Source organism: Rousettus aegyptiacus, unplaced genomic scaffold (assembly GCF_014176215.1).
Source record: "Rousettus aegyptiacus isolate mRouAeg1 unplaced genomic scaffold, mRouAeg1.p scaffold_m13_p_7, whole genome shotgun sequence".
Classification (NCBI taxonomy): Eukaryota; Metazoa; Chordata; class Mammalia; order Chiroptera; family Pteropodidae; genus Rousettus; species Rousettus aegyptiacus.
The window spans coordinates 40,520,062-40,808,419 of record NW_023416310.1 but is presented as its reverse complement, the minus strand read 5'-3'; the positions used below and the strand labels follow the sequence as shown (position 1 = coordinate 40,808,419).

General features: G+C 35.3%; 3 protein-coding genes and 4 pseudogenes across 16 annotated transcripts; 5 read left to right on the top strand and 2 right to left on the bottom strand.

Annotated features, from left to right (window-relative positions):
- The first annotated feature begins 51,402 nt into the window (after positions 1 to 51,402).
- PELI1 (pellino E3 ubiquitin protein ligase 1) lies at positions 51,403 to 98,095 on the top strand. The gene is made up of 7 exons (XM_016159839.2): positions 51,403 to 51,741; positions 85,979 to 86,117; positions 87,631 to 87,760; positions 90,888 to 90,989; positions 94,539 to 94,736; positions 94,830 to 95,018; positions 95,553 to 98,095. Exons 2-7 carry the CDS (start codon positions 86,047 to 86,049, stop codon positions 96,117 to 96,119), a joined length of 1,257 nt encoding a protein of 418 aa, XP_016015325.1. The 5' UTR covers positions 51,403 to 51,741; positions 85,979 to 86,046; the 3' UTR covers positions 96,120 to 98,095.
- A 19,532-nt stretch (positions 98,096 to 117,627) lies between these two features.
- LOC118606133 lies at positions 117,628 to 117,743 on the top strand (annotated as a pseudogene).
- A 26,136-nt stretch (positions 117,744 to 143,879) lies between these two features.
- Positions 143,880 to 231,949, top strand: VPS54 (VPS54 subunit of GARP complex). Of its 13 annotated transcripts, XR_001598814.2 has the most exons (24): positions 160,420 to 164,814; positions 166,308 to 166,463; positions 167,829 to 168,070; positions 170,855 to 170,933; positions 173,347 to 173,381; positions 175,556 to 175,687; positions 178,876 to 179,261; positions 189,928 to 190,054; positions 190,990 to 191,097; positions 194,027 to 194,082; positions 195,870 to 195,966; positions 202,394 to 202,734; positions 207,280 to 207,409; positions 208,001 to 208,182; positions 208,775 to 208,887; positions 212,663 to 212,726; positions 215,322 to 215,427; positions 215,897 to 215,997; positions 216,529 to 216,616; positions 217,153 to 217,274; positions 217,381 to 217,461; positions 227,657 to 227,764; positions 228,791 to 228,885; positions 231,318 to 231,949. XR_001598814.2 is itself a non-coding variant. In XM_016159819.2 (23 exons), the coding sequence occupies exons 2-23, from the start codon at positions 166,328 to 166,330 to the stop codon at positions 231,421 to 231,423; spliced, it is 2,898 nt and encodes a 965-aa protein (XP_016015305.2). In that variant the 5' UTR covers positions 143,880 to 144,384; positions 166,308 to 166,327; the 3' UTR covers positions 231,424 to 231,949. The 13 variants fall into 13 exon arrangements, 12 of the variants coding, with proteins under 12 accessions (XP_016015305.2, XP_016015303.2, XP_016015299.2 ...); XM_016159819.2 differs by lacking the exons at positions 160,420 to 164,814; positions 215,897 to 215,997 and adding an exon at positions 143,880 to 144,384 and having other exon boundaries at positions 167,865 to 168,070; XM_016159817.2 differs by lacking the exons at positions 160,420 to 164,814; positions 215,897 to 215,997 and adding an exon at positions 143,880 to 144,384.
- Positions 158,409 to 158,527, top strand: LOC118606006 (annotated as a pseudogene).
- LOC118605653 lies at positions 210,415 to 210,533 on the bottom strand (annotated as a pseudogene).
- Positions 218,998 to 219,116, top strand: LOC118605626 (annotated as a pseudogene).
- Positions 231,950 to 232,684: 735 nt separating the features above from the next.
- UGP2 (UDP-glucose pyrophosphorylase 2) lies at positions 232,685 to 284,622 on the bottom strand. Of its 2 annotated transcripts, none has more exons than XM_016159825.2 (10): positions 284,360 to 284,622; positions 269,244 to 269,371; positions 268,277 to 268,384; positions 242,710 to 242,895; positions 241,330 to 241,463; positions 239,888 to 240,185; positions 238,550 to 238,747; positions 237,760 to 238,002; positions 234,790 to 234,894; positions 232,685 to 233,711 (listed from the first exon to the last, which is right to left on the bottom strand). In XM_016159825.2, the coding sequence occupies exons 2-10, from the start codon at positions 269,355 to 269,357 to the stop codon at positions 233,604 to 233,606; spliced, it is 1,494 nt and encodes a 497-aa protein (XP_016015311.1). In that variant the 5' UTR covers positions 269,358 to 269,371; positions 284,360 to 284,622; the 3' UTR covers positions 232,685 to 233,603. The 2 variants fall into 2 exon arrangements, with proteins under 2 accessions (XP_016015311.1, XP_016015310.1); XM_016159824.2 differs by lacking the exon at positions 284,360 to 284,622 and adding an exon at positions 283,367 to 283,654.
- Positions 284,623 to 288,358: the final 3,736 nt, after the last annotated feature.

Genomic DNA, 288,358 nt, shown 5'->3' with positions numbered 1-288,358 from the left:
AGGATGCAGGGCCTTGTGCTCCCATGCAGCACGGGCTGCTGTGGGGCAACCAGACCTCCATGCAGCAGAAGCACCAGTGGCATGGAATGCCACCATGCTCAGGCTCTGGTGACCTGTAATTTGGGAGAAGTTCTAGGACTTGCCAGCCTGATGCACCTACATTGCAATAATGAAGCCAAGGACTTGATGGATGCAGGGAGCAAGTGTATAGATGAGCACATAAACCACATTTCTTCCATGATTAAAAAGATAAAGGGCTCCTCTCTCTCTCTCTCTCATTCATTGGGAAATGAGAATCTTTGCTTGTGGCCACCAGGCGTGGGAATAGGAATCTACTTAAAAGAATGAAATGTTTTGTCTTTTAAGCAAAATTAAGGAATGAAAAAATCAAGAATTGCAGAAAGTTTAAATAATATGTTACTTGCCACTGGACACTTGGCTTTGTTATACATTTTAACTTATAGAAATGGAAATAGAAGAAAGTGGTGCTATATTTTGGGTTAGGGATAGCACAAGGTTTTTCTGAAGCCCAGATTTCATGCAGCAAGAACTTGTTTTGGCAGTATGGACTCTCCTTATCACACCAAGCCAGAGCCATCTGAGGTACACAGGTAGCAATATGTTGGCAGGTTCCCTTAACTTGTCTATGGTCTCTGGAGTTTGTGTCTGTTGCCAGCCTCCCACATACCAGGAGTACCACCACACCATTTTCCACAGGCCATGAAGCAACAGCCATGAGATCATATCTAATTGAAAAGAAAAAAATAAGGGGGTATTTTTGTTTTGCTTGGTTTTATATTCAAGGACCCAAAATTGATGAAAATGTAGAGCTGGAAGAAGGATATTTGGGACTAGGAGTTTGAGAGGTTTCTTTCCACAAAGACACAGCTATGCTTTTTTGGAGGTTTTTGTACATAACATCTTTCAGCCTGGAACCCACGTAGACACATTACACTGGATTTGGAAAGCAGAGAGGTTCCCTCTCCCTGGCTGCCATGATGGCCCCCGAGACTACCTTCTTCTGCTCTTTTGTGGAAGAACGGTGGGAAGGGCAGTGACACTCTGCTCTTGAAAAGGAAGGAAATTTGGGTTATACTGTATACCAGCGTCCAGGAATGAACACTGAAAGATGGATTCTTGGTTGCTTAATTAGTAAGAATTGTGAAGTACTGGGTTTAGGAAGACCTGTTCTTTTTCCTCCGGCAAATGAAATAAAAGCCTACACCTAGCACTGCTTACTTAGTGCCCTGAAATTGCAGAGCCCCTGAGAAGATGCCCTGGCAACAGGGAAGATGTGGAAGCTACGGTTTCCTCAACACAGTGGAGGGGCAGCGCCCCTTTACCAAACACTACTTTTTGTCAGGCCAGGGGCCTCTGGGCTGTGCCATCTTCCTTCCTCAGCACTAGCATCATGCTGATTGGGATCTTGCACTCTTTCTACTACCTTGATAATAACATAGCCGGTATGTTTGTTGCTTCAAGGTGATGATATATTTTCGTACTGATAAATAATAAATGAGGTTTACTCCCTTTCTCCCAGTAAAACCACAAGTAGGAATCAGACAGGCCAATATTTGAATCCCTGCTCTCAGCTTATTAGCTAGGTGGCTTTGAGCCAATTATTAATCCCTCCGAGGCCTTGGTTTCTTCATTGGGAAAATAAATAAGAATCAAGTGAGTTAAGGCAGGTAAATCACTTGGCAACTAGTAAATTCTCAGTAGTTGGTGGCTATCAGAGTTCACCATTTGGATGAAGAGGTTATGATGAGGAGCCCTCCCAGACAGACTCTGGAGAGGAGCGGCAGCAAAGTGTGCAGTGGGCAAGGGGCATCACTGCAGCTGGTACATCTCCTGCTCCTTAGGAACTCCCAAGAACTGTCACATCAGTCCTGGTGCTGCCCTGGAAACCCTCACCTGCACTAGTAACTTCTCTGGTGGAACCAAAAATACTTGCAGAACTTTGCAAAGGTCAGCTGTGGTGATAATCTCTCCTCCTTGACCAGATTCAAGGAGGTAGGTCAATTCTACAACATTTTTTTCCCTGGGCCAGAGCAGGCTCAGAGACATTCTGGGACTTGTCCTCGGGGGAATTATTTTAAGAACCCTGATAAAATGAACAAACATCGGGTAGAAAGCAGCACAATGAAAGCAGTGATCAGACAGAAGTGTTCTCTAAGAGAAAGGACTAAAGAATCGGTTTGATTGGAGCTTCTTTTATATGTTTATTCCTATCACTTCCCAGGTCAGCAGCTCTTTTCGGGTCATGCTCAAGTGGAGAGCATACAGCAAAAGGGCCCGGCAGGAGCACAGAACTAAGCTAGCAACCATCAGTACTGCCCTTAAAATATTTTCACTCCTAGTTTGGGGGAGGAGGAGCTGCAGCTTCTTGTTTTTTTGTTTTTGTTTTTGTTTTCGTTTTTCACTATGTTGCTTGTAATAGCACCTAAAATACCTTTGAAACAAATGCCAAATTTGGTACAGATTGATAGCTGAATGAATAAAGTACGGGCTTAGGATCCCACAAACTTAAAGCTCTGCTCAATACCACCCAGGAAAACTCAGCTAAATTACCTAACCTCTCAGAGACTTGGTTCAATCATCTGTTAAATGCGACTTAATAAGGCCTGCTTCTCTGGGTTGCCGTCAGGTTCAAATGAGAAATGCATGGGAAGCCCTTAGCATCGTCCATGACACACAGAAAGCACTTAAGATGTGGTATAGCATGATCATTAAGTAAAAGGAGTAATGATTCTTTAATGGTTTCTTTTCACATAGGAGTTTCTATCCATCCCACACACAGAAGAGCTATTTTAATAAGCCAATCACTTTTGTGATTTGTGATTACGCCATCCAACCCAAGTTCCTGTGGAATATTTAGTGTAATCAATCTGAAACCCTCAGCAAGGTTCCTGGGCCCGATCATCAAATCCAATATCACTATAGGAAAGAACTAGAAAAAGGAAGAAAAGCACCACTGGGTCAAATCCTTCCCCTTTTGCTTGTTTGTCCCCTTCTCTTGATAGCTCTTCAGTTCCCAGAGAGCAGACTCTCTTAGGAAACAGGAGCAAAATGGTCGTGAGAAAATCCCCAAATGAAGATCGGTAATAAGTCTCTCCCGGCAACGGTTTGGTCAGAAGAGGGAAATTCCCCACCAGCCCTCAAAAACAGTCCCTCAAAAAACTTAGAGGAGGTTAATTTGGGAAATCCCCTCAGAGGTAACAGAACAGAAACGGAAATCTGCTTCTTAAGAGAAATCTTAACTGCGTAAGCCAATTAGCGGCTGCCTGGGGCGAGCTCTGAGTAAAGCCGTTCTGCTGTTCCCGCCCAGCTTCCCTCTTTTTCTCCTGATCTTGAGGGTAACCCCAAAGGGACCCAGTTGCCAGAGCCACTTGACACCCACTCTTCCCAGGCTCCCAAGCCAGAGAAAGTAATACTGAAACTTCCAGTCTCTTGACATGAGCCGTTGCTAAGCTGGATTCACTTCCTGTTAGGATCTCCTGTAAACCGTCCCCCCTTCCCTACCTCCCCATGATAGAAAATCAAGCCACAGTTGTCATACTGTCAGTTTCCTTCACAGTTGTGCTGTAACAGACCCATCAGATTTTACTGAGTTGTTATCCGAATGTGACCTTGGGGTCGCATTTCTTAGCTGCTGCTAAGCTCCAGGAGGCTTCCCACATGGAAGGAAAAAAGTCACATAAACCTTGTCCTATGAAGGGCTTAGAATGGAGTATGCGCTGATGATTGGTAGCAGAGAAAGTACATAACTACTGTTGCAAAGTAGCCTGGGGGGAACTCCTGGCTCTGTGGTTCCCTGATCTCTACATGCAACTGAGGCTCAGCCTGCTCTCCACGAGTTATTCCCATACCTCAGAGGACTTCTTTTTGATGTATTTTTGAACATCGACTTAAAATGATCATTTCAGGAAGATGATGAAAACGAGATTTTAGTAGAAGAGAGAGGAAAGTAAACCCCTCTGTGACAGCTAAAATTTTCTTTACTATATACTTACCCAAAATAGGTATCAAATTTTGGTAAAAGAGGAGTTTTTAAAGGAGAAAGTGCTCTGGGTTTAAAATCCTATAAAATATTATTGGCTCTACTAGAGTGTGTGCCCTTTTTTGTTGTCAGGACCCATTGTGGCATAATTCGCAATTACAAATTCTACTTTCAAATATTTTTTGACTCCTAGAATAAGACCCTGCCAAAAATCACTTTCCTGATACCTTCAAACAAATATGATTCTTATTCACTTCAATTCATGTGGCTTTAAGATTCTTTTTCTAAGAATTGCAAAGATTCTCAGCCACCTACTTTCCCTATGTTTGGAATAAGCCAGAAAACTCCTGGCTTTGGGTTTGCATGTTTACAAGCAATTGGAATAGTCTTCAAATTCATTTTGTGTACACGAATAATAATTACAAGAGTTACATTTAAATGACTATCAAAGAGTCCTAGCTTGCACATTCTAGATAGATCATCAATGTGCCCTCAAGAGGTACTCTGTTTTTCCTTTGGGAGCCTAGTATGTAGTCAATTCTCAGTTTCTGACTAGACCAAGGAATATGTCTGATTTCAGGGGGAAAATTTCATCTGCTCTCAGCTCTACTGTAGTTCTCAGTATGAAATCAATTAAATGATGATGCACATCAGAAAAAAAACAGCTCTTTAATGCAGGCACAGATTAAATAGATTCCAACATGAGTCTGATAGTAATAAATAAAATAATAAAAAAGGAAAGCATGGAGCAGCTCTGATGGAAGTAAGCTGTTTGCCTTTGCCCTGGAAAGTTTATAGTGTTTTAAACAATTGTAAACATGTCGGTATACGTGGATACAGTTTCCATAGCAGCATAGCAACAGTAAGAGTTTCTCCAAACATATCCAAAAGGAAACTAAAAATAGCTTGTCTTCAATATCAAAATACGTACATATACATATTCAGATAACAGTGCACAAAATGATGTGTAATTAGAGGTTCTGCAGACACCAGTCTTTCATAAAAGCACATCCTAGGTAGCTTTAAAGATCAAGGAGTTCATTGCCTTTGGAAATGGGGTAGAGAGCAAAGGGTCTAAGAGAAGGAAAGCAGATACCACTTTGAATTCTAAGATCAGAGACTAGTGACCCCAAACGCCTCCAGCCTTTGCTTTGTCTGGTCCACCTGACACGGCATCCCTTACCTCCAAGGACCCCAGAGTCATATTCATATTTGGCTCCTATCAAAATTTGAGTTGAGTGTATGATATATACTATTATCTTTATTTAGTGTAGTATTCACTCATCTTCTTAAGTTTTGTAGCCAGTATATTTCATCTCCCCAATCAAGATTGAACAGTAGTTGCATTTTTTTTTTAAATAATGTAAATCAAAATGTCACACTTGCCCAATGAACTTAATTTGACTGACACACAGTAGCAGAAATAGTGATTCCAAAATGAAGACAGAATGTCAGTACATTTTTTGGACTTTTACTGTTTGTACTTTTTATTTATATCCAAGAATTACAAATATTTCAAAAACATCTAGTTGGGAAATATTATTACGAGGGTGTGTATAATTTATCATCTGAACTGGGACACTTGTGAAAGTGAAAGGGGGTGCTATTTATAATAACATTGGGAAAACAGGTGTGGACCAAGACTGCTCCAGGCAGGCCCAGAGGAATGATCACACAGTGTCATACACAAGAGTATAAGCATCTTGAGGGCTGAGGTGATGTTTTATTTATTTTTGTATCTTCGGTACCTATTGCAGTGCTTTACACCTTGAAAGAACTCAAAATGCTTGTTAAATGAATTAATCTTATAATTAGATCATGTTTTTGTAAAACTTTTAAAGGTGTTTTTATATGTAATACTAAACTGAGCATATTTCTTTTTTTCAGTCCACAGTCCATATATTGGGGTTAAATAAAATTGGACATAGCTCTAAAGGGTGAATCTCACTTCTTTATCATCTATCTGATCTTCTCTCTTTGAAAGTAAAGACAATAAAAATGGAAAAGTAAAATATATCTGTGAGTCATTAAAAATAATTCTATCAGTCTGGGGTGGCTTATGAAAGAAAGCACTAAAGGAAAGTTAGAGTATGAATTCAGATAAGAAGCAATTTTATAATCTCTACAATGGTTATCATCCTGGTTTCATTTTCTCTGCCAGGAATGTTGGCCCCTGGGGAGAAATGCAGAACAAGTATGGAATGAGTACACTCTGGGAAGAATGCTATTTGTCTTTCAAGATGAGGAGTTGAGAAGAGTACTGGCCTTTGGTGAACTCCCAGGAGTGAAGGTAAGAGCCTCTTCACTTTCCGCCTGAATCTCCCAGGAGCACAGGGAATGCCTTATGCAAGTCACTTATCTGTCTGATGGACTGCCAGTTCTTGGTTTATAAGCTGCATCAAAGAATTGCCATGGGAAGTAATCATTACATTCAAGAGAAGCACTTAGCCATCCTCCCATGAAAAGCACTATAAATCTCCCTCCTCCTCAGTGGAGAGGCAGAAGAGTTTGGGAGGCAGTGTGGCCTGTCTTGAGGGTCTCAGGATCTGACTCTGCAGTCAGGTTGTTTCTTTGGGTTTGCAAGCCAGATAACATTTATGGGATGTTGCCTCAACTTTCTGGGTCCTCTTTTCTTCCTCTTTCATGAAGGAAAACAATAATTGTATCTCTTTAAAGGGTTGTTTATGAGGGTTGGATGATATTCACATAAAACACATAGAACATAAATGTAAGCTATTATTCTTATCCAGCTCTATAGTTCTTTGTGCATTTGGCAAGAGTACTTGTTTAATTAAAGGCAAAAATTGTGCTTTCATGTTTCTAATCCAAATCAACTCAAATGTATGTACCTAATGCTAGATGGAATTTGCTAGGTCTAGGCCACTAATAAACTAGATCTGTATCTTACTCTAATCTCCCTCCCCAGAATTTATTTGTTATTTTCACACCAAGGAAGGCTTTGCATTTTATTATTATTATTGTTAATTATTAATTAAATTTCCTCAAACCCAAACCAGTTTGTGTGCTAAGCTATAAGCAGACATTTCATTTCAGGGAAAACTGAAAGTATGCCCCCAAAGAATGCTATCTCTTCTTTAATATCTAATTTAGAGGCTAGGAAGTGTTTCTTTACAAAATTCTGCAAGGCTTTATATTGAATGAATTTCTGGTTTCTGAGTGGCGGGTAGGGGGGAGTGGGAAATGGGCCTTTTATAAATATTGTTATCTATGAAGAGTATGCCAGTGATTAAATAGAGCCAAATTCTGTTCAGTTTGATAATTACTGAATTTGACATTCATAGAAGTTCTTTTATAATTCTGGTAACAAGAATTCTACAAATTTATTAAATTTTGAAATGTTTCAACCCTATTTTTCTAATATAATAACCCCATGGACTACATTGCCATAGGAAGTCTTTGGGATAGCTCCTGGTGTTTAGAAAGGGTCAACAATAGGCATTCAATTCATAGAAAAACCACTAAGGTGTAGTTTAAAAAAAAAAAAAATGAAGCATCTGATTTAGAGTTACAGCTAATGATTCGAAGGAAAGATATAGTTACTCACATTCAACACTGTCTTCTATGTAACAAATCTCTCCTTGAAAGTGAAGAAAGGCAAAGAATATTTAGGGGGCAGGAGAATTGGTCACAATGTCTGTTTCTTTTGAGTAATAACAATAGTTCATTTACCTAGCGGCACGATTGTTTTTTTCTTAGGAAAAATTTAAAGGAAATTAAATTATTTCCCACAAAATAAGATTTCTAATGAAACTTTTATTATTCAATGCATTTTATAAACAATAAAAATCTAAATAGCCACTAGACTTTTAGAGTCTTTGGAAACTCTAAATTATTCGCATCCCTCCTGACATGTTCATGTGTTAATGAATGGAACAAACATAGTGGAGTGAAAGCAGCTGGGACTGGGAGTCGGAGAAATTGCTTTCTATTACAGTTCTGTGACTTACTAGCTATGAGCTTGGGCAAGTCATTTGGCAGTGAAATGTTATTGGATGATAGGAAATTCACATGGCCTCAAAATATCAGCTGACAAATACAAAAGGAGAAAAATATCTGTATAATGGAGAAATCTGTCAGACACCACCTTAACCTAATGATCAAACTGAACATTGTCAATAATGGGCAAACTGATATTATGTGACCCCATTCATTGTCCATAACAGGAATCATTAATGATTCTCAGCACAGTTTCCCAGAAAGCCAGGGCACAGCCTCAAGTTTGAGGCACCATCCTAGAGAAAGAGTTTGAGAACCTAACATGGTGCTGATGCCATCTCACTTCGGCCTGCAAGTAATGGGCATCACATAAATTGGTGCCACTTCTACCATCATGGGGACCTTTAGGACATCTCTCCAGGTGTCCTTCCTTGGTAGAGGAAGGATTGAAGATCCTAGGACCTTGCAGATGGGATGGTCTAGATGGCTTTACTAACTGAGGAGAAAATAAATCATGTGTGTGTTTGTTTAAATCAAAAGAAAAGGAAAAAAAAAGGTTGTTACAAATTGATCAGGACTGCCAAGTGAGAGGCAATCTATTTACTATCACAGATTATTTGTGGTAACTGATATCACTTTCGAGGCCACTTTGTTGATTAGGGTCACACTCCCGTATCCTACACAAAGAAAGTTTACCATGGGAAAAGTGGGCTCTGCCCAGTTCACTTAGGCTTCAAAATTGTCCTCCAAAATTAAAGCTTATTCTTTGAATACTCCTAATGGTGGCAAGTGGACATCCTTTAATGCTGAATTTGTGCTTAAATGTCACCTTTCCCTTCTAACGAGTTGGTTTCTTTCTGTTTCTTCTTATTTCTCTAGCTAAGCTCCTAATCTTTACACCACTTATCCCAACTGGCAAGCATTCTTAAAATTTGTTTGTTAGCATGATGTTGTGGGGGTGAGTTTGGTCTGTCTTTCCAATTACAATGTCAGCTCCAACAGAGCAGGGACTATTCCTGTCTCATGCATCACTGAATCCTCAGCTTCTAATGCACACCCTGGCATGCAGGGGCACTCCATGGATTTTATTAAATAAATGAATGGATGGATGAATGAATAAGTGAATAGATTTAATTTTTTTAAATATCCTAAGTTTTTTGGAGTTAAGTCTACAGGAGAGAAAAATAAATAGTCAACCTTCTGTGTCATGGGTAAAAATTGAAGTGAAAGGCTAAGTGGTTCACAATTGCCAATCCTGGCTCTAAAGGCAACTCTAAAATAAAAAGTTCCAAAATGCTTTGAGAAATAATTGCTTCACCAGAATAAGTTTTTCTTCCAATATGACTCCTTGAAAGATAATACTAATTTGAATATATGAGTTGTGTCATTTTAAAAATTGTATCATTCTTTAAAGGAAGTTTTATTAGTTGCCTCAGCTTCCTACATACCCCAAATATCTTACATAACACATGGAAAGGAATGTTCTCACTATAACCCTTACTTCAGAAAACTCTCTGGTTGTCAGCTGAAGCCCATAAACAAAGTGTTCTTTCACTGCTAAGCAGGGCCACAGCTGAATAGCAGATCAGATTAAGCAATGCCACCAGAGCTGTAATGACATCCTTAGAAACATGAGACTCCTCACTGAAAGAACAAAGATCAATATTTAGTTTCCTATAGCCCTTCTGGGCGTTCCATCACTTTTATAAACTTCTGTCCTGCTACTTTTCTCACCTCCAGTTTGCTCTTCCAGGGAAATAGAATGGTCAATCTAGAAATAGTAATACAAATGTAAAAGCACTTTCGACAAAATATAAAGTTTGAGTCACAATATTCATGATTGTTAACACCAAGGTTTGACTTTTTAAGAAAAATAAATAAATCTCTTTTGTTGTATTTTCAAATATTGCAATGTGTTTTTGGTAGAAACCATGTGGACCTTACTCTTTATTAACTGCCTTTCAGGTCAAATAAAGAAACAAAAGTTATTACCTAATTATTTCATATTCGTTTTATTCACTGACACCTGCAATACTAAGCACGACACAGTTTAACTCTGGGCCTCCACCAAAATATTCTCAGATACAGACTTTACCCACTGCTGCCAAAGTTTCAATTCACACAATAAACCAACCTCCTAACTTTCACACATCTAATTTAACTTTTAATAAAACAAAGGAGAAATTAAGTTTAGTTTTGGAATAATAGTTTAAACCACCCACCAAAATATGTTGGGTTTGGAGCTGATGGTGTAGTTCAGAATTGCTGGTGGCCAAAGTAATGTGATGTAATACCACATGCAGTGAAGAGCTAAGTCAGGTGCTGGTCACCATCTACCTTACCTGTTTAGAACACATTAAATGGTCCTGAGACTTGATTTCCGAAATGCGGGAGGGGAGTTTCTCCCAACACCAACAAACAATTCTCAGACATCCGGCTGATATTTGAGAATTCAATCAATTCTGATACTATCTACCCAGAGATAGGATCAGATTCCACACATTAAGAATGTAGCCCTACAAGACTGCTCCCACTTTAGATGCCAGTCACAAGCCCAGGTTGTTACCTGTGCTTCTGATCAACCAGCTACAGATCAGGCGTTCCAATGAACACCTCCTTGGACTTCGGATGCCAGTCACAAGTCTAGGTTGTTACCCATCCTTCTGACCTACTGGCTATAAATCAAAAAAATCCCACAACTGACCCCTTGAACTACAGGCAAAGAACACATATATTTGAGAAATATACATTTGGTCATTCAATATTGAATATATCCATTAACATCACCAAGTGGTTACCAAATTAAAAAATTGCAAAAGACTATAGCTGGGGTAAACATGGAAGTTATTTGCCAAATAGAATATGTTGAACGAATAACCAATGTCACCTGAGTGAGAACAAAGCCAGAAAATGATGTGGCAGAGCCAACCAGAGTTTTAAAAGAACTGGGTGCACATAGCACCGGGTGCGGCAAGACTTCCCATTCCACATTCCTGTGGTGGATGCAGTGGAGAGCGTGGACAATGGCAGAGCTAATGGTTGCAACCTACTGCCTCTACGACTCAGTCAGACATCACCAAGGACCGTTTTCTTCTACAGTGTGTGAATAATCATTTGTATGTCTTCACTATTTTCCATAGACTTCTTTGTGGAAATAAATTCCTGATCATGTTAAAGAGATTTTTTAAAATGATAGACTTTTAACCTACTGGAGCTTTTTTTTTTTTCATTTTTTTCTTCTGACCAAATTTGTTTTTATATTTTTTAATTACACACTTCTTCTCGGAAGCCTACCATCTGTTGAGTAAAGAGAGAGATATGTGTACTTTGCCCAAGGTGCCCAGGTATTGGTTGGTTGAGACCTCTGGGAAATTGTATTACTTTGGCTCCATCACAAGCTTTTCTTTCCTCCCTTTCCTCCATCCCATCCAGCATGCCTGTCTCCAAAGGTCCTGGAGCTCCAAAATGACCCCATCTCTTTCTTCTGTAGTCTCATGCAGAGAGACCAGCTATGTTAAGGGTCCAGCCTCATGTAAAAATAAGAAATTGAAATGTTTCTTCATATCTACTCTGTCTCATCCTCTGGTATCCCTTCTCTGATATTCCAGCAAGAAGGTGGGGGAAGGCGGAGGTAGGAGGTTTTGGGGTCACAGGAACATAGGAATCTTTGGGGAATTATCTCTTTCTTTGGGCCTCAACCGACCTCTTCAGAGTCTGCCAAGAACTTTTGATTGGCAGGAATAGTCAGATAGCTCACTTGGGCCAGAGGATGGGTCCCTAGCTTAATGATTTATTATTTGACTTGTGTTTAAAAATGAATTTAGTGGCTTACAGTTTCACCCGGTTGTGAATTGTCAATTAATATTTAATAAGGCTTTTAATGTTATTAGAGTATTTTGTTTAATCGTACTTTTAAAAAATGTTTTATGCCTTGTTCACTGTTCCCCACTCTCCAGTTTTGTACATACTTAATTCTTCCAAAATCGGAGTATATATTAGTATATAACGTGTATCAGATAACTATCAAAATATCAGTCAGTTAGCACAATATATTGGTCGGCCCTTGCCAGGTTATTCTTTTATAACAAAAAAATCCCCATAATTTCAGCAAAGGCTTATTTTTCACTCATGGTATATGTTGGTTATGTGTTAGCTGCAGCTCTGCTCCATATTTCTTCTTCATCTGGGATCCAGGTTGAATGGCTCTAAGCTGAAGCTTGCTGTTCTCAGGACAAGAAAAAGAATGGTGCAGTCATGCCGCAGCTCTTGATGCTTCTGCTCAAATGTGGTCTATGTCACCTTTGCTCACATTCTGCTAGGCAATGCAAGCATACAGACAAGCTCAATATCAATGAACACAAAGTACACTCCTCCTCCAGGGAGATACACCACAAAGACCCCTGTAGCTGTACAGGCAGCAGATAGTTGGGAACAATAATACAATCTATCAAATGATAGAATTTTGTTTTTCACTCACATAGCAGTTTAATACAAGCGTTCCTCTTTATAGGCAGGCAGCTTTCCTCCTTGTGATCATTCTGACTCAGTCTATTTTCATCTTGTGGTTCCACCATCTGCATTCAGTCAGCAGATGGGGAAGAGAGAATGGAGATGCCCCACTCACTTTTTAAGATCCTAGGCTTAGAAGAGACAGATATCCCTTCTGTCACATTTTATTGATGAGCACCTGGATGCGAGGAGTCCGAGAGGCATGGTGAAAAATATAATCTCTGCCTGGGCAGCCAACTCCCACCAACAACTCTACTATGAAAGGAAGAGGATAAACTTTGGTGACCAATCATTTCTGCCACAAAATTTCAAGCTTCCTATCCTGGATATACCTAGGCTTTATTTCTAGATTCACTTCTACTGAAATTGGAATGGCCAAAAAATATTCAAGATCTCATGGTTTGCTTTTATTTTTGTTGTTGTTATTAACATAGAGCCTACTGACTCAAATAAGAAGGATTCAGCTACTTAAAAAATTGCTATGTTCCTGTCTAAGACAGATGTTTACCCTATCTATCATGTTCCAAAGACTAAGTATATAATTTTATTTTTTGGTAGTGCAGAAGGAAAACATTACTAATGAATTTCACAGGTTGCCTATTAATTTTCCATTTCCAATTTGGGTTACACAACCACTAACACAGTTGTATGTGTCTCCAAACCCCTGACTTTGCATATGTAATTATTTAGCTGCTTAAGTACTCAAGAACAATTAGTCATTAATAAGCCTGGATTTGTGAGTAGGAAGAGGGACCTCACCAAAATTAGGGATGCAAATCAATAGACTAAAACTAAAAATTATCCTCAGTGATCACAAATAGTTAGAAGTAGTTGCTTCTGCAGTCGACCAATAATCTCTTTAACACCATATCTCTCACCTAACTGCCACCCACTCCCTATCATGAACCCTCTACTTTTGCCTTCTCTAAACCTTCTGATGGTGGCCCAGATGCACAAGATATTAGCCGAGACAAGATATTAGCTGAGAGCTCATATCAGCCATAGCCCAGGGCTGCCAGAAAACTTTGTTTTTACCTTTTTGATAGCATAGTCATATTCTGTCTAACACCTTAGTGGTCTGTATACAGCTCTTCTTTCTGCTTCTAGATAATAAGCTCCTTAAAAGCAGGATCTGTGCCATTTTTAGCTTCGTATTTCAGATGATTCTAAGCCCAAATCTACAACTAAAGCCATATTCAGATGGCACTTTCACTAATTAAAACTGCTGGATGCCTACACTGCATTTGCTAGGTCATGAGTCTTTGGGTTACTAATTCTCTTCTTAGATACCCTCAACTTCTGTCTTCTTTTTCAAAAGAGATGCTGATGTCATTGAATTTTACAACGTTGCCTGCCAGAAGAGGAACGAGAAGGAAACGGAAACCTTTTGTTCAGACCTCACACTTAACTTCCTTTTTTCCATTCTTGGTTTCCACGGTGGTCATGTGGTAACCATAGGAGGATGTTTTCTACCAGACTCCTGAAAATGTAAGGAAGTCTGAACCTCAGGACCATCTCTGTGGTCTCATGTCATCCTCACATTCAAAAGCCAAAAAGGTCATTCTGTTTCCCTTAATTCTTCAGAAAATTGGGATCTACACCCAGACAGAGCTTTCTGGTTGATCTGCTGTGAGACTTCACACATCTCAGCAGTATTTGTGAAGAAACCAGAATCCTCACCTTACAACAAAGGAAGAGGAAGGAAACATAGGGAGCGGCAATGATGTAGTATAAAGAACCGTGTAGGCAGGAATCAGAAGACCTTGGGTTTGATCTCTGGCTTTTTTTCCCTTTCATCTGGCTGACCTTGGACAAGCCAGGTCACCCCCCTGGATCTCACTACTCAGTGTAGAATAAACGGACTCAATTAGGGTACCTCTAATGCTCTGCCCAGGTCAAGAAGCAGGAGTCACTAATACAGCAGGTGATGGCCAGTATAATGGACCCACCTTCTCCAGTCTGCCAGAGAGATGATTTTCAACCCAAGTATCTGCCATCTGCCTTTTTGAGTGTTGGCTGCCAACTCATTACCTGGGCTAAATGTAAACTCTTATCTAGTGAATTAACTGATATTTCCTTCATTTTCCATTTAAAAGAGACACAGAAATATACATCCCATTCAATAAAACAGATTTCGATTTTTTAATATGACTAGTAGCACAATACTTTCACAGTACTACCACCTGAAAATATAGCTCCACGTGTTTACTCTGGGTGGAAGGATAACAAGACCTAAGCTTCCTCTCTTCTATGTAGAGCTCAGTAAAGGAAACAATGACCCCAAGTAAAAAACTAAAAATAATAATAATAATAATAATAATAATAATAATAATAAAGCTTTAATTTTTAAGCTCTAGTTGGAGTAGAGGGTTCTGTTGTTTGGAAGATGCTCTAATGGGCTTCTCACAGTAGGAGTTAGGGCAATAGAAGAAAGGAACTAAAAAGGTTCTACATAAAAAGTATAAAATTCTACCTCTCTTTGGGCATATGTGTTTTATTCAGAAGAAAATAAAAGGTTTCGCTCTAATTTGAATTGAGACTACTCAGTCTCTGAGAAGTATTGCTTTTTTTGCATGTGCCTGACATGTGTATGCATTTGTAGTGCATGTGTATTGTGGGGAGGAGAGGAGTGAAAGAGAAACATTCTCATATTCACCCACCCAGAGCCTTCAGGGAGAATAAGAAACTCCTGTACATCCCAGAAGGAAAAGGAAGCTTTGGAGGGGACTTTTCCTTGAGAGCTGGGGCCTGCTGTTGACAGTCCTCCTAAAGTCCCCATGTGGCTATTCCTACCTGAATAACTCAGACCTTGGGAAATGCTGTTGTAGTGTCATTGGACTACGTGGTCAGGCAAAAGGAAGTGTTTGGTACTAAGTTTTAATAGAATTTCCCTCTTTGGCAGAGAGTTGCACTCCTGAGGCCAGTTAGTAGGGAACTAAGAAGGAAAACAGAGAGTTATAGATTTATTGAGTGGCTTTATTGTTCCTCTTTCCTTTTCCCACCTTCTAGACCTGAAAGAGGAAAATAGAGAGGAATTTTCCTAAAAAGAGGAATGGCAGAGAAGAGCAGGACAGAAGCACTAGGAAAACTGAAGAATGGGCCACTCTCAGAAGAGACAAAAGGAGTCTTTAAAACACTAGAGCAAGGTTAAGAACTGAAAGGTGCCTACAAAGAAAACTTATGGACAGTTTAAATTGTTTTAATGATTTTACCTTGCACTACTAGAACAACATACACAGTTATTGAGGTGATATCTCCATGGAAGTAAAATTGGTTCTTGGTGGATGAAAAAATTTTAGTTATTACAATGGTTTGTGGCTCTCCAAAACGCCATATGGATAAACAGGTGTACAGTATGTCTGTGGTATTTTATCCCAGGATGAGGGGTGGGATGGGGGTGATAATGAAAAAGAATTTAAGGACCAGTGTACTAGAACAATCATATTTAGCTTTAGTTTCACATTATCCACTGCTGTTTGTAATTCTCTCCAGTTATTTCTATCCTTTCATTAAAAAATATACAAGTCTTGTATTAGAAGGGATGTGGGGAAGTTAGGCCTCCTTCAAGTCAGCTCCCAACAGCGGCCACCCAGAGAGAAAAGCTAGAGGCCAGGGATCCCATTGATAGACATGCAGTGATGGAAGCAATGGCCCTAGGCAGAGACAAAGGCTTGGGTAGGGGTGGAATGGTTTATGGGGACAATTCAGGAGCTGACAGGAAGACAATTTCCTCTGTGGTTCTCGAATTACCTCACAGGACCAGAAGCAACAGCATCACTGGGAACTTGTTAGGAATGCAAATTCTCAGGCACCACTCCAGACCCACTGAATCTGGTACTCTGGGGAGAGGGTCCAGCTATCTGTTTTAACAAGCCCTCCAGGTGAGTCTAAAGCTGATTAAGTTCGAGAGCCTCCTAGCTAGAGCCAGTTGACCCAAGGGAGTAGTAGGGAGCTTCCCTTTGCATGATAGAAGGAAGTAGAAAGTGGGGGCTCAGTAATTGATAATTTTCTACTCTCTAGTTTTAGTCATCTTTTAAAATTTTCTTTTGGACCTTAATAATATAAACATCGCTCATTTCCACAGGGGAGGAAAACAACTTTGCAGACAAATTTGCTGAGTACAAAGTGAAAGTCTGCACTGAGCTAGTTAATTAAACTTATTTAAGTAATCAAGGCAGGCAAGCCAAGGACAGTCGATCTGACTTGTCTTAACTGGTTCTGCTATCTTCGCTGATCACCTAAACCAAATAATCAGCGTCACCTCTTTGTTTTTTGCTGTGTAGACATTGATGCAAGATTCATAAAGTATTCCTAATCTATATCAGAAAGATTAAGTCTGTATAGAGAACACACCACTACTGATGGGCGAGATTCAAACTCCAAGGTTCTGACTCTAAATTTGCAAAGTGCCGAGTTCAACTTTTTTCTCTTCTAATTCTTTCCTTTCTCATAAACTGTGGCAATTTAATTTATAACTTTATTTTTTCTTTTTATTAAGCATTCACAAGATTAGTCCTAAAAGCATATGATCTTTTTAATAAGATAAGAGAAAAACTAAGGTTGAATGCAAACAATTTGGCAACAACACACTTTGGTTTAGCTCATTCTGCTCCTCAGTTCACTGCCAGCTATATGAGCTAGCAAAATCCTAGATTAAAACCCAGGTTCCCTACCATGCTTTTTTCAAAGTTAATTTTCATCAGAGACCTATTAATCATAGACTAATTATAGAAGAAACATGACAGAATAATGACTTTCCAGTAATTCCAATATTAGTCTCTCCACTATGATACCCTATGAAAGTAGACTCCAGTGAAAATATACCAAGGAGATTTATGCATTGGATATAATAATTATGCCTCCATAATTATTCTTAGTTTACATTAAAATGACCTGTATCAAGTGTTTTAACTCCCTGGTAAGGAGGTAGTGGAGATAAACATAAAAGGTTAGTCCTCCCTCATCCCAGACTTAATTTTTTTTTTTTTTAAATACAACTTTATTTTACATTGGTGTCCCCCTTCTCCTACTGGGCCAACTACATATCACATTTACAATAACTTCTCCTCTGTGTGTTCTCAAAAGCATGTTCTGGCTTAGACCACACATTGAATTTCAGGTCCTACGAGTTCTTGACTGTGTAGTTATCTGGAGCTCACAGCATCTTCTTCTTGTGAACTTTTTAATCAGAACCCTTTGTAGATTGGTACAGAGGTCTGCCTCAAGCCACATCAGGCTGACCCAAAACCTAATAAGAATGTTTCTTTGCAGAAGAAAGAAATTGCCCTCAAGATATACACTGTCTCTTCAGGTTTTACAGCTGAATGTTTTGTGAAGTTTTTAATTGCCTTTTTTTTTTTTGAATAGGTGAGAGTGAGCCACTAAGTCTTATATTGTCAAATACAGTTATAAGGAAAGCATTATTATTATTATTATTATTATTACCATCATTTGTTATTTCTAACACCGAAGTAGCTACAGATAAGAAGAGCTAATGTTTGTTGAGCTTTTTTTCCTGCCTAGGTGCAGACCTAAATGTTTTCCATGTACAGTAGTCACCCCTGCTCCCTGCCGCCTTATCCACGGGGGATGCATTCTGAGACCCCCAGTGGATGCCTGAAACCACAGACATTACTGAACCCTGTATATACTATATTTTTTCCTATATATACCTTTTCACTCAAAGGAAGCACTGTATAGCTTCTCGTTGGCATATTCAAATTGCTGGCATCACTGCTCTTGTGCTTTGTGGCCGTTATTAAGTAAAACAAGGGTTACTTGAACGTGAGCCCTGCAATACCTTGTTAGTTGATCTGATAAACCAGACAGCCACTAAGTGACTAACGGGCGGGCAACATATACAGGGTAGACACGCTGGACCAAAGGATGATTCACATCTGGAGGAGGACTGAGCAAGACAGCTTGAGATTTCACTGTGTTACTCAGAATGGTGCACAGTTTAAAATACGAATTGTTTATTTCTGGAATTTTCTATTTAATATTTTCTGACCATGGTCGACCACAGGTAACTAAAACTGTAGAATGGGAAACCACAGATATGGGGGAACTACTGTATTCATTTTGACTTCTCAACAACCTGATGACATAGGTGCTCTCATTATCCCCATTTTATAAATGAGGAAAGAGAGACGCAGGAAGATTACGTAACTTGCCCAAAGTTACACTGCTCGTGAGTGGCCAGGCTTGTTAACAATAGCTCAAACATATGACTAGCAACGGTCTACCTTCTTCCCCTCACCTTTTTATCCCACAGCCTCCCGCTTACCCTCTTTCCCACCTAAATCCCATGCATTTTACGCTATGGGGTTAGCCGGGAGTCCTGGTTGCCTTCAAGCTTCTTTGTTTTCCCAAAGCCAGTCTTCCTGATACCCACATCCCTCCCCTGGCTGGAGAAAGCCTAAACATCTGGCATGCATTGGTCATGCCTCCTCCCTTTGGGGACTAATTTCACACTGTGCTTAGTGATGCATGCAACAGCATTATCTCCTGCTGCAAGCGGCAGCCCCTAGGGTATAAGTGTACTCTCTGCCCATAGCTAAACTTGGGGAGATAGAAACTTGGAGAAACTGAGACCCTCAGTGCAGGAGCAACTTAATTCCTCGAATGCTTACATTAAAGATGAGACAAGGACAAGATGAATATATTTGAACTTGTGTTTCAATCTGGTGACTCATTTATCACACTGCTCCTCACCTTGAACCTTTCTCCAATTGCGAACCATTTGGCTAGGAGTTGCCCAGCCCACACCCAAACCAAAGCAGACTAGCAGAGCATTGCCAGAGCACCAAGAGCCATTTCTAATACAGGCAGGAGGCTTCTGCTCCTTGCTCTTCCCCTTATCTGAGTGGATCCGAAGTCCAGGTATCTGACCTGTGTGTCCTACCTAAGGACTCTGCAGTATCATCTAACTATCATTAGCTTCCAAAGATTGCAGAACAAAAAAGAAAAAAATCCTGTCCATAAATAGCAAATATACTGTCCTTTGCTCCCCACCCAACCAAATGCTTGTGTCCAAAGCAACTGGAGGCAGCAATTGTTCTATTCAACATTTGTTTGGTTGAGACCATCTTTATCTTTGGCAGCATCCATGTCCATAAATATTTTAGGATGCAACAATAGCAGAGCAAGTTTATCTTTGCCATATACAACTTGAACCATATCGAAGTTAATATCCAAAACTTTTTTGAGGAATGTTTACTATAACATCCAAGAGTTTTGGAGCTTGCTGAGGGAAGCTTCAAGTTTTAAGAATAAACACAAGGCCAGGTTCCTGCTTTGGCTGAACTGTGACATAAATAATTTCCCTCTCATTCCAGTCAATACAGATTTATGGCACCTGCCAGATGCCAGGCCCCAAGTATGCAGAGGTGAATGCCACAGAAGAAGTTTCTTGTCCTGGTGAGACTTCACAATAGCTTATTCTAGGAAATTCGTGGATACCAACTATTTACTTTCCAAAGATGCAGTGGAAATTATTTTAATTTAAGAAATACACATGACAGCTGGTCTGGGGGCAACTTTTCCAAACATGGTATAATGAAATTGGCAATTTTAACTAAATCACACCCTGTTCTTCAGATACTTGACTCAGATTTTTCTTTACTCCAGTAAATCTGTGTGTGGAACATGGAAGTTTGTAGGAACCAGCTCAGCCTCAAAGACAGGTTTTCAGCCTGGACTGCATTTCCTAGAAGAACAAATCCTTTAAATGACAAACTCCTATATCCAACCTGAATACTTTAATGGAAGCCTTTCTGGGTTTTTGTATTGGAATAACTGATGGAATGAAGAGATTTAAGAAATGCCAGAACTTCTAATAAGGAGGTGAAGGAGAAAAAAACATATTCCCTCTTAGAGGCATGCTTGAGTGTTCACTGCCTCGGATTCTGAGTGATTTAATGTATTAGGAATTTTACACTCATCCTTCATGTTATCCAATGCATACTTATTCCATACGCATTATATATCATGCACTGTTCTAAACACTTTACTAATATTAACTTTTTAACTTGAGATTATCCAAAGTTTGTATATTTTATACTTTTTTTTCAAATTTTATATACTTTTGATGCTATATCTATTGGTGCCTTATGGAAGTTGTGCCTTTAGGTATAGTTTCCTACTATAGCACTTAAAGTAGTCATACAAAAATGTCTTTGTATATTCTGCATCTCTTAAGTAAATATATTAATTTTGCATCAGATCACCATTCTTATAATTGTTTACAATAAAAATGAATATTGGCTTCACATGTTCATCCTTCCATTATTAACTCTCCCACATTCAGAAACCCCTAACTATTCAAAGCTACATATTTCCCAGGTCTTGTTATATGATTACAGCAGCAATAAGCGATCGAAAGAAAAGACATTTTACTTAAAATCTTAAGAAAAGCCCCTTCCTCTGCAAAGCTTCAAAGAAATTTTAATGAAAGAAAGTTAGGTAGCACAAGAGTTAAAAGAAATTCCTCTTTAGAGTCAAAAAGACTCAGGTTCAAATCTCCTAACTCCAGCTCCACTTCTTACTAGTTATGTGACCTTAAGCAAGTAACTTAATTTTCTAGACCTTGGTTTTCTCATCAACAAAATGAAAATATCAACACTGTCTTCAAAGTTACTGTAAGGATTAATTAGAATAATACTCGTGTCCTGCTTAATCCAGTGCAAGCATGTAATAAACTCTCAATAAGTGGTTGCTAATATCATTACCAACACATAAGAATGCCAGCTATATGACAAGCAGTGCTGGAGGTTTCACATTAACTATTTCATTCAATCCTTCACGATCCCATAAAGCAAGGAAGGTAGGGGTCAGAGAGGTTGAGTAACTTGCTCAAGGAAGGGCTGGGATTTGCAGCCAGATCTGCCTGACTCCAAAGTCCATTTTGTTCCTCCATGAAAGAAAACCGTCCTTTTCAAATTTCTTTTGCTACTTCATGCAAAATGTGGATCGCCATTTTCAAGTTGGTACTAATACATAGCTACATGAAACTACCTCTCTTATCTACATTATCATAAATTACCAATAACGCCTTCTCCCATATTTAACTCCTTTATCATTCATTTCAAGATAAATATATTTTGCCTAAAGATTGTACAGTCATTTAAAAGAAATTCAAGATGTATACAAAAGCCAGATGAAATCACGGAGTAAATAAATGTGTGGTTCTTTGATTCCCAGGGCTGGATGTGGGTCTATCTTGATCTGAATTTAGAGTTTACTCATTGTAAATCATCTTTGTACATTTCTTCTTTTATTCAACAAATATTAATGAATGCTGGATGAATTAGTCCTAAGTCCTGTTTTCAAGGAACTGAGGGTTCAGTAGGAAAGATAGGATGTACAAAAAGACTCCTAATTGCAGACAGAAAGTGCTAAGTGCTAGAAGAAAGGTAGAGATAAAATGCTAGGGAGCTTCAAGGATCTGCAGTCTCTTGCTACTGGGAAGAGGAGGATCAAAGCCCGCTTAAGGGGAAAAGTGACCTCCTCTATTAAGTGCTCCATCCAGGTGCAAACTTGTCATGAATTAGCTTCAAAATAATATAGAAATGGGCAGCGGAGAGGGGTGTAGATGAAATAAGACTGGCCATGAGTTGATCTCATGGAATCTGACTGATGGGACTGCAGAGTGTCATTACACTAGTGTCTGCTTTTAGATGTGCTTGAAATTTTGCTTTATAAAAAGTCAAAGTATTCCACAGGATCATTTGCTTATGTAGTAAGCTACATGCAAAAGGCTACAAAATGTATAACATAATTCTTTGGGCCTAGAGACCTGACTAGGCAGAGAGGACATTAGTGACCACCAGTAAAATGAACCGAATTTTCTTCCCTCAACCACTACTCCTACCTGTCTCCCCATCCACACACAGAAGCCTACTCAACAAGAATTCTTCAGTGTGAAACTGGAGGTTAGAAAGACTGAGAATAGTATAACAATAACCCTGGGATCCCCTAGTAGAAATGCCTACCTCTGGGGGGAGAGTGAGCACATGTCCTGATGGAAACACAGTCAGTGTGGGGGTTGTAGAAAATTGAACTCAGCACGATCAACAAAGTACAGAGGCTTCTAGCTATCTGTGGACTTAAGTTATGAAGCAGGTTCCCGTTATTCTCTTCACGCATAGAGATTTTACAAGCAGGCTCAGGGAAGGATATGTGTCAATATTTGCAGGGGAGACAAAAGCATTCAGCACTATATTGACCCAAGAGTTCTCAGTGGCTCTATATAGCACAGATCCCTAGAATGTTTCATTTGTATGTTATACGGTGATTTCCATTAATTAAACGCAATATAATTTTGACGTAGGTGTGCCTCTATCCTAATTCAGACGATCTCAGGCATACCAGAAAAAGAGTGGGGTGGAAGAGGTTAGAGCTCAGCCATCTGGCAACATTTCATAAAACTGAACAGATTCATGAAATATGGCACTGGAGGGGAGTGCCAGATACACTTTCTACATTCTTTTGAGGATGATAGAATGTAATCTCTTAGCTATTCTCTCTGGATGTTTTACCAAGATGAGGATGTTTTGAAGAGGCATTACCACCCTGACTCCAAAACCCAAATTAAAATTACAGCGGGTAAAATTAGAGAGTGTCACATGCTACTTTCATTCTGTGCTACTGTGTTTTCATGGCTTCTCATTTGAGTACATAATTATTTTCAAATCATCATATATCATTTCACAGTTAAATTAGATTATCAGCCAGAATTTCCAGGGAGATTAGAATTCTACATGCAAACTAGATTCTGCACACTATTTATGCTTTTTTTGGACAGTTTTTTTTCTTGAACCCTCAGATCATCTATTTCACAGAAAATCATTTTAGGGCACTGGGAAATATTTAAATGGAAGAGATTAGTGCTATTTCACAGGCATGTTTACAAGAGATATAGTTTGTCTGTATAAGAAACTTAGCTAATATTCAGTAAGAGTATAGATTTCCAAAAATATCAAAATAATTCTTTAAGGAAATGTAGTTCACCTGGCCTCTTACTTCTTAATTATATCTAGGGGTGTGTGTGTGTGTGTGTGTGTGTGTGTGTGTGTGTGTGTGTGTTCTACACCTTATTCTAATAAAAGAGAAAGAAGCTTTTAAGAGGATCTCTGCCTTTAAACACTGTGAGACAAAATGACTTGGAAACCCCTTGTGTATATACCATGATCAACTATTCTACTTTCAGTTTTGACAGCTTTAATGCTTCTAAGCCATTAGGCTCCTGATATTCTTCTTCTTTCTAAAGAGGAACAGTGATTTTGTTTACATGTGTAGTCAGTATGATAATTATCTAAATTTGTTTTTAACCGACCCTGCTTGATCTATGTACTGTCAACTGATAAAATCTATCCCTTCCATAGGGCCAAACATCTTTCTGATCCCAAGTCAGAGGTTACTTTCTTGAGGGAAATCAGAAGACTTTAAAGAGATTGAAAGGCCTGGATTTCCTGACGGAAATCAGCTACAGAGAATAATTGTACAACCCTCCTGGTCTCCTAATTTCCACCAGCTTTGTGATTATTTGATTGCTGTTTATCTATTCCATGAGATGACACAAGTTCCATGAGAGTAGGGCCTCAGTCAGTTTTTGCTCACTGTTAGATTCTCAATGCCTGAAACAGAAAAGGTGCTCAAAAAAATGTTTATTGAGTTAATAAATGTAAAATATATATATAAATGTGCATAAATAAATGAATGAATTAAAGAAATTGCTCAAAGAGGCTTTATCGATAACACTTCGAAACTGCACTGTCCAGTAATAAAGTAATTAGTTATCTAAATTTACTCTTAAATTAATTACGTTTAATAAAATAAAAATCTCATTCCTCAATCGCACTAGTTGCATTTCTAATGTTCAGTAGTCACACATGGCTACCAAATTATAGAGCATTTCCATCATCGGAGAAAGTTCTATTGGACAGCACAGCTCCAGTAATTCTAAAATTCAAGCCCAGGGAGAATATTATTTTCCCAGGCTTAATCAGCTGATTATTATTGCTGCTCCTGTTCATATTAGCTATGTAACTGAAACCCCATTCCTGTAAAACTCTCTGATTGAGTATAATATGAATATTTTACACTTTTTTTCTTCCAAAATACAGACAAATCATTTGGCTGCTTTAATTTGTGAAGGTCCAGGGCCCTGTAGTTCTGTTTACTCTCCTGAGCACTCAAAACTGTCTTAGAAATTGAGAAAATCCACTCTTCTAAAAGTACATTTATTACACAGGCCAAGCCTCTATGCTCTATGTCAAGAATAGAAATGGTAAAGATATAATGTGTTCTAGAAGTCGCCATTGGTATATGAGGAATTTGTATTGTATTGATCTACTTAATTATGTTAAGTGTAAGATTGCAGACATTCTGAAATGGTAATTATGTGTTAAACTTGCATAGTCTTCCAAATGAACAATATTCAACATATTTATTGAGATCCTCTTATTTCAATACTTAAGCATTTTTAAAAATATAAGACTCCAGTTATAGCCATCTTATTCTATACACTATAAGCAAAATTTTGCTTTTGAGTGCAGAGAATAGAAAGTTACCAGGGATTAGAAGAACAAAACTATAATACTTATACTTCATTAAAAGTAATAATTTAATTTAAATACCAACACAAACAAAAGCATCTTTAGTAATATAAGTGTTAGGGAAAAAAGGATAAGAGGATGGTGGAGATAATGTGATGCTCAGACTCAGGTACAGTAAGTCCTCACTTAACATGGTCAATAGGTTCTGCGACTTTAAGCAAAATAAAATATAACAAAACCAGTTTTACCAGAGGCTTATTGACATATACAAGAATTAAGTTCCTATGGCATCTTCTCAATGTTAGAAGGAAACAATGTTATTCGAGGACCTGTTGTACATAAATCTGGCGACTTTAAGCAAAATAAAATATAACAAAACCAGTTTTACCAGAGGCTTATTGACATATACAAGAATTAAGTTCCTATGGCATCTTCTCAATGTTAGAAGGAAACAATGTTATTCGAGGACCTGTTGTACATAAATCTGGAAACAGCTCAACAGGAAACATTTGCAAACGGGAATCCCTAGGAAGCTCTGTCTCTTGCAATAAAAAACAAGATTCCAAGTCCTCTTTTAGCAAGCTCTTCTCTATACATAATCCTATTTTTATTCATATTTCTATAAAAAAGGAAGATTGTATCCCATAAATACTGTAGTTATCTTAACTGCACCCACATTTTAAATTACATATTATAAACTTTTGTCAATCTGTATCATAAAATATCAAAACCAGATTTTGAGCCAAATACATTTTACCACACCATCGTTTTCATGTCCCACGTTTCAATGACATTTAGTAGAAGCAATGAAGCCCAGCACTGTTTTTAATAGGTAATCACTTCAATGCCAAACATGCTTCTTAACATGGCTAAAACATTATTTTTCATCAGATTCTAGTACCGTCAAGTTTGCATACCACAGGTGTTCCAAACCATAGGAAATCAAATATTTTCCTAATAGAGCATTTTAAAACTTCAAGTCTTAAGAATTAAAAAATACACAATTAACCCTTTTCCTAGTGCATTTGCAGAGATTATTACACGTGTGCCTTCTTTTGAAGAATCTTAGGTTTTCTGCTTCACTCTTTCGGTACTTAGTCTTTATGTCTCAGTTTTCATTTATAAAACACATGTTACATTTGACAAAGTTGAAATTGTATGATTCTACCACTTGGCTTTTGAGCAATTCAGATCTTGCTTCTTAGAAGGGGTTGTCAGAATGTCACACAGCAAATTTATTCATAAAGAACTTTAAGGAACGGATTGGGAGGTAAGGCGCCGGATGAGTAGAAAATAGAATTGGGAAGGTTTATGCTCCTCATCTCTGCTGATTTCCATGTAGAAATCCAAGACCAGCCAACTCCTTTGAAATCTGTTCTCCTAAAGACTATAACTATGCAGGAGTTAGAAGTCAAAAACTCCTTGTAGGTTGAGGCTTATAACATCTGTGAATGAGATAAGGCTAGGTGACAGATAAGGAGAGATGAGTGGGAATTGTGATAAGCCCCACCTGAAAAAATTTACATTTCTTAAAAAGTAGTTCAAAAGAAGCAAAAGGCCCTTGATTACAATCAGTGGAGTTGCAAATTTGGAGTTTCTGCTTTAGGAGATAGCTACACCTTGGAGCAGTAGGGAGAAAGTTACCGACTAGAATAATTTGAGGAATTTTGTGTTCCAGTAAGAATTGCAAGGTCATGCTTTAAAAAGGGCTCAGAGAGTCTATTTGGAGCAAATTTTAGATTGTAAAATTATATCTAATTGTGAACTAACTGTAACCTTTCTTCAACTGTTCTCCATCTTCCTCCCCAAGTAGCTCAACTTTCCATTGGCTTGATCAAAGCTACTTTGCCCAATAGGGTCACATACCACTTTCTCACCACATATGTTAGTGTTCGCACCAAGAGGGCAGATTCATAATTTGTCCCAGTTTTGTGTCTAACAATAACAATAGAAAAGGAATTCTGAGCTCTTCTGTAAATTTCAAAGGTGCTGCATTTCTGAAAATGCTCTTCCTACCAGAGGTAGGTAGTCCCACTCTTAATGGAAACAGAGTATTTAAAACAGATGGGCTTACATGACTCCGCTATAAACTGGTACTATGTTAAGTCCTATGCAACTTGGGGCAAGTAAATAATCCATTTCAATTAATTCAACTTTTAATGTGAATAATAATGGTATCTAGCTCATAAAGATCATTGTTATAAGGATCATATGTGTTGATGCATATAAAGGTACAGTGTATGTCACCTACTAAATACTTAATAAATAATATTTATTTCATTGTGACACTTCCCACATCATTTACTAATTATCTGAACACTGATGATACATTGATAATGACATTGAGAAATTTGTTAATAGAACTTAGGTAGGAGTGCAACATAAGAGGAAATTGATTAAAAACAAAGGGGAAATTTACGAGGTGTCAGATACTGTGATAAGTTCTTTAAATGTATTAAGTCTCATTTACTTTTCACAACATCTCGTGAGTTATGAACTCTCAAAAATTGCACTCTGAAAATGATTCACATGGTGGTTTGTACTGTAAAAACCTAGTTAATCTAGACCTAAGTTCCTCAAAATCCTCTTCCCTGTATGGTTCTGGGTTTGGTTTGGCCAACAGTGAAATTTGCATCAAATTTGGAAGGCAGAAGTAAAGTAACAGCCATTACTCTCTGAAGGTCATCATAGTTAGATGCAGTAATGGGCAGACATAGAGGTGCCAGTAGGTTCCAGCTGTCTGCTCTCCTCCCCTGCTCCTTTTTGGTACCTCTGGCCCTGCTAATCGAATGCAGCATCATTAGATATTTGAATGTGAACCTTCTGAGGCAAGTGCTCCTCACAGATTTCTCCACAGCAACCTACTCTTGGTCCCAGGCAGTTGGACATGCCTGCCTTCTCAGAAGGGCTAATGAGTGACCCCACTGATCTTCCAATTCTCCCTTTAGACCTTCACTTCTCCAGTGCCTCCCACAATAGCAGTTCTGCTTCTTTAATTGAACCCCGACGAATATAAGGTAGAAGGAAGATTACGTAGCTTACCCAAGGTCACTCAGTGCATGGTGTAACCAGAATTGGAAGCCTTAATCAGCTTCCAGAGCCCATGCTCTTAATAACTACCGTGGAGCGTTGCCTTGAATAGAGAGATGAGGAAGAAGGAGATTGGGAAAAAAGAAAAGAGAAAAGGCTTAAAGATTATACATAAGAAAGGAGGAAACAAGATTTCAAAAAAAGCTAGGAGGAATGGAAAGGAAACAAGGAGAAGATGAGAACTAGACGGTAAGCAATTGAGAGGGGAAGAAAGTGAGAAGACACAAAAGGTAAAGGGGGATGGGATAGTGGCATTCACAGCTCTACTTGCTCTGCAAATGCTTCCTTTTTCAAACAAAGGGGAAATTTTAAGTATGGCTAATGTATGCCAGAGAACTACAGAGTTCTAGTGTTCAGTTATTGAGGAAGAAAATGGCTCTTTGGTTTTATTCTATTAGAAACAATCTAAAATTTCATTAAAGTTTTGCTTTTTAACAGAGGAGTTAATAATTTCTCAAAGAATTCCCTCTCTTTTATCCTTTATTAATCAATTTTTTACAACCTTCCATAAGTCAGTGATAAATATCAACTCCTAAGCCACAATCTTTATTCAGACTTTGTCCATGATTTGAGAAATCAAATATTTTAATGCAACAGGACAATGACTAATAATTATAGATCACCATGTTCAGCTGGGGTGATTACCAATTTATGTGATATTTAACATGAGGGATGTGGCAAACTTTACACATAATTCTAAAATAGAGGTGTGAAATATCACCTTCCCATGTGACTACTTGGTTTACCCTAGATATTCACTATATATAATATATACAGCTGCCAAGGAGCCATAGACATTAGTTTAAAATCTTGTTCAGTTTTATTTTCCACTACGGGGCAGCTAATGCTCTAACAATATCCTGTCTGGGGTGTAAGAAGTACTCGTTACATGCTCTAACATACAAGGAGGTGAGAGAAGATTATGCCTAGTTTAAGGACACCTCATCTCATCCTCACCATCATTCCACATGATTGCCAGCCCATGCGCTGCTCCTGATTTGCATTTTAAGTATTGGTTAGTTGCTTTCTGCAAGACTGTACCAGAAGAACAGGTTTGATGAGAGGATGGTGATGGAAGCTGTGATAATCTTGCCCCAAACCATCTCTTCTCTCTTTGAAGGCATGCCCTTCCTCTAAGCTCTAGGATGTCACAGTCCCTAGTTAAGGAGTTAGGCTATAAAGGGACAAGAAGACACTAAACTTCTTTTTACAACCAATTGTCCTCTTTCTGTCCCAAGATCGAACTGATACGGGCAGGTTCCACTCAATAAAGTGTTTAAAGCAGTTATTTTAGAAGACTAAATCTCTTCTGGATTCATTTTGCCAGATTTCAGTGAATTTTGCTAGATTTCAGGAGTTTAGTTACCACAGCCTCAGAATGTTATCAGAGGGCACATTTTATTCATTTGTTTGCTTATTATAAATATTTAATATAATTATTAATTATAGTTATATTATAATAAATGTTTATTATATAAGATCACTGTGAATAAGAAGAAACAATGATAATGCACTGGAGCTTCTGGGGCTGTGCTTGAAAAACTACTTTTAACCTACCAAGCCCAAACCCTAAGCAGCCATCAGCACATGTGAGTGGGTAAATGAAGCCCTAATATCTGTAGACTTTATCCTGTATCTCTTTTGGATAACTCCTTTCAAGCTTCTTTTCCTTACCAGTTCTCAGCCCTCCCAGATTCTGGTCTCCTGGGTTACTTCCCTGTCTGTAGCCTCAGGCATGACTTTGGTTACCACCTCCCTGGTGCTAACCACTGCCTTTTCTTCTTGACATTTAACTTCCCATACTTGCTTGACAAAGATGTTAACATATGCAGAGCGTGTGAGCAGAAGGAAAGCAGAATGTGTCCTGATGCCAAGTCAAAATTAACAAGAGGGAAATGTTGAAGAAGGCAATTTATTTTGTGAGTAAATTTAGTTTAGATCACCCATGCTTCTACAACATTGTATAAATCATAGAAGATATTGGGAATCTATCTTGTTTGTTCGTTTTTTAATTGTTTCTTCAATGGAAAGTGTTGCAAATTTTTAAAGAATAAATAGTTCGATCCTCATTTATTTGCTTACATAACTTTCTTTCCCTACTAGGTTCTGTGATCCATGGAACCATGATGTCTCTCATTCACCTTTTTATCACCAAAACCTGACAAAAGTAGCAACTCGAAAATAATGATTGAGTGAAGGAATGAAGGAATGAAGGAAGGCAGAAACAACTAATTATTATCAAGTCAATAATAGTGCAAAGGGTCTCCAAGGCCGAGGCCTTTTCTCTCCCAACTGAAGAGTTCTTTCCAGTTTTTTATCAATTCACTTGATAGGACATGAGCTTCTTTCCTCAAGTCTACAGGGTGCAAACAGCTAACACCCACTGAGAACCTACTATGTGTCAGGATCTTTCACATACAATGTCTATGTGAAACATCGAACAACTCCGTAGCTATTAGCTCCATTTTTCAGATGGGAATGCTTAGGCTCAAAGAAGTTAAATGTTTTGCCCAAGGTCATACCGCTAACAGGGGCAGGGTTGGAAGCCGAACTCAGTCTTACTCCACTCCCTCACTGTCATGTCCTCACAATGCAACAACGCAATGTCTCTATAATGTAACATATATTGGTAGAAATGATGACATACCTTTTTCACAACTTAACAATAGGGATGTGCTTTATAAATAATAGCCTCTTAGATTACTTGAAATGTGGTAATGGTTTTTCAAAAAATATTAAATCTTTCACCTCTATCATGTAGCATTACCTTTGACCAAGAGCTAGTGTTGAAGAACTCTGTTTTGTTTGTAGTATCAAAAGGAAGATGAGAAATCTAACTGTGATAATATAAAGAACAATAGAAAAATATCTCTGATCAAAATTTTTTTCTGCATTTTTATTTTATCACTTAAGTACCAGAAAGTGTTAGCTTAGTTTACAGCAATTTAATTGGCTTATTTCCTCTTAATACCAACCCCAGTCACCTCAGAGGCAATGAAGGTATTGATTGAGAATAGAGTAGAAGGCAGTTGGGGCGGTAAAGCCATTTGAGAGGGCAATGGGTTGGTTTACTTGGGGAGGGTGCCTCAGGGGAGGATTAAATAATAGGAACTAGGTTAAGGAATGGAGTGTAAATGGAATAAACATTTCAAGAATGAGGAAAATTAATACATTCTAAGCATAGACTGCCATACATTAAAAAGAATTTTTGTAAAAGAACATGGCAGATAGGATGGTGGAATTAAGAGAAAAAGGAAAGCTCTTATTTTTGAATAAGTTAACCAAATTCCCAAAGGGGAAGTGAAATAATCCCTAATTTGTATTTCAGCATCAAAATTGTATTTAAATCATTGCCCTAAAACAACTATTTCCCATTGTGCCTATTATTGACCAAAAAATATTTTTAAAATCAAATATCTATTTCTTGATCAACAAGTATCTAGAAGGCCAGAAATCATCTGCATTTCACCCGGGGTCATTAGATCCACTTTTCCTGTCTCATCTAGGAAGACTAGCTAAGCAAAAATTTTGTTCAACCCAGAAGTCACAGGTCTGTTTGCAGGTGAAGGCCAAGGCACTTGTGCAGCTGGTTTTATGCCCAGTGGGTAAAACAATGGAGCAATAGCTTGACCTTAAGGGTCTGTATCTCAGTTTACTGGATAGGCAGACATGGTGCCCACCATATCTACAACATCTATCTAACAGGACACCAATCCACAGTTCCTGACAGTGGGGAGAGGCTAAAGCTTTTCCTTAAGCATGGATGGCCATGTTTTGTATCTCATGACCTAACCCCATGTTTGCTATTAATTGGACCAGGGTTGGGCATTTGACTCAAGGAAAGCCAATTTGTAGACTACCCAGCAGCCTATAAAGTAGTCTAGTTCAAAAGCACTTTCAGGTGGTTATCCAAAATGGACCAACTGAATTCTATATTTTTGAAAGATGAATGATGCAGAGATGCAGTGATGCAGAGAAAGACATCTGGTAATCGAAAGTGGAGCAGATGTTGACAGACACAGAAAAGAACAGATGCAAAAGGAGAAGCTAAGTTATTTTAATGGTGGAATAGTGGAGTGGAGATCAACAAGGGTCCTGAACAAACTTCAGTTCTATTTTCTGAGACAGCTAGCTATGGTTCCTGTTTTTCTTGGGATGGTTTGTTGATTCACATTTATCTTAAATTCTCCTGCACCTCAATGTGTTAGTTAGAAATGGCTAAGTTTTGTGGTGGTAATAAGTAACATGAATATCTGAGCAGTTTAACACAATAAAAGATTATTTCGCTGTTTGCAGAATCTGCTCTAGCTCCTGAGACTGTCCAGAGCATGTCTTTCAATATTCCAGATGTCTTCTATCTGAGTACTAATTACCTTCTCTTAAATACTTGTCCTTCTTGTGATTTATTACTACTACTACACTTAGCCATTGGCCAGAGCTTATCACATGGTCCACTCAATTGCAAAGAAGCTGAGAAATGTGATTTTCCAAGTATTGGGGCAAAGAAAACTGGAGATATGGGTGGGTCAGTTACTTAAATAAGGGATACTTTGCTACCATACTTTTAACCTTTTATGTGTGCCTTACGTTAATCATTTTAGAACCTCCTAAGCTTCCCTGAAACCCATCAGGTAGTGTTACATTCATGTCATTTACTCACCTTTGATTCACTCTCAGACACACCTAGCCACACCTCTTGCCACTAGCAAATTTAATGCCTCATGATAAAAAACAAAAGTTGTAGCAAGCAGGGACTTGCATTATTAAATAGATGATTTTGGCAGAAATTTTTTCCCCTTCTAAAATAACAGAAGCAGAGAATGATAGATTTTTGCCATTTGGTTTGGAGCAAGGGAATAAATGAGAGCTAATGAGATCATCTCCGTAGAACAAAACTACCATAATTTGTTTCTTTGCAAATTATTACAAGAGCAAATTTAATCTAAAAAGAAAAGATGGGAGGAGCTAAAATTTATAGAGTATCTACCAAGTGCTATTACTTCCCACAGATATTATCTTATTTATTTACCACCAAGCAGTATCTATGGGCTAGATATTACTATTTTCCAGCTGCTAAAACCAAAATATGAGGAAGTTATATGACTTGTTCAAACTCACACTACTATAATGACTATGAAAATCCAACCAGGGCTTCCAGACCTCCAAATCCATACTTCTCACAATTTCATGAGACATGAGCAGCAGCAAACCTGAAATACATCCTGTATTTTTTGTGTTCAGGATGCTAGCTTTCAGGATAAACACCTGGAGGAGGGGGAGAGACAGCCCAGATTTTCTGGGGTTATTCCTGAAAGAAATAAGGTTCGGGAAGGATTGAATTAATTTTAGAAAAGCCCCCAAGGCTTGTGAAGATGGTTATCTCTTATGCAATTATTTACGCATTCATTTATTTTAAAATATTTAATGAGTGAGGAATGGCGAGTTACTGTTTAATGGGTATGGAGTTTCAGTTTGGAAAGATAAAAGGAAGTTCTGGAGATGGATGAAGATGATGGTTTCACAACGATGTAAATGTATTTATTGCCACAGAGCTGTATACTTAAAAATGGTTAAAATGCCAAATTTTATGTTATGTATATTTTACTAAAAGGAAAAGAAAAAGAGAGAATCAAGGAGTGGATGAGAGATGAGAAAATGGAGGGGCTGAATGTAGCTCTCTCTCAAGAAACTTGAATGGGAAGTCGAGAGAGATAGGGTAACAGCTAAAGCAGGGTAGAAAGTCAGAGGGGCATTTAGGAGAGAGCCAACAGAGAAATTCTCCGCAAAGATAAGCAGTCCTGTGAGCTGAGCGAGACAGAATGATGGTGAAACAGGGGCCTCGAGAGCTGCTGCCGAATCTCACTCTGGTAAACATTGAAGGAGGTAGAATGACATAACAGAAGAATGGATTTTGACCATGAAGGATGGCCAAAGGTCTTGGTTGCTCTGCCCAGATGATGAACTTAAGTTGAGAAAATTGAGTAAACCACTACCATTCTTTTTAAGTTTAAAATTCATCATCTCATTCATTGTCACTGTTTTAAGCAGCTAACAGTAGCCACACAATTGGTGAATTACATAAGTAGCATGTCATATGCAATGAAGAGACACAATGATTACATTGTGATATATGTTTTTATTTTTCAATTACATATTGGATGATTTTTGATTTAAGAAACAGCAAATACATTTATGAATTTTGAAGCTCACTAAAGTTTCAATGAAGCATATTGTCTGAAGCTACATTCTCAAATGTTTTTCTATTTAATAAAATTTGAATCTAGTATATGTTATTTTGATAGTATGTTATTTAAAGTGCCTACAAGAAAAATATATTTAAGTCATGGCTTCCCTTGAGTCATAGGAAAAAAATGGTTAAGTAAAAGAGCAAATTATTTTCCCTAGAGAGAAAAGAAGAGAGGAGCACCACATTTAATTCATTTAGTCTAAGTGGTCTCTGAAAATTATTATCACACACATCAGAAAAAATGAATTACGAAGATAGGAATCTTTGGTATATATACTCATGAACATACACATACATTCACAAACACTTGTAGAAGATGTGGCTGTTGGCCATGATTATGTGAATTGACATCATTTCTTAGTTATATAAAGACACAGCACCAGGAAATCAAACATAAACAGAAATGCTCTCTCATTTCCAGTCCCCTGACTTGAATTGAGTTTTGGGCTTTCTGTGGCAGCTTTTAGATTTAATCTATACGAATATGTGGATGGTCTTAAGAGCTCTTGTGTTCGGTACATGTGTATGATCTTATCGTATGATCTTCAGGGTTATAATATGAGTTGGTAACAATGACACTAATATATAACTTTCTGTGCAACTATCTGTATTAACCTCAAAAAAGAAGTAACTTTAAAATCTTTATTTGCTATGTGAGAAGTATGTCATAACCATAGCAAAGGATGTGTAACACAAATATGACACAAGAACAAGTATGTCTTAGGAGCCACAATATCACACCCATGATATGAGCATGGGTATTAGAATATTGAGGATATGTGACATTAAAATGAAAGATGATATTGTCTCCTGAGGTCTGGAACATGTGAATCAATTAAAAGCTGTAAGGGCAAAAGGAAAGGAAATTAAAAGATTGGTCTTTTCTGAGAAGATGTCAAGCACGTGGAAATAATGTTCCCTTTCAACATTTTCTTTAATAAGAGAGAAATAGGTTTGCTCTGTCTTCATATTGCTACTGCTAAAATACTTCCTCTCTTTTAAAGGGGAAAAAACCCCAGGACATTATATTCTTTTAATGAGTCTACTATCTGAGCCTCATCTAGATGTGCAAAGTACTATTCTAGGCCAACCACTGACTTGCTGCCTTGACAAGTCCTATCATATGGTTCAGTACTTAAGTCATTTCTTAGAAAATATTATTATAGTAAATGTTTTTAAAAGGAAAAATATATTCTCTACATGATTGAAATCCTGTCCTAATAATACAAGGTTCTTTCTAATTTAGAGATTAATCTGTATATATAGGCTATATAAAAGCTTAAATTGGAAGAACTTTCAGAATATCTCTGACATAATAAAACTTCATAGATAGCTCTCCCAATGTTTTTATAAACTCATTCACCACATTTCATAAAACTTGTGAAGCCATCAGAAGACCTATTCAAAATCATTTAGTTCTTATTAATTAAATGCTAAGTTCTTAATGAGCATGGGACCCACTTTTAAAAACTCTCTGATGCTCCTAAATATCAATTGGAATCAAAGTAAAGGTAAGATTTTCCTAAAAATTATTAGACCATTACACTCTAAGGTGTCCAAATATTTTGAAAGAAATATCAAAATGAATGGTTTAACATGGTTTTAAAATGGAATTCTAAAATTGGAACTGTCTTAGAAAATCTAGGAAAAGTACTTGTAGCTGCACATACTCCATCTACCATGTAAATGCCCAGGAAGAAAGTTTTCCTTTTTCTTATACTTTAAACTACAACTATTTCTCTGATTTTTAAAAACTTTTCCACAGTTAGCAAATAGGCTTGAACAAAACTAATCTTTATGCATAATTATATTTTTGTCATTCACATAAAGCACCACTTTTGAGTGCACAAATATATAGGTCTAAATTAAGTAGTTATATCCCACACAAAGTTTTCTTGCAACAAAAGCAAAATGATAAAGCTATTAAGTAACAAGTGGTATCTTTTGTTTGTTTGAATGTTGTCTATGATGATTAACTGATTGAAAATTTCGTAGTAGCTATTTTTAAATTATTAAAAATTTTCATTAAAAATGCATCAAACACCTAAGCAGGACATAAGCCTTTAAAAGAATATTCAAATCAACAAAAGTAATGTACCATAGACAAAAATATAATTTTCTTCTGTTTCTAGAAATACTTTCCATAAATTTTTTCAAATGTTCCCATGAATAACTTAGAAAATGAAGTCTTCTAATTAATATTTGAGTTATCTGAAAGCTACTAGATCAGCAATAATTGACTAATGTTTTAAAAGAAAAAAATTAATTACTCTCAAAATTACATTGAATGTAGCTTTTAGCTTTTCTATCTTTTATACCTCAGAGGGCACATTATAGATCATAATTATCATTATGAGACCAATCATTAATGAAGCGTAGTAGATGGGAAAAGTACGGGAAATACAATTAAACTTTCATTTAAGACATACCACACACCATATACATTATTCTTTAAAGTAAAATCTATGTTTACTTGGTGCTGAATAAATGAATTTTAAGTTCAGAGGTCTTCAAAGGACATCTGGTCTTCTTTTATTTCTCACAAAAGTATAGTATAGGGGGAGATTCAATTACTTTATTCCAATAGCTTGAATAAATTATAATTTCTAACTCATAAAAACACTTTTTTAGTTACTATATGATTCAGTATTAACACATAATCCAAGCTGATATTAAAGTGTCAGGACTATTTGTTTTGGGTCTTGTGACACAAAATAGTGTTAACCTTTTTTTAATACGTCTATTTGCAGTATTTCTAAATATAGAAAACTTTATTTATCTGATATCATTAAAAAAGAGATATTCCTATAAATGTGTAATTACTATGTTGTACACCGGAAGTTAATATAACATTGTATGTTAACTGTAATTGAAAAATAAATAAATAATAAATAGATAGATAGATAGATAGATAGATAGGTGGAAAAGAGATGTTCCACAAAGGGGAATTTTCTAGATACTTGAAGTTTATCCCTTTAAATCTATTAATTAGTTTTATTTTAACTAAATCTATTTTTAAATTTTTAAAAATATACTATACATTCCCCTGTTTTCTGAAACAGAAAAATCAACATAATGTAACTGGTTCTTGATTATTAGGGTCATATTTTACACATTCATTATTGAATCATTTTTACCTTCAACTATTTTATGCATTCAACAGAGCCCTCACAAGCTGCGGTAGTGTGTTCAGGCTGATTCCTCTTATGTAGAGTGGCCCAGACTAAAATGCTTTTTCAGTTCCCATTTTTGTGGGGTTTTGTTAGAGTAGTAAGGTATAGAAGAAAGAAATTAAGTTTTCATGTCAGCAAGACCCAGATTTAAACCCAAGTTTCACTATTTACTAATTACGCAATTTGGGGAAATTTATTTAACCCTTTACAACCTTGTTTTCTTAATCTTAAAAGTGCAGGTGTTAACCTGCAGAATGGTTGTAAAGAGTGAGTGAAATACTAACTGTAAGGAGTCTGGAACCCCCTGAACCCTCTACCTCCTTCCTTGTTCTGCTGTCGCCATCAGTCCTTGCTCCTGCCAGCTCACTCCTACGTTCCTTGTCCTTTGTAAACTGTCTGTGATAGCAGGAACCTCCTCTAACCTATATTCATAGACCCTGATGACTGTCATTAATACCTGTAAATGTGGTCTCTGGTAAAAACATTTGTGTATGAATCCTGACCTTACCAGTTTCGCCTGTGTGGTGTTAGGCAAATTTATCAACGTGATGTTGAGAAAATTTAGCAACCTCTCTACACCTCAGTTTCTGTGACTGTGAAATGAGGGGAATCATTATACATATCTCATAGGATTAAATTAACTATGTAACTATCTCTTACACATAGTAAACACACAATAAATTTTAGAGTCTATAATTCCTGGAGAAAATGAACAATTTATTGCTTCCAATCTGTGTCTAGGGGAATGTAATAATTAAGTTTATTTAAATGAGTTTAAATATTAGAAAAATTTCTACTAACAAAGTTTGTGAGCTTTTGTATACTGCTTTTAAACCATTTTTCTTGTTTTCTTTTTTCTTTTTTTTAAAGCAGCTTTTGGGTCCTATTTTGATTGCTGGGTAAATGATCTCGAAATAATTGGAATTTTTACCATACAGTACAATGAGATAACTTATTCTCTTTCTTTTTTTTTTCTTATTATGTTATTTGACTCCATTTTCTTTGTTATGTTTATAATGGTAGCTTTGAAGTTTCTTCTAAGCCAGCCAGTTTGCCTGTGTTCTCAGGTACAGATGTTTACCTTTTGTTCATAAGTGGCCAACCATATCAATAGCCAAAGCCACAATTCAGCATGTCATCAGTAAAAATTCACAGCAGTTGTATTTCTAAATCTTAACACTTAACTCTTTTCATAATCAAATAGACATGTCAAATATTTACATTAGTATTCCCTTTCTTTGTGTTTAAGTATCACCTATTTGTCTTCAATTCCTGGCTCAGTCTAATCCTCCAGTTGAATAATCCATTGGAATTTGGAAATGAAGAGTAAAAATAAGGATAGATAGCTATTGTTGAGGACTGACTAGTAACAAATTGTTTATAATAGCAAAATAATGTCATAAGTAATATATACTCATGGATCAATTAAATCAAGAAATTGAATAAACAAAAGTTTTAACTGAACCTCAAGTTATGAAAGGGCTTATTTATGTATTTTGTATTAATCTCACTTCTCTGTACCTATGGAACAAGGATTTTACTTTTTATCAATTTTTATTTTTATCAATCAAGACACAATATGACTATTGATCTTATAATCAGTAGAATTCTAATGGCAATTTCTCTCTGTGTTAAGAGTCACACATAAGCTCTTAAGAGGCACATGTTATCATTAATGCTTTATTTCTTTTGTGTTCCCTGGACATTTTTGGTTACTCAAGTGATCTAAGGGACCACTTGAACCACACACTTGTTAGCTTCGGTCGGCCAGGATTTAGGTGTGGCATGCTAGAGATGGAAACTCAAAAGCTTTCCCATGGAGTGGTTGAGAGCTTAAGGGAGGTGGGTATTCTTGGCAGGATCAGAACATCCAAGAGGGTATTTGGCATTTGCTCAATGATTGCAACATAACAGATATTTTTCCAAGAAGGGAGATAAGAGTTAAGAATGACTTCCAGCTAAAGACCATTTCCAAATCTTAGATATGACTATAAATTTAACATTACATATGATCACTAATCAGGCTCTTTGTTACCTCTCAAAACTTTACATGAGGATCTGTCTTCAAAGTAATTTGACCTGTTCTGATTTTATTATTATGTATCGTTTAGTTATGTGCAACCTCTAGCCCAGTCTACCCCTCCACTTGAATTATCTACTGTAATCTGGAATTGGAGAGTAAAAGATGAGGGTAGATAGCTATGGTTGAACGATTAGCAAAAAAATAATTGCTTTGGATAGCAGAATAATCTCATAAGTATTATATGGTTCTAACTGAATAATGAAATTTAGAAATTGAGTAAACAAAAGCTCAGACTGAACCTACAATTATAAAAAGCTGTATTTTCTTATTTTATATCAATCCTACTACTTTAAATGTATAGGCAAGGTTTTTTACTGAATTCCTTTTTATTCTTATCTATCCATAAAACTACTCTGAGTGACAGAGCTTTCTTGAATACTAGCCTTTTGGAAGATAAGAATTACTTCTCACAATTTTCCTAAATAACGTTAAGTCTGGTAAGTCAGAAAATAAGATGTAGGTATCTATTACAGTAATGATAATCCTCTTATTAGCCAAGTTACTTTCTTTAAAAGTATGTAATACTAGTGGGTTTTTTCAGCATATTTTTGCCCTCTATATCAAGGGATTTTTTTTTAACTTCCTAGATATAGACTTTGAAATTCTTAAATTTCAAGCAAGCAAAATGTCCAAAAAACAAAGGAAGACCTAGGCTAACAACCCATGGTTTAGGACATGTTATTATGAGAGCATTTTAGAAGAGGAAATATCAAAGAGTTTAAAGGAATCCTGGTGGAGATTGGGAAAGAGGCTGGAGTCTCTCAGCATAGGGATATAAGTATTGTGATGAAGGGTCCCAAGATAGCATTGGAATGTCTTGTTGACTTGACTCCAAGAAGTATTTTAGGCTGATTACCTGACCTAGAAAGAAATTTTAAGGAGAGTCTGAAGTAAAAGTCTAGTGATATATTTTCTATCGTTACCTTTCAAGAGAATAGTACTAGGGGTGGAGGTGAGAAAGATCATTATTATGCTAATATTTAGAGAATATGGCCTTTATCTTATGTATTTCCTGTAGTATCCCTAATTAGCATTTGCTTAGTAATAGTACAAAATGTATGACTACAATTTACAGAGGTCTTAGTGGGTATCAAATCTACCTCAATATATAAATCACAGGCATTCATTTTTATTTCTTACATTAATTTGATGTTGCTAAATTAATTAATCAAACTCTTAACAAAATGTTGTCTAAGGTTCACACTCAGGTCGACACAATTTTCTTTACCCATATTCAATAGGTCTATTTTTATTGCCACTTCCCATACATATACCCTTCAGTCAAAGTCAGGACTGTTTTCCACTGGTGAGGCAAAGTCTCTTCTGTCTGCACCCCATCTCTACTTCTCAGCTTGCAAGTAAGTTGATTTTTCTAGTCACCAGACATCCTCATTAAGTAGTATGTCTTTCATTTCCCATACACTGAAATATTTTTGTACTGGATTTTTGGCTTTATTAAGTATATAACCCTCAGTTTTCTCTTTCTTTCAAGTCATATTGTTAGCTAGTTTCCTAACACACTTTTATATTTATGTTTCTAGACCTCACGTCACTTCTAACTAACATGGTTTTTCTCTTCTAGGCAGAGTTCTTTCTTGGTAAAAAGGTTATCATATCTAATATCCAATTTACTTACGTTGTACATAAGAGCATAAAGTTCTGGAACAGGCATAAATTCCAGTAAAACAAAAAACAATCAAAATAGTGGTTGCTTGTGAGAGGGTAAGAGGCACAAGGGGAACATTTGTGAAAATGGAAATGTCCTATGTGATTATAGCATTGTAGGTTACATTGGTATATCCATTTCTCAAAATTGTACAGCTAAGATTTGCATATTTAAATATTTGTACATTTAACCTCAAAAGACTAAAAACAGAATGGAATGAAAATTGGGGATTGGGTGGAGGTATAGCTGATAAAGAATGACAGATTGTTGATCATTGTTGAAGATGAGTGTGTTCAATATATACATTACTCTGCTTGCTTTGAATATGTTTGAAAATTTCCAGAATACAAAGTTTTATTAAAAAGAGAGAGATTTAACAGCTGTAACAACCAATGGCATGTATATTTGTTTTTGGATCCCTATTCATAAAAACTGTTTGGATATTTGAGGATATTAAGGAAATATTCAGGGGTTTTATTTTTAGGTGTGATAATTACACTATAGCTATGTTTTAAAAATAAAGATACCCACTTTTCAAGAGACACATATGGAAATATGAATGAAGTTATATGGCATTTGGGATTTATTTCTAAATAAAACAGTAGATATGGTGGAGTAAAAATAAAATAAGATCTACCAGGAGTTGAAAACTGTCGAAGCTGTATGATGGGTCCACGGTGTTTATTAGACTATTTTCTCTGCTGTATATTTTGGAATTTTCTAAAATAAAAAGATTTTAAAATAATGCACTTTGAAAACATAAAACTATAAATTGAAAAACTTCAGGCTGACTAAGTCTAGTCAGATGGATGGAACTGTCTCTGCTAATGTGCAATGCTGATTTTATCTGAGAAGAGACAGGCTGGGGGCAAGAGCCTGGGCTGGTAACACTAGAAGGGGGCGTGTGGTGACTCAGGTTGGGAGGCGGGGAGCTATGTACAGTGACACAGTGGGGTGGAGTTGTGAAGAAACTGATCTCTGATATTAGTGGAGGCAGGACAGGCAGGAGGAGACACAAATAATTAAGGCAGGATGTGAAACTACAGGGGAATTATGAGAAACTATTAAAGTAGGACCAGTTCAGGAGAGCTAGTTGTAAGGAATCAATCCTCAGAAAGGCAAAGCTCAGATAGGAAAATTCTATTGGCAAAGTCCAGGATCCCTGTACTCTGTTATATAAAGAGATTTTTAAAAACTGAAGAGTTTAGGAGGTAACTTGCTGTTTTACTTACTTAAGTAACTCAGAACTAGAGAAAACTAACAAGAAAAGATTGTGTTACATATATGTTACAATCTAGTACAAGGACAAAATAAGAAAAATTAAAATAAGTATTGTGAGCTTATTGTCCTATATCTTCACCTTAAACACTCTCCCCACTGTACCCTGGTTCGCCAGTATTCCCTAATCATGTAGTTTCTATACTACCACTCTAGAGATTGTAATGCTTAACAGTCAATATGTTTCTTTTCACTTACACACTAATGAAGTAGTAGTTTAGAAATTCAAATGTGTTCTTAACAATATTGGTAAAAAGTTTTTAAAAAGAAAAATCTCGGTAGTTATATGGCAAAATGTTTGTAACACTTTTTAAAATGGAATGAAAAATAGATCCCTACATCATGGCAGACTGAGCTGATAAGAGCCATCTCTTCTGATACAAATACATAGACATGCTGGGTAACTATAACAACAGAAACAACAATGAAATACATAGTCGAGCTAAAGAGAAAGAAAGAGAAATACTTGTTGCCAGAAACACAAACACATACAACACACACACACACACACACACACACACACACACACACACACACACACACACCCTTTGTACCCAGGGGAGAGGACTCAAAGCCAGAGATCTGAATCTAAGCCTTATGAGCTGGGGCCTAAGGTTTGAATGCCCACACAGGGACAGGAATGTGCCTTTGCACCTGCAATGCAGAGGTTAGGACTGAGACTCCTATAAATGTGAGGACTTTTGAATAGATGCAGAGTCAGTGAGAAAGAGTTAGGAAAGTTTGGTCTGTCAGACAGGACAAACAGCAAGCAATTTCTTTTCTGCTCTGAGTATAAGAAAAAAATTTCCTAGGAGAAATCTAAACCAAAAGCTGCATAATTGGTGAGCAAAAGGTCTGAATTTATACTATCTTTGTGGTAAGAGAATCCCAAGTTGAGAAACTTACATAGAAACTAGTCCAGTTGAGAGAAAATATTTTATTATACACACACACGCACACATTTTATAAAGGACTTATATCTTAAGCTGAAAAAATTACTAAAATCAAGTAAGTTGAAGGATTAGGAAACTGTTTTATTCTTGTTTTAACTAGCCAGGGAACTTAAACTTTTAAACATTCCAGTCCTGCCTCAACACCTAGACATGCATAAGAACTCCAGATTACCCCTAAAGGAGTTGTATATTCAGACTGCCTGATATCTGATTAGCTATCTTGAACAAATCCAGAAGCTGAAAATGCAGAACTTAATTCTTCTCAAGAATGTACTTTTTACTAAAGGACTCTGAACTTTTTTCTCCTTCAGAACACTCTAGGTATTGCCTAGTTGTGTATCCAGTTTGCAAACCTTATGACCCTTGAATAAATCTTTATCATCTATTTCTAGCCAAAGCTTCCAGACTCTTTTCGAGTTAATCATGGTTTTCCTTCTACTTCTCTACTGTTCAGTCTTTTCCCTTCAAATATGCCTCTTCCTTCCTCTTACTAGTCCTTAATGTTGGTATTCCTCAAGATTCTCAAGTGCTAAGATCAGACACCATGGACTTAAACTCTGGATCCACAATCCACAATTTTGTACTTGTGTAACATCAGGCCTCTAAGCTTGTTTCTTTAACTGTTAAAGGAGATAAGTACTATGTTAGTCAGGGTTCTCCAGAGGCAGAGAAACAATAATAGGAGAGATAGATAGAAAAATAGATAGATAGATAGGTCTGAAAGCTGACAGGCTTAGGACTCTGAAAAAACCAATGTTTCAATTTGAGTACAAAGGAAGGAAGAGGTCGAAGTCCAAACTCAAGACAGTCCAGCAGGAGGAAACTTTTCCTTATCTGTAAGAGGTCAGCCTTTTTGTTCTATTCAAATATGCCTTCAACTCATTGGTTGGGACCCACTTACATTAGGGAGAACAATCTGCTTTACTTAATCTACCAATTCAAATGTTAATCTCATGCAAAAACACCCTCACAGACACACTCGGAACAAAGTTTGAAAATATCTGGGCACCTCATGGCTCAGCAAAGTTGACACATAAAGGTAACTAGCACAGTACTTATCTCACATGGTGGTATGAAAAATTAAATGAAATAACATAGAGCAGGATGCTTGGCACAAGCAATATCTTAATAATACAATAAATGTTAACTACTGTTGTCATAATTACTCTACATACTCTTCCTGGATGATATTATCCACACTCTTTGTTTCAGTGATTGGATGAATCCTAAATATTTATCTCATGCCTTCTGGACAGCATCACATTCACTTCAAGCTCCACTGCAAAAATGAAATTTATTATCCTTCTTCACAAAGTTGCTTCTCCTATAATGTTCACCATATTAATGAATAATTCCAATATATGATGCCCAATTGCACACCCAGGAACTTCAGAACTATCCTGCCCTCCTCTTTCCCTCACCTCCCACATCCAATCAGTAAGTTCTGTTCTTTCTACTTCCTAAATATCTTCGGTATCTGTTCTTTTCATTCTCTACAGTTACTCAGTTTGTACATCATCTCTCACCTGAATTATTGCATATTGTCTAAACTGATCATCGTGCTCAAACATAGATATGATTTATATCACTCCTCTGTTTAGACTCTATAAACAGTTCCTCACTGCCAAACCTCTTGGCACAGCATGGCATACATGAATGTCTATGATCTGATCCCAGGAAATTCACCAACCTCATCATTCAGAGTGCCCATATTACACCCTATGCTCTGGCCATACTGAACTGCCTGTAATTCTCTAAATGAGCCCAGCTATTTCACTCTTCCATGTTTCTTCTTACAGCGCAAGCTCTACTAAAATGTCCTGGCTCACCTGGTGAGCACCTACTCAGTTTTCAGGACTCAGCTCAACCACCATCTTATCTTTGAGGTGTTTTCTGACTGCATTCTCTTGTAAAATTGATTACTCCCTTCTCTACATTTCCACTGCTCCTCTGAACATACTTCTAGAATAACACCTATAAAATTGTATTGCACTTATCTATTCACTCAATTATAAGCTTCTTGAGGGCTGGGAATATGACAAATTAATCTTTGTATCCATAGCCTAGCATACAGTATAAACTCAATATGTATTTGATGAAAGAATAAATGCATGAAATTTGAGATACAAAAATATAAGTCATTATTCCATGAACAAATAAATCAGTAGGGATGCAAACACAACCTAAATCTTCTCTCCTTGAGTCTTCCCCTTGTTTCATTATGCACTATTTTTTAAAGTTCCAAAGTAATTGCTTGCATACATGTTGGTTGCATTAATGCTGAGAATATACAGGCTGCATTCTTTGGTGTACAAGCATAATCCTTTAAACCATTAAAATCTTAACTAGCTTATCTTTGACATTTTCAAAATATATCTAAAATGTCAGAACCAGCATTTGGGGCCTACAAATCTTTTGAGTGAAAGCCCAGGCCTTCAAATTATGTGTCATTCACAGGTTTAAAATAGGAGCATATTCCATGTTGACTGTGAGCTATTTGGAGCCTTTGAGAACATTAGAAGAGAATAATTTTATTTTGTGGAGGAATGCTGAAAGGTAGGAGTTCTGAGGGAAAACCTACTTATTATCTAATTATTAAAATGAAACACACGCACACACACACACACACACACACACACACACACACAACCTTTTTTACTCTCAAATTCAAGAATCTCAGCAAGAGTCCAACATACAGCATAGAGTTTTCCTGATTCCAAAGTGAAATATGCCTGAAATTTTAGTGAAAAGAAAGAATATCTTTTAGCACATAAGAACTAATACAATTATTTGTCAGTATAAAATATGTGAAATTTGGACTAAACATGAAAAGATATGTTTATTTGCAGCAGATGAAACATTTTCAACATAAGGAGAAAAATAAGTTTGCAATAGTTTCTTCAAGCCCAATTTCTGCTGCATCATTTACTAGTAAATTAGATTTATTGCATAGTTTGGAAAAGGGTATCAGTCTGCATTTTTTTCTTATTTCATATCCTGAATCTTTTTTCATTTATGTTTGAGAGGAGAGTAGAAACAGAGTTTTAGGTGATTTTTATATAGTCAGACGGTGGAGGAAACCTGCCGAAATTTACTGAGCAGTTTCCCAAGATCGAAATTTTTTACAATTTAAGAGATGCAAAAAACCTAACTTATTAGTCCCCCAGGATTCACTTTCTTACTGAAATGACTAGGTAGCTGCATATACCAAATTCGAAAGTGCAGATACACAACAGAAGGATAGCTGCTTTGGTCAAGGAAATGTAGGTATTAAACTGGAAATGAAGATGAAGGAGGTGGTAATTGGAGGTTCTCTCATTTTCCATGATTGAATTGTTCTGAATTCAAAAGACTACAGGTTTTGAAAAACTATACAGAACTGTATGGTGGAAGACAGGCCATAATTTCAAAGAGATCCACAGATTTTGATATATAAATTAATGCCACCTTGATTCTCTACACCTGAGTTTGGAGTGTAAACTACAGCATATGTCTAAATTGAGGTATATTACCTTATTACTGTGGTTCAGTCAAAGTATGTATATTGACTCAGCATTTTCTGACTGCACTAAGATCTTTACAGAAAAACTGATCAAACTAATAGTAAGTGATGTTATTCCAAAAGATGGTCTATCCCTGGAATTTTAGTGACAAGTATTTGAACCTCAGAACTATGTGAAGTTGCTGGCAATGTGGCCAAATTCTGGGCAATGCGTGGGTCTATCTGATACTGAAGAAAATACCGTTTCATAAAACTACTGGAGGCTTGTGCCTGGCTGTTCTGATTAAGTTCAGCTATTCATAATATAGAATATGAAACAACGATGCTTTTAAACAAGATAGACATATATTTCTCTTTTACTTAGAAGTCAGGAGGTGGAAAATACAGAGCTGTGTGGAGATTCCTGTCAGCTCCACTGTCATTAGAGACACAGATTTCTTCTTTATTTCTGTTTCTCCATTCTAGCATTTTTCCTCTTTTTTTAGGATTTTACTTTATCTTTCTTCACTATTGACTTATTAGCTATACCTGTCTTATTGTTGATGGCTGTTGTCAGGTTTAGAATATGCATTTTTAATTTATCACAATTTATCTTCAAATATTATTATCATGCTCCACATATAATGTAAATTCTAACAACTGCATTTTTCCTGTCCATCCTTTAAACTATTGCTGTCAAACATTTTACTTCTATATATATTCTGGGCTCTACAATACAGTGGTGTTATAATTTTTGCTTCAAATAGTCAATTATTCTTTTAAAAAATTTTTAAAGAGGGGAAAAAGTATTTTATACTTACTCATATGTTACCATTTCTGGCACTGGTCATTCTTTAGCATAAATCCAAGTTTCCAGGTGGGATTGTTTTTTTAATGCTGAAAAAGTCGCTTTACCATTTCTTGTAGTGCAGTTCTAATGACAACATTTTCTCAGCTTTTGTTTTCTTTCACCTTCATTTTTGAAAGATATTTTCTCTAAATATGGGATTCTATGTGATGGACATTTTTCCTTCCTTCAGCACTTTAAAAATGTCCTTTTGTTGTCTTCTGACTTGCAGAGATTCTGATTAGTTTGCTGACTTTTTGTCTTTATTTCTTTGTATACATAATATTCCTTCCCCTCCCTCCAACTGGCTGCTTCTAATATTTTTTTCTTATCACTAGTTTTCAGCAATTTAATGACAATGTCTCTTGTAGTGGCTTTTGCAAGTGTGCATGAATGTATGTGTTTACCTTGCTTAGAGGGCTTATTGAGCTACTTACTTGAGTCTCTGGGTTTACAATTTTCATCAAATATGAAAATATTTTCAGCTGTATTACCTCGAATAATTTTTCTGTCACCTCTTTTCACCTTTCTCTCACCTAGAACTCTAGTTACGCATATCTTAGAATACTTAGAAAATCACCAAGGCTCTGTTTTCATTTTTTTGTTTTTGTGTTTTTATTTTATTATTTTTTTTTCCTGCCCTTTATTTTGTCTAAATTTCTACTGGTATGTTTTCAAATTTACTAATCTTTTCTTCTGAGTGCTTAATCTGCTTCTCAGTGTTAATCTCCTCCAGTGAAATTTTTATTTCAGAAGTTGCAATTTAATCACTACAAATTCCTTTTCTTATGTTTTTAATTTCTCTCTTTCAGCATATGGAGCATATTTATTATAATTGTTTTAATGTTGTTGACTGCTAATTCTACCATCTCTGTCATTTCTAGCTGTGTTTATGTTGACTAACTTTTATCCTGGTTATAGATAACATTTTCCTACTCCTTTGTATGTCCTAGTTCTCTTGCTAGTGCCCAGGCATTTTCACGATCTTCCTGCCCACTCCTTAAGTGCTAGTATTCTCCAGGGTGCTATTATTGACTCCTCCTTTTTTCTGTGCATACTCTCCCTGGGTGATCTCATCCATTCCCATAATTTCAACTACCATGATGGTATATTCAAATTATATCTTCTATAGTCCAGATCTCTCTTCACAGCACTAGAGTCATATAGATAACTGCTCATTCCACTTCTCAACCTAGATGTCCAGAGACATCTCGAACCCAATATGTCAAAGTAAACTCAACAGATTGCCCTTCAAAAGTTGTTCAATCTCTTGTATTCCCTAACTCTGTGAATGGCATCACTAGCTCATAATCGCAGAAGCCAGAAATCTGACTCATCCCTCTCATTCCTTGTAGTAGATATCGTGGTCTTCTCACCTTCGTTCTCAGCTTCAGTTCTTCTTTTGGGTAACTTTCATTGAGATATCCATACCTCCTCACCATAGCTTTATGAGAAGCTGACTCCTTTGGGTATAGGGGCAGGACATATGTCTTTATCCTAAGATAATCAGTTTCATGCTATCCTCTAGCCATCATTTTTAGTTTATGTAGACACATGAATCAATTCTTGAGGCTTCTGGGAAAGTAGTTTTCTTTCTGAAAGAGTTTCCAAAAATGACTCTCTGTTCTTGTCTCTTCTTGGACCTCATGGCAAAACTTACAGCCACAGGAATTGTTGGCAACTGTCTGTCATTTGACCATAAAAAGTTAATACTAAGGAAGGAAATGCAATGAAACAAGAAAGAAATGTGTCCTTAATGACATCATGGAGCTGTTGAATCATTCAGCCCTGTAGTCCATCTTTTCTCTGGACTTTTTATCTAGACAGGTCACTATTGGTTTATTGGTTAAGCCAGCTAGAGCTGGATTTTTCATTGCTTGTAACCAAAAACATCATAAAGAATAACTTTCCTTTACCTTACCCCCAAACACAGGCAATTACACACTAGGCTCTATTAATTCTATCCCTCAAACAGTGTCTGATTACCCAGTTCTGTCTCCTGCCCCTGCCAGTTTAGACATTCTGCTGAACCAAAACACTCTTGGGTCTCATGCCTCTAGTACCTCACTCTTGCTGCTCTCTATCCCCATCCCCATTTCTCTCGCCCACTTCTGTCTTCCCCCTCCTCTACCAAAATGCACAAACACATTAACTCCTATTCGCTCTCAAGTTCAAATGTTCTCTGGAGTGTTTTCTGATCTGACCTGAGTCTGGGGGTAGCTGTAAATCAAAGCACCTGGTGTACTTTCTAATTACAGTATTCATCACACTGAGGCTGTTTATTTACCTGCCTCCTCTGCACAGTAAGTACTTTGAAAACAAGGAATGTTTCTTTTATATTCTTGTATTTCTGCTTCTGGGAGCTAATAAAGTGCTTGGGATGTTGTATACTCAATAAATTTTTTTTGAGTGAATAATTATGTGATCTAATCTTGAGACTCAACTTTTCCTGCTCTAAATGTGTTTCTGATTTCTATGCATTATCTTTTTTTCTTCTATGGTATGGGGTTCTAGGTAGGCAGAGAAAGAAAACAAGATCTTGGGACAGGTTGCCTTTAGTCAGTCCTCTGGAAATCCATTAATGTGTCCTGCCTTTCATCACCCTCCTCCACCACCTACCTATTCACACCCTGGTGCCCAGTATGGGTGTTGACTTAGCTCACCAGCCCAACAGCATACTCAGACCTTGGTTCAGACTTCTCTTATTGCTAAATGGAAGCCTGCCAACATATATACAGTAAACAATTTTCAACTTTCCACTTATCTTTTGAATTTACACTTTATGAAATTCATATTTCTTAACAATTGTAGGCTTTAAAATAATCTGGATTATTTTTACACGGATCAAGTAAAATATAGAGATCTTAATCTTGAACTTTACCTTTGCTGGCCTTAAAGTTAGCTATGCCTAAGTAAAGAAAGTAATTATGAGATCCTGATAGCGAATCAGATTCTGATTCTAACAGTTTTATAACCTAATTGTTAAATTACTAGAAGCAACTACATGTCTACAAGTCCTAGCTAAAACAAACAAAAACAAACAAAAAAACAAACAAACAAGAAAACCCCATGAATCTAAAGCTGAAAGTTTTAGCTTGAAGGAAGGGAAGGAAATGGGTATTTGTGATTCAGGACTTGTGGAATAAAATTAAACAGCAGAGAAGACCGAAATATCGAGATGTCAGATTTCACTGGGTACTTGTGAGTGGTGAGGCTAGGAGTTGGGGGTGGAGCGAAATAGGAAGGACTAGCTAAGGGCGGGATACCTAACAGCACCTTAATACAAGAAAGGCCTTGTTTAGTCAGCGGCCCTCAACAAGTTCCCTTCCTTAGTGTGTCGGTGACCATAGTAACAGTGGAGGGTGACCCTCTCCCCCCGAGCATGCGCAGTGCAGCGCAAGAGGGACGCGTCAACAATGTATCCCTTTTTTCTTCGGTGGGAGAACTACAACTCCCAAGAGACCACACGGCGCCGCGGCACCGCCTCCCGCTGTGGCTCTGCCCTGTCCCCTCCCTCCGGCCCCGCCCTCCTGCTAGTCCCCTCCCCTCCCACCGAGTGTGTGTCAGTGACCCAGAGGCGGTGTGAGGCGGAGGGACCGTCGGGGGGGCGCCGCCGCCGCCGCCGCCTCCATCAGCAGCACCATCCTTGCCGCGCGCTCGGATTTGCGTCGAGCCCTCCGGGAGCGCACCACAAAGCGGACCCCGCGCCTCTCTTTCCGCCCGCGGCTCCTCAGCGCTCGGCTCCTCGGCCAACTTCCCGTCGCCCGGCTTGGCCGGCTGGCGAGGAAGGCGGCGGCAAAACGCCGCGCTGTCTGCTCGCGCGACCGGCGCACGCACACTTCACCCCCTCGCTCCGGGTTTCGGAGCCGTGCTGGGATTCCGGCCACCAGCAGTTGTCCGGTGAGTGGCCGCAGCGCGCCGCGGGAGGGGTCATGGCGGGGTTGGTGAGGGATGCGGGCAAGGTGGGCGCGCAACTTCCTCGGCGGCTTCCTGGGGCGGCGGGCCGCCTGCGCGCCCCCGCACCGGAGGCGGCCAGGAGCGGAGTTTGCGGCGCCTGCATCCCGCGCCCTAGCAGGAGGAAGCGCCTTTTGTCAGGAGCCGGCCGGGCGCGCCCTCCCCCTCTGCCTGAGAGCGGGGCGCGCCGCGGCCGGTTGCGAGCCCAGAGCTCAGCGCTGGCCGCCAGCTGCGCGAGGGGAGCTCTGCGGGGGTAGGGAGGAAGAGAGAAATGAAAGAAACAAAGGGGGCGGTAGGCTTTTCTTTTGTTTGTGAGAATCTGATAACTTCTTTCTCCTTCCTTACATAACGCAGACTTCCAAGTTAGTCATTCTTTTTATTGTTATGATTATTGTCATCATCTCTGAGTGGCTCTTGCCTTTCCTTTCATCTCTGAATCTCACAGCATTTTAAAACACTGATTAATTACACCTCCGGGCCCCCTACGAAACAAGTTAATGCGCCCGTTTCTGTAAGTGGATAAACTGAGGCCCGGAAGAGCCCTCTAATTGATGGATATGCTTGATCTTCCAACTGCGCCTGGGGTTTGAGGAGCTGAAAGCATTTATGAGTAGGAACTCGTTCTCCAAAGTTAAAGATGCTCATTTTACTTATAGGTTAAGAGAAGTCTAAAAGAAGTCTGGGTAATTGTTAGGTAGTTCAAACAATAACTCTTTTTACATAGTGTTTGATTCTTAGAACCTCAAAGGACTCTTTAAAAAGGCTCCAAGTGGGGAAAATACTGTAAATCGTGAACTCATCACCTACTTTAATTTTTGTACATGCAGGTCTCTTACAAAGCAAGAGAGCGATAATGGAGTGGGAGGGCAGAGATTTTTAAATGTAGGTTTAACAGATTTTAATCTCTGCTCACAAGGAAATGTGTCTTGGTTTTTACAGCACCATCAACCTTCCCATCGTTTAGTCATCAGTGTATCAACAAATGTTAAGTGAGCACTTTATCTCTAGGTGCTGGCTGTGCTAAAGGCTGAAGCTTGGAATGTATGAAGAGGTCGTCAATTTGTTTTGGTTCTGAGTCTGTGTACCTACTCTGCAAAATGTTATTTTGTTTTCATAGCAGCTGATCTTTTGTTTCAGAACTGGCTTTGTCTTTTTTCAACATTGAATATGTATTTCATGATTGAGGGGAAACGTAAGGGTTTTAAAAAATTATTTAGTTTGCATAATAGTGTGAATATAAAATTTTAAATTGTGAAGAAGGTTCAGTTTCTACAGTTTTAGTTTTTGATGTGTTCTTTATAACTAACAAAATGTTTTCCCAGAGTGATCAGATATACATCTCTCAAAACATTGTTCTTAATGCAAATACAATATATGAATTCCTTGTTTATTCGTACCAACAGCGTCTTCTAAAGGAAAATACTTAACTCTGAGGACAAGTTTATTTATTTTGGTAGCTGAACCAAACTGGAAGGTGCCAAAAATTTAAATCAAGCGTCATTTCTACTAGTTATTTCTTGAGGTGAATAATGGTCAGAACTGTAGTAACTGTGTGTACTTTCACTTATCTTAAATTCTTTTTAATTTAATTTTGTATTACTAGTTGCCCCCAGATTTTAGACTCTGGTGGTTCCATTAGAAAAGGAAAGTGAGACATCTGTTATTTTGATATTTTCCCTCTAGTCATCTAACTAGTTCCCTTTCTGTAACATGTTAAAATAGAGCTTGAATTTAAAGCAATTGGAAAATAAAACAGTTAAATGTATGGAAAGTTGCATGTAGTGAAGTGGTTATAATGCCTCATCTAATAAATTTACAACTTTTAAAGAGAAAACTGTCACCTAGTTAGTTTTTTATTACTGTTACGGAAGGCTGTAATGAAATTGTTGACTTGAAAAAAGTGAAATAGAAATCATGGGTTAGTGTCATTTTTTGGTGGGGGTGGGATGTGGAATCCGTGCTCTCCTTAAAATTTTCTTTTAAGTCATCTTACAGTTGGTTATGTTGAACTTTTTCTGTAGCATTTACAAATCAAGTTTACCAGAGGTATTTTACTTTAAGGAAGCTACTAGCACAACGTCTTTGCTCAATCACTAGAGTCCAAAGGCAGAAGTTAGTGTTGAGCAGCGAAAGCTGGCATCCCAGATTTCTTGATTTTTGGGGGAACCCCTTAAAGGAAATGACTGAAAAGTACAAGGCAGGGAACTGAGTCTCTAGTACTGCCCAATGGTACAGAAACAGGTTTCAAGGGGAAGCCTAAGTATGTTTCCATTTGACTTTGTTTCAGCTTCATTTCAGGTTGTCAAAACGTCACTGGTATATTCAGAGTATATTTCAGAATATACCTGTGTTCAGTAGGTCATATGATAAGAACTATAGTAGTTCTGTGAATAACGGTTTTCAGTCGGAAATTTCTGTAGCTGATGAAGATTTTAAGCCAAAAGACTTAGAACTTAAAACTATCTTTCTAACTTTCTCACACATATACATCTTAACCATGGCACATCAATATGGACCTATTCTTACATTTGTTAAATCAGAAAGGCTTATATGGATTGTTTTATTACATTTTAACTATATTAAAATTTCATGATGACAAGTATATATATATGATGGCACTGAGATGGTTCTAGGAGTTTCTTTGGAAAAATTATGTTATTCCAAAAGTTACATTTATGTCTTTTAATTGAGGAGAATAAAACAACTTTAAGAACCAGTAGAAAGAAGGAAGAAAATCAACAGAATGAAGGAAACCTGATGAAGATGTTTTTAAAGAGTCCTGGCAACATTATTCTAGCTAAAATCTATAAACAGTGAATTCCACTTAGCACTTTCTGTTTATAGATTTCTAGCCATCCTTTTCAGATTCCCTCTAAATAGATCACACAGGAAAAGTAAATAGAAATCATTCTTTCCAGGGATTTGGGCCATTGGAGATTTTTTTACACATGTGGTAGTGGCTGTTTATTGTTGTTTTCTTTGTTTAAGTTTGATCTCTGCCAGAGAAAAATTTCCCCAGACTAAAGTGTGAGAACCTCAAAATAAGAAATATTGGTCACCAAAAGAACTTGATATAATTTTGAGTTATACCACTAGCTTTTTTTTTTTAATGTTATCTTGAAAGACCACCTCTAATAATTTTTCCTTCCCAAGTTTAAAAATGATTGCGTAATATATTATACACGTAGTAGGTCCTGCATAATTTTTGATGTTACCAAATGAATTTGCAGGTAATAAAGGGAAAGCACAAGATTTCTTGAGTGAACATCAAGAAATTTCTGATTTTTTTTAATAGAAATAAGCATTGGAGATATATGAACATCTGATTGGAGCCTTTCAATTAGTGTAGGTTTCTTCAGAAATAAACTTAGGAAAAGAGAGCTTCATCAGGTAATTTAAGAGAAATGAATTGTAAATGAACCTAAGACATTTTTTCAGAATATTGTACAAAATGTTTTAATTTTTTGTTTTTTATTTTTTTTGCCACAATAAACTTTTATTTCTGAGAAATTGAGCTCTACATAGTAGTCCTTGTATCACTTCTGTAACAACTTTTATATAGCTCAAAATAACCATTTACAGAAAGAATGTATTGCTGGTGCTTGTAAATGGGAAAATCCTGACGTTCGTCATCTCCTGGTCAATCTTGGCCATTAATGTTGTTTTTCTTTAAAAAAGTTTTTAATTCAAAACACATACAATTTACTTCCTTTTCAAAAAATTAATCGCTAATTTTATTTTATAATGAATCTCTTGGGATGTTGCTAATTTTAAATATATGTAGTACCCTCCGTTTCCCACCATCTTCTGCAGTTTCTTTTTCTGTTAGTGTTTTGGCTACAATTTGCTTTTTCCCCTAAATTGTAAAAATAAGCTAAGAAATGTTTAAACCTACTTGACAAGAAAGATAGTAATTTATCATGCTAAACTTCAGCTCAGTTTCAACATACAAAGTATGTAGAATCTGTTTTGGAGATAAAAGTACACTTATTTTAAAGGGGTCTAAAGCAGAGTTAGTAAATAGATTTCACTTTGGGTACCAAATCCGATTGTTTGATGGTGACTGCCTGAAGTGTAATATTCAGAAAACTGGGAGTCCTTAGTTAGATTCAGCAGGAAAGAGTACCTGTGATTAGCACTTTCTGCTATTGAGTGGACAGTGGACTTTTGGCATAAATGTTAAATATTCATTAAGTATTTATTGCATGCCTTTTAATGTCAGGCACTGGTCTAGATGCTGCTATTACACAGGCTAAAATCTCTGCCTTGTGTTCACATTATCTAAGACACAGACAATAGATAAATAAATAAAATGTTTAATGTTTTAAGGACAAATGACCTGGCTTCTTCAAGAAATAAATAACAATAAATAGCAAGAAATAAGAGATGGAAAGGGAACTATAAGATTAAAAGAGACTTAAAAGACATCCACCAAATGCAGTGTGGACCAACCTTACTTAGATCCTACTTTGAGCAAACTAACTGTTAAAAGACATTTATGAAAACTTGGAGGAAATTAGGACATTGACTGGATATTTGGTGAAAAGGAATTGTTAATTTTTTTCGTTGTGGTAATGTGTTACGATTTTTAAACAAGAGTCCTTACCTTTTAGAAACGCAATGTATTTATGAATTAAACTGATAGCAGGATTTTTAATTTAAAATAGAGGGGAAAAGAGCATAGATAAAACAAGATGGGTTATATTATTGAAAATTGTTGAAGGTAGATGATGGATACATGAGATTTCTTATATTCTCTCTACTTTTGTGTGCATGTGAAGATTTTTATAATGAGTAGTATTACATACATGAAAATAAAGAAGGAAAGAGAATATGTGGGATGTAAGTATGGGGAGGGAGGAAGATGCAGAAAAGACCTCATTGAGGAGGTGATAGATACTTGAGTTAAGACCTGAAGGAAGTGAGGGAGTAAGCCTTGCAGGTAATCTTGGGCAAGACATTCTAGGCAGAAGGAACAGCTGATTCAGTGGCCCTGAGACAGGAGCTTGACCAGAATGCAAGAAACTACAAAAAGACCAATGTGGCTGGATCAGAGTGAGAGAATGTAGCAGGAAATTAAGAAAGATAAAGGCAGGGTAAAGGAGACCAGATTGAGTAGGGCCTGGTTGTCCATCTTTGCTTTAAAGTAAGGATATTTATTTTATACACATTCAGAATAAGTCTGCTTTAGTCACCCTTGAAGCTATTCACTTATTTCAACAATATTAGCATTACTCAAAATACTTTTGGAAATGTTCAAAAAATTGCTTTCTAAGCCATTTTAAGAGCCACACATGAAAATAGCTCATTACTATATATACTTTATATTTGTTTCTTGCTTTTAAGGAAAATGGGAGTATTAGTCACATGATATCTCATTTTATTTATTAGATATAACTCAAAGAATTTTGACAGAAAGAAAATAAGGAACAACTTTAGGTTCTTTCTAAAATCAGATCCATTTTGGGCAGGCAATTACGGTTTGTAAAAATCAAATCCACCATAGATTAAAAAGGAGTTTTAATAATGTTCTGGACAATTGTAGCATCGTTTAGAATAAGGATATAACCTTTGAAAGTGACTAAAATGGAAGAGGCTTTGTTTGGATATTTAAGTTCTGTTTGATATATTAAAACATACACACTTATACCCAACAAGACCATGACCATTTTTTAATACTTAAGTACTCAAAATAGTCATGCAGGTAAGCTCATTTGTGTCACGCATGCAAGAGTGAAGAGATGGCATTTATAATGAAATTGTGTAACTTCCTTGTTGCTATGTCACACACTGTGGAACTGAAAGGCTAGCATACTTTTAGTTAGATGAATCTGGCTCTCAGGTCTTTTTATTCATGCTTCAATTATTAGGTTAGTAGTTTCAAGAACATGCTGATTTCCCATAAAGAACTGTTTTGAAGTCTTTATTATTAAAATTTTAGAAAAATTGGATCTTACCTTTCAAATGTTTTAAAGCTCCCCCCCCCAAAATCCTCTATAAACATGGATTTTTTAAATCTTCTACTCATGTGACAATATACATGTAGAGATTATTAGTTTTGAATGATTTTTTTATAGGAATCATTTCTTACAGAAACACATTTTCTAACCTGATAAACTAAACTTTTTAATGATTTTTACTGATAACATTGAATAAATAAAACTATTCTTTTTCTAGTTAATTATGCATAATGGGAGGGCATAATGTTTTCTTTTGTATTTTTAACCAGTAATATGCAGAATTTAATGGAAGAAAGTAGAATTTGTGAACCTTTATTATAAAATGAATCGCATAGTGACCACTAAGAATATAGGTATATAAATGTATAAGGAACACTTCAACAAAGCTTCCAGGTTTAAATGTTTTTTAGAAAATTGTTAGGAATCTAGTTCTTTAATTCATTCAGTTTTTGTTCCTTTGGTGTACATGTGTGTATGTGCGTGTGTACAGATAGGTAGCTAGACCCTTTCTTCATATACTCTACATATTACCAGGATGAAGCTGTGAGGCTGGATTATTTAGTATATTTTAAAAATTAACCTATTAGGATGGAACACAGAGCCCATGTTTAATTCCTGGGCTTTCCCTTAACCCTGAAAGTCTTTAACAGGCTACCCTTAAATCATCTGTAAAATAAAAATAGCAGTTTTTCATAAATAACTTTGAAATTCTATGATGACCTTATTAATGTGAGATTCCTTTTAGAAATAGCTTTCAGTCTGTTGATTTGGTAGTAGGGTTATGAATCTGGTTTTCATTTTTGTTTTTGTGGAATATATAAATAACTTAGGATAGAGGAGGAAGAGAAAGAAAGAGGGGGAGGGATAAAGAAAAGGAAGGAAAGAAAAAAATTGGTTCTCACAAAATGATAAACATGACCATGGATCCAAAATGTCCATGACCTAATGAGCTAAGGATGCAAATTTACAAATTGAATAGAGAATTGTAATAATACAGCTTTTATTTCAAGGAAAAAAAGTTGCTTTGCAAAAGGAACATCATATATTTCATGTTGGCTTAAACATAATGACCACAATAAAGCCTATACTTAATTTTGGAATTAATAATAATGATAATTAACAATAATTAAGAATTATTTAAAAATTCAATTTATTAAGCTCTATAGATTTTTGCAGCATCAGGTTTCAGGTTATTCTTTTTCAGCTTATACATTGCAGGATACTTGTATTGCATATCCCTGCCTCTCTCACTTCATCTCTCACTTTCATCTTTTCATCGCTCTTCCAGTAGCTCTGTTTATCTTCCTTTGCCAGGTTAGTAGTGCCCATTGCTCTTCCACAGTTTTCTACATTTGTCTGCTATTTTGTATACCTATAATATAGGCTTGAAGTGAATTAAGGGCCTCAAACAATTCACATATATTGGACAGATGTAATACTTTTCCTTTTTGTCTTACCTATGTAACTTTTGAGTCGGTAGATCCCATCCAGCGAGAAACTAAGAGATAACTGTGTGACATATAAGATGCAATACTTTTTGAACTGAATAATGTTGGAAACAGTAATAAACTCACTGATTTGAAATCCTCATGAGTTTATCCTGCATCTATCCAGAACTGATACCTAAACTGGCAATATTTGATAATGGAATTAATAGCGTAGTAGAATTTCAAAAGCTCTTTTCAGCTCTTGGTATACGTTATATTTTCCAAAAATGTCAGGTAAACAGAATCTTCATCATCACTGTAATATAAGGTTAATTGTAAATGGCCTTGGGGAAAAACTGTGCCTGGACTTCTGTCGAGCTTTTTGACAGTCAAGAGAAAAGGATAAAAAAGGTCAGTTAATGTGGTGAAGAAATTTGTAGCTTCTCTCCTTCCTTCCATGGCCAAGGTGATTGACCCTGATTTTTTGCTAGTTGGTAGATGCCCATCGTAGTGTTCAGCATAGTTGGCTTAATTTTTCAAAAGCATATTGAAGTTCAGTTTTATTTTTTAACAAGTGAAAAAAGTTGCAAGTGTTTTGTTGGTTCTTCAGAACTTTAGTGTTGTATTCCTGGTTCTCGGCAGATATATCCACAGTACTTCATGTTCCTCAGGGTTTACGCCAAATTTAAAGGACTGCACATATTGGAAGCAGTAAAAGCAGATTTCCTTTCATTTTAGACTACAGTTAACACAATGGATTTTTCTTCAAATCGTTTCTCACCACCACACTTTTAAATTTACCAAAGGACCAAAACATCTAAATTACAAAACTAGTTAACTTTATCACTCATGAGCAAATGTGTTAAAAATATTTATCTTTTGTAAAGTACTGCCTGCTTCTAATTAGAAAACACAGTGCTATAGACAGACTTCATGTATCTGAAAGCTTTTTAAATTTACTTATTACTTTACTGTAATTTTCATTTAAAATGGGATGATTCAGTCTCTGAACTAGTCCTCAAAGAAGCAATGAATTGTGAGGTGGACTCTTAAACTATTCAACATAGAACAGATCTGTAACTTCTTTGATGCCAGACCTTTTTTTCAATTCATCAGTGACATTTATTCAACAATAAGAAAATCACAATTTTCTGAAGCTTCTTTATAGTGTCTCTTTTAGAAATGGCATGCCAATTTATTTGTGTATAGTTCAGCTCTTACAGATCGGTCTTTTAAGGCTTTAGCCAGAATTTGCCTCTTGAAGCTGTTTTTAAAATGGCTTCCAAAAAGGATTTGCTAGGTTTCAGAACTGAGTAGGCTGTTAATGATTCAATATGCCCCCTCATTCTCCACCCACTTCTTAAATTGAAAGCTCCATCATAGCACATAGGTGCCCTGCATCATCATGGCTAAACTAAAGAATTGTCACATGGAAAAATTCACCATAAAGTAAAATGTCAGAAAACAATCTGAGTCAGAGATCATTCATTGATCATAATGATACAACCTAGAGGTTGTGGGTTTCATTAAATTCTCTTAATTTATTTACATGTACATGTAAATCTTTATTATAGAACTTGTAAATTCTGAAGACTTGTTTATTTCCAGTTAAATTTTAATTGGTTTGATTTTTATTATCCATTACATGAAAATCATTTTATTTTTTTATTGAATAAATGTATCAGACAGGAGAAGCAGTGTGATTTGGGATAAAAACCACTATACCAGAAGTCAAGAGACCTAGAGTTGGAGTCCATTTATTTTGTGCCTGCCTCATATATTTCTCTTAACCTCTGGGCCTTAGTTTCCTTATCTTTTAAGGTCAGTGACTCTATGATATAACTAATCACTGACCCCAAACCAGCTTCAAACTCCTTTTTGGTACAGCATGGTCAGCAGCTGTATGGCTGGCATTCTAGATGAACCGTCATCTCAACCCTGTAAGGTCTCTTCCAGCTCCATATTCCATGATTCCATGACTATAAATGATTTGCTATGACTTTAAATGATTTGTCTATAGAAAGTATCTCTAGTTTCTGTGTCTTGACTGCTTCTTCACATTGAATATTCAGGATTGAAACTTACTGTGTGAATTGAAGAATTCTTTGTAGTCAGGGGTATAGATAGCATGTTTGTGTTTCATGTAGTACAAATAGACTGAATGATTTTTGCCCCTCTGCCGCAATTCATATGTTGAAACCTAATCCCCATTATGATGGTATTTGGAGGTGTGGGGCCTTTGAGGGGTGATTAGGCAATGAGGGCAGCTAAGCTCTCTTGAATGAGATTAATGACATTATAAAAGACCTCAGAGAGATCCCTTGCTCCTTTTGTCATGTGAGGAGACAGCAAAAAGATAGCTTTCAGTGAACCAGGAAGCAGGCCCTCACCTGACACCGAATCTACCAGTGAGTGTCTTGATCTTGGACTTCGCAGTTTCCAGAACTGTGAGAAATAAAACTCTGTTGTTTATAAGCCATCTAGTCTGTGGTATTCTGTTATGGCAGTCTGAATGGACTAAGACGTTTTGTGATGTTAAAAACAGATGATTGAAGAAAATTCATGGTGCACTTAAAATTCCAGGTGGAGTGGAAACAAATCAAAATGGTCAGTGAAAACTTGATTTAAACTCATTTCAACTCCTAAATGTTTCTGTGCCAAAACCTCAGGTTAATGAAGTTCAGGGTTATATTGTGTCTGTTTGGAGGGAACATAATGAAGCAGAATCAATACTGGACTGAGAGACTAGAGGCCTGAGTTCTAGTAAACTTTTTTAAACCTGTTTAGTGCCCTCATCTATGCAATGGTATTAGGCCAGTGCTTCTCAAACATTAATGTCTTGTGGGAATTACCTGTGGATCATATTGAGATGCATATTCGCAGTAAGTCTGGGTGGGCCTTGAGATTCTACATTTTTAACAGCCTCCCAGATATGTTATTGTTGTGTGCCATGGACCACACTTTATAAAAGTACATGGCAATATGAGGCCCCTTTTGACTTAGTGGGTCTTTAAATCATAACTTTACTTCTTTGTCTCCAGCTGGTTTACATCAAGTTTTATTAAACTTGTTCTTTTTGCAGTCTCTTGTTCTTAGACTCATTCCCTATTTTCTCAGTCTGATAGCTCCTTTAGCTTTGCTGGTTTTCCCTTTCCAGAACCAACTTCATAGGTGGTCGTTCAAGTTAGATATTAGTGTAATAGAGAGAGGCTTCGATTTGAAGAAATCTATATCCAGACCTCTCACCCACTGATCAGCAGCTCTGTTCCCTTGGGCAGCCCTTAGCACAGTGTCAAGCACAAAGTAGGTGCTCAAAAATTGGAAGTTATTTTTATTATTATTGGCAACCTGATTTGGTTTAGTAGAGGAGAAAAAAGGGGACGATCTTTCGCCAGCCCAGGACCTCCCTTCTGTGTATATTAACTGAAATTCTTCAAACTTACCATGATCAAAAAAGACTTCTTTATTTTTTTTTCCTTATCTGTTCTGCCTCCTTCAATCCTAATGGAAGTTAATTGTTCACTCTCTACATGCCCAAGTCAGGAACCTGTTGATTCTGCCTTGGTGTTTGGTTTCTCAAGTACTGCTTTTTCTGTCCTTTACTTCTATCATTTTTGACAAGGTTAGCTCTTCATAATCTTTCACCTGGGCTGTTTTTATCTGTTCTCGCTGGTACTAGTCTCTTCACGTTTCTCACATCCTCCTCCTCCTCTTCACACATCCTTCATACTGCTTTCAAAGTTATTTTCCTACACAGTCTTTAAAAAAATATTTCTTGAATGCCTACTATGTAGAAGACACTGCAGGCCTTGAGTATACAGTGAGAGGACAAAATGAGACAGTTCCTTCCTAATGAAAATCACAGGCTAGGAAGGGAGATAGTTTTAAACACAAGTAAATCAAAACAAGGTGCTATGAGAGAGAATAATGATTATATTGGGTGGTCAGAGAAAGCAGTTCTTAACACTTGAACACTTAAGCTGCTATCTCAAGTGTTTGAGAAGGAGACAGCTAGGCAAGAGCAGGACAAAAAAGCAGGAGAGTTGAGTATATTTTAGAAGGGAAATGATAAGACATGGTAATGGATAGGATGTGGAAGATGAGAGAGAAAGTAGCATTAAGGACTTCCAGGTTTTTAATACGAGCAATTATTGGGTTAATAGTGGTACCATTTACAGAAACAGAAAGATTGGGGCAGAACAGGTTGGAGCAGGGGCTGGAATAAATGTAGTTATGTCAGTTCCATCTCCAATTCCCCATTTGCTGTAAAATCTGTTCCAAATTCATTCTTGGCTTATAAAGTTCTTAAATAGTTGGACTTTTGACCTTCACTTACTCTCTAGCTTCTCCCTCAGCTTCTCTTCATTACTGTGCTTAAGTCATAATGAAATTCTTACTGTCTTCAAAACACTTTTGATCCTTTGCATACGTTATTCCCTTTGTCTGGAATAAATGTCTCTCCGGCTTGGGCGTTTTCATCCTTCAAAGTCCATCATGAATATTATTCTTCTGTGGAGTCTTCTCCAACTCCCACCAGTTTTAGGTTAGGGTCTCAGGCCTTTTTAATGTTAAGTGGTTAACATTTGGTTAATACCTGTTATAGCACTTATCACATTGTATTAGAATTTCTCTTTTAACATATCTGGACATATTTCACTAAACCATGAATTACACAGGTGCAGCGATCTAACTAAGCTTATTTTTGTGTTCCCAGGATCTAGTATACAAGGTTCATAGGAGATACTCAGAAAATGAATGAGTGGGTATTGTTTGTCTATAAGCAGTCAGACCCCGCCCCCTGAGCTGAGATGAGTGTTCTCTGTTTCTGTGGGGTCGAGACACTGCTTTTACTATACTATATTGAAATTAAATTATCTTACATAAGTTTCCTAAAAACAGGAACTGAATGTTGTTTTTTCTTTTTCTTTTGTTCTTTTTGTGTGTGTGTGTGTGTGGGGGGTGTTCTTCCTAGTGCCTAATACAGGGCTTAACTTAAAATCAGGAAAATGCCATTAGACTGTAGTTCCATTACGGAATGCCTCACCAATAGTGTCCTTGGTAGATGGGCATTATGGGGGCTGGAGATAGTAGGAAGGTAGATCCAGTATAATTATAATATATTTCAAATGCTTGCTTGTTATTCTTGATAAAAAGATATGTAAGTATGCTCTAAATAAAATAATAAAATTAATTTTTTGAAATAGCTGTGGAGATCACCTCTTCTCTCCATATTACAAAGTCTCAGCAGCATATTTGACACTGTCGACCACATTGTTTCCTACTTTTTAAAACATTCTTCGTTTTACACCATACACCAGCACCTTGATGCTGTTACTTTTTTATTTCAGGAGATGCTGCTGCTTTTTCAGATTACTAAATTTTTGAATTCAAGACTTAGTCTTAGGCTCTCTTTCTTACTCTGTATGCTTTCCCAAGGTAATTTCATCTGTATTTTGAAGAGTTCCAGGTTTATGTTTCCCATATGGATAAATATTACCAAATCTCCCCATGGATGTCTCAAAGGTACCACAGATTCCCATTCCCAAGTTCAAATTCATGGGAGCCTCAAGAGTACCAGACCATAGAAGTTTTTGAAGAGTGATTTATTCATAAAAATTAATTTCTAGAATTATTCCTCTCCCTAAAAATTTCTGTTTAGCAGGAATAGTTTCTATACTAAAGTAATCATTTCTAAATAATTGATAATATAAATATTCAAGTAAAGAGAAATGGAATATCAGAAGAATTTTAACAATAAACTTTTATTGAGCTACTATTATTTACTAAGCACTTAGTTTAATTTTCATAACAATCGTTTGAGGTAGGTAATATGTTACTGAAAGATGATAGACTATAATGATTATAAGTATAGACTTTTAGTCAGAACTTCTCAGGTTTTCATCCCAGGTAGCTGTGTGACCTCGAGTAATTTCTCTAATCTGGGCCTCAGTTTCTTCATTTGTAAAACGGAAATGATAATATTATTTATCTCATAAGAACATTGTTAGGAGTTAAAGCATTAATATGTAAAGATCTTTGTAAAATGCCTGGCACTTAAGATAAGCACTGCATACATGTTGATATTATTACTTACATTATCTTAGATTTATAGGTAAGGAAAATGAACCTTAGTGAAGTTGGTCCAAGTCTCACAGCTATTAAATGATGGTGCCAGGAGACAAACTTAGACAGTCTGACTCCAGAACTCTTTTAACCATTCCGTTACTTTATTTCAACTAATAATAATTTATCTCATCCTTTTGCACAGACTCTATAGTAATAGTCTCATTGTGATCATGAGTATTATAAGAGCATTCACACTTGGTATTTAAAATCTAGATCTAAAATATGCAAGTAAAAGCTCACTTCAGTGTAATCCGAGAAGCGCAAAGATATTCATCTTAATGTTTTATTCTGTGCTTTGTTTTTCTCCCTTTCTTGTTGGTTAAGTCACCAAGATCCCTGGAAAGTGGAAGTACTACTTCTATATTACTCTTACATATCTTTAGTTGTTGCAATTTACATACTCTGTTAAATCTTTTTCTAAACATTTTTAGAATGACTTGGCTCAGTAGTACGTCATATTTACAGAGTATTTAAAATCAGTAATTTCGATATAAGTATTACTTCTTTTGAAATTATATAGTGATTTGTCTATTTCAATTTCCCAAGGAGTTTTCCTTTGAATTTTAATTTTATTGGCTGCTTTTTCAATAGAAACTTTGATTTTAGTATTTTGATGTCTTTGGATTAGTCTGTATATAGTTGAATATGCTTAATATTATCAGCTTTAGTCTCTGACTCTTATTTAGGCCTTTAATAAAAACATCTGGTTACTATATACAGCTTCTGTAGATGATTTGCTCCCCCTATACTTGTTCTTTTTTCCATTGTTGGCTTTTTATTCTTATTCGTTCATTTGTGACCCCTCAAAATTTCCTTTGTATTAGGACAATATAAAGGAGAAGATAAAAAATCTTGTAGCCTTTGAACTTAGCAAGGAGTTCTTGAGATTGGACTTTGAGAAACTAGAATCATCTGTGAAGCAAGGTGATTTTTTTTTTTTTTTAACGTTTTTGCAACTGAAGTCTACGACCTAGTGTATTTACTCTTGTGGAAACAAATATACTTAAAATAGCGTTTCTATCAGTTAAGACTCTTTATATTCTGATATAAAACTCCACTCAAACTGGCTTAAATGGGGAAAAGATTTATTGGTTTGTGTAAACTAGCCTGGGATAGGTGTGGCTTCAAGAATGCCTCCACCCAAGGCTCAAACAATGTCAAGACTCCATTTCTTTATGTTTTTTAGCACTGCTTCCACAGTGTTGGCTTTATTCTCCAGCCCTACCTACATGAAAAAACGATAACTTCAATCCCTTTAGCCCCTAAGTCCTCACAGTCTCTTGTGTGTCTGGAAAGAGTGACCATCCTTTTCCTAGAAGACCCAGCAGAGGTCACACTGCATCTCATTTTTTTCAGACTGGCCACTCCCCTTGTAGGCTGGGGATGTGAAGCTCTTACTTGGACTGAGCCATGTGTCCAGCCATCGAGTTTGAGGGCATAGTTAATTCCACCAGATACACATAAACTGTTTGTATTTCCAGAAGGGAAATGAAGATACCATTATACCACAGGAAGGTTAAATTTTTGCTGAGCAGCAGAAAGTAGATGTCTTTAACACTTGATAGTGTTTCCCTTTTTCATTTTAAAGGTTAGCACTCCACTAGGAAAGACCAGATTTTTTTTTTTTTTTTGGAGTTTTAGTGTTTGGCACTAATTTGGGATTTGTATGATTTCACTTCTAAATTACTGTTTTAAAGCAATATATAAATGAGAGTTACTAGGACTTTTCACCTCTTAAGAGCTTTGAAAATATATTGAAACATAATTTGGTGCCACCTTAACAAATCTTATACTATTAATTTTCCTGTTAGCTGTAGTAATCAAATTCATTGATAGTTCTTGTGATATAAGGCAGTGTCTTTATGGATTAACGTTCTTCTAGGTTAACACTTCAAGGCCTTGAGCAGACTGGGACATTGGATCAAGAAATTCATAATCATGACGTACTAAGGTTCTATAGCAATTCAGGATCTTGGGGAGAGTTGGAGTTAGGAGTAAGGAGTGATGAAGGACACTACTAGCAAAGGCTTTATGTATTGATTTCTATGATTGATTTTAGTCTGAAAAGGAAAACTCAATTTTTACTGAAAAGGATAATAAGATACCCCTTGTGTGGTTACTCTTCCTTTCTAACCCCCAAAATATAAAAGGAAGTGGAAAATGATACTTAAATTTCAGTCTCTTATGTAATCATTCAGATAGCACCTTCTATTTCTTATGCTACATTACTATATATATGAATGAGTATGCTCATCCCTATAATATTTTAACATTCTACAGTCTTCAGAAAATTTTAATGTTTTTTAAAAATTTCTTGATACCATAGAAATATTTATGCTTTATCATTCACCAAATTAAAATGCAGACTCCATAAGATATAACTTAAACATATATTTAACATCTTTTCCTTTATTATTAAGTGCTGCAAAATGATCAAGACAAAGTTTATCTTTTAGAGAGTTTTCAACTTTAATATGAGATAGCACAAGATCATACATAACTATGTTACAAAGCTGGATATAGAGTTTAAGGATAAGGAAAGACTTCCTAATTGGAAAAGGTATGTAAAATGGGTCTTGAAACCTTAGATTATATTACAGGTAAGTAGTGACAACCTTAAAACAATTGTTTACTGAGCATTTATTATATATTCAATGATAAATGTGACATAGGCAGGGATAGCCATGCCACTTTAAATTTGAAGAAAAGTTGGAAAGAATTTCAATTACGGTGAATCCAAAAGGCACATGGTTTAAAATATAAAAATCAGAAGTAATGGAGCTCATTGGGACATGTCAAATGGAGAGCTTTCTGTTTTTGTCACTACAATAATTCTTGGTAGTGTAAGCGTGGAGAATCATTTCTAACAAAAATTACATTGTTTCTAGGGAGGTAAGTAATGATTTAAATAAAAACTTAATAAGTCTGTCTATTGCCTTAGAAGATGCTAGGTTAACCTAACATTAGAGTCATTAAGTTCCTTTGTGTATAGAACAGCAATATTAGCAAGTAGACTGTATTCTGCATCTTTTAGAATCAGCAATGTATTTATTTGCTTGGTTTTTATATAGGTATTAGTGAGTTTTACAAATATAGTATGGTTTACTGAAAGTGGACTTTACAAAATGCCTTGTGACTTTAAATGAGTAGTCTTGGAAAATTTATAGTCTAAGTATTTACTGAAGAACGTTTTTATAATCACAAAAGGAATAATATATTTCATGAGTTATTAAGAATAGCAATTAGACAAAACCTATTCAAATATGATTTTAATTACAGTTTATTGAGGTGTTATTTATATGAGAATGAGCCAAATTCATTTAAACAAATAAGATCTGAATTTATGGTATTCTGAGCCTAGTATTTTTTCATTGAATGTCAAGGGTATATTAAAGTGCCTACATTTATGTTTCTCTACAAAAGATTGTTCTAACAGTGAGTTTAAGTCATTTTCACAATTTATTGCTGTCTAAAAATTTCCCTTGACTTCACATTTTGTTCTGAATGTCTTGGTTTCTTTCCTCCACCTACACGATGTTGAAGGCAAGTGAAGCAAGAGTTACAAAAGTTAACACAGTGAATTTGAGGACCTTGGCTTTTTTCCAAAACAAAATAAACCTTTATTATAAGATGGCTTTTTACTGGTACCAAAAAAAGGGCTTTTGGCAAGTGTTCAATAAATGTGTGAATAACCTAATTGATTTAGCTAGAATGAATAGGAAGCTTTGCTATTTGTCCTTGTAGATACTTGACTCAGTAAACACAGTGATACTCTTTGGTTAAAGGTGTAAAACAACAACAACAAAAACCCCACTAAACTTACAGATCCAAATATCAGCACTTTAATATCTATGTCAGGGCCTCAAAGTGAAAGAACAGTTTGTCAATTAGAATCTTGTTTATTTCTATTATGAAAAATAATCATTTTAGCTTACGTAAAACCCAATGCTTTAACAAATGTTAATATGTGAAAATATTAATAGAGGAGATCCTTGCTGAGAATTATCAGCTAAATGAAATTCAAAGATATGTGTAGAAATCTAAACATACTAACATATATTCTACAATAAAAGTCCAGTAGAGGCAGGAGACATAATTAAGATAAATAATTAAAGATAACAATCAAAGCAAATTAAGGATTTTTAAAAACTCATTATAGATGTCACATTACTTCAACTCAGTCTGTAACTTTGGCTAAAAATGTAAAATTTTAGGAAATTTTGAGGTCCTTTTTTAAAAAATTTATTTTTCACTAATGAGACGGAGAAAGAAATGTTGATGCCAATTAAAATTGTATATAGCACTTTGGAAAAGTACATTTGCAAATCTGATCACTTCTAAAATCAAGTATATCATGTATAACTTCACTTGAAAGACATATTAAAAACAGAAAATCTTAGAAAAATGGGAAAGTTTTTTCTAATTTTAATAGCTCCGTTAAGATAGGATGTTTCTCATTTAATTTTCATATCTATAACTCGTAGCACAGTACCTGACCCATTGTAGGCAATCTGTGTATGTTCACTACTTAACTGTAAAATATTTTAATATTTCAAGAACCATGTTATATACCTTTTCCAATCAGAAAGTTGTTCCTTATCCCCTAAGCTCTTATCATAACGTCAGTTTTAGAAATTTCATTTAAGGCAGTATTATAAAGAAAACTGATTATTTTTTATCTACTTAGTCTTAGCCTGAGCTGAAATTACAAGGCAACTCAATTTAATAGTGTTCCTTCTTTTCAGGTATCTAGAGTGTAGAATATAGATTCTAAATTATGTGAATGGGAAGAGCCTGTTTTATCTGAGGCGATCGATTGGAAAAAAAAGATAAATTAACATGGAGAACCAGTTCAAAAAAAAGAATCCATTCCTCTCTAGTGGTCAGTCCTAACAAATGTAGTCAGGAGAAGCTAAATTCTTACTTTGAAATGTTAGTTGAGGCAATAACCTAGATTTTCTAGGTTCCAGTTTTAAGTACAGTAATCCTTTGACAACAGGGAAAAGAACTATAGTTAGCAGAATGGAAGTCGTTGCAGTGAAGGTCTTATTGGAAGTAGAAAAAACAGTTAAAATAGCATTAAATGAATATATTTTTAACGCAACAAAGTTCTAGAAGACATCGATTTCCAATTCAAGCCATATTATATTCATCAATGTTAAAAAAACTTGACCGAATGTTGTTTAGGAAATATTCCTGTGATCTCATACTCTTTTAAAGCGTAATCTCCCAACATTTATACAGAATTGTGCCTCTTTGAGTTGTTTTCACATCAACTCTTAATGGCTCGGTATTTGATGGGTTTGTGCTTTTATTTTCCCTTGTTTTATTGTAGTTCAATAAATATGAGCAAAAGGGTTATGTTGTAACAGCTGGATTTTTGCAAATTAATATGCTTTAGGGAATGTTTTTTCTTGCTTTGTAGTCTATCCACTGCTGGAAAAATATTATAAAGAAATTTTCTCCATTGTCCAAATATATGGGGAAATTGATCATTGTTATCATACTTTTTGTTTACAATGAACTGATTTTCTTTTTTTTTTTAATTAAATTTACTAGGGTGACATTAGTTAATAAAATTATATAGGATTCAAGTGTAAAATTTTGTATATATCATCTGTATATTGCATTGTGTGTTCGCCACCCAAAGTTAAATTTCCCATTATGTGGGTCATTTGTGGCAGTACTATTGATATTTACATTTTTTTTCTTTTTTTTTTTTTTGGTTTGTTTAAGGAGATTCTAGGTTAGCGAAGTCCACAAAGTGCAAGTGTGAACAGCTAATTCAGGGAGGCATGGCCCATCTGTTGAGCCAAAAGAAACAAATCTCTGTAATATGCCTATCATCATTTTTATTTGTCTAGTTTTCATCTTTTTTCTTGTATAAAATTTTAACAACACAGTGCAAAGACTAGAGTTAAAGGTGAATATTTGTCTATCTCGTGATAATATTTACATAACATAAGGTATGAGTTACTTGTTGGCCAACTGCTCTGTTTTTTTAGCATTTGTAGTACTGCCTCCAAAACTAATGAAAAAAGCTAACATAAAAATAAAAAGACCTGTTAGCTCCACTACTTAGCCCAGCGCCCTTCATCAAATCACTTACCTTCCCTAGATGTAACTTTCTTCTCATCTATAAGATGAGGGAGTTGAAAGGAAAACTGAACAAGAAGAGGATAGTCTTTAAGATTCTTTTCAGCTTTAAAATGTCATTATATAATATGTAAAACCAGTGAGTTTTTTTTTCTTCTTCCTACCTCCAAGAAGGAAGAGTTATGCCTTGTTGAAAAATCTTAGGCTGCACTGTACCTTTCCTCAAAAGGATTGTAGTTAGATGGATTTGGCAAGTAAAAAACTGGGCATATGTGGATATTCGTAAAGACTTATTGTAGAATAACAAATGCCATCTATGTGAGTTTGCCTATAGGTTAGAGGAACATGACCTAAGTGTCATCAGTGAGGTGGAAGTAAAGGACGAAATAATTTACACAGCTGCTGTGGGTGTGGCTAGAAACAAAGGGACTGTGTGGAATGAATTCTTCATTGCATCCTTGGAAGTATTCAGAGATCATTACAGAAGAAGCAAAGCTCTCAGAGGTCAGGTGTGTCCAAAGGTGAAATCAAAACCCTAGGCTACAACTAAAAAAGTAAGAAAAGGATCTGAAAAAGCATAGAAATTATAAGGTAAGTGCACTTTGTTTTGTATAGGTTTTTTTTCTGGAATGATTTTTAAACATTTTCAGGGTGTTGGGAGTTTATCATTGGTCTCTGACCTTAACTGAGATTATTGCCAGAAGTTCAGGCATTGTACATGAAGACAAGGAAGTTTTAAGACACCTATAAGCTGTGCCAGATATGGAGAGTAGGGTAAAGGTCATTTAGATTCAGGTTCATTTGCCAAAGTTTGTTAACTTCTCACTAGCCAAGAAACAGTTTTGTTTTTGTATGTGATGTGGCCTTCCTGATGTTATTAATTAAATGTCATTGTAAATAAAGCAATGTGAAAAGCAAAAGGAAAGTTTCTTTACCAAAAAAAAAGTCAGAATTCAGATTGGGAAAGAAAATTTAGAAATTTAATTCTAGCCTTTCTTTCCCTTATGAGTCTCTGTCCTGTTATAAAAATAGTTTATCATACTCAGGAAATATATAGAGGTTTTGTTTTTAATGTCTTGTTAGAGCTCTTTAAGAAAAATATATTCCCTCAGACTGTTTTGTATAAATACAGAGCTCAAAACACAGAAGGAATTTTTATATTCTTAATGTTCTTTTAATTGTTGTGGTAGTTTATGGTAGTGTATGTGCTGTAAATACTTCAGTTGTCCTAGGAGTTGAACAAGAAATATATTCCCACAATTAGAGAGTCAGTATGTTTGTCTAAAGAATGGCAGGTCCTCAGGTTTTGTGGAATAGAGGGTCAGTCACATCTCCATTCTATTTAGTATTTGTTGTGGCACAGAGAGTCCATCACAACTGCATTCTATTTAGTATGAGTACTGGACCTGTCATGTCCGGCTTCTTGAGCAATTTCATTAGCCTAATGTCACATGACATGGCAGGCTCACCAAAGGCAGGCTCACCAAACAGTAAAATCTTTGACTATGCCCAGATCATTCGTAAAGATGTTTCCTGGATTGGATGAGTATCTGCATTGGACAAAAGCAGGATGCCTGAGCAGGTTTATGTTACAGTAACCTATGTGGGCCTGCTGCTAACAGAAGCAAAAGAAATGTTATGCAGATTTATTGAAGAACAGCTTTTGGGGGGGGGGGGATGTTGGGGAGGGTTAGGACACAGTCGTGGAATGTAGGGAAGCAGCAGAAGTAAATTTGCTGCTATAAAGTACAAAGTGGTTCATCTTATGCCAAGGCATTAAAGACAAAGTATTATTAGACTTAGGACCACCAAAAGTATTTTTATATAAGAGAATATTGGTCCCTAGGTTCAAGTTGTGAATATCAGCAAAATAGGTTGATAGTATGTATAGGTTTGCATATGCAACTTATTGAACAGGTATGAACCAGCATTTACTCTGACTTTATTTAGCATGCTTTAAAAAAATCTCAAATGTAATTAAGTACAAAGCAGGCTCACCTTTGGTTGTGTCAAGGAATAGATTAGTTCTTTGCACAGCCTTTCACCATAATAAAACATTTCTTAAGAGAAGGTATGGGGGAATATGGAGTAGCAGGCAGTAACTCCTCAAATGAACCTACAGGTAGGTAATATAAGAGCAGCTAAGGTCAGTAAGTATGGTACCTTCAATAGCTATTTGATGAAGTTTGTACAATCCCAACTTACCTCCGGGTACTGCTGTCATTTCTCCATGTTCACGAGCACCAAATGAATCTTATATATTTTTAAAGTATAAAGCTGGAAATAAACAACTATGATCAATTGAAAATGTGATTGAATTTTCACCTGTTCTTATGCCTGGGATAATATAATGTTTATAACAAAACCAAAAAAATCTGATTTGATAGTGCTAGTGCTAATAGGTCATTCTTCACGTATGAATTATATTGATTCTTGTTTTAAATGAAGTGTTCCTGAACAGATAGAGTGTACTACTCAATCTGTTAAAATAGTCTATTACACTGTCATGAAAAGGTATAGTATCTCAGTTATATTTCTGACATTTATAGAGCATTTATATAGTTAATTCAGTCAGCCCTTTAAGAAATAGAATTCTCCCTTTTGAAGTACCTTATTCCATAACTTGAAAATAAGCCTGTGTAATTCCCATTTACTTCTGTTTCTTCCCCTTTGGGCCACAGACTTCTTTACTGAGGAGATGAGGGAGAAGTGAATTCTCACTTCAGCCAATAGAATCTGGAATTATATAGTGCTTACCTATTTTGCGTAACAGAGGCTCACCCACACATTATGAGGTGCTTAAGTGAAAGAACACTGAGCAGACAGCTATTCAGTGTGTGATTCCAAGTGTAATTGAGAGATGCTTTAATGCTGTCTAGATTTTATCCTCTGGTGAGAAGGTTGTGTAGCTTCTGGTGATAGCTGTGGAATAGAGGTAGCTGTTCTGTGGCTTACTTTTAAGTGTCACATTTTCAGTCCTTCAGGTTAAAGGTAAGTTTGTAAAAGAATACTTCAAGTCATAATCAGATTGTTTATATTTAATTGTTGCACATTTTTTCCCCACAGTTTTAGAAGTATGTTATGTATGAATTACATTTCCTTCCCTTTTAGGGAAAAGGTTGACTAAATCTCAAGCTCCCAGGCTTTTTGTGTTTTTCAAGAGGCTTTACACTGTTACTCTCACCTCCCATCAGCCTTAAAGAAAGCATAAGAAAAATAACTATGAGTCTTAATTGCCTGATGACAGAAATTGGAAAATTCTTCATTTGTACTATTTTCCTAGTCCAAGCTACAATATTTAGTTTTTACATGCCTTAGAACTTAATGTTGTCCATTGTTTTCTTTTGAATTATTAAATTTGACAGCTGTCGCTCTATGAAGGAGATTGGTAGCCAGAGTCATGATACTGTCATGGTATTTTGGTTAGCTATTGACGGTTTCTCCAGAATCTGGTTTATTTGACCATAAATCTTCTGAGCTCCTCTCAAAGAAATATAGGCCTTTGAGATAACTACAATTTACTATTTAAACATTTTCACAAGATAGGAAAAGTAAGAATTTTTTTTAAATAGTGAGAGTCTTTCTTTATAAGGATTTTAAGTAGTATTTCTACCTGAATATTTTGTTGTTCTTTCTCTGATGTGGTGGGAAGAGATTTAATAATTTTAGATCTGGTAATTGATGGGGGAGGGGTGATCTTTCTGCTAAAAAATGAACAATGATAAGTTAACAGCAGTATCTTTTTGGATTTTATTTTCATTAAAAGAAAAGATTTAAATGAGATTTTTTTCTTTCTCTAGGAAATTCATGAAAACCTGAATATGCTTGCTAAAATACTGACATGTTGCCCATTACTGTGGTTTTTTTTTTTTTTTTTTTTATCATTTTCTAATCTATTTGTAAGGGGGAAGTATTCACTCTTGATTATGTATAAAATGGAAGTTAGTGACAAAAGTTGCAGATTATGATCATAATAACTTAAATTTAAATTGATCATAATAATTTACCTAATTGAGGTATTTGTAATGTGAAAATATAATAATAATCAGAGTAGAGAGAGGAAATTTGTAGAAATATTACCATATGTATTTACCATTTTGCTGATGAAAAGAGTTAAATAGGAATACCATACTGAGTGATTTAAAATATTCACTCTGCTAAAAAATAGATGTTCTTAGCCTCCTACACACAATCTCTCTAAATTACTGCTATAAAAATTTATAGGGAAAACATGATTTGGTCAAAGAAAGATCAGCTGCTACTTTTGAGAACTTTTCATGAACCAAAGAGAAAACTAAAACTTATAATGGAATTATAAGACTATAAAAGATTTAAAGTTAACCTCCCTGTAAGAGCAGGAAATACATATACTAAATCTTAGTTGATTTAGATGTACTGTTTTTTCCCCTGTTTAGAATCAAACATTTATAGACCATTCAACCTTGAAACTAATTGCAATGATTTTTGAGGCCTTTGATTTTATTTCTATTCATCGTATGTTAAGAGCAGTAAAAAATTAGAATTTTCTACATGATATCAAAGTTATATATAAAGAAGAGCTTGCAAACACTTGTTTAGATACTGAGAAATAAAGATGAATCTCTGACAAAATAATTAAATCTTAAGTAGTGGAGCAGCATCACCAAAAATTAATGAAGTATTATTAAGGCCTACTTTGTATACTTAAGTAAATATGTGTTAGGCATTTAACAAATACTTGCTTTTTTTACATTACATTAGGTTCTTGAAAATCACTGACCTACCTCTCACAGTTTGAATAATTTCAAGTGACAGAAGTCTGTGACTTATGTATTTAGTGAGTGAACCAAGCAGACGGCCCAACTTGTAAATTTAAATCCAGTTTTGTTGTTCTCATTCAGTTCTCCTGAAAAATCCTATGAGGCGTGAGAAATATTGTAACCATTTTATAGGATGAGAAAATCATATGCCTATAGAGCCGGTTTTGTAGATTTGGTAATCCACAAAGGACCCTGTATATAGGGTTATGCATTTTGGGGCAGTATACCATGGAAGTTATGTGTCCTTAGTGCATCATAATCACATGATATCAAAATGTCTCACTGCAGATATGTTAACATTGATCAGTTGGTTAAGATGGTCTCTGCTAGGTCTCTCGCACTGTGAAGTTACTGGTGTCCCCTGTATAATTAATGTCTTGGGGAAGATACTTTGAGGCTATAATTGTTGCCCTTTTTTTAAATGCATGTAACTTGATCAGTGTTTTATAAGAACTAGAGAAAACCCAGATTATTCTATTCCCGGGAGTAATTTAACTGTTATGGTAGGCCCATAACCTGCATAATATTAATATGGTTTACTCCTAGAATATAAAAAAAATGACCATGGACTCAGTGTTCCATTTTCTTTATTTCATTGATTGGTATAGATTTAAAGTGTTGGGGAAAATCCATTTTATTAATTTTTCCAAGTTTAAATTTTCTTCAAGAAACTTTTAAACCCAGTTTTAAATGCTTGATTGAATTACTGGGAAAATTAAAATGGCTAGTCAGTGTTATAGAAGTTTATTCCCATGTTAGGGCAATAGCATTTAGGTAAACTCTCGCTTTTTAAAAATACTTTATAATAGGAAAAGAGTTGGAGGAGTTTATTTGTTGTTTAATTTAATTTTCCAACGTAGTTTTCTCCTCGTCCCTCCACCCCATGTACATTCAGCAGTTGCAGGGTGCTAGCTAGAGTTTGAGTTGTAAGCCATAATTTTCTTATCTAAAAATGAGGATTATAATAGTTCCTATTTCATAACATTGTTCTAGGGAATAAATCAGTTAATACATGTAAAGTGCTTAGAACAGTGCTTGGCACAGAGACAGAACCTAGTGTTAGCCACTATGGAAAAAGGGTGGCATAAGCATGAGTTGACTGCCAGTGTTGGATGCTGACTTTAGAAAATGATAGAATTTCCCATGAATATTCTTTTATCCAATGTTTTTGTTGCAAATAGCTGTCTAATCCCACTGAGTTCGCCGCTTTCTGCAGACTTTTGTTTAAGACTTTAATGGTTAAACCTAGGGGACTTTCTAGTCTTGTTTCTGAGAAGCATATTATCATTTTAGGAAGCATATTATCATATTATCACTTTGGTAATATAAAAGAATTGAATACAGGCCAAGCATGAGCAGGGACAAAAATGTTTTAGTCCTTAGCTGTCTCTTTTAAAGTAGTTTTTTTTTTTCCTGATTTTATTTTTTTAAAATTAAGTTTATTAGAGTAACATTGGTTAATACAATTATATAATTTTGCAGGTGTCCATTATCATTTGTATATTCTATTGTGTTTACCACCCAAAGTCCAGTTTCCTTCAGCTACCATATATTTAATTCCCTTTACCCACTTCATCCTCCCCATAAATGCTATATTTGACCCCCTTAACCTCATCTACCTCCTCCCCACTCCACTAGTAACCACTAGTCTATAGTCCTCTGGTAACCACTAGCTTATATTCCATGTCCATGAGTCACTGTTTGTCCTGGTCATTTGTAGTAAAGTATGTTTTTTTAGATGTGGGAGATTAGTGATTTTTTGGATGTAGGGTGGTGCGTGCGGTTGTACTTAAATCTCCTTTCTCAATCAGGAATACTGCCCTGCAGTTTTTCCTTGACTGTCATGTTTTAGCCTTTGTCCCTAGGCTGTCTGAACTCACTTCTAGTAAATTTTTCTTCCTGATGGTACTAGGAATTTTCCTTAGTGTAATACCCTGCTTTTCCCCTTGGGTTCATTTCTCCCCACCTCATTTTTCAAATAAACATGCTAAGTCTACTTCATTTACTGAACTTTTTATTATTGGTCACTACCAGGAAACAGGGTTGACAAATACAATGAGCATTGAGGAAGTGACAAAGGTTCAAATCTCAAAAAGCATTAGTCATAGTTGCATAGTTGTTACTAGTCTATGCTGGAGTGTAACTTGTTTAGGATTTCTTTTACACAGGTGTATTTTCTATTTCTAGTCTCCATCCTGAAGGGTCCCATAATAGGGTCTTATTTTTATTTAAGAAGCAATCCCACCCAACCTTGTCTGGGATGTAATTAGTGCTTTCAGAAAACCCAGACTACCTAACTTCTAGGAACTTAAATTTCCCCATTTATAAAATGGGGATAAATGATTATACTTGATATATTTATGAAAGAAATTAAATGAGTTAATGTTTGGGTTTCAGTTCTAGTTCTGCCATATATTACCTGTTTTGCCTCAAATCAGTCATTGGCCTTTGACTGACATACTCAGTTCCCTTATCTGGAAAATGGAGTTAATAAGACTTTCCTACTTAATTCACAGGGCTATCGTGAGAATCAAATAAAATAATCTATGTGAAAGCACTTTGCTGATTAACATTCTGTGCAAGTGCACAATAGACTTTAATCCGAGGTTAATTCGGATTGACACCCCATTTGCTTTAAAAGGATTCCCCCATGCTTTCCAAAGCCTGCTTTTAATTTTTCTAGGTATGGATCTCCTAGGTCAAGAAAATATTCTTCCCTATCTGGCCTCCACAGATTAGCCTTTCTCTAAATGTCAGGCTACCCAGCACTGGCCTTATAGCTACCGCTATGGCCACCACAGCTCCAGTTCCTGTCCTTCAACCACTTGAGAGAGGTGGTTTCAATACTAAAATATTTTAAATGCATAGAAATATCAATAATTCATCACCATCAAAGTACAATGATAGTTCTTCCATTTTCACTCCCAACTACTCTTACCAGTTCTAATAAAATACTGGAATTGCAGCTACTTTTAAAGCTGTTGTCTTCACTAACACAAGGCATAGTAATAACTCTTTAAGGCTTAGGCATCAGTATGATGATTTAGTAAGCAGACATTTATTAAATACCTTATTATGTGTCAAGCACTATGCCAAAAATAGGGCACATTCCTCTCGTAAAAACAAATTGTTATCCCAAATTTAATATTTAGAGCAGTGGTTCTCATAGGGTGTAGGGTAGGAAGAAAGAAGGTGAGATATTCTTGATCATCACAACTAGGGATGCTACTGGCATTTTAGGGAGTGTAAAGGCCAGGGTGTACTGCTGAACCTCCTTTAATCAATCACAGGCCAGCTCCTTTTTACAGTGTTGAAATGTTAGTGGTGCCAAGGTTGAGAAACCCTAGTTTAGAGGAACGAATACCATCCCTGGCAAAGATATTAATATATTTCCTATCAGGATGAAAATAGGTTATATCAGCATGTCATTTGGCTACCCTAAAGGGAGGCATTTGCCCAGGAGGTGCCCTATATCTTGGGAAGAAGAACATGGACTTCTTTCACTTCTTTCAGGGCTGTATTGAGAAAGCTAAAAGACACTGGCAGTAATAACCTCAAACTCTTACTGCTCACACCATTGTTTCTCCTATTCCTTCTCTCCTTTTATGGAAGAATGCTACTTATTAATCCTGCTGATTGTGAAAGAAGTAAGAAGGTGATTAATTTTTCACTCTTATCAAGAAACTGCTATAAATTTACCTCCCTTCAATCATTAACTAAATTGGTTTCATAAAATGGCTCCACCACAAATATACCAAAACAGCTCTTTCTGAGTCATCCTTTTGAAATCAGCCACAGGAGAACTCTAGTGTAGATAGAAATCTGTTTCATCAGAGGTAATATATGCAATCCACATTATATATTTCTCACCATAGAGCATTATAACATTTTCATATTTTCACACATTTTTCCTTTTTTGTGCCTATTCACTTGCCCACCAAAATGGAAGTGTTCAGAAGATTAATGTAAATGTCTACATAAGGTCTGTTTTTCTCTTGTTTGGTATTTGTTTTGCTTCTTTTAATTTTTTTTAGGGCAGGAATTTTGTACTTGTGTTTAGTAGGTAGTAAGCAAAAGGCAGTATGCAATGTAAATGATAAAAGAAAAATGAGTTATGTTGAGGGAGCAATTTGACAAAGATTGATTTCCCAGTTTTCCTTCTTTAGATGAAATTGACAATTATATATTATGGAAAGTCTTTCCTTTAGGGAGGACTTGATTCGAAAGTAATTGTAGTTCACTGACTCAAAAGAACGAATGATTCAAAATGTTCCGTCAGTTAAATTAATGAGACTATTTTAAGTTACTATTATTTTATGACTAACTTTTCATGTTTTCCCACCACACACAGAAAATAACACTATTCCAGAATATACTACTTTAAAAACATTTTGTTTACCTTGGGAAGGTTCTTGCTGATAGAGCAACATGCTTAAATTTCAAGGATCAAATAGAGCTTCAAAATAATAGATGTTATATAGAAAACAGCCTTATTATCTTAGGAAGATTTTCTTCAATATTTTCCCTCAGTTTCAGGTAGACTGGATGGTGCTATTTCATGTTCTTTGTGCCTAGATCACATTTGGATAGGACTGAATAAATGGGGGTCTGATCAACTGACTTAATTGAAAACCAACCAACAGGAGTAGCTGATAATTGAGGCATTAGAAAGAATTTAATGTACATAGTCACTTCAAGTCCTCAGGTGCATGCCTTTAAGAATTGATTTTGAAGAATTCTGTATCTTATCCAGATTTTAAAATAGAGGATATATGAAGAGAGTGAGTGCTAGAACACTATCTAGCTACTGGGCTTTGTTAAAGATTCCAGACCATTTTGAAGAGCATGACTCTTTCTTCAGAACACATAAAGATTCTGATAACTTTTTACAACAGTCACCTGTCAACATGTATTAGAGCTGCAGTGAAAAGTTCAAGGAGAAATGGCTATCATGGCTCTTTTTGTTCGTAGTTAAGAATGCCAGTTATATATAAATCGATTATATGCCTTTTTAAGTTTAAGGAAACTGTTTAAATTGGGTCGTTTAAGTGTGTAAATAGCCAATAATATTAAAATGTCTTACTATAGGTTTTAGGTTATTAGATACAGAAATAGAATCTAAGTTTGAATGTTTTCCTGTGATTGAAACTTTGGTATCACTGATAAAATATCCCAAATTCAGACCAAAGCAGAGTAAGTATAATTGGAAATACATTGTTTTTCTAGGCTTAATTTGGCCAAGGGATCTAGACAGTACAAAATGGTGGTTATAACTGCTGGTGGGACAGCAAATTGGTATAGCCACATGGAAAACAGTATGGAGGTTCCTCAAAAAACTAAGAATTGATATACCATATGATCCAGCAAACTCTCTGCTGGGTATTTACCCCAAAGACTTGAAAACCCATATCCGAAAAGATATTTGCACACCGATGTTCATAGCAGCACTATTCGCAGTGGCCAGGACATGGAAGCAACCGAAGTGCGATAGATGATTGGCTAAAGAAGCTGTGGTATGTATACAATGGAATATTACTCAGCCATAAGAAGAGATGAAATACTGCCATTTGCAACAACATGGATAGAACTTGAGATAATCATGCTAAGCGAAATAAGCCAGAAAGAAAAAGTTGAAAATCACATGTTATCACTTATATGTGGGATATAAACCTAAAAGCAACAAATGAGCAGGACAAAAAAACAGAGACTCATGGACATGGACTATATAGACTAGTGGTTACTAGACGGGTGGGGGAGTAGGGGGGAGGGAGGTAGACAGGGTAAAGGGGATCAAATATATGGTGGCTGAAAGAAACTGGACTTTGAGTGGTAAACACAATAGAATATACAGATGTCAAATGATAATGAACACTTGAAAATTACATGATTGTATTAACCAATGTTACCCCAATAAACTTAATTAAAAATAAATAAATAAATATTCAGTTTCTAAGGCTAACAAAGGAAAAGAAAAAAATAGAATGGTGGTTATACGCCAGCCCTATTCTAATTCCTTGTTAAGCAAAAAATTGTTTCTTTTGCTATAGAGGCAATAGGACTAAATCTATAATGCTATGTACACATTACTTGTAAATTCTTATTTTCGGACCAGATGGTCTCTCATATTTCCAGCTTCAGAATTCTCTTCATTCTACTTTAGTCCCTTCTTTTTTGGAAATGAGGAAACAGATTGCTTTGTTCAAAGAGAGCTAGAACTAGAACATGGGCTAATACTTGCAAGCCGTGTGATATGTTAGTGTTAGCTAAATACGGGCATTCACATATCAATTTCAGATTCTTGTGGTTACTTAACTATTTAGTACTATTTAAATTTACTTCTTTAAATAAATGTTTTTTAAAGGAAATTATTTGCTACTATAAATGGAAAACCACCATTTCCTAAAAATAGAAAGAAGCTCTAAATAGGAATCCAAATTAAGACAAAGCAATGTTATTAAAATTTAATCTAAAATATAAGTTTAATTCTTATTAAAATTCATGTGGGGAGATAAGAGGATTTTATAGTGTATTTGAATGGAATTTTTCTTAAAATAATTAAAGTGTGTTTGATTTCTTTAAAATAAGTTAGTAAGCAGAATTGACCAATAATAAAAGTTAGCATGTTTGTCTGAATTGCTAGTCTAAATTTGTATGTCATTTATAAGGGATAAAAAGGGGTCAAACTTGCAAAGCCTCCTCCTTTTACTTGTTCTTATTCATTGAGCTACAAATATTCTTTGTTGCCTTCTCTCCAAAAGTACTGTTATACCGGCTATATTTCTCTGTACTGTAGGGGAAAGAAAGTAGGCATTTTTAATTTATTAGTTTCCTATGAAACCTGTTGGTGGAATTATAGAACCAGGAGACTTTTATGGGTTACTATGAGAGTTTTGTTGTGAAACTTTTGTTAACAAGCATAACAGAAAGATTAGGGAGAGAAATAGATAACAGGAAATACCTGGTCCCATTAAAACTGCTAATGAAATATACATGAGAATATTGTGGGGATTATTTATTATAGTGATTTTTCTAACTTATCAGAGGAGTCAGTCTTGTTTTTCATACTTGTGTCAAATTTATATTTTTTAATTAAGCTTTTTGAGGTAATTGTAGATTCACATGCAGTTGAAAGAAATACAAAGAGAGATTCTCTGTGTACCTTCAACCCAGTTTCTTCCAATGGTAATACTTTGCAAAATCATAGTAAAATATCACAACTGGGATATTGTTATTGATAAAAATGTAGAACATTTCTGTCACCACAGGAGTCCTTCCTGTTGCCTTTTGTAGCCACGCCCACTTTCCACCTCCTCCTGCCACCTCCTTAACTCCCTGCAGCCACTAATTGTTTTTCATTTCTATGGTTTTGTCATTTCAGCATAATTCTCTGTAGAGATTCATCCATATTGTTTCATGTACCGGTAGCTTGTTCCTTTTTTTTTTTTTTGCTGAGTATTAGTCCACATAATATGAATAAATCTACTATAAACATTTGTGTACAGGTTTTGTGTGAACTTAAGTTTCATTTCGCTACTATAAATGAAATGCCCAGGAATGCAATATATAATAGTCTTAAATACTTCCTTTACATACATTTGTACCCACATCAGACAGTGTCATAATTTCTGCTTTGACCTTCAGATGTAATATAGAAATTTTAAGATAAGCAAAACGTATTGCATTTATCCATATTTTTACTTCTGATGTTCCAAAGTTCTTTTATCATTTTTTTTTTTTTTTGTACTTTAGAGAATTTCCTCTAATCATCCTATTAGGGTAGATCTGTTGGTGAAAAATTCTCCTGATTTTCCTTATCTTAGATTTCTTTCCCCTCCATTTTTGCTTGCTATTAGGGTTGACAGTTCTTTTCATTCAGCACCTGAAAAAAATATGCCACTTTCTTTTTGGCCTCTGTAGTTTTTGGTGAGAAATCCAGTGTCATTTTCTTTTCCTTTTTAAAAAATTTATTTCAAGTATATAGTACATTGGTTTTTATAGTTTATAAAACAGTCCCCCTACTTGCTCCTTCTCTCCTCTGGTTTTCCACCTAGCCAATATATCAATGCTAACTGCATTCCCTATGTTGTGCTCCCCATCCCCGTGACCATCTATCAACTACTAATTTGTATTTCTTTAACCCTTCACCTCATTCTCCCAGCTCCCCAACCCCCCCCCCCCCCATCCCTTCTGTATGTTCCAGGGTCATTTTAATTGCTTTTCTCCCATAGATAAGGTGTAGTTTCTCACTGGCTGCTTTCAAAATATTTTCTTTGCCTTTGGTTTTCAGAAGTTTAATAATGATGTGTCTTGGCATGGATTTCTTCAGGTTTATCTTGTTTGGGGTTTCTTTGGCTTCTTGAATCTGTGGTTTTGTTTCTCTTTACAAATTTGATAAATTTTCAGCCATTGTTTGTTTGAGTAGTTTTTCAGCTTCACTCTCTTCTCTCTGGGTTTTCAATGATACAAATGTTAAATCTTTTGCTATAGTCTCACAATTTGATGAGGCTGTGTTCTTTTTTTTTTTTTTTTTTTTGCCACAGTCTATTTTCTCTATTGTTTTGGTTCTTTACTATGTCCCTTCTTAATCAGTTGTTGAGCCCATCCAGTGAGTTTTCCAAGACTTTCTCTTATCTTTTCATTTGTCCAAACATGTTTGTAATTGCTTACTGAAGCATTTTATCATGGTTGGTTTAAAATCTTTGTCAGGTAATTCTAACATCTCAGTTTTGGCATCTTGATTATCTTTTTGCATGGTTTTAAATCTTTCTGGTTCTTGATATAATGAATGATTTTCTGTTGAAACCTGGACATTTTCATATTATGTTCTGAGACTCTGGATATTATCTAAACCTTGTATTTCCACTAACTTTCTGATACTCAAAAGTAGGTGCTGCCTTTTTACTGGCAGGTGGACATAGAGGTTCAGGTTCCCTACTCGGCCTCCATTGACCCCCAACGAAAGGAGATCCTTGTTGCCACCAGGTAGAAGTAGAAGTTCAAGCTTCCCATGTATTTTTTTCTGACACTGCTAAAGAAGATATGGGGGCATGTTACCAGCCAGTAGGGTAGAAATCCTGGCTCCCTACTTGACCTGCCCTAACACTAACCTGGTTGGGAGGTTAGGCCTTCTCACTGTGGCCTCATGAAGTGGAATTCTAGGCACCCAATTTGGCTCTTGCTTCAGTGGGTGGAGGTAGTGCCATGGTGTTTTCTGTGGCTACTGTAGAGTGGTTATTGTTGAAAGTTTTGTCTACCTAAGGCTGCTCCTTTCTTGTTCCTTTGGCTAGAGAGACCAAGCGTTTGTTAGGGCACTTTTTTTTTTTTTTTTTTTTTTTTTTTTTATCTCTGCCAGTGGCATTTCCAGTTTGCTGGATTCTTTAGAACCAAATCTGGGATACGTTAGGCAAAAAGAAAACCCAGGGAGCTCACCACTATGTCTATTTTTGGGCCTTGAGGTTCTTAGCTGGTCTGCCTTCTCTCTCCTTTTCAGAATCTTCTTATGTATATAATTTAGTCCAGAGTTTTTAGTTGTACTTAGTGGAAATAATAAGAAAAAATATGTCTATTCCATTTTCCTGGAAGTCCCCAAATTTACATTTTAATCTATTTAAATAGTTTTAGCAAGTATGTATCCATTATTTGGGAAAATATTGTATATTTGTATATTATGTGATAATTATATAATACTGTGCTTACAAGGACTGCTAAAAAATAACATTTTTATTTAAACTGTAATTCATTGTTTATATTATTAATGAAAACTTTTCTCTTCTAGGAAATAATGCAAAAGGTGTCCAAGGCTCCTGACCAGTGAACAAAGATTTGAGAAAGACAGCCAAGCTCATGTTTTCTCCTGATCAAGAAAATCATCCATCCAAAGCACCAGTAAAATATGGTGAACTCATTGTCTTAGGGTAAGGTTTCTCTAATCTGATGACACATAAAATTGATTAATGTCTAGAATTTTAGCATATAGGTTAAAAATTTTTTTTTAAGAATTTATATCCTGCCTATTCTCAGAAAGGATTTAAAGCTACAGGGCAATATTACCAAATCAAGAAGCTCTTTTAATTCTCATTTTTATGCCATCACTTATAAGTGCTCAAATACGGCATAAACTTTGCCTCACTCTCAGAAAGGATCGAAGTTCTTAAAGTTGAAATGAAAAATGTATTTGTCTAAAGTCACATAATTATTTCATTTGTCTTTTTTTCTTCTTTTAGAAAAATTTGCTTTAGCTGACTTAATTTTTTTATAAATGATCAGTATAATTTCTATATACGGCAGCTTGAGTAATCTCCCTTCTTTTCCTTGTCAGCCACTAAAACAGGCCATTTTATAATCACATTCTCCTCCAACCTCAAAATGTCCTTATTTCCTGCCTCATTCCCTCTAGATTGACCAATGGCAGTGAGGGGTGGAGCACAGTAAATGAGAGATTATTTTCAAGCTACTGTTTGTGCCATAACAGAGAAGTAAAGAATGAAAAAAAGCACAACAAACATCTGGATCCAAATTCTCTCTTTGCCAGCATCACATGTGTGACCTTCAGGAAATAACTTTATTCCTCCAAGTCTCTGAGAAATTTCATTCTTCTGAGGAACAACTTAATTCCTAATCTGTAAAAGTAAAGAGTGATGCCAGTCTTGCAGTGTTTTTATGAGGATGGATTAAGTGAGGTGATGTATAGGATAGAACTCTACCAAGAGTGCCTACTACATAGTAAACACTCAAATGTTTTGTTTTGAACTTTTTTCCCTATTAATTCAGTCCTTACTTACTTGCTTACCTTCAGGACACATGTATTATCATGGAGAAATAGTCGTAAGATCTGAACAACAAAAGTATGTTTAACTGCTACGTTTCAGACTTCTCAGTTGAACAGGTTTTGCCAATATAATGTGAGTGTGTATGTACATTCAAGTAGCAGAGAAATATTTCAGAAATTCAGCTATTTAAAGTTGTTTGGTTCACAATTAAAGGAGATTCTGTTTTAAACAATTCATGCTATACTTTTAAAAGTTAGATTAGCACATACAAACATTCACCTTTAGACAAAAATAGAATGAGTCTTAAGGAGTTAGATATGCCAGTAATCAGCTCTTGAGTATCTTGAGTAAAAGAGGGAAGAAAAATATAGATAACTCAAACTAAAGAATGAAAAAAAGTATGACAAACACCTGGATCCAAATTCTAGCTTTGTGTGTATACTCTAGAACATGCTTCTCTTTGAATGTGGCCCGCAAGAATCTCATTTTGTTTCATGCTCAGACATCTGGGGATCAGCAGTTGCTAAAAGGAATGTGAGATGCTTCAAATGCACTAATAGATAATTAATTAGAGATTGATTCTATAAAGCTAAGTAAAGCATTTGTTAGAATTGTGTGATTCTTACAAGAGATAACCTAAACTTTTCCTCCCCATTAGGTATAATGGGTCTCTCCCAAACGGCGATAGAGGAAGGAGAAAAAGTAGGTTTGCTTTGTTTAAAAGACCTAAGGCAAATGGGGTGAAGCCCAGCACTGTGCATATTGCTTGTACTCCTCAGGCTGCAAAGGTAAAAAAACAAAAACAAAACTGTAAATTAACTTGGAGAAATTGGACAACTTATGTTTATATGTTTATATTCTTTACCATTCCCTTCACATTCTATACCAGGAATTTCCTTTTGTTTGGTTGGGAGAAGACACTTTGGAGATATGATATTTGAAGAGCTGCCGTATAGTTTTTTTGTTTGTTTGTTTGTTTATAATGACAACCCAGGATGAGTGGGTGGATATTAGAAGAAAATATTCCCTTTTTTCTTTTTTCTTCCCTTCCCTTCTCTTCCCTTCCCTTCCCTTCCCTTCCCTTCCCTTCCCTTCCCTTCCCTTCCCTTCCCTTCCCTTCCCTTCCCTTCCCTTCTTTCTGTTTTGTTTTATTTATTTGTTTGTTTGTTTGTTTGTTTGTTTGTTTATTTTAAGGTGGGAGTAGGGCCAGGGCTTTAGCTAGCATTTAGAATTGTGCACCTGTCTCCCTTGAGTGGTAAGGAGTTCCCCACTGTTCCTAAAGGGCCTTGCCTAGGCCAGGCAGGGAATGTAATATATAGGAAGGCTATTTAGGTACTAGTAGCATCTTTGGATGAGGTAATTTCTTTAACTAAGGGTCTTTATCAAAGATTTTGTGGCTGATCTTGTTTTTATTTTTTTGTTTTTTGATAGCTTTTAGGATAGTGCCTTAAAGTAAGAAGTCAATAATTATTAAATTGAATCAAAGCTATGAAAGCAAATACCCAACTTTATAACATAAATTTTCAATCTCCTTGCCTATTTAATTTGTTTACCCCCCCCCCTTTTTTTTTTTACCAAAGTCTCCAGAACCTGGACCGCCATTTCAGGATACTTGGACTTTTCTTAGAGTGATAGACCATTATGGGGAGTTTCAGATCTTCACATTTCTATGAATTCTTCTACTTCCAATTGTATAACACAGACTGAATTTGATACTGTAATAAGTGAATAAACTTACGAAGAGTTCCCTGGCTTCTGGAAATACCTATTATCTTTGGCTAAGAAGCCCCAGGATGTTTATTAATATGCCACCAGAGGTGTATCTTTGTAAGTTAAATGAGAGACAGAGAAATTGGCATATAATGCCTCGTTTTAGGTCATAGCTCCAGTCCCTGAAGTTAATTGGAGTTTTGGCTTTGTTTTATATCCAATGTGGTGTCTAAAACAAGAGTCCTTTTGCCTTAACTAGACCTCATCTATTACTGTTTGAGAGCCAGTGAATGTAGAAAAGGGACAGTTTCTTTTAGCTGTTTTTTTTTTGCTCCTTTGCGGAGAAGGGATGTGCTAAGGTGCTAGAAGTGAACAGGTTATTGCTGCATTCTCAGAATCTTTCCAGTATTTCTTCACAGGAATGCTTGGCATTTCGGGTGTGCCTTACTTTGTACAGGACTGTCCTACATGTTGCAGGATATTTAATATTCTTGGTCCCCACCTATTAAATGCTATTTAAGCCCTCAAATCATTGTGACAGCAAACAAATGCACCTGCATATTTTTAAATGCCACTTATATAGCTAATACAACCTCAGGTTGAGAACCATTATCATTATGAAAAATATTTCTAATCCTTACCTATATAATATCTTATTCTGTACTTTTTCTTTGCATTTTTACTGCCATGCTCTTAATGTTTTTATTCTTGGCCCCCTTTTATCTTTACTGGACAAAAAAAATCTTAGGGACCAAAGAGTGACTCTTTCCTCTTTCAGTTTTGGAAGAATGTAGTATGAGGTCATGAAGAAAACTGTTCAGTCTCGAAGTCATCTGGGATAAATGGATAAGCCCTACCTTCCAGGCCAGTGAGAATATAACTTGAAATAGTCCTTATTCTCAATCTAAGTGGGTTTAATAGCTAAAAAAAAAAAAAAAAAAAAAAAAAGGATTAAAATCTCAAAGTATACCAAAACCTATGTTTTTAAAATTTCTTTAGCCATTAAGAATTAACTTCCAAAATACTAAGCAATTAATTGATTTAGAAATCAGTTGCTTAATGCTGAGTTAATGTACTTGTAGGTTTTAAAACCTATAAAACAATTATATAATGTTTATGAGTACATAAATATGTAGCAAAAATATAACATGCATAGGAATGATCTCTGCTGCATTCTTGAGGTTGAATACCTCTATGAAGAAAAGGGAGTAGAGAGGGACATGTAAGCCTCAGTTATAGCTGTAGAGTTTAATTTCTTTTAAAAAATAAGAAGCAAAACTGGTGTTATTAAACTTTGATTAAGCTAGGTAGTTAGTACCCAGACATTTGTTTATTCTCTTTGTATAGTATATGAAAATTTCAGTCTTATCTAATCTTAAAGCTGTTGTCTTAAGGTTTTATCTATTACAGATTAGCTCCAAATTGAAACCAAATAAAATTTTATGTCTAAACTCTAAGAAACAGTTTTTTCATTTAGCCTCTCTGGGTATAATCATTCTTTTGTGTCTTCGTAGCTGTTTTCCTTTTACGCAACCTGTTTCCACTTCCTTTGTTTGGGTTTTCCCCCCTCTGATATTATCTTCAACTCACATACATAGAAAATGCCTGAAAACAAAACTGAAAAGTTCTCTTTAGCAATGGTTTTAGTTTGGGATAAGTCAGAAGTACAGTCGTAAGCATTATATTAATTTCCTTTGGTAATGTTTAATCATTCTATGAATTTTCTTTGTTTTTAATTCAGCATACGGCAAATATCTGTCATCTATAGAGTCACAGAATGGTTAGGAAAACAGTTAACTCTGCTTATTGGTTAACTTTGTAAAATTCTTTGGGTTACTTTAAAAGTAAGATTACTCTTGTAAGATTTTGTATTTTCTCCTTATCAGAAAAGTACTGAGTATTGTTTTCAGTTTTTACATGAGATTTGGTCTTGCTTACCTTATGATTTAAAATACTCGTAAAGGAGACCTAAATTTTATGATGTTTTAATATGGTGAAATTATGTTCTTACTCTATAACTACTTCAAAGTATTCTGCTACACCCCACTTGACCTTAGAAACTACTGTCACAGCTGAGGTTGTTACTATCTAACATAAATTTCAGGGGGAAAATATGTCATATATGTGATAGATTACCTTTATTTTTTAAAATTTGATTTGATTGAGCTGCCCGCTAATTTTTGCTATTAATATTTTTTTTCTTAGGCAATAAGCAACAAGGACCAACATAGCATATCATATACCTTATCTCGGGCCCAGACAGTGGTGGTCGAATATACTCATGACAGCAACACTGATATGTTTCAGGTATTATAATATGTGAATTTTTTTTTCTTAAAAACAAAATAAGTTAAAACTTGTCAATGACTTTCGCTATTGTCAGCTTAAGGATTATCATTTTAATGTATTTCATTAAAATATATATTTATTTCTAAACCCCACGTATGGAAGTTAGTGTAGCACAGTTAAGAGATGATCTCTGAAATCAGAATTCCTGCAAAACATTACTTAGCCACTCTATGCCTCCGTTTTCTACTGAAAAATATGGATAACAAAACTTCCCTTGAATGACTGTTAAGGGGCTTAAATGTGTTAGTACATATAAAGTGCTCAGAACTGTGCCAGGTAGCTGGTAAACACTTAGCTATTATAATAGTAGCTATAATAATAGCTCTGTTAGCTGTTATCAAAAAAAGGAACCAAGAAACATTCTGCATACATTTATGACTTTTTGTTTGCCACTACTTCCCACCTTCCTTTGCAGGCAACAAAACTACAGGCAGTTTCTTGCTGTTCCTGTCATATATGTGAAGCCAAACTTGTTTCTCAGCATATATTTGGTCAATAAAAGATTTTGTTCTCTCATTCTCTCATACCAATCTAGTACTGATGTTTTTATCAAATAATAGATGATAGAACAGCTAGCATCAAAGATGTAAGCAAAACTCAAGATATCTTCTCTCTTAATATTGGGTTTTATAAAGCCCTAGGCTTCTTTGAAAAAATCTTAAATACCTGATAATGTTTCCCTTATAATTATTGTCTCAATGACTTTTCCATTTTTCTTCATTTCATAAGATTGAATGAATGTGAAAAGACTTGGAAATGTCTTTAATTATAACCAATAGCAAAATATTTCTTTTAAGTCATTCACTTCCCCTAATACTTTTAGTGGAATACTGAATTTTAGAATAGTGTCTTTACAGTTAATATTAGAATATGGATGTTGCTTTTACCAAAAAATTAAAAATAAATAACATCCTTAATGAAGATGAAGGTTTGGATCTTAATGAGAACGTAACACAGGCTTTGAGGTGATTTTCCACATTTCGCTGACAGCCAGTTAAAGCTAATGTGCTTAATTAGTTTTTTAAAAATCAAAATGTCACCTAGCTATGTGATCACAGACTAGAATTTTAGTTTCAGAAAGTACTTTGTATTTGTTTGTTTACCCCTTATCTTTTTGTTAATAAAGTTACTGAAACCTTGTAAGTTAAAGATTACAAAGTTAGTTGGGGGCAAAATTGTGATTAAACGAGGCATCCTGAATTACAGAATAGTATCGTCACCATCTTATGAAGGTCCTTGAATAAGTTGCAATATATTTGATTTTCTCCTTTTTACACAGAAATAGATGGTTTTTCCCAAGAACAGTAAACTGATCATACCATTTCTACAGGCATTATACCTATGGAAAATCCAAATATTTCTACATCAAAACCTGAGCTCTATCAGAAACTACCCTGATAAATTAGCTAGTTTTTGAAGAACTGGTTTTATAATCATTCTAGGATTGCTTACCTTCTAAACAAGAGCAGTTATTGTTCGAGCCTCCAGATATTCAAACTCCAACTCGTGGCATTGCTTGACACTATGAGATATAAAGGAAACATTACAAGTTGATCACTCACATAGTGCTACACTGAAGTACAGTCTTCTGATCAGTTGAGTAGGATTTTGTCAGTCCAACCAGTAGAAAGGGATTCTGATAAAAGAGATGGCAAAGAAGTTCATAGCATGGTAGAAGGCTGATGAATAAATGGCTTGTAGCTAGAATATACTTTTTATGTGAACAGAAATAATAGGAAATTAGGCTGGATTGGTAGATGGGAAGCAAATTACGAAGTCAGTTTCTAATTATTACCAGAAATCAGAAACAGATAAGTTTAGATAAGTTGTAAGGAACTGCTGAGGCTTTTAATGGGGGTGGGAGAGAATGATTTGTATTTCTAAAGCTAGTAGAAAAATTAGAGAAGAAATTTAAAGTTTACCTTGACACAATTATATTTTGGCATATCGCAATCATGCAGGTTTCTTCTCTTTATAGGTACTTAAAATTTCTTCCTTTTTACCAATCATTACCAAATTGCTTTGATGTGTCAAAATGTCTCCAAGGCCCAGATCAAAATCAGTGGTCTGAATGATCTGCTTCTGAATATTTTGACTCTGAATATCAATTGTCAATCCATTCCTTGGCCTACTTCTTTTGGCTCTAAAAGAGTATTTTTATTTATGGAAATATTTTTAGTTTCAAAGGCCTGACACCATTATTTTATTTTATTTTTTTGCATATCATTATCTTTAAAATAAGGAAAAGGGACATCCAATCTTATATTTGTTAATCAATCAATTTCCCCTTAAAACTATCCAAACTAAATAAAAACTTGATGATAAGACAAAAACACTAAAGAGTTTTATCTAAAAGTGTGCTGATATGAGGAATTTTTGAGGCTCAGTTATGCAAAGAATGACTTTTAAGAGTCATCATCTTGGTAGAGAATTGTTTTTTTTCCTCCAGTACCCACATTTTTCAATTTTATGATATTACTTTATAATAAATACATTAATGAACTGAACATTTTTAAATGTTTACCTTAAAACCCTGTGACATTTGTTGGTCTGTCATCCAATTCACTGATTTCCTTTTTTCTTTTCAACTTTCATTTTTCAAAATGAAATTATTTATTAGCTACTTCTCTCAAGACATTTTTAATTCTCTGACATTTCACCCACCAGAACTCTTATCTGGGAACCTTGTCTCTGAAATATGGCCAAGAACCAGGAAGAAAATAAAAAGATATCTAGGCATGTAAAATTAATGCCAGATAAGTCAAGTACTGAAATTCCTTTTCTCTGCTCCCTGGAGAGTCCCTTAGGCTCTTACCAAGAACCTTTTGAAAAGATTCTTTGAAGTTCGGTTATTTGATTTCTCAATCCATAGCAGAATAAGAGTAGCTGGTTAGAGGAAGCGTAAGCTGCTAGAGACAAGTGCGCCCAACAGCAAGAAACTATAACTGACAACCTGCCAGAAAAGACAAAGAAAATCTGTGAAGTATCCATAAGACCTCAAAGCAAGGCCATGCAAGCCCTTAATATAAGGATGGGTGTTCTTGTATGCTTTTATAGCACTTGAAGACAACACTATACTTCAGCTGAATATAAATGGTATTTATAGTCATATCCTGGAGTTATCATAAAAGATTTACTTACTTGTGCGTTAACTATATTCTGTTCAAGAAGGTAGAGTAACACATGTTAGACATTTTTCCATCTAAAGGGGTTAAAATTAAAATCTGTAGCTATCTAGACATCTCAGCCATCCTAAACTTTATTCCCTGAGGGTTTCACATGTTCTGGGTCATAAGTACCCAGTTAATTCTACACTCTAAGTGATTATTATATCAGAGCAAGTCTGACAGATCAGTTTTCAAGGGTATAGATGCCCCCAGAGTTAAATATAATTTTTTGCTTTAGAAATTTCAGAGGCTTAATGATTTCACCTGATTGCATCTTTCTTGAATGGATTTTCCACTATGTTCCTTTGAATAGGTTTATAGATATTTCTTTTTCCCATAGATTGGTCGGTCGACTGAAAGTCCCATTGATTTTGTAGTAACTGACACAGTTCCTGGAAGTCAAAGTAATTCTGATACACAGTCAGTGCAAAGCACTATATCAAGATTTGCCTGTAGAATCATATGTGAACGGAATCCTCCCTATACAGCACGGATTTATGCTGCAGGATTTGACTCATCAAAAAACATCTTTCTTGGGGTAAAAAGCTTGTTTTCTAACTGATGCATTTTTTCATAATCACTTCTCTTTCCAAATTACAAATAAATGGAAACTTACTCTTATTCCTACTAGGAGAAGGCTGCCAAATGGAAGACATCAGATGGGCAGATGGATGGCTTAACTACTAATGGCGTTCTTGTTATGCATCCACGTAATGGGTTCACAGAAGACTCCAAACCTGGAATTTGGAGAGAAATATCAGTGTGTGGAAATGTATTCAGCCTGCGTGAAACCAGATCAGCCCAGCAGAGAGGAAAAATGGTAAGTGCTGAGATGTAACTTCTTATTTAGCCACAGTAAACACAGGGTGAATTGGACTGACTGCATTACATACATACTCCCCAAAATTCTTAAATCTCTTGCTGACTATCAAACACTGACTGCTAAATACTATATTAGAGGATAATATCTTAATGTTTTAATTAGGACACTCTAAAAATGTATTCTTTCCTATTTTGTTAATATATTTTAAAACCTAAGCTTTCCTAAGTTAAACAGCACTCTGTATATTCTGCTTTTATCTGTGTATCTTTGACCATAATATGTATTGGAAATATTAGACTTAGTGATTAGACAGATGTTTTAATTATAAGTTATCTTTGCTATAAAGCTGCTTAATATTTTACCCTTGATTTTCAAACTTATTTTTTTCACAACTGTCATTAGTTTCTTAAATATTTATTAACAGTTACAGGCAATCTTGGTTCTTGAGTAAGGATCATGTAAGACCAACACTCTTATGTAAAAATCCAAAACACAGTGGTGAATGTGTTTTTTGATTCTTGTTTCCTCTAGGTGGAAATTGAAACCAATCAGTTACAAGATGGCTCATTAATTGACCTTTGTGGTGCAACATTGCTTTGGCGTACTGCAGAAGGCCTTTCCCACACTCCTACAGTGAAACATTTAGAAGCTTTAAGACAGGAAATCAATGCAGCCCGACCTCAGTGCCCCGTAGGGTTCAACACACTGGCATTTCCTAGTATGAAGAGGAAAGATGTTGTCGATGAGAAACAACCATGGGTATATCTAAATTGTGGCCACGTGCATGGCTATCATAACTGGGGAAACAAAGAAGAACGTGATGGAAAAGATCGTGAATGTCCTATGTGTAGGTCTGTTGGTCCCTATGTCCCTCTGTGGCTGGGATGTGAAGCTGGATTTTATGTGGACGCCGGTCCTCCAACCCATGCATTTAGCCCATGTGGGCATGTGTGTTCAGAAAAGACAACTGCCTATTGGTCCCAGATCCCACTTCCTCACGGTACTCATACTTTTCATGCAGCCTGTCCCTTTTGTGCACATCAGTTGGCTGGTGAACAAGGCTACATCAGACTTATTTTCCAAGGACCTCTAGACTAACATACAGTTGTCCTCCAGGACTGCATTATAAATTTATAAGCTAAGCGAGTTGGGTTTTTCAACCTGTTGTCTACGTCACGGTTTCTCTGATCTGATCATTTGCATTAAGATGAAGAAATTTTTTTAAATATTTATAATAAATAGTAACAATTTTTGAGCAAAATCTGGGAAACTCAAGCAAAGGAATTTCTGAAATTATCAGACTTCTGAATTGAGTTTTTAAAATCTATTTTGAAGAGAAAAAAGACAGTCTAATTTGATGCCTTCATTTTAGTGTTTTTGAATCACCCATCCTCAGTGTTGAAAATTGTTTTGTATAACTGAGGGTACTGTTGGTTCAAACTATGTTAGTTTACAGTTTGTTGCGAACATTGTAAAATACTGCAACATTGTATATTAACTTTTTTTTTTCTATTTATCTTTATTATAGAAAATATCTTAGAATGTTCTTGATAGAGTAGCATGGTAACGATGGTGTCACACTCTTGGTGTGAATGGTAGTTTATAGAGCATAGCTCAAGGATTTGCAAAGTTAGGAAGAAGGAAGAGAGCCTCTCTCCCCACCCCCTTCTAAATATGGAATTCGGTAAATTAGAATACTTTGTAAAATCAAATTCATATTACCGTTGTATACAAGGTGTTTGTTTTTAACCACATCGAAGATAATCAGGAAAGCTTTTTTTCCCTTAATGTTTCTGTCAAGTGTAGTACTATAACAAAAACTTAATGCTAAGAAACATTTTATATGCTCCTTTGAATATGCAATTAATCTAGATTATCTATTTTTCTCTCATGATAACTAATCTGTTTTTAGTATCGGCAACATTTGGCAAGTTCATTTTTCAGATACAAACTATGGTTCATCTGTTCACTGTTTCTAGAAAAAAAGAATCATTCCCATGAGAAAAAGCATAAATTAACAAGAAAAGAGATTGGCTTGATTTGTTTTTTAGAAAAAGAAATGCTTAATTAAATAATTATTCTGTATTTGGTCCTTTCCAGATATTAAGAAATCTAAGAGATGCAAAGTATTGAATGATAGTAGTGCCCCCTTTTTTTGACCTAGCAGACCAGCCTTAACTTTGGGTTTGAATCCTAAGGAAAGCTGCCAGTGTGACTCAAATGTTCAGTTAGGAGATAAGCACTATTGACAGCAGAGTAGAGGGACATGCTTGCATGGTCTGTTTATTCTCTAATTTCGATAAATTTTTTTGCTCTCAACAGCCAGAAAAGGTTTCCTCTCCCACTTCTTTTTTTTTTTTTTTTCTTATTGCACCACAAGGAAAGTATAGACAGTTGCACTACATCAAACACTCTGTGGCACTTGTAGAAATCAATACACTTTTAGATTAGTCAGAATCAGTATTTTAATCTTTCAATTTATTTTCCTTTCGTTTGAAAAGTTGTGTAATACTTAATTGACTAGCAAAATTTTGTATGGTAGTGTAGCTTTAATTTATCCTATTATAATGATGTTCTGAATTTTCTTTTGGTTTAAAAAATACCTGTTGTTTAGAAGCCATGAACTATTTCATTTTATTTCAACTTGTCAAAATTTCCTTGTTTTTTAAAAATCATCATTTGGGTTCACTCAGGAAATGCATGTCAGGAAACTTGTATTATAAGTTTATTAGTTGTGATGTATCAGTAACTACTCTTACCCCTTTTTCAAAGAAATATAATTAATTTTGAAGTTTCCTAGATTGTCACATGCTTTGTGACTAATGCAAGGAAATCAAATCCTGTGTTGTATTTGTTCTAGTCATTTCTATTCAATCTATATATTGTAGCTAATTTTTATTTGCAATTAATTTATTCAAACTAAGTAAATACTTTTCAAAATAGATATTTGAATTTGTCTCTGTGAGTTCGTTTTTGCATAACAGAATGGGAAACCAGAAGTGGTAACTCGTGGACCAGTCTACCCCACACTTTAAAAATATTCACTTGAAATAAATGAGAAGTTTGCATTTAAAGGTACAATTTTCAATCTCTGGTTCTCTTCGGAGAACATCCCTCACTTATTAATAAAGGAATTTTGTTTAGTGGTTGAATAATTGAGGCCCTTTTCAGAGTTAAGTCCTGCTAGAGAGTTGGTTCCTTGGAAGTTGCATACTAGACAGTTTAGATAGTGGCTCAGTGACCATAAAAGGTACATGTTCTTTCCAAAGTGCCTGAATTTCCTCCTGCCAACTGGGAAAAATCTGGTTCATTTTCTATCAAATTCATGTTTTGAAAACTTGTTGAATTTAAATCAGTAGTCCGATATTTTTCAGTTCAAGCATTTTGAATATTCTGTCGTTTTGCCAGTGTCTAACAGAACACTTTTACTTAGTTGTATTAGACGAATGTCAGTATTCTGGCCAAGGAGAAGTTGTATTTAGGTCTCCTAAATGCGTTAGCAAGGAAGATATTCTTTATGGCTTAACTCTTTTTTATCGAAGCAATCAATATCTAAATGTTCCTTACTTCGTACAGAGAATTAAATTTCCTTTCATCTACAATGGTAGAGTCGTGAACCAAGACAGTAAATATCCAGAAGAGAAGAGTCTTTTACCAGATTGTCTTCTTGAAGCTGTAATTGCTTATTTGTATCATATAAAAATATAATACATGTAAAACAGGATAGGAATAATAATGTAAATATATTATTATATCTAACATGAGTATTCCCGCTCCACTCTTCCCTCAGGGAACCCCGAGAGCCGTGCGTGATACCTGCTGCTCTTCTGACACATATACTCCATGAGGGCACTGTGAAAATTCTTTGGTTATTTATTTAAATGTATAAGATAAATATAATTCTAACACTTTGGTCCCTCATCCCAATAGATCATCTTGTGCTACCTTGCTTTAGAGACCACTGGCTAAAAGATCTGTGGTCCATTCTTTTGTGTTTATGATCTAATTGTTAAATACCCTGTAACAAATTGAATCGCCAAAATACTACATAATTGAACCTGCTTTCTGAATTATTCTTATATAAGAATATGTTAAGGCCATGCCCTTAAATTTTATTCACAGATTCTTACAACAGATATTTGAATATCCACTATTTGTTAAGCTGTGTTCTAAACTTAGCTGATATAGCAAGGAAAAAAATCCCCTCCTTTCACAGGGTTTGTATTCTAGTGGGAAAGATAGAAGTGAATAAGAAAAATAAAAGATACAGCATGATAGATAGCGAACAGTTTTGAATTGACAAAGCAGGAAAGGGAGATACAAAATGGTGTGTGTGTAGTGTTTGCAGTATTAAATAAGAGGGCAAGCAAGCGAAAGACTCACTGGAAAGGCGATATTTGGGTAAAGATCTGAAGGAGCTGAAGCAGGTGACTACTTGGGAGAAGAATGTTGAAGCAAAAGGAACAGCAATTGTAAGGGTCCTGAAGTAGAAGTGTGTTTCTATAATATTTCTATAATGCCAAAGAGTGCAGTGTGGCTCTGTGGTATGAAAAAGGGGAGAGTAGTAGGTAAAGCAACAGGTAAATGGGGCATGGGGATGAAAATAGATTCTGAGGGCCTTTTGAAACTTTTGGCTTTTATTTTGATTGAGTTGGGGCCATAGGATTTTTGAGTAGGGAATTGACATGATCTGACATATTTTAAAGGGATCCAAATAGACTAAAGTGGTAGTGAGCAGGTAGACCAGATTGGAGACCATTGCAGTAACCCTGGAGAGAAGTGACACGACTTGGGTCAAAGTGGAGTCGGTTTGCAGAGTGACCCAAATTGATACGTTTCGAAGGCAGAACTGACAATATTTGCTCATAGATTAGAGATGGGCATGAAAGAAAGGAGTCAAAGCTTATTCAGCTCAGCCTAAGCAACTGAAAAGACAGAATCGCCATTTATTAAAGCAGAGATTAAGAGAAGAGCGGTTTGTGGGGAGGGTTTACTGATTGTGGAATCAGGAATTTAGTCTTGGACATTAGATTGAGACTCCTTTTAGACAAGATGTTTGCCACAGGTAAACTCTATTCTGCTTTTTTTTTAACCACTATCAAACGTCTTAACTATTATGATCAGTGTTCTCCATGTATTCTATGCTAGCTCAGAAAAAAAAATTACTCCTGATTAATGAGGAATTAATTCCTTTAATGAAACATGGGGCACCTCTCATGTTTCTTTGTTTTGGCTGCCCTCTCAGGAAATGAAGTTCTGTTTTTCAACTGCAGTAACTTCCTTTAGCCAACATGTTCTGATACAGTTTTACCCCCTGCTGATGAAGACCTTTTTCCTTTGCTTTTGTTTTTTATTTTTTAAGTCCTCACTTTTATTGAATCATAATATTTTACAGCTTCAAAGCCTTTCTGGCAGTGGCAGAGCACAAGTTGTGGTTTTGTTTCTTTAAAGTATTTTAATATTTAAATGTTTATGAGAAACAGTTTTTGAACCTATTATATGTCTAGATTTTAATATCCAGCTTCCCTTAAGGAGATATGCTTGTATTTGATAATACTGTCAACAGGAAATGGAGTATATAACATCAAATGAGTTTTCTTAGTAATCGTATATCTAAACATTCTGTTAGATGATATGATCGGAGTGCTGGTTTGTTTCAGTAGACATTAGATTGTAAACATAGCTATGTAAATGTTAAACCACAACCTAAAATCAGTGGTCCCCAACCTTTCTGGCACCAGAGACCAGTGCTCCTATGAAATTGATGCCTGATGATCTGAGGTGGAGCTGAGGCGGTGATGCTAGTGCTGGGGAGCTCACCTGCCGCTCACCTCCTACTGTGCTTCCTGATTCCTAATGATCCACGAACCGGTACCAGTCTGCAGCCTGGGAGTTGGGGAACCCCTAAAATAATTCCTCACAGCTAATACTTGAGTGGTTGCTATGTGTCAAATTATTCTAATCACACCATTTAAGTATATGACTGATGATATTTAGAACTCAAAACAACAGAATATTTAAAACTCAAAACAACTGAGAATAGGAACTAGAAACCAGGCATAGCAATGTGTAGTGACTTGCCCAAGGTTCTCATGGCATGTAAGTAGAGGAGTAAGAATTTGAACCTCGGAAGCCTTGTTCTATACCTGTGTACATACACAGCCACCATATTTTCCTGCCCTCTGCCTTTTTTTGAATGAAATTTGAAGTCTATTACTTTATTACAATTTTTCAAAAAATTGTTTAAGGTGGTTTATAAAAATTATAATTGAGAAGATTAAAATCATTAAAATTTTTTTGAAAGAAAGAAAAATAGTTCGGTATTTTAATAAGATAGGACCAGAAGTGGCATAAGTACACAAATAGATTTAATGAAGGCCTAAAAACTTGCTAAAGGTGAGTCGCAAATCAGCTTTATGTAAAGATGTTTCATAGATTATTCAATAAGAGGAACACAAATACTTACAAGATCTATGCAACTGCTCGAAAAGTTAGCAACAGATCCACTGCCACAGAAACTCAATCATTTCTGGTCCTGCAGCCAGAGAAATTCACATCCAAGGAAGTAGTACCATTCCCATATATAAGTGGACTCAAGCAGTATTTGTCTTTCTGTGACTGGACTATTTGACTTAGCATAATGTCCTCAAGATTCATCCATGTTGTCACATGTTGCAGAATTTCCTTCTTTAAGGTTGAATAGTATTCCAGCGTGTGTATATGCCATGTTTTCTTTATCCGTTCATCTGTTGGGCATTTAGGTTGTTTTATATCTTGGCTTTTATGAGTAATATTGCAATGAAGACGCAAGTGCTAATATCTTTTCAAGATTCTAATTTCAGTTCTTCTGAATACATACCCAGAAATGGCGTTATTGAATCATATGGTAGTTCTATTTTTAATTTTTTGAGGAACCTCCTACTGTGTCCCTAGTGACTGCACCATTTTGCATTCCCACCAACAGTGGGCAAGGTTTCCAGTTTCTGTACATTCTCACCAATAATTTGTTGTCTTTTTTTTTTTTTTTTTTTTTTGCTAATAGCCAACCTGACAGGTGTGAAGTGATATATCACTGTGGTTTTGATTTGCATTTTCCTGATGATTTGTGACTTTGAGCACTTTTTCATCTATTTGTTGGCCGTCTGTATGTCTCCTTTAGAGAAATGGCTATCCAAGCCCTTAGCCCATTTTTTCATTGGATTATTTTGTTTTGTCTTTTTTGCTGTTACAGGAATTCCTTACATATTTTGGAGGTTAATCCCTTGTCAAATATATGGTCTGCAAATATTTTCTCCCATTTCATAGATTGTCTTTTCAATTGAATTTATTTTCTTTGATGCGCAGAGTCTTCGAGTGCAATGTACTCCCACTTGTTTATTTTTTTTTGTTGTTGTCTGTGCTTTTGGGGTCATATATGCTGCTTTCCCACTTTAATGATGGAACACACTGAAGGAATTGTTTTCCAAGTTGATAAAGAACCGTCATGGTACCTGGCACATAGTAGATGCTCAGAAACTATTTTTTAGATAATCACAGAAACTTGTTAGAACTCTGAACCATTAAGTTACCAACACAGTCTCTAAATAGTAGCATTAACAAAAAGTCAAAAGAATAAAGGTTTCAGAAGCTATTTGATCAAAAAATGTGTTTTCATTGGATGAAAAGACAAAAATAGAAAAGGTAGAGATACTGTAAAAGTTAACAGTAACTAGAAGTTTGGCAGGGCTACAGAAGAAAACCCATGGATCATACTAGAAAAGAACAAAAAGGATTATACTGGAGAAAAGAAATATCAATTATAGCCAAAAAGGTATGTCATCCATACATTCAACTTTTTGAGCCTATTATTGGTTTGGAAGGGCACAGAAGGCAGTCAAGGTCCCAAGGGAAAATTAAGATCTACCTATCTTAGAATTTTCTAAAGTCATACCATATCATATTACTGTATAACTATTAATAAAAATTTAGAATATAAACTAAAAGGGATCTTGGCAATTACAGAAGAGAAACCAGGACCTCGTCATGTGATTACCAATCAAATCTATTAGTAGAACGTTGGTCTCCTATGTCTATCCTAATACTCTCTATTATCATGAACTTGAGTCACCAAGACTCAGTTAAATGTTTTGTTTGTTGAAACAGATAAGTACATTGCGCTTTAGTAGTTTTTATTTTTAAATTGTCAGCAGAGTCAAACCATAAGCTTTCATTGTCAAATAAACAATGGTTTCCAAATATAGGGGATGGTCTGCTTCAGAGTATTTTCACTGAAAGTGAAATGAAAGGCGAGAGTAGAAAGGGAGAATCAAGAGTTGTTCAGTAGTTTGACTTACAGCTCTTTGGTACTCTACATGAATCATTCATTCACCAGCATGGGTGTCCACCCAGTGACAAGGCTCTCGTTTTACTTTTCTGTTTAATGGGGAGTTAGCACAGTTGTTTTGCATACTGTACTGCTGCAGGAGTGCAACACATTTAGTTACTCTACACTTTCAAAAGGCTTCTTTGTCAAATGAACTTTAGAAAATGAGTTATTTGAAAGGTGATTGTGTCTTATCAAAATGTTAAAAATTACTATATTGTCAAGCAATTTAAAATTTTTCTTAATCCACAATGTAATTGGATAATAATAGCACCCTGTACCCCAAGTGCCCATAAAATTGTCTAAATTTTGAATTATGGTGAACAGATCCCTAGGTGGAGAGACAGGAGTTGAATTGGGCTAGATCTACAGGAACAAGAGAAGGAATTTCCTACAGCATGGATCTCTATATTCCAAAGCAGAGATAGGCTCAGGTGGCTACATGGGGTAATGGAAGGCATGCCCCTCTTGGTAACATGTTAGTTTTAAAGTAATTACTTCTATAGTTGAGGTCGTACAACGACTGGGGCTGGGCTGCAGGTTTAGAAAATATATTGTGGCCCCATAGTAATTACTCAAATGTTCAAGTGTGGAAATTATAGGAAGGAATCATAATATCAAGAGACAGGCAGTTTCTTAGAGCACTTGTTCTCTTGCTCCCCCCATACACACACACTCCAAACACCTGCTCGCAATTTGAAATAAGTATAGCTTTTTCAAGATGACTTTTAAAAGAACAATGTTAAATGTTCACTTGAGTGTGTAAATTCTAACAAGTTTGTTAATGTAATTTCTATGTTAGTCACAACAGCATGAATGTAAATGTTAATTATATTTTTGATTAATTAATTCAAAGAACCATGGCAAGAATCCCAGAATCAGGTGTACTATGCAAAGTTGGTATCTAGTCGCGGAGGTAACAATAGAACTATGAAGTGATACTTGTGATGAAATGAAAGATGTTATTCTTGGGACGTGGCCTTTTGCAGAGAAGCACTAAAAAAACATTTACTGCTTAGATATTATGTACATTAAAGGATTTTTAAAGTTGGAGAGTTATAAGAGTTTGAAGGTACATTTATTGCTACTCACTTTAAATATGGTCTTATTTATTTACCAAAGTGTTTTCATTCCTCTTTAAATACAAAAGGACCATTGAAAATGTCTGGATAGAATTTCACGAACACAAGGCTGGAGTCCAAGCCTTAATCCAGTCTGGCCTCAGATACTATTAATCCTTAGATGGTCCTTTATCAAAGTAAATAACAATGGGCATTTATTCACGGTAAGTAAACTAGAGACTATGATTGAGCGGGCTTAGAAAATATCAAGATAAACCATCTCCTTTCAGAAAGGGTCCAATGGTACTGAAGCCAGCATTTCCCATAATTTTGTAACATACCTTTATGTTTAACTTCTTGGCTCTATCTGTGGTCATGAATCTCATTACCTGCTGCTATCCTATGGGAACAAGGTAATCTAACTCTTTGGTATTAGTGAATTAATACCTGTTCTACCTCATCTTAGTTTCTTAGGACTTTGGTACTGGTCCTGTGTGTGGAACTAGACTTGTAAAAGCAGATGGTCTCAGACTAATAAAATATACGGCCTCTCATTTGGGGAGCTCAGTAGCCTCTCTGAAATAGAACAGAGTCTAAAAATCTTAAATGAATTAAAAAGTTATCTTCAGTCTAAAGATCTTTTAAATCATGCAATGGCTAATGGAAAATATATTTCAAATTATTCGTAGCTGAAAGGGTGTAGTTTGGGAGATAGTTTAGAGCAGTAACCCAACATGTCAAATTTCCTAACAACAAATTCCAAAAAATGGTCCCTATTAGCCTGTATTGGAATTTAATTCTATGTCGACAAGTGGCACCACTCTAAACATCTTTATGACCTGCCAAAATGTTTGGTTGTAACGTAAATTCAGATGAAAAGTTGATCTTAACCTTTTCATGAATTTCTTCATAATGATGAATTAAGCTAGCAGCATACCAGTAAAATATACAACAAGATGGGAGAGATGCAAATGAAAGAATTGATATGTGTAGTAAGTAGACTAAATTTTTACTCTGAAAATATTACATTAATTTGACTTTTGTCATTACCATTGCTCGTTATAGCTGCCATCGTGAGCTACCCATTAACCTTCTGGATTCTCAAATATCCTTGGTCTGATTTGTAAGTACTCCTTGTCACCACAGGAGTACTTACAAATCACTAAAACAAGCTTACATCTCATTAAAAGTGAGAACATTTTCAGAAAATCTATTATGTGACTTTGTTTCTTTAAAGTTTTTCTTTATGTGGAAAGGTGACAGAAGTCCTTATTTAAAGAACTAGGTATGATTAAACAAAATAGAATCTTATGTGGTGACAATATCTGCCAGGCTGGCAAGAATACATTGACTTTTAAGGCCCTCTTTCATTTGCTTCTGTTTACATGGTTCATTTCCAGACAACACAGCATTTCTCAAATGCCAGCACTTGTTTTTTGTCTACTGGCATTTGGTCTAAGCAAACTAAACTACTGTGGGTACCAACAAGGTAATGCTGTGTTTTTGTGGAATTCTGGGAGATCATTCTCTAAGTGGTATTGGAGTTGATTTCTTAATCTAAATTTTAATCTCCTTTCGGTACCAATTATTTTCCCATGGAGAAAAAACTATAAACTACATTATGGCCAGCAAACATGTACCAGGGGGTAGTATATACTGGAATGAATGGATAAGAGAGTATAGTGCAATAGTGCACTACATCATGACCAATATAATTAGAAAAAAACAGCTCAGAACAAAATTATTCTTGTTGTCCTAAATCAGTATTATGGTTTGCACCTCTATGGTTTGGACTGAAATTATTTATCTTATTTATTTTCTGCTTCTTAAAGGCTAGAGGGTCTTTGGTAATAGAGTAAGCTACCACCCCACCCCCTTGAAGGGAGGTCTATGTGAGAGAATAAAATAATTGCAGGAGACAAAGATCTGATCCTTTATAAAATCTGAGGTGATTGTAAAAAATAAGAGGATGACCTGCATATAGTCAACCTTCAGTTAAATATTCATTGAATATTCGAGCAGAGCTGGACCCTTCATCCTTCATGAAGGATGAAGAGCTATTTTTAATTTTCTAGCAACCTTGAGATCACAAGATAGGAGAGAGGGACTCCACTCCTGAGTGGGGTAGGAAAGTAATGAGGGTCTTTGCTGACAGCTGCGATACACCTTTTTCTCTCTCCTTGTCCTATGGGACTCCTGGGGAAAACTCAAAGAAGAAAGCTTGTTGACAACTTAAATTGGAAAGTGAGAGCTGATTTTAATTTGATCTGTTTCTCTATATGAACATCATAATTTATAGTCCTCTGTTAGTCTTAGTGATTAAAAAAAAAAGTAAATAAAGATGTCTGAAGTGAGCGATTCTTTTCATTCACCATGTTTGTTCCACTGAGTGTCTCTTAACTGCCTGACTAGTCAGACATGTTTATCCACAGGGAAAGGGAAGCATGTATTGAATACTGAATATCTACTTTGAGTTCATTTATTCAATATAAATATATTGAGCATCTACTAAGTGAGAGGTACTGGAGCTATAAAGATGAATAAAATAGACATGGTCCTTATGCTCACAATGCTGAAAATCTAGTAGAAGAAAGTGAATAAGTAAGCAATTATGATGTGTAAGTGCTATAATTGAAATAAAGATCCATTGAGAACACTTAGGAGGGGCACTGAACCAGACTCAGGAGGTCAGAGAATGCTCTCAAAATGGAAGTAATATCCTCCAGGGACCTGAAAGGAAGAGGGAGGAGCCAAGAATGGGGCAGAGTAGCAGAGGTGGGGTTAGGGGGGGCGACATTGGTAAGAGAATTCCCAGCAGAGGGAACAGCTTATTTTATGCAGAGGCTTAGTACCAATATATAATGGTGTATACTTGAGGAATTAGGATTGAATGTGGCTGAGTGGAGAGTAAAAGGAGGGTAGCGGCAAGAGAAGAGGCCAAAAATATAGGCAGGAGACATATTAGACAGGGTCTTTGTAAGCAAATCCAAGGTGTTAAGCTTTATCCTCCTAATAGCTGTAGAGAATCAGGGAATAATCTGCACTTCAACACAAATCAGATCTGTACTTCTAAAGATGCTGGCTGTACTGTGGTGAAGGGGTATATAAGACTGGAGGCAGAGAACGATTGTAGTTTGAGATCACCATAAGATAACCTGTGATATTGTTCAGTTGGCAGTTGAATGTACGAGTCTGAAGCCCCCAAAATGAGATTCACCTTGGATATAATGGATTTGGGGATCATTAGCCTAAGGTCCTACAAGTGAGTGAGCTCTGCCAGGAGCTGTGACCTAGAGAGACAAGAACATTTACATTCAAAGGGTAAGGAAGAAGAAAAGAAACCCATAACAAAAACTGAAAATGATGCCAGAGGAGAAAAGACAGAAAACCACAGGAAATCAATGTCATGGAAGCCAAGGGAAATGAATACGTTAAGGAGAGGTGGTCTGTGGTGTCACATTACTGAGGAGCAAGGTAAGTTGAGGACTGAGAAGTATCTCTTGGGTTGAGCTACAAGAAAGGCATCTATGACCTTGATGGCAGCATTTTTATGGAGTGATAGAAGCAGAAGTCACGCTCCAGAGGTTTGAGAAGATCCTGAGGGATGAAGAAGTGAAGACCCGGGGAGTCAAGTGGTTTGGGTATTGAGGGGAGGGAAGAGAAAGGAGGGAAGGGAGGAGGGAAAGAGAGGAATGGAAGAGAAGGGAAACTGGACAGAGAAGCAAGGTTGAAGGAAAGTTTTTCTGTGTTTCTTTTGCAGATTGGATCTACTTAAGGAAGTTTGAAAGCTGAAAGTGGAGTAGGGGAGGAAGATAATGGATAAAGGGTAATTCCTGGGTAGGATGGAGGAGGTTGGATCCATAGCACAGGGGAAGAATTAGCCTTAGATGAGCTTTTTTTTTTTTTTTTTTTTTTTTTTTTGTATTTGGAGGATAGGAAAAAAACAATGGCTATAGATATGAGTAATCTTGGAGGTGGGCAATCAAGGGGGGAGATTCTTATCTAATGGTTTCTTATATCTTCCCTCTGAAATAAGCAGAGGTCAACTGGTAAGAGAGAAATGGGAGAAGAAAGAGTAAAAAGTTTGAAGAGTGTGAAGGAGGTTTGAAGTGGCTTCTGGAGAGAATTGGAGACATTCTTGGACAGCACTGAGGACCCAGATAAGGTTGCAGAATATATTAGATATTGTCACTGATTTGCTTAGTCATGTGATTTGACCATCAGTATCTAGAACCCCCAGTATTGGTGTGGGGAAGCAGTTAGATTGATCCAGTATTGTTATATAGTTGTGTTTGGTTGACAGACAAGCCCAAATTACAGTTGCATAAAAATGAAAGAAGTTGATTGTTCTCTTACATAAAAATCCAGGTAGACTAATAAGTCTAGAATAGAGCATCAAAGTGATAAGAATCAAGATTTATTCTAGCTCCTTGCTTTCTCTCTTCAGGATTTGGCTTCCATGTCATGGTCCAATATGGTTTCTTCAGCTCCAAGCATTTTGTTTGCATTCTAATCTAGTCATCCGGAAGAAAGAAGGACCAGAAGAAGGGCATATGCCACTTCTAACTAAATCCATTGACCCTATATAGCTTACTCCCATGGCACATCTAGCTCTAAGAGAGCTTGACAAATATAGCCTTTATTATGGATGGCCATAATAAAGTTAAGGTCATAATAGAGTTTCATTTTAAATTAAAAATTTGAGCCCAGACCTTGGGAGATGCTCGGAGTCACTACCACGATAAGTTTTATCTAGGTTAAGTACAACAAAATGGGGCTAGGAAGTAAATGATATTGTCAAGAGAGATTTAAATAAAGATAGAAGAGAACCAATAAAGATTAGGAAGGAGTGATTTAGTCATTTTTGTTCAGGTATCCATTTGTCCTAGTGTGGCTTATGTACTTCAAGGAAAAGTGAACCTCCAGCTTTGAGGTTTGAGGTGTGCCCTGATGTCTAAGACGGTATTTCTTGGCAGGGTTACTATTGGCATTTGGGGCAAGCCAATTCTTCATTGTACAAGACTGTCCTGTGCATTGCAAAGCTTTCTAAGCTCCTGGATTCCACCCACTTAATACTGATGGCACCTTTTCCTAGTCATAGCATTTCCAAATATTCCTAAGGAGTCATTACTGCTCACAGTTGAGAACTGCTGGTCTAAATTAATCATAGTAGTGCCAGCTCCCTGTGCACTGTGATTGGCTCAAGGGCGAATAATTTGGAGCTGAGTGAATTAAGCACATGATTGGTTCATGCTGTCGCAATTAACAGAAGGTCAAGATTTTTGTATGATGGTTATAGACTCACTCCCTCTCATTCCTTCTCGAAGTAATAGAAAGCATATGGGCCCATTTGCTGCTGACATCCAGCCTATAACCTCTAGGGGAGCCAGTCCGTGAATGAAGCTGACGCTGCGGGTGGTAGAGTGGAGAGACAGAGAGAAACCCAATCCCTGGTAACTCTGGACTGTAACCAACACCAAGGCCCTTGCCACTGCTGAATTTTCAGTTATTTGAGTCAGTAAATGCCCTTAATGTTTAAATCTGTTAGACTTTCATTGCCTGGTACTTGCAAATGAAAACATATTAATAAAAGAGAGAAGAAGAGGAAGATTGGGTCCAGGAAGTGAAAATATAGGGAAGGATGTAAATGAGATTAAGAGATATGATAGATGAATGGAGGGACTTATGTCTTGGGTAGAAACCAAGGAAAACAGGTAGAATAGGTATGCTGAGTTTGGCCAGATACAAGGTTTTACAATAATTACTCTGTTCTCTTGGATTGGGGGTAATTAGGACATTTCTAGCCTTGTGCTAGGATAACCCAATGAGGTTTGTGTTAACTTGTGTGTAGAAGAAGAAACTTGAGATGCACATAAGGATCCAAAACTAGTATCTGGGAGAGGTAAGTAAGTCCTAGTGAGTTTGACTCCAGTGCCCAAGTTCTATCCACTGCTTCCCCATTGTTTCTTGATGTCAAGGGGATGGAATTCACGAGAGTGGGGACAAATACTTCCATCAGTCCTTTTCTATGCCTCATTCCAGGGTGACAGACAAGGCCGACTGAATCCGTGGATTGTTTTCCTCTATAGAATGGATGGCCTACCTACGGGTTGTACGGTACTGTGTTTGGGGTGCAAAGCACAGATGGGTCGGGGGCTAGCTGGAGAGGCAAAACAGACAGCTTACAAAACCAACCTCAGCACAAATTGAAGTAACAACCACAGGGCACACTGAAGAGAAGTGGCTTAAAGATTACTGATGAAATGAAAAAATATTTAATGTTAATTGTCAAGGATTGAATATCAGATTCTGTGCATCTACATTTTTTTTTTATTTTAGAAACTTTTTAATTTTTGAATAGTTATTGCTTTTATAAAACAAATGTCTTTTTCTCTCCTTTGTCCCCCAGTTAGTTACCCTTTCTGGATGCAACCAGTGCTGACAGAATCAACCCTTGCTCTCCCCTTTCCTCCTTCACCTTCTCTTCATTATAGACTGGCTGAGATACATCGAGCTGAGTTCTCTTCATTCAGTAATGATATAGACCTTCCTAATGTAGCAGCCTTGAAATGTACACACTAAAAAAAATTTAGACATACAAAAAATATATATATAGTAACTTTAAAATGACTTCTTTCTAAAAAGCCCCCATCCCTAATGTAAGTAGAAAATACCTTTCTGATTAAAGATATCTCTGTCACTTTTTAAAACAGTCTCTCTGGGGAAATCACTCAGTCTTTTAGGGTTTTCCCTCATCCCAGAATTCTCTCTCCCTTCCTTTTCCCAAAATGTGGCTCAGGTAGAGAAGAAACTACAAGGAAGGTGCAGGGGAAGTCTGCCGACCTCCAGGCCTCCCTTGGTGGGGAAATTGTGGTCTCTAGCCTTTGAGCCTACATTGATTTCAGCTACTGCCAGCCATGGTCCCTGCCACAGTCTTCAGTGGTGAAGGCCACCCACCATGTACTTTCTTGACCCAAGGGCAGGCCTATTCCAGCCTATTCACCTTGTCGGCCTTCGTCATTCCCCCACTGGATCTCCTACATACCAGACACAGGCCCCCAAGAACTGGGAAGCACTGTCTCAAGGCCTCTTGTTGCCAAACCATAGCATTTCCATTTCTCTGTACTTGGCCTAGTTCCAAGTGGAAAGCAGGGTACATACTTCTTCTGCTTTAGGACTTCCCCACCTCTCAAAGAGAGCAACTCTGTGCTTAAACCCTCTGAATCGCCCCACTTCCTGCCTGCCGTTTAAACTTTTATCTTCCTTTCCAGCCATGGGAAAATGACTCTGACATCATATCCTGTGTTCTTCCTGGCACTATCTATGATCTGTTCAGGGGCAGTTATCCAAGCTCTGCCTCACTGGTATATACAAATACATTTTTTTTCTTTCAACAAAGTCTGCCTTTGCTAATCAAAAGCATTTGATTTCAAACTGTTTTCTTGCTATGAATTTTTAAAAATCTTATTTTGAAACTCAAAACTAAATGACGACTTACATATCTGGTAGCGTTTTTTGTTTATTTTTTTTTTGTTTTTTTCCTTCCCATGACTCAATGTGTGCCATTGACTCAATGGGTGGGGGAGCCAGAGGTACAAGGTTTACTGGGAATGCAAATTCTTTGGTTGAATATCTTACAAATGTTATCTCTATTATTATATCAGCACAAGGTTTCCAATGCAGGCTGAAGGGAAGCCAACATCAGTATGGCAAATGTCACCAAGTTTTCACGTAACACAGGTGCACCCACTGCATGCAAAAATTTCATGGTCCTCAAAGTGAATATGATCAAAACTGAACTATTGATTTCACCACTATCCACTTAAGTAATTATTCAGGTGCAAACTGGAGCCATTCTGTATTCTTCTCTTTCCTTCACACTCCACATTTAATCCATCTGCTCTTCAGGACCACTGAAGGAAAGGAGAGACATTTTCTCATTTTCACAAGGGTACTATATGAGCCAACAGTGACCTCAATCCTGAAACTCTAGGCCAAGCCACCAGTGATTGTCATGAGACTTCTGCCATTATCTTTTTTCTGGTCTTCCCATTTCTATGTTTGACCTCCTATAACCCTTCTCCACAAAGCAGCTAGACTTATCTTTTTAAACTATAAAATAGATCATATACTTCCCAGCTTCCTGCTTTAAACCCCCAAGTAACTTATCATCATTCTTTGAGCTGGCTCTGCCTCCAACTTCAGCCTCATCTCCTTCCACACTTTCTCTCTCACTCTGCTCCAGCTACATTGCCCACCTTTTTGCCCTTAAATACAGCAGGCTGCATACCGCCCCCCTCCCCCAGGTCCTTTGCACATACTGTTTCTTTGCTAGCAGATTTCTTTCCTAAATTGTCACACTGCTACCTCTTTCTCAGCCTTTGGGATGTCATCAAGTAGCCACATCACACTCCAGGTACCATCTACCATATTACCCTTTCTTTTCTTCTTCATATCACTTAGTTTCTGAAATTGTATTATTTGTTTACATGTTTATTACCTATCTCCTCCTAGCTTAGAATGCAACCATCTTGGACAGGGACTGGATTTGCCTTCTTCAGCACTGTATTTTCTTGCAGTAACAGTGTCTGGCACATAATAAACACGCAGTAAATATTTGTGACTGAAACCAACTAATTTCAATCAGAGGGAAAAAAGGAGGAAGACAATATTTTTTAACTCCATAAGCACTAGTGGTTACCTTTTCATTAGTTTATCATTTAGAAGAAACCATCCAATTCTATTGGTTTCTGTGTGAGGGAATCATAAGACTAATGTTTCTCTAATGAGAAACTTGGCTGCAAGACAGAACTAGCATCTATATTTATGCCACAGAAAAGCAGCTTTTTTAAATAATCAACTCAGATCAAAATATAAATTGTTAGCTTTATTTGCCAGGCACAAAATTTGAATGATTGCATGTGTTTTGGTATGTGCTTAACCTGCTGCAGATCACCTGCTATTTTAGGGTTCCTGATTGCTGTAAGTCGTTTACTTGATTTCTTTCATTTTAAGTGTAGCTGAAGAGACAGGGCTGATCAGAGGTAATATGTAAAAAGAGAGTCAATGATTTTTTTCAGGCACACTATGAAATAATTTTCAAAAATCTTTAGGTATCTCTTGTACTTTCAAAACGGAAAACTAAACTCTCCTTGACATATACTAAAAAATTTGAATAATAATACACTAGAAAGTCTTGAACAGCTGCACAAACACTGAAGCAGGGACTTTAAAACTCTGCTCTAGGGGACATGCTTTAGAACAAAGATGTGGGGAATTTAAGCCTCATCTTGGATGAAATAGATGAGGTCAAACATTCTCTCCATTCCTGGTGTCACAGAGTCTGAAATTTCTACCATTAGCACTTCATTTTTTATACTGCAGTTCTCTTTTAAAGTGCATACATTCCTAGAAATATATTAGACTAGTTCATGAAGATATTGAAACTAATTAGATCCATGTTCATTCCAGTGGGAGAGATTACCAGAAAGAGAGCACCGAAAGAGAAAGATGGATGCATCAGGGTAGACTAGAAGCACCAACTCTAGATTTTCTGAACCTAGAATGGACCCAGCACAGTATAATGGTAGTTGTTGAATGACTTGGGATAATGATGTTGTGGGACAAATGACTTCAGAGTTAGCTTTGTGATGTGAGTTACTTAATTTGAGAAAATCGATTTCTTTTTTAACTTCAAGTGTTGCCACGCGATATGAATTTGATGAATTTTTTTCCAATTAGAATCCAAGCAGGAAACAGATGACACACTTATTTAAAGTAGGAAAATTTGAAGAAAGTTTTTTTCAGAGTTTATTTACAAGGAGTTTAGTGGGGTATAATGGAAACCCAAGGGATAGTTTAGGAAGTTAGAAGCAGCAGAGTGGTTGATGCCCATAGGCCCTCAAGGAGTGATGATTAGAATCTGGAAAGGGTGTGTTATTTGGAGCAGACCACCTTGAGGGCAGCAAAGAACTTGACGCACTAGCCAGAGGCAATCTCTCTGAAAAAAAAAAAAAAAAAAAGCCCAGGGTATTAATACATTTACCTTTTCTGCTTTCCGCTGGTCTTCTGCAAGGGCTCCTCATTGGCCAAACCCAACTGGAAGCCAAAGGGAAAAGGAATAAGGTCAGCCTTCCTAGGCAGAGAGGAATATAAAATAGGTTAGAGAGTGGATCTCAGGAGCAAATGGAAGATAGCCAACATAATGGTACCCCTGTTCACTTGACAAGAAGTGCTGAGGAAGAGCCGTCTAACATCCCTCCACCTTCTCACTGCAACCATTCAGGCCAAAGCCATTTGGGGCAGGAAGAATAAAGGATGTGTCCTAAAATCTGATTAATCGAATCAGAGTTTTGATTAATATCTTAGACTTATCTAATTTCTGCATCGAGACTGTATTTATAACTGAAATTGACTGCCTATGATGTCAGAGTGGACAGAAAATTTAAGGGCCTGTCAGAATTTTCATCCCAGAAAAGAGAGAAAGATGACCTTGCTCTGCCCCCACACCCGACTGTATATATATGTAAAGGAACAACAAGGACAAAAACAAATAAATAAGGTTATATTTTGATTAACTCAGAGGATTGTGCTTATTCAACACCCCAATTACATAATCTTTACCAACTTCTTCACTTTATAAGTAGTGAAGCTTGATTCACATGCCCCATTTCAGCAAGCCATTTCACACCCAAGTCTATAGATGAGTTGAGACATCTATAGTATATGCAGCTGTATGCTTATATAAGCAGTTAGCGCTGGGACAAATTTTTAACAAGGTAAAAGACATTGATTAGCAGCCATACCCTTAGGTGGCGCAGTATGGTGAGGGCGGAAGTCTCACTGGCCAGGCTAGGCTTCCTTGGTACAGTGACTTATTCCGCTGCTCTGAGGTTTAGACCTTAGCTTTGTGATTCAGAAACTCAATTTCATCTATTCACTCAAGAATAATCAGGTCATGGTGAAGTCATGTATTTGCCAACCTCACAACAGATTTATTGGTAAATCAAAACATCCATTGAATTATCCTCAGAAATGTTATTATCAAAAAGATAAGACTGGTATCAGCTGGTCAATATTCTATAACAATTATCTGGAGAAAGACTATAGACAAATGAGATATTCACTTTTATTCTTAAGAAAATAGCTCAAAGTAAAAATCCATGAATAGTGGGTCAAAGATATAACTATCACACATAAACGACAACATATAATATTAATATAGTGCTTTACTGACCATATGCCCTGCTTTTTTTGTACAAATTCCTGGGTACTTTTGATGTGTATATATCACATTGTGCTAACACCTCAGCATCATGAAACTTACTAGCCAGAACTTAATTAGAACCTTTAATTTAAAAGAATTTTTTTGATACTTATTCCAGTTATCAATTTATTCCTTCTCAGCTCCAAATCCACCCTTCACTGTTTTGCTTTGTGATGATGGAACTGAACCCTGTAAACCTTGTTTTTGCAGCTGGAAAGATGCTTTGTCAGTAAAGAGCCCCAGAGGACCACTGCAGGAGGAAAGTATTTCTCTTCGTTCTGATGTGGGTGTCCTTTTCCTGCCGTGTGTGGCAGCCAGTGGGTGCTGGAATTTCAACTTAGCTGAACCGCCCAGCAAGTCTCTCAGGTACCCCAGAAGGTGATGTCTTGTTTCCCAGTCTCAACTTGCAGCACCTCAGTGAACTTCTCTACCACGCAATCAGTGACAGCTATACCCTCTTCAGTGACATCAGAATCTCGGCCTTAGGGGAGAAAGGGCATTTCCAAATTTGTTCCTTTCTTGGGTGTTCAGCCTTAGTCCTAGGGCAAGGATTCTCCTTGTAGGGTGGGGATGGAGGGGGGTGAATACTTGTTCTTGGTAAGGGTGAAATAATCTTACTAATTATGACGATTCGTGGCCCTCCAAAGGACCACAGTACAGAAACAGATATATAGTGTGTCTGCAGTTTTAAAACTTCATGGAAGGGTGGCAATAAGGAAAAGAAAGGCTAAAAAGTGTCCTTAGGGGAGCAATAATGAAAAAAAAAAAGTTGTGTAACACTACCCTAGAAATGGTAGCTGCTATACCTACTATTCCTATATTCTTTAAGGAGTTCTCTTTACTCCTTAGTAGTTAATATATTTTAGTTAATATATTTAATTAATGTACTTTAGTTAATAATTAACTTTAGTTAATATAGACATTTTTAGTTAATATACTTTATATTAAACTTTCCCTGTTTAAATTACTATGTAGTTTCTGTCTTCTGGCTGGACTTTGACAGATACAGTACATTTGACTCCTATGAACAGAAGGTGAGTAATAATTGAAAAATATGCTAAAATCAGAAGTCACATTAAAAAAAATCCAGAACACTTCCTAGAACTTGTAGAGGTCAATCTCCAGCTACTTACATCTGTACAGTGGGGTAGGTGTTCTAAATGATAATCTTGAGACTGTGACAGATGCTGAATGACCAAAGATGGGTTATTAATATAAACTCAATAGAGCAAAAGATTAATAAAAACTTGGATTGAAACAATATAGGTTTTCTGGGTAGCCTTTAACTAGTACAATGTGTATTATAAATACTTAACATAATTTTCATTTATAACTATCTTATTAACTACCAAATTCTGTAATAATGATTGTTATGATGATGGTAATAACTAACATTTATTAGGTACTTGATAGATGCCAGCACTATTCTAAGCTCTATCACTCTGACAAGGGGGCTGAGAATGGGTAAGAAAAAGCCTAAGGTACAAGCAAGGAGACCGGTTAAGGAGGCTACTGCAGAGTCAAAGCATGAGATGATGGTGGTTTAGACTAGAGTGACAGCAGGGTGATAAGAGACCATGTCGTTGACTGCTACCCAGATATCAGAAAGGGCTTTCTAGCCTCTTCAGCCACCAGTCTGTACCAGAGCAATCATTCAGTTCACTACTAGAGAAACAAAATTAGAGATAGAAATGGAATTATTATTTTATTTGTTAAATTTATATTATGTGGCCAGTACTGTGTTACACAATGTTAGGGGTACCCAATAATAATAATAACACATTTTCAAGTATTTGTGACCCCCTATGAAGCTATAAAATGAATGCTAAGGACGTGGTTTCATAGTATAGCAGTTAGCACATCTACTTTACACGCAGAAGGTCCTGGGTTCACAGTCCAGTGGAGCCACAGTCCATGGTCTATGGCCATGCCACCCTGAACAAGCCCAATGTGTGATCTTGGAAGCTAAGCAGGGTTGGGCCTGGTTAGTATTTGGATGGGAGACCACCTAGGAAGACCAGGTGCTATAGGCATTAAAAATAAAATGAATGCTAATAGAAGAACATGTAGAATATATTTGATACTTTAAGATAGGGAAGAACTTTGTAAATCAGACCCAAAAAGCACAAGCCATAAAACAATGTTGATATATTTGACCATACCAAAATGTAAAAATTTATGTTCAATGAAGGCCATCATAGGCAAATTTATTCAGACAGAGGACATTGAAAGAAAATACTTAGAAGTTATTTCAAACCAACAAAGAATTATAATCTAGCATATATAAGGAGTTCCAGCAAATCAAATAAAGTGCCCAATGGAAACTGTTGAAGAAAAAAGTATATGATGACACTTTTTCCACTTAAGAAACCTTCAACCTATAGAAAATTTTTATGAGTTTGAGTCAAACTGATGACATATGCCAGGGAAGCAAGATTACAAATGCTCCAGAGGATAACACTTTTGCAGTTCCTTTTATGCATTTGAAATTAAGGAGGGGATCTAAGGAAGATTATGGGAAGGTTGGAAAAAGCAAAGCAGGGATTGGATTGCAGGATAATTAAGATTATTTGCTCTCTTGAAGTGGTTAGGTGGGTAGTGTCGCTGTCTGAAAGGGTGCTTCACATAGAAGGAGGGGTCTGAAAAGAGACATTTCAAAGGTGTGTTAACCTAGATACACAGACACAATGGACCGGGCTTACTTAAGGCAAAAATAAGCCTTTTACTAAGGAAGTTATATGCCTGGGGCATGACTGCCCAGTTAGGAATTTATGATCAGGTTACCCTGTGAGGTTACTCTCCCTAAAACCCCCTTTTTTCATCCACAACTTGTTAAAGATAGTAAGACAACCTTTATTCAGGACCAGCAAGATAAGTACAGGGGCCACCACAGTGGGATGTTGCAGTAGAGGAGAGAGACTAGGCTCAGTTCCAAACACAGTGGGCAAAGGGGATTTATAGCCAAGAAGCAGGGTGAGTTAGTGGATGGAAAATTGCTAAGAGGAAACATCAGCAGTGTGGGGAGGAGGGTGGGTCTGACCAAACAGACCTAACAGGGTTCTTGCTGGAGGTAGGCCAGGGCGAGCAGAGACATCACCTGGGGAACGAATGGTGGGGGAAGAGGGACTCACTCAGATATCTAGGGTGAGCAGTTATCAAGGGTCAGGGTTCTGGTTAAACTGACTTAGCAGAGTTCTTGCTAAAACTGGATTTTACAAGGAAGTATGTAGACGGGCCTAGGAGAAGGTTCAGAGAACTGACTAAACTTTAAAGTTTGGTCAGGCAAAGAATCTTTGTCAAAACATTGAAATGAAAACCCATATGACTAAGAAGGGTTAAAGAGAAGTTCAATGTCACTATTAAACAGAGAAATGCATGTTAGGACAATCTGACATACCGCCTCATACCCAACAGATTTGTAAAAATTAGAAAGTTGGCAGTCTTAGCAAAGATGTGGGGAAACAAGAACCCTTATGTGCTGCTGGTGTGACTATAATTAGATACAGGGATTCTGGAGAGCACTTTGGCAGTATTTAAGTGTGTACGTGTGTGTGCACATGGACTCACATGCATGCACACATGCGATCAGTGACTCAGGAACCACTTTCCACACAGATTCATAAGGAAACATGTATGCAGATGTTTGTCACAGGGTTGTTTGGTACAAAGGAACTAAAAGCAGTCTGGGTATCCACTAGAGGAATGGGTGCGTTAAAGTATCAGACACATAAAATGGAACCTTATGCAGCATTTCAAATAAATGAGCTAGACGTGCATAAGGAAACATGGAAAGTATAGCCTTAAAGAACAGCATTGTGTAAAATGCAATAAATAGAATGAGAGCTATTGAACAATGCAGAACTAAAACACATATATTCATAAAACATTGTATGAAAAACAACTCAGGGCTTCATGTATATATACAAGCACATATTAAATACATTAAAGTAGCTGCCAATGCTGGAAAATGAAGAGGGAGAATAATAAAATAAAACAAGAAAATAACAAAATAAAACAAGAAAAGGCCTCATGTGGATAATCATGTACCATGAACTGAGGAAGGTGATGAACTCAAGTCTTTACATTCAAAGTCCTAAAGAAAAGGAAAAAAAAAAAGATCTACATCTTATCTTTCTTGAAATTTTTCAATCCATAACTCAGATGTGAGGCCTGCTTTTTGAGATAATCCATGTAAACAGCTATGTGAGTAGCTCATCCAGCCAGCCAGACCTTCCAGGTCTCTGGGGACACTTGAGCAAAGAAAATGCCTATGAAAAGCCAAAGGATGGAAATAAAGAGGAAGATACACTTATAAACTGAACTCTATAAAGTAAAGCCTTATTGCAGCCTTCATTATGAAACTAGAAGTGCAGTGTGAGACCAAGAACATACTGTTGTATCAGATCGGTGACGCTGGCTTGGCTATGAAGAGACAAACGGGTATCTCCAAGACATCTGCAAAGACAATTCAGTCAGTGAAGGTAGATTATTTAGCATCATCAGACAATATGAAATGCATCCACATATGTATACATTTTTTCTTTAAAGTGAATTGATCTCAGGATTCTGTTTGCCTTTAATCAAACAGGAAACACAAAGGAGCCTGGTTTGACTCCAGGACTTCCTTTGCCAGGTCTATCCTCTTGCAGGGCCTGAGAGTGACCAAGAATGAATATTTCTCTGTGTTTCTGAGAAGGGCTTTTCTTGCAGCTGCGTACACCACCTGTGGAATGAATCCGGTGCCATTTTTCAGTTCATCTTTTTTCATCTCCATTGCCTGCCTAGACAGATGATTGCTGGGAATCTGCCTGTCTTGTTTTTGCTTAGCTTTAAAACTATAGCCACCTCACTTAAATTACACTCCATAGTTAGCAGAAACTGCTTTTACTGGAAGCCTGAAAGGTGGGGGAGTGAGGGAATGAGGACCGGATTTTTGATTCTTTGGTGCCACATTATCACTTGATCCTTCCTCTGAGTTATCTTTTGTATTTAATAATACCTTTATTTGACCTTTAAAGTGAATAATTCTATAAACTCTATTCAATCAAAATATTTTGATATCAGAAAACATTTTTGGCTACCATTTTATTTGGCTATTATTTCATAGCGGACTCACAAGTTTAAGCTAAAGTATATCAAGACATCCTTTAGCTGCACACCAAATTTTATTATTTAAGTTATTTAAAGAAAATTAACATTAAAATGTATGTACACTTAAAAATATATAACTTTTTAAAGGTATATAAAGACATTACTAAAGTAAAAGTATCACAAAGTCTTAGAATCTTTTAGGAAAAAAGAACATTAGCAATTACTGACCAGTTCTCAACCTTTTTATTTTTTTCCTGCCTCCATTGTACAAGACTCAGTAACATCTCTCCTACATAATGAGTCTCACCTGGGAGGGACAAACATCTAGAGTGCAGTTTGAAAAGAGCCTTTTTATTCCCCTACTCCAAGTTTATTCATTTTTAGAGATCATTTGGTGCTAATTGATGATAAACGTAATATAGACATATTTTATTGTCCTTAGCTTTATTACACTTCTCAAGTATTGCATTTTTCACAAATGCAAGGCAAGATCCTCCACCAGTAAGAAGATTACGACTTGCTTTATTGTGATACTTGCTTTATTACAGTGGTCTGGAAGCAAACTTGCAGTGTCTCTGATTTTTCCTATAGTGTGAGTAAGACTTCCTATTTTATCAACCAGACTGTGCTTCACCTTGAACTGGATGACATAAAGCAGCTGTCTACAGGGTCATGAACACAAAATAACCAAGTCCCCATCTGTAGAGAAGCAGTGAGTACCTGAACATGGTTTAGTGCCCTTTTGAATCTCACAATTAAATTCCATACTTTCTCTGCTGCTGATTATTTAGCATTCAATTTAAAGGTGTATATATATATATATATATATATATATATATATATATAGGCTGTTAGCATTAAAGTATTTGCTATACTAACAAAAGCCTAAAATACTGTTAGTCAATTAACAATTTTTATGATGCAGTATCTGGCTTTGATTTTAAAAATTTTATTATATGTACTCATGCAGAAAAGTTACAAAATACAGCCTAACAAAAAAGAAAAAAACAATTTTTCATAATATCACTACCTAGAAAAATACAGCATTTTCCCATATGTACTTCTTTCTAGTCTTCATTTTCATCTTAAACAAGAAATTTTACTTCAAAATTTTCACCCAGATTGACTTGTTTCTATAAAGGTGAGCTTCTGAGAAACCAATGTCCTTTGTGCAGACAGCAGATTTTGCTGCGGAGGGGAAGGAAGTGGCTCACATCCTGGCTAACAGGGGATCATTGTTACTCTATCAGAACTATCATAAAGCCTCTTTAACCAGAAAGACAATTATGTGACAGAGAATCCAAGACTTGGGCCTCTCTTAGGAGAATGTGACATAAAAACAAATTTTACTCACACAGAGCATTCTAGGCATTTTCCATGTCTTCTCTCTAATATTACAATCCAGAAAAATGTGTGTTTGAATCTCAGCTGTTTCTTACAAGGCAGGTCACTACAGATAAATTAGGAAGCCCCTCTCTGCCACAGTTTCCTTGTCTATTAAATAGGGACAATAATATTACCAACCTTGCTGGCTAGCTTCTTGCAAAGACCAATGAGTTATTACAACAGAGCCCTTAGTGCCTCACCTGAAGTAACATTTCAACAAATGTCGGCAGGAACATTGTTATGGCTATGGATTGCTATGAGGATTATATGAAATACTCAGAAACTCCTGCCACATGTAGGAATTATTATTATAATACTTAACATTACAGGGAGGGTTTGTTCTTAACCATCCACTTTTCCACTTGGCAGTGATCCCTGTTTTTTTCTTCTGCTTTGGTGCTATTGAGTAGAACTTCTGTGATCATAGAGATTGGCAATAATCTGTACTGTACAATATGGTAGCTACTAGCCAAATGTGGCTATTGAGCTCTTGCAATATGGCTAGTGCGACTGAGGAATTTATTCTTAGTTTTAATTTTGTTTAATTTTATTTAATTCAAATAGTCACAGCCAGTCCCTCGATTTCTGTCTGCTCCCTACCCCTGTCTCATGACCCCAATTACCTTTAGGCACAAAGCAAATCCATCTGTAAAGACTTTAATAAATGTTTCCTTATTCACAGTAAGTTTTGAATAACATCATTTTCTACATAGTACCTTCTTGATACATGATAAAATATAATCCCACCATTAAGACAGTAGAAACAAACTGAATTTATTTCCAGTGTCAAGCTTCCTTGCCAAATCTGGCTTTCCACTTTGCAAACTTGAATGAAAAGAACTTAATAACCTTTTGAAAAAGCATTTGGCAGATTAGTTTAAAAGACTGCTTTACAGATCTGGAATAAAAAGGGAGTACTTCTGCTATCAAACACTCTCCCTCACAATACACAGCAGGGTAATTCTTGCTCTGTTCTGATTGCCTGTCTTTGGGTCAGTCCTACACCTCTCTGGAGACTTTTCTCAGAGCCCCCTTCTGAGCCACAATATGATGCCTTCACCCACCACACTTGGTTTGAGTCTGAACTTGACCAGATTTCCTAAGGGCAGCCAGCCACTGAGGACATCAGAGCCAGTGGTTATTGGGGCTGGGTCCAGGCAGTGGGCCCACACCCCTTTTTCCAGGCTTCTCTTCCCTCTGTTATTAACCCAAAATTAACTTCAGGTCCTAGACAAATCAACTGAAACTTAACCTCAAAGAAAAGCTATAAAACCAAAAACAATTTTGCATTAGGTAAGACTAGCTCTTCCTTCTCTCCTGAGGAAAGACTGCCACCTGCTGTAATAAATTAGCATTGGGCTTTTCCATGGTCACTGAACAACCACTTCCTCCACTCAAAATTAATGTGTGGTCAACCCCACCTGCCTTCACCTCTGTGTCAGAAGTCTAAAGAGGAGGGCAAACCAATAGGCATTCCTCTTTATTCCTTGACATAGGGCAAAGAAAATCATCTAAAAGAATGGTGACTAGAAGGAACTGGCATCACTTCAACTAAGAATCCTTTCTTCACCACGCAGCAGCAGTTTTTCAAATTAGCTCACAGTAACCATAAAATCTCTGCTAAGAGGCTTATTACTTCCTCGACCTTTTTAGTTCTGTGTATCTTTATCTATTCTTCACAACTTTGGCAAGTTTTTGGTAAGTGAAAGAATGAAAGAATAAAATTGATCGTTTTCGGGAGAGCATCCTGCACCGTGCACTCTGATTTTCTGAAAAAATCCCTAACCTCCTTACCCAGTCTTCACTCTCCACTCCAACCCCGCCACAGTTCATCACCTACCAGCTGCTATGGTCTACTTACACACATGCACCTTTTAGTAGATTTTTCTTACCATTATCTTCCCAGCAAAAAGTGCTCACTACTCCCACCCCCTTTTCCTAAATTATGCCTTTGTTTTTGGGAACTTACCAAACTTAAAGAATTATTTAGGAATTCAAATGTTGAGTAAACGCAAATATAAACAAGCTGACATTTACAACTGAGAATCCGATATCAAAAAAAAAAAAAAGTTATGTGAGAAAAATAGAGCCAGGAACCAATAACTTTAAAGCAAAAAAAAAAAAAAAAAAAAAAAAAGAATATCTCAATACCTGGTTTTCGCTTTGTAAAATTCATGGCATTGACATGGCTGATACAGATGTAAAATGTCTGTGCAACAGTTGCCAACTTCTTCAGGAAATTGTGATATTTTCCTCACTGTAAATCACTGGAGTGCTCTAGACTACCATCTGACATCTCCTGCCTACATTTACAGGCAGGAAGAAGCAGGCTATGGAGGCAGGAAAGGACAGAAATGTTTTCATTGTTGTAAGAGAGGGCTTAAAAAAAAGTTGCCTTGATAGCCAAAGAAATGAACCTTTATAGTATCTGATGTGTGTGTGTGTGTGTTTTGAATAAGCATTTTTAAGGCAACATTTTATTTATTGTAATATTATAAAATGCTAAATGTTTAAAATTTCACCTCTCTAGCTTTTACTTCATTTCTGTTTCCACAGGTTTTTTTTTTTCAAATACATTCCTTTTACACACAGTTTTGTAATCTACACAGAATTTTTAATGTCTTGAACTATTCCTTTGAGTAGCTAGATCAAAATTTATACAATTATTGCCTAATTATTAAAGATTTAGTTTCCAAGTTTTTCATTTTAGTTAACTCTGCAATATTTTTTGTGGAAAGTGCTTTCTTCCTCTTTCTAAGTTAATTTACCATCCATTATAGTGAGGGACATATAGTACATGGTCAGCAAATGCTTGTTGTGTAAGTAAATAATGGAAAATAAATAATCGAGAATGAGAATATGGGGTCAAACATTAAAACAATTCTGGTGTAAACAAACTTAATGCCTCTTGATACAGATTACTAAATAGCTTTCCAAAAGAATTTTACTTATTTGCTGTGTCATCAGATAAGTTGTTCAGCGCATTTCCATCAATACATCAATTTTAATCTTGTTACTTAACAAGAGGTTAAAATGTGACAGTAATACTGCTGAAATAAAAGGACATGAAGGGTCTGAATCAACATGGGGAATGTGGGCCACATTTTAAATTGCTTTTTAAGTCTATACTTACTGCTATAGTTAAATTTTTCATTTCTTGAAGTCCCTATACTAACTTGCAAGGCAGAACTTAGAAAGGCATCAGCTAACCTCCCATATTGGAACATCTTATGCATTTTTGGAGTTATTGGCTGTAATGCAAAGAACTAAAGTGGGATAGTATTTGTCATAAGTGAAGTTCCACGCTAGAGGGGAAAGACAAGAGGCCCTAAAACTTGACTACTCAGACTAGAGTCCCCAGACCAGCTACATCAGCATCACCTGGGATGTTAGAAATGCAGAAGATATTAGAACTGAATCAATTATTAGAAATACAGAAGCCCAGACATACTGAATCTGAATTTTAACAAGAGCTCTAGGTGATTCTTATGCACATTAAGTTGGAGAAGCAGTGTTCTTGGCAGTGAAAATTGCTACTGCCAGTTGTCTGTTGGCTTTTTTTAGTAGAAAAGAGAGCCTACTGTGACTATGAAGAACATAAACCTAAAGACAGCAAAGAGCCCTTTGTAATTTAATTTAGATAGTTCTATTGAAAACTTCTCAATGATATAGCCTGGCTTAGAAATCAAATATATTATGGAGAGCTTTAAATATAAACATATTTAGTGTCTTTACAGCAACTCAAACTTTTTCAAGTACAGATTTTATTTAAATCATCCTTGTATAAAACAGATTATCCGATTTCTAATATTATCTAGAGATAATTTTTCAACTCTTTGCTAAAATTTCTCCTGCTGCCAATTAAAATAACTTGCTTCTCTAAGAAATTTTAAATTCCTTGAAAGAAAGGAAGTTTGTTTACTTATATCAGAGATTGCCATATAAGTTAGCTCTTTGATCCACTTGCATCAAAATCCTCTATCTTGGGAGACTTTTTAAAAATGCAAAGATTTGAGCCTTAATTTACTCCTCTGCATCAGACTCTCTCAGTTTGGAGCTTAAGAATCTGCATTTTAAATAAGCTGACCAGTTGATTCTAATGCACAAAAAAGTTTGAGAACTACTGTCTTTCAGGTTTTAACAGAAAGCTGAACATCTGAGCAGCGGTTCTTAACCTTGGATGAACAATTTAATCATCTGAAAAACTTTAAAGAAACACTGATGTCTGGGTTCCAGTCCCAAAGAATTTTATTTAATTGGCCTGGTATCTATAGCCTGAGCATTGAGAACCACAGACTAGGTGTTTTAATAAAAACTTATCTCATTGTATAGGTCATCCACTTTGTGTGGAAAAAGAAGTAGCTGGAGATTAGAATATATATAGTTATATGAGTGATATGAGTAATGGCAAATGGTCAGAGCCTGGAAGAAGAAAGATTAGAAGATCAGAGATGAGGAGATTTGGGGTGACGTGGCCATATGGGAGTGGGCATAAAGTAGGTATGATTGTATGTTAACACACACCACAGAGCATCTACCACAAAAAAAGCACTAAATAACCAACAGACAAAATAACTTGGGTGGTTCACTTCAGTCAGCCTCTATCATCAGCTTCTAGTGCTAACATAATAGACATATAAACATGGTGTCAGGGTGGAGGCTATCAAGGATCTAAAACCATGCGCACTTTGTGGGCAAAACTGCGCCAAAGCCTGACTTCTCCCTCTGTCCAGTCCCACCTCCTCCTTTTCCCTTCTGCAGGTTTAATGCCAAGAGCACCTCCTCATAAACTTCCTGCAGGATAATCTCCTTCTCAGAGTCTACTTCCCAGGAAACTCAACTTTTAACAACTGACAATGCCAAGCGTTTATGACAATGTGGAAAAATTATGACTCTCATGCACTGCTTGTGGGAGTGTAACTTGGTACATTTTCAAAAACTGAAAGAATCTATTAAAACTGAATATAAGCATACCCTATCATACAGTGGTGCTACTTCTGGTTATATACACAAGAGAAATGCAGACATATATTCAACAAAATATCTGTACAAGAATGATCATAGCAGCACTATTTGCAATAGCCAAAATCGGAAACACCTCAAAGATCTAGCAATAGAATGGTTAAAGACCTACCGAATTTTTATATAATGAAGAATTCTATAGTGATGAGAACAAAGAAACTACTGCTATACATGACATGGATAAATCTCAGAAGCATTATGTTGACTGAAGTAAGTCAGACACCAAACAATATTCTGCCATTTATATATGTAAAATTTATAATGTAACTCTATGTATATAAAGGTTGAAATCAAGCAAAAATAATTGAAGCTGAGCGGTTAACTTTGGGGGTAGAGTAGGATGGGGTTCAGGCAATGCTACCCAAAAATCTGGTACCTTGGCATATTAAATATTTTAAGCTGAAGGTGTTTGAGAAAGCAGCAGAGCAGGAAGGTCACTCTGACCTTGACCCCCTCACCTACCTCAGCTTCTCCTCTAAAACAGGTCATAAAACCCTCTTGTGAGAGATGCCCTCCCTATACCCAGAGGGAAGGAACAGTCTTATCTGAGAAGATAAAGGGAGCCCAGAGGAATCCTAACAAACAGGCCTTGCTAAGTTTCCCCCAGTTTGCTATAATTATTGCATACTCCTTTCCTTCTATTCCTCCATGACTGTCCATTCATCATCAAACCTAGCATAAAATAAATACTCGGGTCTTTGTTTCTTTATGAAGGCTTCTGTGTCATGTAAAACTTATGTTTCTGTGCCTTTTTCCTATTAATCTGTCTTCATCAGTTTAATGTCAGACCCAGCCAGGGACCCTAAGAGGGCTGAGGAAAACTTTTTCCTCCTCCATAATAGTAACCTGGAGAAGACAAAAGTACTGCTTCTGGAGTATTGGTAACATTCTATTTCTTGAGATGAAATGTAGTTACATGAGGTTTTTCGTTTTGTAAAACTTAATCGAACCATAAATTTTAACACATATGTTATATATCAGTAAATAATCCTTAATTGTTAGAGAAACAAACTAATGTATTCATGAGTAAAATAATATGATAAATGGGTTTTCTTTTTTTTTAGAAAATTTATGAAAATATTTAGGTATGGGATGGATGAAAAAAAAACATAAAATGTTAATAATTTTTAAGCTATGTGATGGATATATATGAAAGTTTATTATTCTATTCTCTTTACTTTTGTTTATGTAAATACTTTTGTAATAAAAATATTTTTAAATTTTGAGTGAAATTTTAATCTTAGGGTGGAAAAGGACATAAAATTCAAAAGTCGTAAATGAAAAAATGATGGCTTCAACATCCATTCCAGCCCTGTTCCTTCCTGCCTTCTGTTATAAAGGCTGCAAAATAAAATGCTACCATTGCTAGTCCCTTAGCACTGAGCCTGTCTATGTGACCTAATACTGGTTACTGAGGGGTAGGCAGAAATCATATAGCTATAAGCATAAGCAATATAAATCAAAATATCAAGGAAATATCATCTATTTTCACCTATTAGATTGATAAAAATCAGAAAGTTTGTTAATTCTCAGCATTGTTGGCTGTTTGGGACACAGTTGTTCCCCTACACTTATGTGGAAATATAAGTTCATATAAAATCTTTTGGAAGGATAATTTGGAAATATCAAAATTCTCCTGAAAGCAAAAGCAACATTTGAGCGTTAAGAGTGAGGATAGAAAGAAGCATTGGATATAAGAGACTAGAGTCAAACTTGATTATAGTCACGCACCGCAGAATGATAGTGACGAGTTCTGAGAAATGTGTCATCATTAGGCGAACATTGTGGAGTGCACTTATACAAACCTAGATGGTAGAGCCTACTACACACTTGGTTATATGATGTAGCCTGTTGCTCCTGGGCTACAAGCCTGTACAGTATGTTACTGTACAAAAACAGCACGAGATTAAATCAAGCACAAGGGAAAATGATGTGATCAAGAGATGTGGTCAATATAAGATATATGAGGCTGCTGCTGGTGTTGCAGCATACTTTTTTTTTTTATAAGTAGAAAGAGTATATTCTAAAATAACAATAAAAATATAGTATAGTGACTACACAAACCAGTAACAGTCATTTATTATCATTATCAGGTATTATGTAGTGTCCATAATTGTATGTGCTATACTTTTATACAGCTAACTGGTAGCTCTGTAGGCTTGTTTTCACCAGCATGACCACAAACACGTGCATAATGCATTGCACTGTGACATTAAGACAGTTACGATGTCACTAAGTGATAGGAATTTGTCAGCTCCATTACAATCTTATGGAGCCACTGTAGTACATGCAGTCAGACCCTTGCTGACTGATAAGTTGATATTCAGCACATGACTGTAATTAGGTGGCTGACTAAATGTGAGGTAAAGGTCCACAATTATTAGAAATAAAGAGTCATTTTTTATAAATACTGGTGAAGTAACTTGTGAACACACCAGCTATCATTATAATCAGGACAGTTATGACATATTGATTTTGCTCACCAATGCTCTCTGCTTTCAACCTTAATTATAATAGCTATTATTGTGTTCTTCCAGCAGAATCTTCAGTGTTAGTCAGCAAGTTCTTGGGTTCTAATCACCTGAAAATTGATTTTGTTGATTGTCATTAAATGCTGAAAATAATAGGTGAATACTCAGTTGAAAATAGATCTCATTTCAGCCCTTTTCTCTGTGCCCCCCTTTGCTATCGTGAATAGTACCTTTTTAAACATGCCACATGAAATCAGACTAACTTCTCTGGTATTTCCATTAATATTAAGCTTTATTTTAAATTTTATTGTTCCTGTATTTGTTCAACCAGATTACAAGGAGGAACAGACCGATTTTCATGTGCCCTCTGTAATTGCAACTTTCAGTACCTCAATCATGTCATTTTATAGTCTTTTCTCATTTGCAGGCTAAATAATCACTTTGAGTCCTTTGCCGCAGTGAAACTTGAAACCTGATCATTGAAGAAGCCTGCAATTTAGCAGAGAGCCAGGCACACCAGGATCTTCTGCTCCAGCTGCACGTTGAGGATCTGTTTTTTGTTGTTGTCGTTGTTTTGTTTTTTGTTTTTCAAAAATCCCCTTACATTTCTAGTTAGTTCAGTTGCCCTAATTCTTTCTTTAAACAAGTTTGCCAAGTTGTTTTAAGAAATGTTCTACTTACCCCAACACTGAGGCACCTTGCTGTAAAGTCTTGTGATATATCATTGCTTAATCCCAATTCATGGGAAATGACATGTGCTGGTTAAATAAAATTTCTGACTAAACCCTTTTATCTTTCTATCTCACTGCATGATACGAATTTTGAGTTACTTCATTTCTGGAAATGATGCTATTTTTGACAGGAGGACACATGCAACTAGATGCTGTTTTGAACACAACCCTGATAATATTTTTTGTTGTTGTCATTTGTCTCTACTAAAAGCAAATTCTCTCTCTCTCTCTCTTTCGTGTGTGTGTGTGTGTGCGTGCATGCGTGTGTGTGTGTGTGTGTGTGTGTGTGTGTGTGTGTGTGTGTGTAATTGGAGGTGCCAACTAATACCAGTTAATTGGGTTCTGGTTAATTTGAGATTTTACTGCTGGTAGACCAAATTACCTTGACTCTAAAAACACCCAGAATAAATTCCCTTATTTTTCTTCTTGTCATTTTAAACTAAAACATATTCACAAAGCCATATTTCCAAACTATTTTGAAACCATGTTGTTAAAAGCTATCAAAACTTCTTATATACTTCAATTAGCTAACTTGATAGCTTTTGGCTCTGAATGGGTATCAACAGACTATGGGATCTGAGGAGGATATGGGATATAAGGGCAGATTTAATAACAATTTGCACTGTCTTAAGCCATAGACAGCGAGGGAAATGGGTGGCATACCAAAAAAGCTACCCCTACCATCATTAATTCATCTAGCAATTTTTAAAAGTCTATAATGTGCAAGTCACTGTACTAGGATTTATGGAGAGGACAAGCAGGATATAATAGTCTAATATAGAAACTAAAAGCCCACTAATAGCTCGAACAAGGGCTAGTATGTCCAAAATGCTATGTCATGGTTTAGGAAATAAATTATGTGACAATGTCACTTCTGGCTAAATGATAAGGGAAAATTTTGTAAAAGAGATGACATCCGAGCTGATCCTTGAAGGAATAAGATTTTAGTAGGGAGAGTTGGCAGAGTTTAGCATAAACAAAGGCAGGAAAACCTACAGTCTGTTTATAGGCTGTGAGAAAAGATGCATGAAGGTGAATAATGACAGAAGGGCTCGAAACAGCAGATAGGATCCAATTAAGAAACACTTTGGCAAGCTGGAGTTTGAACCTTCTTCAGAATAAATAAACATTTTGACAAATACAGCGACCAAGAGCCTGGACTTTGGCATCGGATAGATTCAAGCTCAAATCCTGATTCCACATAGTGTGATCTTGAGCAGGTCACTTACCTCTCCAAGCTGCAGAATCTTGGTCTCACAGGACTATTATCAGGATTAAATGCAATTGGGGTATGAAGCACTTAGTCACTCAGAAAACATTTATTGACCTTCCACCGTGTATGTCGCAGACAATGAGCTTTGTACTGCGGATTCAGAGGTAAAGGCCAAAGCCCTGTCTGCAAGGAAGGCATGAAGCAATGGAAAAGACAGATAAATAACCAGAAAATGACAATAGAGTATAAGTAAGCATAGAGTTAGAGGAGATAAGTAACTCAGGAAAGGTGATAGTAAAGAAATTTATCAGAGGAAGCAAACCCTGAGGCACCTGATAGAAGCCTCTAAATGTGGGTAGAAATAGAACTTATTTTCCAAGATCTGATTTTTATTGTTACATTGTAGTTTCCTAGCAGAAACAAGCATTTAAAACTCTAAAGGGATTTTCTTTGTTATTTGTGTTGTCATTTTGTCAGTTGGTTGGTTGTTTTGGCTTATTACAAATCCAAAGAAACAGAGGTGGTGTTGGGGGGGAAATGCCCTATTTCTCAGCTGACAAAAGAGAAGAGTCCATTTGTAGTCACGTTAGCAGTGGAAGAAGTAAGCAACCCAAATCACTGAAATGTGTGCTGTAAAGTGAAAGACATTAAAGGGAAGCTGACCTAAAACGAAGTTTCAAATCTGAGTTTTCACTTTAAAGAGACCTGTTGTGGGCATTTGCTGGGTGTTCAGCCCACATTTATTTCATCTTCTGGAATGGGGGCCCAACTTTGTTTTGTTTTTGTTTTTCTGGAGAACTACAATTTTTTTCACTATGTTATGTGTTCTGGTGAAGTTGACTCCATTTCATTCTGGTTTCAGTGTTGGCTGTGATTTAGGCCTGGCCAATCAGAGCCTCACATTAGCCTATATGATTGGGATGGGTGCATCACCCAATCAGAGCCAGAGAGAGGCAATCTGGGACTTCTGCTGAGCCTGAGAGTATACCTTGGCTACTGGTTTGTTCATGGGAAGTTGTAAGCCAGGAGCTGCTGGCAGCCATTTTCCTACTACTTCCCTCCACTTGCAGCCTGAGATTGAAGCCAGTCAAAAAGAAGGAGAGCAGGGATCCTCTCAGTAGACTATAAAGTCCATGAGGGCAGGAAGCTTGGCTTTATTTTTAAATATTTTTTATTGATATATCACTCACATATAGAAAAAATACACAAAACAAATGTTTGAGTAAAAAATTATTACAAAGTGGTTTACCACCCAGATCAAGAAATTGAACATTACCCCCCTCATACTCCTTTTAATCACTGCCTGCCTCTCCTCTTGACACCATAGTTTTGAATTTTGAGTTTTCTATAAATAGAATTATATAATATACATTTTTGTGTGTCTGGCTTCTGTTACTCAACATTATTATAAATGTCTCTGATGAACATACACATGCAATGCTAATTGGATATATTCCTAAGAGTAGAATTGCCAGGTCATAGAGTGTACACATGTTCAATTTAAGCAAATATTGCCAAATTTTCTTCCAATGTGATTATACCGATTTACTCTTCTATACTGGTGTGCACCTGTTGCTCCACGTTTTAAGCAACATTTAGTATTTACAGTCTTCTAAGTGTGGATGTGTAGGATATCATATTACACATGAGGCCAAATACCTTTCTACATGGCCAGTTGGATATACTTTTCTGTGAAGTGCCTGTTAAGTGTCTGGCCCATTTTTCTATTGAATCACCTATCTTTTCTGTTTTGACTTGTTAGATGTTCTAAATTTTTTTTATCTTTAGCTACTATACTAATACCATACTGTATTTACATTGTAGTTTTATAATAAACCTTAATAACTAGTAGAGTATGTCCTCCTATCTTGTTCTTTTTTTGAGTATTTTGGCTATTCTTGGCCTTTTGCATTTCCGTATACAGATGACCCCTGAATATGTGGGAGTTAGAGAAGCTGCCCCCTAGGCAGTTGAAAATCCATGAAAACCTCTGACTACCCCCAAACTTAACAACCTCCAATTGTCTCTCTGTATCTGCAGGGGATTAGTTTCAGGCCACCCATGGATACCCAAATCTGAAGATGTTCAAGTCCTCTACACAAAATGACATAAATCAATGTATATAGTCATCCCTCCTTATCCAGGACTCCCAACCACACATCAAAAATAGTAAAGATGTAGTGAAAAAATTTCACATATAAGTGGATCTGCATAGTTCAAACCTATGTTGTTCAAGAATGAATCAGTGTGCATTTTGGAGTCAGGTTGCTATTTTCCACATGTAAACCCGTTGGGATTTTTTGTTGGGATTGCATTGAATCTATAAGTTAATTTGATGAGATTGAGATATTTATGACATTGAAAATTATAATCTGTGAATAATGGCATATATTTCCATTTATTTAGGTTATCTTCAATTTCTCCCAAAAAGTTCTATAGTTTTCTGTGTAGAGGGGTCTTGCATTCTTTTATTGGATTGATTACTTAGTATTTGATATTTTTGTGTAATTGTAAATGGTAATAATTTAAAAAAATTTTTGTTGCTGGTATGTAGAAAAACAATCAAATGTTTATATATTGATCTTATATATATTAAATTTCTATTGCTGTATAGCAAATTATAACAAACTTAACATCTTGGAAAACAAATTTATTATTTCATAGTTCCCATGAATCTGGATACAAGTTAGTTGGGTCATCTGCTAAGAGTCTCACCAGGCTGAAATCAAGGTGTCAGCCAGACCTTTGAGCTCATCTCAGGCTGTGGGTCCTCTTCCAAGCTCGTTCATTGGTGCAGTTCAGTACCTTAGAATCATAGCACTGAGGTTCCTCTTTCATGCTGGCTGTCATCCAGCAGCCACTCTCAGCTACTAGAGACCAGCGCAATTTCCTGTCATGTAGCCCTCACCAAAACATGGCATTTTTTTTTCTTCAAGGCCAACAGGACACCATTTCCCTTCAAATATTCTGATTTCTGACATCTTTGACCTCTAAACTCTCTTTTAAAAGGGCTCACCTAATTAGGTAGGGCCACTAGAATGATCTCCCTTTTGATTAACTCTGGTCTTAATTATATCTGCAGAATTCCTTCATATTTACCATATACCATAACCTAAACATGAGAGTGAAATCTTATATTCACAAGTCCACCCACACTTAAGGGGAGGTGATTACATATGGCATGTACACCAGGAGTATGGGATCTTGGAGGACAACTAAGAATTCTACCTACCGTACCTTATACCCAGCAATCTTAATTGGTTAATTAATGCTAGTAATCTATCTAGAGATCATTGGAATTTCCTAAATATACAGTTATATTATCTAAACAAGTTTTATTTCTTCCCGATTCTTATATTCTTAATTTTTTTTTCTTAACTTAATTGCACTGACATACTACTACAGCGCTATGCCAAAAAGAAGTGAAAGTGGGCTTGCTTGTCTTTTGTATCATTGTATCTCCAGTGCATAAAATAGAGCATGAGACATAATAGCTTTTTAATAAATATTTTAAATGAATAAATGGATGACAGCAAAGCTGAGAGATAGGGAAAATTGGTTCCTGCTTGGTCATTGATCTCAATCAAAAGTTTTAAATATTAGCTATCTTGGCCCACAGAATAACATGAGTGAACAAATATTTGGGAGAAAATTAATTTTTATGCTCAGTGGAGTTACTTGTTCTTCTTTTTGAAGAGCATTTATGGGAATTCAAACATATTCAAATATCTACCATATTAAGAAAATCTTCCCTCACATTCACTTCCACCTACCACTCCATCTAGCTCCTCTTTTTTATTTATTTTTTAACAACTAAGCTTCTAGTAACAGTTAACTCATCATTTTATCTCCATATAACAGCCTTGACTCATCAAAATATGTTTTCAATTCCCCCATCTACCAAATTTGTTTTGCTAGGATCAGAAGTGACCTTAATGCTGCTAAGTCCAATGAACAGCACACATCTTATTTGCTATAGCTGATCACGTCTAGCTGCTTCCAAAAAAAATTACTTCATCTTCTCTGACCCCAGAGTCTTCTGGCTTCCTGTTATTTCTCTCTGCTTCCTCTTTCTAGTCTCCCCTGGTTGCTTTCCCTCTTTTCAGGGACCAGTCTATTAACCAGAGGGGTATAGCAACCACCTAGAATCAGAGTAGTACTCACTGGCATGTATCAGTAAACCAGTTTAGTCATGAAGACACAGCCACTTATACAAATATTTGGTTTGCTCATTAACATATGCTGATTTTGCTTGTTGTATGAATCTGGCTAGTATCGGGACTTCTTCCTTTCTTTTCTCTTCCCTTTTCTTCCCTTCTCATCTCTCTATACTCTTATAAACTTCACACACACCATTTCTTCCAATTATTAACTACATGTTGACAACTTCTGAATTTATGTCTTCATTCAGGTCTCTCTTCTGAGTTCTGGGAGCAAGTAGTGAGTAACAAAAGGAGCCTTTAACATACTGGGGCAAAATGCAGGCAGCTCAGGCAGGCAATGCAGAATCAGAGAGAGAGGAGAGCAATCCCCCTGGATGCCATTAACCAGGAAGATATGCTGACCACCTGGAACCAGAGCAGCACTCATTGGCACGCATCAGTGGGCCAGTTTAATCATCAAGACAGAGCCATTTATGTAAGCTTTTAGTTTGCTCACTGTTTTGATATATGCTTGTTGTAGGGATCTGTAAAGAAAAAAAACTGTCACTGTCAGGAGTCTGACTTTCAATTTGTAATAGACAAAAAATATTTATGTTTTGTAAATATGTCCTGTCTGCTCACTTTACCATTTCTTTTGCTGTGCATAATTAACTACAAAGTTAGGATAAACTTAGAAGAATAGAAATAGGCTTTTGCATGTTTATAAAGGAGGAATACACAAAAACAAGCCACGCATTTTCTTAAAGACTGCGTTCTTGTAACCAAATACGGAAACTGTCTATTGGATTTGTGAACTGGTAAAGAGTACTTAAAATAATAAATTACTTACACTAATTATTTCCGAAGTTATTAAATACTTATTACCAAGCAAAATCTTACCTACAAGATGTTTTTTTTCTTATAAATAATGAGAGCCTTCATATTCCATACTTTAGGGTAAGCCTTACCTATTCTTTGGAAGAGAGGGGGAATCTGATATTCCTTGAATTCAAATAATAAGTAATTCTACTTAACATAATTCTTTACTTTTTTAGTAATTTGTTGTTGTAGCATTTCCTATAGTGTGGCACAAAGAACATGAGACTGGAATTCTTAAATCTGGCTTGTAATTAAAAATTGCTGCCACCACTAAAACATTATCTGTCTCAGCCCTTTGACCTCCATTTCCTCATCTGTTAAGCTAGAGGCCTTTTCTCTTCCAAAAGTTTGATTTCAATGATGTTTTCTTTCTTTTGAGTTTATTATTTTTATCTTATATAGATCCTTAAAAGGTATAAAGTAATACTATATAAGGAAAAAGATGCTGTTCTAAGTCTAAGATTGCTGTTTGGAAATAAGACTTCTAGGTTGAAACTGGATTCTGATTGAGAACTTGTTTTTATTAATACTCAGGTTAGATGTAAAGAGAATAGAGAGAAAACACAGATATTTCACTTCCTGGTAAAATGGGAACCAAAATGACCAGACAGTGGCAAGATAACTAAATGGGCTTTCTAATACATTTTGGTATTCAAGGAAAGCCCATTATTGAATTGCAATCCATTGTTTTATTAATGTTTTACTTTGGATTATGTTGTGAAATTGTCTTGGTTTCATGATAGCCAGTGTTTATTTTACTTATAAAGTATTTTCCCACTGTTCGATTTTTTTCTCTATTTAAAGATATTACATAGTGGTACAAGAATTTTTATTCGTGCTGCTTAAGGTTTTTTTTCTGAGCCATAGCTGGTGTTGAGTCACATACCCAGTTGATGTAGAAGTGGTTCCGGGGAAACCCTTGACAGGTCAACTACAGCTTCTGTTTCTCTGGAAATGTATGCCTTCCAAATTGCCCATAATTTTCCTAGAAGAGTTTTAAATGAAAAAAAATTTTGCTAATAAATATTTAAACATTCTGTCTTTATAGTTCTACTTCATTATAGAATTACATATTTAAAAAATAATCTCATATAGATATTACTTAAAATACATCAATTGTAAAATAAGCCAAGACTATCATCTTTATCCTAAATCTAATAAATTCATAGTGGTTTACAAAAATCTTGAGCCCAGTAACATATCAGTGGCAAATTGTTTTCAAGACATTAGAGTAATTGGTTACTCATTCCGCTTAGTGTACAAAACAAAGTAGTTTATGTTTATAAGCACCAGTTTCTTTTTATCTTTCATGCATTATTTCAACAAGTATTTATTGAGTTCTCAACTTGCACCAGGCATTGTTCCAGGTGCTGGGGGGTAAAGTGGTAAATAAAATAGACAAAACATTCTGCTCTTATGGAGCTTGCATTCCTTTAGAGAAAAGACAGACAGTAAATAAAACATATGGGGGGAGGTTAACTGACAGTAAAGGCTAAGAAGAAAAATAAAGTGGAAAAGGACATTAGACATAGTGTTGCAATGAGAAATATAGCGTCATGAAATTCCTCACAGAGAAGGAGAGATTTGAATAAAGACTTGAAAGAGGGGAGGAAGTTTAGCCATTTGGATATGGGGCGGGGGGGGGGGGGTGGATACAGGGCGGGGAGGAGCATTTCAGGCAGAGGGAAGAGCAAATGCAAATGCTCTGAGGCAGGAACAAGCCTGGTATATCCCAGGAACAGTTATGAGCCCTATATGATTAGAGCACAATGAGAAACGGGTGGGGGCGGGGGGAGGATGGAGGAGGAATGGAGGAGATAAAGTTAGAGAGATAAGATTGGAATGAGATCATCTAGGGCCTTGTGAGGACTTTATCTTTTACTATGAATGAAAGAAAGATACTGGAGACTTTTAAGCAGAGAAATGACATGATCTGACTTAAGGTTTAGCAGGATCAAGCTCACTATTATGTTGAGAATAGATTAGTGGGAGACAAAGACTAGGAGACTTTTGCAATAATTTATGCAAGTAGAATGATTGTACTACATACCTCCAAGAAGCATCATTCACCCTGCAGTTTCTGTGAATGGTGCTTCCTGTAATGAGCAGTATATAGCTCAACAGCCATAGTTAGAGGCCCTACAGGCAAGATGGCTTGGACCAGGTTGGATGTAATGTGAGTGGTGAGAAGTATTTAGATATATTTTCAAGGTAGAATAGTATTTTATGATACAGTAGTTGTGGGATATGAAAGAGTCAAGTATGATTTCAAGGTCATCCATTAAGCTTATGAATTATTAATAATCATTATACCAGACACCATTACTAAAGGAATACATATTTATTTTTTAATTCAACAAACATTTATTGAAAGCCTAATACTATGTAGTATATTGTTTCATATTATGTTGGGATATTTTCGAAAGTATAGTAGCAGCAGCAACAGAAAACCTCATCCTGGAAATATTTATAACTTTGTTAGATGAAGCCGCCATAGATAAAAGGACCAAATGAAACAATAAAAGGACCAAATACTGTATAAGGAAACATAAGAAAAAATATAATGGGACTAATAAAATGGGATACATACGTGTATATATATATATATATACATATATAGACACGTGTGTGTGTGTGTGTGTGTGTGTGTGTGTGTGTGTGTATTCCTCTAGGGATAAGGCCCAATTTGAAAATAATTTTACATTTGTCAGGATATACCCATATTTCCAATTATTGTACTCCTCTAATCTATTCGATAACTTAGTCTCTGTTTTCTAATAGTAACATGACTTGTTTCCTATTAAAAATGCTGGACTCGATATGTTCTATGGTTGACTGCTGCTTCAGAAGGAAGTATATAAAAGGTTTCATGTCTGACGAATTACCTGTTTCATGTGCTCTTCTCTTGCTGATGTTTTAGGCTGCATTCCTCACAGTTTGGTTGAGAATTCACAATATTACCTTGTTCCCTAGTTCCTATTTGTCCAATTTCTGACTTGTGGCTTTTCTCCCCCCCCCCACCCCTTTAATCCACCCTGCCTCCCCCACCACCCCACCACCACACACACATCCATCCCTGACCTATGGATGTTGCCATTTCCCCTTCAGAATTGGATCCCACACACTCAAGGGGCCTGGCATGACTTGTGACTTTTCATAACTTTCGACCACTTATTTGATGATTTTTAAGATCTTGTGGCTTCTCATGTTTCATCTTACCTAATTCATTCATAGCCATGTCTTGTCACTTCCTGTTCTATGGTTTTTATTAACATAGACTTCCTAATGAGATAGTGAAGATTATAATTATGAATTTGATAGCTAATATTTTTTTGAGTATTGACTATAACCTAGGCACTAAACTATGCTATTTAAGAATGTTTTAAATGTTATCCTAATAGTACATCTATGAAGTGGGTACTATCTTTATCCCCATAAGGAACTAAGCTCTAGAGAATTTAACATACCTGAAGTTACTTGGCTAGAAAGTGGCGGAGCTAGAATGTAAACCCAGAACCCATGAATACTATCATGCCACAGCATGTCCTTTTGTATCATACACATAAACATGATTCAGAAGGAGAAAAAAAGCCATTCCCAACAAAGTCTTCTAAACTCTGAAAGCCTCTATGTTTAATAATTATCTTTCTAATGTTATGGATTTATCATTTTTTAATTTACCTAATTTGAATACACACACACACACACACACACACACACACACACACACACACACACACTGGACACAGACAAAAGAAGTAGCAGTTAAAAGTAGAAATGCCAATGGGGGCTTCTATTAGACCAAGATTAAAATGAAAAAGAGACCTACTTGCAGATGAAGAAACAAAGTATAAGAAACTGATAACACAATCACATAGCTAAAGTGTCAAAGCAAGTTTAAAACCCAGGGTTAGCTAAATTCCAAAGCCTGTAGAATTTATCACTGTAGGTGGTAGACAGACTATAGTCACCATAATTTCCAATGTCCTAGTGTTTACAACTTTGTGCCATGCTCTCTCCTTCAGTGTAAGCAAACCTTGCCACTTGCTTCTAAACCATAGAATATGGCAAAAATAATAGAATACCAGTCTGTCTTGCTAGCTGACTCAATCTAGAGAGTTTAGAGACACTCTTTGCTGGTTTGATGACGTAAGCAGCCATTTTGGGAAAGCCTACATAGCAAAGAACTGCAGGTGGACTCTAGGAGCTGAGGACAGCCTTCAGCCAGCAATAGAAAACACAGCAATATGCCACAGATAACTAATATACCACACTACCTTGGTTTTCTCTATGCTTGGAGCATATTCTTAGCAAATGGTAGTTGCTATTATTACGATAATCAAATGGAAATTTGGAATATCAGAGTCAAAGAGAATTGACTAAGTTACTAAGTTACTAAGTTACTAAGCAGCTGATTTAGAAGACACAAAGAAATGATATGTGAAACTTGTATATTAGATACTTCTAACAATTATCGAGTACATTATTATTACATGAAATATAAAATTTTTAGTGGTGCTTATACCCACATCTAGTTTTAATGGTGTACACCATATTCAAAATAATTGAAAAGTTTTCCTACATTAAGATAGTCTACAGTAGCTATATAGAAATATTAAGACATATTCAGATTCCAGTCATTGCTTTAAATTGTGATTTTTAAACATTTCAATATTTTTTAAATAAGTTAAATATGATGGACAAAATAATCCAGGACGTTGGATCAAAAAATCAAACCCAGATGAAACTACTATTAGCACAATACTTTTAGTACATGAGTGAATGTGGATTTTGCTTAGCAAAGATAATTTATACTTATGATACATATTTAGCTATAGTATAGGTTAGAGAATCTGAATGGGTTTCCATTTGATAGATTTAAGATTTGCCATTGTGGAAACAAGAGGGGCTAGTGCTCATGTTTAACTAAATTGCAAAATGATTTTTCTGATTATTCTTTCTACTAGTGCTCCCTTTCCCTTCTGTACTTATATTGGCATATGAATGTATATTTTCTGTCAAACAAGTCATTAAAAATGGTGTTTATTGATTGAGTTGACATGTTAACTCATTACTGTCACACAAATATACACTGAACATACAATAAAAAGCATAGGCCTTTTATAGGTGTTACGGCATTAAAATGCTTGCCTATCCTTTCTCTAATGAGAATGTATGACCCTGATAATTATTACCATCCATAATCTTAACAGGTAATACATATTATGCCAAATATAGTATTAGTAATATGGTAGCTAAATATTTTCTTCATATTTTCTCCTTAGGGCAATGATGATTTCTATCATTTTTTCTTAAATTTCTGTCATCTGTGCTTTCTGGAAAGAACACTAATTATGTGTCTATACATATTTATTTGTGTTCTTTTTTTCTTTCTAATACTAAAATAATTCAAGGGATAACAAATTAACATGTTAATTAATTTGAAATTTATCTACTTGTGGCATTAATTACTGCAGGAGGTAGATAGACTGTAGAGTAGTCCCCATGATTCCCATCTCCTGGCGTTTAAATTACTTGTCCAGTTAGCAGGTTTTGTTTTGTTTTTGGCAAACCTGAGCATCAGCATTTATTTCTCTGTTTAGATTCATGATTATGAATTGTTCTGTGAAAAAGTAAAAGTAAACATCATGCTGGATCCTTGAAAGAACTAGGCACAATACTCAATGTGTATTTTCTTCCTATGGTATGTTATCTACAGATGGATAATAAGGAAAACAAATGAGTCTGTCTTACTCTAGTCTCTGTGAGATACCTCAGGCTATTATTTAATCCAAGTGCCCACTGGAGCAACTTGGAATCTTTTTTTGGAACAATGTCCAGTATCAATGCAAATAGCTTTTAAAAGGCGAAACTTCAGCTAGGTTTAAGGCAGCTTTCAAACTGTTGTTGATTTCTTGATACAGGTTAAAAACAGGAATTCGCTAAATCCATTTCTTAGTATCATCTATGAACTGATTCTAGACTTAAAGTGAATTTATTTTCTTTTCTGGTTTTAGATGAAATTCAGTGAATCTTTCCTTAATGTTTTCATAATATAAACTCATCTAGTTTTATATGCGATAAGAGATTTAGAAGGATTTCTTTATTATTTTATAGTTAAATTTATCTCAGGTTTGAGATTGATATTCTCACTTTCCTTATCACAAAACTGTGGAGAATTGCATTTAGAAAAAAGTAATGTAAAAATGTCCTCTCAACTTTTCTTGTTGTTTTTCTCTTTTGTTCTTCTCTTCCCCCAACTTTAGCTCTTTTGTGGGTAAAATACTATTACACAGAGTTATGTTTGCAGTTTTCAAAGTGACTTCTTGGAATTGAAACTTGCATGAACTTTTTTAATACCTAACTGTAAGAGTTACATTTTCACTTTTGATTCGTTAAAACGAAGTTTCCTATAAATGCCTTTAACTTTGACATTTTTGGGCAAAGAAACAGTTTCAAAATTGAAAGAAATCGTTCTAAAATTAAGACATAAGCACTCGAATGAATGAGGGCCCTTTTTTTTCTTTGTAAAAATATTCTAAGGCATTCCCTTTCTTGCGGACTGTATTTTACTGGTTTAAGGTTGCAAGTTCTCTGAAACCAGGCTGAATTGGATTACTGTTAAAAATCACAACGAGGAGGTATTAATAATACACACACATTTCAATTATCTCAATCAAATAGGAATAACTGATTTCAGTGCCAGAGAGTGTGATAGGTGCCTGGAAGAAAGGCCTGTAACTAGGAGAAAACTTAGAAGATTCAGTTGGAGAAAGATCTCAACAGAGACCATGCACTGTTTTCAGAGTCCAGTGGATTAGTGAGGCAGTAACCTTTAACCTTTCAAAGGACGTTTATTTGGGAATCTCTGAAAGGAGAGGTGGAATGTTGTAGGAGTATCTACTTAAATAGCTCCTGGGTGATTAAGGGAAGTTTGGAGTCTGTTGTTCCGGGGGGTAGGCGAGGGCCCAATCCCAGGGACGGCGGAAGGCGGCACCTGAGTGTTCCTGAGAACATCTCTGGATGGGGGAAGGGTCGTGGGGAAAAGTGGAGTTCGGCGTGGGTTTCTGTATTTGCGTGCAGGATTGTGAGAGGACGAGCAGAGGAGACGCGCGGGGTGTATACCGCTCCGGGGGCACGCCGGCTGCGCCCGCGCCGCAGCCCCTCTGCTGAGGCGGCGAGCGCTTCCTGCGGCCTCGGCCGCAGCTCTCCCGCCCCGGCGGAGCCGCGCGGTGGATTGTGGGCTGGGGGCTGCGACGGCCTCGCGGCGGCCTCCGGCGCTGTCTCCCCCGTCCTAGCCCGGCCGAGCCCGGTCGGCGGGGCGAGGGGAAACAGTGAGCAGGCAGCAGGAGCGCTAAGGGTAGTGGTCGCAGCGCGGCCGGCAGCGGCGGCGGCTCCTCTGGAGGCCGGGGATGTGGGAGAGGCGGTGGCAGCAGCGGCGGAGGCGGCGCTGCGGACCCGGGGGAAACTGCTGGCTGACAGGACACCCGGGAGAGACGTGAGGGAGCCGCCGCTGCCGCCTCTCACCCCCCGAGCGGAACTGGGCTCAAGAGGGCGGCCCTGTGCTCCCGCGGCTGACCCGCCAGCCGGCGCGGGGCGGGGGCGGGAAGCCGGCCTCGGGCCCGGCCGGGCTCCGGGCGGTGGCGGCCGCGGAGCAGCAGCCTCGGCGCGACGTGGAGGGCTGGAGGCGGCGGCGATGCACTAGGCCTCGCTCTGGGGCAGCTGCCCGGGACCCGCAGGTAGGTGTCGGGCCGGCCCCACTCGGCCCCCAGCGCTTCGCGGCCCACGCTCCACCCGATCTCCCGTGAAGTGAGGGACCGAGACCCCACCTCCTCTGTCTCCTTCACGACTCCAAGCGGACAGAGTTTCGGTCTCAACTGGCCGGCGCTGAAGCTTCCATTCTCCCCTAGGCCACCTCCTCTTCCTTGTCACTCTCCCTCCGGGATCCGTAGGTAGCTCTGCGCCCCACCGCCAGCCAGCGGCCGCAAACGCCGCTCTCGCCCCCTTTTGCCCCTCTCCGGGATTAGAGCACAGGAATTTCCACCACTGTTCTTAGATGCCATCCCCAAACTTTCCCTTTCTTTTCCTAGCCGGGCCCTTAGGCCCGTTTTGATGTTACTGGAATAATTTAATTTAAAAAATCATTTTTCTTCCTGGGGGAGTCTAACCTAAAGGAAAACTTGCTGTTCTGCAGTTTGGCAATTAAGTTCGCAGTATTTTGTTCAGCAATTAATGTTTTTCAGTTCTTCCCATCTCTGCATTGATACAACTGCAGGCCTCGCCTGCTCTCCCGATGTTGACAAGGAACTTTGCGTGTCTATAATAATAGACCACTTGGTCTGTATGTGTGCTAAGTTCAGGATAGTATTTTTAGAATTTTGGTTGAGTCGGGTTGCAATTTTTAAAAAATTCTCCTTTAACCAGCTTTGTTTTTTTGCTCTTTATTGCGGCCATTCTTTTGGAGAGTTAAGTTGTTTGGAAGAATTAAATTTTTTTTTTTTTTTTTTTTGCTTTTAACTGGCTCTTTTTGATTTGTCAAAACCTAGGGTAATCTTAATAGGAAACGCTTACAAGGCAAGCGATATTATGATAGTATACTGAGAAGTGTGCTTTTATTGTGAAAACTGCAGATTTTGATAGACATTCAGGTTGACTTTTATAAATCTGTTGGGAGAGTTCTAATTGGAAAAGTACCTTGAGAGCCTTAATGATTTCTAAGCATTTATGATATGACAGATGAAATGATGGGATTTGTTCGTTTGACTATTTTTATTGGTCAGAGTCTGATTTTCTAGAAATAGGTATTACTTGATGGTTTATAGTTGTCATTGCTCATAATAAGTTTGGGTAAAAATGATCAATATGTGAAAATTTGAGGTGATTGGTAGTTGTGTTTTGGGGGATTTGATATTTCCAATTTTATTGTGATTTGGCTATTTTTAAATTATGCTCTGGTAATTTCAGAATTATTACACTGCCAGGAGAGACATGATCACTTTTAAAAGAAATGAAAAATGTTTTGATGGTTTTCTTTAAAAAGAATGTATCAACAAAACTATAAAAACTTTACACATTTTGTTTTTTAAATATTTTTTATTTTTCAGTTACAGTTAGCATACAATATTGTATTAGTTTCAGGTATACAACTTGATGATTAAACATTTATACAATTTATGATGTGATAATTCTGATAAATTTAGTGCTCATCTGACACCATACATAGTGCAATTTTGTTGACTATATTCCTTATGCTGTACTTTACATCTCCATGACTATTTTATAACTACCAATTTGTTTTTAATCCCATCTCTTTTTCACCCATCCTCCCAGTTCCTCTCCCATCTGGCAACCATCAAAATATTCTCCATGAGTTTGTTTCTGTTTTGTTCGTTTATTTTATTCTTTAGATTCTACATAAAAGTGAAATCCTATAGCATTTGGCCTTCTCTGACTTACTCTACTCAGCACAATATTCTCTAGGTCCATCCATATTATGTTTTGTTATTGTTGATAATATTCATATGTTTCGTTCTTGTTAGAGTTATTGTTATTCTAGTATTTGGCTTTCTGAAATGTTTGTCATTGCTGCCAAATCATTCAAAATTTACTAGGGAAAGATGATAAAATTTGCATGTTTGTTTTCTGGAAAAGTTAAAATTTATTTCTGGAGAAGTATGAAGTTTTTAATTTAGAATTAAAATCAAATTTTAAAATTCATGAAATAGCAAAATTTGCAGAATTTGTTTTTAATGACATTTTCTTATCAGTAAAAGTTGATTAAATTCATTTTTCCTGCCTTTAGCTTTTTACGAACAACTTTACTGGGTGAAGTACACACATTTAAAGTGTAAAATTCAGTGATTCTTAGCATATTTAATACTATAATTTAATTTTAGAACATTTTCATCACCCCCAAAAGAAGCCTTCTGCTTATCATTAGCAGTTACTCCCCATTCGCTTCACCCCCACTTCCAGACTTAGGCAATTAGTAATCTACTTTCTATCTCAATATTTGCTTATTGTGATTTATTCATACAAATGGTATCAGCTCAGAGCTTCTTGAAAAGTCTTTTTTTAAAATCAATTTACATGCTTAAAATATTTGAGTCAGGGAATAAGCAACTGATCACTGGTATTCATAAGCAATGTTTTAAACAATTGACATACTTTTTGGTTGTGTTCTGCATTGATTTAATATAAAGTGTGGAGAAAAGAAGTTAGCACGAATGGCTTCAGTGATCTTAAGAGGTGGTCTGGTCAGCTGGGAGTCAATAAGTAAAAGCTGAGAGTATTTTTGCCATCGAATATTAGGATAGTAGTGTAGGAAAAGACCTTAAAGGTCATCATTCTACTTCCTGCTTGCTTCACAAATAGATGGCAGGAACCAGATGAGGAAATTTGAAAAGTAGAAGCTTGAATCTCTAAGATGCATGGCTCAGGAATGACTGTGTAGCCATGTAAGGCAAGAAATGGGGAGTTGTAAATTAGAATTGTTTAAGTTATCATGTGTATGCATGCATGTATATATGTATGTACAATATTTGACATTTTACTGGCAGAAGAGGAAGAGAACTGGACATTTCCCCAATTTGGGGATGGGGAAGAGATTAATATACCCACATGGATGAAATTTATGTTACAAAATTCTCTAAAAATACTTTAATCTAAAGGAAGATGGCATATATATTATTTAGGCATCTTGTACTATACCATCTTTTTTTTAAAAAATCCCAATTTTAAAAGCAAAATTAATTTTTAAAAATTATAATTAGCAGGGTAGGTTGGAGACCTCCTTTTTCAAAGACTTAGGACCCTAACATCTAAACCAGTGGTTCACAAACGGATGGTATGCCTTCCAAGGGACATTTGGCAGTGTCTGGAAAGATTTTTCATTGTCATAACTGAAGGCGGGGTGCTGTTGGCATCTAGCCAAGGGAGGTTGGTAAACATCCTACAGTGTATAGGCCATATCCTACACCACCCTAACCCCCTACTATTTGAACTACTATTATGTTTTGAATTGTTCCTTACTGGTGCATAGGTTTTTGAAATTGGAAATATAGTGTAGTAGTATATTCTTTATCTAGAAGTGATTATTTTTCTACCTGGTAGCTTCAACTGCCAAGAAAGAAGTAAGCTAAATGTATTAATTAATAGTGTGTGTTGTGAATGGCCAGAAATTTTCAAAGCTTATACATGAATCTCATCTTTTTTGTTTTTTTTCTTATAGGCCCCACTTTTGACTCTTTAATTTGTTTTAACAAGCTCAATTTGGTGATGAAAAAAGAAAAGATTGACAGTTGGAGTCACTTTCGCTGTTTACCTCCTATATGACCTTAGATAAATTACTCAATCTTTATGAACCTGAATTTTCTCATCTATAAAATAGAAATAGTGATAGTTCCTGTAATATAAGGTTATTATGAGAATTGAATTAGGTAATGTGTGTTAATGCTATGTCAACTATAAAACACTATATGAATTAGTTGCTACACCTGAAAAGAATATAATTAATGTCATATCAATTATACCTCAAAAAAAAAAAGTTATTTCAGAAGAATCAAATTAGAAAAGGATAGAGAGGATGCCAAAGGCAGGAATATAGATAGGAAAGCAGAGAATAGTGTCTTGCTGACAGCTTCTCTAGGGAGAAGAGAGACATTCTCAAAATATATTGATAACAAACTAGTAAAAGAACTAGTGTTATCATTATCTGAAGCTCTTTAAAGTAGGGGCAAACTGACTTCCTTCAGTAACACCTGAGAGAGTATCACTATTACAGTGTGGTATTAAACTTACTGTTATAATGGTGAAATTAAATTATCAAGAAAAGGCTACCTTGTTTTAAATATCCTATTTGAAAAATCACGAAAACATATAATTAATTTCAGAATTAAAATTTTCAGAAGTTAACTTGTACACAAAATTTCAGCATTTTTGAGAGTAAGCCGCAGTTATCTGAATTTATTCCCTTGTTGGGAATGGTTCCTTCTAGTGCTATTCATACCTTCCTTTATATTTGAAGAGTTTTTCTACCACCAGTAGTTGCCCTTCAGACGTGAAGATTTAACTGAAGAAATAGGGGTTTAAACCTGCTATTTGTAACAATCTCATCTCTTTCTAGATTGTTTCTTTTTCTATTATTTTTCAACATCTTTTTCACAAAAATGCTTTGATTTTGCTACATGCCCAATAGTCTATAGTTTGTGTGGTAGTGTTTAGAATTGAATTAACTAAAATACATGAAGTGAATGGGGAAAATTGTAATCTCTTACAATTAACTGTTCAACTTTTCTTTCACAATCATGCAAAAGCAAAAGTGCAGGTAAACAGATCTTGAGGTATTCAGTGAGATTTTTCTGGAGTAGCATGAGTGTAGACTAGTTTGAGTGTTATTTAGAATAACTCGTGGTGTTGGTATTGATAGGTATATTTTTTAAATATGGCATACTTAAAAAATCAGATTTTAGAAAGTAGGAGGAAGTTTTCAGGGCAAAAAATGCCACCAGTTTGGAGAATTTCATATTTAAATAGTTGGCTTTTTGATTAAAAGGAAGTTCAGAGAGTGGGTGTTTGTGTTTGAATATTGTGGTGATACATCATGTTTTATGATGTTTTTCTCCTATGTAGTGAATATAGTAAAATTTGGAAATTTTGACATAAAGAAAGTTTTTGCCCTGTTCCTTTCCCCCCGCCCCCCAATTTGGCCAAACTGAGTGGTAAATTGGGCCCAGGTGGTGAAGAGTTTTTAGACTCAAACAATATATACCACTATCAAAGAATACTTAAGGAGGGTCACCTAATAAGATCTGAATTTTAAAAGATTCTGAAGTTGAATGAGGTTAGGACCAAAGAAGGACTTTTAGTAGAAGACCCTCACAATAAAATCTTCAAATAAAATTCTGAACTAGAGCAGTGGTAGTTGGAATGGAGAACAAGAGATGGATTTGTAATAAATTTTGAAGGTAGAATCCATGACAGTCCAAGTTGATATAGAAATCGAAGAATGTAGAGTGCTCAGGGAGTCAATTTAGCTCTAGGGTTTCTAGCTTGGGAAACTACCTAAATAGTATTGCCGTTAAGTGAGCTAGAGAAGGAATAAATTTTTGGCAGGTGGAAGAGAGGGATAAAGATGGTAGATAATGAGGTTAACTTTTGGATGTATAGAATTTTAGGTATCTATGAGACTTGTAGGTGAAGATGCATAGTAAGCAGTTATAAATTTGGGTGTGGACATTGAAAAGTGGTTAGGACTGGAAAAAGATCTGGAATCTATCCAGTTTTCTCCATCTCTGCCATTATCTGAGTTCAGGTACTGTCATCTATCACCTAAATTATTGCAATTTTCCTCTCTGGTCTTTTCTGGTTTCTCCAATCCACTCTCTATGCTACAATCAGTGATCTTTCTAAAGGGCAAATTTGATTACATCATTCCTGACCTCAAATTATTTCTGTGACTTTCTTTTATTCTCACCATGAACTCTGTACTCCAATTCCTTTAACAAATTTATGAATTCATTTGTTCCCTCAATCATCTATGTAGCCTCATGACTCTCCACAACTCCCTCTTTCCCTCAAATATATAATTTTCTCAGAAATATTGACTGACTTGTGGTTTCTGGCAATAGGCGCTCTCTTTCCTCCAAGTCTTTACACATACTATTCCCTATTCCTGGAGTTTTCTCTTTGTCATGCCATTCCTCCCCTCCATTTGCTTGGCTCATTTTTACTTATCTTCAGTTCTTCATAATCTTTCATTGACTTATTGTTATTATTGAAAATTTAAACCCACAGAAAAGTTTAAAGAATAGTAGAGTAAAACACCTACACCTACACACTCACAAATCTGAAAACAGAGTGTAGATATGATGCTTCATTCCTAAATACTTCAGCATGCATCTCCCAATTACAGGGACATTCTCTTACACAACTACAATGCCATTAAAACCTAAAAAATAACAATTGCTCAATAACATTTTTCAACATATTGTCCATACTTAAATTTCCCCATTTGTCCCAAAATTCTTTGTAGCTTTTTCCCTTTAGAATGCAAGATTCAGTCAAGGTTCATGCATTGCATTTGGCTGGTATGTCTTTTTAATCTCTTTCTATCTGGACTAGTCCTATTACCTCCCTACCTTCTTTGGTTTATCTTATGAAAAGTAGAGGCATTTGTCCTTGAGTATATTCCATATTCTGAATAATCTGCTCCTTCATGTTTAGATTCTGGTTGGATATTTCTTACAAGAATATCATGAAGATGATACATAATACCTACCACTTTATCACATCAGGAGGCACATCATGTAAGGCTGTCCCCCAGTTGTTGATTCTGACTTGATCACTTAGTAAAGGTGGGAACTGATAGATATGTCTACTGTTTAATTAATAAATAATTGATAGGGCGATACTTTGTGGCCACATAAATATCCTGTGCATACCAACTTTTTAAACAATGGTTTTAATATTCATTAATGATCCTTGCTTGAATCAGTTATGCTTTGGATGATTACAAATGATGATTTTCTAATTCTTTCATTCCATCTACATTTATTATTTGCATTGACTTTCGAGGGCAGTGAAAGTCAGGTTAGATGAAGACTGAATATAGGCAATTGAATGTAGAAAACAGGTCATTCTTTACCTTTTCCAGAGCCAAGTGAGTGCAGGAGGTGCAATCGAGATTGCTAAGGAGGTAGACCAAAGAGAGAATAGAAGTTTGCCAATGAAAGGGTAAGAAGAAGTAGCTTGAGGCAATCAAGTTGAGGAAAGAACTTTAATTTAGTACTTGAACTTTTTTTGATGGGCTGATGAGATTGAAGATAGGAGTCAGGGAATAATTAATAGAATAAGATTTCAGAGGAAGTGGGAAAACTCGAGATCAAGAACAGGTAGCTGGTTGGATTAATCCTGGAAAAGAGTAGACACCTATACTGTACCTTAGAACATTAGAAGTTGTGTATAGGTGAGAATATGGGATGTTTAGCTGTAGAGGGAAGAAGACATATCTGAGGACTTTTTATTTTCTTTTTTGGTATGAAGTAAAAATACAGTTACCTTTTAAGAATGGGATTGATGAAGGTAACCTAGGGGACATGAAAGTGATAAAAGTTTGTTTAAATACTGTGAGACTGGGAAAGAGAAGTGTTTGACTATAAATAAGCGAAAGGACTGCTGAGCAGGGCCTCATCTAGGATTGGAAATGATAAATTAATAATCTGCATGTTTTACATAAGTTTTCTCTGACAGTATTCAGCAGCCAGGAAGAAAGCAAAGGCATTGTATGGAAGATGAATGAGGGAAGAGAGAATTGACGATAGGAAGGAGACTTTTGAAGCTATTGATCATGGGATCCAAGCTAAGTAGAGAAGCTAGTAAGACATTACTGGGCTAAGAGACTCAAATAGTGGGGAACAGCGTGGAGGTAATGCCAAGCAGTGATTAATAAAAATACTAATTTTTTTTTGGAGGGGGAATGAACTTTATAGTTATTTGCAATATACCTTAAGCCAACATTTAATATTTTCATTCCTGAGTTACTTGCTGACTCATCGAGGATGAGTTTCTAGCGATTTTGCTTTATTTTCTCCTAAAAACTTCCTTGAAAGCATCGTCTTTATTGTTACTTAGTATTTATAGAGTACTTGTTTAGATTATTTGAAGACCCTGCGCTTTAGGGATCTAGATATAAAATATATTTTATTAACAAAGATAAACTGTTAACACTAGATTATTTCTACTCCGGAAAGAAGCAAAGCAGGAATAATGCAAAATAGTAGATAAAGCCAACTGTCGTCTTTGTTCTTCTTAGGAATATGTTAATATATAATTTCTTCTAGCAACTATTTTCATGGTAGGGTAGATTGTACCGATTTTATTTTTATAGGCATTTTAAGAAGTGTCTAGTGGTTTATACATTTAAGATATATGTATTCTCCAGTAACTTCGAATGAGTGAGTTAAGGATTTATTTACTAATCTTTGGCCGAATTACCAAGAACAGAATACCAGTGTTCTAATCTGATTTACTATGACAAGAATTTCATGAGTAATATGGTCATGTCAGTGGTCCAAATGAGTAAAATAAAATCTCCAAGTTATTTTGGTTTTCCTTAAAATTTTTACATGTTAGAGACAGATTTTATCACAGTACAATTTTATCATTCAATTTTAGGCCTGTGACCCTTAATTTCATTGGCTACTTAATTATGTTCTTTTAGTATATTAAGTCTGATGAGTGGGAAAAAAAACTGCTTTTATTTTAAATAACATCTAGATTTAAAACATACATATATATTGTTTTTGAGGATATTCGTGAAATATGTTCCTGATAAAGATGTCACACATGAAGTATCACTTATTTTATAGCCATTTGAAAGTATTTGAATATAATATTACAAATAGTTATACTTTTTATCCTTCTAACCAAGATTATCTCTAATCGTTTCTTGTCACTAGATCAAAAGTAAATAAGGATCTTGAGGAAACACGTATTCAGAGTATCCTGCAAGGCACAGGGTCTCGTAAATGTCAAATGAGAACAGAACATAAGGAAAAAACAAATGAGATTAGTATAATTTTGTTCTTATTTTCTGGATTCCTTTAGCTTCTTCCATACTCTTTTAATGCCCAAGAAGAGTAGACAAGTATTGTTTATATTACGGCCTTAATTTGTTAGTATTTCTTGAGATTGTTGTGAGCAATAATGTGTATGATACATAATTTAAAAATTTTTAAGTACTTTTAAAAATTATGATTAAACTAGATTTTGTCAGATGATAAATCTTATACTTAAGTAGTATAGGAGTTTATTAATATTTATGTCTAGGCTATATGAAATGTATTGTGGAAAGTACTTCTTAGAATATGAGATATTTGAGATATTTTAAATTTCTGTGACTGAAAAAATAATCTCTACTAATTTCTATCAAATCAGTATTTGGTAGGACATTATAGTATGGTCGTTGGTTTTTTTCCCCTTGCATATATCAGTACTTCTAAATTTGGGGAAATCAAGTTTGTCATTTTTTTGTTTATTTTTTTAAAAATAGTTTTGAATATTTATTTTGTTTATTTTACTAAACCTAAATCCATTGTATTAAAAAATGCTACCTCTGTCCAGCTCTCGTATAAAAAATTTCCTACTTTATCCATAGCTTCTCAAATTACAAATAGACATGTTATAAAAGTTCATTAATAAGTCAATTATTCGGAATTCAGAAAACATTTCCTGTTGGAAGTGTTAAAATGATGGCCCATTCTAGCATTTTTATCCCACTTTGCAGCTTAAGAATTATCCCTTTGCTAAGATAAACATATTAAGTTGTAATGATGAAAATGTATAGAATCTCTTTCCTTGAAGATTAATTTTCTAGCAGTCCAAGTTTTATAAAATTCTTAAACCTAAAATTCCCCTAAAAAAATAGTCTTTAAAAATTTTTATCATGATCAGATGTTTATTATTGCTATCATTTATTTTAATGTAAGATGGGTGTAAATAATAATTATTTATAATAATGTTATTGGGTCAGTAACTGATCTGACAAGGAGACAAAGAAGAGGAAAGCACTGGGTGCCTGAAGTATATGGGAGGCAATTATGAAATAACTTAGTTTTTTTTTGGAGGGGCAGTGTGGTGTAGACAGGCATGGGATTTAAAATCAGATCTGAATGCAAATACCATCTTCACAGTTAACTAATTAAATGGTCTTGAAACCAGTTACTTTTGAACCTGTATCTTTATTCACATGATGAGGATTGTTGATTCATTCAGAAATGTTTTTCTTTCTAGGTTATTAGGAAGACCAACAAAATAATCTGAATGAAAGCAAGCAATTATGAACTATATATATGTAGTGTTTAGTCGTATATTAGCGACGACCTAATTCTTCTTATTGTGTTTCCATTCTTTCTCCCCTGCCACCTTTAATTTTTTCATTAATAACATGTTTTCAATGCACTCTTGATCTTTGGACTTCACAGAACCTTTAAAACTAGTAGTGGGAGTGAGGCAATCCAGGTTTGCCCAAAACACAGCTGATCTTTTTTCTCTCCAGATAAGGGAATCAGGCAGAGGAGTAGATGGAAGGCAACTTTTCTGGATCAGCTTGCTTATTTTCTTGCTGTTGCCTGACAAAGCCTTGTCTTTCAGGTGGGGCATAGCCTAAAATGCCTCATAGTTCCTGGGTGTGGTTAGTCTCTTCCTCTTTACCTTCATCCTTCTACCCCATTTCCTTGTGTATCTAATTGTTTCCTCTCCTCTCATCTTCTTTCTCTCTTTTTCTTGTTCCTTTTTAAGCAAATCTTTCATTGGTTTCTTGCTGCTTGCCTGCAAATATGCTCAGGTTTCCCATGGCCTAAAATATTCTTGCTTAACTCTTTCTTAGTCTCTTTTCTTTCACCATCAAAGAGATGTTGATCTTATTGCCTTTATTACTTCATCACTTACTTAACTTCTTGTGATATGACTTTTGCCCCAAGTACTGTTCTAAATTTGTTCTAATTGTGTATCCTTTCTGAAGTTAGTAATTTCCTTGACCTCTCTCTGCAGTATGTTGACACTACTGTTCACCCTTTCCTGCTGGGCACTTCTCCTTTGGCTTCTGTAAGGATAGTATTTTTTGTTGCTTTCTTCCTTTCCTTTTAGATATATATTTGCCCTATCCCTTGCTTTGAGCTTTCATTAGCCCTTTTCCTGCACGTTCTCCCTTTGTAATATTACTTTCCTATGACTAGTATTATTTACTCCATTATTCCTGTAATGTAATCGAACAGAGGTGGGATTCTGTTCACTAAAAGAAATATTTTTTTTTCCTAAGGCAATTATAGTTGTTTTATAATGGTAATCTGCTTTCAAAGCTGTCAGTTCTCCGTTATTGAAGGCTTTCAAGTGGAGACAGAAAGACCCCTGGTAGAAAGGATTCGTATATTAGGTAGAAAGTTGAGCCAGGTGATCTTGTGTCAACTCAGAGGTTGTAATTTTTATCTCATCCACTCCACTCCCATGAATTCAACTTTGACCTTTATTCAGATGTGTTCTAAAGCATTATTTTTACATTCTCTGCCTTCTCATCCCTATTTTCTCCCACAAGCACAGTTTGTCATTAGAATCACTTCTGTTTTAGGCCACCATGTTTTCTAGTTTCACCATCATCATCATTTTTCAGTACTCTCTTTTTTCTCTTACTGGCATGGCTTTGAGGACCACTGTTCTGTGATTGGTTACTTTACTGATATTACATCTGCCCATATTGGTTTGCTGCCTCCTATACCCCACTCTTCCCCCAAACCCCTAAAACTAGGAGCGCACAAGCAAAGGACACCAATAGAGGAGGCTTAGGATCCTAAAGTTGAAATTGATTTTAAAACTTTGTATGGTTTAGCCCAAGTTTAATGCTTAAGATGTTTATAATAATAAACAGTAGTAGTTGCAGTTATTTATTGAATGTCTACTGTGTGCCAAATATTGTGCCATGAGTTTACATAGGCTATGTAAGTAATCTTTCATTTAAATCTTACAACATCCCTATGAGGAAGATACTGTTGCTGTCCCATTTTACAAATGAGGAAACAGGTTTAGGTGTGTAAGAAAGTTGTCAGAGGTCACACAACTAATAAATGACAGAGGTCTAACTCACTTTATGGCTAGTTTTCTTAACCAGTATTACAAGAAATGTAAAGATCCAGAATCGTATTTTCGTCAGGTAATATTATGTAAACCAAGATAATGTTTTTTGACTTGAGTTTTTAGGTTGTTTTAAATGTACATAAACCTATATGAGACATTGTTAATAGCTCTTTTTCTACCACAGTCATTCATTTGTTCATTCATTGAACATTCATGCAGTTTACTTAGGTCTTAGCCTGCACTGGGTGTGGTATACAAATGTGAATGAAACATGTAAGTTTATTATATAGTGAGGGAGACAGGAAATAAGCAGGTAAATAAATAGTTGTAATTTGAGAAAGTACTATAAAGATTACAAACTATAATGCTAGAAGTAAAGAATAATAAGGTGTGTGTTTTGGAGGGGGGAAAGAGAGGGGAGGATGTGCTTAGATATGGTGGTCAGGAAAGGCTCGTTATCCTACTAAACAGATATAACCACTTAAAATTTTGTTGTGTACCTTTTCATACATTATATATAGCTATATAAAATTTTTATATCAAAATGTAATAATTTGTAGTAAGTTCCTTACCTTCTATTCCACTCCAGCTTCTGCAGTCTGCTGTCCACTGTCAGTCTTGGACATAATGCTTTCTTTCTAACATGATTGGTTACTTCCTAATTGCTAAAACTAAAGGAGGATTTTTTATCCTTATTATTTTATTTGCAAATTCTGAGCTGATATTTCTCTTCTGGGTTTTCGCTCACTTTTTAGGATGTTCCTTCTTGTCTTTATCACAAGCTTTCATTATATCTTTCTTTTCTGTCTTCAGAAATGTTGGAGTCCTCTTAGATTATGTACTTGGCTCTCCCCTAGTACTCACTCTGCCAGAGTGATGTAGTCAACGCCAATGTCTTCAAGTCTTTTGACTTAACCACAGACGTTCTTGTGGATTAAGTCCAAACTCCTTTGTCAGGTTCCATCCAGTTTAAGGAATATTCATTTTTTTTTTTTATCTACAGAAGAAAGATAGGAACCTTTACTAATATTATTATAAGGATTGATACCAGCACCTTCAGTCAGTCCATATGTTCATTTATAAGCTAGTAACATTTTAAATAAGTGAACAAGCAAGCACAAGGGATTAACAGTGGTATCCCTCACTTAGTTCATCCTTGTGATGTAATAAAGTTCACATGAGTGGTTAAGTGGGTTTACTGATTGTTATTTAGTTTTAACAAAGCCAGCTTTCACAGAATGTTCAATTAAAATGATTCCTGTAGAGAAATCACATCTTGGATGAAAGATAATACTAATGGAACCACAAGTTAACCACAAAGCACAGAGCTGAGTTCTTCACCTACTAATAACAAGTTTTCCATAGCCAGCCACATACATGCAAAAGTACTCAAAAGAGTTGTCAAATTTAAAAATATGTTATGTGTTTTTCTTTTTTTAACAACTAAAAAAACCCATTTCAGATTTGCTGGTCTTTTCAGAGATGGCATGTGAATGACAATAATATTTAACCAGTTATACACACACCAACACACACAACTCACACTATTTTAATTTGTTCCCCCAGGGTGTTTTTTTTTCTTTTTCTTTTTACTTTTAAATAATGAGTGAGAAAATCGTTGATTTTCTAGAAATACTCACGCTATAGTAAATGTATTTTGAAATGGATGTTTGGAAGTATTCCATCATTATATGATTTTGATAAATGAACTCTTAAAAACCCGGGCGGAGTTTTCTAACTTGTTTTACAAACCTCAAAATAAGAGAGTTAGGAAAGTGTAATCAGTAATGTTATAATGTTATTTCTTTCAATTGGTTCTACATACATTTGTGAGGTACTTTTTTTTTTTCAATAACAGGCATTAAAGCCAGGTATAAAAATAAATCGAATTTAAAGCCGAACTTTTGAATCACCATTTCATAAGGTATTAAATCAAGATTTTTAATAATAATGAGGCATAATGAGTTACATCGCTATCAATTAGAAATAGAGTAAAAAGGTATTTTTGCCATTAATAAATAAGATAGATGACTTTAAAGTTTTTCCTTTTTATCTCATATTTAAAAAAATTTTACACATTAATACAGTGGTACCTTATATAATTGATAAATGATGAATGCTTAAAAATTTTTAATTGGTCTACAGACATGCCACCCCGAATGTGCCTGATCCCGTCTGTTCTTGGAAGCTAAGCAGGGTTGGACCTGGTTAGTGCTTGGATGGGAGACCACCTAGGAATACCAGGTGCTGTAGGCATTAAAAAAAATTTTTGTTTTTAATTGATGGGATACAGGATCAAAAAGTTCATATACTGCCGATATAGACAATAAGCAAAAGTCCAAAAGAAGGCTACTTTTCTTTGGGTTATGGTAATTAATATAAGATTCATAGTGAAGGTAGATATAAGGCTGAAGCGGAACTTTTGCAGTTTAATAATAGCAGTGTTCCTGCTAAGGAATGCCTATATAGTTGGTAAAACGTTATTTCTAGGTATGTCTTTGAGGGTGTTTCTGGAGGAAATTAGCAGTTGATTCAATAGACTGAGTAAAGAGATGTCCCCTTACCAATGGGCAGGCATCATCATTATTCAATCCTTTGAATCCCCTTCTACCTCCGCCTACTCCCCCAGAAAAAAAGGCAAAGAGAGGGAGAGTTCGCTCTCTCTTCTTGAACTAGGACATCCATCTTTTCATACTGCCCCTCTAATTCATCACGCTATCGAAGCCTCCTTGTCTTTGTTAAGGCTGTGACCTTTCTAGAATATTCATACCATAGAATATTCATACTCCTCCTTTTGGAATCCTGGACTTAACATCAGTGGCCCTTTGGTTCTCAGGCCTTTGGGCTCAGACTGAATTATACCATAGGCTTTCCTGGTTCTCCAGCTTGTACAAGGCAGATTGTGGGACTTCTCAGCCTGTAACTTCATGAACAATTTCTTTAATAAATCTTCTTTTCGTTACATCTTATTGGTTCTCTTTCTCTGGAGAACCTAATATACTCAAAGTAATTCATTTTTGTGGGAGAACATTTGGAAAATTCAAAAAACAATAAAAGTAAAATTTTTTCATAATTTTGGCATTTGGAGGTATATATTGTGATATATATCTCTGTGATATATATATATATATTTTGTGCAAATATGTGTGCTTATTTTAAATTAAAAAATTGGGATCATATTATACATATTGTTTTGAAAACTGTTTCCACTTAATATAGGTTAAACATTTTTATATGATTATTCTCCAGTTCTATTTAAATTTTAAAAAATTGTGGTAAAATACATATGAAATTTACCATCTTAAGTGTACAGTTCAGTAGTGTTAAGTATATTCACATTGTTGTGCAGCCAGTCTCCAGAACTTTTTCATCTTGCAAAACTGAAACACCATACCCATTAAATAACTCGTTTCTCCCTTCCCATAGTCCCTGACAACCACCATTCTACGTTCCATCTCTGAATTTGACTATAGGCATACCTTGTTTTATTGCCCTTTGTTTTATTGTGCTTCACAGATGTTGCATTTTTTACAAATGGAAGGCAAGACCCTCCACCAGCAAAAGGATTACGACTCACTTTATTGCAATACTCGCTTTATTGCAGTGGTCTGGGACTGAACCTGCAATATCTCCGAGGTATGCCTGTACCTAAATACCTCACCTAAGTGCAATGATATGGTATTTGTTTTTTTTTTGTGATTAGCATATTTCACTTAACATAATATAATGTCTTTAAGGCTTGTCCATGTTGTAAATGTGTCAGAATTTCCTTTTTAAGGCTGAAAAATAATATTCTATTGTGTATATATACCACATTTGTTTACCGTTCATTTGTCAGTGGACACTTGGGTTGTTTCTACTTCTTGACTATTATTAACAATGTTGGTATGACATGAGTGTACAAATATGTACTCAAGACCCTGCTCTCAGTTCTTTTGGGTGTATACCCAGAAGTGGAATTGCTGGATCATATGTTAATTCTATTTTTATTTTTTTCAGGAGCTGCCATATTGTATTCTGTAGTGATTGTACTAATTTACGTTCCCGCCACCAGTGCATAAGGGTTTTGGTTTCTGCACACCCTTGCCAACACTTGTTATTTCTGGTTTTTTTTTTTTTTTTTTTTTTTTTTAATAGTAGCCATCCTGATAGTTGTGGGGTCTACAGTCCTATTTTTAATGGCAATAAATCCATTGTTCGGTTGTATTATAGATAATTAACCAGTTTCTTCTTATTTAAGAGTTTGCTTGTTTCAACTTTTTCACTCTCAAAAATAATGCTGGGATTATTTCTGTTCATGTTTTGGCTTGTGTATATATTTGTTTTCTTAGGATATATAATCTAGAAATGAAATTTAAAGTGGCTTTTGAAGGGAGGAGTATCAATATTCTATAGTATGAATATTCTAGAAAGGTCACAGCCTTAACAAAGACAAGGAGGCTTCGATAGCATCATGAATTAGAGGGGCAGTTAGACTACCCTGTCCAGAATAGAGGTTATCCAAGGGTAATAGGAAATAAGGCTAGAAAGGAAGACAGGCATCAGAGTGTAGAAAACCTTGAGTACCAGCCTGTGAAGCTTGGCATTTGTCTGGAAGGTAATGAGTTAACATTAAAAGTTTTCGTACTGTTGTACGACAGAATGAAAGCTTTCTAGAAGATGATTTAGACTAGAAGTAGAGAGACCAGTTAGGGGACTACAGTATGATAGAAGCATGATAGAGGGCAGCGAAGTTTAGATTTTATAAAGCAGGGTATCACTTTCAAAACTCAATGGAAAGGAAAAAATGCTAAGTTAATATATTTGTGTGTTAACTATGCCGCCAAAATATTTTGTATACATTGGAATGGTGGAGAAAAAATAAAAGACATTTGCAGTTACCTGTAATAGACAATTTCATGGGTAGGTCAGAGTTGACTGTAAATGATTTTGTAATACCAGTGTTCTCTGTAAGCAGTTACTGCTATAGTATAGAAGCAAGGGAAGAAATTTTTGCACAGTACTGAGTATAATGCCTGTGGCAAATGTTTCTCTGTCTCAGCTGCCTTCTCATTCAGCTTTTAAGGAATTCCAGTTTCTATATATGGTATTACTATTCTCCAGGGTTAAATTTAATTGAAATCTATTGATTTTTAACTTAGTATTTAAAGTTATACAGTAATGCCATCTTCAGGTAGATTAACAGTTACAAATTGAATGTTTTTCTTTCTCATACCCATATTTTGCATTATTTATCTAGTTAACAATGGACAAATATGTAGTTTCTTTCCCTGAACTTTTTATTGTGAAAATTTTAAAACATAAAGTGAAAGAATAAAACATGTTACACTCATATATACTTCACTTAGATAAAACATTTTGAAACTTTGTCATATTTGTTTTATTGCTATATTTTTTGCTGAATCATTTGAAAGTAAGTTGCAGGTGACATCATACTTCACTCCTGTATACTTCAGTATTTATGTCCTAAGCATAGGGACATTTTTCTATAATCTCAATACCATTAACACACTTAAGAAATTAGTAATAATTAAATATCATATAACATCCAATCCTATTTAAAATTTTTCAGTTGCTCCAAGAATGTTGTATTAGAGCCAGTTTTTTCTTTTTGAACCAGGATCCAGTTAAGGCTCACTTATTGCCTTTAGTTGTTGTCTTTTTATGTATTAAACATGACATCGATCTAAGTGTCCAGGCCAGTTTTCTTGTAGAATGTCTCATTCTCAATTTGTTTGATTGTTTTTCTGTGTTTTCGTTTAGACCTCACAATCCTGTTGCCCTCTATTTCCTGTAGACTGGAAGGTAGGTCTAGAGCAGGGTTTCTTAACTTTGGGATCACAGACTCTATAGGGTCTATGGATAGAATTCAGGGAGTCTGTGAACTTTGGATGGGGAAAAAATTACATCTTTATTTTAACTCAATGTTTCTCAGCTGGAATAGTTTTGTCCTCTTTTTCAGTTACCCTGGGGCGTTTGATTTTGGAGACATTTTTAGTTATCACAACTGGGTGGGAGGGTACTGTTGGTATTAAGTGGATAGAGGGCAGGGATGCATCTAAAAAGATCCCAACAACAAAGAGTTGTCCAGTTCAAAATGTCAATAGTGCAATGGTTGAGATAAATCCTGCTTTAACTGGATTTTAGCATTTCTTTTAATTACGAATGTAGGAAACCCTTTACAGCGTGGTATTAGCATTACCTGTAACTTCATCATTGATAGAAATTCAGATATTCTCATATCACATTAAATTGTTGCAGCTATCTCAAAGTATATTTACGCTCATTTTTTGCTTAGAGAGATTCACATTAGTTGAGAAGCAAAAATATGGCTATATTACAATGTAAAAAATATAGTTTGATAGCCATACTTCAGTATAATTGTCCATTGTAATCTCATATATTTTATGCATTATAAACATTCTGGGAAGGGGGTCTGTAGACTTAATCAGACTGACAAAGGAATCCAAAGGACCAAAAAGCTTAACACCTGGTTTTCAGGCTTGATTAGATTGGGTTAAACATTTTTGGTGCTAATGTTTTTCATAGGTAATGATGTTTATTTTATATTGTCTTTTCATGAACACTTAATATTAAGTTGTCTTACTGTTTTTAATAATACTGAATTTGATGACTTAGCTAAGGCGGTGACAACCAGATATTTTCATTTTAAGGATACATTTTCCCTTTGTATTACTAAGTAATCTGTGGGGTAATACTTTGTTACCATGTAGGTTTTCTGTTTCTGAGCAACCATTCACTATTGGCTTTAGCATACATTGATGATTTTTACCCGAATGGATTTTACATTGGCGGTTATAGAATGGTGATATTCTAATTCAGTTATCCCTTCTACATTTGTTACTGGCATTCTTCTGTAAAGAAGAGTTTTCCTTTTCCCATTCCAGCCTACCCCATTTTCCTAATCTCTTCCCTTCACCCAAGTATCACTCCAGATTGATTAATTTTTGTTTATTCAATGTGTTGCACTCAGTTTTTTCTTTCTTTTTTTTTTTCTCCTTTTTTTTGAGTGCTCAAATTGTCCCAGATGTGGCCAGTGGAGCCTCTTTAACTTGGTTCTTTGTCCTTTTGATATACCCTATTGGTCTTTGAGCATTTTCTTGCTTTCTGACATAAGAGTTACCAGAATAGACTAGTTCTTTGTTTGCTTCAAGTCTGCAGTCAGGTATTTCTTCAAAGGACCATGATTTCTTTGTGGGGAATGATATTTAGCAATCAAGATCTGAGCACTTGGTGTGTTCATTGCTTCTGGGGTGATATTGTTTCTAGGCCTTTTTAATAGACACTTTTAACTAAACTTATAACACAAAAAGATATTGTGAGCTGTAAGAGAGAAAAATGTTTCTGACTTACTCATCCTTGTAAATTCTTTCTTTTGGAAAGAGTGAATCTGTTTATTTTTTTATTTATCTGCCCAGACCCATACTCTTATCTATTCACTCAAGGATTATTGGTAGCTGTCTAACTAATGTATCTCTCTTCTGATCTGTTCTACATACCATTCATTTTATTCATCTGTAAAATACTATATACAGTCTGCATGCCAGGAACTGTGTTAGGCACATAGACTACACAGGAAAATGGGAACATCAAGAAGTCCCAGTATAATTGGGAAGACCTGTATAAGAACCAGAATTTCATTATGATTGGTACAAAAATAGAAATACATAAAGAGTGACTAAGTGTGAGGAAGCAAAGAAGGCTTTAAGAGAAGATAATATTTGAGTATGGTATGATGTAATTATGAGATTACCATGTAAATTCCTTTATAGCTAGAGATTGTCCCTCTTTTCATAAGAAGAATTAGAGGTGTAAGAAAAAATAGAAAACCTTCATATGTTTCCTAATTCAGAATATTTAAGGAGTAAATAAGGTGTCTCCCCCAACCTGATACAGAAGTAACTTATAGAAGTCTAGAAATGTTTTTCTACAAGTTCCCATCTCCCCAAGTATTTCTAACTTCCTAAGATGGCAGTTAGGATTTTTTTTTTTTTCTGTAAAAACATGATGATAAAAAGAATAAATAGAAGTTGTAGTGTATTATTGTTGGGATCAGTATTTAATTCGACATCAAGCAATGGGTGTTTAACATAAATTTTCCATATGTTTGTAGCTTACCAACTAATATCAAAATGTGTTTATTTTAGCCATTTTATTTTTATAAAATTAACAAAAAAGTTAAATATGCTTAATATTAATTTTAGAATTGTCCTTACCAAGTACATAATGCACAGAATTCTGTGTTATACAGTGTTTCCTATTCTTTAGATATTTCTTCTCTCTTAATTAAATATGTGAATGCTTTTATACAGAAATAACCATACACTTAATATGTATGGATATAAATGCAGCAGGCCAATGATGCCTTTCAACCAAGGGTCTGATTAATTTTCCTAGGTATTTTTATAATAGTATTCTTTTGCCTTGTAGACCTCACCAGACTGCCAAAGAAATACACAAGACAAAAAAGGTTATGGCTCCTTATTGCTTAGAGAACCAACTATAGTCTGGCCAAACTGTGGGTGTGTATGTGTAAATATGATTTATTTGCCAGTACTTCTCAATGCAAACATTTCACTCTAGTGAGCTCAGTTTCTCCACAGTCTTATGATTATTCCATGTCCCTTACCTTTTATTCATGCTTTTGTTTGCTGTCTGTTCAGGGACCTTGAGGAAGTTATTTATCCTTGTGCATTTTCTTAGCAACTTGTTTCTTATGGTCTCAGTGAATGGTGTAATCAAGATGGCTTCTTTCCATTAGAAGGACTAAGATAGATATGCAAGGAAGTCTGGGAAACATAATATTTAGCTTTCCACCAAACTAGAGGGGAGTAACTTGGCTTTTTTTTTTTTTTTTTGGTAAACTTGTTAAACCACAGGTATCTTTGTAAAAACAGTCTTTCTAGGCCTTGCTCTACTTATCTCTAGTATGAAGGAACTTAGATTAGGTGATCTCTAAGTTCCCTTTCAGCTATAAGCTTCTGTTTATATTTATTTCATATTCATAAAATATTCATAAATATTTATATTAATAAAATATTCATAAATGTTTACATTCATAAAATATTTTTTGACTATCTGCCATTTGATAGATATGTTCATCAATACAGATTACCTACTCTCTAATAATAACACATGTTCTTCAGTGTCCAGGTTATGTACTACTTCTTTTGTAAAGTCTTACCTAACACATAGCCTGTATTATGTAGTCTTGCCTCACAAATTATTTCACTCCTTCTAAAAAATGTAGACATAGGTTAACTTGTATTTTGCTTAGTGTTTTGATTTTTTGATTACTTATTGCAAGTGCCTGAAAATACTTTTATAATCATTTAATAGAGTAGCAGTCACATAATAATAATACGTATGATAATTAACATTTATGAACACAAACTAAGGTAAGCTATGTTTTAAATGCTTTACATATATATTCATTCCTTTGTTACAAAATGTTTATGAGATGGAATCTGTTCATCTCCATTTTTACAGAAAAGGTAAAGGACACAGAGGTTAAGTAAATTTCTTAAAGGAATACTGTTAATAAGTGAAGCTGGGATAGGAACCCAGACAATCACATTTCATATCCCATGCAGTAACTTACCCATTTTGTTATAATGAGTAATTACTGTGTATTTGTTGAATGAATGGAATATTTTTCTCTTTAATCTATCATTGGTTACAGCTTTGGTATCTATTTGCACTTTGTATATAAGACTAAGGAGAGGTCACTTTGGGGAGAATACTTTTTATTTTATAATTTTTTGCTGCTGAAACCTGGAAACGAACCAGGGCCTTTTTAGATAGAATAGTTTTTAAATAAGGAAAAATAACTTTCTCAGCAAACTAAATGTTGAGTGACTCACAATTAATAGTGAGTATTCAAATAATATACTCCGAGGGATTTTGAATAATGTGTCTGTTTTTGCAGAAAGCTTGTGACATGCATAATACTTACAGCTGAATTTTGATTTATATTAAGTGTCTTAATTATTATTTGTTTCTTACTCATTTTCAGTTGAGTGGTGATTTTATGCAATGGCTTCAAGCCACAGTTCTTCACCAGTGCCTCAAGGAAGCAGCAGTGATGTTTTCTTTAAAAAAGAGGTAGATCCGACAAAACATATTCGACCTGTGCAGTCACTGCCAGATGTGTGTCCCAAGGAACCCACAGGTAATGCTTTTTTCTTTTTTTGAGGATTTTTACTGAGGATTTGTATTATTTTTAAGTAGTCAGATTTCATATACTTATCTTAAAAGAGTAAATTTTATGATAAAACTAAAAAGATATAATTTGGAAGTAGGTTAGGAAATTGGAATATAATTCTTTTCATGCATTTCCATAAAAGAAATTAGTTACATGGACTGAAAAATTGCTTTAAAAATGTACATACAGATTGAAAGTTTTTCAAGCATAGTACAGTAAGTCCTCATTATTTGCGTATTTTATATTTGCAAATTTGCCTACTCCCTAAAACTTATTTGTAACCCCAGAATCAATATTTGTTGCACTTCTGTGGACATTTGCAGACATGTGCAGAGGAGTGAAAAATTTAAGCACACATTCCCACCTGATGTTAAACAAGGCAACACTTTGCCTTCTTTTTTCAGCTGTCATACTGTAAACAAGTGTTCTTATTGTGCTCTATTTAGTGCCACATTTTTTGCATTTTTGTGTTTTTTTGTTGGTGATTTTGCTTTTTAAAATGGTTCCCAAATGAAGTACTGAAGTGCTTTATAGCATTTTTAAGCACAAAAAGACTGTAATGTGCCTTATAAGAAATATGCATATTTTATAAACTTCATTTAGGTATGAGTTATAGTGGTGTTAGCCAAGTGTTCAATGTTAATGAATGAACAAAATATATTAAAGTGTCTTTATACAGAAATATACACAAGATAATGTATTGATTGGTTGATGAAAATGTGAGCAGAGACTTGGAGGACTCTGCGTTTCCACTAGGAGCAGCGGTTTAGTATTTGCTAATTAAGTGTTCCACTGACTTTCTAGTACAGAGCTACTATAAATAACAAGAATCTACTGTATATTTTTCTTTCCTCTATGGTTAATGGCACAGAAACATTTATGTTATCTAATTATAAGCCAAAGAAAGAATATTGAAACCAGTAAATCTATCATACCGTTAAAAAAGGCCTACTTATGAAAAAAACTGGAATATTAAAGACTAGAAGGTATGTAGTATAGGGTAGAAGAGTTTTGATGTTGAAAAAAGATAAATTGTACAATACTTACAGTAAGGAAAGAAATTAATGAAAGATTTTTTACGTTCCAAGCCACACTATAACTACAGCCCTCAAATTTTTCATACCCTTTATCTTGTACATGTTTTCCCCTTCCTTGGCAATTGATGACAAAAGTTCAAGTTTGTTTAATCAAATTGATGTTTATTAAAACATTTGCTGCAGAAAAGAGTTTAGTTGCTTTGTATAATGTAGAATCTAAGCATTTTTGTTTTCCTAAGGTGTACTTTCAAACATAGAACTTACTTTACAGAGTTCTTTTGTTTACTTTTTACAGGTGATTCAAATAGTTTATGTGTTGCCCCATCTCTAGTTACAGATCAGCATAGATGGACTATATATCATTCCAAAGTAAACCTCCCAGCAGCATTAAATGATCCTAGATTAGCAAAAAGAGAATCAGACTTCTTCACAAAAACATGGGGATTGGACTTTGTGGACACTGAAGTCATACCTTCATTCTACCTCCCACAGATCAGCAAGGAACATTTTACAGTATATCAACAGGAAATCTCTCAGGTAATAACTAATCTTGAATTATTTTCAGGTCAAAAGTAATTAGAAACATTTCTAGTTTGATTTATTATCGATTTTGACCAATAGTCTTTGAGGAATCTTCTTTTCTATTCCTGTATATTCTATTCTGGGTTGTATTTAATTTTCTGCTTAGGTGTATATAAATATATTTTTTTTTACTAAAGTGATTTTTCAGAAAGAAATATTTCTAATAGTACTGAGATTCAACTTGAAACCCATCCTACCTACCAAGGAGAAAATAGTTCTATTAGGCCTCTAAAGCCCAGATAATTTGTGAGGTTTAAGAAATGAGCAGAGTGGAACTCTTTCTATGTCTCTCATTCATCACAAACAATTTAATAGAACATGCTAGCTCTAGGAGATAGTCTTAAATATCTCTAGACATGGTTCTCTAAACTCAGTTCTGAGAGCAAGAATTGAGTGCAGTGCAGAGTTTGAGATGGCTTGTAATTCATATTTAATAAATACCTTACCAATATAATTCTGGTTATCATTTCAGTCTTTAAAAAATCATCATTAAAATGGTGCCGGGAATATTAAAAATTATTTTTTAATTGAGATAATTATATAACATTATATTAGTTACAGGTATATAACATAATAATGTGATATTTGTTTATATTGTGAAATGATCACCATAATAAGTCTAATTAACATCTGTCACCATACATAATACAAAAAACTTTTTTTGTTATGATTAGGACTTTTAAGATCTACTCTTTTAGCATTCAAATATGCAAGTTTATTATTACAGTTACCATGCTTTACATAACAACCCTACACCATTTATTTTATGACTGGAAGTTTGTGTAGAGGATGTTTATTTACAATTTTACAATTATTACTTTTTGTACTTTTTTCATTTGCAATCCTAGTTTGCATTCAGCTGATTTTATTTCACTTCATTACTTTGTTCTTTTTATGATTTGGAAATAGGCTGAATGTGGCTATATTATTGGTATTACACAGTGTCTTGTTAATTTTTAGTATTACCTAATTTTTTTGTACAGAATTTAAAAATATTTACTTTTGTCTGTGTATATTGCTATATACTGTCTGGAATTTTTGTATTCTGTTTTCAGCAATCACTTAACTGTGGATGTTGTTAAGTGGATGAGCTTCAGTATGCCTTCTTTTTGATGGTTTCTAATCCCACACCTCCTAACCTATAATTTGGCTATTTTGTTTATCCATTTATTGATCAAATGTTTGTTGAGTGCCTTCCATGTGCCAGGCACAGTTCTAAACCTAGGGATACAGCAGACACCAAAACAGATACCTGTTCCCTTCATTAAAAAATTAACATTCCAGCAGAGTGTATAAGCAATAAACCCTAAAGCAGCTACTAAAATAACAAAACAAATAATTATAGTTAATAAGCCATTGGAAGAGATAACATGGAAAAAAATAATTCTCAGTCCAAACAGGCAGAAAAAGAGTGAAAAAGGGAATAAAGCATGGATGAGACAAAAACATCAAGATGATAGACTTAAACACAACCCAATCATCAATAATCACATTAAAATGTTCAATGTTTAAGCATTTAATCAAAAACACTATTACAGAAATGAAGAATGCCTTTGGTGGATTCATCAGTAGACTTGAAATGGTAAAGAATCCATGAGTTTAAGGAAATGTTGATAGAAATTTACCTAAATGTATGGGTTGAAGTGAAAGCAGTGCTTAGAGGGAAATTTAATAGCATCGAATGCATATATTAGGAAAGAAGAAAGATCTAAAAATTAAGCTTCTACCTTAGGAAACCATAAAAAGAAGAGGAAATTAAATCCAAAGTAGCAGAAGAAAAGAAATAAAAATTAGAGCAGAAATCAAGTGAAATTGAAAACAGGAAATCAATAGAGAAAATAACAAAACCAAAAGCTGGTTCTTTGGAAAGATCAATACAATTGGTAAATCTCTAGTCAGATTAATTAAGAAACAAGAGAAGACGTAAATTACTAATATCTGAAATGAAAGTGGCACATCGTTCATGAACCCATGGACATTAAAAAGATAATAAAAGAATATAATGAATAAGTCTATGCCCACAAATTTGATAATCTATATGAAACAGACCAATTACATGAAAGATACAAGCTACCAAAATTTACACATGACAAACACTGACTATACCAAATGCTGGCAAGGATGTGTACTTAGGAACTCTAATTCATTGTGGGTAAGAATGCTAAATGGTACAACCATTTTGGAAGACAGTTCTGTAGTTTCTGACAGAACTGCCATCAGAACTCTGAACACTACTAGCCCAATGTTTTTTCCTTACCATGCTCCACTTTCCTAAGTAACTGATTTATGGTATTTCTGAAAAAATAACAGTGTTGTCAGCAGTCATCTAATCTGAAATCAAGGTGGGATTTTTTTTTTACTCAGTGTCAACTAATAACTATCTTTTTATTGTTTTATTGTTTTTATTGTTTTATAAAAACAATTCTCTTAATTGGTTTCTGTTATGTAAGTAAGAACTTTTCATTTGCTTTCACGCTTTATTCTAATTTTATGGAGATTTTATTATAATTATGTGAAATGAGATCAGTGTAAGTATATAGGTATTCATACATCTCAGTAATATTTGGTTTATTAAATATACGTGTTATTTGTATTTAAGTTCAAGAAGGTAGTGACTTAAAACTCCTAGAACTAGTTCAATATATTCTGATATTCTTTTGTGAAACTTTTTGATGCTTTGAATACTCATATTGCTACATAGCATTTGATCACATTTTTATTTAATTGTCCTTTTATTAGAGAGAGAAGATTCATGAGCGATGCAAGAATATTTGTCCTCCTAAAGATAACTTTGACAGGACTCTCTTACATACTCATGGTATGAATATGCGCTATTCGTAGATAATGTATAGATGAATATGTGCTATTTGTAGCATAGATAGCATAAATATTAATGAACAAAATTTTAATTTGGGGACCTTGTTGGTCGTCATACCTATAATTTTTATTTCTAGTGAAATTTTTATAGCTTACAATCATAATCTTTTTAAAAAGCTTTTAAGAGAAAAATCTTGGGTCTGATGGTAGTGGTGTCCTTCAATTCAACAAATGCTTATTTAATATCTGGATGCTTGGTGCTTTGCTTGTTGCTTAAAAATAGATGAACAAGAAATAGTCCCTGTCCTCAAGAAGCTGATGGTCTTCTGAGTAAGGTTAAATAAATAAATAAACCAAGAGTTGCAGTATATCAAGCAGTAAGTTCAGCATCATAAGATTGTATAGAGCTCCTAACTTAGTCTTAGAAGACTTCCTAGAGTTGATGATGATTGTCTGTGTTTTAAACTATCAAGAAATATTTATGTGGGCAAGGGCATTCCAGGACAAGGGAACAATTTATACAAAGCCATAGAATCAAGTGAGAAATTAGCATATTCAACAGACTACAGGAGTTCACTGCGTTGACTCCACTGGGAGCAAGAAATGAAGCTAAAGAAATAGGTGGGAGTCAGATCAGGAAGAGCCTTGTGTGCCATGTGAAGGAATTTTTCTTTCCTAAAAGCAGTATAGAGCTACAAAATCTTTTTAACCAGACATGATCAGATTTATGGTTATACATTTCACTGTGGAAACAGTTGTGGATTATAAATTTATGAAGATAAAATTGGAGGCAAGGGGACAGTTGGGGGCTATTGCAATAATGCAAGTGAGAAATCATGTGGCCTCAATAGAAGTTATAATGAAGATTGAGAGGAAATTAAGATTTTGAGAGACTGAGGCACAGGTTTTGATGGTCATTCAGTTGTTGGTAATACAACATGTTGATTGAAGGTTTCTTGCTTGGGCAGTTGGCTAGGTGAGGTGCAATTCAGTAGAGAGGCAATAGAAGAAGAGAAATTTTAGAGGAGATAGAGACCGTTTTAATTGCACTTTTGCAGAGAAGATGTCTGGTATGCAACCTGGGGCTCAGGAAAAAGATCTGGGCTGGAGATGTAGGTATGGTAGACATCATTGTATGCTAGACAATAGCATGGTAGTTGAATCCAAGGGCAAGATGGGACCACCCAGGGAGGATGTGAACAGTGAGAAGAAAAGAACTGATGATAGGACACTAGGAAGCTGTCACATTTAAGGGGCAGATAGAAAATGAGGTACCTGTGAAGGAGACTAAAAATAAGTAGAAATAGGAGAGTCAGCCGAGAGAGAGTTCTACCTTAGAGATAAAAGGTAGTGAGGATTTCAAAGAAGTGAGACGAATTAGTCTATAATATCAGAATTCTTCAGGGATAGATCAGTTTGCACACTGAGAAGTCTTTGTGGATTTGACAATTTAGGAGATTTTGGGGAGAGCATTTAAACTAGAGTGGTGGTTACAGGAACCTCAATACTATATATTAAGGAGTGAGTATGAGAGAAAGAAATGGAGACTACCAGTATAGATGTGATTTGAAGATTTGAGATATAGAGTGTTGACGAGAAGAAACAGACTGGAAGAATGTTTTTGTATGGCCAGGACTAGATGAGGCAAGAGAGGCGTTCCTATAACTCTGACAGTGAGTGCTTCCTTAAATTTTGAACCTGAGGTCCTTCCTTGCCTCAGCCTAGTATGGGTCCTATGTTATGTCTTATTTTTTTCTCTTTTAATAGCAGAAAACTGAGCATGTTTAGATGCAGAGAGGAAAATGCTATTAGCAGGGGGAAGAGGTTGAAGATAATGGAGAGAAGCAGAGTAAGTAATGGAATGAGCTCACAGAATAGGCAGGAGGGAATGGAGTCTAAATGCAGAAAAGTTAGTTTTGGGAAGGAGGGTATCTTTTCTGAGGTCTGATTGGCGAGATGAAAGTAAAGTGGGTTCAGTTACAGAAAGTAAAGTATTAAAAATCTTTGATCAGAAGATTCTGGATGGGATGGTGGATGTTTTAAACAATAAAACAGTATTTATATTTGAGATTTTAATACATTTTTATAAACTATATAACATGCCAAACTTAATCCTACCAAAACATAATAAGATGGTATTTAGCTTTCTGTGTCCATTTAAACAAGACTCGAAATGTATTTAGTTGTTTTACTGCTACTATACAATTGATTTAAATTATTTGAAACATATATCTTACTCTGTAATTTGCCTACTACAAGGCATACAGGAGGTGCTTGACAGATATTTGTTGAAGGAAGAAACTTAAGTGGTTATTTGTGACAGTACAATCTTGAATCTGTCAAAATACATTTTATGAAAGTAAAATGAAAACAAGTTTAAAAAATCATATTTTCTCTTTTCCCTATTTTCATAGATAAATCCAGGACAGATCTGGATCAAGTACCTAAGGTAACAAAACTTAAAATATAAGAATACTGCTTTTTAATATTGATCCTTAATTTTGCCTTATAAGACGTTTTCATTGGGCTGTTTTCTGACACTATGACCATTTTACCTCTTCTGGGGCTTTGTTGCATCACTTTTCTTCTCTTTTGCATCATTCTTTTCTTCATCACAGAGACCTACACATATGTTTAAGTCTCCATTCTAAAGAATTTTGTAGATCTTACTTTATCTTCAAATTATTAAAAGATATTTTCTTTGTAAGAAAAATTTTGTAGAGATGAGTAATAGATGAGGTTTTCTTCCTAGGGAAAGAATCCATTGCATTCATCCGATTGTCAAGGATATCTGTGGTAATAGCTTTTTTAGGCTGAGAAGAGACAGATAAAAAGGAGAGGATAATCATTTTTAAAGTTCTTTGCGTCTGTGACCATGCCACCCTGAGCAAGCCCAATCCTGTCTGATCTCAGAAACGAAGCAGGGTTGGGCTGGTTAGTACTTGGATGGGAGACCACCTAAGAAAACCAGGTGCTGTAGGCGTAAAAAATAAAAATAAGGGATTGTAAGCTGACAAGATCCTTGCAATCTATAAGGTCAACCAAGGGTCACTTTGCTAAAAAAAAAAAAAAAAGATTTCTATAAAATAAAATTAAAGCTATAATTTAAGGCCCTTAATTATTTATTTCCATCATAGTCACACTCTTAACTTTTGCCCACTAATCTTTACATATTCTTTACTTCAGCCAAACTTTTTTTTGCCAGTTCTGTGCTTTACTTGCACTGTTCTTTTAGCCTGGAAGACTTTTTCTGTCATCTCCCCCCATATTTAATTCTTTATAGTCTTTTGTTTAAATGGCAACTGTACATGAATACATTTTCCCTCAGCTGAAGATAAGTCACCTCTTTGCTATATTCCCATGGCATTTCATCTAGATCTCAGCCTTCCCTTTTTAGGCATTTAGTACTCTTTCCCTTATAAGATATTTATGGATATGTTTTATCACATCCTTTGGACTAAAGATCCCTGAGATTGATATCTCTGTAATAATTTATTTTTGTTTCCCCCCCAGTGCCTAGCATAAGAAGTAGACAATCAGTTAATATTTATTGAATTAATCAATACTTATGCTAAAGCATTGACTAGAAAATATACTCATCCCCCTAGTTAGAATTTCCCTATCACATTCATGACAATTTTTGGATATAGATAAAATGAATCAGTAAATATAGTAAAATATAGCATAGAAATTAAGTAATTAATTAAACCATGTTTCAGACCTTATGATAGGCATTGGGGATACAAAGATTAGTAAGCTATAAATCCAGTCTTATTCCAAGGGGAAATACACATATTAAATAAATAATTTTTGTGAGGTATGATATAAATAAGTATACATGGTATACTCGTGTTCAGAGATGGGATGATTAATCTCTCTGTCATACACAGAGACATGTTTGTTCTGTTGATTGGGTCGTATTCTCTAGGAAGATAGGCAAGAAGGAGTACTCTAGGCCAAAAGCATGTATAAAGGTACTTAAGCATAAGAGTGTGTGGAAGATAGTTGAGCACTGCTAGAATTTAACTTGTAAATAATGGGAGTGGCATGCACAAAAGAGTAAGTGGGTCCAAAAAAATGAAAGGCTTTCGATGCCATTCTGAAGAGTTTGGTCTGTGGATCATGAGAATCCATTGAAAGATTTCAACCGAGAAGTTAATTCAGTTATACGTGTATTTTAAGTACTTAATATGGATAGATTGGGGAAGAACTTCACTAAATATTCATTTACTATAATCCGGAGATAATGAAGAGCTGCACTGGTAAAATGTAGAGATAGAGAAGAGAGGGGATTCAAGCGATATTTAGGAAATATAATGAATAGGACTTAGTACCCAGATGGATGTAATATGTAAGAGAAAAGAAGTAAGCTTCTCATAAAATTAAATTTGTTTTGGTTTTATCTAATTTGTTTTGATATATATCTAATTTAAAAAATCAATTTTGAAAGAATTCTGAGCAGGAGAAAGTAGAAATATAAATATAGAGACCTGTTATCACTTGCTTTGCCGTTTACGCTTGAGATCCAAGTTAATTATTGTTTAATGGTCTTATGATATTAGAAGGGGCAGTGCATGTAAAGAAAATGCTTATCTAATTGAGGGAAATGCATTTTTTTAATAGATTTTTATGAAACCAGATTTTGCCTTGGATGATTCCTTAACTTTTAATTCAGTTTTACCATGGTCTCATTTTAATACTGCTGGTGGAAAAGGAAATCGCGATGCAGCTTCCTCAAAGTTGCTACAAGAAAAGGTATTTTCTTTTTTACTTTTTCCATCTAGAAAACTTTATCTTAGTTACGTGGTACTATTTGGCATGGGTTCAGATTCAGTTATTTAGTACGCATTACTTCTTTTATTTTATTGTTACTGGTAATTTATAAGCCACCAAATCTTAACTGATTTTTGATTCAATGGAATATAGGTTGTTCTAGTGGAAAAGGAAAAGCTTAGAGTGCTTCTTATCTGAAACAACAAGTGATGGAATTTCAGTTGAAAGGATATATAAGATAATACATGTAATTATAATTGCTTTACATTTATCCCAAACAATATATTGGTCAATTTTATATTCTTTATGATTTAAAGCACAGAAAATTAACTTTTCTTGAGGAACTATTTTTTTTTTCATTTACATACTAAGGGTGATTATTTTGAAGCAAAAGTATCGTATCAATATACCTATTGTATCTTTAGCTTTTCAAAGTCTAGTCTTTTGTGCGTTGTTAGTCAGCAATTTAAAAAGTTTTACAGCGTTCTGTATTTCAGGAGTCAACTTTTTGAATGTCATTTAAAATATAGAACTTTAAAAATATCTTCACTTGATCTTAGCCAGAAGGCTGAAAAGCGATAGAACATTAAAAATATCGTGACTCACATATCAAGACTTAAAATTTGAACAGGAAGTAAAGACTTTTGATTTCTGTTCCCCCCCCCCCCCCCTCAGCACTCAGTTTAGGGTTTTTCTATAAATGACTATGGTTCTTAAATTGAAAAAAAAAAAAAAACATTTGTTTTAATCTAGTGACATCTATTGTCAGTATAAAGCTTGTCTCAGGAAGACTGTTCAATAAATTAGTTCCGATCCTTCACAGTAACTGAAGAAAGACCTAGGCTGGGGAGGATAGGAGAAGAAATTTAGAGAAAGAATCATGAGTATTCCTTTTCTTACAGTTAAAAATGAAAATGAATTCACTTTTTCCTTTGGCAACATTTGACCTATAAAGATTTCCTTGAATAAGAAAAAATTCATAAATTTAATGAAAATGTTGGATTTGTGGACATAGGCTCACCCCAGATGTCTTTTTCACATTTTCATTATGTGCCCCGGTAGAATAATACCTTGAAAGAGAAATACAACAAAAGCCCATAAAAAAATCTTATCGGTCTATATGGATACTTAGGAATACTTTAAAAGTTATTGTTTCCTTTATAGAATTTTAATAGGAAATGGATTATGAAAATATTATGCCTTTGAAAAAATAAAGCAATGAAATATTGATAAGTTGCCAGAATCTTTGAAATTCAAATGAAATTATTTTCTTATGCTAAATATTTAAAGTGACTAAAGTAATGGAATTTTTTTTTGGTGGAGGGTAAGTTGCAGAATCAGGTTTGTTATATTTACATTCTGGCTCCTTGTCATTCTACTCTGTTCTTAGAAAAGTAATGGAAGATAAGATTCTAAGCACACTTTCAAACTTACTTTATGATTGACATTAGCTGTTTTATCTTGCTAGCTTTAAAGAGGGAGTGGGGATAATACTACAACTAGGGTCAGAGAAATTTGTATCCTATTGTAGGGCTACCCAGAGTGTTGGTCTGTGATGAGATAGGGAGTTTGCACTAGAATGTATATCATTGCACTGCTTCCTTCATTAAACATGTCTTTCTGTGAGGTAGTTGATTTACTTTTCAAAGTTCCTTATTTTATCATGGACCTATTAAATAGTTCACAGACTGGCAGCAGCATATAAACTGCCTTCTGAATAGCACTGTCTAAAGGAGTTATCCATTCTCCATTTACTATTCTGAAAATTGAGTCCATTTTAGCTTGCAGTGTACCATAATACCTTTGTCCCCATATTGCTCTTTAGGAAAATAAATGAACAGTTGTTTTGAAGATGAACAACAGCAAAATATAAACTCAAGAAATTTAAACTGTAGAACAGTTTCTTATTCGTAACCTATTTTATATTATGATAGATTACCGAAGGAGCCTTACTGAAGATTTGTCATTCTGCATGGTTTTAAGGAAGCAGGCTTACCGACTGAATGATCTCTTTGAATCTTATGAGTCTTAAATGTTGAAAGTCCTTGAACCCTTAAATGCTATGAATGAATTCTCTTGAGATGTTCAGCGATAATCACTAAATTTTGAGCTATGTGTTAATGAATCTATAAGTGAAAAAATGAGAGCCAAAATGGAAAGATAATGTAGCCAAAAGAGTCATATGCAGTTCAAAAGGAAGAAAAGGCGTTTTAGAAGTCTGTATTTGAAATTAGAAAATATTTTTAATATATTAAAATCTAGGACTTAATCTTGGTAGTATTACAAATAAAATATATATAAACTCATGTTTAAGACATTTGTCAGCCTTTTAAGAGGAAAATACATTGAAAATAAACTGAATTTTACAAATCAATAAAAGAATAATTTTTGAAATGTAAAATAAGTAGTCTTGAAAAAAGACCCAAATTATGTTAGTACTTTATATAATTTGTGACTGGACACCAATCTGTCTTTTGTGGATTCTTTCCATTTTGAGGCAGCTTGGTATAGTAGAAAGAACTTTAAAAAAGAACTTCAGCTTTTGAGTCATACCTGGGTTCAAATTTTGGTTTTGCCACTTACTAACCACATGTCTTTATTCAAGTGATTTAATGTCTCTGAGCCTCAGTTTCCTCATCTGTAAAATAAGAATAATAATACCTGTATTCTGATATTGTTAAATTAGAAAATGATGTATATGAAATATCAATGCCTGGTACATAGAAGGAGGAAGTCAATAAATGGTAATTATAATCATCTTTTAGTCAGATAAGTGATGTGTAATGTTGGTGATGGCAATGATGTGTGGGAGTTAAGGAGATCATTCTCTCTCAGATCTTAGATTTTCTGAAACGAGATTATAATCTGAGATGACTGCGGGTACTCTTACTTTTTAGAAAGTAGTTGATGTTTGGAGGACAGTGATGGTAGGGACAGAAAAAGGTAAATCATCTTCTGTTCTTTTGTCTTATATGTATTAATCTTTGGGCTGTACCTTTCGTCTTCCTTCTATTTTGCTATGCCCAATATCAAAGATCCCATAATTAAACAGTTTATACAATGAGTTTTAAATTACATGTGGAAATCTTATATCATTTTCAGAAAGTATTTGGATAGTCAAGGAAGGTATACTTATAATACTCCATGATTTTTTTTCCTTCCCTCTTAAGCTGAGCCATTATCTGGATATTGTGGAAGTAAACATTGCTCATCAGATCTCTCTACGTTCAGAAGCATTTTTTCATGCAATGACCTCTCAACACGAATTGCAGGACTACCTCAAGAAAACTTCCCAGGCTGTAAAAATGCTTCGTGATAAAATTGCACAGATTGATAAAGTAATGTGTGAAGGACCACTACACATTTTAAGACTGGCACTTACCAGAAATAATTGTGTTAAAGTGTATAATAAACTGAAGTTAATGGCCACTGTACACCAGACTCAGCCTACAGTACAGGTGTTGTTATCTACTTCTGAATTTGTTGGAGCATTGGACTTAATAGCAACAACACAAGAGGTTCTACAGCAGGAACTTCAGGGCATTCACAGCTTCCGGTATGTCCATTAAGTAAACCATTAGAAATAATGTTAGAATTTTAAAGGATAAATTTTAGTGTGCAATGTTAGCTGAAGAAGTGTGAATATATTTAAAGTTACATGGTTATTTTTTCTTCCAGATCTGTTTAGTAATGTTATTATTCTGATATTTTAGTCTTAGCTAAACAAACAAAAACCATCAAGACCAATATGTACAGAGACATTTACAGAAAAGCAAAATCAAATTTTCTATTAGATGAAATTAATGAAAGGCCACTCACAAGTGTGAAAATGATAACATTTAGAAAATGTTGAAATATTTTTTTGTCAACATAGATCAAGGTGTAGGAATGAATACCAGTATATATAAAATTATATTCATTTTAAAAGCTCTTGAATAGGTTTTAAATTTATTATGTAATCTTAAAAATATAAAGTAAAATTAAAAAACAAAAAAGCTGGGGACAGAGGTAGCAGTGTTTGACCCCAGGTAAAAAGTTTTATAGAGGAGGAAAAAGGGCATATCAAGTAGAGAAACTGGTGAGAAAGGAAAAAAAAAAACAACTCTTAAATAGCTTAATAATTTATTTCTGATTTGTCGTCTGTTACCACATTACAAAAAATTCTACATGGTGTTAGAAAAGACCCAATTTCTCCTAAATTCTTATTTTGAGTATAAGATTAGAATTTTAGTTATTTTATGTGACATCACGTCAAAATGTTTGATTTACAGATAAAAATTTCATTCAGTTAAGCAGACTTGCAGTGTCCTTGTGGAAGTTCCTATTTGTTTGTAAATGCATTCACACCTTACACTACTGAATAACTACAAAGAAGTTTTATGGAAGATATGTGCTCTGTAACTTAATAGATGCTTACTATATTCTGGAAAACTTAACTTCAAAATGTTTTTTTTTTTTTTACATTTTTTAAATAAGTTTATTTTAATTGAATTATGAATTCTTATTGACTAAGGATATATCATTGGAACATTTATTTAGAAAGCATTTTTTAAAATTTGGCCCAAATTTAATTACATAAATGACCGATTCATTCATTCATTCATTCATTCATTGAAGAAATTGGTTTTTGATCACTTATTACATGTCATAATACATCAAGTAGAATACTGGAAATACAACAATGAACAAAGCAGAGGTGTTCTCTGCTCACACTGTTTTTATAATTTATATGGCAAGGCAGATACAGAAATTACTGGGTAGTTATGATATAGTGCAATACAGTATGATGATGAATGTACAGATTGTTTTGGAGTGCTAATCTTAGGGGAGGAACTTCATCAGATTTGGATGTTTACAGAAAAAGTTTGAATCACAAACCTCTTTGAGAATCTATTGAAAGCTGTGGTTAGACCTTCTTTCCATAAAAATAACCCTATACATTTTACAAGCCATTTTGAGTGGTTTGTAGTCCTTTGAAGCCTACTTTGGATTTTCTAGCATAGAGCAAAGGGTGACTAAATGATTTTAGTTTCCCTTTTATCTCTGAAATTTTAAATGTTTCTTTTTTTATGAATATATGTGAAATACATATATTAAAAAGTATTCGTGTTATAACTAGAAAAATAGACTTCTGTAATGATAGCAGCTGTTTTTCACTTATCACTACGGTAAAATATTATGAATGTTAATGAACATGGGGAGCCAGTTCTACAGAGCACTTTATCCTCTGAATAGAACAGTGCTGAAAAATAGAATCAAAGATTGAGTGCTCACCTGCTAAACACAAATCCTAAGACTGTTCTAATTTTTACCCCAAAGGTCATACAGTTTATTTTAATTTATTTTCCTTGCCTTAAGTTTATGCCCAGTTGTACTGATGAAAAGTATAGTCATCCAAAGCTATCTAGAATATATTTAAGAACAGGGTTGGTATTTATTCTCATTAGATTATGATATGTTGGAAGACATGAAGACTTTATAATCTTCTGTTTATTTTGAGCCTAAGGAAGAGTTTACCTTTATTTTCAATCTTACTTGATTTTTATTTGTAACGTAAAAGAAAAAAATGTTCTTCATAAAAAGATGTACAGTAAGCCCTTACTTAATGTTGTTAATGGGCTCTTGGAAATTGGCTTTCAGCAAAACGATGTTTAATGAACCCAATTTTACCATAGGCTAACTGATAAGAATAAGAGTTAAGTTCTTATGGCACATTTCTGGTCACAGAAACTTCACCAAACTTCTAAATAAGACCCCAAACACTTCTAATAGTAAACATTGAAATAAATGTGAGCTATACCTACATTTAAGAAAGATTAATAAAAACAAGATTTTAAAAATAAAGTAAGATAATTATTTTCCAACTCACTTATTCCAGTTCAGGGTTGCAGGGTACCAGAGCCTCTGGCGCTTGTCCTAGCAGCTCAGGAACCAACCCTGGACAAGATGCCTTTTTATTACAAAGTTTACTTACCCCCACCTCCACACTCAGACTGAGACAATTAAGACATGCCATATCACTTCATTAGCACGTCTTTGGGATGTGGAGTACCTGGAGAAAACTCTACACAGACATGGGGAGAACGTGCAGATATTACACAGACAGTGGTCCCAGCTGGGAATCTTTTTTTTTTTTTCCTTCTGTCATCAGTGAAAGGTATTTGAATGAAAGGATGTTATTCGAGTACCTGCCATATACGATTTTTAAAAGGACTTTCAATATTCTGATTGTCTACATTTTACTCAAATATCTTTCTATTATTTTTTAAGCACCTACACATATTTCGTATTCTTCATATGAAACATTTTTTTAAAGTGGCCTATCAAATGTCAGTTCCAGTATGGTTATCACTGTATAAAAGTTTGGTATCAGAACCGTGTTGAGTTTCTAACTTCTGATAAAACATCTTCATACACAAAGTAATTTTCAAAGATGAAAGTACTGTGAAAGAAAGTGTTTTGCTAATGAGAAAAAATACTGTCTCATAGTTGAAATAGGTTAAAGTTGACATATTATAACCCAGTTTTGTTTTGTTTTTAGTTACTGTCAAATCCTATCTGATGATTTACTTTCTTGACTTTATCATTCTTTTTGCTATAAAGTTTAAATATCAACATTAGTTACTTTTGTAGCTTCACAGCTGTTTTTAAGGCTGTTAACTTTATTTGGAAGCATCAGTTTTGAATTCTATTTTTGTTTGATTAATTTGACTAACAGGTATAATTGATTTCTTTTCTACTATAAACATTAGTTTTGTAAGCTATGTCCTTAATTTATTAACATGATTATTCTTTCCCAGTAGAAGATAAAGGGATATTGTACTTAAATTTCACACACCTTTTCTCTTTTTTTTTCATACTTAAGATAAATTTTAGTCATTTTTTTGTGGGACATGCCTTAGAAAAGCATAGGGTTTTACTTAAAATAAACCTTTCAGTAGAACCAAGGGACTCTCTTGGATTAATTTGTTGTGAATGGTCTTTCCATTTGCTAGATCTTAGTCTGAGTTTTGCTTTCAGCTATAATTTTTTTTCTAATGCTGTAAAGGGAGCTCTCATATCAAAATCTTTCAATAGTCAAATTACTACAATTGCAAATCTCTATTTAAAAAGAATTTGAATATTCTTATTTGCATATGATTTTTCTGTGTACTATTAACCTAATATATATTTTCTAGTCAGTAGTGGTAAATGCTTATGTATATTTTCTTTTTTCTCATTCTTTGTATTTTGTTGACCATATTATTTTCTGTATAGATTTGTGACTTCTGAACTACCAGAACTTTTTGTATATGCTCTCTAATGAAATTTGATGACATTCTTCTATATTTTATTGTCATTTGTGTTATTTAAAAAAATCTTTCTAAACGTCTTGGGCAAAATCTATGTTGTACACATCTTAATACATATTTATGGAATCTGACTTATCCAGGATATTACCAAATGTATCTTGACTCTTTATACCCTTCTCTTATTCTTTTACTTCCCATAATCATTGTCCCTAATTAACCATTTATAGTTTATGTATGACTATAGTTTTTAATGCTTGCTGTATTTAGAACTCTCAGAGAGCTTTTATTTGTTTCCACTTCTCTTTTATTAGATGATGATTTCTTTATGTAAAGTGAATCAGTGAAATGAATTTTAAACTGAAGCATTGTTTTCTGACATTTTTTCAGTTCTTTCACATGCTGTATCTTTTTATTTTTAATTTTTTGAATTTTTAAAAATGTATTTTTTAATTTAAGTGTAGCATACCACATCCCATCCAGATTAATTAAGTCAGACTTCAAAGGTAAGGCCTGCACATCTGAATTTTATTTAAAGCTCTCTAGGAGACTAATATACATCAGAATTGAGAAGACTTGTTTTTAATTGCCATTGTGGCCTCTACTTTTTCAGGATTTAGAATTAAAGTGGTAATATCTTCTTACATAATTTTATTACTTTATTATTTTTTTTAAAAAAATTTTTTTCCCCTTCTTTGATTCCCCCGCCACCCCCCATCCACACACACACACACACACACACACACACACACACACACACACTTTCACCCCTGACCTATGGATGTTGCTGTTTCCCTTTTTAAGAACTGGATCTCTGAAGGCAGGGCATCTCCTCCCACACGCTCACAGAGTGCACCCTGGGGCCTGGCATACCAGGGATATGATCTGTGGCGTGAACCCAGGACCTTCTGCGTGTAAAGCAGACGTGCTAACCACTATACTTTGGAGCCACCCACATAATTTTATTACTTTAAAAATACAATCTGCAACTAAAACATCTCCCTGTTTCTATTCAAAGATGGCTCTTCTAATGTGTTAGGGGTACAATGTGTCTGTTATCAGTGTAAAAATCCCACAGTTTGATTCTCTCTTCTGAATGTGGACAGTAATTTTACACAGTGGGAAATTTAGGCTCATTGCATAATTCATACTTATTAAAATGGATTTTTTGTACATTTGTTGACTTTTGTAATTTTAAAAAATTTTAAATGATTTTGCTGCTTAAGTTGTTACAAAATTGGGCATTTTTAATTATTAGGACAAAAACGTTTTTAACTATTATTCATGAAGTGAAATTTTGCTATTAGCAATAAAAAATATATGCTAATCAGTGTAATTTTATATCATTTGTAATCTGTACTAAAATAACTGAAAGTGTCGCTGAGGTTAATGACATTCAAATGTTTGATAAGCAGATGTAATACAGAAGTCTCATTATGGGCCAAGAAGTATATTTGAAAGTTTATATCTTGTAGGTTTTGACACAGAAAAGCTTCAGTTACCTTAAAATTCAAGAATACAGTTTTATTATTTGCTCATTTGCTCTTTTAGGTAAAGGTTTATGTAGAAACTCTTTTCACCATTGTTAACTTTTGTTTCTTGCTACTTATTACCACCATTACTCTCCTACCACCACTACTGTAAAATGTAAGAACATATTTTTAATTCTTTGGTACTCTGTACCAGGTACTGTATTAATTATATATTAAATATATTATTCCCCCCCCCCAAAAAAAAAAAAAACTGTGTGAGATATGTAATCTTATCTGAATTTAATAGATAAGGAAACTGGGGCATAGAAACTCTTAGATAACTTGCTCCAAGTCATATAAAATTTATAAAACAGTGGAGTCAAGATTCAACCCAGGTCTTATCTGACCCAAGAGTTACGTATGTTTTTTAATATATTTGATTGAGTATTTATAGGACCTCAAATATATTGCTCAGAAAACATTAATGCTAATTTTATAGTGTGATAGTTGTTAAAATGTGGGTAATTGAGTTATAGGTTTATTGAGCCAGGATCTACCATGGTAATTGATTTTAGGATAAAAATTAATGAAACTAACTTGTTTTTTAGTCAACTATAAACTTTTTTTTTTTTTTGGAAAACATTCAGTTAACTATAGGTTCTAATGTATTGTGGTTTCATTGGTCTGAGGTCACCTTGGGATTCCATTTAAGGAATTTTTATTATTGGAAGTATCAAAGGTAACAAATTCTTTGATCCTAATGTAATCTATAGTTTAGATCTTCAAAATGTATTTAGAAAACATCCACATTATATGTTCTGGGATGAAGCCAAAAAAACAAGTTTTCTGCTATTTGATGAAACTAGTATTACTGTAGAGTTTATTGATATATAAGTCTCTGATAAAGGCACACAAAGGTCATTGTAGTGAACACAGCTTAGTAGAAGATCTGAATTAATGTACAAATTGAGGCATGTCAGGTAATAAGTACTAGAATTGTTCAATTTATTTAGCGCATATGGACCTACATTTTTTTTTTTCAGAAAGTGATATTTAAGTTATTTTTTGTTTCAGTAGATTTTTTTTCGCCACTCTAAATTACTGAATGTGATTATTAGGACACATGCTTTAAAAATGAACTGTTAACAGATTTTATCATTAAATATTTTTCATAAGGTTAGTAATAATGTGCAGGCCATTATTACATCAGTTGTCAAAGTAGTTAAGAATATAAAAACAGTAAGAGCCAGGATGTATAGGTGAATCTTGTAGAACATGTTGATTCTGGAAGTTTTGTTTAAGGATTTATTTAGACAAATTTTTATGTATATATAACTGATTATGTAATAAATACTACTTGATGTTCAGATTCATATGTTCTTTTTTATATTTATCAGTCTTTAAAATTAGATAAGGACTGCATAAAAATGAAGTCACTTATGTAAGACAATATCTGGGGTCAAATAGAACCTCACCTATAAGTTGTAATACTGAAATGACAAAGTTTTTTTTTATTTAGATGCCCAAACATAGATACAGTCATATTAACTTCCTATCATAATTCTTTGGTAAGATTTGTTGAAGACTATTCATTTATACTTGAAGTTAACACGAACCTGAGTGTTCACCTCAAGTGAACCTTAAAAAGGAATATGATCTTTATAAAAGTTGAGAACCAAGCAATAGGAATATGTAGATTTATGTCCTACTCTGTTACTGCTTTAAAAAAAATTAATAAAAACAGAAACATATACAAAAATAGAGGAAATTACATGAAGAGAGTTATATGAAGTTGGATAAATTGTGATTCATCTGTGAGTTACAAACTCATGGCCAACTTTTGTTTTCTCAGTATCACTCCCCCTACTCCTGGATTGTTTTGAAACAAATCCAAACCATTATTTCATTTCATACATAAATATTTTATTATTTACCTTTAAGTTTTTCCATTAAGTTTTTAAAAAACATAACTAGTATTATTTGTTTTCAAATAGGTAGTGAGTTTTCAAATTTCCATTTGTCTCAAAAATCTTTTTGTTTGTTGAAATCAGGATCCAGATAATATCTATGCATTGTAATTAGTTGATGTATCTCAAATATCTTTTGATATATAGTTTTCCATTCTTGTATTCTCCCTTTTCAAAATATTTATTAAAGAAATTGAATTGCCTTGCAGAGCCTTCTCAAAGTCTGGATATTTGCTGACTGCATCCTCATGTTTAGCATGTTTTTGGTTATGTTTTGCATACACTGGTAGGTAGATTTAAAGATTTGACCAGATTTCAAAAAAATTTTAATTAAAAAGTTGCTTTTTGTCAAGAGCACCTAATAAGTAGTGCTATATATTTCAGTCAAAAGGTGTATATCTTGTTGTCTCTCTTTTCATGATATTAACATTTGGTGATCATTGCCTAGATTTATCATCTCATTATGGGTTGCAAATCCTGATATTCTAATTCCATACTTCCTTATTCATTAAGTGGAATATTTCCTTAAAGCATTATTTCTACATAACAATTATTTGATAACTCTGAAGGACATTTCTTATAAGCATAGGCAGGATAGTCTATATTCTTTTCCCTTAGCAGTTTTTAAAATGATGCATTGAAAATCTAGCATCTTTCAAAGTTTACTGTTAAGTTTTTAAAAAATATTTTTAGGAACACATGAATTTATATATATTTGAAGTGTTTAAGTTCTTTGTTGTTTTTATCAATGTTCAAATTGTCTTTTGTAGGAACCTCCTCAAATTCATTCTTGAGTTCTTTTGACATGATTCCATGAGTAGTCATTGATTGTATTTACTTTATGATACAATATTCATATTTTACATTTTCTACTCCAGAATTATAATCTGTCATTTCAGAAACTCTAGTTTCTTTTAGTTGGAAATGGTATTTAGAAATTACAGTCTGGATATCAGAAGTTTTCCTGGCTAAGAGGCCTTTATAGTGGACAAAGCTAGAAAATAATTTTTCCTTTATAAAGAAAAAAAACTTGACTTCATATTAATAGTTTCAATTTAAATTCAGAATTATAGAGTTTTTACTTATTCAGTTTTACTTATATATCTCTTTTGAACAGGCTGAAATTTATGGTTCCTAATAACATCAACATAATTAGTGATTTGTTTTATCCCAAAATGTAAATAGAATGCTCTCAGAGCTAACAATATGATTACTATAAATGTAGGATTTCTTTCTTTTCCTTAAGACATGTCCTTTGTAGGATGAATGGATAAATTAGTATGTTTTAAAGTCATTTGAAATAATTCCTCTTTGTGTAGATTTGCCACTAATTTGATATACACTTAAGTTCACTTGTTTCATTTGCTTTTGATAGTTAAGGATTGATCTTTTAAAATGTAATTTTTGTTTTATTACTATGTTAAGTAGTTACAGTGGTTCCATAGTCAAATCCATGAAATAAAGGATATACAGAGAAATTTAACTTATATTCTGGTCCCCTTCCTCCTTACCTACTCATAGAAGGTACTTATAGAAGTTACCATTTAAAGTTTTAGTTTATATTTATCCATTTATCATTCCCTCCATCCATCTCTTTATCTATCCATCTCTTCCTCATCTTAGATAAGCATTAACATACTATACATACTATTTTCCTAGCTGTTTCACCTTACAGTATATCCTGGAGATCATTTTACAGTATATATTCTTAATGGGGGGATAGCACCCCAAGGGGACAAAAATTTATTCTTGAAGGGTGAAAAAAAATCTTGGATATTACAATGGTTTGTGGCTCTCAAAAGGGCCAGGATATATAAACAAATATATAGCATATATGTGATATTAAAATTTCATAGAGAGGGGTGAAATACCTAAAAAGACTTGTTAGGGGAGCAATAGTGAAAAGAGGTTGAGAAACCACTCTATAGCAGTATGTAATTTATTAACTGGTATTCTTCAATTCTTTTAAAAGTGCATTGTATTTATTATATATTCAACTAGCCCCCATTGGTCAACATTTGGGTCGTTTCCATTCCTTTGCTGTTACTAACAGTGCTGTAATGAACTATGTTCTTTTGTAATTTTACCAGTGTATCTTTGAGACAGATTACAGGAAGTGAGATTCCTAGGTCAAAGGTTAATTGCTTATGTAATTTTGGTAGACACTTGCCAGATTCCCCTTATGGCAATGTTTTAGTTTGTACTAGGGGATAAATCTCAAATTTGTTTATCGTGAGATATTGGTGCCATTTATGAGAACCTTACTAGTTTTTTAAATGCTTTAAAAAATATAATTTTCATATTGCAAAATGCAAATTTATACATTATTTTACTCATCAAATTTTTCAAAATTATCACCCCTATTTACCATATGTTGTTTATAAAAGAAGAACAGCGAATCTGTCTAAAAGGTCACATGGTTTAAACTAATTTTTTAAAATGTGCTATATCTGATCTTGGTAAATAAACAAAGTTGCAGACATTAAGAATTTGTTTTTTAAGTAAATGTAGTGTATATATATTTTTTAAAATGTGTTTTTGATTTATACATGTTTAAATTTAAGATTAAATAGATTTCTCATTTGCCTATTTCACTTAATTTTTTGGAATACTTTGGACAAACTGGATTACCTAAGTTCTTCAACCCACTTTTTTTTTTTGGTGGTGGGGGAGAAACTATTAGATTGTATAGCAGAAGTTCCTTAGCATGTGAGGATACTATCCTTAATGTCCTGCAGAGCAGTGATAATATGAAACCATTCTTATCATTGGGATAATGCATGCTTTTCTTAAAGATTCCAAGTTCCTTTAGTAATACTTACCCTTACCACCCCCATGACTCTGCCCAGATTAGAGCCCTTCTCACTTCAACCTAGCTAGGATCTGCACATAATAGAGGTAGATTAACAAGAAACATATTTTATGAGAAAATGTTTCATGAATAGATTGTAGGCCAGTATTTTATATTTTCAGTCTTGTATTCTAATGACTTTTAGTTTAATGACCTGAGGCATTTTGCATAGCAGCTTAAACTGAGGATGACAGAGATTGAATTGACTCAATGTCCTTACAGACATTCACATATTTATGTGCACCCAGAGCAGGGCCTGGCACAGAGTATAAGTGCTTGCATTTGCTGAATGAATGAATGGCTTAGGAGCCACTGGCATTGATAGTCAGTAAATAGTTAATGAAGAAAGGACTTATAGACTACTTGAATATTTTGTCTGTAAAAAGTAGACAAAAAGCAGCCGTGGAATTTCTAGAACCTGGTTTTCTACAACACATTTAACTGCAGGTTAAAGAGAAAAAGAGAATTGGGGAGATGATGCGAAACTATTGCAGTTTTTGTTAAGTTAAAAGACTCTGTTTTACTAAAACATCACAATATTGCACAAGTACTGTCAGAAAAGTTTTGCCTACTAGTTCCTATAATCATGGAGTAAATTTGGATTTTTAATGACCGTACGCAATGTTTTCTTCTTTCTTTGCAGGCATTTGGGATCACAGCTTTGTGAATTAGAAAAACTGATAGATAAAATGATGATTGCAGAATTTTCTAGTTACTCTCACAGTGACTTAAATAGACCACTGGAAGATGACCGTCAAATTTTAGAAGAGGTATGTGTTTTGAACTGTGGAATGAAATTGATATCATTGCTTAGTGTTAATTCCTAATATCCTTAGTTTAGAACACATTCTTCTCAGATTGTAGTGAACAAAATTACATTAAATTTCAAGCTCTATCAAATCTATGAAGTCCTTTATTATATGTGACTTTAGCAAGCACCATAATTGTTCATTAGAGAATAAAATTTTATAGCTTAATTAGAAATTACAGTTATAGTGAGGTCTTTATATAGTTTATTACCAAGTTCAAAATATAGATTTAGGATGAATTAACGTATATCCATGTGTATGCATGTACTGAAATACTTCTTTTAAAACAGTAATTATTATGCGGTAACTTATCAGTCATTCACATTCACTGAGTACCTGTTATGAACATGTCTTATGATATCTAGCTACAAGTACAACATATCCAGGCTACATTTACCTGGTAACTTCTCAGTTGTGATTACTGCCAAGAACTAATAAAAAATTTAAAAAGCTCTGATAGCAGCCTAAATAGTTAAGATATATTTGTACCCATTAGTAATTAATTCCCCACAGATAGTCTAGGTCATCATTGCAGTCTTCTAGACCATGAATGAAAAAACTCAGAGTATTTATTGGTCATCAGGATTTGAGAAGGATACTTTCTAGCTTCTTGTTGAAAGTAGGCCAAAATATACTACTACGTTTTGCCCCTAAACCAGCTTCATTTGATCCACTACAGTGGAATAGGATTTACTTGTTTTATAATACTGACTCCAAAAATATGATGGCAAGATTCCTGTGGAAGGGTTTTTTATTTTATTTTTTAGGTTTCTAGATGCCAGATAGAGTTCTGAGGATCAAACAATAAAATCCTTGATGTTGAATATTTGTACCTCTAAGTGAGATTATTTTATATTTAAAGTATGAAGTTATATACTCTTCTTTTATTTTAATAGGAAAGACTAGTATCTCTTGTATTTGGACTTTTAAAACAAAGAAAACTTAACTTTTTAGAAATCTATAGTGAAGAAATGATTATTACGGCAAAGAATATCATTAAACAGGTAATTATACATTTTTTTATTTGATATATTTTGGTCTAGAATCATTTATGAAGTTATCCTAGAAATAATACAATAGTAATATTTTCTTATTTAAAAATTGAAAATATAAAAAAGAAGGAAAATCTAGCCCTATTAGTAAAAGATTATCATTTAATAATATGTCTAAGTGTACATTGTTACTAGTGTTTTTATTGTTGCTAGCAGACTGTATAATTATTTGTGCATATTTCAGTTAGAAATACAAGCATTTTCTCATTATGTAAGAAACATCATTTTTAATGGTTGTATTAAATTTCATAGTATTAGTTAAACCTACTTAATCTTTCTTCTATGTTGCATATTTCTAGTTTGGTATTGTAATGAAAATTGTGATAAACATCTTTGGTATAAAGTTTTGTTTGATTTTTCATGTTTAAGACTATTTCCATGTAACCGATTCCTAAAAGTGGAATTATTGGTCAGAGATTGACAAACTTTTAAATTGTTAAAAATATACTATCACCAGCAGTAGATAAATGTTCCTTTTATCTAATCTCTAAGAAAGCATAATTGCAAATCCATGTCTTTTTAAGTCTTCCTGGATTTTTGTTTTTACTCTTTTCACTGAGATAAATCTTATTCACTGAACTTCATTTTTTTTATGAATGAGAAAGGAAAAATTTAAATATATTCATTGGTGTAATCATTATTAAGTTGAATGTACAGTACTGAGTTTCAATGTTTAAATAAAACAAACCAAAAAATTACAATCACCCCATCTTTTACCTTTTCCAACCACTGACTAAAATACCATATTTTAAAATTGTTAAAATGACTTTTAAAAATTGTTGGGAATATCTACTAGGGCTAAATATAAACATATATTATGACTGAGCAATTCTACTCTAAGAAATTTCCCGACAGAAATGTAAACAGAAGCTTACCAAAGATGGCACAAGAATTCATGGCAGCACTATTTGTAATAAAAAAACTGAAAAAGCCAAATTCTATCATCAGTAGAAAAGATTTATTATATATTTATATAAGTGAATACTATAGGCAATGAGAATGAATCAGTTAACAAGGAACAACATAAATGAACATCACACACAGAATGTGGAGCTAAAGAAACCAGACACAAAGGAGTATACACTGTATGATTCCCTTTATGTGAAATTCAAACACCAGCAAAATTAATCTATGGTATGAGAAATCAGGATAGTAGTGTCTTTTGAGAGGAAGTAGTTACGAGGAGGGGGAAACAGGAGAGTGTTCAGTTTATGATCCAAGTTCCGGTTACACAGGTATACTCCATTGTGAAAAATTATTGAGCTGTAAACATAATTTGTACAATTTTCTGTATGTATGTTTTACTTTTAAACAAGTTTTTTATTTGCTGTTTTAATTCCCAGAGTTCTCCTGAAGTCTAAGCAATTTATTTTTTTTTAACTTTAAAATGTTGTGTGTATTAAAAGGAAATGTAAATGTAACCTCCAAAATGAATTTCTTTTGGAATTAAAAAAATTGTTTTAAGTATACTTGGTATACAGTATTACATTGGTTATATTGGTTATATTATATTAGGTGTACAGTCTATTCATTTGACATTTTTATACCTTACAGTGTAATCACCCCACTAATTCTAGTAATATCTGTCACTGTGCAAACTTATCACAATATTATTGTCTATATATCCCTTCCTCTTTTCAATCATCTTTCACTCCTCTCTTCTGCTAATCATCCCTTTGTTCTCTGTGAATGTTTTGTTTTGTTTGCTTTGTTTCTTTTAGATTCCATGCATAAATGAAACTATATGGTATTTGTGTTTCTCTGCTTGACTCATTTCACTTTGCATACCCTCTAGATCCATCCATATTGTCACAAATGGCAAGATTTCATTTTTTAATTGCATAATATTCCATTATATACGTACCACATTTATCCATTCATCTACCAATTTCTCTAATGAACACAAATGCCAAAATTATCAACAAAATACTAGCAAACTATGTTCAACAATATAGTAAAAGGATTATATACCTTGACAAAGTGAGATTTATGCCAGGGGTGCAAGGGTGATTCAGCATGTACAAAATAATGAATGTGTTTCATCACATCTCCAAATAAACAAAAGAAATCATATGATATCTCAATACATGCAGAAAAGGCATTTGACAAAAGTCAACATCCATTTATTATAAAAACTCTCAACAAAAGTGGGTATAGAAGGAACTTATCTCAACAAAATAAAGGCTATATATGAAAAGCCCACAGTTAACATCATACCCAATGGTGAAAAACTGCAAGCTTTTCCTCTAAGAAGAGGAACAGGACAAGGATGCCCACTTTCATCACTATTAATCTGTATGGTGTTGGAAGCCTTAGCCATAGCAATCAAGAAAGAAAAAAATAAAAGGCATTCAAATTGGAAATAAATAAATAAAATTGTTACTATTCACAGATGACATGATACAATATGTAGAAAACCCTAAAGAATCCAACAAAAAACTAATTAATTAAAAAAATCAGTAAAGTAGGGTTACAAAATGTACAGAAATACATTGCATTTCTTTTGGAATTTTAATATGGGGCTTATATCTTGTTGCTAAGTATTATAGTTTTTTTTTTTAATGTTTTGAACAGTTTTAAATAGAAGGGGATTTTAATTAATGCAGTTCAAGCTACCCTGAAATAATTATTTAATAGGGTAAGGGTAATGCTGCAGTTTTTTAAAACACCTTGAGGTGTGTATAAGAGACACAAAGTCTGGTAAAACGATTATCCAAGTCATTGAGGCCCTTTTTATTTTATTTTAATTCTTAGATGTAATTTCAAAATATGAACTTTAAAATTTTTTAATTTCTAGCCCATTGAAGCCTTTTTTAATGTATAAATGAACATGTAGTACTTAGAATTTACATTAATCATATTTTTTCCTCAAATTTTTCAGTGCGTGATTGATAAAGTTTCACAAATAGAAGAAATAGACACAGATGCTGTTATGAAGTAAGTTTAAATATTATTTTGGGGTATATAAGTCGGAGAAAAGATGACATGCACAAGAGAAGAGAGCAGTTAATAGAATTCAGGAGAAAGACATGTAGTCGTTAACAAGAATATATACAATAGTTGAAGTGTTCTTCATTGGGGAGAGAGAGTCATCCTGATGCAACCCCTCAGGGAGGGAGATGGAACTATCAGTACCTCTCCTCTTTCCTCTTTAGTAAAGGCTCCTCATGGCCAAACCTAGTACTCAGCCTCCCAGGGCAGAGAGAGGATGGAGAGGATACAGTATAGACATGGAGGGGGAAAATTTAAGATAGTCCCTTACAGAGGAATAGTAGGTGACATTTAAATTATATAGCCAGATAACTAAAACTCAACTTCTAATTGGCTTTGAGAAGTTTGAGTATGTTATTTTGAATTGCCCATGTCTATAATTTTTATTTTCACCTTTGAAATTCCTATTCTTTTATTTTGACAGTAGTGATTTTTTATGACTTTGACGTTTTCATTCCTATAGATATGTAAATTTTATTAACTGTCATAAGATATAAATAACTATATGGACAACTGTGAAACTTCTCTGGGCCAGACTCATAGAATGAGGATTGTAGAGTTCTAACTTTCATACTATTACCTGGTGAAAATTCAGTTTCAGATTAGTTGAAGCAACCCTGATGATGTAAGGATTGCTAGTATAGTAGTTGGAAAAATTAAGTTATTGGGGCTCTGTTAAAAGCCCTATGGAAATGGAGAGTCATTTATTTTTTATTTTTCTTCCCTAAGGAATTTTTTCAAATGGAGAACTTTCTGTATGTCAAGTATCAATATATCTTTGGAAAATAAACTCTTAGCTGCAGCAGCAGCAGCATTCATGAAAAATTTAGAGTAATAAGTCATTGTAGTACTATAAAATATCTTTATGGAATTCTATTTTGCATTAATTTTTTGATCTGAAGTTATTGCTTAATGTCAGTGAAAAATATTGGTTGTACTATTATATATTATACTAATATTTTATACTTAGTTTTATATATTATACTAATGTAACAATTAGTAAAATATATATTATATCTAGTATACATTGCGTATATATGTATGCTAATATGACAACTAATACTTATATAGCCCTTTTTTATGTACTATGAATTGTTGTAAGTACTTCTTATTAACTCAGGTAATATTCACAGCAACCATATAAAGTAAGTTCTTTTACTTTCCCCATGTTAAGATGGGAAAATTAGAGCATGGAGGAGTTAAGTCACTTGTCCAGAATCATAAAACTAGTAAATGTCAGGACTGGAACTTGAAACAAGGTGATGTGGCCCAATTGTTCATGGTCTTAGCCACCATGCCATATTACCTTTTGTTTGTGGAAAAGTACTTTTTAGTTTTAATTAGAAAAGTAGGTTATTATGTTTATTAAGGAAGAGGTTATATTCCTATTTTTATTTTAGAACATATCTTCTCCATGTTTAACCAAAATTGGTTTATTTCTCTATGGCTTTTCATCCAGTGGTCACAAATCATGTTCACATTATTATGTAAGATTTATAAGTCAGTATACTTATAGACTAGTAGACTAGTATTAGAGATATTTAAACAAGGAGAAGTTGTTTGGGAATTGACCTCTTCAGCTCAGTTTTACAATATTATTTAGGTATCTAGATGAAATTGCATTGTTCTTTTGTTACTAGATAGTATTTATTATGATTTCTTCCACCTTCTAGGTTAATTCATTTATCAAGCCAAAAACAGTTATTATTTTTGTTTGAATTATTTTTTCCTAGACTTGCAGATCAGATGAGAATGTTGAATTTTCCCCAGTGGTTTGATCTGCTAAAGGATATTTTCTCTAAGTTTACAGTTTTCCTACAGAGAGTTAAGGTAAGCTTATGTGATTATCAGTTTATCCAGAATATCTCTAAAATTAAGTCAACTTTCTAGATTTATAAATATATATAGAATCAAACTAGAATAAAACAGTTTCTTTGTTTTTGTAATTTTCCAAAGAGGCTTAGTTTTAAGTAAGATTTGAAGTGTTTCAGAATATTTTGGTTCTTTTTATAATTTGGATTTGTTTTATATTAAGGAATATAATGCTTACTTGGCATTAAATATCGTACAATAATATTTGCTCTTGTGGTTTTGTGATACTTAAATTTCTCTAGATTATCTAGAGGTTCAATATGTAGAATCACTTAAAAATCTGTCCCAAACTACTTAATTTTCTAGAAATTTAGTGTTGATGATTAGTGTTATTTTTAAATATGTCATATATATTTAAATTGCCTTACTAATGTCTTTCATTGCAGGTTTTTATTTCATTTTCCAATCTGGGATTCAGTCAGGAATCATGCATTAATTATTTTGTCTCTTTAGTTAAACCACTTAATTTTAGGCCACTCAGTATAAGGAAGAAAATACATAACCATGAAACATTTTTCAGAAGAAAATATGTCACTGACCCTAATACATATTTGTTGGGATTGTGTTTTAATAAGGGAGTCATTAGGAATTACAGATTATAACAGGCTTTTTGTGAAATTAGATATTGGAATTATCAAGTGTTCGTATTGTGTTGTATGTGCTAGTTAACATTTCTGGCATCTCCTGAGTATCATGTTAAAATGGTCTGGGGGACTTTAGTACTTATCTATGACATGAGTTTTTCTTATTGACATTTGAATAAGGCTAATAAAGAATTTGGTAAACATTTAATAAGTTTTAAATTGCTTTCCATTCTGAGTACCATAATGAAACCTCATGCTATCCTGCTCCATACTTCCCAGGATGAATTATCCCTTGTCTAGCAGATCCACACTGTATGTGCTACTCACCCATTACTCAGATAGTATCCATCTTGGTTATCAGATTACTGTCATGGTATCGCAGTGCTTGTGTTCAAGTAACTAACTCTTATTTTACTTAATAATATAGCTCCAAAGTGCAAGAGTAGTCATACTGGCTTCTTTGAAATGAAAAGGTGAAAGTTTTTCATTTTTACTAAGGAAAAGAATAAAAAAATTGGGTGTTGAGGTTGTTAAGATCTATGGTAAGAATGAATCTTCTATCAATGAAATAGTGAAGAAGGAAAAATATGCTCGTTTTTCTGTTGCACCTCAAACTACAAAAGTTATGGTGACAGTGCATGCTAAGTGTGTAGCTTAAATGGAAAAGGTATTAAATTTGTGGGTGGAAGGCATGAACCAAAAAATGTGTTCAATAGATGGCATTGTGCTGTGCCAGAAAACACTGAGCCTGTATGAAGGGATATCCTAAAAAGAGTGACCACATTCACATAGCTTTTACTACAATATATTTTATAATTGTTCTATTTTATTATTATTCTTAATCTTTTACTGTGCCTAATTTATAAATTGAATTTTATCATAGGTACATATATGTAGGAAAAAACATAAGTATATATAGGGTTTGGTACTATTCATAGTTTCAGTCATCCACTGGGGGTCTTGGAATGTATCCCCACAGAAGGGAAACGACTGTATTTGATGTATTCACAGTGTGGAAACTGATTTGTCATAGTTGTGATTTCTCATTTTCACAGGCCATTTAAACTGATACTTCTGTGAAACATCTTTAAGGATGACATATAACCTTGAAAAAAGTTTTGTTCTATAAGGGTATGATTTTATTAAAAAATAATGTTAATTATAAGCTGTTCCCTTTTAATGAAGAATTAAAAAAATAAAATAAAACTACACATTGGAAAGGACCCAGATGTCTAACAATAGAAGACTGTTTAAATAAGTTATGCCTGGTACGTTTATTACCATGGGATATCATACAGTCCAGGATTTTAAATTATTAAAGAAAATGCATACATTATAACATTAAGTGAAAAGGCAAGATACAGACCTACTTATACAGTATAACCTCAGCTATGTTAAAAAGATTATTTTTTTATCTCTTCATTTTCATAGAACAAAGAAACAGCTTGTCTTTTTGGTGGTTATCTTTAAGTGGACTATGTATAGTTTGAATTTGTTTTTTTTTTTTCTGTTTTCCTTAAATTTTCTACAAAGAGGTATTACTTTTATAATCAGAAAAGATTGTTTTGTTTTTAAATAGTGTTTACCATGTTACAGGAGTAAACTGTGAAGCTCTTATTTAATTTACCATGGTTATTAATTTACTATTTTACATTCTTATATTTATTTTCTCAAACTAAGGATAACTGATGTCACTTTAGTAGAAAATAAATTATATTTTAAAAAAAGAAATTAAAGCTTAAAATTTTAGCCAGAACATTCCATAATATTTTTAGTATAAATATAGAAAAAATTTAAAAGTTGGGGGCTTGAAAATTTTATATTTGAGTAATTATTAATGACTTAAGAATTCATATTATTGTTAATCGTATTTATTGAATTTTTTATTGTAATAAAATTCTCAGCATAAAATTTACCATCTTAACCATTTTAATTGTACAGTTCAGTGGCTCTCACATAATTATGCTACTATCATCACCATCCGTCTACAGAGCTCTTTTCGTCTCAAAAAACCAAAACTCTGTACCTATTAAAACAATAATTTCCCTTTTTCTCTTCTTCCTCCTGGCAACCATCATTTACTTTCTGCCTCTATGACTTTGACTACTTTAGGTACATTATATAAGTGTGATTACATAGTGCGTTTCCTATTGTGATTGGTTTATTTCATTTAGCTTAACGTCCTCAGAGTTTATTCGTTTTTGAGGCATGTGTCAGAGTTTCATTTGTTAAAGGCTTCATAATATTCCATTCTATGTATATACCACATTGTTCATTTTTCCATCAGTAGACACTTGGGTTGCTTCCACTTTTTGCTATTGTGAATAATGCTTTTATTAACATGAGAGTACCAATATCTCTTAGCTGTTTTCACTTCTTTGGGGTATATTATCCAGAATTGTAATTGTTGGATCATATGTAATTCTGTTTCTAATTATTTGAGGAACTTCCATACTGGTTTTCATAACAGTTGCACCATTTTATATTCCTAGCAGCGGTGCACAAGTGTTCCAATTTTTTTACATCCTCACTAACATTTGTTATTTTCTCTTTCTTTGGTAATAGCCTTCTTAATAGGTGTGAGGTGGTATCTCATTTGGTTTTTATTTTTATTTTTTTAATTATTAGTGATATTAATCTTTTTATGTGCTTTTTGACAATTTTTGTATATCTTCTTTAGAGAAGTATCCTCTTCACCCATTTTTAAAAATCAGGTTGTTGTTTTTTGTTTGTTTTTGAATAGTGGGAATGTGTATATATTCTAGCTACTAAGTCCATAACAGATATTATGATTTACAGATATTTTCTTCCATTTCATGGATTGCTTTTTCATTCCATTGATTGTGCCCCGTGGTGCACAGAAGTGTTTAATTTTGATAGTCCACTTTATTTTTTTTTGTTGCCTTTGCTTTTATTCAAGAGATCATTGCCAAATTTAATGTCATTAAGCTTTCCCCCAATAGATCTTTTATCTATTTTGAATTAATGTTTGTATATGATGTAAGAGAAGGGCTCTTTTTTGATTTTGGGCATGTAGATATCCAGTTTTCTAAACACCATTTGTTGAAGACTGTCTTTTTCCCATTGCATGATTTTGGTACCTTGTCACTCCATCATAAATATGAGGGTTTATAACTCTCTATTCTATCTCATTGATATATGTCTATATTTATGTCAGTACCACATGGTTTTGATAACTGTAGCTTTTAGGAAGTTTAGAAATCAAATCTCTAAGTATGAGACCTCAGTTCTTCTTTACTGTTAATTGTATTTTGAATTTTTATTAAAATTCTTGTTTGTTGACAATACCCTATAGAGTAGGCTGATTTCTATAGCTAAAAAAGAAAATAATCCTTAAAAGCAGCTTATATTTTTTTCAGGGAATTTCTAGCTTTTAAGTTTTCATTTTAGTATGTGGACAAATAATCCTGGTCTGTCATTTTAGAGACTTCCCAATATGATTACCAAAGTATTTCATTCAGTATTCTCAAGATTGGAGAATTTTATTTGGTTTAGTTGTTCTGGTCTTTCTGAAACATGAATTTGACTATGAACTGCTGTAATAGATAAGTTCAGAAAGTAAATATTTTACCTACTGTTGAATCTATTATATATTATAAAATATTCTTGCATCCTTAAGCAAGAATGGCTCTAGACCTGGAAAAAAATTATTGGCAAACTTTTAAAACTCTAGGTCTGGTGAAAACAGTAAAGAAGAGTTCCTAAGAGAATACCTGATACACTGTATATGGAAAAATGTATTATTGTATTAGCTAAGATATTGTCAAAAGAAGCGCAGTATGCAAATCAAACTTATTTTAAAACTAAAATAAATATACTTACTCAGGTAACTTAATCTCAAAATGAGTTTAGTCATCAGACATGGTGTGGTCTTGGTTTTCTAGCTTAATTTCTTAGTTTTAATTCATGTCTACTATCCTCTTTGTTGGTTTTATCTTCAGACTAATCTAATTATTAAAATTGCTATGACAGTTCCAGGTCTTCCACATATATATACTATACTGCCTAGAATAAGATTTTTTTTTTTCTCTAGTCATCAAATGAAAGTCCTTAGCTTTAATCAATGGGACCAATTTAGGTCACATACATAATCACTGTGGTCAGGAATTGCCATGCACAGATTGATTTGGATCAGGATTGTCTTCTCATCTTTGAACTAATATGGCAAAGAGATTACAGGTATACCAAGTAGGCTCTTCAGAACTGACACCTGAAGCTGGAAGGTGAACTCAGTTTTGCATGGCTCTATTTCTGTGGAGGAGGGGCAGAATAGGTGTGGGAAGGGAAGGATCATGTCCACCCCATGTCCACATTATAGACTTTCTATTAAGAAAAAGTTAAGAAAATCAGCAAGATGGAAAGATAAGAGAAAGGCAAAATAAAGATGGGGAAATAAGCACATCAAAGATTAAGACAGTAGTGGAGATTAAAAGCATTAATGGTGGAGTGTAGCAAGGAGCAAGAGAAAGTTACCAATCGATGGAGAAGAAAAATGCAGTATCCATAGACACTTTGTTAGTATAGACCTTGAAGACACAGAACATCTGCTGTATACTATATTGGCTGTTATATCATTTAGAGTGTTTTTATTTCCAAATAATAGGAAACATAAGTCAGAATGTCCTAAACAATTAAAAAGATTTATTAGCTTATATAACTGAAAAATATCCAGAAGTCGGTCAGCCTTTTAGGTGCTTCATAGAGAGGTTGATGATGTTATTAAGCATTGGCTTTGTTTCTCTACATTTCTCTCAGTATGGTGTCTATGTATCTTCTTTAGCTCTAAGCTCAGGCCTAGGGGTTTCATCTTCTGATTGCACTAGCTTAAACCCTTATACTGTTTTTGGAGACCTGAAGTTGAAGTCTGCTTCCCTAGAACCATGTGGATCCTGAAAAAGAAATCAAGGGTTTTGAGAAGGTGGCAACAAACTATGAGAGCACAACCATGAATGTTAAAGTAGGCAAATAACCCCTTATTCTTAATAGTCCATAAAGATTATTAATATACATAAATTTACTCTTAATTCACCTAGCTTTCAATCTTTTTTATGTACCTCCTACATGCATTATTCTCATCATTAGGATAGAGCTAACATTCTAGTAGGAGACCTAGAATTAAGAAGTTAAAAAGATAATTTATTTTTTAAAAACTGGGTAATGGGATAAAGTTGCTAGGAGAAGAGTCAGAGAAGGTTTCTTTGAGAAAGTGGCATTTGTACAAGAACCTGAGTGATGAGAAGGAAACACATAAGCAAAGATCAAGGCAAAGAGCATTCCAGGCAGAGGAAATAACAAAGGCACTGAGAAGAGAGCAGTGGAATTTACAAGAATAGAAAGAGAACCAGAATGTCTGCAGGGTAGTGAATCAGTGAGAAAAAAAGGTAAAATGAGAGAGAGGTGGATATAAGAGTAGGCATATAAGGAATATGGATTTTTTAATTTTAAGCAAGCACATCAATGAATATGATTCTCTGACAGGGAAATTATGTTTAGTGTAACCTATATTAGAGAAATGCAGTAATACATTTAGGGAGATTTCCATTTAAAAAATCAATTAAAATACAGAACTCTATTTCTAAGCTTTAGGGAACCTGTTTCTCTTGAACAATTTTTTTCATAGATCACCTTTACTGTGTCATAAAAGAATGGTAGAAATTCTGATATGCATGACCTTGACTCACGTATAAGATGCTCAAAAGTACATGCACAGAATTCACTTTGGGGAACTTCAGGTGTAGGATATTTTAAATCATTTGAAAATGTGTCCTTTTTTCTTGTAGGCAACATTAAATATCATTCACAGTGTTGTTCTCTCAGTTCTTGATAAAAACCAAAGAACTAGAGAATTGGAGGAGATTTCACAACAGAAGAATGCTGCAAAAGATAATTCACTCGACACAGAGGTGGCTTATTTAATCCATGAAGGCATGTTTATAAGTGATGCATTCAGTGAGAGTGAACTAACACCTATAGCAATTGACACTACCTCTCAAAGAAATGCATCTCCAAATAGTGAGCCCTGCAGCAGTGATTCAGTATCTGAACCAGAATGTACTACTGATTCTTCATCCAGCAAAGAGCAGACATCATCATCTGCTACTCCAGGAGGTGTTGATATTATGTGAGTATGGTAATTGCTGCCAACTTAACAAGACTTTCAGTCATCTTATTAATGGTTTCAATAAGATACTAAAAGAGATGTGAAAATCCCTATAGCTTAAACAATATAGAATTATGTTTCATCTAACTGTTCAGGGGTAGAAGGTCCATAGCTGTTACAATTGACAGATTTCAATTGTAAGTGTTCAGCTCAGTTAATTACTGCAAGGTGAATGAATACATTGGTACAGTCACCACCCAGAGTAGGAAATAGAACATCGTCAGCTCTCTAGAAGCCCCTCTTGCCACTATACCTTCATTCCACCAATTCCCACCCAGACTATTCGTTTTCTGGTTTTTAAACTTTGTACACATGGAACCATGTTCTTTTGTCTCTAATTTCTTTCATTCAGCATTTCATGGTATTTTTCTAAGTTCTTGCATATAACAATAGTTTATTTTTATTTGTGTACAAAGATTCTACTTTCTGACTACACCACAGTGTATTCTTTCTACTGGTGATGAAATTTGGGTTGTTTTCTATTTTAGTTGTTGTGAACATTTTTATAGCTGCTTTTTGGTGCATATGTTATAAACATTTCTGTTGAATATATACCTAGGAATGAATAAGGTATGTGAATGGTCAGTTTAGCTAGTAACAATTTCCCAAAGTGATTATACTCATTTACACTCTCATCAGCAATGAGGAAGAGTTCCTGTCACTACATCTTCATTCACTCTTCTTATTGTTAGTCATTTTACATGTTAGCCATTCTGATGAGTATGTCGCAGGTTTAGTTGCTTTGACTTTATTTCTCTGATGATCGGTAAGAACACTTTTCATATATTCATTAGCCTCTTTTATGAAGTGTCTTTCATGGCCTTTGCCTATTTCTGTGTTTGTCTTTTATTTCTTATTGATTTATGGGAGTTCTTTATGTAGTCTCAACACTCGCCTTTTGTCAGTTGTGTATTACATATATCTTCTGCCACTCTGTGGGTTGACTTTTCATTCTCTTATTGGGGTCCTTGGTGAACCAAAGTTTTTAATTTTAATACAATTCTATGATTCATCCTTTTCCTTTATGGTTTGAGTTATTTTTGTATCCTATTAAGAAATATTTCCTTACCCTAAGGCCTTGATGGTATTTTCTTATGTTTTCTTATGTTATCTTCTAGAAGTTTTGTTGCTATCCCTTTTACATTTAGATTAGCAATCCACCCGGAATTGATTTTTATGTATATATGAGGTGGTTTTCTTTTTTCCACATATAGAAATCTTTCTGATTTCACAGCATTTGTTGAAAAGATTTTTACTCACTGTTCTGTAGTGCCACTCTTGCTTTAAATCGAATGTTCATATATGTGTGAGTCTGTTTCTAGACTGTTTTGTTCATTTGTCTGTCTTTGTACCAGTATCATTAAGTAAAATTGTGTTAGTTACTATATCTTGTTAATTAGACTCAATATGTGGTAGAATAATTTCTCCTACCTTTCTTCCAAGACCGACTTGATAATTCTTGGTCTGCTACAAATCCATTTAGATTTTAGATTTGTTAGTTCTTTGTTGCCTGCACATAGATTTGTTTATATTTTATTTTATTTATTTTTTGAAGAGCACAATCCAGAATTTGCACTCATTATTTCCATCCACATTTTGGTGGTCAGAATATTATCATATGGCTATAACTAGCTGTAAGGGAGGCTAAAGAAATAACCTTTAGCTTGTTGACTACTTGCCAGCTAAAACTATTACTGTGGCAAAAAAGAGATAAGATATTACAAGGTAACTAACACCCTGCCATACTATTTGAGATTCCTTTGAATCACATGTGGTCTCATAGTTTATAGCTCTCCCTTACCACCTTACTTTAGATTTTGAAGCTTCTCTAGCTTTCTCCAATTAAATGCTCCCACAACATGATAACAGTTTCTATAGATGGTTCCTCCTATGTTTCATAGGCACATGTATGTCTGGTAATTACCCAGCTTAAAGGGGCAATAAATTAATTGAGTATATTTATAAGTGCAACTCTGACTAGTTGATTTTTACAAGGGCTCTAGCTATTCTCGTATCAGTTTTTTTATCCCCCCTCTTTAATTCCTCCCACTCCCTATTTCCATCCCTGACCTATAGATGTTGCTGTTTCCTTTTAAGAACTGGATCTCTGAAGGCTGTCATCTCCTTCCACATGCTCATGGCACACATCAGGGGGCTACCACCCCCAGCACACTTGGGAGCCCTGGCATACCCGGGGAATGGTCCATGGCTCCACCGGGGGCATGAACCCAGGACCTCTTGCATGTAAAGCAGATGTGCTAACCACTACACTATGGAGCCACCCCTTTGTATCTGGTGTTATTGCAGTATATAATTGTGTCATGGCTATAGCACTTGCAAAATGATGTCTGGTATTTTATCCTTGTTAGTGGTAGATTTTCCCCATTTTCTTAACATTGTCAAAATAATACAGTTTTGTAAGTTTATTGCAATTCTGATATGGGCACAAAAGAGTGAATAATTTCCCAAGCAGGAAATGGGAAAGGAAAAATAATGAAAAGATTAGAAAGTTTTGTCGAGTTTTTAAAAAAAACGATTTATTTTAAATTGTTGGGAAAAACACATAAAATTTACCATCTTAACTATTTCTAAGTATACAATCCAGTAGTGGTAAATACATTCACATCATTGTGCAACCAATCTCTAGAATTTTTTCATCTCGTGAAAGCAAAACTGACAACTCCCCATTCTTCCTTCACCCATCTCCTGGCAACTGCTCTTTTACTTTCTATCCCCATGATACTTGGACTACTCCAGGTATCTCATACAAGTGGAATCGTACAGTATTTGTCCTCTAGTGTCTGGCTTATTTCACTTAGCATAATGTTTTCAAGGTTCAACCATGTGGTAGCATGTGTCAGAATTTCCTTCTAATTTAAGATTGAATAATATTCTATTGTATGTATAGACCACATTTTATTTATCTATTCATCTGTCAGCAGACTCTTGGGTTGTTTCTGTATCTTGGTTATTTTGAACATGGGTGTGCAAATATCTCTTTGAGGTCCTGCTTTCAATTCATTTGTGTGTATACCCAGAAACATTCATGAGGTTTTTTCCTCAATAACATGAAAAAGGTCCAATTAGACCTAAAAATTAAAAATCTTTTTAGAAAGCAGAATTACAGATAAATGATTTTTAAAAAAAATTCCCAGCTTTTTGAATTGTCACCCTGCTTTTTAAAAGACATTAGTTTTTATTTGCTATTTTCTGTTTATATCTTTGTGAATTGGCAGAATATTTCCTAGCGTTCCAAATTTTTACTCATCCTGTTACATGGGGATAAATTTTAGGCATCCTTTAGAAAATAAAATTTTATTTTAATAATAAATTTAAACTTTGAAATTTAAGCACAGTTTTGTGGGAGCCGGTCTTGTAATAGCACTGGGCTGTCTACGTAGAAGTAAATGTTGGAGTAAAGGGAGCTTAGTAGATGAGAAATAAAATTAGACTAATTCTGGATTCTAATCCCACACTATCTTAATCTTATAACCTTAGATAGGTCAGTTAAACTTTCAAAGATTCAGTGTTTTCCTCTGTAAAGTAAATACTTATCTACCTGTCTGAAAGTGTGAGAACCGAACAAATTACTGTTTCTGAGAGTACTTTAAGAATATTAATCCGTCTATTATTTTAAAGTATTAGTAAATTTAGTGATATTATCATTTTGAAGGGTAGCCAGAAATAACTTTAATACCTTACGCCAGTTAGAATAGTGGTTTGCCTCTAATTAATATATTTCAGAGCCTCTTTGTAATGTCTTTGAAAATTATTTTAATTCAACCAGAAGGGAGAAAAATGATGCTAAGGCACTTAACTTTTTCATATTAACACTAAAATGAATTGTTGGCATGGAATCAGTGATTTTTATATATGCTCCAGGGGGAAAATGCATAAAAACTGAAAGTTTTAATTACATTTCTTTTTCAAAACTGGAAAAAAAATGCATTACATCTTATACATACTCCTATTCAACTATAAGTTTCTTGAGGGCAGTGATGTATTATTATTATCCCCTCTAGTGCCAAGCACTTAAACATAGTAAATGCTCAGATAACGTTCAATTAAACTGAATGTTAGTTAACAGTCATTCATAATTGTAACTAAAAAATGGCCCATTGGTCATGAAATAACATTCCTTCCTTCTTCCTCCTCCTACTGTGTCATCCAAAACACCTATGTACAACCTACCACAGCTACCACCTTATACCTAACAAAATTTTTTTGCTATAGTTTTTGTAGCATTTCCAACCAGAGTCTGAACTAAATATTAAAAACACTGCAGCAGAAAGAAAAAATTATCCTTATATAAGATTAAGCTAAAATATATTTGTATTACCTGAGCTTGTTTAAGTGAGGCTTCACCACAAAAAAATGTATTTGAGATATCACAGAATTTTTCCTCAAATGTGAATTTACAGCTTTTTGTTTTTTACTGGTACACCACTTATGTAGAACAATGTGTTTACAACTTTTCCTGACATAATCTCTTTTTATCATTTACAGGGTGAACGAAGACATGAAATTAACTGACTTAGAGCTAGGAAAGCTGGCAAATACTATCCAGGAGTTAGTGTATAGTGCCTCAGATATATGCCATGATCGAGCTGTCAAATTTCTTATGTCGAGAGCAAAGGTTAGTTGTTTTCATAAAGCTTTAGCTATTTTATACATAGTGTAATTATTTCAGAGATCTGGATTCATATCCTTGCCTATATCCCTCTGTATAATGCATATTATATTTTTAACACTTAATAAGGTTAACAGTACTGGTGTGGTTTATAAGGGAGATATTAAAATAATTCAGGTAAAAGAAATAGGAAAACTTATTCAAGTATTCATTTCAAATAAATGATTAAAAGAGTTATTTTGAAATATAATACCTTAATAATTAATTTGAAATTAATGCTGTTATATGTATGTGTATAACTAGCCAAACAATGTATTTATAAAATTAGTTGAACTCCAGTATTGTAAAGTTTTTACAGAATGACCTGAATTTATTTGATCTGTATTATAAAGAGGTCAGAATAAAATTTGGACATCTTAAACTTTTTATGTTCAACTTCTGGGACTAAACTATAGGAAAATTTCATTCAAAATGATTTTAAAGAAATTTTTATGAATTAACATAATTATATATCATAAAAATAATATAATAACATTTGTTAAAATGAGTTAGTGTTATACTGACTGTCATGATTTTTATGTTATCTTTAAAATTTAGGATGGTTTTCTTGAGAAGCTCAATTCCACGGAATTTATAACACTTTCTAGATTAATGGAAACATTCATTTTAGACACTGAACAGATCTGTGGAAGAAAAAGCATGTCATTACTTGGAGCACTTCAGAGCCAAGCTAATAAATTTGTAAACAGGTTTCATGAAGAAAGAAAAACCAAACTCAGGTAGTATTGCCATGTCCATTCTGTTCTTAAATTTTTTCCCACTTCTTTACAAAACACAATTATACTTAAAAGAAGAAACAATTGATTTGCCAAACATAACTTTGACAAATTTTTTTTTAAAGGAAGATCGTAGAATTAAAATCACGTTTCTTGGCTTTCCAAAGTGGAGTTAGAATGTTGATTTCCATTAAAGTATCTATCAGGAAGATCTTTAGTAGATTGCTTTTCCTTTCCCACTCAAAGTGAAGTTGATTATGTTTCAAGACTCTTCTTGGTTAGGCCAAGAGATATAAAAAGAAAACTATTTTCTGAAAGTATTCATACTATTTATGAATGATTTCAATTTATTAAAGTGTTCAGCACTTTTAATTTTTATGTACTCACAATAGCTAATAGCCATTACTGTTTAAAAACCAGTGCCTTGAATTGCTTGAGTTCTACTTGAATTTAACTAAGATACGTGTAGTCTTTATTATTATTAAAAGACATAACAAAAGTCTTATGTACTTCACTCAGCACTTCTTTTTCTTTTCAAGCAAGGAAGATGGCATTGAAATATTATTAATCTTCCTTTAATTTTACTTTCGAATAGCCTCCTCTTAGACAATGAGCGCTGGAAGCAAGCTGACGTTCCTGCAGAATTTCAGGATCTCGTTGATTCTATATCAGATGGAAAGATTGCTTTACCTGAAAAAAAATCAGGAGGTATGTGTATTTTTTCACACACTCTCTTACAGTTTTATATTGTTTGTTCTTTTTGTAGGAATGCTTATTATTTCTTTAATTGACAATACCTCTTTAAAGCCTAGAACTAATTCTCCCAACTTAGTAAGTAGTTGACTGGAAAAGTATCCATGGTAATTTATAACAATAGTTTCAGATATTTATTGAGTGTTAGTCACATGCCAGACACTGGGCCAAGTGCTTTATATGCGTCACTCCAACAATCCTCTCAACAATCTATGACAAAGAAACTATTGTTACCTTGTTTAACAGTGAAGAAGCGAGAAAGCATGAGGCTTTCAAGGGTTGAGGAATTTTGTACAAATGTGATAACCTGAGATTTGAAACCAGCTTTTTATAATTTCATAGCTATGTTCAGAACCACTGTATCATATTGTTTAGAAACATGTATTCATTCGTTGAACACTAGTAATCATCTATGTGTCAGATATTGGGACAGAGATAGCAGTTGTTGTACTTGAAAAGGGCAAAGTCTAATAAAAAATATGCATTAGCAAGCACATATTAGACACAATATATTAGCAAGATATAGTATGATAAAAAAGAAAACCAGACGTTAAGAACCATAGAAAAAGAGAACTATAAAGGAGACTAAGAAAGGGCAAGGTAGGAAGATATCCAGAACACAGAAATGAAAAAATTTGAGCTTCAAGAAGAGATTTGTCATTGATATCAAATACCAGTTGGATTTCGTATGAAAGATTCACAATGAATTCATATGAAAGATTCACAATACAAAAAATATTTTTGAATACAAGTTAAAATGGAATTGTCATGTAATAATAATGTAAATTTATATACAACTTATCCTATAAATTCAGATTTGAAACTTTGAAGTCCTTGAATATTTTTAAAGGAGGAGGCAGTTGCATTTTCAAATTTTATGCATTTAATGAAATTTTAATATTTTTACATTGAAATATTTTTAAGTCATATACTTCATATTTGTACAAAATGCAATTTCTACTTAAGAAATAGACTGAGTAAAATACAGTGATTACCAGTTAGACATGTAGGAGATCATTTGCAACCTTAGTAATTCAATAGAGTGACAGAGTCAGATTGTAGTTCAGGGCTAAGTAACTAGAAAGGTGAGGAAGGATGGACAAGCACAGCCTACTTTTCCAGCAAGTTTGGCTGTGAAGGGAAAGTGAGTTACAAAGTGGCAGCTAGAGACATGAGAGAAATTTGAGATTGTTACCTGAATCCACTCAGGGAGTTGGGAGGAGTTTTACATTAGAAGCTGAATTATATTTTCATGTTTAACAAGAACAGGAAGAAGGTTAATTTAGGATAAGAGTGACAGTGTGGGGCAGGTCCGTGTAATCAAAAATAGAATTCACGAGAAAGGCTATCTCTTCTACCACTGTGACAAGAGGACTTAAAGACAGGTGTAAAGTAGATTAATTCACATATGTTAGAGGAATTGAGAGAATTAAGTAAATTTCTAATGTCTAGTGACCTTTTTTTTAAGTTTGTTTGTTTGTTTGTTTATTACACCTGGTATTCCTAGGTGGTCTCCCATCCAAGTACTAACAAGGCCCGACTCTGCTTAGCTTCCGAGATCAGACAAGATTGGGCATATTCAGGGTGGCATGGCTGTAGACTGTCTAGTGACCATTTTTAGTAGATAACAGTATTGGAGGGTAGTCACAATTTTTTAAATTAACTGTACGATATTAGCAAAGCAAAAGCATTCAAGTAGCAAAAACTGAAAGAAAAATAAAACACTGAAACAGGTTTAAAATTATAAGATTTATCACTCATATACTGTTTCAAGCTACATTTAATTAACTTTCCATTGTGTGAGATGCCATACTAGATGACTGACATGCTTTCTGTCCATAAACAGTCTTGTAATCACTGTCATGCTTTTTTAATTAAACATAATAATTTTTTAATTAAAATGATATACAGTGATTGATTTAACTGTGTATTTTTCCTGCAAAGTGAACTATTTATTTTTATTTCCTTGTCGGAGGATACAGACAGTGGGAGGTTTCTCCACATACCCTGCTTCTGTCTCAGTCTTTTTTTCTTTTTTCCTCTGAGAGAAAAGAAAGTATATGCTATTTGAAGTCCATAATATTTTACTATTTCTTACGAAGTTGAGGATTCTTGGTTATTATTCATCAAACCATCCATTTATTGAGTTACTACCTACTTGGCTAGGGATGGGAGAAAATGAAGCTTAATGGATAACAGTTAATATTGAGTGCTTACTTCATGCTAAACAGTTTGTTCTAATCACTTTACATTATCTCATTTATAGGTCCGTGAGCTAGACATCGTTAATATTCCCATTTCACAAATATGAGAACTGAGGCCCAAAGAGGTTAAGCAACTTGCCTAAGGTTACAACTTGCCTAAGATTACATAGCTAGGAAATGGTAGAGCTGGAATCCAGATTCAGGCAGACTGACTTTAGGGCCCTTTTTCTTAACTGTATGCTATGCTACTTCTCTGCAATGTAGAGAATTGGTTAAGACACAGCCCCTGTCCTCAAAAAATTTAATTTGGCATACAGAGTAAATTTTGATTAGAAATTACATCACACTGAATTTCTTTGCTTGAAAGAAATGAAATAGACATTTAATGTGTTGACAAGAATGTCCTAATCTGTAGAGAATTGTTATAAGTTTAGTTGAGCCAAATTGAGGACATATGCTGAGAAGCAAGATCTCAAGTGCTTTAGGTAAATGACAGTTTTGCAGTTCTTTTTACACATTTGGAATTAAAGAGGGAATGTAAGGTGGAGTACATGTAGGAGAAAGCAAGGTACAAGGTAGTTAAGATTATGTGTTGTCTTGAGGGTGGTTATGCTTATAAGAGGTCTGAAAAAGAGGCAATTCAGAGGTCTGTTAACCTAGATGTACAAAAACAATGGACTGGGCTTGCCTAAGGCAAAGTTAACTTTTTACTTGGGAAGTTGTAGGCCTGAGGCATGACCACCTACCATGACCTTCCTGATTAGGATTTTATGATCAGATCACCCTGTGAGGTTACTTTTAGTCACTGAACTTGTACATAGCCCCTTTTTCATTCACAAATGTCTTAGAGCCCATAGAGGTCTTAAAGCTTAGGGAAGCATGATGACGGCCCCATGGTAATCTAATTAATTTGGCTAATTGAGGACAATAATCCAGTCCACCTTTCTTTTGGTCTCAGCATGCTGAATTTTGTTTTATAATGATAGGAAATATCACATGCTGAAAATAAAGTAACTTCTGGATTAAAATCTTGAAAATTAAATATATAATCTCTCCATTGAATATAGGAATTAACTTGTGTTTTAAGAATTATAATAAAGACAAGTTGAATTGTTAGTTCTGCCTTTCCAAACTAATAACATTTTTTTCTTTACAACTTGCTGATTATTTACCATGTGCCAGACCTAGAGGATAGACAGTTGTAATCATTATCTTTATATCATTAACAATAATCCTGAAAAATAGATATTGTTATCTATGTTTAATAGATACAGATAATGAGACTCAAAGAAGTTAATTAATTGGCAGTACTGGAACTCAAATTCAAATCTCTCAGATTTCAAACCCAATATACTTTATACACTCTGTGCCAAATCACTTCCTAAGAAGTCAATATTTATTTTCAGAAATTAGACAGTTTCAGGCCCTAAATAGGAACTATCTTCTTCATTTTCCTTATTTAAATTTTTTTTGCAATATTTTGTTTCATTTTGTACCTATGCCTCATTTATTTTTTTTCTCCCTAGCTACAGAAGAAAGGAGACCAGCCGAAGTTCTTATTGTCGAGGGACAACAATATGCTGTTGTTGGGTGAGTGACACATTTTTCTTTAATAGCCGAATCAATGATCTAAAACAGGTTTTCTCATTTCCCCTTGATGTGACTTGGAAATTTGGAGTTAACAATTTAAAACCCTACAAAGAATTTAAAGGTAATTTTACAGATTCATTTTTATTTTCTATATTTTGTAGTGTTCTGTATCCATTAGGGAATACACTGGCTCAACAAAAAGGGGGTTGTTGATTTTTCAATATAAGAAGAAATCTAGAGTTACACGGTTCAAGGGTGTTATATGTCTCCATGATATTATTAGTATCTCAAGCTCTTTATTTTTTGTGCAGCTTTTTTTTAGTGTATAATATATAACATAATAGTTGAAGCTATGGGCTCTGGAGCGAGACTGCCTAGGTTTGAATCCCAGGGTCTCTGTACTCTTTGTGACTTGGGCAGGTTATTCGGTTTGCCTTAGTTCTCTTATCTGTAGAACAAAATGTGGAAAATAGTGCTATACTTAGAATTACTGAAGAAATGAAATGTAATTTATATAAAGCATTTAGCACCTAATATGAAGTTGGTAGTTGTTTTCATTGTCGTTATTTGTCACTAGATCTTTTCCTCTTTTACCAATTCAGTATTTTAAAATCAAGTTAATTAAGAAAAATATCAATTCCAGTGTGGTGCATCTAGTACTATATGCCTTTTATTAAACGAGTAATTAAAATATATGCATATTATTTAACAGCACTTCATGCATTAAGTGTTTTCATATATATGATATCATTTGATCATGTCGTGAAATAGACATTTCAGGGATTATTGTTCTCTTTCAACTGTTAGCAGAATTGAAACTTAGAGGATTAAATGGTTAATAATAAATGACCCAAATAAAGTCATAATTAAAATCAAGATCTATCTCCCAATATCTAGACTAAAATTCTTTTTCACTATTCTTCGTTTCTTGACAGTGTATAAGTATTTTTGTTTGTTTGTTTTTTGTTTTTGTGTTTTTTTTTTTTTGAAATGGACATCCCTTCCAGGGAGAATGGATGATTTTCTCCTTGTGACTCTACTTGCCCATATCATGGCACTTTTCACAGTATATTAGAATTATTTATTTATGTATACATCTCCGTGGTTAGACTCTGAATTCCTCAAAGGAAGGAATCATGTCTTACCATTTTAATTTTTCTTGGCGCTCAATAAGTAGTCAAAAAATATGTATAGAATTGATCCTTTTTCTTAGTCTCTATTACCACAAACTCAAAAGTACCTCGTTGTAGTCTAACACTTTCAATTATTTTCTCCAGTGCAGTTCTTTTCTGTTTGTGTTAGGGCAATGCTTTTTTCAGTCTCTCTGTAATCTCATCCCTTCCATATAAAGGCTAGACACTATCTTTCTTAAATTTCTACTTCCTAATATCCTTCAGACTTTTATAAAACATTATTTTACGTGGATCACTCATTTCTCAGCATCTCATTGAACATACATATCCTAAATGAATGCCTCTTTCCCCCTTAATATCCCCTTATTTAACTTCAGTAGTTCTCTTTTCAATTTGTGATATGTCTTACTAATGAGCTGATGACTTTCTCATCTTCGTAAAACTTTTTGTGACCGTCAACGTAAGAAATGTCCAAACCTGTAGAAAATTTTTGTAAGAGTTTATTTGAGCAAAACTGACAACATTCTGGGGAGCAAGGTTGCAAATGCTCCAGAGAATAACAGTTTTCCAGCTTCTTTTATGCATTTGAAATTAGAGGAAACATCAGGAAGATTACATAGAGATGGGGAAAAGCAAGTCAGGGATTGGATTAAAGGATAGTTAACAAGATTATGTGCTCTCTTGAGGGTGGTTAGGCTTATTTCAAAGGTGTGTTAACCTAGATGCACAGAAACAATGAACAGATATAAGACAAAGATAAACCTTTTACTAAAAAGTTATATGCCTGTGGCATGACTAGCCACTATGACCTGTCTAGTTAGGAATTTATGATCAGATCACCCTGTGGGGTTACTTTCCACAGAACACCTTTTTTTCATCCACATGACTTACCAATAAACTTCTTAGGAGATACATTGTTCTTAGAAGCCATGTAATGTCATTGCTTATTATTAGTGTTATTATTAATAAATCTCATGGTATTCTCTAAACATGGTTGTGAAGTAGGTATTATTCCCATCTTTTTCACCTAAGCAAATCTGTACTAGGTTCCCTTCATTCAGCAGTTATGATTGAGAACCTACTACGTAATCAGAAACACTAGATAGGGTTTTTTTAGTGTTTCTTAGTTGGTCAAGGAATGAGATATACCTACTTTATAAAAGAAACTCAATATGGATGCCACACAGAGAGCTGTGTGCTCACAGCACAAAACTTAAGTAGGTACTTATCTTCAGAGTCATATAAGTGCTGACCCTGCAATTGAATGACCTTGAAATTGAGTGCCTCCTTAATTTTGCACCCTAGGAGTCTCTCTTGTCTCCCCTTAGTTTTCATTCTGCTGCCCTTGTAGGTAAAACACATAATTTAGCAGTTACCAAGATCAGTGTTGATTTTTATATACCAATTTAGTTTGATTTTTCTTATTTTGAATGCCTAGTGACTCATCTTTCTTTTCTTATAGAACTGTATTGCTGTTGATAAGAATTATCCTTGAATATTGCCAGTGTGTGGATAATATCCCTTCTATTACTACTGACATGCTTACTCGTCTGTCAGATTTATTGAAGGTGGGTATGATTTTACAAAGTTGGAAGAAGTAAGTAATTCTCTAGGGCAGGGGTCCCCAAACCCCGGGCCGCAGACCAATATCCAATCAATGGCCTGTCAGGAACTGGGCTGTACAATAGGAGGTAAGCGGCAGTTGAGGGAGCAAAGCTTCATCTGTATATGCAGCTGCTCTCCTGGGCCTCAGCTCTATCTCAGATCATCAGGCATTAGATTGTCATAGGATTACTGCTCCCTGATGCCAGAAAGGTTGGGGACTGCTGCTTTAGGTTGTGACTAATTCTCCAACTCAAAGACATTTCAAGATTAAATTATCTTTAAGGCATTAATTTTGTGACATTTGCTTGTGGTCAAATCACATATTACTAGAAGAAGGCTGCCTTCTTCCTTCTCACTCTGCATTTAGTGATTCCTCATTACACCCATAGAGTTGTTAATGACATTGGAGACAGGAGATGATTTGTTCGTTAGGTGCTGAACATGACTGAGGCCACTTAGGTCAAAAAACCTGGACTGGTTTCAAATGTGCATGGAAGGAATTCACTGAACTTTACAAAATTCATCTCACTAAGGTTAGAGATTTTTCTTAAATCATTCTTTCAGAACCATTGATGTAAAATAAAAATGTGATAATTTTATTTAGCCATTTCATATTAACAGATATTTTTAACTGCTAACATAAAGAGAAGGTTTCATTTTTTAAAAATATTTGTAATCCATCAATTAATTCTGTTCCCCAATTGAATTGACATGTTTCAGTCCGGAAAGATTTTGTTATCCTTTTAAAAATAGGACTGTCCAGTAAGACTGACTGGAGAAAAGACTGAACAGTTTTGTGAATGCAAAATTAGTTTCTAAACAACTGATTTTTAGAATTTCTCAACTTTTTTCCTACCAGACTGTAAATATATGTTATTTAGGAACACACATACACCCTTTTTTTCATTACATAAGTAGACCCTAATTGCTCCAGTAGAAAATTCATCTGATCCTCAAATAAGAGGAAAGAGGAATGTATTTTTAGAACTGTTAACACATTGCCTGCATACAAAAAATAGTTTTTAGTAAATTGTTGGATTTTTTTTTTCTCCTTCCTTTGTTAGTACTTCAATTCAAGAAGTTGCCAGTTAGTTCTTGGAGCTGGTGCACTGCAAGTTGTTGGACTAAAAACAATAACTACAAAAAATTTGGGTATGAATTCTTGAATTTAATTCACATGATGAAGTGTTATGATGTCAGTGTACTCGTGTTTTTGTATACCTGATGTTTTTGTGATTCTAACCAAAAGCTATTTCACTCTTTTATGTATTACCATAATAGAAAAACTAATTTCTGAGGGAATGTTATGAGGAATTTTTACTCTAACAAGTATAAGTTATTTGAAAGTTGTACCACTGTGGAAAATGTAAGATGTAATATGTATGGAGTACTGTGGGTGAAAGGTATCTGAATGTCAGAAGAGAATTAGTTGTGTCATTAGCTTCCTCGTGCCATAAATACAACTTGAGTACATTTGGAAAATCAGCATTTTCATTACATTATTCAGTATCGAATAATTTTCTTGAACAAAATGAAACATATTGCTTTTTGCCACTTTGTTCTTCAGTTACGAAATGAGCTGGGGTCTGTATCAAATTAACTGACATTTTTTACTTAATTTATGTCCTTAAAGTCAACTAATATCCTTTTTTGTTTCTCCATGATATGTCTACCACCTGGATCTTCAGCTCTTTCTTCACGCTGTTTGCAGTTAATCGTACACTACATTCCTGTAATCCGGGCTCATTTTGAAGCTCGACTGCAGCCTAAGCAATATAGCATGCTTAGGCATTTTGATCATATCACTAAGGTACTTTTCCATATATTCTCTACTGAATTTGCATAAATTTAATTCCTTGATTAAGAATTTTTAAAATGTACCTAAGGGCTTTAAAATATGTTATTTCTCATTACAGGACTACCATGACCACATAGCTGAAATATCAGCTAAGCTTGTAGCGATAATGGATAGCTTATTCGACAAGCTGTTATCTAAGGTAATGATTTATAGGAATTATTAGGCTTTGCTTAAAAGCATTGTGACTTTTCATAGTTGTCTAACAAATTAAATTCTTCAGGGTTTATAAAAAACTCAGTAAAATCTTCAGATTCCCAAATAATTGATATGCATCCCTACAGCAGGGGTCCCCAACCCCTGGGCTACAGACCAAACTGGGCTGTACAGCAAGAGATGAGCGGCTGGCGAGTAAGGGAAGCTTCATCTGTATTTGCAACTGCTCCCCAGTGCTGGCATTATTGCCTCATATTATCAGGCATTATATTCTCATTGGAGCACTGGTGCCTGAGGCCAGAAAGGTTGGGGATTGCTGCCCCAGGGAAAGACAGGAAGATTCCAAGGATAATAGATATCCTATTTTATAGGATTTTATATTTTATATTTATTTTATATTAGTTGCATTGACAAATATGTACCCTCTTCAAAACAGATTTTAGTCTTAAAGACTTTTCGAGGAACAGAATTGAGAGAACAAAGATCAAGATAGAGAAAAAAGTGCACCTGTCTCTCAATTTCTGTGGATTATCTGTTCTATGCATCTTTTTTTTTTTTTAATATGGAAGGAAACTGCATAAAAAGAGTCCACAAGTACAAAAAATACCCAAGAAATAGGCCAACATAAGTCATAAAAATACTTATTTCACATATTTTCACGCAAAAAAATGATAATGAAAATTCAGAAAAACCAAAATTTTGTTTGCTGTTGGTTTCTGTACTATAATCTAAAGCAATCGACCTCTCTTTTTAATTGGCACAAGGTCACCATCTTTATCGCTTGAAATATTTGGATGTACTGCTTTGATTTCACTATTTATGTTTATGTTTTTTGATGATCTTTTTCCAACCCCATCTTTTGCTAAGTTTTCATAAATTCTAAGATATTCACTGCAACATTTTTAAAATCTTTTTGAAATTTTAAGTCTCGTTAGATGTTTGGATCAACATCTAAAATTGCAGTTTCCAGTTTTTTGGCCACTTGAAGAGCTTTGTAAATATTTGCTGCAGTGAATGAAACTGGTTCAAAGTCACTGCCATGTTCATTGGCAGCATAGGCTTCAGATATTAAGTGAATTATTTCATCATCAGTTAATTTGTTATCAACCAGTAATTTGTTAATATCATTCACATTCAAATTGTCAGAGCCTTCTTCTTGAAATTTATTTAATAAATTAATAATGACAGTTAATCCTTCTTCATTATCGGAACCTTATTCCCTGGTATAACCACTTCTGGCCATATTGCTTTCCAGCTTGCATTTAAAGTTGATGGCTTTATATCACTCAAAGCTAAAACAATATTCTTGATACAGCTTAAAAGTGTGTATTTATTCCAGGCTTCTATAAGTGATTCATTATTTTTAAGTTTATTAAAAATATCATTAAAACTCCATTTAATATAATTAATCTTAAAGGTGGAAATAATGCCTTGATCTAAAGGTTGGATCTAAAGGAAGTTGTATTTGGTGACAAATATACACAATTTTCATATTTGGATGTTTGAAATTGTGTGGATGAATGTCTATGGCCGTGCCACCCTGAATGTGCTCAATCTTGTCAGATCTCGGAAGCTAAGCAGGGTTGGGTCTCGTTAGTACTTGGATGGGAGACCATCTAGGACTACCAGGTGCTGTAGGCATTAAAAAAAAAAAAATATGTGGATGACCAGGTGTATTATCTAAAAGTATAAATATTTTAAAAGACAGACATTTTTCCTTCATATAATTTTCAGCTTCTATGGCAAAACATTTGTAAAACCAATCCTGAAAAACATCAGTAGTTGCCCATACTTTTTAATTTGCCATCCAGTGAACGGGAAGATCATTAACAATTGTGTATTAGTATTAGTTCTTTGTACGTTGCTGAGTTAAGTTATTATTTTTTAGAAAGAGTAATCACCAATAATGGAAATAAAATAATAACTTTCAAATGTTTTGGTCACAGGACCCCTTTATACTCTTAAAAATAATCGAGGACACCGAAGAACTTTTGTTTATGCAAATTGTACCTATCAGTACATACTATATTAGAAATTAAAACTAAGAAAAATTTAAAATACAAGAATACACACATTTCCTGAGCCTTGAGAATACCATCATCACAAGTCATCTAAAAATATTCATTATTCAATTATGAAAGAATGAGAATTGAAAAGATAACATCTTAGCGTTATTATGAAAATGGTTTTTACCTTATAGATGCCTTGAAAGAGTCTCTGACTCTCAAGTGTCCCCCAACCACACTTTAAGAACCTCTGGTGTAGTTTCTAGATAACAGATGTTTTTATGCATCTCTTTTAAGAAGCTTAAGATTTTTATTATTATTATTATTATTATTATTAAGAAGGTTAAGGAATTTATAGTTATTTGGATACATACCTATATTATGTTATGCCTGTTAAATTAGTTTCTAGTTTTGTATGGAGGAAATTATTGTGTAGAAATTCTCTATTTTCTTTAATTGCCAAGTGCAAGCTAAATTCCAAAGCAGTTCTATTCTACCAGTTTCCTTTTTGATTCATGACATTCTTCTGTATATCAAAAGTCAATAAATAATGCATTGTGACTACCTTCAAGAAGTTTACCTTCTAATAAGGTACAGGACTATAAACACCAACAATGTAGAGTAAGGTAAATGATAAATAGTAAAATGTTAAATAGTAATAAGCTGTGGAATATAATGAAGCACAACCAAAAATGTGCCAATTCTCTTAAAACCTTGACTTTATTCCATCATTTTGGTCATCTAGAGTTTTTGAACAAGAATTGGGACTGTAGCTAGACTTTTTCCTATGACAACTCATTATTTATTTCAAAGAAAAGTAAAGATTATTTAATGAGCTTCTCATTCTTTGTCACATATATTTAAGTCATTAACATTTTTTTTGCTAAAATATTTTAAAAATTTGAGGTATTCTGGTATTTTATCTCTAAATACTTAAGTATATATTTCTAAAAACTAAGGACTTGTGTGTATGTAATCTACCATATCACACCTAACAAAATTAACAATAATTCCTTAATATCATCTAATACCTATTTCTATTTGAAACTTACCATTGTCCCCAAATGTCCTATTACAATAACTTGTTTAAACAAAGACATCTATATGGTCAACATATTGCATTTAGTTATTATGTCTCTTAAGTCTTTTATAAACTTCATACACACCCCCTCATCATATTTTGTTTTTTCAAGAATGTGCCTAGACTATAGCAACTTAGTATATTCTCTGGTACCTTCCCCATGATGATTTTCCCTGTTATCCTGACATATTGTGTTCTTCCCTTATTAAGAAGTATCTCTTTGCTACTCACTGCCCTATTTGCTTTTTTTTTTTTTTTTTCTTCTTTAAATGGGTTGCCTAGGAGTTTGGCTCTGTTTTTAATTCATACCAAAATAATAAGCAGTGGTTGGTTTGCCTTAGTCTCTCAGTTTTTAGCTTTTCATTTTCTTATCTGAAAATTTAACAAGAAATAAAAGATAACACAATAATATAATATAGGTCAATTCAAAGAAGCTAGTAAGGTTGCCATTCCTTGGATAGAATGAAACATTAACGTCGAATTGTATAACTGGCTTGACTAATGTCCTAGCCACCATTTATTCATTCATTCTGTAAGTTAAATTGTGTTAGGTAACAGGGATACACAAGGGGGAAGTAGCCTACTGCTTTGTCTTCAAATAGTAAATGTTTTTAGATGTTTTTCTAGTAGGAAAAGTATATCAATAATTATAACAGGAGGTAGAGTATGTCAAGTGTCAGAGGTAAGAAATTGATTAACTGCTATTGGTTTTCTTAATGCTTTTGAAGAGACGGTTACCAGCTATGGAGAGAGATCTGGGAAAGCTTAATGGATGAGGCATGCTTTTAAAGATAGATATGATTAAGGCAAATAAAATTTAGATGTAGAGGAACTCTGAGGTAACAGCTTGAGCAAACATGTTGGTAGGAATCATAAGAAAGAAGTTTATTGTCAGGGTTTTAGAGTCAGGTAGACCTAAATTCAGATTACATGTTTGCCACATATTGGCCATTGAAAGACCTTGGGCAAATTATTAATCTCCTTATGCCTCAGTTTCTAATTATGCCTCAGTTTCTGCTCTCTAAATGGGGATTCTATTAGAGTCTCAGAGTTGTAGTGCGTATGAATGAGATAGTATATGTGAAGTGCTTTTCTTTTATTGTGTCTGACTATAGCAAGTTCCAGTAAATGTTAACTGCTAATCCTTTTGCTATTGTTGTTAATAATAACAAAGGTAAGCATGCCATTTACCTAATGATTAGGGTAGGTGAACTGAGGAGTGGGAGATATTTTGGAAAGAGAGTGAATAACTTTACCAGTGGGAAGCTAAGCAATTTAAGTCATTCTTATGGAGGTATAAATTACATTCAGTAAAATTCACTCTTTCAAAGTATATAGTTTGATTTTAACAAATGTATATAGAACAGTTCCATCACTATTAAACATTCCCTTGGATACTTTTGCAGTCAGTCCTCTTCCCACATCCCCAAACTTTGACAGCCACTTATCTGATTTTCATTCCTATAGTTATGCCCTTTCCAGAATGTCTTATAAATGAAATTATACAGAATACAGTCTGTTGTCCCATATTCCTTCATTTACCATAATCTTTTTAAAATTCATAGATGTCATAGCATGTATTAACAGTGGCTTGTTCCTTTTTATTATGGAGTAGTATCCATTGTTTGGGTGTACCACTATTTGTTTATCCATTTATCAATTGATAAGCCTTTGGGTTGTCTCCAGTTTTTGGCTGGCTGTTACGAATAATGCTGCTACAAACATTCATATGCACATCTTTGTGTGGGCATGTGTTTTCATTTCTTTTATGTAAATACCGTGGAATAGATTGATGGTTGTATAGAAATGTAAAACTTACGATAACTTTATAAAGAATTGCCAGATTATTTTCCAAAGTGACTGTATCATTTTGTCTTTCTTCTTGTGATGTATAAGAGTTCTAGGTGCTCTTCATCTTCAGCAGCATTTTCTAATGTCTGTTTTTTAATGTTAGTCCTCTAATAGGTCTGTATGAAGTGGTAGCTCACTTGTGGTTTTACTTTATGTAACATCCAATATGATGAACATCTTTTCATGTGTTAGTTTGCCATCCATATTTTCCTTTGGTAATGTTGTTCAAATTTTTTGCTCATTTTAAAAAATTGTGGTTTTTATCTTCTTCTTATTACCCTGGATACAAATCCTTTATCAAATATGAGTTCTGTAAGTATTTTCTGCCCGTCCGTGGCCTATATTTTCATTTTCTTAACAGTGTCTTACAGAGAACAGTTTTTAATTTTGATGAACTTTAGTTTATCATTTTTTCTTTTATTGTTCATGTTTCTGGTCTTAGCCTAAGATATTTATGTATAACTCAAAATTGACATTTTCCAGTGCTTTCTTTTAGAAATCTTATTGTTTCAGGTTTTATATATGTCTGTCATCCATTTCTAGTTGATTTTGCTTATACAGTTGACCTCTGAATAATGTGGGGTTGAGGGGAGCCCATCCCCCTACACAGTTGAAAATCCACACGTAACTTCTGACTCTGCAAAAACTTAACTATAGTTCTCCCTCCGAATCTGTGATTCCTAACTGTGGATCAAATAGGCTGACCCTTGAATAACACAGGATTTTAAAAATACACATGTAAATGGACCTGCTCAGTTCACACCTGTGTTATTCAAGGTTCAACTTTAGTGCAAAGTATGAGTCAATGTTCCTTTTTTTTTGGATAGTTCTAGCACCTTTTCTTGAAAAGACTATCTTTTCTCCTTTGGCACCTTTGTTGAAAATCAATGGACTGTTTTTGTGTGAATCTACTTTTGGACTCTATTCTGTTCCATTGACCCATATGTCTTTCTTTACACTAATACCACACTGTCTTAACTATTATAACATTATTGTAAGTCTTTAAATCAGGTAATGTGAAGTCTTGGATATGGAACCTTCTCAGTGTTCTCACCTTTCCCCGAGGGGTAGCCTACCTCTGCTTTGAGTGGCATAGGATCCTGGGCTTAAGGTGTTTTTCTTTCTTCCCTCTGGAAGAGATGTTTTGTTTCTACCCCTCATACAGTGGCTCCAGGGATGGGAGTTTGGTACCTCTTTCCAGTGACTTAAGGTTTTTGCTTTTTATAAGAGAAAGGTTCCAGGAAGTGAGTGGCATTTGTTCTTTTCCAGGAAGTGAGTGGCATTTGTTCTTGCCACTTCCTGCTTGCCTGTGTTTACTGAGTGACCCTCTGTGGTCTCCTGCCTTGACCCCAATGTTGTTTATAAGTACCTGCTGAAGACCTTTCTGAGTGCAAACTCCCCCTGTGGGTAGACTTTTCACTTATTCTAAACATATCCTAGTCCACATTTGGCCTTTGAGAATTTATTGAAATGTTATTTTCTTCTTATTTGTTTCTATGTGGTCACCTTTCTTTCCTATGCACTACCAAGAGTGAGATAGTTCTTGTGTCTCGTCTGACTTTAGAGGGCCTTGTCACTTTGAGTTTCCGTGACCTCTGTTCTCAGATGGGTTTAAGAAAAGTTATGATTTTGTAAACTATTGCACTTTTTTTCTTATGGGTAGTGTAGTAGCAATATACCCTTGTAGCTTTTTAAATTTTAAATGAAGCAAAACACAAAAGTTCTTAAACTAATAAACCACATGATTAGAATTGCATTTTAGAAAGATTAATCAGATAGTATATAGAATGAATTTGAGGTGATATGGCACGTCCTCTATTTGGAATACTTTTCCTTAATTTTTTTCCTTTGAAGACTCAGCAGCCCAGTTGTGTTGCTCAGGAAACCATCTCTGTCTGTTATTGCCTAAGTGTCTTTCACCCATGTTCCTGTAGCATGCAATGTCCACTTTCAGGAACACCAACTAGCTTTTAGACAGGTCTCCAAAGGGACTCTCTCTGATTCATTTTTGTACCCTCCAGCTAGCAGAGTATCTGACCCATTCATTCAAGCATACACACACACATACATATGTATATACCTATGAACATATATACACATATATGTACATACACACATCTGATAAAATATTTTTTCAGACCTTACTATGTGCCAGGTAGTTTTAGTAAATGTTTGTTGAACTGATATCTGGACTTGTGAAAATGCTACAACATTTTTTCAGGTGAGAAGTATTGAACGCCTCACCTAGGGTGGTATTTCTCAACTGAGACAATTTTGTCCCCCAAAGGACATTCAGAAATGTTGGGAAAATTTTGGGTTGTCACTTTTTAGGGGAGTGGAATGATATGGTAACTAGTGAGTAGAGGCCGAGGATGCTGCTGAACGTCATACAATACACAGGCAGCCCCTATAACAAAGAATTATATAGCTGAGAATATCAGTAGTGTAGAGAAAGGTTGAGGAACTCTGATCTAATGTGCTAACTAATGTGCAAAATAATTTGAAAGTACATTTGATGAGACTTAGTCACTGATTCAATACAAGGAAATGAGGAAAAGGAGGAATAAAAACAGAGTTGGAGATTTTAAGTCCGTGTCACCAGGAAGGTTATAATACCAGCAATAGTAATTGAAATGAGTAAGAAGAGCAGGTTTGGGAAAACAACTTAGTTATGGAATGGAACATCTAGAAAATGTGTGACTTAACTCAGTAAAGTGGTTCAGGATTAGAGATATATTAGAAGTCGTGAGATTGATTAGTGAAAAGAGGGGAAGATAAGGGACATTGATGTTGAAGAAGCTTTGCTCTTAAGGCAGGATACAAAAGGAAGTTTAGGAGAGGAAACAGGAAAACATCGTCTTACATGAGGACAGTGTTACAAGTGTGAAGGTGTGTGAAATACTGCAGAACAATGAGGAAGGGGAACTAGAAGAGTTACTGAATTTGGAAGTGAGGATATCTTTAGTGATTTTTTTGTGGAGAAATTTCAGAAGATTGTTAATAGTAGGGGAAGGTGGTTTGGATGCTGGCAAGAACCAAATTTTAAGAGTTGAGAATAAAGTAGTATAATATCAAGTTTAGGTGACTGAAGAAATGTGATGGTGAAGGTAAGATGGAAAGAATAGTATATATAGGGAAAGCAGGGGTGATGGAAGTTTTTGGGGTTTACTAGTTTCTTAGGGCTGCCATAACAAATTACTAAACAGTGGCTTAAAACAACAGAAATTTATTCTCTCATAGTTCTGGAGGCTGGATGTCCTAAATCAAAGCATTGCCAGGCTGTGCTCCCTTTGAAGGCTCTAAGAAGAATCTTTCTCTGCCTCTTTCTACTTTTCAGTGCTTGCTGTCAATTTTTGGCATTCCCAGACTTACAGATGCATCACTCCAATCACTATCTTCATGTGGCCATCTTCCCTCTGTGTGTGTCTGTGTCTGAATTTCCCTCTCTTTTGGTAAAGACACCTGTCAGTGGATATAGGTCCCACCCTAATTATGAGGTTCCAAGTGGACATGAATTTTGGGGAGACACTATTCAGTACAGGGGGAGAATTAAGATTAAGGGGATGTTACCATAATGAGATAACACTTGATACTCACTAGGATAGCTAAAATAAAAAAGTAACAAAAAGTATAAAGTAACAAAAAAATAAAAAGGACAGTGTTGGTGAGGATATGGAGAAATTGGAACCCTCATACACTATTGGGTGGGATTGTAAAGTGGTACAGCCACATTGGAAAACATTCTGGCATTTCCTCAAAAGGTTAAACATAGAGTTGCCATATGACCCAGTAATTCCACTTCTTAGGTTTATACTTAAGAGAATTGAAACAGTTTGTCTACACAAAAACATGCATTTTCATAGCATTATTATTCATAATAGTCAAAAAGTGGAAATAACCCAAACATCTGATAATAATTGGATAAATTATGGTATGTTCATACAATGGAATGTCATGCAGGCATAAAAAGGATGAAGTACTGATGATACATGTCACAACATGGATGGACCTTGAAAGCATTATGCTAAGTGAAGGAAGCTAGTCACAAAAAGCCACATAAAGCCACATATTCTGTGATTCCATTTATTGAGATTAGTGGTTGCCAGGGGCCCAGGGGAGTGGGCAAAGGAATAGCACTAATGATATGGGGTTTCTACTTGGGGAGATGAGAATGTCCTGAAATTAGTGGTGATGATTGTTTAACCATGAGTTTACTAAAAACCAGTTAATTATACATTTTAAAAGGGTAAATTTTATGGTATGTGAATTACACCTTATAGCTATTATTAACAAAAAAATAAGGGAATATTTGATATATTTTTAGGGTCAAAAGAGAAAAACCTTTGGGTGGTCACAACTTTATCTTGGTCCAAGCACATCGTGACTTCTACGTAGTCCTGCTATAGCAGTTTATTGGAGCTCATCATTTTAATGAACTCTGTAAGATTAGTACATCTAAAATATAATTATTTAGCCCATATTTGTCTTGTGAATAAAAATGGCATATAATTTAAGCTGTGAATTTTAAAATATGGGCCGAAAGATGATTATCTATATTGTACCAGTATGTTTTTCCAGATGTAAGAATAGTAAAATGAATTTACCTAGAATTTTCAATATAGATCATTGTGGAAAATGTCTGTCCTTAACCTTAGGGTAAATATGATTACTATATTGGCCCCCCTACAAAAAAAAAAACATTTTAATTCTATCAGAGTTATATTGATTTCAGATATGATTATTTTGACATATTCTTAAAAATCATGTTTAAAAAATAATCTTAATTTAGAGGGCCTACTGTAATGATTCATTATTGTGTATTGAGCCAGATTAGTAACTAACATTTTTTGAGTACTTACTTTGTTTCAGGTACTGTTTAGTGTTTTTATGAGCCATCTTTTAAAGTCTTCTCACAGAAAGCCCTTTGAGATACAGAAATGAAGTAACTTGTCCGATGTTATATAGCTAAGAACTGTTAAGAACTGGGATTTGAACCCAAGCATCTATCTTCAGGAAAGCAGCCTATGTTCTTAGCCACAAGTTTATGCTGGCTCTCTCAAAGTAAATTAGAATGTTTAATGAAAAGTTCTTGAGATTTGCATAAGTAGCTCAGATCACAGTTGAAGTGTGAGCTTGAGCACTGTATCAGAGTTAGACATGTAGGGGCAGAAAACACTTAGGGAACACTCGGGACAGTATGCAATCCAGAGGATATGAACATGATTCTCATTTTTCCCTGCCAGTATGAGGTGAAAGCTCCCGTTCCTTCTGCCTGTTTCAGGAATATTTGTAAGCAAATGGCAAAAATGCACGAAGCTATATTTGATCTCCTTCCAGAAGAACAAACACAAGTGAGTAGCAATTCTAAAACTTTTTTTATATAACATATACTATTCATATAGAATTGGAATGTTTTATACATTTCGGCACAATGAAACTTAGTTCATATTCCAATGTGATTATTTTTTCCAGTTATATTGACTTAGGGAATGTGGATAGATTTTCTGATTTCAAAGTGCCCCTACTCTGACAGGGCAGAGCAATAATAGTTTTGCTATATGGTCAGCAGTTCTAAAAAGGAGATTTTCCATTTGTCCATTGAGTATCAGAGTTCTCAGATTCTTTTTACATCATTCATTACATTATTAGTGTGCAAATCAGAGTGGCATTTATCAATGAATATAAATTATGTTATTGACTGTGATTATAATCCAATTTGGATAGGGGAAGAATTAATGATAGAATAATGAAATGGCATATAAAGTAACTCAATATGCCATATCATTAATATTTATTAAATCAGCTTAAGTGATCTGTAATAGGCACAACCAGGAAAAATAATAAAATGGAAATGTTATTCCACAAAACTGTTTCCATAGATTAAAATTGTATATAATTTTAGGTCAAGTATTTCCCAAAGAAGTATTGGGCCATTGCATCAAGTCTGTCTGCAGGAGCAATAAAATGCTTTCAAGTAATTTTACCAGTTTAAGAGGCTGAAGGTATCTTTGCCTCTACCATTGAGACTTTTTTGCTTTCTCTATCAAGTTCCTAGTTAATATATTACAGAATTCTCCATTTTTAAAATTCTTTTTACTTATCATGGTTGATCCCACTTACATATCTCAGAGGACTTCAAAGGGACAGAAAGGCAATGGTAAACCGTATCACTAAAAGACATACTGCTGAAAAGGGGAAAGAGCTTTTAACTAAGGACAAAAAAACTATACCAAAATAGCAATAAAATGCTTACAAAGGAGTATTTTAAAAGTATTTGCCAAAACAAAGGTTTAATTTTTTTTTTCTGATTTGATATTGATAAGATACTTATGTCTTCTCTTTCAGTAGAGCTTTAAGAAATTTTATTTTTTTTCCAGATGTTATTTTTAAGAATTAATGCAAGTTACAAGTTCCACTTGAAAAAGCAATTGTCTCACTTAAATGTGATAAACGATGGAGGACCTCAAAATGGGTATGTTTTCAACATAGTTTTACCACATATTCACATGTTGAATTGCTTTATGAGTTTTTATTCATTGTGCTGTCCCTTTCCACTAGAATCATGCTGGGGCCCCAAAACTGTAAAATCAGCAACCTTTTCCTTTTTTCCTCTGTGGAGATGATATTTATCTATGTCTGTCTGTGTTAGCGTTTTATAAATGGTCAATTACTTAACTGTCCTTGATATGTCCATTTCATGGTACCTCCATAGGTTTACCCAGTAGTCTTCCCCTCTCCAGATAGGATTAAAGTTCTACTTGGTAGCTGTCTCACCATAAGAAAAGTCACAACTTCTGGGCCATATTTATGAAGCGAGAAAGATAAAATCTACCTAATTCCTTCACAGGGTTACAAAAAATAAGTGTGTTTATGTGCATATTTTATTACTGTTGAACAAATTATATGTTTTATTGGTGAAACTGTAGTATATAAAACATAGGATTTAGAATAATAGGTTAAGTTCTGTCACTAGCTATGTAACTTTGGGCAGCTCATTTACCTACTCCGAGCCTTAATTTTCTTAGATTTGAAAATAATGATGATGATGATAAAGTTCTGTCACAAGATTTTTGTAAAGAGCAAAGTAGATAAATATGGGGGGAAAAGTATACAAAATGCAAAGCAGTGATCATCATATAGTTACACTTTAATGATTTCCTTAGTGTGTCATTTGTTCCATGGACTTTTTAGGAATATTCCCTTTTTAAAGGGGTTTCAGGCTTAAATTTCAAACTTATAGGAACAAATGAAAAAATGTATTTTTTTTTAGAGTCAGAAGTTAACATTGCCTTGCCCTTAAAAAATAAAAGTATACTGAATCAGATTTGCAAAAAACTGGAAGCTTTAGACTGCTGAATCGGTTGGCCAGACTGCAGACTGAATTAGAAGTTTTATGCGGATTCTGACTCACTTCCTTATTATTACCTGGTTCTTCTTTTTCCTTTTTCTAAGTTACAGAAAAGTTCAAAAATAGTATAATGAATACCAGATACCTCTTAGAGACTTCAAAAAGAGCAAATATTTTCAAACCGCACTCCACCTTTCTACTTTTAATCTCATAACTTAATCTGGGTTGGTTTTTCTCAGACCAATAGTTCTGAAACATCCAAGCTGACCCATTCTCTGTTGTTTCCTTTAGCAATACAGCTATTTGAAAGTCAGTGCAACTTTAGAGCTCCTCACTCTCACACACTTTCAAAGAAACTAATTCTGTGTAAGTTGATTCATGTCTTTGAGTGATCCCTTGAAAGATAGAATTTTCTGAAAATTGACCTCTAAACTCAAGACAAAGACACAATAAACTATTTACTTAAAAGGAATTTTTGTTCCTGTAATGGCTCTAAAAATGTACATTTTGTTTCAAAGTGAAATTCACGTAACATAAAATCAACTTTTACAGTTAATTCAGTGGCACTTAATACATTCACAACCACCACTTCTGTGCAATCACCTCTTTAGTTCCAAATATTTTTACTGCTCCAAGAGGAATTAGGCAATTGCTTCCTATTCCTCTTCCTCAGCACTATACTTTTTAATGTGATTTTCTCTATTTCAAGATATTTAAAAAATACAGGCATATAGAAAATATTTGTATTACTGCTACTTAGAATTATTAGCATTTGTTATTTTCACTTGAAAAAAGGCTTATCATGTTAAGGAAAATGGCATTCCAAATGAAGCTGAAGTACTGCTGAACCCTATCACAAGTCTCATTCTCTTTTCCCCAAACCTAAGGCAATACTTCTAGTAAATTTAGTCTGTATCTTTGAAGTCCTCCTCATTTATTATCTACTTTAAAAAAAAAAAAATTTAAAGCTGGACTCCTCCTGTCTTTCACAAACTACTAAATCAAGGTCTCCTATTTGTTTCTCCATGGACCACATCTTTCAAAATTAGACCAGTCCCTATTTTTTATGCATGCAGCTTTGATCTGTTTATCTGAGTGTTCTTGCTAGAGTGTTTTTTCAGGTATGGGGATTAATTGTCACAGCTCAGTGCTCAAAAGTATAATTGTCTTTTCATTAAATGTCATATTATTAGTACTATTAGTTATATACATGTATACTCTAGTCTAATATAACTGATCAAAGAAAGTTTAACCTGTTATTTTTCTGTCATTCTGTTTTAAGATATCTGGACAGAATTATTGGACAGAATTATGAAACAGTCCAGACTGTGTTGGTTTATTCTTTTTAAAAACATTTACTGTTGAAAGATAGAACATTAAATGGTCTAACTATATGATAGCAGGAATCCTGCTAAGATAAATATATTGACATATTTGGTCCCTAGGAAATTGAATTTTAAATAAGTCTAGCAGCTATGATAGGATTCTGTGAGTACTACTTTAAATATCTAAATAGAAAATGTGAGATTAAAAATAATTTTCTCTCCGATGTTTAGGTTGGTCACAGCAGATGTAGCTTTTTACACTGGAAATCTTCAAGCCTTAAAAGGCCTTAAAGATTTGGACCTAAATATGGCCGAGATCTGGGAACAGAAGAGGTGATGACATACTGGAAAACTGGGTAGCTTATCTAACTGTGGGATGTATGTGTTTATGAAGAATATGGATGCCTGTGATTCAAAAACCTGGAACCCAAAGTGAACTGGGGTAGGGAAAGTGGAAAGGAAAGTATCAGTGTTGGGAAATGGGTTCAGTGGGGATCTATAAGGAATGCCAATTTTGTGTTTCCTTCAGTGAGGAGTAATTGATCAGGTGTCTATAACATTTTTCATTCTCTCTGGAAACAGACTCAGGTTTCTTTGGACCAAATCCAAAAGAACACATAGCTGTAACACAGCTGTAGTTGACTAGAATGCTCTGTATACTTTATATTAAAAAATGCTTTGCATTTCTTCCAGTGCAATGAAATTCATATGGTGTCCTACCTTATTTAATGATGGTACAATTTAAAATATTAAAATCTTAGTCAACCTCTGTAGAAAGTTTTCTCTATGAAAGTAAAGTTGTTTGAAAAATTATTTTTTTACAGATCTTTCTATAAAAAATAAACATCTTTTGATTGCTTGGATTTAGGAATTCAATTTTTGTTTTAGTGACCAATGTCAAGTTTCAGGCTTTGGGTGGCACATATTTAATCTTTCTACCACAACTGTATGTCAACTGGGTAAAGCTTTCCAGGATAGTTTAAATACTTGAAAGGATAATCACAAGTAATTAAAGAGTAAGATATTGGTGTTTATTTATGCAACTAATTATTTAAATACTTTTCAGAAGTGGTATACGAAAGCCTGCAGGTTAATAGTTGTATTTTTATAAAATATCTATGGAGTTTTTTTTGCCTTATTTCTAGCAGAGGTAAGAATCCATTTTTATATATTCTGCCTACTTATGAGTTCTCATTTTAACATTTAGATAACATATGGAGTATGGTTCCCTTGGGTTTTTTAAGGTTACTTTTGATGTGTGTATGAACACAGACCAAGGAGAAACAGAACTTTTAGAATAGGCTGCTGGGGCCAGAACTATAAGGAGATAAGTAAGTTAAAGACTTTTATAATATCTACCTTCCAAATTAGAATCAGCAGTACTCTACAAATGAAAGTGCCTGTGCCTCACCTCACACCAGGAAATCTTGCCTAACCCTGTCAGAGTGCCTAACCTTGTGATTATGTACAATGAAACAGTCTTATTTTGTGCTCTTCAGTTTCCTAACAGGAAAGCCTGTTTTCTTTGCTTTATCATTACAGAGGTATGTCATTGGTTCTTAAATTGTCTAAAATAAAGCTGTAAAAAATGACCAGACTTAAAAGAGAACTTTTTTTAATAGTATATAGTAAACTTTAAACAAGCAGCCTACTCAAAAACAAGTATGGAAGAATTGGAAAATGTAATTGATTCTTAGAGAAAAGCCACACATTACCAGACCTGATTTGAAAGGTTATTCATGAACATTTTTCAGTGACAACCAGCTTTAAGAAAAGGAAACTTTTTATAGTTATACCCCCGCCCACTACACTAAAGAACAAGGATGTGAAAGAAATGCCCTACCTCTACCCACCCCATCCCCTTCAGCTGGGAAAAGAAACACCACTTTGTTTCAATAAATGGAGAGTCTACAGAAAGCATGGTGGGCATCCCAGCTTTAGAACTAAATGAAAGGTACTAAATACCTTCAAATAGAATTCCTATGGAAATAATGATGTGGTTAAGATTCTTAGAAATGCAAAAACTTGATTTTTCAAGTAACTGGGCAGTGAGTACTTAAATATTCCAAGAGCAGATCTTCCAACTGATACAGTAACTGTTTAACAAGAATAAACCATTTTTCTTCACCATTTCATAAAGCTAGCACTGAAAAGTATAAGTTTACACATATATTGCTTCACAGCTTTATTTTTGAAATCACAAGCAACTCAAAGTGACCATCACTGAAGCCTCTGTTAAAAGATTTTCTAGCAGAGCTGCCCCAGTTTTAAGATTAAACAATATTGCACTTTAAGATGAACTAACTTTCAGGATCCTCTTCAAAGAAGAAAAGTATTGCTTTCATCTGTGCTTTTCTTAGACTTAAAGCATACTGCAAAAAACTACTTTAAAAATTAACACTGCAGGGTACAGTAACATAGTAAAGTACCTGCCTATTTTAGAATCCTAGAGAACATTTCATTGTAAGAAATTATTTAGCCCATAATTAGCATAAAGTGTACATAGTATTTTTCATTTCAGTGGTCCAAGATACGAAGATTTCCAGATACAATCTTGTTCTCTAATACTGCTCCAGGTGGGATGTCAATTCGGTCACCATGATTTGCGATGATGATAACTGTTCCCTAAATGACAGGGAAGACAAAGCAATAGTGTATTGCAGTTGAAGCTAAAGTGCAATTGATTTTTCTTAAAATTATCAAGTTTAGGTAGAGCTCCATCTACAATGGAGTAACTATATTTATAAACGATGTTAAATATGAAAAACAACATATTAAGGAAAATTGTAATGTGTCCTAACAAACCTGGCAGTAGTTCTAGATTCCTTGCCTTCTTTTCAGAGGTGGTACCAGAAATGGGAAATGGACCCAGCGCCATAACATGACTAGCCCTTTCAAAGAACTACTTGCAAGGCCACCAGCATTATCTATCTTCATAAAGAAATTAAGGGTGCTTGGTTTATAGTTACATATCAATTTGGGTTTTTTTTTTTTAAGAATAGGTTACTAATAAATTTTCTTCTTAAGTGAGACTGTTCAGATGAAGCAGTATCAGCAATAAAGTTCAATATACATACTGTGTTTTTTAAAAATCTTCATTTAAGTAGCTCTTAATAGGAAGAACACAAAATCTAGGTATGGCATATTTAAAAATTAATTAGGAAAAAGCTGCTGTATCTTTGGTTCTGAGCTTTGATACTTATACCATAGTCCTGTTTCTCATGCTAGGCTGGAATGATGGTCATAAAAGTATCCAAGTACTTAATGTGAATGAATATGTTTATACTGATGAGATTATTTTAACAGGAATAGATTATATTAAATATAAAGTTGTCATTTTTATACTTTCATTCAGATTCAAAGTCATCTTAATGAGCTAATGCTAATTTAACAGCGAATCTATTTTAAAGGCTGTCTTTTCAATAAAATAGTACCAGTTCAACTATTCATTAGTTTTTGCTTTCCATTTGAATGCCATATTCCACAAAATTCCTATATACAACAATTACGATTATATTTTAACTATGTTGCATATCTATGGAAGACAGTATTAATACTAAAAATTGTGGTATTTCATTTAAAAAATATCTATCTTATAAACATCTGGTACAGACTAAAAAGTACTCCTTTAAATTTGGGACTGGAAAATGAAACCTTTTTTTGTAAAGTTATAAGAATTATAATTTTCATTATAACAACACACCTTTAATGAAACATTCTTGCCAAATGTCACATCTCCTGAAACTGTGAGGTGATCCAATTCAAGCATATCTGGTATACTTTCAAATCTCCTTAGATAATCCTGAACCTGAAAGAAAAACAGAAATGTATGAATTGTTTCAAAAATGGGTTAGGGATTAAATTAAAATAGTTTAACTGAATTTAACTATAAAAAACATTGTTTATGGCCAAGTTCAGGTCTACTATGGGAAGAACCTATTTGTTATGTACTCACTATATGCTAGACCCTGTGCAGGAGAGACCAGGAAATAAGAACACTGTCCCTACAAACAAGCAATTGACAGTACAGCTGAGCAGATCAGACATTAGAAAAATAAATTAAAGGAAAAAAAAGATAACCAACCAACATGCTAAAGCCAGATGAGTAGTTCACATAATCTGGAATTAGGTGGAAAAAGAGAGATCATCTTGGTCTAAAGCAAGCTTGACTGGGGTGCTGAGTTTCAGGGATGGATAGGATTCAGAAGAAATGGAATATATTTCAAGAAGAGCGATTGCACAAATTATCATTATAAATGATCAGTCTTTGCCTCATTTCCTTTTATTTACCAGCAGCAGAAATTGTCCTATATGGCTTTGTTTCCTGTTTTGCCTCGAAAAATAGAAGCAATCAGAAAACTTCCACTGGCTTTTACCACCACCACCCATTTGCCCCCTCACTCCTTACTCTGTCCTGCCTAGTACTGCAGTTGGGCTGTTTCTACTCCAACTTAAGGCCACCCCTTCTTATGGCCAGTTCAAGAATACTGTCCAACAATTCTCCTTTCTCTCCAGTGTTTTTTCCTCTCTTAATTGCATCAATTCCCATCAATGTATAAACATGTTATAAATTCTCCCATCTTTAAATAAAACAAACAAACTCTCAAATTTTACATCCCTTTCTATCTGTGGCTTCATTTTTGTTTTTCAAGACAAGATACTTGAATAAATTGTCCAATTTCTCTTCTGTTCTTTTTTAAAAATCCATTCCAGTCAGGCTCTGAAACCTCTATACTGATAAATCCACTGGGGAATTCTCATTCCCCTTTCTTGATTCAGCATTAGCATTTGACAAAGATGATCACTCTTTTTTTTTTCTTGAAACATTTTCTTCATTTTGGCTTTTAGGACACACACATTCATGGTTTTCTATCCAATTCCTCACTTGTAACTCCTCAGTCACCTTTGCTGCTTTCTCTACCTCATCGCCATCCTCTAAGCCTTGGAGTATCTCAGTGCTCAGTTCTTAGACCACCCACCGCCACCTGCCACTCGCTCCCTAGGTGATCCTTATCTTAGGGTTTTTAATACAAGCTATAAACTAATAACTCTCAAATTTATCTGTCTCTCCTAGATCTGTCTTCTAAGCTCTAGACTTATATATTCAGCTTCCCCATTTGTAAAATTTAACTCCTCATTTTGCTCCCCCTAAACCTACTCTACCCATGCCTTACCCCATCTCAGTGAATGGCAATTCCATGCTTCCAGCTGCAAAGGCCCAAAACCCTGGAGTCATCCTTACTCTTTTCTTTCTTACTGTCCCATCTACTCCAACAGCAACTCCTGTAGGTTAGTTAGACTTTCAAAATATCTGTCAACATTTTTCACTGCTACCACCTTTTCCTTTTGCCATGGTTTTTACAACAGCCTATTCCTTAGTCCCCCTGATTCTACCATCGCTCCCTGATTCACCCTTTGGCTTACAACTCTCCAGTGGCTTCTCATCCACCAGAAAAAAAAAAAAATCCACATTTTCAATATTCCATTATTAGGTTCTACACACTCTGGCTTGTTCCCTCTCTCATCAACTATCCATCCTACCTCCAGTCACTCACTCACTTTGCTTCAGCCATATTGTGCTCTCTAATGTCCCTAAAACGTGTTCCTCAAAGCAACCAGCCATTGCCCACTCAGCCTCTGTTCTCAAATTGGGGCAGCTGAAGTTATCTTCTGCAGGGCATGGAAGAGGCTAGGGAGAGTGGGAGGGAAGTGGAAGGAGAGTGAACCAGGTGAAATATGGTTGGCAATCCCATCTCAGCATGTGAGAAGTTGGGTCCTCTATCACCAGGATTTTCCCAGCCCAACTAGGCTGATGAAAGAGACACCAAAGAATGGGGAGACTCCTAAAAGGCCAGAAGCTATCCTGGAAATTCCAGCCCAGCCACAGGACCCAGACTCATCCTCATCAATATATACGGCAGTACACACATCCACACCAGGTGGCACTACACCACAACCAAGACTAGAATAGACTTGGGTGGCACAGCAAGACTACAGGCCAACCACAAAGGCTCACTCTGTCACTGCATTTACCTCTCAACATTTTGCAGATTAAATGTTTTGGATTCCACTTAACGTTAAGGAGGGGTTTTACTATACTTGCCATTCCCCCTGACTGGAATGATTTTTACCCCAAATGCCTGCATGACACACTCATTTTCTCAGTAAGGCTGTCTCTAACCGCCCAACGTAAAATACACCACCTCACCTACACATCCTTCCTGTTCATTCTTTTTCTCCATAGCATTTTCCACCATTTGGCATACTGTACATCCAATTTATTTGCTTATCATCATCCTTTCCCCAACTAGAATATCCATGAATGCAAGGATTTGAGTCAGTTTTACGTACTGCTAAATACCTAGGACCTAGAACAGTGTCCAGCACATGGTAGGGGCTTAATACTTATTAACCCAGAATTAACATTCTCCCACTGATGAAAGCAAGAATAGTCTTTCTTAAAGAGACAAAAGATAAAATGTCCTAAATTTTAAACATTCTTTTCTCAACAGCAATCAGGTTTCAGTGGTTGATTCCCTTTAAAAGATATGGAGGTAGGAATATGATAGGTCAGCAGCAGATACTGTAATTAGATTCCAATTCACATGTGTATCATATTGTTATAATTTAAGAAATACAAATTCACATATATATCATCGTTATATTTACGTACCTTTGTGAAAGAACTGCCTAATTTAACCAAGGGGACTGTAGGAAATTCCCGCTTTTCACTCATTGTTAGAGATCCTGCCTTAAGGCTATAGAGGTTTGACATCACAAGCAAGAGATCTGATGTGGTTTTGACAGGCAGAAAACGGCTTCTAGGAACATTAATACCTAGAGAGTTCTCAAAACTTTTTATGGCCGCCCCTACTGCAGTTTCTAACTGAATGACATTCAGGCCTCCATCCAGAGTCTGTAAGAAAAGGAGAAGGAAAGAAACACAGGTTTTAGCAACTTAGCTCTATGTGGGCTAGTTAATATTTAGGGAGTCCTTTCAGAGATTCATCGAAGGAAACAGAATTTTTAGAACTGATATTTATCAAGCACCTACCATAGCCAGGTATTTATACATGTGATCATTTTCTGGTGTCATACCTGTTCTGTTCAGTTATTTTCACTTATAAAGGACTGAATGTTCAGGAAAGTCATGCAAGGAGCCTGTGGCCAAAAGGTCTCTAAGTATCAGAACAACAGTAAGCTGAGGGAGGTCCTCTACTTTTGCTCCCAGTGTTCTTTCTTGCCACTACTAGAGCCCAGGGCCAAGTTTGGGCACCATGGCTTGGTGCACAAAAGGGATGGATATAGACTCTGAAAGACAGGGCCAGGAACTGGAGAGACTGACTTGACAAAAGGAGTGACCAATGGCATGGACAGTCCCGAGGGAGTGAACAATGTGTCTGTCTGCAGCCTACAGTGATCTCAGGAAGCAGGGAGCCTGGTGAGCCAGCACTTTGGCTTACCTTTGGATTCACGATGATTTCCATGTCAATTGCATTCTGTTCCTGCAGTCTTTTAACTGCAGCAAGAGAGATCCAGAGGTTGTTTGTGTTAAATATTTTGAATTTTGATACAGACTTGAACTCATCGACATGTGCTTTTGGCACCTGAGCGATTTCCACCAGTCTTAATTTGCCTTCATACTGAGTGAGTGTCCCACCCTAGAAAGGCAGAGAAGAGTGAGTGCTTCCACATCTTTCCCAGGCATAGCCAGACCACGGTTAGACCAATGTTATATAGAAAAGACATGGATAACAAAATCCCCCAGAAATAAAAAGCACTGGCAGTGATTCAATCGGTGATTTAAAGCAACACACGTATGAAAGCAGAACACAAGAAAATAATTTAGGATGTCATTTTATACTGAATACCTACCCTCTTGTCCATAATAAAAGACTCTGGGGAGTACATCAGTCTTCCTCACTAGAGGAACAGCCGATTCCTCTTACTCCCAAACCATCATTCATTACCAAAAAACCAGTCCTACCACCTCCGACCCTGCTCTGACTGGCTCTAAGATGAGAGGAAAAAAGGGAAGACAGTGGCACAGGTAGACGAGAAGTGACTCCTGAGTGGCCTCAGCCTAGAGATGTTCTTACAGTCACAAGGCCACAGCAGTGTGGGAAGTGGGGAGCATTCCTGCACATATGAGGGGAACATTTGCAAGAGGCACAGAACCCAGCCCAGGGACTGACCATGTTAGTATTCACACACTGCCTACTATTCTTTCTCCCTGTGCATAATTAGTAAAACCTCGTGTACCATTTTATCAAAAGCTAAGTGTCAGCACCACTAAACATGCAAAATTTAAAAACTAAATTCTTGCTTTCTACCAAACAACTGCATTTTTTTTTCTGCAACTACAGAGAGATTACAGTAATTAAAAATATACAGAAATACAGACTGTGGAAATTGAAGTAGTTAATTTTAATTAAAGGGACAATGAAAAATATATAAGCATCAAACTAGAATATTAAAGGTTTGGGCAAACTGAAAGTTTCCACATGTTTCAGATTTATGTTATAAATATATGTGGAATTGTTTTTCAGTTAAAATTGCCATACAGATTATTCAGAAAATAAAGATGACTTTAATACTATTAAATATGAATTTATATACAAGTTTTGTCAGATAGAACATGGGGTACTCTACAGAGTACTATTTCACTCTCTTACAATGATGTTATCAAATGGATAATGTGTTCTACTTAACACAGAAACTTTCCAATAAAAATGTTTGAACTATATAACCTATGAAATATGAAGATGTGAATCCCCAAAATGTTCCCTCTCAGTACTTACCTTTACATCTGCACGTGTTTTATTTGTGACTTCCATGACAAATTCACAGGGTTTTCCATTGGGTGGGTTCATGAGATGGTTAAGAATATAAAGATCCACTGTGGCACCCAGATTATCTATGTTAGACACAAAAATGTACTCTTTGCCTTCTCCGATAAAGGTATTGAGCAAACCAGAGTTGTAGAAACTGGAGTAAATATCACCATGACCTGGAGGGTACCAAGCTTCTGTATTTTCCCCTGAGTACGATACATCCTTTGCTACGGGCAGTAAAGATTCTTTATTAATCCTCGGGTACCTTAAAAAAAAAAAAAGTTATTTTTTAATATCAACTCTGTAGAGCAATCCAGACCTTCAAGAAAAACAATGCATTTAAAGTTCAATAAAACTTCCCTCCTTTTCAATCTATAATACTAATTTAATCATAGGTGAATCCATTTAAGAAAATATCTGTTATTCAGAAATCAGTTTCCCAGGTAGTAATATTTGCTGCAAAAAAATTCTCCATGGTCATACAGATGGGAGGACACCTCATATTTTTAAGATATTAATATGTTTTATGACTCTCCAAGACAGGAGATATAATAAGCAAATTTTCTCAAACTTATTTGGTAGTGGGACTGTTCTTTTCCTTGTAAACCTATTTTGGAAAAGCTGTCCATTCTTATAAACAGATATATTCTGGGCTGGTGCACTCTTTCTAGAAAATCAACAGCAAGGTAGTGCTCAGGGAGGTCTGCTTCCTCGTTAGTGAGAACCTGTAGGCCTGGCTGTGGGGGAAGGGAGCCAGTCCTACAACAGACTTAAGTGCAACCAAAATGTGGAGGCAGACCACCTGGGACCTACAAAAGTGTCTATGGAAAAATATATTTAAAAAAAAAAACTCAAAAATTAATAGTACAACTTTAGAAGTATCCCTTCTGTACACATTCACATAGATCTGTGTCCACCCTTAAACGGAAGCCTTATGTCCCCAGTTGCCTGACTTTCTCACGATTCATCCTCTGGATTCCTTTTTATTTACTCTCCCTTCCCCAAACTAGATCTTCTCATAATTTATTAAATTTCCAAGCCTATATTAGGATATTAAAGAAACTCCTTCCCATTGGAAAGAAGATTACCAATGGGAAGGAGTTTTCATAGTCCCACCTGGAACCCAAATATGCCCTCAGAAAGAAGAGGCCTAAAGCGATTCTCAAGTATTCTGGATGACGACCAGAATAAGCAGATTCTCTTTTCAAGGATTAGAGGTTATAGAACCACAGAGTGATTATAATAATCATACTTATTAACAAATGTTCAGACTTTAAAGATAACAAACACTTGTGAACATTAGTTTCTGGTGCATGTACATATTGAGGCTGCAGTTTAAACAAGACAAAGAAATCCTTCCCAGGAGTAATACCCCACCACCACCCAGTTCATCTCTTTACTCCTTGTACCTGCTTTGATTAAAAGTGTAGATTTTCACACGACAATGACTATATTTCTGTAGTATTTTTTTTGTATCTTCATCCGTGTTAAAAGAGTTCATGAGAACAAGAGGAACATCTGTATTGTAGGTTTTGTTCAAATGCTAGGGAGGAAAATGACAATCCAATTACCCAGACTTACTTTTCTTCTGCTTAAAAGTATAAAATTAACTTACCTGTTAATCAAAAAATGTCCAGGACACTATCTATATGTAGCCAAATACAGATTTGAACTATTTAGCATAAGCCAGACATTTTCGCTAAGCAATTCGCCATGTACTTGGCTCATTAAATCACAACTCTTGAGCCAGAAAATATTGTCTCCATTTTACAGATGGCTAAACTGAGGCCCACAGAGGTGGCAGGTCAACATCAGAGCTAAGACACCTCCCTCCTCACTACAGTCTAACTCTGGAGCTATGTGCCCAGCCACGGTGCCCCACAGCTGCACTGGATGGGCAGGTGCTGACTAGGCATTTAGTCTGTGTCCAGAGCCCTGTGGAGATGAAAGGACAAATGTCACAAAGACGTGGCTCCTTATTCTCAGGATTATGTCCAGAACTGTGAATCACACCCCAGCCAAAATCTTTTTCATTTGTAGAAAGAGCTCAGAGGGAACACAGGGTGGGAAGAACAGAGTCTTAGAAGTCAGGCTGTCCTATGTTCAAAGTCTGATTCTGCACTTAATAGCAAGGAACCTAGGGTAAGTAAATCAACCTCTTTGTGCCTTGGTTTCCTCATCTATAAAATGGGGATGATGGTAGTACTTATAGGACTGTTGAGAGGAACTAATGAGTCAATTCATGTAAAGAGCTCAGAATAATACTTGGTACACAGTTGTGAGACGCTGCTACAGTTCATGTTGTTACGGTTGCCAGCACTGTATTAGAAACTAGGGATAAAGAGATGAAAAAGACAGGGCCACGGCATCTGAAGAGCTTATGGTCTATGATTAATGACTTTGTTGTAAGAGAGAAGCTAAGAACAGTTCTTAGCATCCATGGCATCCAACCAGATATGTGAAATTCTCCCCAGCCTCCCAAAAGGGGTAATAAAGCCAGATCATCCCAGCTGTGATGAAGGCTGCCACTAGAAAGAAAGGAGGGTGAGGGGTTCATAAAAGGAGAATCCTAATAGATCCAGAGAATTCAGCAACCATGAATTCTATTTAAAGATCAAAAGCTTTTACTCCACCCTAAGGATTTGCCCTTAGGACCACCAAAACTTTTTATATACTAATATGGATTAGCTCAAAGCCACATCTGTTATTTTATAAGGTAACATTTATTATAAGCTAAGAACTAAAAACAATTTTAAGCAGCTCATAAGAAAGGCTAAGTGTTTACTCACTTCAATTTGCTGAACGGTCAGATCCAAAAAGGTGTTCTCATTCCTCACACCAATCAGACTTTTTGGGCCTTTGCAGCCCATGCTGGTTCCCAGACCGCCATTGAGTTTTACCACCACCAGCTTGTTCAGCACAGAAGATATATTATCAGGTAAGCCCCTGGCCTTTATCTTTTCATAGGGCTGAATCTAAAATTTAAAAAAAGAATTATATAAGTAATTCAAACAGCTTAAAAGAAATCAATCCCAGGGTTATTTCAGGCTTCCTTAAATAGTTTTACTTTCCCTGTGGAAAATTTCAGCTGCATTTTCTATGTCACAGGCCTTTCTGGTTCAAAATCAAGTACTTATTGGCAACTACCTTTGAATTCAGAAGTTGTTCAGTGGTTCATTTACATTACAATGGAGTACAAGAAGAGGGAAAACTTAGTCTACAAATATTTGGCTGGTGAGACCATCCAAGTCTCTTGGACTACCTTCAAAAATTCACAATTCCCAATTTGCATCAACATAGCAAATGGATACACAAAACTCATCAAATCTGCAAATATTTCTGTGTACTATGAATCTACTTCAGTTCTGGAGAAGTATATATATGATCACACTGGCCCTTCTTCCAAAGGAGGCAGAAACAAACCAAAACATTCCTTGCCATTCTCCTCCATTCAGTAGTAAGTTTGTCCTGCAGAGAAGGGTGGCATAGGGTTTTTGTCATACTTCTAGGTATGTACAAGGAGAGAATTCCTTAAGAATGTAACTTTTGGGCATTATTACGTAAAAGATTATATTGGAAAATTACGTTTTCTCATTGTTCCAACAAATGTCCTTGTAGGGAAGGAAAAGGCAAGAGCTGGTGCTTGAGAGAATCAACCAGACCTCCTCCCTACACCCTTGTCTATTTCTGGGAGCACAGCGCCTTAATCTTCAACTTCTCCTTCATCCAAAAGGAACAATGGCACAGTGGAAGCCCACATTCTTTTGTTCAAAGCAGAGGCACAAACAAGTCTCAACACTTTATAGCAAGAATGAAAGCTTTTTTGAGAAATCACTATATTTTCTACGCATTTATGGGACGTTTTTTGTTATTTTTCTTTAGAGAAATAGGTCATTCAATGTACTCCTTCTGTTATATCATGGTACAGAATAGAAAACACTTGAGGGGACTGAAAAATAAAACCACATAGTAAGTATTCAGCAAACACTGAGTTGTTTTCATTCTGCCACCTGTAGGTATGTGTGATGCTGTGCATGTGATGAGGTGTATGTATGTGTGTCATGGATGAAGTCTGTGATTGGGAAAGGAGTTGATAGACTCACGGTCCCATAATTAGGTTGTGGAGGCAAAAATCCCTTATACTTGGTCAAACATACATGTCTTATGTAGATTCCTGACCACATAACTCCTGCTGTTAACATGTCTTTTCACAAAAACTAGTCCATGACTCATTTCCTCTACCCCACAAGATACCATATTAACTGTCAAGTGCAGATAAATACACTTCTTCCTTGGTGTAAATAATGAGGAATATGAAGCACTCTTCTCTAAGACTCTCTGCTGATTATCACCCCAGTCATCACTCATTCTGAATTATTTCCTATTGTGGCAAGATTGTCAACTTTCCTGGTAAGTGTCACTAAGTAGTCTTCAGCAGTCATTGATATTCATAAAGAAGGGCTGGTGACAGAAAAAGGCCAGAAGAGTAGACGGCTTTCCAGTGGGTGTTACCAAAATACTGGCTGCTAACCACCTAGGGAAAGGAGGACAGGATGGGGAGACAGGAAAGACCACGCTGGTTGCTCCCCTGGCAGCACTTGGTCCAGGTGAGGACAACCTATGAATAATAACAATTTGGATGCTTAACAAACACGTAAAACTGCCCCTAGCCCAGTTGACTGACTTTCCTTGAAGGATATTTTATTTTGACTCCACTGCTATGAAGGAACATCATTTGTTCAGCATTTCAAAGAAATGTGTAATATCACCTGGGAGAAAAAGTCCAATTTAAGTGTCACACTACTAGAAAAGAGAAGATGACAGAGCTGGAACCTTTTGTCACCCCGATATACCACGGTTGCCCCAGCTGTCGAAATCAACCAGTCAATAAAAGCAGTGTCACTGTGATAGAATGGCCTCAAGCAGTCTGTTACTAGGTTGGGAGAATTTCTTGGGTGCATTATATTTACTCAAGAGTTAGCAAATGGGACAAAGCCAATTATTTTCCAATTATCTTTTAAAAGACACAAATTCCCACTTAGTGGTGATATCTGACCTCCCAGAAAGGAGTCTTTGGAGAATCTTGGAAAAGAGTGCTTCACATTCCTCATCATTTACAGAGGCCTCACAAGGGTGTGAAAATCAATTTAACTAAAAACCCCTAGTTCATGCATTCATTTTAGGTAAAATTGTTAGTTCAGAAGTATTTTTCCCTATTTAATCCTTCTTTGAATATACTTTTAAAAAAACAGAATACATAGAAGCAAAATTTTTTTCTGATACAAGACTGTTTTCCAATTTTACCTAAAATTTTTTTCATGGTGAAACATCATACATACAAAAGTTTGTAAAATATACACAGTTGAAAGAATAACCTAAATCAAAAAGAATGCTGCCATAACTTAAAAGACTCCATGTGTCTGTCCATAATCACATTCCTCTTCCATCCCTAGTGGTACCGCCATCTTAACTTTCACTCTCTATCTATAGTTTTACCACCTATGTATGCATCCATGATAATATTTTAATTTTTATTTTAAACTTTTAAAAAAATTGAATCATACTATAAAGTATACTCTTGTGACTTGCTTCTTTAATTCAACATTGTGTCTAGAATAATTCACATTAATGCATGTAACTATAGAACATTCACTTTTCATTGTCATATAGTATTCAATTTATATATCTATTGGAAGAAAAAACTCATTATTCACAGATACGATTTTATATATAGAAAATCCAAAGACTCTATAAATACATCATTAGAATAATGTTAGCAAAGCAACATGGAACATACATGGTCAATATAAAAAAAAAAACGACTGATTTTGGAACCATTGTGCACTGCTGGTAGGAATGTAAAAACAATGAAGATGTTAAGGAAAAAAGTATGGTGGTCCCTAAAAAAAAATCAAAGCTAGAGTTATATGGTTCAGTAACTCCTCTTCTAAGTTTACACCCCAAATAACTGAAAACAGTCTCAAAGAGACTCTGCAATAGCCAAAAAAGGTAGAAACAACTCAAATGTCCATCAACAGATGAATGGATAAAACAAAATGTGGTGTATATGGACAATGGAATTATTATTCAGCCTTAAAAAGGAAAGAAACGCTGACATATACTACAACATGGATAAACCTTGAATACACTAAGTGAAATAAGCCAGTCATAAAAAGATAAATACTTGTACGATCCTATTTATATGGGGCACCTAGTCAGATTCATATAGACAGAAAGTAGAAGAGTGATTACCAGGGGTTGCCCGTAGGAAGAAACGTGGAGTTGTTTAATGGGTGCAGAATTTGTTTTTCAAGATCCAAGTGTTCTGGAGATTGGCCATGCAACAATGTGAATGTTCTTAACACTACTGAATTGTGTGCTTAAGAATGTCTAAAGATAATTTTTTTTTTTAAAAAAAGATTGTTTCTATACATAAAGAATTAGAAAATAAAATTGATTAAAAATGTATCTTTTTAATACCACATTGACATGCTATGGCAAATGAGCCTTGATGTTAAACAGAATACAAGTTCTGAAGTCTTAGTTTAGTAATCAGAAAATGATTCTCTATATGGATTTAATAAACATAACAATACATTCTTAATGTCAATTAAAATAAGTAAAAGATTAAAAGGGTGAAAAGAATACTATAAGCGTGACCACTGTTCTAAAAGTATAATTCTAAGAAAACGCTGCTCTTCAGATACATGTGAAAACAATGCAGAATGGCAGGACCTGGGTTTCAGACCCTGTTCAACACCTGTGTTCTGAATTTACTAGTATCTCTGAGGGATGGGCAGCCTGTCACTTCAAGGCAAAACTTTGCAAAAATGTAACCAATGTAAAAAGACAGATCTTTGTATTTAAATATGGGGTCAAAAGATCAACAGGACGGCACTTTTTTCACTGTCACTCTAGACACAGTGCTGTCCAACAGAACTTCTGCTATTACGGACACGTCTTATAATTTGTGATTAGCTTTCTGTGATTATTGAGCACTTGAAATGTGGCTAACGCAACAAAGGAACTGAACTTTTAATTTTACTTAAAATAAATGTAAATCAACACACGTGGCTAGTGGCATGTGCAGTTCTAAATGGTCTATTAAAAAACCAACCAAAGGATTATGTTTCAGTTGTTTTAATAAAATTCTGCCAGGATCTTTGGCTTAACATAACCATTATTCACTTTAATAACACCTGACGTCACAAGACATTCAACCAAACACATAAAAAGACAAGCAACAACCCGATTCTTCCTTATCTTTGTGAATCAACAGTCCATTTATCTAACAATGCATAGTATGTATGACATTGAAATATCACAGATAGCTTTTACTAAGAATACTTCGGTCTCAGAATTTGACCAAATAATCTGTATTTAGCTTTAGCTTAAGCCTCAGGAAGCCCAAATGCCCACCCCTACACTTGAACCTCAATTCAGGAGTCCTTGAACCCATGAAAATGTAGGTACCCTTCATATCTTATCATTACAACATCAACTATTCAAATAAGGCATATTGTTTGGATTAACTGGCAATATTTGAACAGTCTGTTTCAAAGAGAGGTAAACTTTCTTGATGTAACTTGGAATGAAAAATTTCATGTAACATAAATATTCTACCGAAGTATAAAAGCTTATTATTACATGAGTAAAGATGCTGAGTTAATTATTTTTAAAGCTATTAGTTTTGTATACGACGTTTGCAAATATTTCAGTTAAATTTAAACTGGGAAATAAACTGACAGTATACGTAAAAACTGAGTATGTTAGCTGTCTTTAGAAAGAATATAATTTCCTTTTGACCCCACAAATGTTTACATTTAATTTAAATAATAATATCAGGCAAAATAATGTAAACTGGATACCTTAATTCTAACCTTTAAAGAATTGTTTGATATACTAATATTCATAGCATTAAACAAAGCAAACAAACTATGTTCAAATTTTAGCTATTTAATTCTATTTAGGTCATGAGCCTTCAAGAACAAATACTAATAGGAATTTTTCCCCTCTTGTGAAGATGAATTAAAAACCAAATGTCAACCCTGTTACCTTAAAGTTTCACCAGGAGAAAAAGAAGTCCTACAAAATCATGTATATTCATGATAAATCATCTCTGAACTATATACCATAAAGAATACAAACTTTATGAAAATAGAGAAAAAACATACATTTTACTCACATAAATTAAACTTCAAAACATGCATTTTATTAGATGCTTTTAGAAGACAATTCTTTATGATTGATCTATGGAAGCTATATAATTTTCTTCTTGTATCTCAGAAATCTATTCTAAGATGGTGATGTAAGGTCTCAACATCATACCAATTTTAACACTAGGCCATTTGGCCTTCAGCCAGAAGGTGTATTAAGTATACTTTAATTTTAATTAAAATCTCCCCAAGGTAGGTAGCTTAAGAACTTGAGTTTAAATTTAAATTTAATTCTGAATTACTCTTCAAATATTTGGTGTGAAATAAAACGAGCTAATCCAAGCATAACATTAAGTTACAAAACCAAATCAATAAAAGACCTTTGGGCACAGGCCAAGGCAACTCACAGGTACAAAGACTTGTTTACCATTCCGTGCCCGGAATTCTCTGTCAAGTGCCCCATTTAGAACCTTCCACCACAAGTGGGTAAGGCATTGACACGTGTCAAGGAACCATGGTTCTTTTTGTAGTGCCTTCAGTAATACCTACTTATCTTGCTACTAATCTTTAAAGCAGCTAATCAAATATAGGCCCCACTGAGGAACTTGACTGTTAACAAAAGGACTCTGAGAAAAACTATGGAGGGAAAGGGAAGAAGAGTCACAAGGTGTGAAGTAACAAGGTACGACAAGAAGAGAGCTGTCCAGAGTGGTCAGGTTAGTGTTGCTGTTGGAAGCCTCCACTGGAGGTCTTTCACTTGTGTTTGGTGACTTATACCCACCCTCCCCTGCAACCCTGCCCCCTACCACCACACATACATTCAAAGAAAGGTACCAACTGTTTGATTCCAGGAAGCCAGATACTTTCTATGTTATTAAGGGTTAAATTAGGTGGTAAGCACAGCTTTCCATCATGTAAATCACCCTTTATGCCAACAGAAGTTCTCTTTGTTGGCCATGCTGTCCACACCCTCACCAGGGACCTCACCAAGCAATCCCACAGAGCTATTTAGTTCCACAAGCCAAGGGGATCTGTGTTAGAAGGTTGCCTGGCAACAGCTAAAGTTACACCAGAAACATTTTTTGACCGACTCTCTGCTTTCCTCTTCTCAGCTTCCTCAGGAGAATGCACAAAGACATCTACTCAGGCAAAGATGGATGATGTTCGGAGACAAGGAGTACCATGCACTGTCGGGTATCGCCTGATGTTACTCTGACTGAATCACATTAGTCAATTACTAGTGTGATCTTTGTGCTTTCAATCCTAATCACTCCGTTCTTTCTCCCAAACCTGAAGAGAGTTCAGTGTTCTAAGAAGACCCCTACAGGAATTAAATGTACAGTAGGGCAGTCTCTAAAGGTGAGGTGAGGAAAATCCCAAAATGTGCAAAGGAGGCGAGGCCACTCATCTTCTCACTGGAATAAAAGAATTGGTCAAATAACCAACTTCCTGGGGCGTGAATAAAAGAAAGTAGTTAACCATCTACTAAAATAAAGAATGTGATTTCAACATTTTGTGCTCTAGAATGTCAATTTAGTTTTCCAGCAGAAGCTGAAAGATTTTTTTTTTTTTTTTAAAAAAACCTTTTAAAAACTGTCTACCATGATCTGTATCCTGCCAAGTCTGTTCTCAACTTAGTTTCCAGTTAGAAGAAAAGCTGAATTCATCACACAGTCATGGACACACTGTTCCCATTAGCAATAGTGTAACCTAGTTCTTGGTAGCATATTTGTGCTATTCCTGGAGACAGTGCCAAACACGCCAAACAAGCTAACAGTACCTGCCCTGTTACGGTCCACAAGGGTATGATTATTTCAATCTGAAAGATTTTTTTCAACAAAAGCAAGTTTGCTGGAAAGAATGATCTGTATAAACAGAAAAATAAGTTTGGAATGACAGCCATACGTACAGGAAGTGTCCCAAGAACATCAGCTTATTCACTCAATCCTTAATGCACAGTGCCCGTGTGCCAAGTTCTATGCCAGGCACCTCTGCATATTGTCTCCTCATTTCACATTTCCAAAGGTAATGACCAAAATCTGGCTCGTTTGAAAGTTCCTACAAATTAATTTAATGACAGAAAAATCATACCTAGACCAGAGATTTTTTTTTTTCATTAAGGGAAAGCTAGCAAATCATGGACATTATCACATCAACAAGCTCACCAACACCCCCTTAGCCACCAAACTGAGCTAATTTCTATTTCATGAAGCAAATAAAAGCCATCATCTACGAGTGCCCTCAACTTTCTGCTACTAGATCCTCAGGACCTTCCTGCAACTCCATCTTTGCTTTGTCCCCTTCCTTCTGGTTACAAGATCTGCCTCCCACCCTAAGACAATCTACCATTGTCCATCTCAAGAACCCCATTTCATCAACTGTCAGTCTCATCTTTAGCCTCTCCCCCTCCACTCCTTTCCATCGGCATGAATATATTCAAATACTCACCATCTAAAAACCAAAGGAAACAGCAACACATACACTCACTCATCTTTTCCAGCATCCACATCCTTTTGTTCTCCATCTTCTTAGAGGCAAAACTTCTTGAAAAAGTTGCTACGTTCACTACTACATCCTAAGGATGACAGAGTGGCAAGATGGAGAAGCCCAGGCTTCTGATGACCACGAACTGCCATACTAGCTCTGGACTGCCTCTGTCTAGATTTTGTTATTTTGTGTTTCGTTAATAAATGTAGCTGAATCTAATCCTAACTGGAAGACATAGTTTTCAAGGTTCTTAATGATTTGGCCCTTTTTGCTTCTACTCTTTCCTCTCCCTCTGACACACTGTGCTCCAGGAACACGCTGGGCTCTCTAATGCGCCACATCTCTTGCTTGTAGGCCTCTGAACTTTTCTCATGAAACCTCACTTTACCACTTACCATTTTTTCACCTACCACATCTCAGGTCAAGACCAGTGATTCTCCGGCTTTATGAACTATCAGGCACTTATGAAAATCTGAAGTTAATGAACTCTTTCGGAAAACTGCAATATCCTGCCCCCACCTCCTATAACAGAACATTTTACATTCAATTTATTTCACCATAGTGGAAATTTCCTTCACAGAATATAAAAATAATCTCTATAAGACATGCAGTTTATTTCCCAGTTAAAGTTAATATGCCATTAAAACAAAAGTAAACTTTAACTCTCTCCAAAGTGAATTTCAATGAGGCGGCTTCTCTTTGTTAACACTGTGATGTAGTCTGAGATGGTTACATGTATGCCATCTTTTTGCCATTCTATGCTTTTGTTTTTTTTTGTTTTTTTCAAATTATATAAATCTTTCCCCTTTTCTTGCCGTTCCATTTTGACTTTTCTTTTTGATGATTAAAAGTACTAAAAACCTCGATTCTCTCCAAGGTAAACTCTCACAACTTGTTTTGTGAGAGAATGCAGGCTTGTACTAGGAACACCAGTATTGTCCAAGACTGTGAGAGCTTGATGGCTCATGCTTTTCCTGGGTCTTCAAAAATCAATAACATCATCTTTGGTGAATTCTGCGTCATTCAGGTAGGACTGTGCCATCTTCAATGCAAAGCTTACAGATGTGGAAGAGGAACTACAGTGAAGTGGTGCTCACTCCCCTTCACAGCAGGACTAGAAGTGCTGGCTGGCATCAGATGCTACCTGCTCTGAGCATCAAGACTTCTCTTTCGGCACAAGTTTTGCTTCGCTTAGAAACTTGATCATTTTAAAAACATTTTCAGAAGAGGTTCATTAATAATTCTTCTTTGAAGAAATCAGCAGGCACATAATGGATGAAAACCAATAATTGGCAGCCCTGAGAAATGTCTGAAATTGCAAGGACATACTAAAGAGAATTGATGTAGCTGCTGTTTCCTCCATGACCTGTTGACCAGATTCAAATCACTGTAATAAACTACATCAATTCCAGTGTGAGTAGCATCATTTAAGAAAACACATGGCTCCAACAATGAATGAGGCTGTACAGTACAGTAGCTAAGAAGCCAGGATGCCCGGGTTTGAATTTTAGACTCCACTGTTTATTACAGAAAAATTTTTTAACTGCTCTAAGCCTTTTTCATTTACTTCATTAATTTGTTACGATGATAAATGAGATTATGCACATAAAGTGCTAAGCAAAATGTGTGGCCCACAGTAAGAATTTAAATGTTGGCTGGCATTACCACTAAATCACTGATTCAGACACACTCTCCATCCTACCTCATATTTTAACATTTCTGAAACCAGGATACATCATACAACCAATGGAATCTTACAATGAATTTGTTGCACTCTTTTTCTTTCTTAGTAATATATAAAAGGTGCAACTGATGATCAATGGCACAAATTTGATAGAACATGGTATTGAATTTCTCTCTCTGCTCCAAGTTATAAAGCAACTTAATGATCTCAGGTATGAGTTTCACCCAAAGTCTCTCTCCAGTCATGTGTAGCTTGAGGATAGTTTAAGACAGGGATCAACAAACTATAGTCTGTAGGACAGTCAGGGCTGCCACCTGTTTTCATAAAGTGTTATTGGAACATAGACACTCTCATTAGTTTACATGTGATCTATGGCTATAGCTACCCTGGGTGAGCTGAGAAATCATACCAGAGACTGCAATAGCCTACAAAGGCTAAAGTGTTTACTATCCAAATTTTAAGAGAAATGGTCTGCCAAACCCTGGTTTAAGACCGTCTTCTGAGATGAGAAAAATACAAGTTTTATTATATTTCTGCCATTTCAAACTATGCTTCTCTTAAAATGGCTCTACACTGCCCAAGGACTTCTCAGGATAGCCACAGAGAACAGGATTTCCCTGAGGCTACGCTGGCTTCTTGCTTCCACTGGCAAGAACACTGCCATATAACAATCCCCCAGGCATCTGTATCATCTCATATTTGTCGAGGAAAGCAAAATGGGGAAGTGTAATTGGCAGAACTCTGGCAATTTTCAACAACAAAAAGAAAACTTAAGATTAAAAAAGTCTTTTATCTACTTATATGAGGTACCGAGAGTGGTCAAATTCATAAAGACAGAAAACAGAATGGTGGTTGCTATGAGGTGGGGGTAGGGGAAAATGGGAGTTGTTTCATGGGTACGAAGTTTGGGTTTTGCAAGATGATAAAGTTCTGGATATTGGTTGCACAATAATGTGAATATATTTAACACTGCCAAAGTGTTAAAAGTGGTCAAGAAAGTAAATTTTATGTTATGTGTTTTTACCACAGTTAAAAGAATTTTTAAAAATGTTTAAAGTTTTTTGTGGGCGTATATGTGCAGGCACACATGTATTCCATCAAGGAGTTCCTGAAACACATAGCAAAATCATCACTTCCTTTAGAAGCCTTTTGTGACTCTCATGCCCCAGAGTGAATCTGGTGCAGCCCCCACTTCTTGCTTCAGGTACTACTGGCTTCTACCATAGCAATTATTACACTATCTCCAAATTGTTTGTTCAGTGCTCCCCATCTGTTAGATGACAAGAACTCCATGAGGGCAGTAACTGCAATATGGTATTCTCCCTACCATATCCATCGCTTTTAATTGTCAGGTTCATTGGTGGCACTCACATATTTGTTGAGTAAATGAGTGAACAAATGAATGGAATGAAGAGAGCTATTAATAAATTAAATCTATTCACTGAAAATTATTTCTTGTCCTACTCTGGATAAGGAACTAATTTCTTGTTTTATTAAATACTAAGTTTAAAATAAATGTGATTTCATTACTGATTAGAAACCAAATTACGAACACCCATTATTTTAATTCAAGAAAAAAAGTATTAGATTAGCATACATTACATACATGTTTGACAAAGAAAACCTGAATTTAAGACTTTGCTTTGCATAAAAAGTAATTTTATGGTCCCTGGTGCCAAAAAGGTTGGGGACTGCTGCTCTAAACAATTATACTCAGCAGCACCAATTCAGTAACTCATGCTCAATATCCTTTAATACAATCTTACAATCTGCTCCCTTAGTTACTAAAGTCAGCCTTAGTAAAAATGTCAGCAAGAACTATAACCAGGAACCAGAATCATAAAAGTCACTTATTTTCATATAAAGTTTCACGTTGCCCTCTCTAGGAAGCCAAACTTGAGTACTGAGCCTTTTTGTTACATGAAATTAAGGATCGCAGCAACTCAAAGTCCAATAACCAACTATTACAAATAAAACAAGTTTGCGATTAAATATTGCAAGCAATAATTAATAGCCAATGAAAAGAATAAAATTTTAAATAAAAATATAAAAATATTTTTCATCTGACAAATATTTTTAAAAGCAATAACAGTCAATGCTTTAATAAATGTAGTGAGACTGACAATAGATTGTAAGTCTCCACTCAATGTTAACTCTGAGAGGCTTCTCTTATCTCTGCCTACCCATTCTCAAGTATTATTCCCTCGTTCTCTGTACCCTGGCCCTTTTGTACTTATAATCATGTCACTTATCACTTGAAATTACATTACATATCTTCTATCGTCCACACCTCCACTAGACTGTAAACTAGGAACAAGATGAGAATAGGGTTTTACCAGTATGGTCCTTTAATACGGAGTTGGCACTCAAAAAGTAGCTGCTGAACCAATAAATTAATATGAGAGTACAAATCAGTATACTCTTTCTAGAAAGCAGTTTGAAATACGTAACAAGAAATTTTCAAAAGTTTATGTCCTCTGAACAAAACACCACTTCTGATTATTTTTTCTGAAAACTAAATCAGAGCTATAAAGATTTATATGTAAGTATATTAATCACAGGGCTTTAATAATAACAGAAAATAAGAATAAACCTACATGTACACGAGAGGTAACACACACTCATGCACCTGTAAAAACTCCCAACCCTTATGCCCTGTTAAATGTTTCTACTAATACATTTCCTTCAAGTGATGAGTTGGATTCCTTGTCTTTCTTCCCTCTATCAAGATATTAAGGAAAAACATTTGATTTACAAAGTTTTGCCATGCTCAATGATAGTTGATCAAAGAGCTAATCCTATAATGGCCATCAGTCATTTTTCCTATAATTTCACCTAAGATTTAATATTCCAATGTCAATGTCTGCAAAGCCTCACCAGTTCAGTAAACCTTACATCTCATAATGAACACAGACCAATCCTTTAAATACCTACACCTCCGCACAGTATCAGAATGGGCAGCCAATTCTTTTAATGGCTACAATAGTCCCCTGAGACAAGGCCAACCCCTTATAACTATTTTGAGTTTAGTAGATTAAAAAAAAAAATCTATGAACATATGTGGAGTTGTCAGTTAAAGACAATTCTACATATATATAGGGTTTTCACTGTATGGATACCCTTTACTAAAACTCAACAAACAGAATAAATAGTATACCTAGCCATTTTCATAATGAAGAACATTCTGTTGTTTATTTTCACTGACCTGTATTCCTGAAGGTTAAAAAATTAGTTAAACTTTATCTCTGTAATAAGGAAAATCTGTTGAGATAGATGAGCTTTATTTATTCCATGAAAATTATAAACTACCAACACATCTGAAATAAGTGAATTATAGGGATATAAGTTATGGTTCATCTACTTGATGGAATTTTTTGTTAAAAATATAAAAATAAAAATTACTCGCAATTAGAAATGAAATATATATAAATTCAGTATAATGATAATATATTAAAATATATTCACAATCAAAGAGAAATAATACACAAATATGAAAGTTATAGAATTTTTGAAAGAAATATCATCTGTATTCTTAATTCTGTTGTTTCTACTCTGCCTACAGTAGTACCTGGCATCTAGGAGGTATTTAATAAATGTCCTTTGAACCCATAACAGTAACAGCAAACATCTATTAAGTCTTTAGCAGAATGCCTGGCGCATAGTAAATGCTTTAGATACAGTTTCAATAATCCTCACTAAAATCTTACTTTTATTATGTCTGTTTTTTATGAGTAAGGAAATTGAAGCTTAAAGCAGTAAAATAACCTTCCCAACGTTACATAGCTAAGAAGTGATGAAGCTAGGATTTAAAACTCTGGAGTCTGTGTTCTTAACCTCACTGCTAAAATGGAAAAATAAAAAAGTGTTAAATATACTGAAGGCAGAGTGAATTCAGTATGAAGACACAGGTGGTTTCGTAATGGTGGAATATATTAGTATGACACTGAGCATGAGGTAATTTCTCAGACACTGTTGACAAAAGATAAGATTAGGAATATTATAGCTCAATATCATTAAGGTTTTACAACTATGAGAAATTGCTAAATACACATCATCAATGTGTAGAAACTAAATGGCAAGGTCAGCTATCCCTAATAAAAGATGTAAAAAAAAAAAAAGGAGGGAGCGGGGAGAAATTAAAATTAGTAGCCATTTTTCCAACAGTGACCAAGAGCTATAAGAAATCCAAATCACCTTATATAATTTGGGGTTTAGAATTTAAGAACTTAAAAGCACAGCTACTCCTCATCTGCCTCCAAAAAATACGTTCCAACTAGCCTGCTGTAAAGCTAAAGACTTCCTCTTTAGCTGTGTTTCCCATCATCTTAGTTTGGCGGAACTGATCTGTCCTAATTGACAATGAATTGCAGATATGGTCCCTACTAACCTTGTCTACCCTCGTCTTCCACTCATTTCCATTCTTATTCTCTAGTAGTACTATAAAACCACGTTCTTAAAGCACCTTCTACTCTCTCATGCCTTTGAGCTTTTGTACACCGTGTTCTCTTTTTAGACAAACAGTCTTTCTCTTACTTTAAGTCTCAGTACCTCTTCATCTCTTTCTTAGGACTTCCCAACTATCTAGATGCTCCTTCTCTTGCTACACTTGGTACATACATCAGAAAGCTACTTAACTAAAACATTCTGGACAGGCAGACAGTTAATTTAAAAATTAAGTTCAAGCATAAAATAATGAAATAGTTTTAGATATATAAACCATTTCAACTTTTTACAAATAAACATACATTTATCCACACAAGTCTTCCTTAGACAGGGTATGGATCTGTTGACCAAAGCTCTGTGTCATCTTAATGTAAACCACACGAATAATATAGCATCTATCATTTCCAGTTTCCTTTCTTCAAAGTGGACCAAGCACTTAGTCATCTGTGAAACAATGTACATGCAGAAGAATTATTCTAGACTTCAGCAGTTTTCTCTTCCATACTTGTATCACACATACCTAATTCAATTGCTTTTTTTTGGCTACTCTTTATCTGATTTTCCCAGTCAACTCATTTTTCATATAAATAACTTTTTAAAAACCCATTTCATCAGTTATTATAAAATTTAATTACATTTGTAATTACAAATGTAATTTGTAATCACAACAGATATAACTGGCGTGAACAGGTTTGGGAACAAGCACAACTGAGTTTTGGTGAGGAAGCCAGTCCACTAGTGAGAGAAGAACTTATGATAATAAAAAGTAGACCAAGCATTCCAAGAAAATGAACACCAGCTAATCTCTGTAGTTTGTTAGTGGGAGATGGTTAGTGAAGTGTCTCCAGAACTCCCTCATACCTATTATCCCACTATACTACAAACATATCTTTGTGCAAACATCTACCCACTAAACCTGAAACTCAAAACTGGTTTACTATTATTGCATGTTGATGCCTGTGCTGTTGATTCCTTTAGCTCTCTAGGCAGTTGGGCAGAGCCTGAGAAAGCAACAGTCCCCCTCCCAACTAAACAGCCTCTTATATTTACCCCCATACATTTTTTACCTATGTCATTACATGGGAAGGTTGGGAAGCATTGTACAAAGTTGTATACTCTTTAGTAAGAGCAGCAATTGTCTTTATTTTGCATTCCCAATAATGAAAATAGTGGATATTTGATAATTTGTAGAATAAAAGTAACAAATAAAGGAGACTTTCATAACTTTGTGTAGTGACTACAGGTAAATCAGAAAGAGACTTCAGCTAGGGGGATGTGACTACTGCAGAATAGTCTGGGAAATCAGTCTTTAAGAGTATCTTATTTATTTAAGCATTTGTTTTCTCTCTCCCACTAGAATGAAGCTCCATGAGTGTTAGGCCCTTGTCTATCTTGCTCACTTATATCCCAGTGTCTAGATAAAAGCCCACCATACAGTAGCTGCTGAACAAATATTTGTTAAATCTGTTGCTGGAAGAACTTCAAAGAGAAGTGAGAATATTTTAAGCCCTGAAAGTAGAAGGGCAGCGTACTCAACAGTTCTACTCAAGATGGAGAAATGATGAAAAAGCCATGCTTTAAAGACTTTCAAGTTTCTTTTAAACATTGATGACAACTGGTGACTGCTCTATAACATACCACAGCAGTAAAGAGTCTGGAACATTTACTCATCAGTAAACTGTAGGGACAACTCAATCCCTCTTGGTCTGAGAGTCTTCCATTGTGAAATAGGGATAATAGTGAGCTCCTATAGTTGTTTTGAGGATTATGCAGGAAATGCACGTAGAAAGCTAAGAACAAAACTCAGCACATTAGTGCTGAATACGTGTTTGCTCTTATTTGTATTAACACTATTGTTGATAAGCACATAAAGTATGACACATTCTTCACACTACAGATAAAGACAGGGCTGTACTCCTTGGGGAGCTCCATTATTGTTACTAAAAGACACCAAAGAACTAGGCCTTTGGAGTCTGATGACCTAGTTCATATGAGGGCTCCTACTCTTAGGCAAGTTACTGTAACTTCAGTTTCCTCTTCTGTTAAATGAATATAATAACTGGGCCTATCTTCCAGGACTGTTGTGAATATTAAATGAGATCACAAACATAAAAAATTCAGTACAACATCTGACATATAAGCACCCCAACACTGACAATAAGCATTAACTATAAACACAGAGCTTTGCATACATAGGTCTTTACAAATTTTTTTAAATAAAAAATAATTTAAAAGCTCAGCTTCATTAAAAACAAAAACTTTGGAATGGTGTTTCTTTCATGCTCTTTTGAAATAGAATCTTTCCAATCTCCTGAGGACTTTAAGGCTAAGGACACTTGTTTTAAACAAGCCCATCTATAAATAGAAATCTTTGTTTAATAGCTTACTTATATCTTTTTCCACATTTAGTCTAGTCACAGGTATCCCTCTAGCATTTCCATGTTTCTTCTCAACTATCTTTTATTTATTTTCCATTTTGAGTCTGAAGAAAAATTCCATCAGCATTTTCAGCAATTATTTTGTGCTTCTATTGACACAGCAGGAAGTTTAAAAATGGGATACGGGTAACAAAATTCAGCTTGGATAGCTACTAAATGTTTCTGGTTAAAAACACAGTGTATCTTTGCAACTTTTTGATAAATCAAACTATTCTAAATTTTAAAGTCTACTTAAAAATACATATTGTAAATTGCTTCTCACTTATTCAATTTTTACAGCATTTTGTTACTCTTGATATTTTTGTTTCTCAAAGTCCCATACCCACTGCCCTTCCATTAAAAACTGTAGCAACTTCCAAAATGCTGAAGAGATATAAAACAATAACATTCCCATTACAATGGTGTACTTTAAACCTGGTAAACTAAGGGAGAGATGACAATAAAAAAATGGGCAGAAAACCCAAATGACAAAAACAAGGAACAAAAAAAACAGGGTGGTTACACATAGAAATGATCCTACAAAGTAGGAGATAACTAGGATGAGAAGGTGACAGCTGCTCCTTTTAACTTGCTGTAATCTAGAATCTTTACAGAAATTCTTGGAAATTCAAAGACTTTGGGAAATTTTTTAACTGCAAAAGGCAAAATATATATATGATAAAAAATAAAATTCAAACATGATAAACAGGTAAATATTCATCACCCTTTTATAGAAATCAGCTGAATCCATAAACTTAGTCAACCTTGTGAGGCATTGGACCATATCCTTATCAGCTAAGGCAGCAGTTTTCAAAGAACATTCCACTTTAGTATGGATTAAAAAGGACAAAGGTGGATGACTCAGGACGCTGGAATACAGTTCAAACAGAAGAAATGAGGAAGTCTAAAAGCCAACCTGCTTATGTGACTAGGATAGCTCCTTAATAAAATCACCTTGCATCTTCCCTACAAGCCAACCTATTAGTCTAACTATACAAGAGATGCTTTAAAATAACTGATAATTCTAAATTTCCTTAAAAATAAAACGGAAGCCTCTAACATCGTCCTGTTTATACTGTATACTATCTTTAAACTCTGAGGTACTAAATAGCAAGTAAAGTTGTATGAAGTACACTGTTAGCTTAACTATACAATTCACATTGTTATAGAAGCCTTGGAAAAATAAATTAAAGAGAGGGAAAAGGCCAGAGGCTATTAAAAGGAGTTTTATGGAAGATTAAAGGGCAGGTGTGGCATGGTGGACAAAGGCTAAGAGAAAGCCCAGTCAACAAAAAACTGAGGGTGTTGGCCAGGCCAACCTCTTCCTTTGCAGAAGTCTGAATGAAGGAAAAGGCAGTACTTTAAAAAGATACATATTTGCTTAGATTGTGTGTTTAAGGAAAGAGGGAAGTGGGAACCAAAATCCTGTAAGGGTTTAAGGAGCATATTTTAAAGCTGCACAATGAACTATTGGAGATAATGGAAAAGCTCTATATATTGATAGTGATGGCAATTAAACGAGTGTATGCATTTGCCAGAACTCATAAAACCGTACACTGAAAAGTATAAATTTTACTACAGGTAAATTATACCTCAATGAACCTGATGTTAAAAAAATAAAAGCAGTTAACAAGTTAAGTGCCGATTAACCTTAGTTTGTCGTAACTAAAAAAAAAAATACGTTTTTCACATGTCAATTCCTAATAAAAGTCCTTGATTAAATGTGTTTTGCAAATATTTTCTCCTAGTCTGTTTCTTGTCTTTTAGGTTTTCCCCCCAGCTTTATAAAAATATAATAGACAGTTAATTGCCTTTTTTAAAACAAACAAACAAACAAACAAACAAAAACTATTTGGGTTGTTTTACAATGTTGAAAAACGTAAACAAACTGAGGTATATAACGAAGCATGGTTTTTACATTCTGTTCCAATCTTCCGTTAATGTGTCTCTATAAAATAGAAACGTCTCTCCAGTGTAACCCATTCAGCCAGTGAACAGGAGCTGTGATGGCAGGCAAAGAGACTTGACATATGGCTCTCTCAGGGCCTTTCTTATGGCTCTAGACATGAAGAAGCATGCTCCACAACTAGAGAACAAGCTACATGCTATAAGCCTATTAGACTCCTACTATTGTCAAAGCTTTTCTTCTCTGATTTCCTTCCCATCTTCAGAGAAGTCTTGCCTCAAGTTTAACCCCAGGAGTCTACCTTAATGCTAGAAAGTCTTTCCTGAGCCTCCATGCCAGTTAGATGCTTCCACAGCACCCTATGGTCTGCTTATTGCACTGTTCTACAGTTAGTTGTTTCTGGATCCATTTTTTCTACAAACTGGAGGACACAATGCCAAAGAGGGGTCAAGATTTATTTATATAGCCCCATCATCCAGCCAGTGCCTTGCAGAGAACAGACACCCAATAAATGTTTCTTGAATGAGATTCTAAGACAGTAGTTCTTAACTTTTATAGGTCATGAACCCCTTTGAGAATCTGAGAAAAGCCAGAAGATCTGCTCTGAAAAAAATGTACATTCATACACAGTTTTACTTATAATTTTGACAAATCTATGAAGGACCTAGAGATCTCTCCGGTTGAGATGCTTGGTGTTAACATTCTAGTCTCATATTTTCTGTAAAATGGGAGGAGAGTCAGTTCTCCAAATCTGATCTAAAAGGAAAAGGATTTAGTAAAATATCCCAAAGGAATTACAGATCAAAAAGGATTAGAATTATAGGTAGGCATTAGCTACTTATCTTATTTTATATAAAATTTCTCCCCAAAATCTTACAGGTTCAGGGCTGTCCATATTAATACAGATAATACAAATTGCCTTAGAGTTGTACCACATATGAAGATGTGGGATAGGAAAAACTCTCAAACATATTTTTCCTCTAAAACACAAAATTCTTGCATAAAAAAATACCTTTGGAGAGTGTAACACTAAAATAATCTCTATTAGGCCTTGTAACACATGAGCCAAGGTCCAAAAAGACTCTGTCATTTGGGAGGGGAGAATGGTGATGTTCAGATGTTCAAAGAGTAGTATCACCACCAATCCTCATGTTATGATTTTAGCAAGAAGCGCAAATCTGGGGAACTGGGTTGTCCCTTACTCTGGACACAAAGGCAGTGGAGTGGTTAGAGAACCTGGCCCAACAATACTTGGGATTTTTCAAAGTCAATTATGGAACTGACATTAAATGTATTTATCATTACTATATATAAAGTGAAATAATAAATATTTAACCAGCATGGAATTAAGAATCACAGACTCGTGGTCAGCATGTCTCCTTCCTGAGATAAAGGTCCTGTACATAAATGCATGTGAAGGAAGGTAGTCCTGGGGAAAATGAAAGTCTATCCAATTCAATGAGGAATCAAAAAGTAGGACATTAGATTTGGCAATATTCGTTATATTAATATATTCGTTTAGATTTGTAATTCTATATATTACCACTTTATGTCAAGGAAAAGATGAGCTCTTGTATCTAGTCATTCTCAGGGCCATTTTCTTAAATACCACTGGTATTTTTGGTAGAACATTTTTACATTTAGGATCTCATTTAATGTTTATACACACACAAAACAAGTCTCTAACGGCTTTATCATTAGCTGACTACAGTTGGGAAGTTTTTACCATGCTCAGAGCAAACCATCCTGTGTCATGTGTCAGATCCTTGGCCAAACTGTCTCCCATTAAGTCTTTCAAAAAGATGGGTGAACATCATCTACATAATACACTATGATTCATCTTAAAAAAAAAAAAAAACCTATTGTTTTTACTCTGCACACATACACTTTAACTTTCTCAGAACACCTTGCCATTATACACATTTCAATGTTTTTGTACTGACAGACTAAGAGTACGAAAAGCTTTCAGTTATTTTATGGAGCAAAACAAACAAAAAACCTGTTGAAGCTAAATATCATATTGGTATGGTATTCTTTATGCCAATTCTCTGCCTCAGTAAAAAAAAAAGTTGACCCTCATATAACTCCCCCCATTCACAAATAATACTCCCACCCTTTTGAGGACTTCAAAACAAGAACAATAACAATCATAAATCAACTGGAGACCTTCTGTTCCTATCTAAATTAAAAGGCCTTCTTTAGAGAACATTTTTCACATAAATGAGAATGTACTTTATTATCACCAGAGATCACTGCCAGCTAGGTGATAACAGGTTTTAAGTGAGGGCTTAAAAGAACCTGTCAGCCCTAATGTCTTCTTCAGCAAGCTCTGCAAATCACCTCTTTTATCTATTTTTTATCCCTCTCCATCCCCAAGGGGTAAGCACAAACATTAGGCTTGGCTAGAAACAATATACTCTCACAGCCTCACTAGAAAACGAAATTTCAAATGAGGCTGTACATGCCATGCTGACTGAGTCTTCCTTGCTCTAATCTAAAACATTAACCTTAATATTTTTAAAAACTTTCTTCTATTTATGTAGCTAAATAATCAAGATAATCTTGATTATAACAATCACTTAGTTAACATTCACAAGATTGGGACAGAAAATTACCATATCATAACTCCATATAGATATGTAAATGAATAAACATGGTTGTCTTCCAATAAAACTTTATTTACGAAATAAGGTGGCCAACTCTGGTAGTTTGTCAACACCTATACAAAAATATAGATCCTCTGTTATGACGTTTATGTGTATATCTTTGACATAAAGCTGATGTGAAAAATATAATTCTAAATGGCTATTTTCCCACAATAATTTCTTTTTAGTTAGGAGGATAAACCTGTATTTAAAAACAAAAACTCATATTCACTAAAGAGGAAAATTGATCCTTATGTAATTTCTATGACCAGAGAGAGAAAACCCCTATCTTGGGGTGGGAGGGAGGGATGGAAGTAGAAGAGTGTAGGACCAACAAGGTGAAGAAACATTAACCCGTCATTCATATTCTCAGAACTATCCACAAAAGCTGTTAACAGAGTATAACAGACATTTGTGCCCTCAGAAGCTCATGACAATTAATAGTAAACTTATCTTTTGTTTCTGCATTTTAAAGCTTTCAACATTAAAAGTATACGGGATTATAAGCACATTTTTAAAAAGATGCTCAAAACACAGGCTTCAAAATGAAGACATATTTTTAATGAAGGCTTACACTTTTATAAACAAGAAAGACTTCACAAAATTATATTACATCCAGAATTCTATTTTCTATTTCTGTTCTTTTCATATCAATTCTGCATTCCTCTTAGTAACTATGGTTCACTACAGGGGCACAACTTGCAGAAAGAATATGTTGGGACCTTATTGGGAATGGTAATACCGAACTGGAAAAATTCCCAGGTAGTTCTGATCCCTCTACTCCTTTCCTTCTCTACTCTCCAATCCCCACTCCAAGAAACTCTATTATATGTCAAAATCTTCTCTTAAAATACACAAAGGCAGATTCCTTGACTAGCGAAGCAAAATCTTTAATCTGAAAATACACTGAAAGTGACAAATCTGCACATCTTCCTTCAGGGTAGGCTCTAACATCAAAATTTAAGTTTGTGTAGGAGAAAACAAAAAATTCCCAGGTCTGCAAGCAATAATTAAGAAAACTACGCCTTTATACCCAGGTCCATCATTAATTAGAAAAGTGAGGTTAGTTCAGTTAGGAATATATTTCTAGGCAAAAATTATTTAAGAGTTTAAAGAGAGGAAATATACATGCCTAAATTTTTTACTATAATTTTAGGCCTGCTCACAAACTTTTACAAAATCTGACTGAATTGATAAATAGTTCTTTTTTCAAACTATATAAAGAATTCTCATTACTTTTCAGGAGAAAATATTAATTCTATCGCTTAAAAGTACAAAAATAAATCACAATACATTCACTAGAACCAAGGAAATCAAAGACTAAAAAAGTGGACCCTAAAAAAAATGCAGTAAAATTGGCAAGCAGTACAGACAAGAGGAATTTTCACTTCAGTATAAAAAGTGAAGGACTCTTCACAGTGAATGCTTAGGGGGACTTTTTATTTTTTTAGCTTGTTTTCTTTTTCACAACAAGCATGTAATTTTAAATCGTTTAAGAACTGAAATACATTTTCACATAAGGAAATAAAAGTATTCCTAAATAGGAATTATGCTTAAGATTTTCTCCTTAGGAAAAAATTTGAGGGACTCTCATTAGCTTAAGCCACCATAGATGGTACATAAATGAATGTGTGCAGTTATATTCCAATAAAACTACAAACGCAGGCACCAGAAGCCTTCGGGCAGTAGTCTGCCAAACTGCTGCCCTAAATATCCTGCTTTTAAATCAGGATTAGATTATCTAAGATTACAGACACACAAGAGATAAATTACCTATACACAATTATTTCCACTTTATCAAGTCTTTTCTATACCTGCAGTGAGAAGTGCTAAAAGCAACAGAGGTCACAACTCTGACAGGAAAGGGGAGAAAGGTCAATATGTTAATAAACCCTATTTCTTAGAGAATTACTTCATTTATTATTTTTTTATTTTAGTGTAGTTGGTATACAATATTATATTAGTTTCGGGTGTGCAATATAGTGATTCGACATTTATATACCTTACAATATGATCATTACACTAATTCTAGTGTGCATCTGTCAACATGTCAATTTACCACAATTCACCCATCCACCTATCCCCCTCCCCTATGGCAACCATCTGTTTGATCTCTATTTTTATGAGTCTGTTTTTGTTTTGTCTTGTTTTGTTTTTTTGGTGTTTTAGATTCTACACATAAGTAAAATTATACTGTATCTGTCTTTCTCCACCTTATTTCATTTAGCATAATACCCTCTAGGTCCATCCATGTTGTCTCAAATTGCAAGACTTGATTATTTTTTATTGCTGCATAAATTTCCATTGTATATATACCAAATCATTGTCAATTCATCTATTGATGGAGACCTAGGTTCTTTCCATATCTTAGCTACTGTAAATAATGATGCAATGAACACAGGGATGCATAATCTTTTCAAAGTGCTGTTTTTATTTTCTTTAAATACTGAGAAGTGTAATTAATGGGTACTGTGGTAGATCTATTTTTAGTTTTTTGAGAACTCTCCATCTGTTCTTCTGCATTAACTAATCTGCTGTCGATTCCTTCTAATGTATTATTCTTCATTTCAGTTTTTGTATTCTTCATCTCTAATTGGTTCTTTATTATATTTTCTGTCTCTTTTTGAAGTGCTAAGTTCCATTCTACTCTCAAGCCTGTTGAGCATCCTTATAACTGTTTCTTTGAATTTTTTATCAGGCAAAGTACTTCACACCATTTCATTAGTTTTTCTCCAGAGTTTTCTCTTGCTCCTTCATTGAGGCTTATTAGTCCGTCTCCCCATTTTGTCTGATGTTCTGTGTTTGTTTCTATGAGTTAGATGAAATAGCTGTCTCTTCCAATTTTGAAAAAGTTGCCTCTCTGTAGACTGTGTGTCAGATGGTTTCGGCAGGCTGGTTGTAGTCTGGGCAGGCATGTGTGGTGCATAGTGTGTTGCCTGGCCGGAAGGAGTGGGTTCCGAGTGGGGCAGCCTAGTTTGTGTGCGCTTCCTTGTCCTTTTGGATCTGAGAAGCAGTATCCAGTGTGCACACAGTGTGCCCTGTTGCTTGAGCCAGGTCTGGGCACAGGTGCTCTGCATGTGTGCCTTGCAAAAAGTACAGATACTTTCTCTGGATGGGGCAGCCCTGTGTGCGTGCACTGCTACACTTGAGTTCCACACCCTCTCTGGGTGGGGCAGTCCCATGTGCACGTACATCAGCACCCCACTCTCTGACCTTTCTCTGCATGCAGGTACCATGGCGTTCTGCTGCCTCCACACTCTCACTAGGCAGGGGACCCCGCGTGCACGTGCGGCCAGTGGGTCCACACAGCAGCTTCCTGCCATACTCGCTGGATCAATCTCTGGGTGGAGGGACTTATACATACACTATGGTGCCCTTCTGGTCCTCCAAGCTCCAGGAGGGATGGCTGGGATGTGCTATAGCAGCCTTGCATGCTGGCCAAAAAACCTGGATGGAGCTCCTGCCCACTATCTATGCGCTGGAGAAACGTAAACAATGGCGCTCCTGGATAGCTCCCTCAGCTCCTGAGAACTCTTGCATTTCCTCAATTTTCTCTATGCAGAAGCAGTTCAACTGGCTCTCAGTTGTCCCTCAGGAGGAATTGCTCTAAATATAAGTATACTTTCAATGTGTTCCTGGAAGGGAGTGAGTTCAGCATCCTCCTACGCCACCATCTTGGTTCTCCCTCAAGACAATCACTTCATTTAAATCATCCATTCAGAAAACATTAGTGCAAGACACATTAGTCCTCTGGCCTTAAAGCCTAATATGAAGACAACATAGGCATACAAACAACTAATACTAATCAGGCTGGCTAATTGCCACATGATGATAGAAATAACTGTTAACATCTGCAAAATGCTTCAGAGTTTAACTTTTTCCATATATGTTTCTTAATGAAGCCTCATAACAACCCTGTGACGTACATAAAGCACTTGGTATTATTCTCATTTTACACAAAGCTCATACACAGTACAGCTAGAATCTGAACCTCTGATACCACCGCACGACACCTCTTCATTCAAGCTTTTTGCAAGGGGCTGATGATAGTGGTGGAAGTATTTGGACTGGGCCTCAAGGAATAAGCAAAAATTTGATAGGTAAAGAGACCACAGCATTCCAAGGAAACAACATACACAGAAGTCTAGAAATAAAATGTGAAGAACTGCTGCGTTGGTTCCTATAAGGCAGGCAGGGGAAATATGGCTATTTGGGTTGAAAGCAGAGGGAAAGCTTTAAGGAGCTGACTTAGCATCTACACATGACCCTACAGATAATAAGAAATCAGATGGTTTGGGAGAGAAGGAAGAAAAAAACATAAATGAAGCTCTTATTGTGTTTGGGACTTTGCCAAAGAACTACCTCATAGTCAGGGATATTAATTTATGTAGTAGTATGAAAGGGAGATTAGACTTTCATTAAGTCCTCTGCAGAACTGAAAAGATGGGAAAGTGGCAGAAGGCTACTTCTGTAATTTCAGCACGATGGGACAGCAAATATAAAGTAATATTTCTATCTGTCTGAAATGATGGTTCTTACAAGTACCTTACACTAACTCGAAAGTTAAAGCAACGTCCTTAATTACCTTAAATTTTCCTACATATTATCTAAAACTTACCGAATCTTCTGGCGGTCGCTGGATTTTTCCCCAATCCACAGAAGGTCCCTTTTCTTGCAAAAATCTATGAAATAGCTTACGAAATCCATCAAGGTCTTTTTTAGTGTGCTGTAAAAATAGAAGTCATCATTACAACTAGCAGAATGCTTAATATTTAATAAAAAGTTACATATTATACACTGAAAATACTTTTCAATTAAATTCTCATAATATTATTAGAACATGTAATTTTTTGTATTCCAATTTAAAACTTAAGAGGAAGAAAAGCTAATAGGAACCACACTCAATGGAATACAAGCAAATAATCCTCCCCATCTCCTACCAGTATCATGTAATTTAAACACCATTTGGTCTATGGAAATTCCAAATGGTCTTCTATATTTATTTACAAATATCTTTCTCTATTTATTTTAAGTAAAAATTAATCTTCATGAAAAGGATAGAAAGGAACAAACACAGCTAACCTCAAAACATTAAACAGAAATTAAAACTTGAAAATGAAAAGATAATCTATTGATTTATCAGTAGAAAAGTAAACATCTGCCTATTGTGGGACCACTATTATAGCTGACAAAATAGCATAGTTCTATTAGAATCGGCTCTTTGAAAGAGGCATGCAAGATATATGGTTAATAAACTAACTTTTCACAATTCTAACTGAATACTGATATCTATTTCTCCACTCAATGACACCAAAACAAGAACAAATAAAGTGTAATTTTGTTTTGATTCTTTTAGACTTTAGAAACTTCCGATAATTTAAAAAAACAAAACAAAAAAAAACAACAAAAAAAAAGACAATGGTTTTACAATGGACAAATGCTGAAAATCCTTAACTGTTGAGCAATTCTAATTTTTTATGCTCGTATTACATCTTGTGTTTATTTTAAGCTGGATGATCAGTAGCAGCAATGGCAACTCAGCACGCAGATGGGTAAAAGCTTAAGAAGCACTGCAGAGTCCTTACCTCAAACTCATGCGATGGTGCTGTGATGAGTATTTTTTCTAGTTCCTTCTTCACAGATAATTCTAGCTCTTGTCGAATGACTTCTTGGAACTGAGAAGCGCCATCTTGAGACATTGCTTTGCTAAGATCTTCAAATGAAAATATAAAACCATCAACTGAAAAATCAGATAGCCATTCACACATTTAGTAAGCTACAACTAATTTGTTTCTGGTGTTCCAGATGATGAAAGGGGCTCAATCCTATAGTCCTATCATCCTCTCGTAAAATTTCAGTATTGTCTACTAATTAGGACTATATAATCACATGGGCTCAAATGTGACTGTTTGATACATCTATATGCTCTACTAGTATATCTGAAACACTAAACAGTTTTGGGAATATGGGGCATATGGAAGCTAAAGGAGTAATCTTTATTTGAGTACATAGTTCCATCTCTACTAATATTTTCCTCTTAGCCATTAAAGCTGGAGAAAAATCAGCAAAATTGGAATAATGTTAATAAGGATATGTTTTATGGAACACAATCTCATGGAACCGCTGCATCATAAGAGAACTGAAGATGTCTGGCAAAACACTCCTCCTTCTTCCAGGCCAGATGAAAAATTTAAGGAATCCTTTCCATTTTAGGACAGTCACTCAAGTTTCAGATTCCTTACTCAAGTAGAGCCCCTTGAGAGCCATTGGCTATTCCAAGGTGCCTCCACTTCCCTGGCATGAAAATTTTCACTTTAAAAGGAGGAGGACACAGGGCTGCCTCCTGCCTCTGGTCCTCAATTTCAAAATAGACTTTTCAGTTCTGTCTGTATCAGACAACACTATCAGGGCTTTTGGCATATCTGAGAATCTCTGTGGCACACAGATCTTGCTAAAAGTAGCAGAAATGCCTTTTAGGTGAAACCAACCAAAATATTTTTTTAAATATAGAAAAAGAAAACATCCCAGGTCCAAGTACATTGGTAGAAAACTGCCAACACAGATGTTTTACATAGTTAAGTATCTAGATAGTCCCTTATTTTATAACTAGACAGGATAATTACTATCAGATTATTGTTCACCTCCCCCTTTATCCTCAATACCTAACTCGATTTTATTTTACAGATGTACTTGAAAAGCTTATGCCCAAACATTTTGATAACTAATTAGTTCTATAAATGTTGGTTAATTCAGCAGAAATGTATTTCAATAAAGGTAAACACTCCCACATACCATAAATTCTTTCATTTGTTATCTGAGTAGAAGGAAATATTTATATAGACAGAAATGAGGCCAATGTAATCAATATTTTTAAGCTATTCTGAGAGCAGAAATTAGTAAATTATGTTAATTCCTGAGGCAATTTATTCAGTGTAGACATCCTCTCCCAAGTACCATATTAACAAATGAGATATTTACTATAGCTCCTTAAAAATCTTTTATACACACTTTCCATTTCCATCACATTAAAATCCAAGAGGGGGGAAAAAGGAAATTTGGTGAGAGCACACAATCTAATCCTAAAATAGCCATTTTCTTAACTGTGCTCTTTATACAAGCATAAACCACAATACAACCAAGTTTACAGACTCCAGTAAAACTACCAAAGTGATCCAAACTGAGATTCATAAATTGTGAGCTAAGAAACACCATAAGAAACACAAGTGTGCTCTACAACCTAAAGATGTTTCAACTAGTAAGCAGCAATTTGATTATAATCTGTAAAAACCCATGACAATGGAGAGCATGTTTTGCATAACTATGATAGGAAACTAAAAATCTCTAGAACATTTTAAAATAGACCCTTGGCTGACTTAGCTGTAATTTAAAATCTGTCACAGGTTAAGTCCCCTGCCCTGCCACCCCACATATACCTGGGATATATCTCATCCAATCTTTAAGCCAATTCCCATATTAATGTTTCGAAAATAATTTGGAAGAAATATCTAAATATATAACCTCTAAATTAAAGAACCTATGAATTATTTGATTCTGTGTCACAGATTGGTTAAAATAGATCAAGAAATTATTATATAATTATTTTCTAAAATTTTTTTTTGTTAGTCTCAAAGACATCTATCTACAGACTTGCTGCTTTGTTGTTGAAGTTAGAGTCTGAAGGCCAGCATTCACAGTCACATTCCTAAAAAATAGTGACGGAAACATTTAATTTATATCCTGGGCAAACTCCAAATGAGATAAAACTAAATGTAACCACAAAGTTTAAAAATAACGATAGTAGCTGTCTGAGATTTGTCTGCATAAGGTCAAAGAAAAGAACAAAAAAACCCAAAACACCAAACTTTAGAGACTCTCTCTGCAGAATAATAGCCTATCACTGTACATGATTTAAGGTCAAAATACATAGAACCGAACCCATGTCACTATCCTCCCTATCAAACCAAGCTAAGAAAGGCTGGCTGAAAGACTCACATATAATACTGCATGTGATCTTTGCTAGCTGCAGCAGGTCTAACCTCAAACACTGATTAAAAAAAAAAAAGAAACAGACACAGATTCAAATACAAGTTGCGACAAACAGCTCTAACATTATTCCTATTTGTTTAACATAGTACCAAATGCAAACAAAGAACCATTTATATTCCTGCTACCCCCTCTACAAATATGAACAGCTTACACAACCAAAAATATTGCAACAAGCCTATCACTTCTCCATCTACAGCTGCTTCCATCTCCTTCACCTGGGTAAAGTGCTACTGTGAAGTTGTTTTGTAGTGATTAGAGAATAAGGAGGGGCTTTTAAGGAATAAGGAATACTCAAGAATAAGACAGTGTGCTTAATCAAGAAGAGTGCCTATCTTAAGCACCTAGCACAGACCCTGAGGCACAAAGCTAGAAACCATTTCCCCTTGCAGTGACCTCCTTAGCCATCCTGAATTTTTAAAGAAAGGTCTGGAATTTCTGGTAGGAAAAAAAAGTACAGACATCATAAGATTTCTTGGACTTAACATCCTCAGGTTACACTTTTGGCAATGACAGCTGTTTCTAACAGAAGGTCAATTAAAGAATCCCCTGAATAACGTCTAACCTCCTAAAATGTTTTGTCCCTCATTTCCTAGCAATAAAGAATTGATTATCCACAATTTAGAGTGAATTAGGAATCAAACATTTCATTATCTCAGTCACAAATCAAAACATTTTTAGAGATGAGAGGGAGCATTTAATCTTTCGACATTTTACAGATAGGAAAATGAGGATGAAATAGTTAAAATGACTTATCCAAGGTCACAGAGCAGGCTAATTATGGAGCCCAGAAACAAAGCTAATGTATCCTGAGCTGCAGCACAATCCAGTGAGGTAAAAATACCTTGCTCATGTTTTCCTTCTAGTCTAGCTCTCTTTAATTCATGGCACAAAATCCCAAAATAACACTCTCCTCCAAAAGCATTTCTATCAGAATGTCTTCTTATACCCAGTGGGACAGATACGAAACTCCCTACCTACTACATAAAACTGGGATTACAAGAAATGTCTCAGTATACTTAATTACAATTTATTCAATCTGGGATAGAACAGGCAGTACCACTTTTTTAAGAAGTTTGCTCCTCATCTCAATTTCCTAATTCTTCTTTGTTCATAAGTACTAAAATTTCAACATCATGGACTTTCCTCTGTCCAACTGGAGCCAAAAACAACAGACAAAAAAAAACAAAAAAACAAAACAAAACAAAACAAAAAACAAAAAAAAAAGAAAGAAAAGAGGCAGAGGAAAGCTAAAAATGAAGAGTTAGGAGACATTCGATCTAACAAGTGATTGTATTCATTTAATTCAGATATTTCATTTCAGGTATTTCATTTCATCCATTTCAGCAACTAAGAAGTATACATAATACCCTGTCCTGACATCCCGATACTGGCAAATACAAAACAACTTCACATTCTAAAGTAGAAGGCTAGTTTCACAATGCAAAGGCCATGGAAAGGCTGCAGAAAGAACATTAAGAGTAATAAAGAGGTTAAGAAGCCCTCCTCAGGCCACCACCCATCATTCTTTATTTCTGATCAGTCCTAATCTTCCCTGGAAACCCACAGTGAAGTCAGAGAACTGGAGAGCTGACTTACCCAAGAAACAACTTGTGATCCAAGCAAATGTAAAATTCCAAGAATGTAGTAACAACTGGAAATAACCAGGAATAAAGCTGAAGACATACACTGACTAGATTTATGACCAGCTGAAGCTAACTATTCTTTTCTGGGCTGCCACTGCAAGCCTTTAACCTCAGTTATTTGTGAATATTCCTCCTTTGGATCTTTCTTCTTTGGATTCCATTACCCAATATTAACCTTACATCTTCTCCTACATCTCTATCTAGGCCTGTTTCCATAAGTGACTCCTTTCTCTTCTACTCCCTAGATTTCCTAAGATTCTATTCCCAGACCATTTTCCCCCTCTATTCCTTTACCAATTTCCTTACTAATAACTCCCAAATATGTGCCTCTAATCCTGATCATTCACAAGCTGCAGGCAAACACTCCCTATAGTCTTCTAGACCTTTTGTACCTAGGTACTCAAATGGGCACCTCAAACTCAACATGTCCAAACCATCTAAACTAATTCACCTCCTTACCCTCCACAGCATTAGCATTCTACTAGTTACTCTTAGGGGACCTGGAAATCTCAGTCACAGTTGGCTCTTCTCTCCTTTCCCTTCAACATCACATCCAATTCAATACCATACTTAACTAAATCACCACAATTCCATTCACCACTTTCCATTCCCACTGCTGCTACCTTAATTTCCCTCTCATTTTCACTATTCTGGTCATGACAACAGCTTTCTAACTAGTCTGCCCATCTGTCACACTCTAATCTGGTGGTACCAAGCAGAATGGATTGGTCCCCCTATAAAGCAATCCCAATCACATGTCTTCTCTTCCTCATTCAAGGGGACATATATGCAAATAACTTAGCCAGGCATGTCTTAAAAACCAAGCTGAAGTATCCTTTTGAGCAGCCAAAGCTAATGAAAGTGCTAAAACAGTAGCCTAAAGGGTACAATTTCCAATTCCATTTGTGAAATCTCCATAGTGCCTCTAAAACTTTTATGGGCATACAAATCACCTGGAGAGCTTGTTAAAACACAGATCCCTGGGCAAGCTCCCAGGATTCTTACTCAGTGGGTCTGGAGTGGGAAGAATATACATTCCTAACAAGTGAAAGATAGTAATATTGCTTTGAGTAACTCTATTACAGATTATACTCCATTCATCTTAATATGTTTGTAGCAGCCATGCACATTGTTCTTCTCCCTACCCCAATGCCATCCTGTCACTTTTTCTTTGCCCCAAGGCCATGTACTTCAAAGACGGCACCAGGCCCAGATTTTAAAGCCTTCCCAGTGATTGGTTTAAGCGTGAAACAGAATACTCATGATTCTGGCTAGTGAGCCATGAGGGTAGTTTGCCAAAGGACTTTGGAAAAGGGCATTCCTCATTGGGTAGGGGGAGAAGACGCATAAGAAAAATCAGTACCTTTTCCACTTCTGGTCATAATGAGTATGTATCTACCCCTCACCTACAATTTCTTCTGCCATTTAGTGAGCTTCAAGGAACCTCAACCAAGAATGAGATATGCTTATGAGAGCTAACGGACAGAAAGACTGATGCAATCTTTGTATTGAATTAACTAACCCTGGAACTTCCTATTTCAAGATTCATGTGATACAAGTCCCTCATTTTTTAAGCCAACTGAGTTGGTATTTTTCAGTTCCATGAAATTAAAAGCAACCTCCTAACTATAAGATTGTTCCAAAACACACATCTCAAATGTCATTGAATACTTTTGGAGAAGGGCAAGCAGAAACAACAACAAATTAGAAGTTAATAGCCCAATGTGAATTTCAAAATCAGGAGAATCATCCCAAACTCCAGGAAACCTGATCCTTTAGCCCCCAGAGGCTCAAACTCTGTGACTTGAGTAGCTTGCTATTTGGGGAGTGGCACTCCTAGTTTTCTAGGTAGTAGGTTTCTAGGTTTTAATCATGCCAGCCTCTGTGCTATATCACACACCCCGAAAACTTTATTTTTTGTTTACATGTCTGTCTACAATATTTTAAGGGAATGAGCCATATTATATCGTTTCAATTTGTTTTCCCCAATACCTACCTCAGCACCTGGCACAGTACAGGCACCTGATAATGTATAAACAAACTGGAGATCAAGATTTAATTTGCATATTAAATGTAATCTCCCAGAAGTCTCTCTTAAACTAAGGTTGCCCACTACATGCTCACATGGTAGATCCTTATACCATTCCTTCATAACATCGTATTTAAAAATATATATTCAATGTCTATTTTACCCAACAGACTACGATCTCTCTGTAAGAATGAATAAATCTATTTTGTTCATTGCTGTATTCCCATTGCCTAGCACAGGGCATGAAACATAGTAAATATTCAAGCAATGCCTATTAAATGAGGAAGAGCCTATATTGATACAGCTATCCACTGAGTATAAAGAAGGTACAGTCCAGTCTAGTAAAGGTAGTGCCTACCTGATAAGGCCAAACGGAAAGTGTTTAAGAGGCACAATTTCTGGTGATGGGGAAAGCAGAGCTAAGAAAAGTATGAACTGTGTTCTGGATACTTTGAAGTCCCAAATGATTCTCAGAGGCTGATTTATCAGTCAAGTATCAGGGATATGGTCAAAGAAATTCCAAATTGGTAGGCAATCTAGGCAAAATGACCTCTAAATTTCTTTTCAATATTTATTATCCTATATAATGTTAACATAATATTTTCACTAACTTTAGAGATAAAACAAAATTGGGCAACTAGATTTAGATTTAATTTAGGAAAAATATGGAAAAATTATAGTCTGTCATTCAATCATGTAAGAAAAATCAATTAGTTGATTTTATTGATCTATTTTTACTGATCTTTTAGTACTAGAGTCTATGTTGATTATTTTATTGTATGACTATTTACATTTGCAGATTTTTAAATGACTCAGCATGAACACTTAATAAATGCTTTTTAATAACAAAAATAAAAGGGATCGGGCTTTTGAAAACTGTTCCAATTCTCTAGCACTGAATATGCAGAGCCACTTGCTTGAGAATTTTGCTTATCAGGCATTGCTTACTGTACAAATTTTTTAACTGTTAGAATTTATACATAAACCAGACTTCTAACTAATAATTAAGAATAACTTTGCTCTCGTTCAACAGAGTAGCTCTTAAAATCTTAAAACAAACATATAAACAATACATCGCTTCTGGAAAACAACATTCAGGAGATGTGTCAACTAGTTAAATAATAACACTTTGCATTAAGTTTAATGGATAATAAGAAAAAAGGCATGCCAAGGGGCCAACCACATTCACTTGTGGAGAGGAAGGAAAAGGGATACAAAATAAAATCACCATTAAGTACCAAAAAATGATTTGGCAAGCCTGCCCTATAATTTGATATATGAGCATTTAGATAAAACTTTTAAGCTAGGAAAGGCCTTAAGGTTGATGAGTGAGTCCAATTCCCTTATCTTGTGTTGCAGAAAAGTTGCAAAAATCAGACCTTAAAGAAACCAAGCAGCAGCACTCGGACAGTTGGAGAACTCAAGTTTATTACACCAGCAATCCCAGAGAAGGTAGTGCTCTGAAGATCTGGGCCCAGAACTCAGTTGCAACATTCCTTATATAGAACTTTTTTGGCATGGGCTGATTGGTTAATTCATCCTCAGGTGGTTACAAAGCAGGGGAGTTGCTAGGATGTACAAGCAGTTACATTTGTTGCTTAGAACAAGCAAAAGGAAAGATGAGTCTTTAGTTAGTTTCCAGTACAGCCTATGCAACAAGCATATCTACAGAATCTGAACAAAGAGCTCATTACCCTTTTGAACAAAAATTCCTCTTTACTTAGAGATGAAACAGAGGCCAAGAGTTGCTGACTTGCCTAAGGACATGGAGTCAGTGCTAAGCTGGAATCCAAACCCTATTGCCTGGTGCCATGCTTCTCCTTCCTAGAGGAAGTTCTCCCCTTCCTTGGTTACAGTGCATTCACGTGGTTTACCATCTCCAGGTGTGTGCCACCAAATGTGAAGGAAAACCAGCAAAAAACCAACTATGTCTGTAACATGAGGTTAAAACTACACATTAGAATAAGCATTCTCTCATGCTCTTCAACTTTCCCTTCTATATAGTTTATTTTCTGGGTAATGAAAAATCGAAAAAAGCTTTTATACACTCTATAAATATATTTATAAAGTATTTACCAATAAAATATTTATTGGTAATAAATATTTTATTACCAAGGCTAAGCATTTTACCATTAGCATAAATGAACCCAAAACAGTGCACAGAACTGTGTTATTATTTTCCTGCACTCGATGGAAATTTTAAAATTCTAGGCTGAGATATAACATAAAGGAAACACCACATTAGCCTTTGCTTAGGACAGCAACCAGAGGAAAACACAATCATCTTGTAGGCAGGTCTTTTTAGCCAAGGAACAAATGGAGATACTCTTAAAGAGAATGTCCCCTGGATATTGTTTTACAATTTGATGACTTACAATAAAAAAATGAATTAAGCATATGACTATTTTATATACAGGAATACAAATGAATAGCATTTTTGTGAGATACAAATGAAATCACAGAGAACCAAAACTCTTGATTTGCATACGAAAAATTAACAAATATGTAGAAGTGTTTTGGAAAATGAAACATTTTGTTGTTTATCTAAGTTAACTAAGACAACATAGCCAATTTCCCGTGGTTCTCAAAAACAATCCTTAATTATTAAAATGGTTTGGGGGTCATGATCAATTTCATTTGGCAATGACTGAGAAAAATAAACAATGGGACTACTGGCAGAAACAGAATTTGAGCCTTTGTTACTTTGCAAAAAATAAAGGAGATGCCTGCATCACCAATCAAGAGAACAGGGAAACAACCTTCAAATGGAGTATTATCCTCTTTCTCACACATAAGCCAATCAAAAAACACAAAGTTCAATTTTTTTTCAATAGCTTAGCAAGCCAACTTTCATAGATGTTAATATTATTAACAGTAAGATGCATGCTTGCTAGTAGAATTTAGAGATCTAAGACATATGGTTTTAAATAAGTCATTGTGTCTGAACAACCCATTAAATTATCCAAGGCCACGCTGTCCACAATTCAAATATTATACCAAGTTTTAGAAAAGAAACTGTAGGCTGTCAAAAGGACACCAGTCTTTAGAAAAACTCCAGCTTCTAAAGGGACCCTAAGCAATCAAAAGGTAGTAAGAGAATCATTATTTCCTCATTCACTAAATCCCAAACCCTCAGAGGATCGCCCTCATAACTTTAATACTGCTAGAAATATCTCCACTGACATAAATTCTGGATATGAAGAGGAATAGCATTATGAAAAGTTAGCACAGTGGACTTTTCATTATTCATTTTTACAGATAAATCAGAGTTAGTTTGACTTTCAAATATTTGTTTATATGAACTTTTCAATAATGGAAATCTCTGACTTTATGGTAACTCCTGTACTTACACAAAGAGTACCAAATACAACTTGGTGGAAACTGGAAAACTATAGTATATTATTCTTTTGCCTAGAACATTTTCATTATTAGGCCAAGTAATGTTCCTCATACAAATTAAGCATCCTATTATTTTAATTAAAGTTTCAATTGTCTATGAAGAAAAAATAACACCGAGAGAATGGTCTCTGTGAAGCCATATTACAAAACACCACCTACTCTTCAAAAATTAACATCTTAATTTTTTAAAGTTATTTTTCAATTTATCTTCAGAGTATTAAAATGACACTATTGATAAGTGTACCAGCTAGTATTACTTATTTCTGTAATGTCAATGTTTTTTCCTTCAGTTGGTTTTCACAAATGAAAATCATCCATCTTACTAGAAGACCCAGTTATTAAGAACAAAAACAGAGATTACAAGGTCCACATTAGAAAACAATCAAAGTTTCATCAGCTCAACTCTTAAATTTTCCATTTATAACTGTGACTCTGAATTTAACTAAATCCCTCTCTCTCTCTCTAGGCAATATAATGAATCCTAAGCCATATCTTTAAAAAAAGAAAAGTGTGCTTTAGTCATTGATTTGCCACCTCTAGTCCTGCCTCAAATCCATGCCATAATCACCCTGGGTTAAAAGCATTCTAGTCGTCTAAATAATCAGCAACAAGCTAAATTTGGTCCTAGGATTTGAGAAGAACCTGGCCAAGGTCTGACCTCTACAGCCAGGCCCAGAGTGCTTCTCATTCTTGTATTCTTCTGTTATAATTAGCTCTGCTAATCTTCCCTGGCTAGCTGCCATTTACCAAACAGGAATCACCAAAAAAAGTCATAAAAAGAGAATTCTAACAAATGAGAAAGTTGATGGGCCTCAAATATTTTTTAAGTGACACAGAGGTACTCAAATGGCTTCCCCTGAAATATAAGAAAGTACCTCAATTTAAGAACATTAAGAGACATTTTTATATAATTTAGATAATAGCCTATTAAAAAAGGTTAAAAAAAAGCGCTCCTCTATTATTATAAGTAATATAAATTGTCATTTAGCCTTAGCTGACTAAATGACAATCCCTGCACCTTTTATAAGTTTCAAATCATGTAGGGGGACTACCCCATAGCTCTCAGAACTTTTAAAAAGCAAAATCCTAAATAGCACCAAAGGAGAAGCCTGGCAAAAAGTCACAGCTTCTGATTATCACTAGTACCTCCAACTGTGAAAAAGAGCCCCTTTCTCACTCAGCTAGTACTCACATATATTTAGAATAATTGGGGGTCCTGCAACAACCCCTGAAGGGGAGAAAACTAGCAAACCTAGAATATCCTAGTCAGGCAAAAGGTGACCTGAGGGCAGAATACACCAAAATAGGGAATTATACCCTAGATCCAGCAAAGAAGGCTTTCTATGAAAAAGAATCTTAAGCGCCTGAGAAACATAGACTTGAGAGATGCCCAAAGAAAGCTGAACCCTCTTTCGGCCAAGGAATACATACAAGAACGCTCTTGCCTATCGACATTAAATACTTTTATTAATTGAACATTTCTACCTCATAACTTGTGGTCAAAGCACTTGAGAATGGAGATGCCCAACTTTCCTATAAAGCACATTGCCTAGATTTGGGGGAAATGATTCAAGCCAAGTAAAGCAACTCCAAATTCCAGTATATTCGAAAACACATGTAAACAACACACAGGTTATCCTCTGAATTTCAAGTTTTCACTATGAGGGATACACGAGAAATCCCAAAACAGTGCTCTGCACATTATATTCAAAAAGTTTTTTGTTGACTGGACTAAAACTAAAACTGTCACCAGCTATGTATTTACATCACTGTTCAAACTTCCTCCCTCTACCCCACACTTTTTAAGAACACATAACTCCCAAGAGCTGGGAGCCTGAACATCAAATCTGGAATAATAAAGAACTCTCATACTTGTCTTTTTTTCTGTTGGTGACATGCGGTTATCCTTATGGCAGCAATGCTATCTGAAAGGCCAGTGTCATTTTAAGAAAGAAAAGTAAAAATTACTGGCCATCTAATGTGACTAGTATATTCACGTATTTCATCTCATTTCAACTTCTCAATAACCTGCAGCATAAATATTAATATCTAATATTTATAAGTAGAAACTGAGGTTCAGAAGAGTTATGTGTCTAAGGTCACCTATTAGTAATAAGGTTCAAATCTAAGTCCATACCCTTTTATTTTTCTCAACATTTATGTAATCTAAAGAGGTGTTATCCAAAACTACAACCAAAACTGTAGGGTAACCTACTATAAAGCACATGGAAAGTGCTGAGTTTCTCGTCAGTCATCCACAACAAATTATTTTAGAGCATTAACCACTTCAAGATACTGTATTTTCCCCATAGATATATTATCTTTGCCCACAGGGAATGGTCTAGTTGAAGAAACAAGATATGTAGGTAAGTTTTTAATGTAAGAGGCAAAAGGTATTGGAAAGAACAAAGGTTTTAGACACATCTACACATATATGAATTTCAGTACTTACTAGCTGTGAATTTTGGGCAAGATACTTAAATTTCTTCAGCTATAAGGCCATGATAAAAATCTACTGCCTCACAGGGCTCTTGTAAAACTTAAAGGAGATAATACATGAAAACAGGGGCCTAATATTTGTTCACTCTCTCCCCTATGAAGTGGCATATCCTAAGTGTCAATAAGTAGAAATATCAGTAAGTGCTACAGCAAAAATCAAACAATTTGATTTGCTACTAAAAGAAATTCAAAACCAAAAATCTCAATCCTTACATTTGAAAACTGGAGCCGGCTGAGTCATTAGCCAATTAGGTTTATCACTAAAAACAGCAACAGTTAATTAAACATATAAAGGGTTTACCCTTGAAGTACAAAATTTAAACAATGATAAAAAGGAGTACAATCATGTTAATTTGAAGAGATGTCATCTTTTTGTGTAAAACTGCCAATTTAAAAGGGAAACTACCATTTAAAGCAAAAGTAGATGGCAACTAAACACAATACTGGACTAAGTCATGGAACAGGAGTCTGAATAAATCAACAGTTTAATTAGTAGTAATGTTCCTATGATGATTTCTTAGTTGTGACAAACATGTAACTTTTCTATAAATTTAAAAGTATTTCAAGGTAAAAATCTTATTTTTAAAAAATGTCAATGACAACGGAAAGGAATGACATTTACATCAACTCTTAAGCATTGCCACTTGATTTAGAATCTCCTGAAGACAGCCATTAACAGCAAAGGCTGTGAAATTAGTCAATGCACGTCACCTCTCCAAGATATTATTCTGAAGCATAACTATAAGCCGCACTTGGAGTTTAACTAATTTTCTTATCTTTTAAAGAGAAGTGGCTTGTCCACCTTTCCTGAGCATATTCTTGCAAAATACTGGCTTTCTGGTAATTATGTTTTTGCTGTTACAAAACCAGCAAATTTCTAACAGTTACTTCTGCCTTGCTATTTTTGACTAAGACATTTATTCAATCAGAACATAAGATGCATCTCTCAACACATACAAGGTATAACATGAATTTGAAAATCTAATGGCAAGTGACATTTCTGAGCTTATAGTTAAGGCAGGCATAACTGTTCCATCTGTTTCCATAACAAGGCCCAAATTCTTACTTTAATTAATTATACGAAACTCAAAGAAGAGTTAATAAACTGATGTAACATTTACTAGGTCATTTTTATTTCCAGGGTAAATGAGGGCCATTACTGACACAATTTTTTATTAAAGTACATCTACATTTATTGAGTCACATTAAGTGGTTGTGAACTTTACTAGCTGTGTGTTCAGCAAGATGGCTGAAGCTTTCACACTCTGGGGTCTGCAAGAAAAGGGTTTACTTGCATAACAGAAGTCTAATTCTATGCTATAAACTAGTGACAGATTTAACATAGCACCAATTTCAACGTGCATAGGGTACACACAGATACAGGCGATGTTACTGCTTAACTCAGTTGAGAGGCATTCCCTAACCCTTTCTTAAATACACACACGTAGAATTTAGAGGGCAATTTTCAAATTTCAAAGAAACCTTAATAATCTTTGCAGATTTCAAAGACGGAAAAAAAATAAACAGCAATGCAGCAAAGTCATTTCGCCTGCTGAAATGACCTCCAGCTTCTAGGAGATACTCTCGGTTTCGCAATAAATGAATCAGACTCAAACCACGTACACACAAACGGAGTCGTTGCTGAGAACACTAACGCTTCCCCGCCCCCCCCCCCCAAGAGTCCTGGCAAAACCCACCTGCCTTCCCTCAGCCCTACTAGTTCCCCTACCAGTCCACAAGCACACATAGTTAGTTACCTTGACTTCGACCAGGAAAAGAGAAAAGGGATTAAACAGCAGCCAAAATCCTGTTTTATCATCATTTACAGCCACTATCCTGGGGAGCCAGAGTGTTACTAACCTAATTTCAGGGAGGCAAAACTAAATCCAGCAGAGTACAGAGGTATAAATTATAAATATCTGAAACGCCAGTCGCAGCAGTTCAAGGTAATTCAAATGCCAATTTAACAAAAAGGGTTTCGCAAATAGTATTTCAAATGAACATTTCCACTTCCAAATTACCTACCAACCCTCTCGAGTGTCAGTACCCAAATTCAGCTGAAGCAAACCCGAAGAGAAGAAGCGTGTCTTACCTTGTACAAATCTCGACATTTTAGGGATTTAGTAAAATACTTATATATATATATTAATTTCTGGAGAAGTCAGGCTATCAGGCAGTGACTTCCTCTCCTTTAACAACCGACGTGTTCTTTCTCCTCTTCCTATGTTTAGCCACTTAAAGGAGTATTTATTCAAAGCGACTAAGACAGCCTTAAAAAACAAACCAACAGGAGAATCCCCACTTCCAAAGGCAGAAACTTGGTGCGATCGAAGTCTGCTTGTAACTCCTGTTTACACTGCGCTCCAGACAAAAATGAGGGCCAGCTGGAGACTCCCGGAAAAGGTAAAATCACACGAACTTAAATTTCATCAATGAAAGAGGCGGATCTACAGCGGCTATTTCAACGCCCCCGGGGCTGGACCGCAGCTAGCACTGGCGGGCCGCACCCCCGGCTCCCCCTTCCCTCAATGCCTTCCAGCCTCTCGCTGGTTCCCCGAAAAACCAGTCAACAGCGGCCCCCAACCAGACAAGGGGCGGGGATGTGGGTGAGGCCGGGAAGGCCGACGGGGGGAGGGATGCAATCACTTTTCCAGCCCATAAATATCCTGGGACTAGGAAGTGCTAAGAATTCCCCTCGCGGGCGGGCCGCAGCTTCCAGCTCCCCGCCTTCCCGTAGCGAGCAGCGGAAACCCTGCCGCTGCATTTCCACGGGAGGGAGGGGCCGAAGGCTACTTAGGCCCGATCGCCCATCCCCTGCGGCGGACACTAAGGGGCCGCTCGTGAGGGGATAGCCCCTGTGCTGCCCCGAGTCCCACCGACTGGAGCCCACGAAGGCCCCGATCCTCCTCGCACACGTTCTAGTCCCTTCTGTCCTGCGCTCTTCCGAACCCAAAATTCGGCCTCCGGGGCCACACAGCTGGTGGGGGAGAGGAGCTCTACGAATCTCGAAGAGGAAAACACACCCGCCTAGCGGGTAGTGAGAAGCCCGCCCCCGCCTACCCCCCAAAATGCCATCAAGACCCACCTTCCTCCTCTTCCTTTAGCAGCTGGGAAATTGGGGGCGTGTATGGCGCCCCAGGAAGAAGGCTTGCAGGCTGAGAGAATGTCACCTCAAAGGTACCCTTCTCTCTCCCTCTATCCCCTCACACATGAACACCTAGAACCCCTCGCCAGCGGTCGCAGCCCAGCGAATGACCCCTCCGCCCACCTGGCTGCCAGCTCCAGACACTCAAAGCCCCCACATTCTCCTAACCAGTTCCCCTCCCCCTCCATTCCGAGCAACCCCATTCAATGCGGAAATGTTCATGCTGCGCAGACGGACAGGAACAGCCTCCAGTCAGAAGCCGAAGCAGACGCAAGGTCTGGCCAATGAGATGCGCGGGAGTGGCAGGGGGCGGTGTGCCAGTGTCCCAAGGATGCGCAGCGCGGGTAGGCGCAGAGCCAAACTAGGGTATCCCTCGCCTGTGAGCCACACTTGAGGCAGCGCAGTAGGGACGTTTCAACAGTAAAACATCGAACTTTCTACAGATACTTAGCATGGGAGAGGATCTGAAGCATGAGAGGTTATTTTGCAGTACATAAAAGTGTTCCCGCTTACCAGAAGTTAAACCTATTCGGCGGATAAAGCCAGAGCACCCCCACTGCAACTATCCTGAGAGAGCCCAGGCCCCACTCTATAGACACAAACTCTACTCTACATCTGGCCTGAGAAGGGTGAAGATGCGCTAAGGGGTACGCAGTGGGATGTATGGGGCCCACTAACAGGAGGAAGGATTTAGGGCGTGGAAGAAAGTGCCCAGTGAAGGCTGTCCAACTAGAACCGTGGCCTCCGGTTCCTGAAGAGACTGCTGGAATAGGCGTTTACTTTTCCGATCAAGTAGAAATGGCTTGATTTACCCCTCAAGAGATGCTTACCTATTAATAGATTCTTGAAGTCCTCAAGGAAAGAGGATGTTAGAACGTTGCAGTGGCGTGGGGAGTTCGAGAGGGCCAGCCCAAACCCGCCAAAAATCACAGTTATTGCCAACCCCACCTACCTGTAAGACCATGTGCCTGTCAAAGGGTGTATCTCAGATTTTACACCTCATGACTCACCGGCCTGCATCAGGACAGATGAATTGTCAGCACTCTTAGGTGCCTTCAATAAACCTAGTAATTCTAGAAGAGTTTGGACAACACTTATCAACCAAGGTAAAGTGAAAAATTTTAAATGACCCATTCCCTAAACAGACTTTAATTTTTTAGTGCCATATATGTCTACGGAAATATTATTAGATAAAAATACAGAAAAAAAAACTGATTTCATTTGTCACACAAGGGATGAAAACCCTTGGTACTATATTTTTTATGTGAAATCCAAAATGATTATACTCAAAAACCTGACAGCTATAAAATAATTTTCCCAAATAAAACCAAAGAAGTATCTAAAACCGAGATGTCTACATTTAACAACATTTGGAGACTGAACATCTTAATCAGAATCTCCACATGCTTTTTGTACCATAGAGAAATTGTTCCAGCTCTAAATAAGCAGTATTTATCAATAGTCAGCGTTAACCCCTAGATAAAATATCACTAAAAGATTTGGGCCCCATAGTGTTGCTTAGCTTGCAATTGATAAAGGACAATGAAGAGTCTTTAATTATACGAGGTTTATTGTAAGGATGATCAGCTATTTTCTACCTTTGCAGAATATTAAGGGAGAGGAAGTGAGTTTTAATTGCAGCAAGAGCATTTGGTAATACCTAAGAATGACATCTTGATTTATGAGTGATTACATATTGAGATATGATATGCTGCCTCAAGAAATCTCCAAAAAGTACCTGTGTACAGTGTTTAAGTCTATAACCATCCAGAGGCTGGCTGTTAAAGAAATAACATTCTACAAGATATATTCCCAAATATTATTTCCAAATAGTGCCCTGTAAAATGGAATTTCTTTATACAATGACTTAAATTTAAATTTCGAACCCCCAAAGATTTGGTAAAAGAGCCAGCCTCCCACTTCCTCAAAGCCACTAGAAACAACCTCAATCAGCAGATCATGTAGGGTTAGGGAAGAAAGATCATGGTCATTGAGCAATTTCAAGTCTGCCTGGAAGATAGTGATCTGTTTCTGTACATATTTATACATTTAATATGTGCTTAATCCTTTTTTTCATAATATGCTACTATGGAATTCTCCACTAAGGTGCATGATGCTGCTATCTGTATCATTATAAATCTGTAATATAGATAAATTTACAGATTAAATCTTTGCAGAAAATGTAGGGGGAGTGGAGTAAAGGAGAATGAAGATGGGGGAGCGGGGCTGGGAAGGAGTGCATGTGCAGGGACGAGTTGGAATGAGATGGACTGTAAACTAAAAAGCCTGGAAGCCAATTTTTTATTGGTACCATATACTGCCATCCAAGGACGATATAAATTCTGCCTGTAATTTTCTCATTCCTTCTTTTTACTTCCCTACAGAAACTTGAGAAAATTCAGTTTAATTTACTCAGTGCCGTGTCGTGGCATGTATAACAACCTTGCCATATTTTTTCTTTTTCTTTACATAGGAACAAGGAAACAATGGCTGCTCCCTTATTTCTAAGCATCCTTTTTTGTGTCTTTTTAGATTTAGTGTTTGGCACTGTGTCTGGTACATAGCAAACACTCAATAAGAATATACTGAGTAACCAGTTTGGTGACATTAAATCATTTTGACTTGCAGTGTTGTATCCTTTACTCTTTAAGAACTGTAAATAAGATTTAAATTTTTTATATTTTTAAGTAAAGAATATTTTTTAGCTTCTCTCTTTTTAAAAAATTTATTTTAATTAGTTACAAGTATACAGTACATTGGTTAGACATCAATATAGTTCATAAAACAATCCCCACAATTGCTCCCTCCCTCCCCTGGCCCTCTACCTAGCTATCTTATTAATACTAAGTGCATTCCCTCAGAAGTAAAAAATTTTTAAGTTTCAGTTATTTCCATCTAGAAGGTGAACTTGGACCAAAGTATAAAAATAGTAGCAGCAAATGCAACATCCTGGTAACTTTACAGTAAGCCTTGCTAACTACCCACCACAGTTGTTATTCAATAAGCGATGGTTTAGAAATTGCTAAAGTATGAAATAAGTGTATAGATCAGCAAGCAATGTGTGCAGTTTTGTTTTTGTTTTGTTTGTTTGTTTGGCCTGTCTATCCTACCCCCATTCTCTACACACAAGAAAATAAAGCAGTGCAGTTCTGGGAAACATGTCAAAGACATAAACATTTCAGTGGCATACCCCAAGTGTTTAGCCAAGACACAGGCAACAATTATATACATACACTGTTGCCCACATTCAGTATTGGCTCCCACCTGTACCCATCTAAATCTTAGGCCACCCACGTGAAAAAGGGGGAAAAGGGGGCTACTAAATGTCAGAAGTTGCCAGCTGCTGACTAGATCTAACAATAGGACATTTTACTTGAGTCAAAAGATAACCAAACAGAGTAAACTGGAAAAAGATATCAAATAATATCTGTGAGACAGACTACTAATGATGAGTAGTCTAATAAAATGAATGGCATTTCCAATTACTTGAGGAAGAGAAAGACTTCATTCTTCCTTGTTGCCAACACCCAGTTGTTAATGAATCAGGAAATTTGCTGAAACAAATTGTGAATTTAAGTTATGACATATCTATTTGTTCATAGTATGATTTTAAATTCCATTGAAAGGTTATATAAGTTTTATATCACAACAGCATCAATTACTTCAAATAACAGATGTTTTAAAAAACAGGGTTCTCTCACAATACAGATAATTATCTAAAGAGTTCAAAAACCAATCTTCTATGTAGTTTTAAAAGTTCTCAGGCTCTCAAGAATGCAGTTTAACCACAACATACATTATCTTGTTCACACTGACAATTCTCTTGGTCTCCTCTGCACGTTGCATAGGAGACACACAGGTCCTTACTATGTTGTCTCCAATTTTCCTGCTCTGCGTGTTGCCCAGAGAAGAGTGTTGATGAGAAATGGTGGTGCCCAT

Bases quoted from the DNA above. Each gene is read 5' to 3' on its own strand.
- PELI1 (XM_016159839.2), top strand. From the start codon at position 86,047: ATGTTTTCTCCTGATCAAGAAAATCATCCATCCAAAGCACCAGTAAAA. The intron at 86,118-87,630 runs GTAAGGTTTCTC...CCTCCCCATTAG, and splicing joins GGTGAACTCATTGTCTTAGG to GTATAATGGGTCTCTCCCAA. The intron at 90,990-94,538 runs GTATTATAATAT...TTTTTCCCATAG, and splicing joins GCAACACTGATATGTTTCAG to ATTGGTCGGTCGACTGAAAG.
- VPS54 (XM_016159813.2), top strand. From the start codon at position 166,328: ATGGCTTCAAGCCACAGTTCTTCACCAGTGCCTCAAGGAAGCAGCAGT. The intron at 168,071-170,854 runs GTAATAACTAAT...TCCTTTTATTAG, and splicing joins ATCAACAGGAAATCTCTCAG to AGAGAGAAGATTCATGAGCG. The intron at 217,275-217,380 runs GTACTTTTCCAT...TTCTCATTACAG, and splicing joins ATTTTGATCATATCACTAAG to GACTACCATGACCACATAGC.
- UGP2 (XM_016159824.2), bottom strand. The intron at 240,186-241,329 runs GTACAAGGAGTA...TTTTTTTTTAAG, and splicing joins TACACTTTTAATCAAAGCAG to GTACCCGAGGATTAATAAAG. The intron at 234,895-237,759 runs GTACGTAAATAT...TTTTTCTTTCAG, and splicing joins TAGGCAGTTCTTTCACAAAG to GTTCAGGATTATCTAAGGAG.